Source organism: Schistocerca nitens, chromosome 1, assembly GCF_023898315.1.
Source record: "Schistocerca nitens isolate TAMUIC-IGC-003100 chromosome 1, iqSchNite1.1, whole genome shotgun sequence".
NCBI classification, from domain to species: domain Eukaryota; kingdom Metazoa; phylum Arthropoda; class Insecta; order Orthoptera; family Acrididae; genus Schistocerca; species Schistocerca nitens.
Genome location: NC_064614.1, coordinates 356,877,895 through 357,166,252, shown reverse-complemented (window position 1 = coordinate 357,166,252; position 288,358 = coordinate 356,877,895). Strand labels below are relative to the sequence as shown.

The window sequence follows — 288,358 nt, the reverse complement described above, 5'->3', positions numbered from 1 at the left end:
ACTGTATTCAAACATTATGAATCACCTCGAAGGGAACGATCTATTGATACGTAATCAGCATGGTTTCAGAAAACATCGTTCTTGTGCAACGCAGCTAGCTCTTTATTCGCACGAAGTAATGGCCGCTATCGACAGGGGATCTCAAGTTGATTCCGTATTTCTAGATTTCCGGAAAGCTTTTGACACCGTTCCTCACAAGCGACTTCTAATCAAGCTGCGGGCCTACGGAGTATCGTCTCAGTTGTGCGAATGGATTCGTGATTTCCTGTCAGGAAGGTCGCAGTTCGTAGTAATAGACGGCAAATCATCGAGTAAAACTGAAGTGATGTCAGGTGTTCCCCAGGGAAGCGTCCTGGGACCTCTGCTGTTCCTGATCTATATAAGTGACCTGGGTGACAATCTGAGCAGTTCTCTTAGGTTGTTCGCAGATGATGCTGTAATTTACCGTCTAGTAAGGTCATCCGAAGACCAGTATCAGTTGCAAAGCGATTTAGAAAAGATTGCTGTTTGGTGTGGCAGGTGGCAGTTGACGCTAAATAACGAAAAGTGTGAGGTGATCCACATGAGTTCCAAAAGAAATCCGTTGGAATTCGATTACTCGATAAATAGTACAATTCTCAAGGCTGTCAATTCAACTAAGTACCTGGGTGTAAAAATTACGAACAACTTCAGTTGGAAAGACCACATAGATAATATTGTGGGGAAGGCTAGCCAAAGGTTGCTTTTCATTGGCAGGACACTTAGAAGATGCAACAAGTCCACTAAAGAGACAGCTTACATTACACTCGTTCGTCCTCTGTTAGAATATTGCTGCGCGGTGAGGGATCCTTACCAGGTGGGACATCGAAAGGGTGCAAAAAAGGGCAGCTCGTTTTGTATTATCGCGTAATAGGGGAGAGAAAATGGCAGATATGATACGCGAATTGGGATGGAAGTCATTACAGCAAAGACGTTTTTCGTCGCGGCGAGATCTATTTACGAAATTTCAGTCACCTACTTTCTCTTCCGAATGCGAAAATATTTTGTTGAGCCCAACGTACATAGATAGGAATGATCATCAAAATAAAATAAGAGAAATCAGAGCTCGAACAGGAAGGTTTAGGTGTTCGTTTTTCCCGCACGCTGTTCGGGAGTGGAATGGTAGGGAGATAGTATGATTGTGGTTCGACGAACCCTCTGCCAAGCACTTAAATGTGAATTGCAGAGTAGTCATGTAGATGTAGATGTATGTCACAGTCGATAATTCAAAGGAACATACAATCAACCAGTTCACGTCATAACAATTTCTTGTAGCTGCTTCATCGAAACGAGGTTCATTGGTCGCAGAACGCGTGAAAAGTGTCATCAGCTACTCATGCAAAAGGTACTTGGTGCTGTGCCAACACCACACTTTCTCCGAGATTTACCTGTAGAGTTAGTTGGTGTGTGTCGCGGTACGAAAGTTGTATGCTTTTCCTCGTATGAATCCGCCGCATACTGTCAACACAAACCAGGAAGTTACTTCCAACTTGTGCACGGTTGCCAGTTCGAGAGACTTGCGGTTTCCAAAAGTCTTTTAAACAAAAAGCTTGACGATAATTGCTGACTGAACAGTAAACAAAAGACTGGAAGAGGACATTTCGTCTGCAAATGGTCTTTGCTTTTTGCAGGTGGCGATTTTCTGTACACTCACACAAAAGGTTACCTTTTATGTTGCGAACAATATTGTCAGAATACGAATTTTTTTATTTTATTTATTTATTTATTTATAGCTAACACCGAATATAATAGACTTCTACATTCTGAACATATTAACTCTGTATGTTGAATTTACTCGATAGATGTTTCTGTAACTCATTAGTGAACATAAATACTGCTTCATTTTTAAACCACCTATACGGGGATTCATGAATACTGCAAGCGTAGATGAACTAAGGGACTTCGTTAACGCTGGGTGGTACGTTTGTCCAATTAAGGTTGTGGTTCACATTAAGCCAACAGCCTTGACTCGTTGAAGACACCGGTTTTCGTCAGATCATCAAAGTTGGGTGTTGTCAGTACTTGGGTGGGTAACCGCCTGGGTTTGATCGCCATGTGCTGTTGCTTGCTTTCCCTTTTCCTTTCCGGCAAAGGGGAGGAGGGGTGGTAGCGTAAAGTTCCTGGTCACAAGACTTTGGTCCAATACACTCGATTAAATTCCAAACCTCTGTGCAGTGCCACGCGAAGTGATATGACGCTGATGATAGTAATCGGTCCGTCGGATGGAGTGGTAAGTTCGGCGGCCCCCGTGGTGCTACGTATTTGGGAGGAGTGGGCTGTGTGTGGCTTTCACCCTCTCTCTTACCTCTTCCTGCTCGTCCTCCTCCTCCCCCTCACCGTCATAATCATTATACAACGCAACAATGACCTACACTTGTCAGATGGATCTAAAAACACAACTTCGACACTTGGCGAAGGAAAGACGCCATTATGCGCGAAGAACAGAAAAACGCTTCCAATTATGTTGCCAAACCTGGACTTCCAGGTCTCGCAGCCGATAATGCCGTACGACTTTACTCTTGTCTATCTGTCAATCCCAAAAAAATTGAATGAGCAATTCTCATGAATCCGTAGCACACAGGCCAGTCACGTTAATGTGGACATTACCTATGTTCAACGCCAGCGTGGAATAATCGCTAACAAACGGCAGGTGGGGGCACTACCAGTGCAGGATATACTGTATATGGTAGGGTGATTCTTATTAACGTTTAAAATACCCATAGCGACGTCAATAACCCCGAGGCAAGGACACATGGGTCCGCAAATGTCGGGGAATACCCCACAAGTGGATGACAGATCTTGAAAATGTGACGTCAGTTCCAAAATACGGAGGATATTTTAGAGCGCGTGCGTGAAAGGATGATTCAGCGATGCAATACTTGTGTTCAGGCAAACGGTGCAAATTTCGAACTCCTTTAATAAATGTGATTAGTTATAAATGTAGAAATTACAAAATTATTTTCCTCGCCATAACCAAGCAAAAACTCTTCTTATTTTGTGTTTCTTCCCTCCCCCTCCCCCTTCCTCTCTTTTTTACAGACATTACTTAGTAAGGAAAACGTAGGTCATTTACTGGTAATGACGCAATTGGGAAGCTTATACTCATTTACTTGTGGCCAACACGGTAGGTTTCAATAAACCAGCGGAGACCGCAATACTGGTAATTAAATTAATACGTCAATGTAAATACATAACTGTCTCGATCAATGAAAAAAACACCGCCTGCTAGACGCATGACTCTAACCCGAGCCCCACGCGCCAAAGTGGCGCACATAGGCCCAGAGTCACTCCGAAGTGGTTACTTGGGTTGGAATGATCAGGTTCATCAGACCGATAGGCTCAACTGCTGCACGTACGGCGAGGCACGTCATCTGGTGACGCATGTTCAACATTTGTCAACCACTTTTCGCGTATTTCCCGACACTTTCGACCCCATGTGTCTTGTATTAAATTACTTGTCTCAGCGTCATCTGTCTCGCTTCGGAGGTTTTTAAGCGTTAATAAGAATCATCCTGCATATAGCAGGGGAACGCAAGAAACAGCGTAGTTGTTATCGTTGAAAGGTGGCTACACTGAGTCACAGCGCCAGAGATTGCGCCAAAGATTATTGTTCCGCCGCCTCCACTGGTGCAGTAGTAGTTCAGAGGATGTCGAGGGCAGTTGTTGTTCTGTTGGGCGAGAGAGTAGATGCTGTTCGGTTGGTGTAATGTATAGATGGAAGAAGTTGCAATTGTCACAGTGTATTTGAGAAAGGAGATGGGCTTTTGATTTATGATGCTGGTGTAATGGAAAATTATCATCAATATATAATGAGGTAAAAAGGTATTACAGTTTTCTTTAATGACAATGCCTCTTGCTCACAGGTACAGTCAACAAAACATATGGCTCGTGTTCATTTATTAGACTTGTAATTATGGTTTCTTTATGTGCAATTATAGTATTTCTGGTTTTTCAATTAGTTCATTGTAAATGGTGTTTAAAATATTTTGTCGTATTGAGAAAGAACCGAGCCAGATACATGTACGTTGAGTCACACTACCGCACACAGAACAGTTACACTTGTGCTTTGTTGTTTCGTACCTTTTATAGTTGCAGGGGACTTAATTAATCAATTGTGTTAATGGAAATTCCTTGTCATTTTTTATTTTTATTTTATGCAGTCAGATTGCGTGCTAATACTAGTCAGGGCCAACCGGTTACGAGACTTCGTAACCGATCACACAGCTACTAAAATTATTGCATTTATTCATTAATATTTACAATTAAGCCCCCATGTATCGTAATGCAAATACGGAGTATTTAGCTCATGTCCAAAATGGCACGATCTTTGGCTTTCGGGCCAACAGTGGAAGTATTCCAAATAGGCTAAGTTTGTAAACAACCCGCGAGCCACAATGGTTAAAGTACACCGTGCAAGGCAAATTGAGCTATCCAAAACCGGCGCCAAGGCAGCTGTGATGCATCATGGGCCATAGATTACGGGGTCAACGACGGTTGCGGAGATATGTACAGGCGAACAGACGTGCAACTGTTGAGCAGTTGACCGCCCAGATGAACCAAGGGGCTGGCAACAGTGTCTCCTCAACTACCGTTCAGCGAGCGTTGGTGTTGCTGTGTATGGGCGTCTGCAGCAGGCGCCTGGGTCACGTACCTACGCTGACTGCTATTCATTGGCGACCAAGACTGGAATTTGCCCACCAATTCCGCAACTGGACGTCCACTGAGTGGCGAAAGATGATCTTTTCAGATGAGTAAGTTTTGTGTTCCATCGGACAGATGGCCGTTGGCGTGCTCGGCGTGAAACGTCTCAAAGCAAACATCCCGCTACCAGGGAGGGAGGGTTACGCTCTGGGGAATGTTTCATGTCACTCCCTGGGTGATCTTGTCATTCTGGAAGGTGCAGCGCATCAATACAAATATGCATGTATCCTTGGATACCATGTCCACACCTAGATACAGTTTGTTGTTCCTCAGCACGATGGCATCCACCAGCAGGACAATGCTACACGTCACACAGCTGACAGAGTATGTACGTGGTTTGAAGAGCACCAGGATAAATGTACCGTACTCCTTTGGCCAGCCGGCCGGAGTGGCCGTGCGGTTCTGGGCGCTACAGTCTGGAACCGAGCGACCGCTACGGTCGCAGGTTCGAATCCTGCCTCGGGCATGGATGTGTGTGATGTCCTTAGGTTAGTTAGGTGTAATTAGTTCTAAGTTCTAGGCGACTGATGACCTCAGAAGTTAAGTCGCATAGTGCTCAGAACCAACCTTTGGCCACCAAATGCACCAGATTCAAACCAAGTCGAGAATGTATGGGACCACCTCGATCGGGCTGTTCGCACCACGAATCTCCAACCGAGAGACCTAGCACAGCTGTCCACGGGATTCTAGTCCGCAAGGCTCCACATCGCTGTCGGTACCTTCCAAAACTTCGCTGTCTCTTTTCCTGAACGTCTCGCGTTGCAAAAGATGTTTATTCAGGTTTTTAACAGGTACCCACATTAATGTGACTTTACAATGTTGTTATCCAGTTATAATAATTGTTGAAAGTGTGTAATACTTGGTATGTTCTTTTGGTAATCGTAAATGTAGTTCACATGAATTCTTCGTCTTTTTAATAAAAAAAGTCTCAACATAGAAGTGTTGGGACATCCATTTCAGTGACAACTGATGAAACAGGTTGGATGCACTGTGACCAAACTGCTGGCCGATCTTATCAGCTGTCGTCTGGCGGATAATGTCCATGCCCAGAGGTCACAGCTTTAACAGCCTAGCTGCAGGGTACCCACTAGTTTAAAGTTGGACCTGAAACATGGTGCTATTTGGAATTTTGAACATGCTCAAAGGTGGAAGCAACAATATGTAACAGAAAAGAATTCTAGCATCAAAGCCTGAACCTGCAAATTTACACTATTACGATTGTGCCACTTAAATTCACATTATTGTTGTGATACCTCGATAATGCTTTAAAAAAAGCAATTGAAAAAACATTGCTGACTTTAAATCAACAAGTGGATGATTCACATCGTTAATTGTGACGGTTATAATGACTACGGTGTGGAGATTACCCCGTGGCCTTGCGTACTGTGAGTTAGCACTGGGAACAGATTCGGACCAGGGTTCGTTTCTGGACTGCGCTCACAATTTGCTACTGTCTCTACTCCTCAAAATATAACTTGCCGTTACCCATATTATTAACGTGTCCAAGGTGTCTACGATTTTAGTAACAGAAACAGTAAAGTACACTGCCGGAAAAAAATGTAACACTCTCAAGGACTGTGTTCAGTGCAATAGGATATACGTCGATACTGAGGGGATGTAGCGGTATTGATTCATTTGTCACGGTCATCGGCAATCATAAGGCTCAGGAGGCTTCTCTGTGTACCCTCCGTGGTGGCTCTGCAGGCAGTAACTGTGCTGAGCTTAGAGGTGAACAGTGTTTTGCAACATTCATTCCAGGGCACAGCACGACCTGCCAACGAGTACGTACTGCTGTTTAACAACTTTAGCCATTTGAACGGAGTTGTATTGTGGGCCTGCAAGAAGCCTGCTGGATGCATCAACGATTGTTGTTGCACATGTTGGACACAATGTATCGGTGGTGTGTCGTTTCTTTCAGCAGTGTTCTGTGAAACATTTCCACGCCCGTAGACCAGGACTAGTAAGATAAGGAACGAGGAGGTTCTCCGCAGAATCGATGAAGAAAGAAACATATGGAAAAGAAGGACGGATATAGGACATGCGTTAAGATATCAATGAATAACCTCGATTGTACTAGAGGGAGCTATAGAGGGTAAAAATTGAAGAGGAAGACAGAGATTTGAATATAGCCAACAAATAATTGAGGATGCAAGTGCTACTCTGACATGAAGAGATTAGCGCAGGTGACTACAGGGTGATCCAGAAAGGACGCCCGCTTTCAGCCGTTTACAAAAGCTTTATTAGCGCAGGTGTACATGATTTACAAATGCAGACGTATTAGTGGGTCTTTGGAGCTTCATGAGGTACATAACATTCTCTACTTAAAGATCACATCACTCACATGAGCACCGGCCTTATTGTAGGACTCATGTATGCAGAAAGTGTTCTTCGGTGTAGCAAAAGATGTACTGGCGACTTGCCGCCCGGGGTGGCCGAGCGGTTCTAGGCGCTGCAGTCTGGAACCGCGCTACCGCTACGGTCGCAGGTTCGAATCCTGCCTCGGGCATGGATGTGTGTGATGTCCTTAGGTTAGTTAGGTTTACGTAGTTCTAAGTTCTATGGGACTGATGACCTAAGATGTTAAGTCCCGTAGTGCTCAGAGCCATTTGAACCATTTGTACTGGCGACTTCTCTACGAATGTAGGCCTCCAGTGCCTGGAGGTCTGCAGGGCGATTTTCGAATATCGTGGACTTAAGATACCCCCAGACGAAGAATTCGTGAGCTGTCACATAGGGCGAGTGCCGACCAAGCCACATCACTAAGTCTGCAGACGAAACATCCAGGAAACCATTCATGCAGTTCGCCCACTTACGGACGAGTCGTGTGTGCAGTTGCACCATTCTGTTGATACCACGTGACTGGATGGGATGCTGTGGTAGTGAAGGTACGACAAAATTGCGAATCATGGACACATATCGTTCGGAAGTCACAGTATATGCGATTTTGTCATTTGATGACATGGTTGGAGACCGTGGCTCTTATTTGAAGACAAATGTTGATGGTGTTGAGACAGCAACCAGCCACAAATTTGTGGCTGGTTGCTGTCTCAACACCATCAACATTAGTCACAGTATATACTGCACCATCGCCATCCCGAGCAAAATATGGACCAACGATCCCAAGTGTAGAGAGTCCACACCACACCGTTAATTCTGGGCTGTTTACCGACTGTTCAAGGACTCCGTGGGTTCTCAGTGCCCCTAAAAGGGCACTTTTGGTTGCTAAATGCCCCTGAAAATAGGAAGTGTGCCTCGTCATTCATCATCAAGCAGTCAGCAATTTCTTGATTAGTCGCCCACATTTCCAGAAACTTGTAGCAAAACCGAATACGTGCGACCTTGTCGGAGGGCCTTAAGAGTTGTAGTACCTGTATCTTCCAGGGCCTTGTATGCAAATCTGTGTGTAAAATGCGCCATCCATTGCCGTAATTCATGTTTAGTGTCTGAGATCTGCGACAGAGCCATAATCGAGGACTTATTTAAACTGATACCCTAACACGGTCGATATTTTCCTGTGTCCTCACTCTTCAGGATCGTCCATGAGACTTGCTATCATGTGCTGCCCGATCCTTGCACCACTTAGCTATCCAATGCCATGTAGTATAGCCATCCAGGGTCCGTCTGCAATGCTACCCAACGAACTTCGAGAGTGTAAACAGCAGAAAGCTCGTTGAGTCGCTACTATTGACATCGTTTCATTTTAAAGCTCTCACACAGGGACATATGACTGCCCACTCCACTTCCTCGCCGTAACTGAATTTCCCATTCTCTTGGAATGCTGCTTGCGTATCACTGACTACCTGCGCGTGCACCCGCAGCCACGATAGCCAATTGAAAAGGAGCTTTCTTTCTGACTCACCAAGTAATTTGTGGCGGGCGGCATCAAACCTCGTCACATTGTGCGAACAACGGTGCCCGACCGAACAACATCCAGGGAAGAAGTACGGGAAAATATTGCACCTACTGTGTCACCAGGGACGACTGGGAACCGTCTGCTTCAAGCAGGACTGAAATCACCTGTGCCTCTTACCAGGCTACCAGTGACAACATGTCGCTGTAAAGCGTGGCTGCGCTGCCGTCGTGAAAGAGTCGACTGGAGAGTGAAATGGCGCTCCATCGTCTCCAGTGACGAGAGTAGGTTCAGCATGTATGCAAATGAGGGGCGTACACACGTACGGTGTAGACCTGCTGGGGGCCTATTCCGGACCGCAGTGTCCAATGACACTCGGGTGTCACAACTGGCCTCTTGGTGTGGGAGGCGATCAGTTACAGCCCGTGGTCGTATTTAGTGGTTCTGCAGTGTTAAGTAACCAGTGGTCGCTACATTACACAGGTTGTAATCCTCCTGCTACTGCCATTTTTTCTTGAGGAAGGTGGTGTGATTTTTCAGCAGGAAAATGCATGTCTACATACGGCTACTGCGACATAGTGTGTTCTTCATGGTGTATAACAACTGCCCTAGCCAGAAAGAGCGTCAGATATTTCACCAATTGAACACATATGGGACATAATGAAGCGGAAACTTACTTGTTCTCCAGAGCCAGCGATAATCGTTGCGAATTGCAACAGAGAGTGTAGGATGCTTGGGACAGTCTATTGGACGAAGTCACTTGGCACCTGTATGATCGGGCATGCCAGAATACACGGCGACTGCATGGGGATGTCTCTTTACCCGACGACCAGTGCGTTGTGTTCCGTTGACACCTGCACATCGCTGTCATCGATTGCGATGGTCCCAAGAGCATAGCGGCTGGACCAGTGAGGAATGGGGTTGCGTGTTCTTATTGGATGAGTTGTGATCTGTTACATGGCGATCAGTTTGGCTTTAGGAAAGCTAAAAGAATCATAGAGGCGGTCCTCACGTTCGTTTGATAATGGAAGCATGATTGAAGGAATATCAAGACATGCCCCTAGAATTCGTCGACCTAGAAAAAGCATTCGACAATGTAGAATGGTCCAAGATGCTCAAAATTCTGAGAAAAGTAAAGTAACGTGTAGAGAAAGGCGGGTAGTGTACAATATATAGAAGAACCAAGAGGGGCTCCATAAGATTGGAAGACCAACAACGAAGCGATCTGATTAAAAACAATGTAAGACAGGGATTCAGTCTTTAGCCCCTACTTTTCAATTAATATATCAAAGAATCTATGAAGGAAATAAAAGAAAGGTTCAAGAGTGAAAGGGTACCAATGATAAGATTCGCTGACGACATTGCTATCCTCAGTGAATGTGAAGAAGTATAGGATCTGTTGAATGGAATGAACAGTCTAATGAGTACAGAATATGGATTGACAGTAAAACGGAAAGAGACAAAGGTAATGAGAAGTAGCAGAAATGAGAATAGCGAGAAACTTAATATCAAAAATGGTGATCTCGAAGCAGACGAAGTTAAGGAATTCTGCCACCATGGAAGCAAAATTACCTACAGCGGACGAAGCAAGGAGGAGATAAAAAGCACGCTAGCAAAGGCAAAGAGAGCAATCGTGATATTGAGAAGTCTACGGGTGTCAAAATTAGCCTTTATTTATGTACGTTTGGAACACAGCATTGTATGGTACTGAATCATGGACGGTGGGAAACCGGAACAGGATAAAATCGAAGCATTTGCCATGTAGCGCTACTGAAGAATGTTGAGAATGACGTGGACTAATAAAATAAAGAGTGAGGAGGTTCTCCTCAGAATCGCCGAAGAAAAGAACATATGAAAAACACTGACAGGAAGAAGAGGCAGGATGACAGGACATGTGTTATGTATGATACCAGGGAATAATTTCCATGTTACTAGAGGGAGCTGTAGAAGGTAAAAAATGTAGGCGAAGGCAGAGATTTGATTATGTCCAACAAATAATGGAGGAAATATGGTGCAAATACCACTCTGAGATGCAGAGGTTAACGCAGACGGGAATTCATGGTGGGCCACGTCAAACCAGTCAGAAGAATGATGACAAAAAAAAGTGATTCTGGACGTACCCTCACATGACGAGAGATAGGAATACATAACGCACCCAGGAATATTGTCAAAGATCATTTTGGTGGTCCAGGTGTTATAGTGTGCAGCGGCATAATGTTGCGTGGGGACACTGACCTCCATATCTTTGAACACGGTAAACTAACCAGTCAACATTATTGTGGCACTGTACTCCTTCCCTATGTGCGGCTTTTCAGGGGCGCATTCGTCCTTTTCATTTTCAAGGATGACAGTGCGCATCGAGCAGCCCAGGTGGAGAATCTCTTCGAACGAGAGGATATTTGGCGAATAGACTGGTCTGCTCGTTGCCACAACTTAAATCCCATCGGACACCTGTGAGGATGCGTTGCGGGGGCGTATTGCAGGACGTCCACGTGCACCAATGACCATCCAGCAGTTGTAAATTTGTAACGCGTACTCTTATATTATTATGTTTTGCTATTGTTATTGTTAGAAAAATTTTTATTCAGTCGTTCGTCGAAATTTTGAAATTAAAGTTATTGTGGATGTCGCGTAATAAATATTTCGCGTGAAGCGCTGTTGCGACACAGGCAAAGATCAATTGTGGAAACTAAGCCACTGAATATTACAAATAATGTTATTAAAGAATACGGCCGACTGACTACATCAAATAAGAGGGCACGTACATTCGCGAATGAGTGGTCCAAAAAAAGAAAAGTTAATACTGTGTAGGAAATGAGTCTTAAATATAGTTACGTTTGTACACACTCAAATGTATGCGAACTTACGAACGGGATAGAGGCACGTACATTTTGAGTGCAATCATCCCCCGTGGCCTGGATAAAAAGAATTACAGTTAAATGCATTTATTCATCTTAGAACGTAAATGCGTGGACTTCGAAATTAAATGAAAAGAAAGACTGCAGGTTCTGAATGTCGCGGCAAATATATTGAAATCGACGGTAGCGGCCACGAAATGAAAAGATGAACACATTCACGTACCTCTATTGTTGAGCAGCGTCGCTGTGAAGATTGTCGCCTCCATCTAAATTCTCCGCATAAAATTAAAATAATAGTAATAATTTTCCAGAATTTCATGGGGCCCATGGTATCACAAAAGACGAAATCGCTCTGCTTCAAAATCACTTTCATTATTTAACCCAATTTTATCAGTAAGAAATGGCACAACGCGACTGAATACTAGGACAGGATAACACGAAAGGTAACTTATTCTAAAACTAATAAACGAAGAGCGTAAAGCTTCTTTTGTTCAGCAATTTCTTTACGCATTCATCTCTGGTAGTTGAACTAGTGTCTATATATTCAGAAAAAAATTATATAATTTCTTTACAAACTGCACTGGTGGGGGACTGGAACGCCCTTCTGCATCTCCATCTACATGATTCCTCTGCCATTCACAATAAGCGGCTGACAGTGTGTTCATCGAACCAGCTTTAAGCTATTTCTCTACTGTTACACTCTCAAAAATTGCGCGGGAGAAACGGAACACTTAAATCTTGCCGTGCGAGCTCTGATTTCTATTATTTTACTATAATGGTCATTTTTCCCTACGGAGATGGCCACCAAGAAGTATTTCTACAAACTTCCTTTGATTGTTTTCGATGCTCTCTGTCAGACCTAACTGATGCCGATCCGACACCGCACATCAAAATTCCGGAAGGGGGCGGACAAGCTTAGTGTAAGCAGTCTCTTTAGTAGACCTGTTACATTTTTTAAATGTTCTTCCACAATGACTCCTTACCAACCCCGTGATCAGCATGGAAGTACGTTACACAGCTTGCATTGCCGTCTGTGGTGATCACGCACTGTATTAAGAACAAGGTCCTAAATTTTGCAGTGTCCAAGCGATCATTAATAATCTCGGTGACTTCAGTCTCTGAATAAAAGTGCCGTTTCTGTTTGTCTTACTGCGTATTTCTTTCATTTAGCTTCTATAGTTTGCATGGGGGCTCAATTAAAATAGAATGCAAATAATTTTAATTTTTTTGATTTAGTAGCTGTATGTCCGATTACGAAGTCTCGTAAACGGTTGGCCCTGACTAGTATTATTACGCTATCTGACTGCATAGAACAATAACAAACAATGAAATGGAAATTTTCATTAACACAATTAATTAATTAAGTCCCCAGCAACTATAAAACCTACGAAACCAAAGCACAAGTGTAACTGTTCTGTGTGTGGAAGTATGACTCAACGTACGCATCTGGCACGGTTCTTCTTCAATAACACAAGAATTTTTAAATATCATTTATACTGAATTAATTAAAGAAAATAGAAATACCATAATTACTCAAGAAAACTAGAATTACACTCTAATCCAAGAACACAAGCCAGATGCTTTGTTGACTGAACCTGTAATGAAGCATTATTTACGACATTAAAATAATGAAAAATAAATCAAGTTTTGTTACCTTCATATATTGATGAAAAGCACTCTAATCATTACAATATCTCCATTCGAACAAAATCTGCTATCTATCCCATCAAACAACTGCATAAAACATGGAACAAGCACTCCTTACTACAACATCTCGACAAGCACACTCCACCACGACCTCTCAACAGGAACTGACTACTACGAGTCCTCGACAGGCACTGCCCACTACGACATCTCAATAATCACTGCCAGTGGAGGCGGCGGAACAATATTCTCTAGCGCGATCTCTGGCGCTGTGGCTCAGTGTAGCCACCTTTCAAGTTCTTTGTAAATATAGTCCAAGTTTCACAGAGCTATATTTCTTATCAGTGAAACAACATTTGAAACTTACTTTCGTTGTTAAGTTTTGCACAACAGTGTACTTTTAAGAACATTATTTACCATTTCTTTTTGCTGCTGTATGTATCGGGTGCTTATAATTACACTGACGGTATTCCGAGTGCTGTACTGTGGGCTGTATACATCGTAGGACGCTGAAACATCTTAGCTATTTTCATTAATCGGTGCTCTCGAGAAGTGTTGATCTCTTTTGTGAAGTGACTATTAGTGTAACGGGTTAATTAGATTGAAATTTTCCATATTAAAAGCAATGGCCTTTTAGGAGAACGACCGTCCACTGCTGGTAAAGTTGTTTTACCAGAACAGCAACAATATCAGCGCTGCATTGCGAGAATACCGCCGACAGAAATAGCTGCGCCACGTCAGTAAATAGGTTAAAGAATATTATCAAGAAATTTGAAGAAACAAGAGAATTAGGTGGTGCAGCAGGGAGTGGGAGGCGGCCCATTCCCATGGCAGTTGTTGAAGTTGCTGTGGCTGAAGCCGTCCGTGCAACACATGTCTCAGATTCTGCAGCCAGTGCTCGAGCTGTGTCACGGGAATTCTCTCTCTTATGGTCAACAGTTGAAAGGATATTTGAGGCACATTTGACATTGGTACCCCTACGAGATTCAGAATGTGCACCAAATGAAGCCCCAGGATAGACTACAATACCTTGACTTTGCTCTTCGTTTTTTGGCACGCATGGAAACGGGTGACATGTAGCCAGGAAACATTCTTTGGACGGACGACGCACATTTTAGTCTACACGGTGCCGTGAATACGCAGAACTGTCTACTCTGCTACATCTTGTGCAGCAACATCCACTGCACTCAGCTTATGTTGCTGTGTGGTGTGGTTTCACAAGCTCCTTCATTCTCGGTCCATTTTTCTTCGAGAAGATGAGGGCTCACAAGCCTCTTACGTGTACAGTGACATCTGCACGTTATAAGGACGTCCTTGTGCAACAGGTGATTCCAGCTTTGCTGGGAAGCAACTGATCTACACCACTATTTTCATGCAAGTTGGGGCGATACCACATCTCGCTTTACAGGTGATCTATTTGCTACAGAAACTTTCGGTAACGACTGCATCACCTCATGGCAGTTTCAAGATCTGTGGTTTTCCAGATCCGCCGACCTAAACAATTGTGACGTCTGCTTGTGGGGATATCTGAGAGATCCTGTCTATCAGGGATGTATCTGTATTCTACCGGATCTGAAGGATGGCATAGACATAATATGGCACTGGATACGCTGCGAGCAACTGTCGAATATGCTTTGTTACGAATGGAGGATGTTGCTGAGTCGAGAGAGCACATTGAACATATGTTGTAACTTGTGATCACGTCCTAATAAACGTGCCAGGACTACCGTTATCACGCTTTTGATCGTCCTCCGCTTTTCCTGTACCCACACCACATTCTGACTGTTTACTACGGTAGTTTGTCACCTGGTGGCACAGAGTGGAACTATTATTTTTTTCAGCATACTCCCCAAGCAGCCTGGTTAATGAACATACCTACGATGTTTCTGCGTCCTGCGGTGTATGCAGCCCGCACTGCAGCACTCAAAAAACCATACAATAGTGGGCCTAAGACTGAGTCTTGTGGAACGCCATAAGTGATTTCTCCCCAGTGAGAAGAATCTCCCATGCTTATTTTCCGCATTCTTTTTGTTAAATTGCTTGGATATGCCATCTAGTCCATAAAACCTCAATTTATATATGAGGATATATAATCAAGCGCCTTGGATGGTTCACAGTCAATAACAACAGGTGACGTGTTGTTATTCAATGTTTGTAAATATTACATTATTGCGGTCTGCCTCTATTGTGACACATCTGCCAAAGTTTTCAAGCAGACATCTGCGTGCGAGATGACTAAGACCGGAGGTCGATGTAACGCAGAGGAAACAGCCCGGCCCTGTTTGCTGACGTCGGCCCGCTCTAGGAGCGACAGGGCAGGGCGTTGCTTCAGGACGGCGCGGTGTGACGCACGCGAACCGCGCCGCCTGTTCCAGCTCAGCGCTCCGGCTTGCTAAACACCGCGGCCAAGGTCGGGGACTGGCCGGAACCGTACCTTGTCAGCCGGAATGAATCGACGCTTTCAGTGCCGACGTGCGCACTTTCTCAAAGCAAACAGTAGTCGCCCCTGATATTCACGTTATGCTTCAAGCGCAGGCTCCAAACTTAACCATTCAAAGTCCACCATGACGAATCAAGCACATTTGGCGCACGAGTGAGTAGTGTTTCCTGGTGGTCTAGTTGTCATAAATTAGATGCATAGACCCTGGATTACAAGCTAAAAATAACTATTTGTTTTGGAAACAGAAGTTCCGTTGCTACGCTTCGTTTTTATTTTGTAATTTTATTTTTTTATTTTCATATTGACCAACTAGGATCACGTAACAATTTCTGTCCCTGTTCTTTCTTTATTTTTAGTATGTTATCCGTCTTCACCCACTGTGTTTCTATTTATTGAAACTGGCAATCAGTTGAACAAAATAAATTTTATTTCCTTTAACGTTTTCTGGCACCTAGTGCCTATTCGATTATTTGCGAGTGTCAGAAATAAGATGCATGTTGCATATTGCTGTGGTCATGTGGGTCACAATACCTATACAAAAATCGTAGAAGGAAACCAAGCAAAAAGTGCAGAAAATCAAGTCAGAACTGAAACAAAACGGAGCGTAGAATATCGTCGAGGTACTGCTGTGCTGTAAGGGTGCCTCGGATAAGGATCAAAGGGGTCCTGCTATGGAAAGAAAAGACACCACAGACCATAACTCTGGGTTGTCTGGCCGTGTGGCCGGTGACTGTCGGGTTGGTATCCCACCGCTGTCTGGGGTGTCTCCAGGCAGGGTGCCACTCCATTTCATAGCAGGACCTCTAACCTCTACCGCCGCTGACACGTGGAACCGTCGTGCCCTCTGTCCATTTTTGTCTTAGACAAGATGCTGCCTCTTTCGCCACTTCTCCCGTAACGAAGGCCATTTTCTCCGTCTTCGCTGCCTCTGAGGTCTTCACCTAGCCCTGGCAAGGAACCTTCACAAGATACTATCAGCCGAGACAGGTGAACCAAGTTCTTAAGAGGTGTTACCCCTCTATCACTCCTCCTTTATCCTGGCACGTGACAGGCTACCGTGGAACCTTCAGGTCCCAGAATGGAGAAGTTTTTTATTTTGTTTATTTATAATTTTTTCTGCGACTAGTCTCGGGTCGTTGCCCCATTCTCAAACGCTCGTGTACAAAAGCAATACTTTAGGAGCGAGTTATCATAAAGAATCAAATGGTTGTTATGAAAGCGTTATAGTGCTATTCATTATATTTACATAATATGCGATAGGACTGATCCCTGAAAAGCACAAAATTTAGTTTAAGTTAAAATTAGCTACATAATCTGCACCAAATGGCTTTAATTCGCTATAGAAATGAAAGAAGTCTGACAGTCATGCAGGTAGGAAAACAGCCAAGAAGGAATAATAATTATAAACACACAGGCTAAATAATTAAATAACCAACTTTTGATGTTCAGAGCAGAATGTATTTCATAGACTTCTATTTGTGGTATGTACCTTATTCCTTAGCTTAATATCAAGTGCTGTACAAGATAGTACGGAGAGACTTGGTCAGCATGTGACGAGGTGCGAATGACATTTTCATGAGGATAAGCACTGCCAAAAGGAATGCTTTAGCAGTTACGGATTCGCCATCTAAGTAATGCAGATCACAAAAAAGTTAGATAAGTAATTGTCATTATGCACACAGTTTTCGGCAGCCTTATGCGTATAAGATGGCATGTGTATGAACACACAACAGAAGGGAGATGTTTCTCTTACCCATGTTGTTGTTATTGTTGTTGTTGCTGTTGTTTTCAGTTCGAAAATTGATTTGATGCCTCTTCATCTCGAAAAACTATTGCAAGACACATCCTTTTGAACCTGCCTACTGGATTCAGCTTATGGTCTGCTCTATAATTTTTATCCCTCACGCTTCCTTCCACTATTAAATTGGTGATCCCTTGATGTCTCAGAACGTGTCATATTAACTGATCCCTTCTTTTAGTCAGGTTGTGCTACAATTTTTTTCTGCTCAGTTCTGTTGAGTACTTCTTCATTAGTTACGCGATGTACCCATATAACCTTCAGCATTCTTACAGAAGAATCTTACATTTCAGAAGCCTTTACTCTCTTCTTGCTGAAATGCTTTTCGTACATGTTTCACTTCCATACCAGCCTACACTCCAGATAGATGCCTTCAGAGAAGACTTCCTAGCACTTAAATCTACACTCCTGGAAATTGAAATAAGAACACCATGAATTCATTGTCCCAGGAAGGGGAAACTTTATTGACACATTCCTGGGGTCAGATACATCACATAATCACACTGACAGAACCACAGGCACATAGACACAGGCAACAGAGCATGCACAATGTCGGCACTAGTACAGTGTATATCCACCTTTCGCAGCAATGCAGGCTGCTATTCTCCCATGAAGACGATCGTAGAGATGCTGGATGTAGTCCTGTGGAACGGCTTGCCATGCCATTTCCACCTGGCGCCTCAGTTGGACCAGCGTTCGTGCCGGACGTGCAGACCGCGTGAGACGACGCTTCATCCAGTCCCAAACATGCTCAATGGGGGACAGATCCGGAGATCTTGCTGGCCAGGGTAGTTGACTTACACCTTCTAGAGCACGTTGGGTGGCACGGGATACATGCGGACGTGCATTGTCCTGTTGGAACAGTAAGTTCCCTTGCCGGTCTAGGAATGGTAGAACGATGGGTTCGATGACGGTTTGGATGTACCGTGCACTATTCAGTGTCCCCTCGACGATCACCAGTGGTGTACGGCCAGTGTAGGAGATCGCTCCCCACACCATGATGCCGGGTGTTGGCCCTGTGTGCCTCGGTCGTATGCAGTCCTGATTGTGGCGCTCACCTGCACGGCGCCAAACACGCATACGACCATCATTGGCACCAAGGCAGAAGCGACTCTCATCGCTGAAGACGACACGTCTCCATTCGTCCCTCCATTCACGCCTGTCGCGACACCACTGGAGGCGGGCTGCACGATGTTGGGGCGTGAGCGGAAGACGGCCTAACGGTGTGCGGGACCGTAGCCCAGCTTCATGGAGACGGTTGGGAATGGTCCTCGCCGATACCCCAGAAGCAACAGTGTCCCTAATTTGCTGGGAAGTGGCGGTGCGGTCCCCTATGGCACTGCGTAGGATCCTACGGTCTTGGCGTGCATCCGTGCGTCGCTACGGTCCGGTCCCAGGTCGACGGGCACGTGCACCTTCCGCCGACCACTGGCGACAACATCGATATACTGTGGAGACCTCACGCCCCACGTATTGAGCAATTCGGCGGTACGTCCACCCGGCCTCCCGCATGCCCACTATACGCCCTCGCTCAAAGTCCGTCAACTGCACATACGGTTCACGTCCACGCTGTCGCGGCATGCTACCAGTGTTAAAGACTGCGATGGAGCTCCGTATGCCACAGCAAACTGGCTGACACTGACGGCGGCGGTGCACAAATGCTGCGCAGCTAGCGCCATTCGACGGCCAACACCGCGGTTCCTGGTGTGTCCGCTGTGCCGTGCTTGTGATCATTGCTTGTACAGCCCTCTCGCAGTGTCCGGAGCAAGTATGGTGGGTCTGACACACCGGTGTCAATGTGTTCTTTTTTCCATTTCCAGGAGTGTATATTCGACGGTACAAATTTCTTTTCTTCAGACACGATTTTCTTGCCATTGCCAGCGTACATTTTACATCTTCTCTACTTCGGCCATCATCAGTGATTTTACTGCCCAGATCGCAAAAGTCATCTACTACTTTTAGTAAATCCATAACCCTTCTTTCATTTTTTTTATCTTAAAGCCTGTTTTCAAGACATTGTCTATTCCATTCAAATGCTTTTCCAAATTTTTAACTGTCTCTGACAGAATTACGATGTCACTGACAAACCTCAAAGTTTGTATTTCTTCTCCATGAACTTTGAACCTTTCTCCAATTTTATTTTTCTTTACTGCTTGCTCGATGTACAGACTGAATAATATCCGGGATAGGTTACAAGCCTGTCTCACTCCCTACTCAACCACTACTTCCCTTTCAAGCCCCTCGATTCTTATAACTGCCGCCTGGTTTCTATACAAGTTGTAAATAGCTTTTCGCGCTCCGTACTTTATCTTCACTGTTTCAAAGAGAGTATTCCACATTACCCATAGAAACTTTAAAGTATATAATTTAAGAATAGGTAAAAAATAGAAATTCCTTTGCTTCATATACTTACCTGTGAAAATTGAATGTTGTCATGTCAACACGCTCAGCAGGCAGTTCGAGTATGACGGGTGAACAGCAACTGAGCGACACCCTTAGAGGTAGAGAGGTTGATACAGGATATACCATCTTTTGTTGAGAAACGTATTCAATTACCTTATTGTTTATCACATATGTTCATGATGCACCAGTAAGATTATTGAAAGGAGTAACAGGAACTGTACATAGCAAAACTTTATTACAAACAAATTCGAATAAATTTACAAGGTGATTAAAATTGTCTGCCCCGAGCATCGTTGCAGGTTCGATACCTTCACAATAATGACTAATCGTTTCTGTCTTCCGTATTTTGCTTCGTGTCTGGAAATGCCGTAGCAACTGAAGTAATGTACAACACCGTTTCGACTCATCCCCAAATAATGAAGTCTAGTGGCGTTAAATGGACCAAACGCACATTCCATGCTACAGACGCTACCCGACCCATCCAATGTTCCCGTAGTCGAGACGTAACTGTGCTCACTCACCAACTCTGAAATACGCTGGGACTGCGTCATACACGGAACTAAGGGGCGCTGGCTCCAGCAAGCGGAGCAGTGTCCAGCTGCGCAACTGCGGTATGCAGAAAGTGATGGCAACCTGCTCCAGTTCAGCGTACCGGCAGAACTGCAGGTCTTTCAAGGTTGCTAACAATCATGCTAGCTCCAAACTTTCATGGAAAATCTTCGTTGTCAAGATCTAGCAGCAGTCATATGTGGGTTTTCACAGTGTTTTTGGCCATCTCCTGTTCCTAATGTCTATAAATAATTTAGGAGAGCATCTGAGCAGCCATCTTAGATTTTTTGCACGCGATACGGTGGTTTATCATCTATTAAAGTCATCAGAAGACCAAAACCAATTCCCGGGTTCCCGGGTTCGATTCCCGGCGGGGTCAGGGATTTTCTCTGCCTCGTGATGACTGGGTGTTGTGTGATGTCCTTAGGTTAGTTAGGTTTAAGTAGTTCTAAGTTCTAGGGGACTGATGACCATAGCTGTTAAGTCCCATAGTGCTCAGAGCCAAAACCAATTGCAAAATGATTCAGACAATATGTGTGTGGTGCGAAAAGTTGCAGTTGACCTAATCTATTGAAATGTGTGAAGTCATCCAGATGAATAATAAAAGGAACCCGTTAAATTTTGGTTTGCACGATAAATAACACAAGTCTAAACGCAATCAGTTAAACTAAAACCTAGGGATTACTGTTACAAACAACTTAAACTGGAAGTTAGGTTAGGTTGTTTGGGGGAAGAGACCAAACAGCGAGGTCATCGGTCTCATCGGATTAGGGAAGGATGGGGAAGGAAATCGGCCGTGCCCTTTCAAAGGAACCATCCCAGCATTTGCCTGGAGCGATTTAGGGAAATCACGGAAAACCTAAATCAGGATGGCCGGACGCGGGATTGAACCGTCGTCCTCCCGAATGCGAGTCCAGTGTGCTACCACTGCGCCACCTCGCTCGGTTAATACTGGAGCCATCACGCAGATAATGTTGTGGGTAAGGTGAACCAAAGACTGCATTGTGTTGGCAGAACACTTAGAAAATACAACAGTTCCAATAAAGACACTGTCACTTGTCCATGTTCTGATAGAGCGCTGCTGTGTGGTGTGGGATACTTACCAGGTGACGTTCGGGTGGGATCATTAAAACAAAGGTGTTTTTCGTTGCTGCGAGATATTTTCACGAAATTTCAATTACCAACTTTCTCCTCTGAATACGAAAATATTCTGTTGACACACATTTGCATAGGGAGAAATTATCATCATAATAACGTGAAAGAAATTGCAGCTTGCACAGAAAGATTTAAGCGTTCGGTTTTCCTGCATGCTGTTTGAGAATGGAATGGTAAAGAGATAGTGGTTCGGCGAACTCTCTGCCAGGCACTTAAAAGTGAATTGTAGAGTGTCATATAGATATTAATGTAAATGCAGAGGTACAGTAGACCTCATATTTAATGATGTGGTGCTCACAAAAGGTAGTAACATTACCATATTGATGATGAAATCACTGCACAATTCCATACAACGCCTGCAACTTCTGAACACAATAGGGGTGCCAAATGGAGGTACCCCTACCTGTGGACCTATAGTGCGTGTATCAGCGCTAGTAAAACACGATTCGTGCGTTAAGATTTATTTGGTTCAAATTTACAGTTCAGTGTCTTCTTGTCAGTCTTGGTTGACACCTCATGCCACTGAGACAGCGGAATTCCACTGACCCCTGTAGTCGTCTCGTCTCGGCTTGGCTCGGTTCGGCTCTGCTGGTCGCCAGGGCCATTCCTCCAGGAATTTGGCTCAAGTCTTGCAGGCTGCAGGCAAAGCCATATCATGAGAGTTTGCCCACACCCCTTAGAGAGTCCTCAATACTGCTCTGGAAGATGTCGATCACCCACAATGACCCATCAGAATGCATCATGCTGTCAGAAGTCATGAAGTTGAATGATCATGGCACCACCAGAGAGGAAGACCCTATCCAAAAGTGCCTGCAGCAATGATCTGGGACACAGACGTTGGATAGTCCTCTCACCTAGCAGTGACAATGTTAGTGCGATAAGCACCATGAGATGTGCTGGTGTTGGAAGTTCCTCAGTGTCCACATCAGTGATGTGGTAGGCAGCGACCAGTATGAAGTCCCATGAGTAGCAGGTCTTGGGTATTCGGATGTTCTCGGGAATGGCAAGCAGCATGAGTGCTGGAGCATCTAACACATGATGTCACTATATCATTATAATCAATGAATTGAGTGCCATCAGTACGAAAGCCTTCAATCCTAATGACCACCTGAATTCAGAGCTGGAGAACCGGGATATTTATGGAAACTAGTGTGAGGTAATAACTTGAGGTTCTATTTGTTATGACTGAATGTGACTTGCTTCTTTACCAGTTGTCAGCAGTCCTCATTTTGCTGAGTCTGCTTAACAATTTGTTACAGGTTCTTAACTGCACTATCATGTCCCTGAAATGTGTTATTGTGTCTGAGGTAATGCTTGTTGCCTTACATCGCAAGATCTAATGTCTCCATCCCTCTCTCTCAGCTGAAATTTTACTGAATGTGTAACTTGCACTTGGCGATTGGTGCCGATGTAGGAACATGTGCTTACATACGTGACTGATTTACAGTGCTGATTGTTTCTTTCTGCTGCGTAGCTATGTCACCATCTCTACCTGATGTCTGTGGCTGTGCTAGTGTGAACTTGCGAAAAACTATTCCTCCCTCTTTTCTGTTATGGGGCATAACAACACTGTACACTTATCGATTTTACGACGGGGTAGGCACGCAATCTTAACAGCCACTTCGGAAAATTCAGGCTGCATCCATAAAGTCGGTGGTGGTGTCAGCCCTTCTCTACACATTCACCCTTCAACGTGACAGATTTCTCCCAATGATGGCCGGCCGAAGTGGCCGTGCGGTTAAAGGCGCTGCAGTCTGGAACCGCGTGACCGCTACGGTCGCAGGTTCGAATCCTGCCTCGGGCATGGATGTTTGTGATGTCCTTAGGTTAGTTAGGTTTAACTAGTTCTAAGTTCTAGGGGACTAATGACCTCAGCAGTTGAGTCCCATAGTGCTCAGAGCCATTTGAACCATCTCCCAATGATGAATGACTTAGTGGGGACGTTGGCTGTAGAAGTGTTTATTTTGGCTGTTGAGGGTACGTTCAAACTCGAAAATCAACTCGTTGTCATTCTGGAGATGCCTGCCATGCAATAGTTTCTTGATAAGAGGAAAGGTAGAGAAGTCACTGAACGCCATGTTAGGAGAATACGGCAGTGAGGTAAAATTTGATAGTCCAAACAAGCAGTGTGTGTGGATGTGCCCTGAGCAGAATGACATTGCATGTTGTTATGAAGCTGTTGGGAAGCTTCCTGCTCACTTCGTTTTGACAGCCTTCCATGACCTCGTCAAGAGACTTTGCTAGTAAGCTCTTTTGATGGTCTGTCCTTTAGAGCATAATCTGTTAGAACCACAGCACTTCAGTCACAAAAAACGCTCAGCATCACCTTGCCCGATGATGATTGAGTTTTCACCTTCTCGGTGGAGGTGAATCTGTATGTTTCCACTGCTTGCTTTGTTCCTTTCTCTCGCTGTCACACTGATTCATCCAGCACATGTCCATGGTGAAAAGGCGGCAAAAGAGGTCGTCTGGACTGGCCTGACATAGCTGAAACATTTCCACTTCTGCCTCGTTCTGGCAACCTTCAAACGGTTGACAGTCACGGAGCCCTATGGACACTGAACTCTATCTTGTTCAGAATGTCTTGTAAGCTCTTGAAAATCAATGTATCATAATTGGTTTTCACTTTTTCTGCTATCGTCTCCATTGTGATATGCCAGTCTCTGAGCACCAGGGTCTCCACTTATGTCCACTTCTCCAGTTTCTTTATAGACCACGGTCTGCCTCTTCGTTTATTGTCATTCAGATTTGTCTGACCACAATGAAACCCCTGCGCCGCCTAACCGATGTGTCATATGATGGTGTATTGTTTCCACACATTTATAATAACTCAGCACAGATTGTGGCTGCGTTTTTCGTTTCCAACGCAGAAACTACGAGGGTCACTCCAAAAGAAATGCACACTATTTTTGTAAAAATACAGTTTTCATTCTGCATGTGTGAAAGTTTTACAGTGTGTAGATATATCCTTCCCGCTTGTTTTCAAACTTAGTTCAACCTGTTCCCAGCATGTCTTCAAGATGGCTGCTACACTTGACGTTCGTCAGAAGCAAAGTGCTGTCATAGAATTCCTGTGCTGTGAAAACGAGACAGTGGGAAACATCCACAAGAGGTTGAAAAAGGTGTATGGAGATGCTGTCGTCGATCGCAGTACAGTTAGTCGGTGGGCAAGCGGGTTACGTGATGAAAGCGGGCACGGCAATATTGACGATTGTCCTCGCAGCGGCAGGCCTCGTACTGCACACACTCCAGACAATGCGCAGAGAGTTAACTAATTGATGACTGCTGACAGACGCATCACAGTGAACGAATTGTCACGCTACGTTGCGACAGGGGAAGGAAGTGTTTGCAGAATACTGAAAGTGTTGGCGTTAAAAAAGGTTTGTGCCAGGTGGGTTCCCAGGATGTTGACAGTGGCTCACAAAGAAACAAGAAAAACGGTATGCAGCGAACTTTTGGAACAGTACGAGAATGGTGGAGATGAATTTCTTGGAAGAATTGTGACAGGTGATGAAACATGGCTCCATCATTTTTTACCAGAGACGATGAGGCAATCAATGGAGTGGCATCATGCAAATTCACCCAAGGAAAAAAAAATTCAAAACCAAACCTTTTGCTGGAAAAGTTATGGCTACGGTGTTTTTCGATTCCGGAGGACTCTTGCTTGTGGACATCATGCCAAGTGGAACAACCATAAATTCTGATGCATAAATGATGACACTGAAGAAACTTCACGCTCGACTGAGTCGTGTTCGACCACATCGGCAGAAGCAGGATGTTTCGCTGTTGCATGACAGTGCGCGGCTATATGTCCCTCAAAAAACCATGGAAGCGATAACAAATCTCGGATGAACAACACTGAAACACCCGACTTACAGTCCTGACCTGGCTCCATGTGACTATCATCTCTTTGGGAAACTGAAAGACTCTCTTTGCGGAACAAGGTTTGATGATAATGACTCCCTTGTGCACGCTGCCAAACAGTGGCTCCAACAGGTTGGTCCAGATTTTTACCGTGCGAGTATACAGGCGCTGGTTCCAAGATGGCGTACGGCAGTTGAGAGGGATGGAAATTAAGTGGAGAAATGAAAATATTGTTCCTAAAGGATGTATCTACACACTGTAAAACTTTCAAACATGTAGAATAAAAGATGGATTTAAAAAAAAAATAGTGTGCATTTCTTTTGGAGTGACCCTCGTACAACACGACACTCCACTTTATCGTTGGGCTGCGCCATTTTGTTTTATCTTCTCTAGCAGCATATATCGTTTGTCTGATACAAAAACACTAGTTTTTCACGTGACAGAGCACTGATCCATCCAGTCACTTATGCAGAATGATGCCATTCAGGATTCAGGTGAAGTAAGATCTTGTGGCTCTTGATTAAGAAAAAATTAATGCACTAGCCCGGACGTGAACCTGGATACATCCATGACTGCAAAAGAGGCCCAAAATGGTTACAGAATTATTCGAGTACATTGCAGAGCACATAGTTTGCTCTCCGCACGACACTGTAAAATGCATGTATCCACGAGAGTAACTAGAGCTTCCATTACAGGGCTCCCTCATTCGCTTACAGAATTACCTTGTACACCACATGCCACAACCATACCCCTCTTACTGTTCGATTTGCGAGTGGTGTACGTGAATAGAGATTATCGGCACTCAGGATTAGTTCAGATTTCCCTATGACTGTTGCAGTCTTGAAATGAGTAATACCATTATATGTATTCAGGTTTCTCCCATTAAACTGTTGCAGTCATTAAATGAGTAGTATACAGGGTGGCCAGAAGAAGTCTGAAAAGCTTGTAACACCCTTACAGGCTTTCAGACTGTTAAATGAATACGTGATGTCCGTTCTTTCAAAAGTATCTGAAAGAACTGACACCAACGCATTCATATAATCGATTCGCTTCGATCGGCAATGAGCAAAAAACCTTCAGTGGGGATGCACAACGACGTTCGACGTCGGGCGAGAAGCTTAAACTAGCGAGCGTGGAGGACATGGACTGAGACTGTGGATAGGTGGCGCTAGGAGGGAGTGTGGGTCGGCCGGGGAGCGTACTAAGGCAGTCCACGCATTTGCGAAAAAACACACTGTCCGGATGGCGCAGTGGATCACTCAACTGCCTAGTAAGCAGGAGATCCCGCGTTCGAGTCCCGATCCGGCACACGCTGTCACTCGTCGCCGTTGATTCCGCATAAAATCTCGATACATCTGGTATTATTATGTCCCTCACTTTTCATTCTTCCCCTTCCACCTTCAATTTAAATAATATTTTCAGACTGTTTCTGGTCATCCTATATACAGGGTGTCCCATTTATCTTGACCACCTTAAATAACTGTTTGTCCTGATGCAAATTACAAAATGTTTCAAGCAAATGTTCTTTAGCCGTCAGGGGGAAACCATCAGCATGATTGTCTTCGTTGTAGCTTTGTTTTTTGCAAAGATATGAACAGCAATATGACTTTTTCAAATGGCACCCTGTATTTTTTTATTCGGTAATTCATTTCCTCTCCTAAAGACCTATTCAAAAATGTATCACAGTGTACCATCCACTGAAACACAACGTTATTAGTTACATAACACAACATTTACGTTGACGCTCCCAGCGCTTAAAAATGGTTCAAATGGCTCTGCGCACTATGGGACTCAACTTCTGAGGTCATCAGTCCCCTAGAACTTAGAACTACTTAAACCTAACTAACCTAAGGACATCACACACATCCATGCCCGAGGCAGGATTCGAACCTGCGACCGTAGCGGTCTCGCAGTTCCAGACTGCAGCAACTAGACCCGCTCGGCCACCCCGGCCGGCCCCAGCGCTTAGTGCAGGTACTCGGGGTAATGGACCACATCCACCTACTGACGTTGACAGAGGACAAATGTAAACATAAGTAGAATGCACACCCGTCATTCCGTCAACCATCGTCGTTGAAGAGTTGTGAGAGCAGAATCTACACCAACGAAGAGAAGGTAGAAATGCTACTCATCTATGCGAGATGTAAGTTAGCAGAATAATAATTCCAATACTGTTTTCTGATGTACAGGTACCTTTAGTACAGTAGTTTAGTCTTTTTAAATACTGTTGTCTGGAGTAGGCATACAGTAAAGGCTGTCCTTCCTACAAACTGCATCGGCACAACGTTTCTTTTATTGTTCTTGTTGAAAGGAGGCGAAATGCTACGCAGGCAGCGGAACTGTACAGATACCCATATCCTGACAAGAATCCACCTTTCCGACGGATGTTTCCTCGTTTTGTTGCGACGCTTCAGGAAACGGGAAGTTTCAACCTGCGACAACGCAATCGTCGTAGCACTCGCACAGACGAAGCTGCCGAAGATACTGTTTTCGCTTATGAATCCACGTGAGACCATACGACAGATTGAACACGACATTGGCGTTCCTAAAACCAGCGTACGTCGTATTCTTACACGTCACCGGTTCCATCCTTACCATGTACACCTAAATCACGAATTGCTTGGGAATGATTTCCAGGTTCGTGTACAGTTCTGTCAGTAGTCACAGCAGCAAATCCTTGCCAACCCGAACTTCTTCTCCAATGTTCTATTTACCGATTAATGTTCCTTCTCAAACGAAGAACAGGTAAATACGTGGAACATGCATTATTGATCCAGCGACAACCCTCGATGGCTCAAACAGGTGGAACATCAGCGTCAATGGAGAGTTAACTCTGTTGTGGGATGCTTGGTACTGCAGTTATTGGCCCTTATTTCATCAATTGTAGTCTAAAGGGCACAGTGTATGCCAACTTCCTCAGACGAATTCTTCCTCTTCTGAAGTGCCGCTAAGAACCAGAATGCTTATGTGGTATCAACACGATGGATGTCCAGCACATAATGCCTTGTGTGCACGTCGTGTACTGAACAGAAGGTATCATACCAAAGGGATTGGTCGAGGAGGAACAGTTACTTGGCCTACTAGGTCTCCTGATTTAAATCCTCTGGACTTTTTTCTTTGGGGATGCATTAAGCCTTTTCAGTAGTTGCAGGGGCAATAGTCTGGATGATTGACTGATGTGGCCTTGTAACATCAAACAAAACAGAGTTGCTGTGCTCGTACTGCGAACGGCTGAAAGCAAGGGGAAACTACAGCCGTAGTTTTTCCTGAGCGCATGCACCTTTACTGTGCGGTTGAATGATGATGGCTGCCTCTTGGGTAAAATATTCCTGAGATAAAATGGTCTCCCATTCGCATCTCCGGGCGGGGACTGTTCAGGAGAACGTCATTATCAGGAGAAACAAAACTGGCGTTCTACGGATCGGAGCGTGGAATGTCAGATCCCTTAATCGGGCAGAAATTTAAGACATTGAAAAGGGAAATGGATACGTTAAAGTTAGATATAGTTGGAATTACTGAAGTTAGGTGGCAGGAGGAACACGACTTCTGGTCAGGTGAATACAGGACTATAAATACAGAATCAAATACGGGTAAAGCAGGAGTAGGTTGACTAATGAATAAAAAAAATAGGAAAACGGATAAGCTGCTACGAATAGCATAGTGAATGCATTATTGTAGACAAGACAGCCCACACCTACCACAGTAGCACAAGTTTACATGCCAACTAGCTCCGCAGATGAAGAGATTGAAGAAATGTATGATGCTTTAAAGCAAATTATTCATATAGTTAAGGGAGACGAAAATTTAATAGTCATAGAGGACTGGAATTCAGTAGTAGGAAAAGGAAGAGAAGGAAACGCAGTAGGTGAATATGGACTGGGGGTAAGAAATGAAAGAGGAAGCCGTCTGGTAGAATTCTACACAGATCATAACACTTGGTTTAAGAATCATGAAAGAGGGTTGTATACGTGGAAGAGGCCTGGAGACACTGGAAGGTTTCAGACAGATTATACAGTATAATGGTAAAACAGAGATTTAGGAACCATGTTTTAAACTGTAAGACATTTCCAGGGGCAGATATGGACTCTGACCACAATTTTTTGGTTAAGAACTGTAGATTAAAACTGAAGAAACTGAAAAAAGGTAGGAATTTAAGGAGATGGGACTTGGAATAACTGAAAGAACCAGACGTTGTAGAGAATTTGAGAGAGAGCATTAGGAAAGGAATGACAAGAACGGGAGAAAGAAATACAGTAGAAGAAGAATGGGTGGCTTTGAGAGGTGAAATAGTGAAGGTAGCAGAGGATCAAGTAGGTAAAAAGATGTGGGCCAGTAGAAATTCTTGGGTAACGGGAGACATATTATACTTAATTAATGAAAGGATAAAACATAAAAATGCAGTAAATGAAGCAGGCGCAAAGGAATACAAACGTATCAAAAATGAAATAGACAGGAAGTGCAAAATGGCTAAGCAGAGATGACTAGAGGACAAATGTAAAGTTGTAAAAATGTATATCACTAGGGGTAAGACAGACACTGCCTACAGGAAAATTAAAGAGACTTTTGGGGAAAAGAGAACCACCTGTATGAATATCAAGACCTCAGAGGGAAACCTAGCCTTAAGCAAAGAAGGGAAAGCAGAAAGGTGGAAGGAGTATACACAGGATCTATACAATAGCGATGTACTTGAAGGCAGTATTATGGAAATGGAAGAGGACGTAGATGACGATGAAATGGGAGAAATGATACTGAAACAACTAAGTCAAAACAAGGCCTCGGGACTAGACTACATTCCATTATAGCTACTGACAGCCTTGGGAGAGCGAGCCATAACAAAACTCTTCCATTTGGTGAGTGAGATGTATGAGGCAGGAGAAATACGCTCAGACTTAAAGAAGAATATAATAATTCCAATCCCAAAGAAAGCAGGTGTTGACAGGTGTGAAAATTGCCGAATTATCAGTTTAATAAGTTACGGTAGCAAAATACTGACACGAATTCGTTACAGACGAATGGAAAAACTGGTAGAAGCCGACCTCGGGGAAGAAGGCAATACTGACCCTACGACTTATCTTAAAAGACGTGTTAAGGAAAGGCAAACCTACGTTTCTAGCATTTGTAGATTTAGAGAAGGCCTTTGACAACGTTGGCAGGAATACTCTCTTCAAATTCTGAAGGTGGCAGGGTAAAATACAGGGATCGAAAGGCTATTTAAAATTTGTACAGAAACCAGACGGCAGTTGTAAGAATTGAGGGGCACGTAAGGGAAGCAGTGGTTGAGAGAGAGTGGTACAGGGTTCTAGCCTATTCCCGATGTTATTCAATCTGTATATTGATCAAGCAGTAAAGGAAACAAGAAAAATTTGGAATAGGAATTGAAATCCATGGAGAAGAAATAAAAACTTTGAGGTTTGCCGAAGACATTGTAACTCCGTCAGAGAGAGCAAAGGACCTGGAAGAGCAGCTGAACGGAATGGACAGTGTCTTGAAAGGCGGATATAAGATGAACATCAACAAAAGCAAAACGAGCATAATGGAATGCAGCCGAATTAAATCAGGTGATGCTGAGGGAATTAGATTAGGAAATGAGACACTTAAAGTAGATGAGTTTTGCTATTTGGGGGGCAAAAAATCTGATGATGGTCGAAGTAGAGAGGGTATACAATGTAGACTTACAAAGGCAAGAAAAGCGCTTCTGAAGAAGAGAAATTTGTTACAATCGAGTATAGACTTTAGTGTCAGGAAGTCTTTTCTAAAAGTACAAAGGGCATTCAAAACGTTTTGCACATTCGTCTCTATTTTTTTTTTATTTTTTGCAGGAGCAGAATGAAATTTTTTGTGAACACACTTGGAACATTTAGTTACACATTGAGCCTACTCAATGTAGCCTCCATTAGCTGTGACGCATCTGGCCCAACGCTCTTTCCATTATGTGAATGCACTTTGGTAAAATTCTGGGGACTGATATGTACACCATCGCTTGACGAAGGAAATAACGTCTTTCTCACTATCAAATGTTTTGCCGCGCAGGTGGGCCTTCAGACGACCAAAGAAGTAAAAAATCAGACGGAGCCAAGTCCGGACTGTAGGGAGGATGAGGAACAATTTTCCAACGTATTTTCCTGATTTTCTCCTGCGTCATAAGGGCTGTATGGGGATTGGCACTGTCATGATGTAGTCTGATGGGATGACCCTGAAGCTGTGGTCAGTGGGTCTTGATGGCACGTCGCAGCTTTTCCAATGATAAGCAGTAACGGTCCCGGTTAATTGTGGAGCCAGGTTCCAAAAATCAATGAAAATGCCACGCCACTGATCCCAGAAGAAGGAGGCCATCATGTCGACTGTAGACAGTTCAAATAAAGCTCGAAGAAATTTGTGTCGCCAATATTTGGTCGGAGAGGGGAGAAGAGGTGATAACGTACACTTTCTGATCGCCAGTCTTTAATGCAACGTCCTGGATTCATTTCTAAATCACTGCGCAACGTTCGGTGGAGACTGCATTGTTGACGGTGATCCATACGTGAGATGGGACGTAAGGTTCGGCGGCCCCTTTGGTGCTCGCTGTTTGAAGGACAGGCGATGTACCGGCACCGGGTTTCATCTTCTCCCTCCTCTGTAATCATAATCAACAACACAAATACACTACGCTCCACATACTCTCTTCACTCTCGCCTATATGAAACAGCTACACTCAAAACACTTGACCGAGCGAGGTGGCTCAGTGGCTAGCACACTGGTCTCGAATTCGGGAGGACGACGGTTCAAAACCCGGGCCCTGCCATCCTGGTTTAGGTTTTCCGTGACGTCCCTAAATCGCTTCAGGCAAATGCTAGGATGGTTCCTTTGAATAGGCACGGCCGACTTCCTTCAATGATCCGGTGGTACCCGACTTCCTTCAATGATCCTATGGTACCGGTAACCTCGCTGTTTGGTCCCTCCCCTGAATCAACCAACCAGTTCACACTCAAGATATCGAGAGAGCGTCTGTTATTAGAAAAGTTGCAACAGGTCATGAGTGACACGTATAGATACCAATGATGGAAAAAAACGTAAATATCGTTCTGCGTGCACTCTTTATTCTTTCTTACAGGCAACAACATCGTCAGCGAGCAATCAATAAGTGCTGCTCGCATTCCCTGATAAGCTTTTTTTTTTTTCCACGAGTTAATGAACTAAGTGACAGGAGTAGACACGTAAGTTACAGTTCGATGTCCTGTTATATCGATGCCTTTGACGACAATCTACTAGCTTAGTTGGTCAGTTGGACAAAGATGGAGGAAACAACTCGGCGTGCTCTTCGTGGAGAAAACTTCATAGCATTCGCCGGAAGTGATGTACCGAAACATCGCAAAACAATGTGGATCACTTTACAGAGATTTGAACTCCACTTCTCCCTAAAGCAAGTGCTTCGTGTTAAGTGCTTCGTGTTAAGTGCTTCACATAGTTGTTCTTGAGAGATAGACTAATCCAGTCACCTTTCTCGATACACGCACAATATTAACTTCACCTGTGATGAGTTCTTATGCATCGGGGTAAGGTACTGAGTTAATGTTAAATATACTTCAAAGAAATCACACCTTCTAGAAAAAATCTTATATATCTTAAACCACTTGTCGCTTTTGGAAGCTCGAGAGAATTTTATCAGCACATATTGCCGTGAAACCATGTACTCATATATATTCCTTATGATCGTTTTTTCGTCTTGAAGTGCAAGAGTTGTGCTGTTGCTGTTGTAATGTACTGGGAAATCTAGGAATCTATTTGTTCGCCTTTCTAAAATTTTCAAACATCATATGTGAAGAGAACAGAGTGAGCTCTGCTCCCAAAATTATGCTTTCGAAATCCAAGTGGATGTGTGCAGAGAAGCTTTTCTTGCGTGAGGACGCAACGACATCCATCGGAAGTGAGAGCCGGGTGAGGTGGCCATGTGGTTAAGGTCATACTGTTTAGATTTTATGTGTCCCCAAATTATTTCTTTGAAATCGTCACAGCCGAACTCATTTCCCGTTCTTCTCCAATCATAGCATGTTTTCCGTCGCTATCGGCGTCATCAGTGACAGGGCGTAAAATCAAATTCTTCTTTCGTTTCCCTTGTTCTTCATGCAAGAGCAACTGATTATTCTATAATAAAAAATGGCTCGCTAGTTGACAGGATATCAAATTCAATGGGGTGACTATTCCACCATTGCATTATTAATGGTATCGCTACGCTACGCTATGCTAGTATGGAACAACACGTCGATTGTTTTTCGAATAGGACAGTATCATAGAAGATGGAGAACATATCAAATGAGCGTGACTGCAAGACATGCAGTGAGATCAATGCCGAAAACATGGTGCGTAGCTGGCATCATAGGTGTGACACGCTCCCTGTATGACGAATGGGCTGCACCCGGATGTGAATGTGGAAACGACCGATATTAGTGCAGAATACTGCGTGGTACAAAGATCACACATTCCGCGCCAACGACATTTTTCTGACGCTGACGGATGAACTCGAGCGCTTGTCCCGTACTGATGTCAGTCCTGTAAATGAACGTGAATAGCGCCGCATTATTGTTGGGAAATAGTGCTTGCTGAGACATGGAGCAAGTTGCACCGTCAGATGTCGCCAAAGCTGCCCTTACTGCACCCAAAGGAAAAGCGGCCTATAAACACTAATGCGAAACTGACCCCGCTCTCAAAAGAAAGCGAAATCAAATAATTTGTTAAAACATTTTTTGGCATTATTTTTAGATATAGAGAAGACCATAAAAGCGAAAGTACGTAGTTTTAACATGAGTATTGTTTTTTAACAGGAACCAGTGAACCACATGGACAACTCTTTTGCCAATGAAGCATCAAAGGTGTTTCACTGGATTCACACTAAACGGGAAATAAACAATACTACGTAAGTCTTCATCATTCAATGATTAATGGATATGGTTCAAACTTTCATTCTCGTCCCCCCATCCCCCGCCGTTCTCCCATGCCCCACTTTCTCTCTCTGTCTCTCTCTATGAGGTTTTGAACTGCAACCGTCTAAACTTATACAAATAGTTTTAAAATTATCATTATTCAACCTACCTATTATTCAAAGGAAATACTGATAACAGCAGTGAAACGCTTGCACTAAAACTGGAGGCACATTTGCCAGGAGAAGATACTTTGTGAGAGTAGATTTTGAGTGCGTCTGAAGGTATAATGTGTGGGGCATCACTGGAGCAGAAGAGTTGGTATTTGGAAATGGGTGTGAAGTGGGGGTTTGTATGATTGTATACTAGGAAAAAAATGGATCTAGGACGGAAGTCACGCCTTGGTTGTAAGGAAGAAGGATGCAGAAAAAAGTAGGCAATAGGTTATATCTAATAAGAGGGATAAGGGTACACACGGATTCAGTTGTATGAGAGTCTATTAAAACTGCATAGAGAGAGGATATGGAAAGTGTACGTGTAGTATTAGTGGAATGTGTTGGGGCAGAATAACAGGTTTGGAGATTAGAGGGGAAACAGAATATGGGTTGTTGGAGTCAAGTTTCCGGGCTGCAGAGAGACATATTCGAAACATCTGTTGACGGATTGTCGAGCGACCAGTGCATCAACACTCGGCAGCCACCGCAGTTGAAGAACTGTGGCATAGAGTTGAATCAGCTTAGAATGACGTAACCATATGTGCCGTCTAAGCTCAGTTGAACTCTGTCCCCACCGGGTTAGAAACCAGTGTTTCTCTCTGAGGCGACAGGTCTGTGTACCGAATTTCGGTGTTACAAATTTAATTATTTAATCTTCTTACTATGCTGTACACACACAATAAGTCAAATTTCGTTATTTGCTCTTCTTCTGGTGTTGCATTTTTAATGACCATCGGTGTAAAATTTAATCAAAAAATGTCAAATTATTACTCAGACATTCCTACAATTTACCTCCCGCACCCCCGCACCCCCCCCCCCCCTCCATAGTTCCCGCCGTCAGCGGGTGTTGCATTTTAATTAACTCTTATTTACAAACAGAAGAGCCCTGGGCCTATATTTTTAAAGGCTTCTCCTTGCTGTACGTTATCTCACAAGCAACTGTTTCCCCGAGACTAGGGTTGCCAGGTGTCCGACTTTAACCGGACATTTTGGCTTTTTACAGGGCTCTTGTTTGGTTTTTTACAGGTGAAATACAGAACGCACTGCTTACTAGATATACATCAAAATCAATTGGAAGAATTTAGAGCAAACGCGAGTAATATGTACATAACTACCAAAGACTGCTTAAAATCTTGGCCATGGGAGTTTAACACCCAATTAAAACACTTTTTGTGGATGACATTAGCTGAATTTTTAATCTGAGAACAAGTAGCAAGAAAAAGACGAAGTTCGGTGACATCAACTTCCTTGATCATAGGCAAAATTTCACGACATTTATACAACAAAAAATTGAGACAACTCTACCTCTAAAAAGCTTTTGGCGCATGATAATGGACAGCCTATTTCAAATTGCACGATAATCAATAATTTTATACGGAATTACTGAAATTGGCAGAATATTACTGTGTTATTCAGGTCGTAGTGCAAACATCTAAAGGGTGTTCTCTTTCATAAACGAACGCAATAAATTGCAAATGAATAAATATGTTTTTGTTGTGTAATTTAAAATTATTCTGTCAATAATTGCACAAAATAATTTCCAACAATAATAACGTTCTTTGGGTTTAGTTCAGAAATATTAATACTTAGTTACAGATTACTGTCATTTATTTATAAGTGTAATCGAAATAACCAAAGTTATTGAATATCTTTTTGTATTCCATACTAGGAGAATAGACGATTTTTTTATATATATATTGAAGAACGTTTATTTTGAAATAAGGTTACCTTAGGAAGAATGTTGTGCAGTTAAGAAGACTGAGCAGCTGTCTGCTGTTATAACTGCAATATTATAAGGCTGTTTGCTGATTGCTTTTTAGTTTAAGCATGCTAGAGTTATATTTAGCATAAATCTGACTGTACCTGATTATTAATAAATGATTAAAAATAACAAACTGAATGTATTTCTATTTGAAACAGATAGCCCGGCTTTTGGGGGAAAATATCCGGCTTTAGTGTCTTTGGACCTGGCGCTCCTGCCTGGCATCTGTAACAGCGTGAGGTCCGCTCCAGGCGGCCTACTGCTCCTAACTCGAGCCTGGAAATGGTCTGCCCAATGCATCATCATTTAATAGAACACACTATTAACGGAATTTGCTTAAATCATTAGAAAATGAGGTAACCGATGAAAAAATGAAAATAAGCGACCGATCAGAGCCTAACAGGCGACAGTGAAAAATAGGAGAAATACATATGCATTTGTACATTTCGCTCAAGGGGAGCTCTCGACTCATCGGTCCATGCACGACGATGCACGGTACCAATACGTTCCACAAAGTTGCGCACGAAAATGCGATTTTTCAGAGGGTCATACCTCGGGTTCTATTGATCACAGTGATAAGAGGTAAAGTATTTTGTAAATCCCTCGGCCTAGCGACCATTTGTATACCTATCGAAAGACCTGGGATACACTAGGTGTCCTACAGTACAGGGTCAAAGCTTAAAAAGTACACACTTACACCAGCCCAGGTAAATTGAGCAAATCGGTCGGTTCTCTTGCATTGTGTGTGGTCTATGTTGGATCTTAGGCGGGTTATAAAAGCAACATTTATTCATTGCTGATTCCTGAGAAGACATCGGTGAACCATGATTTTCGGTTCGAAGAGTACTAATAATGGGGATGGCCACTTTTATAATTCCTATTCATGATAAATCGAAATTTTTACTATATGATGTTCTCGGGGAACCTTGAGGCTTTTTACGATATTATTACCCGTTACCAAGGTCAATCTGTATATCGAGCAAGCAGTAAAGGAAACAAAAGAAAAATTCGGAGTAGGTATTAAAATTCATGGAGAAGAAGTAAAAACTTTGAGGTTCGCCGATGACATTGTAATTCTGTCAGAGCAGTTGAACGGAATGGACAGTGTCTTGAAAGGAGGATATAAGATGAACATCAACAGAAGCAAAACGAGGATAATGGAATGTAGTCAAATTAAATCGGGTGATGCTGAGGGGATTAGATTAGGAAATGAGACACTTGAAGTAGGAAAGGAGTTTTGCTATTTAGGGAGTAAAATAACTGATGATGGTCGAAGTAGAGAGGATATAAAATGTAGACTGGCAATGGCAAGGAAATCGTTTCTGAAGAAGAGAAATTTGTTAACATCGACTATAGATTTAAGTGTCAGGAAGTCGTTTCTGAAAGCATTTGTATGGAGTGTAGCCATGTATGGAAGTGAAACATGGACGATAAAAAGTTTGGACGAGAAGAGAATAGAAGCTTTCGAAATGTGGTGCTACAGGAGAATGCTTAAGATTAGATGGGTAGATCACGTAACTAATGAGGAAGTATTGAACAGGATTGGGGAGAAGAGAAGTTTGTGGCACAACTTGACTAGAAGAAGGGATCGCTTGGTAGGACATGTTTTGAGGCATCAAGGGATCACAAATTTAGCATTGGAGGGCAGCGTGGAGGGTAAAAATCGTAGAGGGAGACCAAGAGATGAATACACTAAGCAGATTCAGAAGGATGTAGGTTGCAGTAGGTACTGGGAGATGAAGAAGCTTGCACAGGATAGAGTAGCATGGAGAGCTGCATCAAACCGGTCTCAGGACTGAAGACCACAACAACAACAACAACGTCCAGTTACCGTACTTATGCACGTAATAACCTGTCTGAGGCGTAAATGTAGTTCTCTGCCTCGTGATGACTGGGTGTTGTGTGATGTCCTTAGGTTAGTTAGGTTTAAGTAGTTCTAAGTTCTAGGGGACTGATAACCATAGATGTTAAGTCCCATAGTGCTCAGAGCCGAGAGTAAATGTAGTTTTAACTGACGCAGTGGACGCATGGAAAGAGTTCCAGGGTCATCGAAAGGGTTCTGAGGTCACCAGACTGATTTTAGGCAGCATTTTCTCAGAAAAAAAGCTTTATGTCGCTCTGTCTCTGCATAATTGGCACGTCACGCCTACAGAAATATGCCCACAGTGATACGGCAGTGACAGTCTTAACATGACTGAAGAGAATTGAAAACTGCCAAAAATTATGTAGAACTGGAAAGACTACAAATTCAGTAAAATGTTTCTACAAACAAAAACTAAAAAATACAGTTCATAAGCCAGAGTTTCTGATGAATTGTGATCGACGACCAAATTGTCCAGATAAAATTAAAGCAAATGATTTTGTATTAGTCTTATATTATGCATGCTTAGTTGTGTCGAAATATATAAATGTATCGCAGTATATAAAAACTGTCAAAACTTTACTGAACTGTAGAATTCGTTTCATATAAGTTGCACAGCCTACTGTAGCAGGGAAAAGAAGGGAACCAGAGGAAAAATGCTCCTGTCAAAGCACAAAAAAGGCAAGTATGTTCATCTTTCAAAGACTCCGACAGGAAAGTTGGGAACCAGAAGCCTCAATCCACATTCTGTCTTCCGCATCAAAAATTTTGGCATGCGAACATGTTCGCGCTTTTTGTGTCGAAGGAGAGTAGCAGAGAGACAGTGACAATGGAAGAGAGAAGACACAGATGGAAGAGAGAGGAGACAGTTCCAGTGGTACAGAAAGAGAGAGCAGACAGTAATAGTTAGAGACAGGAAGTGACAGTGAAAGAGAAAGAAAGGCATGAAGACAACAGCAGTGGAAGCCAGAGAAAAGGTACTGACGGTCAGTGAAAGACAGTGGCAGTAAAAGAGAAGGAGAGATGTATGCAGATGGAAGCAATGGGAACAAAAGAGAAAGGACACAGTAGAAATGAAAACTACAGATGAGTGACACCACACATTTGCTTGTGGGTCTGGACCCTTCCAGACTGGCGAACACGTGGTATAAGGGAACAAATAAGTTGAACTCCCAGATTTTTTGAGCTGCCGTGGTATGGTGGAGACAGCAGCAGTGGAAAAAAAAGACAAAAGGAGACAGTGCAAGTGAGAGAGAAAACAGTGACAGCAGTGACAACGAGATATCTCAAAATCGATGGGAGATAAAGGAGGCAGTTGCAGAGACACATACATATACACAGTGGCAGTGAGAGGGGGATGGTGAGTATGAAGGCTTAACTACAAAGAGACTGGATAAGGAATTTAGAATGTTGCGTGTTAAAAGAACGCGAAAAAGTTCGCATGCCAAAATTTTTAATGAAGAAGACGGAATGAGAATTAAAGCAGCTGGTTCATTACTTTTTTGTCAGTATCTTTTAAAGAGAAATATATTCGCCTTTTTGGTGCTCCGACAAGAGCATTTTTCCGCTGGTATTAGTGCATATTCGAAGTCTAGTCGACCACCTTCTTTCTGTTCCATAGCGCTTACCCCGTCTAGCACATGGTCCGCTTTTTTAGGATTTGGCAAATTTTTATTATTTAACTGTGTGGCCGGACGCCCTTCCTGAAGCCATTCATCAATATGGGGACCAGCCCAGAATTTGCCTAAAGTAGCGTGGTAGCCTCCTAAAAACCACACTCAGGGTACCGGGTGTACCAGCACACGGTCGTAAATCCACCGCCTCTCTCAGTCTCGCAATCTAGCGCGTTGTGCTTAACGCTACACGAGTAAGGCTGACCCCGGCTTAGTTCATAAACAAAAATACGCTGTATCTGACCAAAAAATGGAGATAAAACCACATGTGGGCTTGTGTATTAAATTATCCGTCATGTAGGTTATTCCACTAGGTTTGCAGTGTCACAGAAGATCAAACTCAAGCACATTAACTGTTTTCTATTATCTTTCGGAGATAACGTCAAACATCTATATCTACATAGATACTCCGCAAGCCACCGTTCGGCGCGTGGATGTAGGTACCCTGTACCACTACTAGTCAGTTCCTTCCTGTTCCACTCGCAAACAGAACAAGGGAAAAACCACTATTTATATTCCTCCGTATGAGGCCTAATTTCTCGTATCTTATCTTCGTGGCATCAAAGGATCACCAATTTAGTATTGCAGGGCAGTGTGGAGGGTAAACATCGTAGAGGGAGACCAAGAGATGAATACACTAAGCAGATTCAGAAGGATGTAGGTTGCAGTAGGTACTGGGAGATGAAGAAGCTTGCACAGGATAGAGTAGCATGGAGAGCTGCATAAAACCAGTCTCAGAACTGAAGACCACAACAACAACAACAACATCTTCATGGTCCTTATGCGAAACGTGTGTTGGCGGCAGTAGAATCGTTCTGCAGTCGGCCTCAAATGCCTGTTCTCTAAATTTTCTCGATAGTGTTCCTCGAAAAAGAAGTCGCCCTCCCTTCAGGCATATGCATGTGATTTTCCGAAGCATCTTCATAATACTTGCGTGTTGTTTGAACCTTGCGGTCCTGTCACACTTCCCTGGGACACTCCTGATGATACCCGTGTCTCTAACTCGCCGTCGAGGACAACGTACTGGTTTCTATTACTTAAGGGGAGCCGGAGGTGCCTATGCTGCCCATGTTAAAATCACTAAGTTTGACGAACATTTATGAATAAAATACCAAATAGAAAAATTTGAATTTTTTTTACACATGGAGTGGTTTAGTATTGCAGTTATGACAGAGGGATTTTGGGGTATCTTTTCTAGTTTCCTTCCAATTATTTTTTTTATTAATGACCCAAATTTTTTTTACAAATAATTGCTTTATAATTAAACTGAAATAAAACCACTGAACATATTGCCAAATGGCTGTGTTACAATGTAAGTTTGACCACTAGGAGTGCTGTATAAAAATTTCATCTCTCTAGCTTGAGTGGATTTTGAGAAATGTTCCTTATATTCGAAAAATTCTAATTTACGGGAAATGGTTATCAAAGTTTCTCAATACATTCCTGCACTATAGGATGGATTATCAGGGTGGTCTTCTTCATCCTCCAAAAGCTTCCTCTTCTGTCTTCTTTTCTGGCCTGTTGTTCCATCATACTTCATATGCCTTTCTCTAATTTCTGCTTCTCTTATCCTTTCTCTGTCAATATTTCTTAGTGCTCGTATAGTGTTCACCCCAGCTGTAAATCCTAATGCCTTCAGAACTTCACACTTCACACTGTTCCCTTGGTTGTAGGTTGCTATTGCATCATAAATGCCAAAGTGCAGTGTTTTTATGCTTACAAACACCCTTTTAGGAATCACTTTCCAAATCAAATTGTTTACGCTCTCATTAGGATTCTGCGTCTTTCCGTGTAGACATTTGTGTAAAAATTCTGGCTGTGCTAAGTCATGAAAAATTGATTTTATTGTTCCCTCCTGATTCTTGTACATACTGCATATTACCCGCTTTACACAAGAAGTATAATACTACCAATAACAGGCGCAACACTGAACTAATTCGAAACGGTAAACAGCAAAGAGACGATTCATTGCAGTTTCGCAACTTGGTATTAGTGTTAATTTTCTTTTCCTTACGTTATTCCTCTTCTTATATACACGGTTACTAAAACGTGGCATCGTAACCAGAACAAAAGTGTACGACAATATTAAATGGAGCAAGATGTTCGAAATTCTGAGGAAAATAGGAGTAAGCTGTAAGGTTCCAATGGTTCCAATGGCTCTGAGCACTATGGGACTCAATATCTGTGGTCATAAGTCCCCTAGGACTTAGAACTACTTAAACCTAACTAACCTAAGGACATCACACACATCCATGCCCGAGGCAGGATTCGAACCTGCGACCGTAGCAGTCGCGCGGTTCCTGACTGAGCGCCTAGAACCGCTAGACCACCGCGGCCAGCAAAGCTGTAAGGAAATAGGGTAATATTTGTCACAGAAAACAATGTAGCCAACCCTTGCACACTCGCTGTATGCGTAACATAAGGCGCTGTATGCGTAACAGGCCGAGAAAATCCCAAGCAGTTCGCCAGGAAGTCACGAGAGGGTGTTAGATGCATTCAGCGGCCACCCATTTCCTCTGCAGGCGTGGGGGAAAATGGTAATAACTCCACTTCTAGGGCGAGTAGAACAATAATTCAAAGTTTACATTAAAGAGGAATGTTCCAATTAGTTTTCGGTAGCAAAAAAAAAACGTAATTGTTTGGATTTGACCACCTCCGGCTCCCCTTAAGGAGTCTTCGAGCTACTCACATATTGGAAACAAATTCCGTATGCTCGTACCTTCGTTAACAGTCAGCAATGGGGGCACCGTGTCAAATGCTTTTCGAAAATCTGGGAATATGGATTCTGCCTGTTGGCCTTCATCCATAGTTCGCTGTATATCATGTGAGAAAAGGGCAAGCTGATTTTCGCAAGAGCGATGTTCTCTAAAACCGTGCTGATTCGTGGACGGAAGATTTTCAATCTACAGAGACTGTATTATATTCGTAGTGATACTATGTTCGAGAATTCTGAAACCGTGCTGATTCGTGGACAGAAGATATTAGGCCTAAAGAAACTGTATTATATTCGTAGTAAGACTATGTTCGAGAATTCTGCAGCAGACCTTTGTTAATGACAGTGGTCTGTATTCTTGCGGGTCAGTTTTATTTTACCCTTCTTATATACAGTAGTCGCCTGCGCTTTTTTTTCCACTTGCTGGAAAAGTAAAGGACCAATGCTGTAGCGTACTCTTTGTAAAACGAAATTGGGAGTCCATCCAGATCTACGTTCGCTATATGACGGATTAGTTATTCTTTTCCATGTTTCTGTACATCACGTCTAAGCTACGGAACAGACTTTAAAAAAATCTAAGGATTCAGTTTGCGGCGTATTCGATGAACTAGATAATTGCTTTAGAAAAAGGAAATTCATATAGTAGTGTCACAAATTTCAGATTTTTTTTATTTAGCTCTTCTCTCAGCTTCTGGCAACGTTCAGGGCCAAATGTTATTCTAAAGGGCTGAACGACCCAGTCCTGTGCTCGTGACTCAAAATTATCGCTGCGACCATTGAAGTGGAAACGATTTTTCAGATTCAGTGACAATGATTTGCGAAAGTCAGTTTCTCTGGCCGACTTGAGTAATGAACAAGGACAGAGAGCGCTAGATCCCTGGCACTCGTATTTGTAGTTCGAGTTTCACAAGTCGTCTCTGCTATGTCCCCCGCTCCCCTTTCCTCCCATAGCCAATCCTCTGCCTCAGTGGTCAACAGGGCCACAGTGATTTGTCGTTCGTCGTAGACAGCTCCCCACAATTACTTAACCGCTAACATATTTCATTTTGTGGCAAGCGATATTCATTATAAGCTGTCATTCATTTATCTGAAGGCAACGCTAACAAACCACAAATTGAGTTGCCGAAATAATCAAGAACAGATATGTTAACCCACATTTAAAAGCAGGAAGGGTATTGGTATTCGACAGGGTATAGTCAAATTAAGTAATCTCCTGTACATTACTGGGCATGTATCACGTTACAAGTAGCGCAAAGCTGCTCTTTTTCGCCTTTTGGTGACGATTCTCCTGACTGTACAAACATCAGAATGGCAGGGGGCCTGGTGGATTTATAATGCTCAACAACCCACCATAACTCCTGAATGTTCGTTGGAGTAGGTTCGGTGGCAGGCATATGCCTTCTGATTAACCTTGTTTTGTTCTATGGAAGAACGTACTACAGGTTTCTAGCGAGGTTTCTCAAAGCGAACATCTACCAACAAGTGTTCAGTAAGGTGTGTCTTATTTGGCATTCCTTAAATGTTTTAAAATTATTGTGGGTTACTTCCCCATTTCGGTTTCATTTCATGTAAAAATGAGCTGTGTGCAATTTGAGATCATTGGGGTACGGTGAATGGGTACACCTGGGCCTTCAAAATAGGAAAATCCGTAAGTATAAAGCCATGAACTTCTCAAAATATTAGTTCTACATGACAAATTAAGTCATTATCCAATGTTTACAGCTTGTTTGTATCAGCCTCCTTAACAAAAAGCCTTCTAATATCAGATATTGGTTAGGCAATGTGAAGGTAGAGGGATGGCGGAGCGATCCGAGCAGTTCCCTTCTACGACGCTATTTTGACAACCCCAGTAATCTCTCACTTTCGAGGAAGGTAGCAGTTCTAACAAGAACAACGCCTTATTCTTCAGCTGCTTTACAGGGGAAAATTTATTTACTCGGGTATTACACATATGAAATAACTGAAGCAAACTGCCACCTGCCAGCCAAACGTTACAGGCTTTCTTTTACAATTTGTGCGTGTGTAAATCAACGGTGCGCTAAAGTACTGCAGTAGCTGTACAGGAAATGATTATTCATTGCGAAGGAGCATCAATTCTAACACATGATGTGAGACACTGTGTACCAAAATTACCAGCTTTGTATCAGCTATGGAGGCAACTACAAAAATATGCCGGAAGATCGTCAGATATTCCTACGTGAAAAGAAACAGGTTATCAGATTCTAATTCTTTAAACGGCAGTACTATTGAAGAAGACAAACAGTGGTTGCTACTTCAGAAAGAGATAAGAGCATCTGAGCGAGCAGAGACGGTTTCCAAGAAGGGAAAGCGAAGCGAATATGAAATTCAAGACTTTAATAAATATTAATTTTTAACATACTTTCTATACATAAATATATTTGAAAATAAAATAAAAAAAACCTACCACTAATTCAGTGCTGAAAATTTTACTATTATTTTGGTCGTGCTGTTGTCCATATCTTACTTGTCTTTTTTCTAAGATCAACCTGGCGAACTGATGATTTCAAATTTATTTAGTATTGAATCTGAGCTACTCTCGTGGCAGCTCCAGGATCATCGATTGACAACACTGTTCCAAAAATTCCATTGCCACAAGAAAGAGAAGACGACGTCAAGCAGTACAGACTCCCAGACTTGCAGCTCTCCCTGAAAAAGATCACTGACAGGACAGGATACCAGTTTGCCGGCCAGTGTGGCCGAGCGGTTCTAGGCGCTTGAGTTCGACGGACTTGGACAATTCCAGCAGGACAATGCGACACCCCACACGTCCTGAATTGCTACAGAATGGCCCTAGGAACACTCTTCTAAGTTTAAGCACTTCCGCTGGCCACCAGACTCCCCAGGCATGAACATTATTGAGCATATCTTGGATGTCTCGCAACGTGCTGTTCAGAAGAGATCTGCACCCCATAGTACTCTTCATTGTATTTACCTTGTAGGCAACACATTCCTAAGACACTTCCTTTTCACCTCTACATCTAGACAGTAAATTGAAAGCTGTAAATGTAAGGAAGAAAGAGGTGTCAAGCTCGTAGAGGATTACAACAAATTTACAAAAAAAGAAAAGTATGTCCTTCAGGTTGTATGTGCTTAACGCAAAAAGTTTCCAGGATATAGAAAGAGATTGTCAAAGAACAATGATTTGTAAAAGAAAATTTGATTTTCTCATCATATTTTCGACACAAATATTATAGGCTCTACATCAGGGCCTGCCAGAAATTCTGCACGCGTGCGGTGCTCCTGCATATGTGCAACTTCCGGGTCACAGCGTGCACGCCGCAGCCGTCAGCGTTCATGTAGTGCATGTTTCTTCGCACAGATGTCGCTTTATCCACTTGCTGGGATACTCTGTACCGGCGCATTATAGTGCTCTTTCCACAGCTTGCAAGCCAACCATGGGAAGGTATTTCGCGTATTAAACATTTAGAATACTGTCACAGTCTACTCATTGAGACGTCTAGTTTTATGTTAACAGTTTAACCCAGTAAGACAAATAATGCAGTTAACAACTGTGGGTTTTTATTAAAGCAGCCTGACTGACGGCACGTAAATACGCGTAATGTTTTTGATCTAGTATTTAAGAAAGAGAGCACTTAGCGACTTCCAACGAACCTTATTCATGATTCCAAATAACATTAAGCTAATGCAAGGTTTCCTATAACTAATTCTCGGTGCCCTCAGTTACACCCACATAATTTCTGTCTCACTGACCTCTGAACAGAATGATAACCGCAGACCTCTCGATGATCACCTGCTATTTCAATACAATTATTGCCATATCTTTCATCAGTTCCGTCTGAAATCTGCATAATAACCGACAATTAGATGAATGTCATGTTTTATCGACTTCAGCTGAGCGTAGCCCTTCACACATTAAAAAAAAACCCTAAATGTAAGTATACATTGGAACAATCGGTTTAATGACAAATTTTCCTGATAATAATGTAACATGGAGCAGAATAAGGCAGTAATGCACAGTTAGAAAACAATAATTTTTAATTATGAAAGGAATAAATCCAAACACGTTTATCACTGGTCATGCGAAATGATATAGTTAATATCGGGCACAAAAGCACGGCTCATTGACAAACGCAGGCAGTTGCGAAGATTTTCATCACTTATGCTTGATCGAAACCTTGATTTACTCATTTTCATCACCGAGAAAAATCTTTCACAAACGTATGTCGACCCGAACATGGACATAACTCTAGCGGCTTCTCGGTGCAGGCGTCGAAATTCTTGTTGTGAAAAATTTTCGTAGAATTCTTTTGTACTTCGCACTGCAAAGAACTTGTCCTTCAGTCTTGTATTGCACTGTAGGTCGATCAGTTCCATCTGTAGATCATTCGGAGCATCTTCAACTGACGATGAGAACGGTCGAGCAAAGAGGCGAATGACAGGACACAAACTCGTAACATCTGCAAATCGTGCTCGAAATTGTTCCTTAATTTTTACAATTAAGGACACGTATTCTTGAAATCTAGCACTTTCATGGACCAGTCCAAGACTCGGGAAATGTGCAGTGTTTTCTGTCAATAGCTGGCTCTCCCAAAGTGCAAGCTTCTTTCCAAAGGCATTTACTTTTTCCATCATGTCAGAAATTAAATTATTTTCACCTTGCAAACTGACGTTCAGGCTGTTCATGTGAGACGTAATGTCCACGAGAAATGCAAGGTCTGATATCCAACAAGGGTCTTCCAACATAGGTTAACTTTTTCCCTTCTCGTGTAAGAATGTTACTATGACCAAACGTAAATAAAAAAATATTTTCAGCATTTTACCTCGACTGAGCCAGCGTACTTCGGTATAGTAAGGTATGTCGCCGTACTCCGCTCCTAATTCCTCCAAGAACCGCCGAAACTGGCGATGCGGATGCCCATGTGTCTTCAGATAGTTTACAGTACGCACAACAATGCGCATGACGTTTGCTAACGTTACTGATTTTGCACAAAGCGCCTCTCGATGCAGAATGCAGTGAATTCCATACAACGTCTCGTCTGTGCGCCCTAGCTTTTTGCGCATCCGTGCTATGAGTCCTCTCTGATGGCGTTGCATTGATGGTGCTCCATCTGTGGTCACTAAGACTAACCGATTCCAGTCCATACCGACACCATCAATCGCTTGCTTGCTCGACAGCTTGGAGTAAGTCCGCACCTGTAGTAGTCCCTTTCAAAGGTACTAAGTCCAAAACGTCCTCTGTTACACAAAGTGCGTTATCGACACCTCGTATGTATAGTACAACCTGGGCTGTATCTGTAAGATCTGTTGCTTCATAGAGCACAACAGAAAAAGCAACAAAGTCTTTAGCCTTATTAGCTGCCTGTGCACATCGCCGGCCATAGTACTAATACGTCTTGTCACTGTTTGTTTGAACAGACTGATTTCTTGAAACCTGCTAACGTTAGTGGGAGACACAAGTTCTGCAGCACCAATCAGACACTCTTTCACAAGCTCCCCTTCGGAAAAGGGTTTCCCAGATTGTGCAATTCTTAATGCGATTTTAAAACTTGCTCGCAGTGAAGATTTAGTGTGGTTATCTTGCCGGCCTCTGGTGGCCGAGAGGTTCTAGGCACTTCAGTCTGCAACCGCGCGACCGCTGCGCTCGCAGGTTCGAATACTGCCTCGGGCATGGATGTGTTTGACGTCCTTAGGTTAGTTAGGCTTAAGTATTTCTAAGTTCTAGGGGACTGATGACCTGAGGTGTTAAGTCCCATAGTGCTCAGAGCCATTTGAATCATTTTTTTGTGGTTATCATTCTGGAAAACTGAAAACAGTACATTGTACAGCGTACAGTAAAGTAGACATAAATGTATCACAAGAAACTAAGAGTTCAAGAAGTGTCAGTTACTTTGACGTACAGTAAAATCGAGTTGATGTGTCTCATCCATTTTCTTAAGGACATTTAATTTTGCTTGCCGTTCTTCACTGTTGAGTACACTACACTCGTCTTTGTGATATGTATTGTAGTGTCTTTCAATTGGAAACTTACGCTGGCCGCCTATTATTCGGCGGCACAGCAAACACTGAGTTTTCGCCAACGGCTACAAAAAAGAATTGCAGTTCCCAGTCATTTTTAAACGACTGAGAACATAGATCTCCCGTACTTTGTTTTTTCACGGTACCTGCCATTTCTCAGTACTTCTCTGTTAAGGTTACGGTCACCAGGAGTAAACGACACTGGGTATGTTGAGCTCTTGCTTGTACCACATAAACAGGGAAGTGGTGCCGCCGCCGTTCATTTAGGACACATATCTAATAACAGATGTCGCTGTCGCACACGTGCGCACATGTGGAATACTTCCGCACGTCTGCACACTGTGCAGCGTTTGGCCGGCCCTGCTCTACATAGTATTATGTATGGAACTGTTAAAGTTAATATAACATATTTTATAATTCAGCTGAGAGTAATTGGTTAATGATGAGTTTCCCGATGTATAAAATGTTAACATTTCTGCATGTGCTCCGCATACCGAAGTTTTAAATTTCAAATGGTTCAAATGGCTCTGAGCACTATGGGACTTAACGTCTGAGGCCATCAGTCCCCTAGAACTTAGAGCTACTTAAACCTAACTAACCTAAGTACATCACACACATCCATGCCCGAGGCAGGATTCGAAACTGCGACCGTAGCGGTCGCGCGGTTCCAGACTGAAACGCCTAGAAGCTTTTAAATTTCCTAGCGCAGTAGTTTTTGGTTGCATTTGTACCTTGAAATTGATGGGGTATGCACCTGTCAGAATATTGGCATTTGTCGAAGAAGTCATCTGCTGCATTCCCTAAGTTATCTGAACAATTGATAAATCAGTTACTTTAGTATAATAATTCTTAAGATGAAAAGTAAACGAGGCTTGTATGTGATTCTTCAATTTCTTTTCAAATACGGAGGTCTATGGGCACGGCTTCACGTTTCCTTACGGTGACAAAATTACACACATCTCATTTATTCGTGCAATGGAACCAAACTAAGGGACTCGCAAAGAAAAAATCAAACTTGAAAAATTAGAGCCACCCTACTGCTCGCTCAACTCTGAGAATGACGGCGAACACGTCAGGTGTATCATTATGTGCGAGTGAATCATGCATATCCGAGAATATGATGGTGATGATGATGATGATGATGATGATGATGATGATGATGTTTGGTTTGTGGGGCGCTCAACTGCGCGGTTATCAGCGCCCGTACAAAGTCCCAGTATTTACACTGTCCTGTCTCGCCACGTTCACGATGACGATGAAATGATGAGGACAGCACAAACACCCAGTCCCCGGGCAGAATATGTGAGAACAGATGTTCGACAGGAATTAATATTAGGTACAAACAATAACAGGCAGGAAGTTTAGGATGCAACATCCCGTCGATGATAAGACCTTTAGTGACCGAGAAGGAGCTATTCGGACATATGCCTTTGCGAGAAGTCTCTGAGCTTCGAAGCAAAGTTTGATTAAAAATTCCTGCTACCCTTGGAGCCACGTGACACAAAATGCTCCCACTAACGCAGTTAATTAAAACAGTCGCGCAATGGAAAACGCTAGCAAGTACCCCAACTGGTAAGAATTTCAGGTAATGAATATCTAGCCCTAGTAACGGAGTTACGGCGACAATAAAGGAGAGGTACCAACTCTTAACTACGAAGTTATATGCAATGTCCAAGATATTACAGTTTTAAAGTTTCATGAAACATTCCTCAGTTTTATAAAAATTCAAGCAAATACAAATTTTTAAAAAATAGACCAACATCAGAACACATAAACAGGAAAAATGATATTAACGTTCAATTGAAACACTGAGAGGTAAGACCACACTCTCAAGGAATAAGGAAAAGAATTTTGCCATATAGTACAGGAAAGTAAAGTCACGAGTTCCCGTCGATGAATTACCGTCATGAGTGATTACTCCGTACAAGGGAAGCAAGAGACTTAGCTCAAAGCCCAAAACTGTACATTAGTAAACTGCGGTAAGCCTCTCACGCATGTGTGCCCAAGATCGAACAATCCCATGTTAAATGAATTGTATATCGACTGCTCTTTAACTTCGTTACTGGTTCGGTGCGCAGCGCCGCGGATCATACAATAACAGTCCAACTCCTACCTATTGAATCTGTAAGCAAAAGTCAGTTAGAAACGTTTCCGCCAATAGCGAAAGCGCACCGAATCTGTTTCCAGCCTTTGCGCTCAGATGACAGTTTCCTCCCTCACAAGCGGAGAAAAAACATGTGGCACTGACTGCTAATCGATTTCAGGAAACGTAGGAAAGTGCTTCAGTCACATTCTGGAGACTCTCCTTTTGTAGGAACAGAATGCTATTAATGTTCCCCCCTACCATAGGATGTCCTACCGTCTGCAATCGTATTCTCCGCCTTGGAGTCTGCAGTTCTCTTGTTCCGCTAGTAGCTCTCTGTACACTTCGACGTCCTGGTGGTCAGGGTTCAGCACAGGATGCCTCTTTGGGATTATTCTCCTTCTGACTTCCTGAGAGACCACCTCTTGTGCCAGGTGGGCTTTGGTTGTATATACCTACCCGTCCCACTAACACTAGGTCCCTCACAGAGTTTCCCAGAAAAGTTGCATCCTGTATCGCCAAAGTCATGAAAAGAACGTATTCAGGATGAAACGAAACAACTACAAAAGAACAAATTGCAGATGAATCATTCATTGCCCTGGCAAAATCAAACGTGTATTAATAAAAATGATCAGACCTTAGATTAGTATTGATTAAAGAAATAAATGAGCTAAAAGATGGTAGGAAGTTCAGCCTCCGGCTGATGCCTCTTATCGGCTCCGCCATAGGGAAGGAAATTAATGCGGGAGATATTACACCAGAATAGACACAGTGTAGCCTTTCCCAATCAATTTTTCTAAACCCACAGCTCCCAATAAAATAAAAGGATGTGGTAGCTGGACTGGCCTCTCCCATTTTTCACTTTCCGTGTGGCAACCAGCTGACATCCGGTTGTGACTATTCCCTCGAGACAGAGCTGTAGCATGGCCTGGAGAATATCTCAGGTGCGCCTGCCCAACAGCACTCATGCCGCCAAGTCAGCTGTGTCTCTTTGTCAGTCTTGCCCACCATCTCTTTGTGCCACCTGTCTGCACGTAACTTTACCAAAAATATTACTACACATGTCTATACTAATACATTTATTTTTATCAACTATTTAACCACATCGTTTAAGATTTTAGATTACCATTCATTAATCACCTATCTTTTACATTAAAATAATTTGTTTACAACAAGTAATTTTATACATATTGTTGATTACAAAAATAAAGATTCCTAAAAATTTTCATTTCTTAACATATTCATCGCTAAATTTTTAATATCTTGCCATTTATCGCTCAGTATTCTTTACAATACACACCAGATCATACTTTGACCACCTTTCTACATGATCCAAACAACTTTTAGTAATGACTCTCGTTTTTCCCTTCTAGCAAAACTTGCGGTACACTTTCACTCACACTTGAAAATATTAGTTAGCTGTTAGGTATTATTAATCATCGTCCTCCATCATCATTTATGCTCCTGGACTTACAGTTCGGTTATTCCTTAGCGTTAGCCAGTCGCTATAATTGCATTGATCACATGCAACTAAATGTCATCACCCAAAATCCGCAATATATGCTGTCAGTTTCCTATCCCTATTGATTGATTTAAATTTTCATCATTCAACTCCCTTCCTCTTCCTATTCAACCAGTAATCCCTTGATAATTAACATGTTAAAAAAGGTACAAAATTTAATACTTCCTACTCCCTGTCTCATATCTGTCTGTTAGCTTCCTTTCTGATCCGTTTATCGCATCTCTGCAGTTTTCTCTTTCTCCTCAACGTCTTTCACTCCTCTCGTCATGCTCTCCCATGTTCGTTATTGTGCCCTCCACACATGCGTCTATTGTTATTCTGTTGATATGAAACATAAATTAACTGTGCACCATGTGATTTTCCTTTCTGTTCTTACTGGCACCTACATTACACGATCCCTTAATTTTACATATCAGTTTCTACAAATTTTCAAGCAAAACTTCATTCAAAAATTTATCTTACCACATTCTTATCCGTGAGCTCCCCTGTTTGCTCAATCTCATTTTTTCCAGTGTAGTATACCTCTCGACTTCGCAGCTTTCTGCACACATCTTGTTTAGCATAATCATACATTGTCCACTATTCCGTTTCTTCATAGTGCTTCTCCGCAACGGTTAGTATCCGTCTGATATCTCTTCATCCTTGACTTATTCTTTTCTCAATATGGTGACCCAAACCGAAATATATGTTAGCAAAAAAAAAGAAAAAAGTGCTCATTGCCGGTTGTATCAATATGCGACGTGATTCCTATTACTTGGTGCACAACTTCTCTAGGCAGGTTCTTTAACCTAATGCACTGACTGATTTCGCTGGTCTTCTCTCCTAACAAGATAGAGCACGAAAATTGCCTGCCAATTCTACTCTAATAGTTACTCGCGGCTCCTTATCAATAACTTGACTTCTCCCCCACAGTATCTAAAATCTTCGCAGTCCCAACACTCCCTGGTGCAGCTGGCTCTCCTTCCCACACACTCATAACTTACAGTTCCAGCACACCTGACATGAACAAAACATAGCTTCCATCATTCCGGCACCCCTTCGATTTGGACTACAACTCTTATTAATCTCGATATAACTCCAAGATTCGACTGACAAGCTCTTTAAGACATTACACATTCAAGTTGATGAGAGTCAAATCATTCAGACTTACCAGTACTCAGGGGACAGAAATGAATAACTCTGACTCAAAGATTACCTGACTCTTGCCTGCACGTTTTCTCACACTCTTCTGCACGTTTTCTCACACTCTTTTGTTTATACCACGACTGTTTGCCTGCGGCCTTGCATAGCCTATCCTACTACATTCATACTTGCAAATACTGTCTTAGAATGGATCTCTTTTCCATCTCGCCCTCAATTATCTACAATCTAATAACCCCCTTAACATAGTTTCACGTAATAATCATCTTCTCAATCAGTACAACACACCAAAATGTCATCGAAGAGTACCACGGTCTACAATTAAAGCAAAAATTGCCTGTGACACACAATAATTAAATCCAGACAGACCACGATTAAAATTCTCTCGAAATTAATGAACATTACTTCAGTCTATTGCGCTTCCCGGGACTGTAAACAACAATTCAAATCACTTAATATCACGTAAGTAACTAAATGATTTAAAGTACCTAAGTTTCCAAAAACTCATCGTAAGTCAGTAAATGAACAGCAGGTTCATTTCTCGTCAACCCAGCGAATATGATCTCTTAATAAAGGGATTGATGTTCAGCACATCATGGAGCCACTATGATTTTCCCGTATTAATGGACTCTAGCCCTACAGCCTTCCTGTGAACAATCCTACCAAGACGTACTGTAGCAGATCGGTATACAATGAGAACATTGTGCGATACTGCATTTTCTGCTTGTTTGATAATCTCAGATCTCGCCAACACTACCTTGCCAACACGGTACTCCAGTGTGGTTGCCTTCCGATCTACTCATTCCTTACGCTTGCGTGCCACACCTTTAACATGAGTAATCGCCAACTTTACAACTTCTTTATGTTGGAGGGCTCACTGTGGTGGACAATCTAGTCTCCCAGATCCTATCTGATGGTGGGTGATCCCTCAAAATTGTAACTGGTGGTAAATAAGTCAAGAGAACATCCCACGATATGGGCTGCTTTGCATAATACATCCTACATAGACTCCTTCATTCTCCATGCACATCGCTGCTAGACTGGATGATGGATGGTATGCTGAAATAAACGCTAGTGTATTCAGTCTTGTTTAAGCACTGCTACCCACCGACCTGACCAAAACCGCAAAACTATGATCCATTATCAGAAATTACTTTTTGCACAGACCCCGCTTCCTACAGAAATTGCCTCTCAAATGCACCTGACACGGTGCATCCCACTACTTTTCATAATGGCATGACGGTCGTGTAATCTGAGCTGCATTCTACTGTGACGAGAACACTCCGGTATCCGCTGTTCGTTCTCAGAAGAGGACCAAGATCTGTTGCCGCAAGTGTCACAATTTCAATGGTACTAGGGGGGATTAAGAGTAGCTGGTTTGAAGTAGTCAAGGGATTCACATTCTGACTGTCCTCACATGCCAACAAGACCTTGCGTATGCTACACTTCATATCATTGAAATAGCGTGTGGTTCTAAGATTCCTAAAGTAATTCTTGAGCCCGAAGTGGGAATAATTCAGATTGATATACCACACAAGTTTATTTAGCTATTCATCATGGATACACAGCAGACACTGAGGATCATCCAAATGCCTCCACCTTAAGAACTTTCCATTTCTCAGTAAATAGTATTGTCTAATCTGAGCGTAGTTTGTATCCTTGTGCTTACTCTTAATATCGGGAAGTGTGGGGTCTTTGTCTTTCGCCACCACTATTTTGGACACGGAGATCGCAACATAATGCTCAAAAGAAACGTTCTTGATGTGGTGTACGGTGAAGTGATTCTTCTACTCCATCGGCTAACCCTACAGGCAAGCATGACAAAGCAATGGCAAGGGTATTTGTTGTATCTGGTACATATGAAGTACAAACCCGCATTCTTGAAGGTAAAGTACCTAGCGAGTGAGTCACCCATGAGTGAGTTTCGCCATCAGGAGAAAACTGCCTTGCAATTTGTAAAGATCATGATCATGCATCCAAACGAGAAAAATCTAAACTCCTGCAATACCGACACTATTACAAGTACCTCTAGCTCTGGCACTGAGAAATTCTTTTGGCTCTTCGTCAGCAGATGGCAACCAATGCAATCCTCTTCCTAACTACCGTTCTTTCTTTTTCAGCTTGCTGGAACAGGGCAATGCCTTGACCTGTCTTAACACTGCCCGTAATCATGTATGTTGCAATGAGAAATCTGAATGACGTATGAGGGCAGACATAAGGGGTGACTTTAATGCCTGGAACTACGTTTCCACATTTGCATCTCACATCCCATTACATTCTTACAAATCATCTCACACAACCTTTTGGGTGGGGAGGGGGGGGAGGACAATCTTTCGAAATTTATGAGTCTTTTATAGAAGTTTACTAATCCTAGACATAAACACTGTATTTTTTGTTTTAGGTTTCGGAAATTGCTGTATTATCTTAATTTTCGATTGATCTCGCAAAAGTCTACTCTCGCTGTAACATCTCCCGAGAATTTAATTTGTGAAGTACCAAGACTTGATTTCTCTAAAGTGACTGTCACGCCGTGACTGCACGTTGTATGAAGCAACCTACCGAGCATGTCATTGTGTTCTTCCCATTTATTTTCTGCAATCTGCATATTGCCTGCTTACCACATTACTCAGTCCCATGACTCCTGAAGAACACTAACTCACTTATGAATGCTGCTAAAAACTTGTTAAGTCTCATGGGAAGTCATCTGAACTCATAGCACCTACCAAACATTAAGAATGCCTTATATGACGTCATGAAATGTTTAATTCGACCTGTCAGTAACTCGACCTCAAGCTGAAGGAAGAAAAAATCTGCACCACATGAAACTTCTGCAATAATTCTCCCTAGCTCTCCTGTCTGTCTGTCTCCATTTCAGTGATTGCATTAATAAGTCGTGAGTCGAGAACCAACGTAATTATACCATTAAGTTTTGGAACAGCTGAAAGTGGTCTATTAAACAACGAAATTGCCATCTCAATTATTCCCTGGTTGAGCATTGCCTGTACCTCCTCAAAAGAATTTTTTGTAAGCCAGAGATGTTGGTATGTACAAATAAAAAATTTTACTTGTTTCTTGACTTTACATTTATATTGAAAGTACTTCATTGACCCCAGAAAGGATGAAAATACTCCTACATTGTCTCACAAGGCTCCTAATAACGCATTTTCATCCCTCATACTGACCTTATTATCCCATCAGCCTTCTCTCTAATTTTCATTCCAACCCGTACTTCCCTTTATGATTCACGCTCCACATGTTCTTCCAATTCAACTACCAAAATTCTTCCAGCTTCGGTATCTGCTCCAGCAATCTCTAAACGTATTTTCAGACAACTAGGCAGGATCTCTGCGTAAATTACATGTTCCTTAAATTGTACCTGCATTGGCATTCCCTTCCTTAAAATAGTCTCACAGTGTCCTAGATCTAAAACTACTTCATATTCCCACATAAAATCCATTCAAAATATTAAACTAACAGACAATTTTGGCACCATCATAAAATTCCAGTTTAATGTATGCCTTTGATGCTCAATAGGATGGTGAAAAGGAGTTTCAGAAAAGATCAGAGAACCTTCATCAATAATCTCGCAGCTAAGGCAGAGGCAGCAGCTAACAGAGGCGATAACAAGACACTATACAACATCACAAGAAAATTGTCAAATAAGAAATTTGGGGGCGATATGCCAATAAAGGACAAGCAAGAAAAACTACTCACCAATCGAGAAGACCAAGTGCAGAGATGGAGAGAACATTTTGAGAACGTTCTGAACCGCGAAACTACAGATGACAGTGTAACTCAGCTGAATGTGGATGGGGAAGAACTCCTACAAGATATTCCAATTAACGTAGAGGCGCCATCCTGAGAAGAAATCTCCAAAGCTGTTCAACAAATAAAAAACGGTAAAGCGCCAGGCTTGGACAACATCAACCCAGAGTTACTTAAAGCAGATCCCTCTATAACAGCAAAAATTTTGCATACACTCCTAACAGCCATATGGATGAATGAACAAGTACCAAATGACTGGAACAGAGGCTTGCTCATCAAGCTCCCCAAGAAAAGGAGACATATCCGTTTGTGATCATTGGAGAGGCATCACCTGTCAGTCACAAGTAAGATCCTTTCATGAATAATCCTAAATAGGATAAAAGCACATGTAGACAAGAAAATAAGAAGGGAACAAGCAGGATTCGGAGAAGCTCGCTCTTGCATTGACCAGATAAACACCTTGAGAATAATAGCAGAACATTCATATGAATACCAGTCACCACTTTACATGCTGTTTGTAGACTTTGAAAAGGCATTTCACAGTATAACTAGAACAAAAATTTGGAGTTCACTGCGAAATTTTGGAATCCCCAAGAAAATAACAGATCTCGTTAAGTGCATGTATGAAAACTATACATGCCAGATTCAACATCAAGGTCTGCTTTCAGATCCAATAGCAGTGAAAACAGGAGTTAAGCAATGCTGCATGCTCTCACCGATACTTTTTAACATAGTACTTAATCTTGTAATGGCGCAAGCAATAGATAAAGTGAGAGGAATAAAAGAGCAATGTGACACATCTATAGACCTAGATTTTGCAGATGACTTTTGCCTTCTATACCACAGCCTTAACGACGTGAAAGAGAAGCTAGAAGATCTGAAATCTGCTGCGAAGGAAGTTGGCTTGAAAATTAACACCCAGAAAGCTAAATACATGCGGGCAAATGATAACAGCACTGCAGAGCTTAAGCTTGGGAGCCAGATAATTGAAAAGGTGGATAAGTTTTGCTATCTTGGTATCATGATTACACGAGATGGCGGTGCAACGGAGGATATTAACAGCCGCATCAACAAAGCAAGAGGAGCTTTTACAACTCTACGCTCTATCTGGAGAACGAAGGAAATATCACTGAGGACCAAATTGCGGATATTTGAAAGTAATGTAAAATCGGTGCTCATTTACGGATGTGAAACATGGAAAGTGACAAAACAATTAATCCACAAGCTGCTGACATTCAACAACAGATGCCTGAGGAACATCCTGGGGTTACGGTGGCCAAATGTCATCTCTAACGACACTCTTTGGGAAAGAACAAACCAGAAGCCAATTGAGCTGCAAATCAGAAGCAAGAAGTGGAGATGGTTAGGACATGCTCTTAGAAGACCAAATGAACATATTGCGAGAGAAGCACTTGTTTAGATCTCGCAAGGACGACGGAGACGAGGCAGGCATAAAATGACATGGAGACGGTCAGTTGAAGCAGAAGGCCATCAGCAAGGAATAGGGTGGGAAGAAATGAAGATACTAGCAGAGGACACAACAAGATGGTGATCCTTTGTTGCAGCCCTATGCTCCACATAATAATTTAAAGGAATTAATAATATTAATAATAATAATAATAATTTGATGCTGAAGTTCTAAACACTTTTGTCGACTCACATTAAACCTTTTTCCTACTATTGCCCCTCTTACTTTGGTTCTTTGTATCTCCGACATTGGCCAATTGAATTTCATGGAATTCCACTGACGACCGCTGTCCCAGCTTGCTTTCCGTGTAGTCCCTCCTACTGAAACAAACACCGCACAATAAATAGTCTTGCCACTTTCACTATCCTTGGCCCTTTTTGCTGTAGTTTTAAATAATTTTATTCTTTTATATAAAACAAATCTTTTTTAAATTCCAAAAGATTGTGAATAGAGCAATTAAATGAAAATTAAATGATACTGCAATTACTTTTGTTTATAGTGAAACGCGTACGTTTCATATGTATTCATTACCAGCGATGGTGAGGCATGATAGAATCTCTGACCAGAGAGTTATTTATCGTTGCTAGTCTGCGCTTGACCGCGCGAGTGTTCAGTTGCGTGTAGCGAGTCGGCAGGAACAGTGCTAGTGTGTGGCGAGTGGGCAGAGAGAGTAGTCAGTCGGCAGTAGTTGTACCGAGCGGACGGTTGTACTGAGCAGGCGTCGCCATGCGTCGACGGCGTGCTGTTCTTCCGAATCTGGTCAGGATTGTGGTGGACGATGTGTATTATTGTAGAAGGTAATGAAGCAGCATTGCGCTCAGCTAATAACGTATGTTAATTGTAATTAATTTGTTCAAAATGATGCCCCAATAATAACTTTTTATAAAGTAACTCATTTAAAGAAAAAGACTCATTTCAAGCTAAATAATTTTTCCTATGCATTCCCTCCAGGAATCAAAATTAAATATAAGCCAGCATTGCACGAAGCTATGCCGAAAAATAAGAGCAGATATAGATGCAGTTTTACTGAGGTAAGAATTTATCAGGTTTAATTATTTCACAGGGACGAAGGTCAGCGTTGCTGCCCTTATAAAATTTGTCAGGTTTAATTATTTCTGTTGAGTTGTTACATTCAGTTCATGGTTCATTATTTAACATTATTGTGGGTTTAATGAGCAATCTTCATTCCTCAAGTTTTGTGTGGAGTTTACATATGATCAATTGTTATTCTTTAATCTTACCAGGAGGTTACACTTTCCCGGCAAGATTAAAGAATAACAATTGATCATATGTAAACTCCACACAAAACTTAAGGAATGAAGATTGCTCATTAAACCCACAATAATGTTAAATAATGAACCATGAACTGAATGTAACAACTCAACAGAAATAATTAAACCTGACAAATTTTATAAGGGCAGCAACGCTGACCTTCGTCCCTGTGAAATAATTAAACCTGATAAATTCTTACCTCAGTAAAACTGCATCTATTTCTGCTCTTATTTTTCGGCATAGCTTCGTGCAATGCTGGCTTATATTTAATTTTGATTCTTGGAGGGAATGCATAGGAAATATTATTTTGCTTGAGTCTTTTTCTTTAAATGAGGTACTTTATAAAAAGTTATTATTGGGGCATCATTTTGAACAAATTAATTACAATTAACATACGTTATTAGCTGAGCGCAATGCTGCTTCATTACCTTCTACAATAATACACATCGTCCACCACAATCCTGATCAGATTCGGAAGAACAGCACGCCGTCGACGCATGGCGACGCCTGCTCAGTACAACCGTCCGCTCGGTACAACTACTGCCGACTGACTACTCTCTCTGCCCACTCGCCACACACTAGCACTATTCCTGCCGACTCGCTACACGCAACTGAACACTCGCGCGGTCAAGCGCAGACTAGCAACGATAAATAACTCTCTGGTCAGAGATTCTGTCATGCCTCGCCATCGCTGGTAATGAATACATATGAAACGTACGCGTTTCATAACCCTCCACTGGGGGGGGGGGGGGGGGGGGCAAAAATTTGGCAGCGATGGTGAGTCATTTGGACTTGCCATGAGCAACAAATTTTTTCTTACCTAATTAACGTTACAATTGCAGAATATATACAGATATATATAGGTGTAGAGCATGAAGTAAATATAGTGCACATGCACTGAGTATAGAACATATCAGGTAATGACAAAATACAGTATATGTACAATGAGTACACAACATATCAGCAAATCACAAAAAGAATGTATATGCAATGAGTAGAAATCATAAATGACAAAAGTGCACATGCTCTGCAGTTCAGAACATATTTACAAATCACAAAAAATGTATAGGCCATAAATACAAATCATGATAACAAAATGATTTTTTCACTATGTCACAAGAATTAGGATAGGAAAGGGAAGGATTGCGTCATGGTTGTAGCACTTTAGGTTGCAAGCAGCTGCACTGAAAGTCCATATCTTTCTACAGAAGCACGACACCAAATGAGGCAATATAACGTTCTTTTCCCAGAAGTATTAATCAGCGTAGCCAAGACACTGAAATGCCGTAGTAATATTCCATGTTATCCTTTTGGTAGTACATTAGGTACACCAAACAGTGGGACCATAATAGCATCTCATGGCTCATTGTGGTGGACAAAAAAATGGCTCTGAGCACTATGGGACTCAACTGCTGAGGTCATTAGTCCCCTAGAACTTAGAACTAGTTAAACCTAACTAACCTAAGGACATCACAAACATCCATGCCCGAGGCAGGATTCGAACCTGCGACCGTAGCGGTCTTGCGGTTCCAGACTGCAGCGCCTTTAACCGCACGGCCACTTCGGCCGGCCTTGTGGTGGACAGCATGTCGTGTCAACACTACGTTCTTGTACGGTACACCAACGTAGAATTAGTGCACAAACCAAATCTAGTGCTCCATGATCATGAGGATATACAGGACAAACGGATATTGCAGTAATTCCAGGTAGTTAGGTCAGAAGGTGAAGGACATTAAGTCACATACTAGTCTTCATTGAGAATTACATTAGTAATGGGTGGCACTCATTCCCCAGTTATTGAACATTTCTGTACCATGTATGTAGTATTACGGAATAATGTTCATGAGTAACTTTACAGAGAACATTGGCATTCATCGCCTAATTACAAAGCATCAGAAGTCATTTACAGAGAACATTGGCACTCATTGCATAATTACAAACCATCAGAAGTCATTTACAGAGAACATTGGCACTCATTGTCTAATTACAAACCATCAGAAGTCATTTACAGAGAACATTGGCACTCATTGTCTAATTACAAACCATCATAAGTCATTTACAGAGAACATTGGCACTCATTGTCTAATTACAAACCATCAGAAGTTATTTACAGAGAACATTGGCACTCATTGCATAATTACAAACCATCAGAAGTCATTTACAGAGAACATTGGCACTCATTGCATAATTACAAACCATCAGAAGTCATTTACAGAGAACATTGGCACTCATTGCATAATTACAAACCCTCAGAAGTCATTTACAGAGAACATTGGCACTCATTGCATAATTACAAACCATCAGAAGTCATTTACAGAGAACATTGGCACTCATTGTCTAATTACAAACCATCAGAAGTCATTTACAGAGAACATTGGCACTCATTGTCTAATTACAATCCATCAGAAGTCATTTCAGAGAACATTGGCACTCATTGTCTAATTACAAACCATCAGAAGTTATTTACAGAGAACATTGGCACTCATTGTCTAATTACAAACCATCACAAGTCATTTCAGAGAACATCGGCACTCATTGTCTAATTACAAACCATCACAAGTCATTTACAGAGAACATTGGCACTCATTGTCTAATTACAAACCATCAGAAGTCATTTACAGAGAACATTGACATTCATTGCCTAATTACAAACCATCGGAAGTCATCATTGAAAATGAGTTAACAAATGGCATAATTAATCTAATTATAGTAAACATTGTCCTCATAGTTCATCTTATTATATCAATCAGTGGCATTCATTTGCCAGTTACAAAGCATTTTTTTTGTGCTAGCAATGCATTGCGTTGGGTAATTACTGGAAAATGAAAATATTTGTCTGAGTTATTACTGCAAATGAAGATGTGTAACGTCATTCGTCTTCAGTCAGCTGTAGCAAGATTATGAAACAAGTAGAGTATATGTAATCACATTCATAAATGACATGGGTTTAATGAACAACTGCTTATAGCACATTAATTTCATAAATAATTTGTCCTGCAAAATATACAAAAATGGATTATTAGACTGAAAGAAGAAACGCATTTTATGCTGAAAAGTAGTTAACTTCGAATTAACAGGTAGTGAAATGTGTATAAAATGTGTTCCCTAGCTGTCCTTTCCAAAACCTTCAGTCATCCTACTATGCTGTCAAAACGAACTATACTGTCAAAACGAACTGCAACAAATACTTAAATAACTACATTGCATAAATACATAAACTTCAACATCATCCTCATCTGTAAAGAAAAAACTTCATTATCCATCACTTCATTATCATAACTCCATTATTATCATCGCCTGTAAAGAAAAATTCATTATTCATAGCTACATATTCTTCATCATTATTCATCACCATTCATTATCATCTGCAAAAAAAAAATCACTTCATTATTCATTATACAACTATTCCTTATTTCTAGCATATTTCCTCACTAAAACTAAGATGTGAAGTTCCGTCTGACAGCCTGCATCAATCGCTTCGTATTCTGAAAGAAAAAAATTAGTTAAGACTGCTATTCTACGATGTGTATAGTATATTCTTGTTAATGCTTGTCAATCTTGATCCATTTACTCTTCCTCATGAGGTATTGCATCTTCTTTCGTTTATTCTGTAGGTGAAATTCCCATTTCTGTTTAATTTATTTCCTTTACACGTTATTTCTTTCTGAAAATGATGAGCAAAGATTAATGTCTTGCATTTACATCATATACCCATTAAATAAAAACTGGTTTATAGTAACATAATTGAGCATACAGCATACCATGACAGAAAACGTAATATGTCAAAAACATAGTGTTCAGAGGCAAATATGTACCCAGTGTGTCACAATGTACCAGCAAAAAAAAGAAAAAAAGAAAAAAAAAGAAAAAAAAATAGTCACGATGTTGAGATATCATAAGGCAAAAATGTCAAAGTCAACTGATGTTTGCTATATCTTAACTAATTCATAGTGCATACAAACAAAACAGGAAAAAGCCGGCCGAAGTGGCCGTGCGGTTAAAGGCGCTGCAGTCTGGAACCGCAAGACCGCTACGGTCGCAGGTTCGAATCCTGCCTCGGGCATGGATGTTTGTGATGTCCTTAGGTTAGTTAGGTTTAACTAGTTCTAAGTTCTGGGGGACTAATGACCTCAGCAGTTGAGTCCCATAGTGCTCAGAGCCATTTTGAACCAAAACAGGAAAACAATCATACATTCATAAAAATGGAAAAATATGCACAGTCTGATGTGTAACGACAAGAAGAGCGACCTGCTAATCTTACCTTGTCGGGCACTTGCCAAAAAAAAAAAAAAAAAAATACGACAATTATCAGTAAGTATTCACATGAATATAATTGTATAAGTGGTCATAAAAATTAGGAAATGGCATTACAGTGTGATAAATCATAAAGTATTTTCATTCAATGTCGACAAAATAACAGTTCTGTCTCAGTATAAGAAAACATTTTCTAGCTCCGTAATGTGCGTAACTTAAATGAGTATACCATATTAATTTGTTAACCAGTTCGTCAGGAATGCATAATAACCAATTGTTGCTGTCAGGGTGAGAGCGGCGAAACAATGTCATTGCGTACAGTGTAATGGTTTCTAATCGTAACATTATTCCTATCTTGCCAGAGGTGTTTAATCTCTTTCCACACATTGTCTTTACTTTGCTCTTGTGCTATGTCCTGTAAGGACGACGAAATAAAATTTTCAAATGCAACTTGTTGAATGTACATGACGCTGAAACTTGCTTTGCAGAAGTTGGTTGCGATGTCTTGCTGATTGTTGCCGAGAGAACGAGATAGTGCGTCTGCTACAACATTTTGTGTGCCGGGAATGTGAACAATTGTAAAATTAAATTCCTGCAAGTAAAGTTTCCATCTGCTTAATCTGTCGTGTGTAAATTTAGCCGAAAGTAAAAATTGTATCGCTCTGTGGTCTGTATAAACAGTAGTATGTCTTCCATAAAGAAAATGCCGAAATCTCGTAAAAGCCCAAACAACACATAATGTTTCTAGTTCTGTAACAGAATAATTTCGTTCAGCAGGTGACAGAATGCGACTTGCAAATGCGATGTTTTTAATTACTGTAGAGCCATCTTCTTCAATTTCCTGAAAAATATGTACACCTAAAGCGGTGTTAGAACTGTCGGTGGCAATGGAAAAATTTCTAGTAAGATCTGGGTGCGATAAAAGTGGTGCATTCAACAAAGCATGTTTCAGGTTCATAAATTCAGAATGTGCTTGCTTATCCCAAGGCCAAATAGTGTTTTTACCTGTCAATTGACATAATCTAGGGGTGTCTAAAGCAGAGTAATGAATAAATTTACGAAAAAAGTTAATTAAACCCAAAAAGCTGCGTAGTTGTTTTTTCGTCGTAGGAACAGTAATGTCACGTAAAGCTTGAAGTTTTTCCGGGTCAGGCGCTATGCCTTCTGCTGAAATTACATGTCCAAGAAATTTTATAGAAGTTTTACCAAAGTGCGATTTACTGAGATTAACTGTAAGTCCTTGTGCACGAAAAGTTCGTAACAGTTGTTCAAGAATCAGATTGTGTTCAGACCAATTAGCTTCTGCAATAAGAATGTCGTCTACGTACGTTGTGATTCTGTCTTTAAGTTCTGTTGGAAGTATTGTGTTCAAACCGCGAATAAAAGCTGCAGAAGAAATAGTTAAACCGAACGGTAATTTACAAAATTGATAACAGTCACCAAAACAGAGAAATGCTGTGTACTTTCTGCAGTTCGGATGGAGCTGAATTTGCCAAAATCCCGATTTCAGATCTAGTGTGGAATAAATAGCAGTACCATGAAATTTCTGTAGAAGTTCCTCCAGTGTCTGTGGGCGATCTGTTTCATTAATAATGATGTCATTGATGTAACGCGAATCAAGTACGAGCCGAAGTGAGCCATCCTTTTTCTTAACAATATGGAGCGGGTTTATGTATGGACTAACTGCCGGTTCAATAATTCCTTGGTCAAGCATAGCTTGCAATTCTTTCTTAACTTGTTCTCTATGGATATATGGAATGGGATAATGCTTGGCTTTAAATATGTCGTGCTGTTTGACTTGAAATTCATACATAAAACCGGACATAGTACCAGGAACATTGTCAAAAACTGGAGCTTGCTGTAAAAGAATTTTGTGTAGTTGAGTGCGTTCGTCGTCTGTATTTGCACTGCTTTGTTTAACTTTATTAGAAATCATCTGTATTACGTCATAGTCAGCTTCGTCTGGAGTATTATAGTTATGTACGTACGTATCTGTGAACAATGTGGAATTACAGTCTATGCTACGTGATACGGAAATGACCTCAGTACAATTAATTGTTTGTTCTTCTGCAGATAAAGAGTGCTGAAATTCTAAAGCCAATTGTACATTTTCATCCTTCAACATTAAATAGGAATTTTGAAAATCAACAATTGCGTCGTGTTGTACCAGAAAATTCGTACCTAAAATAACGTCTGTTGTCAATAAAGGAACAATCCAAAAATTTGAGTAAAATGTGTGACCTGCAATGCAAAATGATAAATGTGTCTGTAATTTAACGTCTACTCCTTTACTCGATACTGCTCCTTTCACTTTCGTTTTGCCTAATGGTAATGTAGGATAGGTATTCTCTTTGTTACACTCGTTGAAAGTTTCTTCATTTATTACTGACATAGGTGATCCAGAATCGATTACTGCTGAAAATTTCGATGAACCAATTTTAATTTCGATGACAGGATGTGAAATGGTTTTCTGAACAACTGGTCTTTCCTGCAAAAGAGTGTCTCTGATGTCGTCAAAAGTAATTACATTTTCGTGAACAACATTCTGCGTGTCTAAAGTAGTGCTTGTGTTACTGGAAGATGCGACCTGTACAGTATCTAGTCAAATTCTATCTGACGTATTATTATTATCAGGAGTATTCTGTGGCATTTCGACTATTTGAACTGTTCTGTTATTTCTTCCAGACGTTCTGGATGATATCTACTGTCTGGTTCATTCATGAGAATATGTTCTTGCTGATGATTTTGCTGTTGGTAAGACCGACTGTTATTAGATGTACGCTGAAAATTGTGCTCATTGTTTTTACGTCTGTCGTGATAGTCATTTCTATACGGCGCATTGCGATAGGAATTAAAATACTGTGTTTTCTGAACGTAGTTATTTCCTTGCAGGCGTGCGTTACTACTTGTTGTAGCTGGGACTATACGTGCACGCGGCGAAACATTAAAGCTTGGCTGACCTCGCACACTGCATTGTTGGTTAGGTATGCTAACCGGCTGGCTTTCATGCTGTTGCGGAGAAAAACCTCTATTGTTGCCAAAATGTGTTTGCTGTTGCTGATAATTTTGACGATGCTGATAATTAAAATTTTGCCTGTTATTAAAGTTCTGGTGGTTGTCGTTCCTAAAGCGTCTATTAGCTTTGCTATTGAAATTGCGTGGTTGATCGTAATTACTGTAAGTTTGTTGGCCTTGGTTATTATATGAAAAATTTTTGTTTACAAAGGAATAATCCGATTGCTGCACTTCCAAAAGCTGTAACAGATCTCTTAACGCCGAAATGTTATCCTTCTGCTGACCCGTTAAAAGTGACACTCTTAATGATCGTGGTAATTTAGAAATGCATGATTGTATAAGTGCAGATTCACTGTATGGTTCACTTAAGTACTGATTTTGTTGGACCATGTGCTCAAAAAATTGCGTGACACTGGGAAAATTTGAGTTCTCATAATTCGGTAAACTAATTAGTTGATCCTTAATTCCGCGCTGTGTCGTCTTCGACCAATACGCTGACAGAAAAGCATTCTGAAACTCTTCTACCGAATAGCATTGCCTCGCGATCGGTCTCATACGAGTTGCCGGTTCGCCTTCCAAAAAACTGCAAATAAATTCCAGTTTGTGTATTACGGGCCAAGTCGGTGGAAAAGCAAAGCTGAATTGTTGTATCCAATCCAGAGGGTGAATCTGTGTTCTGTCATTTTTAAATACTTTAAATTTTCTCACTGATAGAAAATGCTTGTAATCAAAATTATCGTCTCTGTATGTCTGAACAGATTCACGATTGTATGAGAATCTATTTGTCTGTGACTGTTCGGAATCTAACTCACGTACCCTCTGTAAATTACCTAAATTATACTGGCTGTGTGAGTCTGACAAATGTTCGCAAAGTGGCGTTCTGCTGTGATGTATTAAACGCTGAAACATTTTTCATTTCTGTTACCTCTTGCTGTAAAGTTGACAATTTTCTACGTAATGTATTATTAGACGAATCTATCTCACTGATCGTCTGCTGTAAATTTTAGAATTCAGGTGTTTGGTTAAACGAAATCGGTGAAGTATCGTCTGATTTGCTATCATTATTACTTTCAATAACGTCAATACGACTGGCCAATTCATCATATTTTTCAGTCAGTATTTTTACCTGATCATCGTTTTTAGTGTCAAAAGCATTAATCTGTTTTTGTATTTTACGTGTGGTTTCGTTCAATTTTTTAACGTCAGCTTTGATGACATCGGAATCCTGTGTTAGTTCTAATTGTTCGAGTATGTCTGTCACTGTCTGAAAGTCTGCTGTGTGTGTGTCTGTTTTCGACTTAAGATCGGAAATTTCATCACGTAATTCTGTGTTCAACTGTTTAATGGTATTAATTTCGTCGGACACTGTAGCAATATTGTTGTCTACGTATGTTTTTGCTTTCGCAAACAATTTACGTTTATCTTCCTGTCTTTGTGCGGTAATTGTTTCCATGACTTGACGTTTTACTTTATTTTGTTCCTGTATGAATTTACGGAAACGCGTTTCACTGTTTTGTAGGTGGTGATTAAAACGTTCGTCAATTTGACTGTTCTGTTGGTCGAATTTCGCGTCTATTTTTGTATCCAGTGTGCGCGAAAGTTCTGCTGTCATCAATTTAAACTCGTCCCGTAACTGTGTTGCTTTTTCAGAGCATTGTTTACCGACTGCACTAATTTCGCCTCTAAGTGCTTCTGTTGTAGTTGTTTGCATATCCCTTAATTCTTGAGCAACAGATCTAATTTCTTCGCTACTTTTCCTAGCACAAGCCTTAATTTCCTTACGTAATTGTTCTTTAGTATCACGACACTGCGCGGCAACGGCTGTAATCTGTTCACTAAGCTGTCTAGAATTGTTGTCTAATTTTTCATTTAACTGTCTGGAAGTGTTGTCTAGTTTTTCATTAATTTCATTAATTTGTTGTTTGTTCTGTTCACTAAATTGTTTGAAATTTTCATTAAGCTGTTTGTTCTGTTCACTAAGTTGTTTGCGGTTTTCCTCTTGTCTTCAATTCTGTTGTTTAGAATTTTCATTAAGTTGTTTGAAATCTTCACTAAGTTGTTTGAGATTGTTGTCTTGTCTTTCATTCTGTTGCAGCAATACTGCCATAATTTGATCAAATCGAAAATGAACATCTCTATTCTCTGTGCTTTCTGATGGTGTGTCTGCAATTGTCACCTTTTGTGTATCCATTTGGACATTCTGTGATTCTTGAAAATGTTTACCAATCGGATGTGCACTGTTAATCAGTACACCGGAATTAAATAAATCTGTCGTACTCTGATTACTCTGTTCATTATCATTAGAAAAATTTGTGCCGGCCGAAGTGGCCGTGCGGTTAAAGGCGCTGCAGTCTGGAACCGCAAGACCGCTACGGTCGCAGGTTCGAATCCTGCCTCGGGCATGGATGTTTGTCATGTCCTTAGGTTAGTTAGGTTCAAATGGTTCAAATGGCTCTGAGCACTATGGGACTCAACTGCTGAGGTCATTAGTCCCCTAGAACTTAGAACTAGTTAAACCTAACTAACCTAAGGACATCACAAACATCCATGCCCGAGGCAGGATTCGAACCTGCGACCGTAGCGGTCTTGCGGTTCCAGACTGCAGCGCCTTTAACCGCACGGCCACTTCGGCCGGCTGGTTAGTTAGGTTTACCTAGTTCTAAGTTCTAGGGGACTAATAACCTCAGCAGTTGAGTCCCATAGTGCTCAGAGCCATTTTTTGAAAAATTTGTCTGTTCGTCACGTAAATCCTGCAAACCGGGTGTGTCAAGCTGGGCAGCGCTCATTGCAGCAGTACGCCCCGCGTCATCAATTGTCGTTAAATTAACAGAGGACACAATCGAATTCGTTTGTTCATCACTAGGATAAAAATCATTACAAGTGTTCGGTACGCACTGATTGTCAGTAAACGGAGGATTGTCATCATTACACTGCGTGTCACATGTACTATCGGTCAAGTTGTTTAAGTCGACTATTTCACTCATACATCGCGATGTACTATTAACAGTTTTTCGCGGCATTTTTACACAAATCACAATTATTCAATAATGAACCAAAGACAATACAAAATGCAACAAACACAAATACAACAAAGAGCAACAAATTGCCGATGATCTGTGGAAGAAAGTGACAAAGTTAGTAAAAGCGTTGCGCCAAATGCTAATTATATTTAAGTAAATAAGAGCAGATATCTGACCACTTATCAGGAGATTCACAAAGAAATACGATCCTGGTCCGGATGTCGCCAAGTGTAACCTCCGGCAAGATTAAAGAATAACAATTGATCATATGTAAACTCCACACAAAACTTAAGGAATGAAGATTGCTCATTAAACCCACAATAATGTTAAATAATGAACCATGAACTGAATGTAACAACTCAACAGAAATAATTAAACCTGACAAATTTTATAAGGGCAGCAACGCTGACCTTCGTCCCTGTGAAATAATTAAACCTGATAAATTCTTACCTCAGTAAAACTGCATCTATATCTGCTCTTATTTTTCGGCATAGCTTCGTGCAATGCTGGCTTATATTTAATTTTGATTCTTGGAGGGAATGCATAGGAAATATTATTTAGCTTGAAATGAGTCTTTTTCTTTAAATGAGTTACTTTATAAAAAGTTATTATTGGGGCATCATTTTGAACAAATTAATTACAATTAACATACGTTATTAGCTGAGCGCAATGCTGCTTCATTACCTTCTACAACAATACACATCGTCCACCACAATCCTGACCAGATTCGGAAGAACAGCACGCCGTCGACGCATGGCGACGCCTGCTCAGTACAACCGTCCGCTCGGTACAACTACTGCCGACTGACTACTCTCTCTGCCCACTCGCCACACATTAGCACTGTTCCTGCCGACTCGCTACACGCAACTGAACACTCGCGCGGTCAAGCGCAGACTAGCAACGATAAATAACTCTCTGGTCAGAGATTCTGTCATGCCTCACCATCGCTGGTAATGAATACATATGAAACGTACGCGTTTCAATAGAAACAAAAAAAAAACAAAAACATTTCAGTATGTGTTGGGTTGTAACATATCAGGAATGACTGGACCAACGAGGAGTATGGTTGCGTGTTCTTCTAGGATAAGAGCAGATTCAGTCTGAGTAGTGATTCTGGATGCACCCTCATTTGGCGAGAGGTGGGAACACTTAATGTCGTTTTGGTGGTCCAAGTGCTACAGTGCGGGGAGACGTAATGTCACATGTGCGCACTGACATCCAAATCTTTGAATAAGGTACACTCATCGGTCAACGTTATTGTGACACTGGAATCTTTCTCATTTGCGTTCTTTCTGGGGTGCATTTGGTCCTGACTTCTTTTTTATGGATGACACTGCATGACCACATCGATCAGGGTAGGTGGAGGAGTTCTTAGAACCAGAGGATATAAGGCGAATAGACTTGTCTGCCCGTCCCCCAGTCTTAAATCCCATCGATCATGTGTGGAATGTTGTGAGGAGATGTACTGCAGCACATCCACATGCCACACACTCTACTGATAAACGAGTCCCGCCTTTTTTTTTTAATGTCCAAGAACCGTTAGAAACCGCGTTGACTTCAGCGTAATTATTGTCTTTGAATAAAAGTGTCACTTCTGTTCGTCTCAATCCCTATTTCTTTGAGTTATCGTCTGTAATATACTGTAGCGGTTCTTTCTGTTTGGTCTAAGTTTCATCGAGCTGTGTTACTTCGCAGTGACATCATGCGAAAGTCACTTTCGTCCTTAGTTTTGCTTAGCTGTCTAAATATCCCACCATATATAACTTCAACTTCCCCATTTCTCTTTTTAAGTTCTCTAACCAGGCTATCAAATTAAGAGATCTGACATTCCAGGCTCCAACCTGTAGAAAATCGGATTTGTCTTCTCTGATGATAACATCCTCTTACTGTTGTCCCCATCCTCCCCACCCGGAGATTTCGATACGGGTCTTTTTCACCTCCGAAGTATTGTATGTAAGAAGATATCGTCATTAAACTATAACTTAGAACTGCATGTTCTAGGAAAATGTATCGGTTGTAATTTCTCCTTTGTTTCACCCATCCGTAATATCAGTGAGCAAGGCTTTGATGCCTAATGTTCTAAGGTCAGCCGGCCGGAGTGGCCAAGCGGTTATAGGCGCTTCAGTCTGGAACCGCGCGACCGCTACGGTCGCAGGTTCGAATCCTGCCTCGGGCATGGATGTGTGTGATGTCCTTAGGTTAGTTAGGTTTAAGTAGTTCTAAGTTCTAGGGGACTGATGACCTCAGAAGTTAAGTCCCATAGTTCTCAGAGCCATTTGAACCATTTTTTTCTAAGGTCACATAAGACAAGACAGTTACCCAAACTACTGAAAAGACTGATGAACCACGTGTCAGTCTGGCCTTTCCACATCTACCTCTCCTCTGTCGTTGCATCTACAGTTCTGCTGTCTGTATCGTTGACACAAGAAAGCCCACCCTCCCCAATCTCGGCACGGTGCATGAATCGTGTGACCAAAGGCACTTTTCACACATACAAATAATGACCAGCGGGATGGAATGGATAAATGACAGAAAACGTTCTAGAAACGACTGAAATTTGAATTCCAAACCTTTCGATAGGTAATATCACTCTTAACAACTTAGCCACCAAGCCAATTTAGTTACGTAGACGTCATAAAAATAAATCAGAACTGAAATTTTAATACCAGGGGCCTCATATCATGACGTACATCCGAAAAATAATTCCCCTTTGTATTTCTTTCCGTGACAGTGCTACAAACGCAGTTCAGTGCATGCGCAGTAGATGCTTTGAGTCAAGGAGGAGATGACACAATTTTGAGTTCTTTGTGTTCCGTTTACCTTGGATAGTGCTTGTTTAGTGTGGCGAAGTTGATTGAAAATCCCGCCGTTGTGAGATTTGATTTGTTGTCCGTTTTCTGAATGCGAAGAACACCAAATCAATCGACATTCATTGACAAATTAGTGGCATTTAAGGAAAAATATAATGAGTGATTCAATGGCGAGCAGATGGATCTGACAGTTCAATGAAGGACCAGATCAGTTGTACGATGACGGACGAAGTGTGTGACCATGTTTGGTTAAGGAAGTATGTGTCTGTGGGGTTGTAGAAGTCACAACGGAAAGAAGTACTTTCCAGTGTCTAGTCTTTCTACGAACTGACCGCTAATTTCAAGATCACTTCCCTAGGAAACTGTTTCTGAAAAACAGAATTTTCGAAACCTGTGTGCTCGATGGGTGCCGAAACCGCTTACCGAGCAACACAAACAACAGTGTATGGGATTGCACTGGACTTTTTCACACATTTCAACAGCAGTGGTGATGATTTTCTCAGCAAGATGGCGACCAGGGAAGGTACCTGGCTCGCTTGCGAAATTCCTAAATCGAAACGATAATCAATAGAACGGATGCACATTTCATCACCAGTAAAGACTAGAGCCAAAGAAGTCTTGACATCGCGAATAGTCATGTGCACAATCTTTTGGGATAGACACGGCATTTTACAGGTGAATTTTACACCGCGAGGTGAAACAATCAATAGAACTGTTTTCTACGAGATGCTTATGAAACTGCGTCGCGCAGTACAGAATAAGTGCCACGGAAATCTTACAAACGGTGCTGTTTTGATTAGTGACAATGCCCGAACTCACACTGCGAACAAAACACAGCTCTTACAGGACCGTTACTAGAACCATTTTGACTATCCGCCATATAGCCCTCACCTCGCCCCTAGATTCTTCCGTGTCTTCTTACACCTAAAAACGATTTTTATTTGTCACAACTCTAACAACGATAACGAAATCATGGAAAATGTTGCTACATCAGGGAAACATGGGATGCAAAATTTTACACTCTCTGCACACAGGTGTCCGGAGAATCCTATTTAATGCGGAATTGATCACTGGATGTTACGAGAGGCGGTCCTGGCAGCAGTAATGGCAGAATGTATCACACGGAAGGACTCCGTGAGTTCGAATATGAACTAGTCATTGGATCTCACCTAAGTAACAAATAACTCAGGAGCTTACTCTTCTAAACTGCCCAAGTCGACTTCTGTGATGTGATTGCGAAGTGGAAACGCATAGAACAACCGCAGCCAAATCAAGAGCAGCCAGACGTCGTGAACTGAGGGAGAGGAACCGTCGATCATTGCAGTGGGTGGCTGTAAACCAAGCACGAAATCAGCGAGAGGAATCACTCGTGAGTTCCAATCCAGCTCAAAATGTTCAAATGTGTGTGAAATCTTCTGGGACTTAACTGCTAAGGTCATCAGTCCCTAAGCTTACACTCTACCTAAGCCAAATTATCCTAAGGACAAACACACACACCCATGCCCGAGGGAGGACTCGAACCTCCGCCGGGACGAGCCGCACAGTTCACGACTGCAGCGCCCAAGACCGCTCGGCTAACCCCTTCGGCTCCAGTCCAGCTAGCATATTTATTTATTTATTTCATTAACAGTACAGAGTAACCCACCGCCTTGAAATGTAAGGTGAGTCGGATTCTTCTGAATCTAATAGCAAGGACTTAACATTGTTACAGTCTTATTGGTATACAGTTGTTAATGTTTTTTTAAATAATATAAAGAACATAATATATAAAGATTTCTCTGAGGCTACAGCGCATTGAATGCTTAACAATTGTTAAAATGGTTCCATATAATTTGTTACTACCTAGTTGACGAGAATATAATTTAATTTATACAACGCAAAGTCAAAGAAAAATCTAAAAAAATGTAGCACAATGAGCGTGGTTAAGAATAATTTGTAATATATAAAAGGAAGTGTTATGCTGTATTTGGATGAGTAATACAGTGTAAGTAGCATGTTGGTTAGTAATGGCCTATTTGTATCTGTTTCAGATGAAAAGGTCTCGGTACAACCTCGAGCTATTATCAACTGAAATGGTTTGCGCTAATGTATGTTTACACAGATTATACAGATTAAATGCTGACTGAGCACTTCATACATGGAATACATGAATTTTAGCTTCACATGAGAAATACACTTATGTTTATAACTATGTTTTATAACTAGCTAGCATAATGACTGGTGTGTATGGAGTTAACAAGAAAGGGATACAATATTCAAGTAGCTACTCTTACGTCATACATTTCTGTAGTCAGGTCCGCCCCCGTCAGCTGAGTTGTCAGCGCGGCGGAATGCCACGCCAAGGGGCCCGGGTTCGATTCCCGACTGGGGCAGGAGATTTCCTCCGCTCAGGGACTGGGTGTTGTGTTGTCCTCATCATCATTTCATCCCCATCTCCGACGCGCAAGTTGCCCAATGTGGCGTCGAACGCAATAGGTACTTGTCCTCAGCGGCCGAACTTCCCCGAATGGAGGACACCCGGCCCACAATGCTGTAGGCTCATTTCCATTTTCTGCAGTCAGTGCTAAGCGAGCCTTGAGGTGATGTAAAGAGTGACGCCATTGGGCAATGGGTGACTGGAAAATAATGATTCGAAGTGATGAACAACGTTATACCTTCTGGCAATCCGATGAAACAGCCTGGATTTAGCGAAAACCTGGAGAATGTTACCTACCATCAAGTGTAGTACCAACAGTAGAGAATGGAGGAGGTGATGTTACGTTACGGAGGTGTTTTTGGTGGTCAAGGTGTGGTGTCATTATTAAGCTTAAGAACACCGATAAATACAGAAGGATGTGAACACATTTTACATCACTGCGTATTGCGTACAGTAGAAGCTAGGTCGGAGATGATGATTGTTTGCGTCAGCAAGACAGGACACGCTGTCATAAAGCAGCATCTCAGAGACAAAAGTTTGTGGGCAACAGTATTCCAGAAATGGATTGTCCGGCCCGCATGCATGAGGGGGTGTAAACAGCGACGCCACTTGACAGTGGATGAATGGAAACCAGTGATTGGGAGTGATGACTCGCGTTGTATCCAGTGGCAATCCGATGGAAGGATTTTGGTTAGGTGAAATTCCGGAGAACGTTACCTACATTATGTGTAGTGCCAACAGTGAAGTGCGCAGGAAGTGGTGTGACGGTACAGAGATGTTTTTCGTGGTTAGGGTTTGATACTCTTATTGAGCTTAAGAGAACAGCTAAAACGGAAGGATATACGCACATTTTACAGAATTGTGTATTGCGTGCACTAGGGAAACATTGCGGAGACGACGATTGGTTGGATCGCCATGACGGTGCTCCGGGTCATAAGCATAATTGGTTTGTAGAGAATAACATTTCTGAAACGAGCTGGGCGGCACAGAATCCCGACCTGAACCCGATGGAACACTTTGGTGTGAGTTAGAAAGTCGATTTCGCTCCAGATTCCAGCGTCCCACAACGTTACCGACTCTCATTTCGTCCGTTGAGTAAGAATGGGATGCCATTCGTCCACATACATTCAGACACGTCATTGATAGCGCCCCCATCAGAGATCAAGCCGTCATAAAGGTGAGTGTGCAATAATAGGGGTCTGGTTACGGTGTGGTTATTTTGAGCAAGATTGTGTATGAGGAAGGCGGACAAACGCTTGTGGCAAGGTACGACAGATGCCTGCAAAATGGCGGGAGCTACGTAGAAATATAATTTAAGATTTGTAGTTTTCTTCCAATAATTAGTTTCTGTGTCTGTACTCGTTTTGTTTTTAAGCTGTCCAGTGAGATTAATGTGTCGACCTGTCAAAAGCCTGAGTAACCTCTTTTGCAGCACAGACTGTTGTGAGTCGTACAGGTAGACAGTCAATGAATTTCTAGAAGGTAGTGACAGGGATGTGGAGTCATGCCGACTGCGTGCCATGACAAGTTCGTTTGAGGATCCACGGCGCGAACTGGCCGGTTGAGATGGTACCAGAGATTCTCGGTTTGGTTTTAGTCTGGGAGTTTGGTAGCAGGGAGAGTTCGGTAAACTGTGGTGCTCTTCGAGCGATGCAGGTACATTGTGAGCTGTGACACGTTGTATTGTCATTGCCACGGTATCAAGGGAAGACACGCTGCATGTAGGGGTGGACAGGTACATACGTACATACTTGTGTTGATTCATTGGCCTTACAGAATGATGATACCACCCAGGGAATACCACGGAAACATGCCCCAAACCGTAACGCTCCCTTCTGCCTCTGATGATTGGTGTAAGGTGTTTGCTCTCTCTCCGATGGGGCATAAAACGCCCTTCTTGTGAAATACCCACCTGTCGCCTCTCAGTCGACGTCTAATTGCGGTACTGGCGTGCCTATTCCAGCCTTCGCCCTCGATGAACAGCAGTCAGCATGGGTGCATGAACCAGTTACCCTCTGCATAGGCCCATACACAGCAACATCCGCTTGATGGTCGTTGAAGAGACTAAGTTGGTAGCCTCTTGGTTCATCGGGGCAGGTAGCTGCTCAACAACTGCACTTCACTTCGTCTGTATACATCTCCGCAGTCGTCGTTCACCCTTGTCATCTGTGGACTGTGGTGCACCACAATTGCCGCGCGCTGGTTTCGGATAACAAACTTTTGCCAGGCGTGGTATAATTTAACCGAAACGGCCCCCGAGTGGTTTACGAACTTGGCCGTTTCGGAAATACTTCCACAATTGCCAGGAAAGCCAACGATCAGGCCGTTTTGTGGACGACAGATAAATCGCTCAGTTTCTGCATTACAACAATGACTGCTTTGTTTTCCGCATCCATCATACGCGCCTTTCATATCCTCCAATAATAGCGCTGCCACCTCCCGTTTGTGAGTGGTTATTGCAAGTTGACGCCGAACATAGGCGGTCGTCGGATTAATGTGACTTGATTGTATTAAAAGGAAGGAGGAAAGAAGCCAGGACGCTGTGGCTGCATAATAGGGAGAGTGAGGACAGGAGGGAGACGTTCAATGCGGTTAGAAGAGAAACAGCAAGAGTTCTACGAACAGAGAAAAGGAAACATCTAACTGGAATCCTAGAATCTATAGAAGTGGAAAGCAGGAATGGAAACTCAAAAAAGTTGTTTCAAAATGCAAAGAAAAGTAAGAGTTTATCAAAGTGAAAACCTATTCATAAAAGATAAAAATCGAAATACGCTAACGCAGCTGGAAGGTGTCCTAGAAAGATGGAAAGAGTATTTCTCAGAAATGTTAAATTGCACTGATCCGCACATAACCATCAATTATGCAATGTCTGAGAGTGACAGCATTAATAATGACGAATGTAGAATCACGGAACAGGAAGCGATCCAATCCATTCAAAAGCTGAAAAACAACAAGGCAGCAGGCGAGGATCAGATATCAGCAGAGATGTTAAAAGAGGGCGGAAACAAACTACACAAAGAAATTTATTACCTTATCACAATGATCTGGAAAACTGAAACACTGCCTGAAGATTGGAAAACTGCGATAATTTGTCCCATACACAAGAAAGGAAACAGAATGGAATGTGGAAATTACAGAGGAATCAGTTTGCTGAACATAACATACAAAATCCTGTCAATGACCATTCTGGCAAAACTTAAACCAAACGCAGAAAACATTTTTCAAGATTACCAGGCTGGATTTCGAACAAACCGTTCCACAACTGATAATTTGTTTACTATACGACAAATCTTTGAGAAATACTGGGAATTTAACAAAAACATCCACTGTCTCTTCATTGACTTCCAGCGAGTCTACGAGAGCATCCACAGATGTAGCCTCTACAACACATTACGAGAATTTAGTATACCCAGTAAAATCATTAGGATGATACAACTGTGCATGGATGGCTCCCAGGCAGCAGTGAAGTTCAGAGGATCCATATCCCCCACCTTTCCAATTAAAACAGGCTTTCGACAGGGAGACGCTCTTTCATGTGTCCTCTTCAACCTTGCATTAGAGAAAGTGGTTCGGGAGAGTAATTTACATCTATACAATGGTCCCCGATTCGGACACAGTGAAGTAAAACTCCTGGCTTATGCAGATGATATAGTGTTGCTGAGTGAAACTGAAGAAGAACTGAAAGACATGTACAGATCTCTCAGGCACAGTGCCAGCAAAATCGGACGTTTGATTAACCAAGAGAAAACCGAATATATGGAAATAGGTCGAGTCATAAACCCAAATCCTTACTTTGAAATTGAACAAAAATCTAAATTCAGAAAAGTTCTCCAGTTTAAATACCTTGGATCATGTTTCAACAGTAAAAATATCATAACAATGGATATAAATGAAAGAATAGCCCCAGGGTCAAGATGTATGTACTCACTAAGCAACCCACTCAAAAGTAAAGCTTTGTCAATCACCACAATGATGAAGATATACAACACTAGTATTTGCTCCATGGCTCAGAAAGCTGGACTCTTACAAAGAATGAAAGAGAAAAACTGAATTTTTTCGAAAGAAAAGTAATGAGAAAAATCTGGGGACCTGTGTTGGAGAATGGTGCATGGAGAATTCGAAAGAACAAAGAAATTTATCAGTTAATGAAGCAAGCCACCATCATTCAGAAATTAAAAAGTAGGAAACCGCAATGGGCTGGACATGTGGCCAGAATGGAAAGCAACAGGATCACCAAGAAAGCATTTGAAGGAACTCTCCAGGCAACAAGACCATTGGACCGGCCTCGTACAAGGTGGAAAGATGACAAAGAGTTCTCAGGTCGTACCTCGTACTTTCGTGAACTCCTGCAAGATAAGACTGCAATGAGACTCTCGAAACCAAATGAGGTACTGTGTTGTCATATGGACGATGCAAAAGTGGGGGAGGCGGGCAGCAGGCAGGTGCGCGCACCGCCGCGCCGGCCGGCTACCTCCGGAGTGGGAGCGGCGTGACTTTCTAAGCCGCTGGCCGTGCCTCCGCTGTAAAAAGCGGCGCGGCGCGCGCGCGCGCTCAGTCGCGGTCGTGATGCGGCGACCCCAGCAGCTGCCGGCGCGCGCGGTCGCCTGGCCCTGGTCGTGGTCGTGGTCGCAGGCGCAGCCGGCCGCCGCCCCCGCTGGCCTCGGCGCCGCCACCGCCTCCGCCGCCGTCGTGCTGGTGCTGCTCGCCTCGCTCAGCCTTCTGCCCGCGGCCGCCGCCGCTTTCTCAGGTCAGTCACACGACCTCTCACCGAATCCAATTTTCACAAAATCGCGATTTTGGGGTGGCTGTTTTATCCGCAGAAAATGGACCTAAAGCTCGGGAAATTAAAAAATTCATCAAGTCCGAGTAGTAATCGCGCACTATGGGTTCGGTATAAAGTTAATTATGAATACAGATAGTTCAACCATCCCGGGAATCTAGAATCTAGAAGAGTTTTGCCTGTTATCAATATCAATACTGGAAAGGTATCGGTCACAATAATACCTAGACTGTACCAGAATCTCTACAGTAATTCCTAAGACTAGTCTGGACATACAGATACCAGCGAGCAGAGGACTTAAAAGTTCAAACCTGCAAAGAGAGAAGATTTCATAAAATATATATTTGCTTACTTAAATATGATTACAATAATTGACAAAACATAATATTTTTTCGTGATGTAACTACAAAATAACAATTTTCTATTTTTTTTCTTTACTTGTACTTTGAAACCTTGCTTCTTGCCAAATTTCATGATTCCAGGCCAACAGGAAGTGCCCCACAGGTTTTGATGAGTGATCCTGCCAGTATCAAAATACGTGACATAAACTGCCTGATCTTTTGACTGCATTGACTTAGCAGCTTCAATTGTTTGCACCACCAACGGACCGTAGAGCTCAGTATGTGACTCATATTTCAATTTGATACATCAACTCGTTCCTGATAAAACGAGTGAGATAGAACAAAAATCACAAAAAAAATTTTTTTTCGTGTGACATAAATACAAATTAATGTTTTTTCGGACTTTTACTTCTACTGCTAAATGTTGCTTCTTGCCGAATTTCATGATTCTAGGTCAACGGGGAGTACACTATCGTTTTTCGCGAGTGAGTTTCCAAGCATCAAAACATGTAACATAATTGACCGAATCTTTTGACTGCATTATCTTAGAAGCTTCAGTTGTGTACACTGCAAAAGCGATCGAAGACCTTCGTATGTAACAAATTTGAACTTGATATGTCTACCTGTTACTGAGAATAATGGGTCTTAACAGGCGGACAGACAAAACAGAGAGACCGACGGACAACGAAGCGATCCTCTAAGCGTTCCGCTTTTACCGATTGCGGTTCGGATCCCTAAAGGCAAATTTTCAATCATTCGATCAGTATTTCCTTATAACATGTTATGAACGAAGTTGATACACTGGTACAACACCTACTCTCAAAACGGATTTATAGGGTCTCGAAAAAACAAAAGCACTATGCGACTTAATATGTGTGATCAGTCTCCTAGACTTAGAACTACTTAAACCGAACTAACCTAAGGACATCACACACATCCATGCTCGAGGCAGGATTCGAACCTGCAACCGTAGCAGCAGCGCGGTTCCGGAATGAAGCGCCTAGAACCGATCAGTCACAAAGGGCCGCCTATAGGGTCCCCTTACAGCTTCTAGTTTGAAATGTTGCTTTCTGCTCTTAATATATACAAGGTGTAGTGAAACCTATACAACAAATGTCTAGGGATGATAGATCACGTCAAGGGGAAGAACGTTTGTTAGAGGCAAAATATTCACTGACACTTCCCGGCCTTTTGTGTTGGCCATGGCCCTGAGGGCGGCAGGGTGTAGGTGTTCTGCCGGCCAGGGTGGCAGAGCGGTTCTAGGCGCTACAGGCTGGAACCGCGCGGCCGCTACGGTCGCAGGTTCGAATCCTGCCTCGGGCGTGGATGTGTGTGATGTCCTTAGGTTAGTTAGGTTTAAGTAGTTCTAAGTCTAGGAGACTGATGACCTCAGATGTTAAGTCCCATAGTTCCTAGAGCCATTTGAACCGGAAATCTGCCCCAGAAAGCCATACTTCCGTCTTGGTTTCATGGAAACGCAACATCGCATTGTTCACAAAGGTAATTCTGGTGGGTCATTGCACTTTGCAAGTTGTCTTTTTCTCGTTGCAATATTACGAAATAATACGCATTTAACACGATGCCTTTTCATATACCTTTTGAATATCTAGGTATGTTACGGTTAGGTGGGAGTGGAAGTTGCGTGTCTCTGAAGCAGTTAAAGTTCTCGCGCATCTCAGCGCCCTGAGCTACAATGCTTTTTTCGTAGGAAGTGCTATATGGGTAGCGCTTAGTTAGTGGAATTCAGGGTTTGTAACAAATTTCTGGAGACATAATAGATTGGAGAAACGATAAGCGTTCTAAGGTCCGTGCTTTTTACCAGTCTGATCTGTACTGCACGTGTGCAGTACAAACAAAATATTTTGCAAAAAAAAAAAAAAAAAAAGAAAAGAAAAGTCAATTTTTCATCTGACTCGTATGATCTTCTATAAGAAATACTTTAAACGGAAAAAAATCATACGTTAAAGGGTTACATACGACTGTTCACATGCGCAAAAATGAATTGTATGTTTTGTGTTTCTTAAAAATATTAATGAAACTTTTAAACTAAGACGGGCCGATCTTAGGATAGTTAGTGTAGTTACTTAACACATCTAATTAGCAGATATTTCATTCAAACTGTATTTACTGAGCCAGCCGGAGTGGCCGAGCTGTTCTAGGCGCTTCAGTCTAAAAATGGTTCAAATGGCTCTGAGTACTATGGGACTCAACTTCTAAGGTCATCAGTCCCCTAGAACTTAGAACTAGTTAACCTAAGGACATCACACACATCCATGCCTGAGGCAGGATTCGAACCTGCGACCGTAGCGGTCTCGCGGTTCCAGACTGCAGCGCCTAGAACCGCACGGCCACATCGGCCGGGCCGACCCCGGTGGTCTAGCGGTTCTAGGCGCTCAGTCCGGAACCGCGCGACTGCTACGGTCGCAGGTTCGAATCCTGCCTCGGGCATGGATGTGTGTGATGTCATTAGGTTAGTTAGGTTTAAGTAGTTCTAAGTTCTAGGGGACTGATGACCACAGATGTTAAGTCCCATAGTGCTCAGAGCCATTTGAACCATTTTTAGACTGAAGCGCCGTGGGTCGGTGTTGTTTGGGACTACTTAATTGGGTCGTGTCTGTTACCTAGGCCATTAAATGGCAAGCACTATTACAATTTTCTCTCCAGAGCGTTGACAGAATTGCTGGAAGACGTCCCGCTCCCTACAAACAACGCATGTGGTTCCAACATGACGGGGCGCCGGCACATCTCAGTCGTCGTGTGCGTCGATTCCTGGACCGACGGTTGCCAGAAACGTGGATTGGCAGAGGTGATCTTGTACCATGGCCTGCTCGATCCCCAGATATGTTCCCTCTGGAATTTTGTGTGGGGAGAGATGCGCAACCTTGTTTACGCAATCCCTGTTGCATCAGAAGAGGATCTGGTTGCCCGGATAGTACCAGCAGCATCAACAATTCAGTATACTCCCGGGGATTTTGCCGGTGTCAGACAGAACATGATCCGACGGTGTAACCTTTGTTTACGTGTCAATGAAGGCATTTTTGAAAATCTACTGTAATTGAAATTTGGCTGTGTTAATGTGTTGTCTCTTGGTCACAAAAAAATGGAAAAGTGTTTGTTGGTTTAATTAATTTGTCGCCAGAGAAATCTTCCTCTACCGGTTTAAATTCTTCTCATAGGGAAAAATGATATTAGGGAAAAATATTTGTTTTGGTGTCCTCTACAACCTCCCAGAGTTTGTCGGTTTAAATACTTTTCACCCTGTATAAATTGATAATGTGGACGATCGTTCGCCACACACCTAAAAGTTACGTGCCACCCCGATTTTTATTTTTTATTTTTTCGCGCTGTAAACGAAAGCACGAAGCGCTCACAGGCACGAAATCGAAACACGGTACTAATTGATGCGCGAAGAGACGTCACGTCACGCGGCTGACTGTCTCCGAAATTTGCCGCGACCTCCTTGTGCACCGTATTCTTTCTTGTTGGTTTCCGCCATTGTCGCATTCAGACACTCGTCTCGGAACTTGCGCGTACTCGACCATTTCTGAAGTGAGTATGCATTATATTTAGAATTGTTAGCACTGCCCAAAAGCCCGAACATATTGCGTCCGTGTAACGTTTACGGGGGATCGATCATGACACCTCTAAAAATTGGTGCATCTGGAAGCACTTGTCACACACAATACCTGAAACACAGCGACTTTCAATGTCCACATAGCTCTCTGTTTACGACACGTTTCGGCACCTCTTTGTATCATTAGGAGGATATTATTTCTGTACATTATTGAACCTGATCCATTGTTCGTTCTATAGCTACAACAGTTGGGAGTTTCTCTTGGATGTGGAATGCATCGCCACACCATAAGAAAGACTACACCGTAATAAATATTGTTATGTTTCACATTCATTTCACAGATAGCAAGTGGAGTCTTCTGTAGACTCTCCAGCTAACACCAAACTCAGGAACATAATTTTTACTGACTAAAATGTCGACATCGGCTGCGTAGAATCTATTTTAAAGTTATTATGCCGTTTCGGTATGACGCCACATGTCATCTTCAACGGAACGCTGTAAATATCTTTATGTCAGTCGTAATCTTTATGAACAATCTTTGAAATACGAGTTACGATAGTTGTAGTACTGTAAATGCTTCATCATTGTTAGAAACAAACGGTGACCAAATACACGAACGCCCGCAGAACAACTAGGCTCAGTTATTCTGGCCTTGTGCTTCGCTCTTTTAATACATTGTCTGATGGTTCAAATGGCTCTGAGCACTATGGGACTTAACATCTACATCTACATCTACATCTATACTCCGCAAGCCACCTTACGGTGTGTGGCGGAGGGTACTTATTGTACCACTATCTGATCCCCCCTTCCCTGTTCCATTCACGAATTGTGCGTGGGAAGAACGACTGCTTGTAAGTCTCCGTATTTGCTCTAATTTCTCGGATCTTTTCGTTGTGATCATTACGCGAGATATATGTGGGCGGTAGTAATATGTTGCCCATCTCTTCCCGGAATGTGCTCTCTCGTAATTTCGATAATAAACCTCTCCGTATTGCGTAACGCCTTTCTTGAAGTGTCCGCCACTGGAGCTTGTTCAGCATCTCCGTAACGCTCTCGCGCTGACTAAATGTCCCCATGACGAATCGCGCTGCTTTTCGCTGGATCATGTCTATCTCTTCTATTAATCCAACCTGGTAAGGGTCCCATACTGATGAGCAATACTCAAGAATCGGACGAACAAGCGTTTTGTAAGCTACTTCTTTCGTCGATGAGTCACATTTTCTTAGAATTCTTCCTATGAATCTCAACCTGGCGCCTGCTTTTCCCACTATTTGTTTTATGTGATCATTCCACTTCAGATCGCTCCGGATAGTAACTCCTAAGTATTTTACGGTCGTTACCGCTTCCAATGATTTACCACCTATGGCATAATCGTACTGGAATGGATTTCTGCCCCTATGTATGCGCATTATATTACATTTATCTACGTTTAGGGAAAGCTGCCAGCTGTCGCACCATTCATTAATCCTCTGCAGGTCTTCCTGGAGTACGTACGAGTCTTCTGATGTTGCTACTTTCTTGTAGACAACCGTGTCATCTGCAAATAGCCGGCCGGCCGAAGTGGCCGTGCGGTTAAAGGCGCTGCAGTCTGGAACCGCGGGACCGCTACGGTCGCAGGTTCGAATCCTGCCTCGGGCATGGATGTTTGTGATGTCCTTAGGTTAGTTAGGTTTAACTAGTTCTAAGTTCTAGGGGACTAATGACCTCAGCAGTTGAGTCCCATAGTGCTCAGAGCCATTTTTTTTGCAAATAGCCTCACGCAGCTACCGATGTTGTCAACTAAGTCATTTATGTATATTGTAAACAATAAAGGTCCTATCACGCTTCCTTGCGGTACTCCCGAAATTACCTCTACATCTGCAGATTTTGAACCGTTAAGAATGACATGTTGTGTTCTTTCTTCTAGGAAATCCTGAATCCAATCACAAACCTGGTCCGATATTCCGTAAGCTCGTATTTTTTTCACTAAACGTAAGTGCGGAACCGTATCAAATGCCTTCCTGAAGTCCAGGAATACGGCATCAATCTGCTCGCCAGTGTCTACGGCACTGTGAATTTCTTGGACAAATAGGGCGAGCTGAGTTTCACATGATCTCTGTTTGCGGAATCCATGTTGGTTATGATGAAGGAGATTTGTATTATCTAAGAACGTCATAATACGAGAACATAAAACATGTTCCATTATTCTACAACAGATTGACGTAAGCGAAATAGGCCTATAATTATTCGCATCTGATTTATGACCCTTCTTGAAAATGGGAACGACCTGCGCTTTCTTCCAGTCGCTAGGTACTTTACGTTCTTCCAGAGATCTACGATAAATTGCTGATAGAAAGGGGGCAAGTTCTTTAGCATAATCACTGTAGAATCTTACGGGTATCTCGTCTGGTCCGGATGCTTTTCCGCTACTAAGTGATAGCAGTTGTTTTTCAATTCCGATGTCGTTTATTTCAATATTTTCCATTTTGGCGTCCGTGCGACGGCTGAAGTCAGGGACCGTGTTACGATTTTCCGCAGTGAAACAGTTTCGGAACACTGAATTCAGTATTTCTGCCTTTCTTCGGTCGTCCTCTGTTTCGGTGCCATCGTGGTCAACGAGTGACTGAATAGGGGATTTAGATCCGCTTACCGATTTTACATATGACCAAAACTTTTTAGGGTTCTTGTTTAGATTGTTTGCCAATGTTTTATGTTCGAATTCGTTGAATGCTTCTCTCATTGCTCTCTTTACGCTCTTTTTCGCTTCGTTCAGCTTTTCCTTATCAGCTATGATTCGACTACTCTTAAACCTATGATGAAGCTTTCTTTGTTTCCGTAGTACCTTTCGTACATGATTGTTATACCACGGTGGATCTTTCCCCTCGCTTTGGACCTTAGTCGGTACGAACTTATCTAAGGCGTACTGGACGATGTTTCTGAATTTTTTCCATTTTTGTTCCACATCCTCTTCCTCAGAAATGAACGTTTGATGGTGGTCACTCAGATATTCTGCGATTTGTGCCCTATCACTCTTGTTAAGCAAATATATTTTCCTTCCTTTCTTGGCATTTCTTATTACACTTGTAGTCATTGATGCAACCACTGACTTATGATCACTGATACCCTCTTCTACATTCACGGAGGTCTACATCTGAGGTCATCAGTCCCCTAGAACGTAGAACTACTTAAACCTAACTAACCTAAGGACATCACACACATCCATGCCCGAGGCAGGATTTTAACCTGCGACCGTAGCAGTCGCGCGGTTTCGGACTGAAGCGCCTAGAACCGCTCGGCCACAACGGCCGGCCATTGTCTTGATGAATAAATCGGGTTCTCCCCTGCGTTCTATAATTTAGATGCACTTAACTAGACACATATGATCATGGTTGGATGCGCATCCTGTAATTAATGTAGTAGGTTTAATGTAAAGTGACATATTCGTATAACTACTGTGGCAACTCATGATTTTTCAACAGAAATTTCCATTAAGATGTAAATGTGTACTCACTAAAATGCATAAAGTAATTCCTAGGCTATAACAGCTTAATATAGTTGAAATAAACGTTTTAACTGTGTGCGTGAGTCGATCATATTGTTGCAATTCTTTTACAACAGCCAAGCATTACAATGTTGTTGTGATCTTCAGTCCTGAGACTGGTTTGATGCAGCCCTCCATGCTACTCTATCCTGTGCAAGCTTCTTCATCTCCCAGTACCTACTGCAACCTACATCCTTCTGAATCTGCTTAGTGTATTCATCTCTTAGTCTCCCTCTACGATTTTTACCCTCCACGCTGCCCTCCAATACTAAATTGGTGATCCCTTGATGCCTCAGAACATGTCCTATCAACCGATTCCTTCTTGTGGTCAAGTTGTGCCACAAACTTCTCTTCTCCCCAATCCTATTCAATACTTCCTCATTAGTTATGTGATCTACCCATCTAATCTTAAGCATTCTTCTGTAGCACCACATTTCAAAAGCTTCTCTTCTCTTCTTGTCCAAACTATTTATCGTCAATGTTACACTTCCACACATGGCTACACTCCATACAAATACTTTCAGAAACGACTTCCTGACCCTTAAATCTATACTCGATGTTAACAAATTTCTCTTTTTCGGAAATGCTTTCCTTGCCATTGCCAGTCTACATTTTATATCCTCTCTATTTCGACCATCATCAGTTATTTTGCTCCCCAAATAGCAAAACTCATTTACTACTTTGAGTGTCTCATTTCCTAATCTAATTCCTTCAGCATCACCCGACTTAATTCGACTACATTCCATTATCCTTGTTTTGCTTTTGTTGATGTTCATCCTATACCCTCCTTTCAAGACACTGTCCATTCCGTTCAACTGCTCTTCCAAGTTCGTTGCTGTCTCTGACAGAATTAATGTCATCGGCGATCCTCAAAGTTTTTACTTCTTCCCCATGGATTTTAATACCCACTCTGAATTTTTCTTTTGTTTCCTTCACTGCTTGCTCAATATACAGATTGAATAACATCGGGGAGAGGCTACAACCCTGTCTCACTCCCTTCCCAACCACTGCTTCCCTTTCATGTCCCTCGACTCTTATAACTGCCATCTGGTTTCTGTACAAATTGTAAATAGCCTTTCGCTCCCTGTATTTTACCCCCGCCACCTTCAGAATTTGAAAGAGTATTCCAGTCACCATTGTCAAAAGCTTTCTCTAAGTCTACAAATGCTAGAAACGTAGGTTTGCCTTTTCTTAATCTTTCTTCTAAGATAAGTCGTAAGGTTAGAATTGCCTCACGTGTTCCAACATTTCTACGGAATCCAAACTGATCTTCCCCGAGGTCGGCTTCTACTGGTTTTTCCATTCGTCTGTAAAGAATTCGCGTTAGTATTTTGCAGCCGTGACTTATTAAACTGATAGTTTGGTAATTTTCACATCTGTCAACACCTGCTTTCTTTGGGATTGGAATTATTATATTCTACTTGATTTCTGAGGGTATTTCGCCTGTCTCATACATCTTGCTTACCAGATGGTAGAGTTTTGTCAGGACTGGCTCTCCCTAGGCTGTCAGTAGTTCTAATGGAATGTTGTCTACAAGCATGACAATATAACTCACATTTTTGTGATGTCATTATTATTGGAGCATAAAAAATTATTTTTAGTAAGAAATTCGTATCTGAGTTATAAAGAACTTATAGTCAACCTATCTTCGCGCTCCTTTTAAAATATATATTATTAGCGGGTATGATACGGTTTCTGAGAAACAATTGAAAATGTGTACTCCTGGACAATGTACACGGTTTGTCTCACAGACATAACCCTTAGCCTTTATGTAGATTGTTCTTATCCGAAGTATTTATTGTGAATATTGAGCTGTTGAGGGGAAGGAACACGTGTTTATAAGGCAAATGTCTGTAGGTTGTTAGACTATTGGGGAGCGGAAGTAAATATAATCGACTCTTAGAATTGACTTTTACATGACAAATAATACATCTTACATTTTCAGCCTCAGGTTAGCTTGAGAAATTACTCCAAAATACACTCCTGGAAATTGAAATAAGAACACCGTGAATTCATTGTCCCAGGAAGGGGAAACTTTATTGACACATTCCTGGGGTCAGATACATCACATGATCACACTGACAGAACCACAGGCACATAGACACAGGCAACAGAGCATGCACAATGTCGGCACTAGTACAGTGTATATCCACCTTTCGCAGCAATGCAGGCTGCTATTCTCCCATGGAGACGATCGTAGAGATGCTGGATGTAGTCCTGTGGAACGGCTTGCCATGCCATTTCCACCTGGCGCCTCAGTTGGACCAGCGTTCGTGCTGGACGTGCAGAACGCGTGAGACGACGCTTCATCCAGTCCCAAACATGCTCAATGGGGGACAGATTCGGAGATCTTGCTGGCCAGGGTAGTTGACTTACACCTTCTAGAGCACGTTGGGTGGCACGGGACACATGCGGACGTGCATTGTCATGTTGGAACAGCAAGTTCCCTTGCCGGTCTAGGAATGGTAGAACGATGGGTTCGATGACGGTTTGGATGTACCGTGCACTATTCAGTGTCCCCTCGACGATCACCAGTGGTGTACGGCCAGTGTAGGAGATCGCTCCCCACACCATGATGCCGGGTGTTGGCCCTGTGTGCCTCGGTCGTATGCAGTCCTGATTGTGGCGCTCACCTGCACGGCGCCAAACACGCATACGACCATCATTGGCACCAAGGCAGAAGCGACTCTCATCGCTGAAGACGACACGTCTCCATTCGTCCCTCCATTCACGCCTGTCGCGACACCACTGGAGGCGGGCTACACGATGTTGGGGCGTGAGCGGAAGACGGCCTAACGGTGTGCGGGACCGTAGCCCAGCTTCATGGAGACGGTTGCGAATGGTCCTCGCCGATACCCCAGGAGCAACAGTGTCCCTAATTTGCTGGGAAGTGGCGGTGCGGTCCCCTACGGCACTGCGTAGGATCCTACGGTCTTGGCGTGCATCCGTGCGTCGCTACGGTCCGGTCCCAGGTCGACGGGCACGTGCACCTTCCGCCGACCACTGGCGACAACATCGATGTACTGTGGAGACCTCACGCCCCACGTGTTGAGTAATTCGGCGGTACGTCCACCCGGCCTCCCGCATGCCCACTATACGCCCTCGCTCCAAGTCCGTCAACTGCACATACGGTTCACGTCCACGCTGTCGCGGCATGCTACCAGTGTTAAAGACTGCGATGGAGCTCCGTATGCCACGGCAAACTGGCTGACACTGACGGCGGCGGTGCACAAATGCTGCGCAGCTAGCGCCATTCGACGGCCAACACCGCGGTTCCTGATGTGTCCGCTGTGCCGTGCGTGTGATCATTGCTTGTACAGCCCTCTCGCAGTGTCCGGAGCAAGTGTGGTGGGTCTGACACACCGGTGTCAATGTGTTCTTTTTTCCATTTCCAGGAGTGTATGTTTCTGTATGACACAGTGAAATAATAGCAAGCCATCTGTACAAGCTTCTATACATTTATGTCATGCACCTAAGACAATATTCACGTTACAACATTCAAATAAACCTTTGCCTAGATATTACGGCAGTTCTATGATATGTTTCTCGCAACCGAATTTACCACGAAGCTATTATTTCAAGAATTTAACTTTAAGTTTTATGTGTCATGTTACATTTTATCCGTATTTTATCTATACACTAGTTGCAGCTTTCTTACCGCCTCTGAACCACACACAGCAAGTTATTTTCAGATTTTGGTAAATATGCATCGATGTAAAAGTTATCTATCAATATCCGTGAAAACACGCTCTGCTATCTGTCGCAGTATTTGAATCATCTGCAAATGAAAGAAACCTGGCATCTAGCAGTTTTACAGATGAAATATTTATACTATACCAAAGACAAAGCAAAGGTGTAAGGGAGAACCTTGGGGGACATCAGACGTAATTACCCTCTAGTTGGGTAATGAGTCATAGATTAACTTATGAGTCTGTCTTATTCAAAAACTTCTTTCATGTTAGAGAAACACGACTTAAACTACGACGGTGTGCTGAAAAGTTATGCCATCGAAATTTTTTTCTGTGGAAACTCTTAAAGCTTTTTCAATAAAACAAACGTTATTAACATTATAAATCTTGTTTCTTCGCGTCTACATAGTCGCAGCCCTTTGCCGCTAGAGAGCTCCGAATCCTAGGGTGTAACACAGTGGTCTTTAACGTAACTATGCCGGTGCGTGAGAAACAGCGTTCTGTGATAGGGTTTCGAATTGGAAGAGTTCGTCCATAGATGGAACACCCTCTTCCTCAGCATTCCAGCGCCAGATCACACACGAACGCTGCGACAAGTGCAACAGTCCGACATCTTGGGTTCACTGTCCTCGATCGTCCTCACTACAGCCCCGACTTGGCCGCTTCCGATTTCATCTGTATCCAAAGCTTAAATAACACCTTCAAGGAATTCTCTTTGGTAGTTCGAAATAGTACAATCAGAAATGAAGTTGTGGCTCCGACAAAAAAATGGCTCTGAGAACTATGGGACTCAACTGCTGAGGTCATAAGTCCCCTAGAACTTAGAACTACTTAAACCTAACTAACCTAAGGACAACACACACATCCATGCCCGAGGCAGGATTCGAACCTGCGACCGTAGCGGTCGCGCGGTTCCAGACTGTAGCGCCAGAACCGCTCGGCCACCAGCGGCCGGCGGTGGCTCCGACAGCAAAGTCAAACGTTCTAATGACGGTATCAACAAATATGGTCTCTAGTTTAGAGAAATGTGCTCGTCACCAGCGTAACTATATTGAGTAGACATGTAGACTTGAGGAATGTAGAATGTTAATAATGTTTGCTTTATTTAAAAAGTTCTAAGAGTTTTCACATCAAAAATTCGGAGGCATTACTTTTCACGACTCTCTCGTATATTCCAAAGTTACTTATGACGCTGTATAATGCTAATTTACTAAGAAGGTTGCCGGCCGGGGTGGCCGAGCGGCTCTAGGCACTACAGTCTGGAACCGCGCGACCGCTACGGGATGTGTGTGATGTCCTTAGGTTAGTTAGGTTTAAGTAGTTCTAAGTTCTAGGGGACTGATGACCTCAGAAGTTAAGTCCCATAGTGCTCAGAGCCATTTGAATCATTTACTAAAACGGTTGCTGTGATTTACACTGTCAGATGCCCATAACAAGTAATTGAGAATTACGTAAGCTGTACTTTGTTATGTAATACATTATATTGTAGATGTCACAGTGTGTTCTGTACCCGTGAATGTGTCTGTAACTTCTCCGGTTAGGTTGTTTTCATACGACGGAATCTAGGAAAACCGTCGTTTACACTCATTCAGTTCGTCAACGTCCCATACGTAGCATGGATAACAAAGCGAACATACGACTTGACAGCCGTGTTCAGTTAGCAGTACTGCAACTATGAGGCATTGGATACAACAAACGCACAGAAAGGCAAATCAAAAGAATCAAAATGTGAGCAGGACCGCGACTTCTGCTTAAAGTTATTCTGTACTTCGCTGTAAGTAGAATCTAGCTGACCAGTTACAATTTAAGATGAATCTACGTTCGAACTTAGTCATTGCCGCTCATAAAAACGCTCAACCTTTTGAACTACCTTACAACTGTCACACACCAACTCAGAGCTTATATCTGCCTTTCATACTTTTGCAAATCCTTTGATTACCACGATTAACGAATGAAGAATTGAACCAACCATGCCGTATCAATACCAGACATGATATGGTACGGGGTCAGTAAATTGTGTGATCATACAGTTCGTGGTAGGCAATACAGAGGTTAATGGTACCCGCATAAATGAATGTTATGTATTGAAGACGTTTTGGAAACTACTCGGTCCAGTCACACTAATGTGATGACCGCCTATGTTCGACGTCAATGTGCAGTCACCACTCACAGATGGCAGCTGGCAGCACTAGCACTGGAGGGTATATAAAGCGTGTCAGTAGGAACGCGGAAAACAGTGTAGTCGTTGTCGTATTGCGGAAACGGATTGATTTAGCTGACGTCCAAATCGGCATGATCATTAGCTTTCGGGACGATGATGAAAGCACTTCCGAAACTGCTAAGACTGTAAGAAATTCGCATACCGCCGTGGTTATACTACACCGTGCATGGCAAAATGGTGCTATCCAAAAGAAACTGTGGTGCACCACAGGTCAAAGATGATAGGGGTGAACGACGGCTGCCGAGACGTGTATGGGCGGAACAGACGTGCAATTGTTCAGCAACCGACAGCCCAGATGAGTCAAGGGGATAGCCACAACGTCTCCTCAACGACAGTTCAGCAAACGTTTCGATGTATGTGCCTCCGCAGCAGACCCCTGGTTCAACTGGTTCGTGGACCAATGCTGACTGCTGTTCATCGGCAATGAAGGCTGGAATTTGTACGAAAATACCGCAACTGGACGTCTACTGAGTGGCGACAGCTGGTCTTATCATATGAATCACGTTTTATGCTCCATTGGACAGATGGCCGTTGACGTGTGCGGCATGAAACGTCTGAAACACTGCTACACTTGTGGTCTGGGGAATGCTTTCGTGGCATTCCCTGGGCCATCTCGTCACTCTGAAAGACACAGTGGATCAACACAAGTATGCATCTACCCTTGGGGACCATGTCCACACCTACACACAGTTGGTTTTTTTCTCGTCACGATGGCTCTACCAGCAGAACAATGCAACGTGTCACACAGTTCGCAGTATATGTACGTGGTTCGAAGAGCAACAGGATGAGTTTACCTTACTGCCTGCTCACCAGACTCCCCAATGGAGAATCTGTGGGCTCACCTCGATCGGGCAGTACGTGTCATTGATCCTCATCCGAGAAAGCTAGCGCAGCTGGCCAAGGCGTGGCTCCAAATCCCTGTCCGTACCTTCCATACGCTCACTGGCTCTCTTCCTTCTCGCAGCGGTCCGCGCTGTTAAACGTGCTTATCCAGGTTTTTCCACGTCATCACATTAATGTGACTGGGTAGTGTATCTCCAAGAGGATATACGTAGTGCTTAATTTCCTAAAAAAGTACTGCAGATTAGACTTTTGGTCCGGTACATAAGATATCATTTGTTGCCGTTCGTTGGCTCAGACAGTGATCGAATGAAGAGTTGCAGTCTTTAGCACAGTGGAATAGTATTCTGAAAGAGGGGGCATTAGTTTCCCTTTTGGATCACTAAAAACGCCTTTCAGTTTCTATATACAGGGCGGACCATTGATCGTGACCGGACCAAATATCTCACGAAATAAGCGTCAAACGAAAAAACTACAAAGAACGAAACTCGTATAGCTTGAAGGGGGAAACCAGATGGCGCTATGGTTGGCCCGATAGGTGGCGCTGCCATAGGTCAAACGGATATCAACTGCGTTTTCTTTTCTTTTAATAGGAACGCCCCATTTTTGATTACATATTCGTGTAGTACGTAAAGGAATATGAATGTTTTAGTTGGACCACTTTTTTCGCTTTGTGATAGATGGCGCTGTAATAGTCACAAACATATGGCTCACAATTGTAGACGAACAGTTCGTAACAGGCAGGTTTTTTAAATTAAAATACAGAACATAGGTACGTTTGAACATTTTATTTAGGCTGTTCCAATGTGATGCATGTACCTTTGTGAACTTATCATTTCTGATAACGCATGCTGTTACTGCGTGATTACCTGTAAATACGACATTAATGCAATAAATGCTCAAAATGATGTCCGTCAACCTCAATGCATTTGGCAATACGTGTAACGACATTCCTCTCAACAGCGAGTAGTTCGCCTTCCGTAATGTTCGCACATGCATTGACAATGCGCTGACGCTTGTTGTCAGGCGTTGTCGGTGGATCACGATAGCAAATATCCTTCAACTTTCCCCACAGAAAGAAATCCGGGGACGTCAGATCCGGTGAACGTGCGGGCCATGCTATGGTGCTTCGACGACCAATCCACCTGTCATGAAATATGCTATTCAGTACCGCTTCAACCGCACGCGAGCTATGTGCCGGACATCCATCATATTGGAAATACATCGCCATACTGTCATGCAGTGAAACATCTTGTAGTAACATCGGTAGAACATTACGTAGGAAATCAGCATACATTGCACCATTTAGATTGCCATCGATAAAATGGGGGCCAATTATCCTTCCTCCCATAATGCCGCACCATACATTAACCCGCCAAGGTCGCTGATGTTCCACTTGTCGGAGCCATCGTGGATTTTCCGTTGCACAATAGTGCATATTATGCCGATTTACGTTACCGCTGTTGGTGAATGACGCTTCGTCGCTAAATAAAACGCGTGCGAAAAATCTGTCATCGTCCCGTAATTTCTCTTGTGCCCCGTGGAAGAACTGTACACGACGTTCAAAGTCGTTGCCATGCAATTCCTGTTGCATAGAAATATGGTACAGGTTCAATCGATGTTGATGTAGCATTCTCAACACCGACGTTTTTGAGATTCCCGATTCTCGCGCAATTTGTCTGCTACTGATGTGCGGATTAGCCGCCACAGCAGCTAAAACACCTACTTGGGCATCATTTGTTGCAGGTCGTGGTTGACGTTTCACATGTGGTTGAACACTTCCTGTTTCCTTAAATAACGTAACTATTCGGCGAACGGTCCGGACACTTGGATGATGTTGTCCAGGATACCGAGCAGCATACGTAGCACACGCCCGTTGGGCATTTTGATCACAATAGCCATACATTAACACGATATCGACCTTTTCCGCAATTGGTAAACGGTCCATTTTAACACGGGTAATGTATCCCCATGAACCATGGACCTTGTCGTTGGTGGGGAGGCTTGCGTGCCTCAGCGATACAGATGGCCGTACCGTAGGTGCAACCACAACGGAGGGGTATCTGTTGAGAGGCCAGACAAACATGTGGTTCCTGAAGAGGGGCAGCAGCCTTTTCAGTAGTTGCAGGGGCAACAGTTTGGATGATTGACTGATCTGGCCTTGTAACATTAACCAAAACGGCCTTGCTGTGCTGGTACTGCGAACGGCTGAAAGCAAGGGGAAACTACAGCCGTAATTTTTTCCGAGGACATGCAGCTTTACTGTATGATTAAATGATGATGGTGTCCTCTTGGGTAAAATATTCCGGAGGTAAAATAGTCCCCCATTCGGATCTCCGGGCGGGGACTACTCAAGAGGACGTCGTTATCAGGAGAAAGAAAACTGGCGTTCTACGGATCGGAGCGTGGAATGTCAGATCCCTTAATCGGGCAGGTAGGTTAGAAAATTTAAAAAGGGAAATGGATAGGTTAAAGTTAGATATAATGGGAATTAGTGACGTTCGGTGGCAGGAGGAACAAGACTTTTGGTCAGGTGATTACAGGGTTATAAATACAAAATTAAATAGGGGTAATACAGGAGTTGGTTTAATAATGAATAAAAAAAATAGGAGTGCGGGTTAGCTACTACAAACAGCATAGTGAACGCATTATTGTGACCAAGATATACACAAAGCCCATGCCTACTACATTAGTACAAGTTTATATGCCAACTAGCTCTGCAGATGATGAAGAAATAGATGAAATGTATGACGAGATAAAAGAAATTATTCAGGTAGTGAAGGGAGACGAAAATTTAATAGGCATGGGTGACGGGAATTCGTCAGCAGGAAAAGGGAGAGAAGGAAACATAGTAGGTGAATATGGATTGGAGGGAAGAAATGAAAGAGGAAGCCGCCTTCTAGAATTTTGCACAGAGCATAACTTAATCATAGCTAACACTTGGTTCAAGAATCATAAAAGAAGGTTGTATACCTGGAAGCATCCTGGAGATACTAAAAGGTATCAGATAGATTATATAATGGTAAGACAGAGATTTAGGAACCAGGTTTTAAATTGTAAGTCATTTCCAGGGGCAGATGTGGATTCTGACCACAATCTATTGGTTATGAACTGCAGATTAAAACTGAAGAAACTGCAAAAAGGTGGGAATTTAAGGCGATGGGACCTGGATAAACTGAAAGAACCAGAGGCTGTAGAGAGTTTCAGGGAGAGCATAAGGGAACAATTGACAGGAATGGGGGAAAGAAATACAGTAGAAGAAGAATGGGTAGCTCTGAGGGATGAAGTAGTGAAGGCAGCAGACGATCAAGTAGGTAAAAAGACGAAGGCTAATAGAAATCCTTGGGTAACAGAAAAAATATTGAATTTAATTGATGAAAGGAGAAAATATAAAAATGCAGTAAATGAATCAGGCAAAAAGGAATACAAACATCTCAAAAATGAGATCGACAGGAAGTGCAAAATGGCTAAACAGGGATGGCTAGAGGACAAATGTAAGGATGTAGAGGCTTGTCTCACTAGGGGTAAGATACTGCCTACAGGAAAATTAAAGAGGCCTTTGGAGAGAAGAGAACCACTTGTATGAATATCAAGAGCTCAGATGGCAACCCAGTTCTAAGCAAAGAAGGGAAGGCAGAAAGGTGGAAGGGGTATATAGAGGGTTTATACAAGGGCGATGTACTTGAGGACAATATTATGGAAATGGAAGAGGATGTAGATGAAGACGAAATGGGAGATAAGATACTGCGTGAAGAGTTTGACAGAGCACTGAAAGACTAAGTCGAAACAAGGCCCCGGGAGTAAACAACATTCCATTAGAACTACTGATGGCCTTGGGAGAGCCAGTCATGACAAAACTCTACCATCTGGTGAGCAAGATGTATGAGACAGGCGAAATACCCTCAGACTTCAAGAAGAATATAATAATTCCAATCCCAAAGAAAGCAGGTGTTGACAGATGTGAAAATTACCGAACTATCAGTTTAATAAGTCACAGCTGCAAAATACTAATGCGAATTCTTTACAGACGAATGGAAAAACTGGTAGAAGCGGACGTCGGGGAAGATCAGTTTGGATTCCGTAGAAATGTTGGAACACATGAGGCAATTCTAACCTTACGACTTATCTTAGAAGAAAGATTAAGAAAAGGCAAACCTACGTTTCTAGCATTTGTAGACTTAGAGAAAGCTTTTGACAATGTTAACTGGAATACTCTCTTTCAAATTCTGAAGGTGGCATGGGTAAAATACAGGGAACGAAAGGCTATTTACAATTTGTACAGCAAACCTGATGGCAGTTATAAGAGTCGAGGGGCATGAAAGGGAAGCAGTGGTTGGGAAAGGAGTGAGACAGGGTTGTAGCCTCTCCCCGATGTTATTCAATCTGTATATTGAGCAAGCAGTAAAGGAAACAAAAGAAAAATTCGGAGTAGGTATTAAAATTCATGGAGAAGAAATAAAAACTTTGAGGTTCGCCGATGACATTGTAATTCTGTCAGAGACAGCAAAGGACTTGGAAGAGCAGTTGAACGGAATGGACAGTGTCTTGAAAGGAGGATATAAGATGAACATCAACAAAAGCAAAACGAGGATAATGGAATGTAGTCAAATTAAATCGGGTGATGCTGAGGGAATTAGATAAGGAAATGAGGCAGTTTAAGTAGTAAAGGAGTTTTGCTATTTAGGGAGTAAAATAACTGATGATGGTCGAAGTAGAGAGGATATAAAATGTAGACTGGCAATGGCAAGGAAATCCTTTCTGAACAAGAGAAATTTGTTAACATCGAGTATAGATTTAAGGGTCAGGAAGTCGTTTCTGAAAGTATTTGTATGGAGTGTAGCCATGTATGGAAGTGAAGCATGGACGATAACCAGTTTGGACAACAAGAGAATAGAAGCTTTCGAAATGTGGTGCTACAGAAGAATGCTGAAGATAAGGTGGGTAGATCACGTAACTAATGAGGAGGTATTGAATAGGATTGGGGAGAAGAGAAGTTTGTGGCACAACTTGACTAGAAGAAGGGATCGGTTGGTAGGACATGTTTTGAGGCATCAACGGATCACAAATTTAGCATTGGAGGGCAGCGTGGAGGGTAAAAATCGTAGAGGGAGACCAAGAGATGAATACACTAAGCAGATTCAGAAGGATGTAGGTTGCAGTAGGTACTGGGAGATGAAGGAGCTTGCACAGGATAGAGTAGCATGGAGAGCTGCATCAAACCAGTCTCAGGACTGAAGACCACAACAACAACAACAACGTATCACGAAGCAAATGCCGTCCGCACTAGTGGAATGTTACGTGGTACCATGTACTTATACGTTTGTGACTATTATGGCGCCATCTATCAAAAAGCAAAAAAGTGGTCCCGCTAAAAGATTGATATTTCCTTACGTACTACACGAATATGTAATAAAACTGGGGTTCCTACTTTAAAAAACGCAGCTGATATCCGTTTGACCTATGGCAGCGCCATCTAGCGGGCCAACCATAGCGCCATCTGGTTTCCCCACTCAAGCTAGACGAGTTTCGTTCTTTGTAGTTTATCGTTTGATGCTTATTTCGTGAGATATTTGGCCCGGTCACAATCAATGGACCACCCTGTATAATGTTATTCCATGTACTGACCCTGTGAACTCAGCTCTAGGGGATCAGTTATCTGTCCGGGCAACCAGTTTTCCTCCGGTTACAAAAGGGAAAAGATGAGGTGGTTGCACTGACAAGGACAGGATCGACTTCCTTCTTCCCAGGGGAGCCAGAGCTATAATCCTCCTCTAATGACGTTTTAGTTGACCGATCATTACGCTCTAATGTCCCTTCCTTCAACTGCCAGAAGAACATATCGAAATGCAAGTTCTCAGCCTGGAACGTTTTCAACTAGTCGGGAAATTCCATTGCGCTGTACAATTCGCCGTAATTTGAAATACCACGTTCTGAATGACTTTACGATACTATCGCAGTAGGATATAATATCTGTCATGCGTTACATGCTGATTTGTTCAATAGAGATGTAGAATTCCTGCTACAACACTGATAAAATTTATTGAATTCTGCTCGTTTGTTCATTTAAAGCTGCTATAGTATACCATGTCAGTGTATTAGAAGGTGCTCGCGTTGGAAAGATTTTTGAAGCGTAATGCAAATTACTTTTGGAGCCATTCATCAAATTTCTGAAGGCTTATACAGTCACGAAAATGTTCGTCCTGGCACTGAAATGTGGTAAATAAAAGTTCTTGAATCATAAACAGACGTATTGAATATTGTGGAAGAGTGTCGTAGTGATCAACCGACTAGTTTTGTAAATATGCACCGACAAAGAGATACAAACACTCATAAGAAAAACCCATCGAGTCAATCATTACTCAGCTGAAATTTGGTCAGGTAAAAGTATCAGTCGATGACGTAGCCAAATGATAAAATAAATTTCAAACCGTTTTCCACACCTGCAAGAGTCGCTAGATTCTGCTCTCCAAGATTCTGCTTCATTCGTGATTAAAAAAAAATTTTACGCACATTTTTATCATAGTCTGAATGTGGAGAACACCTAGGAGTATAGCTCCACGAAGTGTGTGTGTGTGTGTGTGTGTGTGTGTGTGTGTGTGTGTGTGTGTACATGAGGTGCAGTTCTCAAAAATTAATTCATGCTCTTGCTCTGGCGGTCAATGAAAATAACTTTCGTGGATTATTTTCCAACTTGCTCTTATTATTGTCCAAGACATTTACCCCCGAAAAAACACTTATATTCTTCAACTTTAAACTGTGAAGAGGTAAAAATTACTCTTACATTATCATTTTATTCGACATCTTATCCTTTTGCAAATTTTTTTCCCATTGTTTACCTATTATAGCGTCGTTGGTTACCCTCCTTGCGCAGTACGTAACAAACTAAAATGACAATTCTGTAATCATATGCCTCAAATTAAGTATTTCCTTATTCACTTAGACGCAAATATTATCGAAATTCTGTTGTAGAGGCCATCTTCCGTTCTAGTGATGCATGTCGATGCTCAGCTTCATACAATACAAAGCCAAATAAGCAAAAAGAATAAAGTGGTGCAATAGTTAAGACAATGAACTTTTGTGTGTGGGGAAGGCCGCCTACATTTATATTTGTCGCAATTTCCCAGAATCACTTAAACCAGGAACCAGGATGATTCCGTCGCTATGGCCACGGGCTAGTTCCTACCCGTCATTTAGTAACCCTAGCGTCCACTTGCAAGACGTTAAAATACAACTTATCCTTCCTTCTGTTACGTAAGATAAACGGCCATATTTTCACCTCTTGTAAACACTCGTCGACGTTACCTGAAATATGCGAGCGCACTGATTTTAAATTGAATGCTCACGAACTTAAGTAGGATCTTCACTGGCTGGCGTTTTTAGGAAAGTAAAAATAACATAGAAATAACTTTGTTATTATATCTCCAGCGCCTCACTATTCCTGTAGAAGCAGTATATCTGTAAGAATTTAATATAAATTTAAACTGGAAATCTAACGAAATGGGTAATAAGTCGACAGCAGATTGATGACCCACCGTTCAGTTGGGTTATTGGAGTTGAAAAGTTGGTTTCCGTTGTCCGATTCCGATAGTGATATTTAGTCTTTTGCCTTTTTTGTTACTATGTTTTATGTAATCCACAATCTAGAACACCGGAGAAATTATATCTATTAGATCCATATGTCTGCTTAACTTCCTAAATCGTGGTTAAAGAGTTGGATTGATTCTCTGGAGAGGAACAAACGAGATGGTGCGTTGGCAAATATACGATGAGCTGCGGCTTTCAAACTCGCCGGGGCTCCAATCTGGTTTAAATTTTCGCAGTTTTCCTAAATCGCTTTGGATGAATGTTTGGATGGTTCCTCAGAAATTCACTTTCTCCCCTTCCTTCCATTTTCTTCCACAGTAACTAGTTTCTCTTTAATAACATCGACATTGGTAAGACGTTAAAGATATTTTCCTTTTGTTTAGAACAGAGTGCACCACTTAGTACGTCAAATTCTCCTTCATAGTATTACACGAGTACTGGGATTTATCCTATCTTTTGTTGGCTAAACAAATAAATTTATGGAGGTATGTACCGTCTATACAGTTAATTGAAGGCAGTTTGTTTATTGCCATACGCGTTTCGCTTCTTTTATTTGGGAAGCATCATCAGTGGCCTGTAATACATGTTTCCCCTTTATACATACGAATTTAAAGCAACCAAGGGAAAGACGAAAAACAGAAAAAATTACGGAAATAAACTCCCCACGCATTTTCGTCTCTGTTAATGCTGCTTGGTTGTATAAGGAGATCACACACATGAAAGATTCTTCTCCAGAAACTAATGAGTTGAGCATGAATATGAGATCGACATCTCGGCTACCATAAGTACTCAAAATCTATAATGAAATAGCATTATTTTTTTACCACAAATGTCTCTTTCTTTCATCTTGTTTCTTATTTTACCAGACTAATAACTGTTTCATTTTTGATGATTCGAATTAATTAAGTGATATACCATGAGATCGATTACACTGTCACCCACTCGAATTCATTTCAGCGGGTTACTTGGTACAGGCAACGTCTATGAGTCCAGTACTAATCTAATACATTATTCTGACAGCAATAACGACACTCTACTCTTATACCTCTCTTACAAAATAATTTTTCTTCTTCTGCCAGCAGTATACAAAGACCTATAAAAGATGGCGAGATAAATATTATATTATCTATGCCCGTGAATGACAGATGTTTCGCAACGTCTGATGAAGACAGATGCGCTGCAGACTGGAAACCAGTAATCCAGCGTATACAGCCAACTGGCAACAACTAGTTTATCTCGCATAGTAGCACTTACATCAATTCCATGAAATATAAACCTTTAGACGTGAAAACTGTAATCCAGAAAATCAAATTCTTATGGCTGATACCCCAACTGTATTTCCACCTATTAAGTCGCTTTGTAGGTATATTATATCTCCACTGCGTTGTCGCCGATGTGGTGCATATGCAGATAATTAATTCATATAAGTTACAGCTTTGGTCGAATCCCACAGACACCTCTGTTGCTAATATCTTAAGGGGCGTGATATAGTAATGCGGTCCTCAGATGTGAGCATAAAAGGTAAAATGTGTATTTCTAACGAATGGATGACTGCATGTACTGTGTATTGTTGCCATATCTTAATTACGCCGACATTGCTAATCCACGTCAGTGTGGTGGCACGCGACCGGGGACTGGTGTTTCCAACTCTAGTGAAGAAATAATTTTTCATAATGAGCAACTTCGAGACGCTAAAAGCGAAGACTGTTGATTCGAGTACCGCCTCCGCGATAGACGTGTCAGACAATTCATAAGACATGTTATACACTGTGTCTCTTCTAAATACACAGAGACTGCCAATACGATCTAATAAACTGGCTGAATCGCTAAATTTAAAAATACTAATAAACTTTTGAAGTACCAACACCGGAACTCGGCAGGTAATTGTAACAGAGAGATGCTGGAGTAGATTTGCTTATCAGCAGACTGGACAGCAATATCCTGGGACGAATGTCAAAATTCGCCAAAGTATCTCCAGAATTATACCTGATAAAAGTTCGGTAGCTCCCATCTGGTACTAGATTTCGCCCTCTCTACTGCCATTGGGATCAGTCTCGAAAAACAGCAGTGTATATCCGCTCTCCACAGTCATTTACAACGAACAAGTTCACTAAATCCTCTTGACTCTTGCTTCGCGAAGATTATGTCCCTAATGAAATTCTCATCCCACTTCATCTATCAAACAGCCATGTCATTTTAGTGTCGAGTAGATAGAAGGTAGAACACGTGATGGATTTTGACTAGTAGCAAGTGTACGCAGACCTATTTGTTCTTAAATATCATAACAATTTCGTTATCCACTCCCCATTACTATTACCTCAGATCCTGGGTACACTATTGTGTAAATAAAGAAACCATTTCCGACTTAAGTCTATTGAACCCCCAAGGTCACGTCAGCTAACAATACTGAAAGCTTCTTTATGTGTTGGAATAGAATCAATAGGAAGGAGAACCGGAGAGACAGCGCAGTTTAAATACTAGTGTAGTATTCTGGAGGTGCTGCCTTCAAATCCCCGTGCGACCGTCTTTATTTATGTTTTCCGTTGGTCCCCGAAATCGCTTGAAGCGAATACCTATATGGTTCCCTAAAACAGGCCAGAGCCGATTTTCATCTCTATCCTTGTCCATCCTGAACTAGTGTTCCGTTTCTAATGATGTCATAGGCAACAAAATGGTAAACTCTGATCTGCATTCCTTCCATTGAAAGAAGATACAGGTTCCTCCTGCCACCTCACAGTCTGTTCTCCACCAAAAGGAGCGATAGTATAATCAGTCTTAACTCTGAGATCCGACGGGTAGATCACCATATGGTTCCATAAGACCAAACGATTTTCCGTGTTATGCAGAATATCGGAGCTCAGATCAAAATGATTGAAATGGCTTAAACCTAACTAGCCTAAAGACATCACACACATCCATGCCCGAGGCAGGATTCTAGCGCGGTTTCAGATAGAAGCGCCTGGAACCGGTCGGCCACACCGGTCGGCTCGGACGGCAGATCGTCTGAGGTAATATACCACTGGATATCACAGTTACACCGCATGCATCTGCAACGCAAATTACCTCCTTTCATCAAATCGTGTGTTGCCACTACCAACGTTATGTGGGACTACACGAAAGAAAGTGCAATACTTATAAGACGATAAATGCAAAATACCTGCGCGAGAGGTAAATACTCTGTAGAATTTAAGAATTTCCGTGCGAACTCCATAACAAAGATATACAGACTGTATTAAGCTACGGCAAAGAGATAATTATGTTGGACATTGGAAGGGAGATGCTGTTGTCGGATTGAGAGGAGATTGTTGGAAGCCGCCGTTAAGACAGTAATCTATGTTTTATGGTATTGAAGAAAATAAATACATATAAAACCACAAAACGAGTATCAGGTGTGTAGCGTTCATAACCCTTAACATTTCTAAAGAAATATTCACTAATTATAAAGACGCAAGTCGTTCGGAAGTGTTGTGTGGTTTGATGGTGCGAACCTGCAGTTTTACACGATTTTAGAATATTTCTCCGAAGACCTAAATAATTTCACGAACTGAAGTTGGACGCCACATTCCATACACATGACACAGCATAGCACATGGCTGTACCCATCGATTTGGGTAGAGCGATAAATTATCTTTAGCGATTTCAGGTGGAGAAGTTTCAGCAAGGAGACTCAACGAGATCTGCTGCTGCGAAACGCATATCGAATTACCGTAACCTTTAACTTACGGAGAACTGTACGCAATATAGATTTCATAACCACCGCAAACATAACTGAAAGGACTCAAAAGGAGCAAACAGTAAAAAGGAATCGCTAAACCAAACCATAAATAAAAAACCAATTAATAATAATACGCCATCACGTTAATAAAAAGCTCATTAAATAATAGAGAGAATAAAAATAAGAACTTTAAACACTCTACAGTGCGTCAGTGGCCTCGACTTCGGCACAACCCAAAGTAAATCCTAAATAGCATTATGGATAGTGACACAAGTCCTGCATCTGCGCCACACTGAGGCTACGACGAGGTTTTAACACTGTTGTGTTGTTCTTTGTACTCTTGATTTGTCTTCTCAATAACATTACGTAAGATATCCTTGTGTGAAGCTCTTGCCTGTCAGAATTATCTCTTCTTTGCTACCGAGGTAGGGGATTGTCCCTTAGCTGTTCCACAATCTTGTCATTTATTCTTTAAACCCGAGCCCTCTGCAGCGCTTCAAAGCCTTATTTACGAGATGTCTAACGTCTACAGTGGTCGGCCTACACACGGTCGCCAGGAAGTGAGAGAGGTAGGGCAGCGTGTCTCAGATCGCTGCCAAGTGCCGTTTCTATTCAGTCCGTGCGCTCCACGTGAGAGGAGTCTAGCCTTCGTGAAGGGAATAAATCATTCAGGCAGCGGCGAGCGCCTGTGGACGCCGTGCCACTAGCGTTCGTCCTCAGCCCGTCATCCGAGCGGATTGAGAATGAGATGTTCACTCTGCAGCGGAGAGTGCGCCGATATGAAACTTCATGGCAGATTAAAACTGTGTGCCGGACCGAGACACGAACTCGGGACCTTTGCCTTTCGCGGGCAAGTGCTCTACCATCTGAGCTACCCAAGCACGACTCACGCCCCGTACTCACAGCTTTACTTCCGCCAGTACCTCGTCTCCTACCTTCCAAACTTTACAGAAGCTCTCCCGCGAACCTTGCAGGACTAGCATGCAGTGTACTACATGCTTGGATATACAAATGATTAGCATTGCAGCGAGACTGCGCAGAAGAGATAGGGCTCACACTATTTAGTTTATGTACGCATCGTTATTCTGTGATGATATAACTTTCAAGGATGATGGAAAAGGGTTAATTATCAATTCGAGGTAAGGCACCATGGTCTCTAAACACCGAGTCGAAATTTATAAGCGAAATTAATTCCGACACCTCTGACAATATAATACATGTTATCGGTACTGTTGTTGGTAAGATTGTAGGCTAGGCAGCTTCCAGAGTGGTGGTATGGACCAAATCAAAACAAAATCTGGCCTCTAAAATGCTATGAGCACTTGTTCATCTACCATACTGTAAAAAAGATCTCTTCTGCTGCAAGCACTTGTGTCCATATTTTTTTGAAGACGTAGTACGACCAAAACAAGAAAGAAAACCAGTAAATATGGGCTGTAAAAATGCATGCATTAGGAGCTATAAGCACTGCTCGTCTTCGCTACTGTGAAACACGTCTCTTCTACTGAACCAGTGCCCATAATTCTTAAGATATGTATTTTAAAGCCTATATTTACTGGACATTTTTCCTTGTTTTCTTTGTTTCTCCAAAAAATATGGATACCAAAGAACTTGTAGCAGAAGATATGTGTTTCACAGTATCGAAGATGCACAAGTGCTTAGTTTACAACTCTTAGGGTATGCACTTTAGAGCCCACATGTACTAAACTTTTTTCTCTGGCGCATCCACCACCTCTAAAAGTTGCCTATCGTACAGTCTTACCAACAACAGTACCTGTACATGTATTCCACTGTCAGAGGTATCAGAACAATTTTCGCTTATAATTTTCGACTCTGTTGTTTTTGGACCAGTCTCCTTTACCTCGCATTGATATATTTGTCTTTCTCCTCATCCCTGTGAGTTTGTAACGTCATCACGGAATCACTCTCTGTAAGGAAAATTTACGCAGAGGGTTCCTCATTCAGAAATGTCAACATCGGACACCGTGTGGAAAGGCGAGACATTGCTACTCCTGCGTCCTGGTTCTTTGTACTGTACGACAACGGCCGTGTCCATGCATTGAGTCCCCGAGGAGAACGTGCTTTGTCAGATCGCCTTCATCAATGACATGCGAAACCAGCACCTGTCGTGATGGTATGAGGAGCCATTGGATACACAACACGATCAGCTCTGGTTCACACAGCCGGTAATTTGGACAGCAGACGCTACATTTCTGACGTTTCAAGACATGTGTGTGTGTGCGCCCTATTTCGAGGTCTCCGTGACGATACCCTTCAACAAGATAAAGCAAGGCCGCATGTTACCTGTACGTCCTTTACCTACATATTTCTTCCGAATCTCTCACCTACTGAAAACACTTGGTCATGGATTGAAAAGAGACACGCAAAGTCACCTATCGCCAGCAGTCCGGAATGACGTATCCGGATCCCTCATGTAAGTTCAGCTCGTCATCCTGCCCAGCCGTGTCAAAGCCACTGTTGAAATCAGAGGTGGCTGCTCTGTGTGCTACATTTCACCCACAATCATGTATTCTTACTGCTATACTGTATAAATACAATAAGGACTATTTCGTTATTTGCTACGCTTCCTGCTGTTGCAGTTTTAACCATTGCAATACCTAGAGGGCGGGTGGCAACTTTGTGAGGATCTTTTGATAATCTTCTAATTCAGTCAGGTGCTTTATATTTTAAAATTTTGGAAAAAAATATTTATTGTTCTTAATTAAGTCTTTCAACAGATTCCACAAAAGTTTCAAATTTTACAGTTAAACTTAACTTTTCACATTGAAAATCGTATTAAATATTTTCAGGTTTAGGATTCTACTTACACGTTAATATCTCTTTAAAAAGAATGTTGTTAGTAAAATTCAACAATAAGTAATAATTTTTTTGTGATAGTCATAAAGTACCTCCCATCCTTGGTAGTTAGCGTTGCTCAAAGGGCGTTTTAAGATATTTCTGAAAATGTGCTAAAAGATATTTTTAGGTTGTCGTTAATAAAACTCAATAACTATTAACAAATTCTACTTTTTAATAATATTTTAGGGTGAGCATAAAGTACCGCCTCCCCCTTAGGTCATATACGTAATTGAAAATGCATTGGTATCTGAGGGGGTTAATGGCCAGTAAAACACATGTAATGATCGTTGGAACCGGTAGAAAATCCAAAGTACAAGGACCGGATGGAGATTGGAAAAAGAAAGAAGGTAGATTAAGGTTTTCCGTCCCGTCGACGACGAGGCCATTAGAGACCGATCGAATTGGTGAAAGATGGGGAACCAAATCTTCTGTGCGCTTGACGTGATACCATCACGGCGTTCGTCTTAGACAATTTAGGGAACACACGGAAGCCTAAACTGAACTGCCGTGCCGCCCTTCGTAATATGTGTCCAGCGCATTACCTTTGCGATACCTCGCTCGGTCCGGGGATTGCAACCCCGCTGATCCAAGGAACGCCTTTGGTGTCTTCGTCAGCGTATCAGACCACAGCTCGACAAGAGATACGTATCTTGATCGATGCAGTGAACTCACCTTTAAAATAGGCGCTGGCTTAAACATGCTGTTGTGCGATGGTCAATGTGTGGTGTCGTTAATAATTATCATAACATAGTTTTTTTTTTTTAAATAAGGCTTCATACTTATTGGAAATATAAAAATTGTTGAGTCTTACGTCGAAACTGACAACTTCCCACCTCTCTCAGCATACGGGAATACAAATCGACTCCAATACTCAACCCGCCCTTTTCAAGATTCGACTGCATTTTGTTGTCAACTAAGACTTTCACTGGTACAATAGAATGGTGAAGAAAAGGGTCTACTAGTGTTTAAAGGCAATGCTAAACGTGAAATGTAAGCTAAATCCGTTATCTTAAGCGATTGTGTTGTTAAATTAGGGCACTGTCAATCAGAACTTGAAAAGACAAATGTCTCCAAACATTACAGCAGAGAACAGGATATACCTCCGTAAATGTTGATCTGTACTCTGCAAGCAAAACGTACATTGCTTACAGTTTCATTCTCATAGTCTTTCTAGTTTCGCCAAACGCGATAAGTATGTGACAAGCGGTAAAACGTTTTCGATACTTCTCGGAATGTCCGCTCTCCAATGTTTAAAAGTAAACAACGTTCACAAAAACTTATTTTCAAGCTCTCGGCTTCTTCAGCTGGAGTTGGTTGATGATTTATATGATGCTACCGGGCAACAAGCCTGTGTGAAATACCGTACGTCTCCTCTGAATCTTCTATATTTTTTCCGTTAATCCAGTGTGATAAAGGTCCTACTCTGCCAATCAACACTCAAGAATCGATCAGACGAGAGTTTTATAATGCACCACCAGTGTGAAAGGATTATACTTTTTAAAGGTTCTTCCAATTATTTAACTATCATTTATGACTTCCTGACAACTATATTTCTCTCGTAGTTTCATTTTAAATTGTTCTCGATGGACACCAGTAGATATGTGACGGATGCGACTGATAACGGTGATTGATCGATGGTGCTTAATCAAGCATTATAGTGTCTTTTCTTGAAGTCCTATTCGTTACATCAGAACTGCGCACGTTCGAGGTTTGGCGAATGTCTTCGCACAAAGTATTCATCATCTGTAAGCCATTCCACATCAAGTAACAGTTTTCGACTTCCCTGTGAAAGACTATGTTCTGTGTGAAGTCTCAGCTACCGACGTCATCTGCCATCTCATTTACATAATTAGTGAATACTATTTACTCTACCACATTTATTATATGCAGACTACACCCGGCATTTGTGATAATTTGAGCTCAGTCTTTTAAGAACGCTTCAGTCCACTCGCATGATAACTTTTTTTGTTATCTTTTTATTTTAGTAATAAGCACCGTAGCATCTAATGGAAGGCTTTCGAAAACTCTAGGAATACGGCGTCACCTTACACTCCGTTGTGTGAGGCAAATGAACGGAAACATTAAAAAAATATCACATGTCTTGGACGGGTGCTGTAGATTGCAAGTGAGCGGGATGTGAGTGGCTGTAAAAGCTCCTCAACAACATAAAAGGCTTCCTCCAAGTAATCGACCGGATTTTGAAACTATCGACCGTCCCAAGCACGGTACGTATTCTAATGGCATAATTAAAGCCGTGGGTGAAAATAATAAGGTCAGCCTAACCTCTTGCTTTTTCAGAAGCATTTCATTCAGGGCCACACCGTCGCGTAGAAGGAATATATTTTCTTGCGTCACAGTCATAAACGATTGTAGCTACGTTGAGTAATATGTAACTGGTAAAACACAATGTACTTTCAACAGATAAAAAGCTGAACTTTAATGTACGGTGAAGCAATGTTAAAGAATGGTTAGCATCTCAGTCCGCATTAAAGACCAAACACACCTCCTTTCACTATATGCGAATGATATACTCAACTAAATCACAGTGTTGTACCAAACAGGTCACACAATTATTCAAACTGATGTAAAAAAAAAACTTGCAACTTCCTTTATTTGTTTCTAGTACTTAGCGACTGAGTCATAGAGCCCGACTGCACCAAGCCATAGACCGTCAACGAATAGTAAATACAGAAAATTGTACGATACTGGCGTAGTAACTGAACAGCTTTTGATTAAAAAATCAGTAATTTCAGGAATTCTTATGAAATGTTTTAGAATTAACACTTCATAGATTAAAAAAGGGAAAATGTTGTTGTCCATTGCACAGAGCCTCGAGCAGACAAGCTGAAGCATCATCCTCTGCTACAAATACACAAGTTGTGCCACAAAACGCCCATTCACCTCACGCAGTTACCAGGAATACGCGGCACAGATCACTCTTCCCAGTACCACGTATCTACAGGCGGTGATTCCCAGTTTATTAATGACCTCTGTCAAACGGAATAATGTCTAGATCAAGCACTTGGTGAAGTTATTAAATGGAGCAGTTTCTCTGCTTGCTACTAATCTTGCATGTCTTTTGCGTCTACATTTACTTTTCAAATTACCTGACGATCCAACATAAACATAATAATTATTCCAATGAAAACCAATCCAGTCAAGCACTGGGTGAAGTTATTGAATGCAGTAGTTTCTTTGTGTGGTACTAATGCTGCAAGTCTATTGCGCCCACGTTATACTTTTGAAATTATCTGACGGTCCAACAGAAACACCATACTTATTTAAATAAAAATCAATTTTTAGTATACCACGTTTTTAAAATGTACTAAAAAGTCTAAAATAATTTCACCTAGCCCTTTCAGTTTCCTACTCTCATACAGATAGTCCTGAAAACATGTGATACTGAATTTTTAACAGATATGAAAATACTTGTAAAAATTAAAACGAAAAACGTGGAGTGCATGCAGTACATAACACTCGAGAACAAAAAAAAAAAAAAAGATTCTGCGGCCTAAGTTTACGGAGTCTACTAAAATACATATTATATAGAAGTACTTAGCCTATAAATTATTTTGTTTCAATAGACTCTGGTTTTCATGATAAACCTTTCTACAAAAAGTACTCGTTTTTTACTAATGTACCCTCATTAACACCTTTTCCTCGAACTAAGGTAAGTGCACTCAATGTAGCCTGTGATTCGATACGGCCTAGCGCCGTTGTCTGGTAACTAAGGCAGGAATCCGACCGATGGTGCATCATGCGCATTTGTCAGACTACATTAATTATCTCTGCTTCACATAGATAGCGCCATGGCTGTCAGCCATTTCACAGGTGTGCTATTTTGGTTGGTTAGTTGATTTGGTGGAGGGGATAAAACAGCGAGGTCATCGGTTCCATCGGATTAGGGAAGGAAGTCGGCCATGCCCTTTCAAAGGAACCTTGCCGGCATTTGCCTGAAGCGATTTAGGGAAATCACGACAAACCTAAATCAGGATGGCCGGACGCAAGTTTGAACCGTCGTCCTCCCGAATACGAGTCCAGTGTGCTAACCACTGCGCAACATCGCTCAGTGTGCTTTTGTTGTTTGCCATTCAGTCGTTATTGTTTTGTGCGGGTGAACCTTCTGCATTACTCATTCGTTACAATTTTTCTACAAGCGTGACAATGTGTCAATTACTTCTTGCAACTGTCCTGTTTGGAAGTTTTTGTTACAGAAAGTATGATTTCTTCACGGAAGTCTTGTGTGAATTACCCCATCATTTCTGCTACATATGTGGTAAATATTGTCAAGAAAAGCAACGACGGAATATAAATGATTTCGTACAACAAAGCTATCGTTCATATTTTGGAAAACATCTTGGACAACAAGATAAATGTTGGGCACGACACAACGTTTGTCAAACTTGCATGGATTCACTTCGATATTGGAATCATGGAGGACGAAAAAAGCCTCCGTTTGGAATACCGATGACGTGAACAGGGCCAAGAAGCCATCTCGATGATTGCTACTTTTGTGCTGTGAATGTAAAAGGTATGAATCGATACAAAAAGCGCTCTTGGGTTTACCCAAACGAGCAGTGTACTAAGCTATCAATCTTGCATAGTGAAGATTTGCCAATACCGGTGTTTACTGTACTTCCTTATCTGACGATTACTGTGATGATGTCGAAATGTTACAGAGTGAGAGTAAAAGCAGCAGTGAAAGTGAATTCGAAGAATGCAGTTCTGCTCTTCAAGGCTGTTCTCAGGGTCAGCTAAACGACTTGATTCGAGATTTAAATTTAATTAAGAAAACAGCTGAGCTTGTTGCGCAAAGACAAAAAGAAAAACATTGCCTTCAGCCTGGCGTATCAATAATAACATCCTATCTAACTAGAGAGCATGACATTCTTCCATATTTTAACGAGGCGAATGATATATATTGTAGTGATATTTCTGGGCTTTTAAATTTGATGAGTCTTTCAGCACACCAACCAAAAGACTGGCGACTTTTCCTAGATAGTTCAAAAAAAGTTTTAAATGTGTGTTAGTGCATAGCGGAAATAAATCAGCTTCGATACCGACAGCTTATTCAACTACTCTTAAGGAAGAATATCAAAATGTTAAACTTGTTTTACAGACAATTTCACTTCAACAACATCAGTGGTCAGTATGTATAGATTTAAAAATCGTGAATTTCTTTTTGGGTCAGCAAAGTGGAGACACTAAATATACTTGTTTTCTTGGTCTGTGGGACAATCGTGAAAAATATGAACATTATAGTAGGAAAGACTGGCCCCCGAGAATGAACTGGACTACAAGAAAAGATAACAACGTTCATGAACCATTGGTCAGTCGGTAAAAAGTCATTATTTCCCGACTACATATTAAACTTGGGCTTATGAAATAGTTTTTTATAGCTTTAGATAGGAATGGCGATTGCTTCAAATATATTTGTGAGGCATTTCCTGGTCTCAGTATAGAAAAGCTAAAGCAGGTATTTTTAATGGGTCACAAATCCGTACTCTCATAAACAACGATGATTTCACAAATCGTGTGACTCAAGTTGAATAAAAAGCATGGACAAGCTTTGCATCAGTTGTCAAAGATTTTTTGGGGAATCACAAAGCTGAAGAATATTCCTAAATAAAGACAAAATGCTTCAGAATTTCCAAAAACTGGTAGTTAATATGAGTGTCAAATTGAATTTTTTGTACAGTTATTTAGATAAATTTTCTGACAACTTGGGAATTGCAGCGAATAACAAGGGTAATGGTTCCACCAGGACATCAAGGCCGTTGGTATCACCATATGATGGCAGATTACACCTGGAACTTGCAGAGAGACTGTCCGAACCAAAAACACCGAAGAAAACTCCACACAAAACGTTTTTCTTGATATGTTTTTGTTGTTATGATTAATTTTATTATTCGTTGTAGCTTTTATAGCACTTTCTTTGTCTGAGTCATCTGATAACTTTAAAATAAACTTTTTAAAAAGTATTCTCCTCTTTTTCTATAATTTAATTTTCAGTATAAATTGATTGCTTTTATCTCAAAAAGTAAAGTCAGTTCAACAAGAATAATATTCTTTTCGTATTCGGCAGACCAAAATTACCTGAAATTGATTAATAAACCTCATGCCGCAGAATCAGTGTTACCCTGTGTAATTAATACATGAACAGTTCACCTCTTGATTATTAACTGCAGTCATAGACTGCGCGGCTGGTCCCAGCGGAGGTTCGAGTCCTCCCTCGGGCATGGGTGTGAGTGTTTGTCCTTAAGTTAATTTAGGTTAAGTAATGTGTAAGCTTAGGGACTGATGACCTTAGCAGATAGATTTCACACACATTTGAACCTTTTTTTTATTATTAACTATTGCATACGACCCATATTTTTCGTTTTAAATCTTAGTTATTTTCATATTCAAATTCACTCATTTCAAGATTATTTCTATGAGGTTAGGAATCTGTATGCGACTAAGAGAAATTATTTTATACGTTATAGACCATTTTAAAAGAGTAGTGTCCTAAAAATTAATTTTTATTTAAATAATTACTTTTTGATCTTTAATCTTATGTGTGTGCATTTCTCAATCGATTTCAAACATTTTGATGAGGTTACAACAGAGACATGTGATCAATTTCAGTTTTATTTCAGTTTCTCTTCACCTGACTCAATCAATATATTGCTTCCTCCTACGTATATCTCGCTAAGAGACCGTGAGAGTAAAAATTAGAAAGATTCGGGCTCGCACGGAGGTTTACCAGCATGTTGTTGGACACATCTGTACCGCGCTATATGGTGTCGTGGTTGCAAAGATGGACCTCGTCATGGTCTCGGGAGTGAAGTTGCACATCATGCAGCCTATTGCGCACAGTTTGAGTCTTAACACGACGTCCTGTGGTTGCACAAAAAGCTTTATTCAACATGGTTTCGTTGCTGTCAGAGTTCCTCCAAGCGATAATCCATAGGTAGCGGTCATCCATTGCAGTAGTAGCCCTTGGGCGGTCTTCAAGGCATGTCATCGACAGTTCCTGCCTCTCTGTATCTCCTCCATGTCCGAACAACATCGTTTTGGTTCACTCCGAGACGCCTGGACACTTACCTTCTACATCTAAATCTACATGATTACTCTGCAATTCACATTTAAGTGCTTGGCAGAGGGTTCATCGAACCACAATCATACTATCTCTCTACCATTCCACTCCCGAACAGCGCGCGGGAAAAACGAACACCTAAACCTTTCTGTTCGAGATTTGATTTCTCTTATTTTATTTTGATGATCATTCCTACCTATGTAGGTTGGGCTCAACAAAATATTTTCGCATTCGGAAGAGAAAGTAGGTGACCGAAATTTCGTAAATAGATCTCGCCGCGACGAAAAACGTCTTTGCTTTAATGATTTCCATCCCAACTCGCGTATCATATCTGCCACACTCTCTCCCCTATTACAAAACGAGCTGCCCTTTTTGCACCCTTTCTATGTCCTCCGTCAATCCCACCTTGTTGAGAGCCATTCCTGGCACAAAGTAACAATGCGGACCCGATCGAACCGCGGTATTGACCGTCTAGGCATGGTTGAACTACAGACAACACGAGCCGTGTACCTCCTTTCTGGTGAAATGACTGGAACTGATCGGCTGCCGGACCCTCTCCGTCTAATAGGCGCTGCTCATGCATGGTTGTTTACATCTTTGGGTGGGTTTAGTGACATCTCTGAACAGTCGAAGGGACTGTGTCTGTGACAAAAAAATCCACATCAACGTCTATCTTCAGGAGTTCTGGGAACCGGTGTGATGCAAAACTTTTTTTGATGTGTGTATGTACCGAATGGTACAGACAGACAAGAAAGCGACCTAATAAAAACGTGGTAAAAATGTAAAATACACACTCATTCCAAAAAATATTTTCGGCAGTGAGGCGCTGGCAGGTGTAAATCGATAACAATGATTCGTGAGTCATTCACGTCCCGCACACAGACAAGGCGCAGTTTTCAGTTAATGAAGTGCGAATATTCGCAACCACGAACTGCACTAAGCTACTACAGAAACAATTGATCCAACCCCAGTTGCAATCGAAAAAATAAATATGCTGCTCCTACCTTTTTTCCTCTATCGCAAACACTCCCATATCTTTATGCCTGCACCTATAAAAATCGTCTGAGAATCGAATCTCCTTTCAGGTAATCCATCAAATTTTTTCATCAAGTGCATTCCGTTTGAATCTTTGTGGAAATTCCAAGATAAAAAAAGAATATGTAGAAGTATTCAATTAACGAGTATTGCGGATTAGCATCGGCCACACAAATGAGTAGAATTCCAGAGGAAATGCGACCTTTGCTTCATATCGCGCGCTGAACGCTTAACGTAAATGCAAGGGTTCTAAGGACCTGGAAGAGAAGTATACTGTTCTTAGTGAACTGGAAACACTGGCAGGTGTCGCTGTAACTCATCGTCACTAGCCTTAATCTATTTAGGAAGAGGAACGAGAAACTTAAATCTGCACTGTCTGACTAGGATCTGAATCCATTCTCCAGAATGCGAGTACAGTGAGTTAGCCATTGCTTCGCAAATAGGTTGTACACCAGCACAGAATTACACACCTTTCCTCCATAGCGTCAATAAAGCACTAAAGAGGCATTGAAAGACTTTGAGGGTTACATTAGTCTATGCTTTCTGGATTACAGTAATATTAATTTTAGAACAGTGATAGTTCTATATTTCATTTACGATGGCAAGACCATACCGTCGGCTATATGATCATGTCTTAAAAGGATCGAGATAGTCCAATCTATCTTGGTATGAACGAGTGGTTTACATTTTACTTTTTATGTGAGAAATAAACCCTTACTGCGGAAATACTTTATATCGGCAAACGTAAGCAACTCACGTCTACTAGCGTACAAAATTAAGCGTATGTTCATACTGACAACTGTGTAGACTAAAACCTTAAAATTTTTATTTCCTATGGTTCCTACATTTTCGCAATGGTAACTAAGGTAGCACTCACGCAGATCTCTCATATAAAGAGTACTGCAGAGAATAACAAAACACATAAGTATTTCAATGTGGCTCGTGAAGAAGCCGCAGTTGAGTAGTGAATGCTACAAACAGATTTCGCAGGCTCTCGGGCTTAGTGTCTGCTCTCAGTTCCCAGTTCCAGAGCTACGTTTGGGCTGAGAGTTTGCAGCTGCGCCTTGCGGTGTTTTTAAACTTTTAGCGGTCACTGTGTAACGGGGCATCCACCTCTGCAAGCGAGTTCATTAACTCCAAGTGACGGCGTGCTGCCTCAAGATGACTACAGCATACACAGGTAGAATTTATTTGTACAAAAAATTTCGAGTGTCATTTGACCCAGTGCTGGGTGCAACCATTTATTCGACGGCACTGCGGTGGATTGCGTGTCAACATCTGTACAGTCTAGAAGCTTCTTAGATGGCCTCAAAAGGCAAGTCTTCCCAATTCTGAAAACGAGAAGTGCGCTCTAGAATCGAGTTTAGAATCTCTAGGCCACAAGTCAGCGACGCTAAAGCGACACTGGAGACGTCTTGGGGGCTGCCGTGAGACAATGTTATAAACAGACTGCAGAAGAGGAGACCATCACAATCAACACAGTAGCTAACAGACATATTCTCAGCACTTACATCGAATGTCGCAATTTACAATGAATCGTATTGTTCAAAACCTGTATTCGCCAGTCTCACAGTAGATGGTACAACTATCGTAACTCACTGAGGCTCAAGAAAACAAAGAGCAACATATGAAAATCACGCAATATTAACGAGTGACATCTTGACAGCATTCCTCACGGCATTCTTCCCCCATTTCTCAGCTGTGTAGTATTCCCTAAAATAAAAGAAACCTTTGCCCTCTTAAAATACAAGATACTTTCATCACAGGTATCTACGAGCTGCTTTACGCTCTTTGGGAATAAAACTACATGAGAAATGAAATGGTGGGCCCACACAGAATATCGCAATGTCTCCTTCCAGAGGCGATTAGCCCAATTAATACAGGGTGGATAAAAAATGCCTCACTTGCCGGTCAGCAAGAGATTCTTCATCCCGATTCAAGACAATAATGTATGTAGCGAAGTCTAGTCCCACCAACAGGTTCAATAGATATGCTACTTTAAAAAACGAGGCTCTGGCAATGCTATAGCTTGTAACCTCCCCCTCACTTATGGACCTTAATGACAGTGAAAAATTAAACCGCGTGCACCTAATGGAAATTTGGGAAAAGCTATCGCCACCGAAGTTAATTTGTCGGTAAAGAGGGAGGAAAGGGTTGCATCTAAATGAAAGGAAAAATGCAAATGAAATTGGTGGAAATTAATTTTGAGAAAAGGGTAAAATTAATAAAGTAAATGTGCGGTCGTTACGTTAACAATTAATTGGCGTTAATTAGATATTTGAGATTTGAGGAAAATTACGGTCGCCAGTCCTATGAACAACTACTATAATAACTGAAAATGAAAGATTAATACACATATAATTAGCACTAAAAGCGTGGCAACTGAAGGTTGCCACGTGTTGTGTGAAAACTGAAAGTTTGTCAGAAGTAATAAATTTCGCTACACTCTGACTTAAATTAGCAAAAGAATTAATAAAACCGGAAAATTGCAAGTTAATTTAGTGACTGAAATTAATAGTGAACTTTGTTTCTGAAGCACTACAAAATTCAATAAAATAAGGTTAGTTTTGGGCTACCTCAACAATCATTTCAAAAGCTACTTGAATCTACGCAATTTAGAAATAAGAGATTTAACTTTGAACTTGAATTTAATGATTCTGAACAATTAACAATAGTAAAATTTAGTACGTACCAAGCTGAGCTGCAGTCACAGGTAAGCTAAAATATGGTAACAAAACTTGCACTTTTAATTTCTGCTTGTGTAATCTAAATATTGTTGCCAGCTATGAATACTTTAACTGAACTTCGAAATTAAAGCAGTGAAATGGAATGATATTACTTTAATGCTGGCGTATGAATTTCAACGACACTCGGGTTCATTCCAGAAAAGGAAGGGACCCTGCTTGGTAATGCAATTGGGACAATGAGCAACAAAGGTTCATGCTAAGTTGCTGTAATTTTGTGATGCAACAGTTTGAAAAACTGAGGTCTGCCATACACTTCTAAAATTTTACGTGCTTTTAGTCTTCCTTGTTGGTTGATTGAAGGTTTGCAGTCGTCGATCGGGGAGGTGGCGACAGCCACTCATTGCCGGCCGTCGCTGTTGCAGAAGCTGGATGTTGGCGCGCCTTCTTCTCGACACGGTCACCAGGCGAAACGGGCTCTTGATGTGCGCCAGCTAATGCTTCCCGTCCGCGACACCGTGTCAGAAACTATCATAGCAAGTCGAGCGCAATTACATGCTGCCAAACCCCGAAAGCGCGGCAACTCGCGGGAGCGTCACACATCACACCTGCTCCACCGCCCTGCTCCAGCCAGACTCTCTCTCTGCCCGCGCTCCACGCGGCAGAGCTAACACTACCAAAGATCCTAAACATTTTGGTTCTCCACACGACCTATCGATGTAATCGTTCGATAGCATAGTTTTCCCTAGGCAAGACCCAGCGTAAAAATACAAATAATATTTACAAAACAAAATAATTATACATCGACGTATATGCATAAATATATATACACAAATAGTAAAACAATTACAATATATAAAGACACAGAAACGTCATATCTTTAGGTAACAAAATAAGGAAAAAATTTATAGTACACTAGATGGAAATAGGAGGATATGCATTTCCGGCGTTACAAGCTGAGTGTAGCGTGGTCAAAAACAGGTAGCATGTAATTTGCGCTGAGCTGGAGCTGTCCCATTAGCTCACTGAGACGAGGCAATTTTTTGTTTTTCAGTTAAAGCTTCAAATTGTATCCAATTTACACCTCCGCAATGCGGTATCTTGTGTATTTCTTTCTGTTACTGTTATCTTTACTTAACCATTAAGACATAGCGTGAACTTCTTACAGACGTTTAAGACCCCTTTGTTTCGTTCGTGAAACAAAAAAAGGCAACAGAAAAAAAAAGTGGATACAGTAACATCGTCAGCATATACTGTCGTGCAAAAACATAATAGGCAGGCTAAACTAGATTGCGTATACTACGCGTATTAAGTCCATTCCATATGATAGAAGTCCAGGTTTATCTTCACTGAGCCGCAACGTACACGTATTTCCAACGTTCACTTTGGAGAAAATGCTCAAAGCGACGACTTCGCCACTCGCTGGATCATACTATGCTGGACCCTGCGCAATACACCTGCCGAAGTGGAATGCAAGCGAGCTATTATGTCGTGTACATCCGTGACCTTCGTGGGTGGAGTACTATAAACTTATTCCTTTGTGCCCCCTCAAATAAAAATCTAGTGAATTAAGGTGCGGGGAACGTGGAGGTCAGAACATTGGACCTTCATGACCGATCCATTTCGGATATGCTTCATTTAAATAGTTATGCACAATTAATTTCAAAGCAAAGTGTGACGGTGCACTATTATGCTGAAACCATAGCTAACGCGTCATCTGTTTGTGGAGTACGTCTTGTCCTTGGATGACTTCTGTCCATTACTTGTGGATGAAACTTACCAGTTTCCCGAAGGCGTTGCTCCAAGCGACGAAAAAATTCTTATCGGGACGGCGCCTTTGAGGGTACCGTCCACATACACAAGAGCAGTATCATCAGCTTTGTTATCGGATGCACCCAGCACCAAATGCATATCGACCCATATATCGTTTCTGTATTCCATCGGGAAGCCCCCCCTACATGAATTTGACAGGACCGCAGGACCGGTTATGGTTGTGCACTGTGCGGTTAGTAAACAGCAACATGCAGTTTAGTGGATCCACTGTCATGTGACAAAATGATGTGCTTTTTATAAACGACGAGAACTTGGGAATGGACGTCTAAAAACTAAAAGGGAGCCTCGCGATAATTCGAACCATAGCTCCATGTTGGATGTTCGTTCGATGTACCACCAGTCTACTAAGTGAGTTACGACGGCTAGCACGGTAGTGCGGGGTACATTGCGTTGTGCTGCATGATGTTACAGTGTTATCAGCTCATTTTTTTAATGTAAGTGTTTTCAAAATTCACCTTATCTGATTTTGATACATAAGCTTTTGCCTTGAAATTGGATGAGGAATCGCATGCCGACCTCCAAGTGCAGAATTTTTTCTTCAACCTGTATGCTACATACACTGCTAATACTGAAAATTCACTAACAACGACTCTTGAACTATTGCAACATGTGGACGAAATATGGCTACATGCAACTGCAACGTCTGTCCACGCCTGCCAAAGTCTATATCCTGTTGCCATGTTACTTGACGGTTGGCTGATAAAAAATAGGCCAGTAATATTAGCTCACAAATACTGGTGTTTGCTTGCAAACGTCTACAGCGCATGCTCTAAATGGTTCAAATGGCTCTGAGCACTATGGGACTTAATATATGAGGTCAACAGTCCCCTATAACTTAAACTACTTAAACCTAACTAACCTAAGGACATCACAGACATCCATGCCCGAGGCAGGATTTGAACCTGCGACCGTAGCAGTCGCGCGGTTCCAGACTGAAGCGTCTAGAACCGCTCGGCCACACCGGCCGGCCTGTCTATAAGAAAGTAGCAACACCAGAAGACATAAAAGATTTGCAGAAGAACCTACAGAGGATTGATGAATGGTGCAGGAATTGGTTGTTGACCCTGAACGTAAATAAATGTAACATATTAAGAATACATAGGAAAAGAAATCCACTACTGTACAACTAAGCTATCGGTGACAAATTGCTGGAAACAGCAACCACCGTAAAATGCCTAAGAGTATGTTATTGCACTTAAGCGGTTTTGACAGACTAATTTGTCATCTTCGGACGTTCAGTACTGATTTGTAACGTATCTGGAGCCACGTAAGTGGAATGTCCACATAAAACAAATAGTAGGAAACTTAGATGCGAAAGAGATTCAAAGAAAAAATCTTAAGGAAATGTAACTCATCCACAAAGGAAGTGGCTTACAAGGCATTTGTTCGACCCATTCTACATCTACATCTACATCTACATCCATACTCCACAAGCCACCTGACGGTGTGTGGCGGAGTGTACCCTGAGTACCTCTATCGGTTCTCCCTTCAGTATTGTTCATCATTCTGGCCATCCTTAACAGGTAGGACTGATAGAAGAGATAGAAAAGATTCAAGGAAGTGAGGCGCGTTTTGGCACACGGATCGTTTAGTCGGCGCGAAAACGTTACAGTGGTGCTAAAAAAACTCCACTGGCAGAAGTTACAAGAGAGGCGTTGTGCATCATGGAGAGGCTTACTATTGAAATACCGAGAGAGTACTTTCCGTGAAGACCGGTCAACGTATTAATTACTTCCTCTCACGTACGTCTCGCAAAAGACCACAACGAAAAAATTCGAGAAATTAGTGCTAATACAGAGCGTTACTGGCAATTACACTCCCCACACGACATTCGCGAATGGAAAAAGGAAGGAGGATCCTTAGAGATACCAGAAGTACTCTCCGCCTCAAACCGTCAGGTAGCTTGCAGAATATTGATGTAGAAGTAGCAATGCCAGGTTTGCCGATGTTTCACCGGCATGTTTGTCTTCTTGCTCTACCTTCTTGTTAGAAGGTGTTGCATCTTTGTTACCCTCTTGCTTTTGTTTTTGTATCTTTCCCTATGTTGTTCTATGTTACATGGTATTTATGATGTTAATGGGATAAAAATCTAAAATATGCAAGTAATTAAGGAAAACTGTGAAAATATCAGATGGCACTCTCAGATTTCCTCGTTAGTTTTCAGTAGGGTTACGAAATTCGAAGCCTGCATACAATAATAAAATAAGTGTTTCTATCGTGAAATCTTCGTCAGCTTGCAGCTTGCACCATACAGCTCATCTATCTCTATCTATCGTATATATTACACAGTACCCCGCCACGTTTTTCCGTCTACATATGAGGGCGAGTCTCAGAAACTACTATAGGGGTTTGGATACGGTTTTCTCTAATAGACAGATTCACGAGGAACATTTGTGTGTATAGTCCATTAAAGCCACACTAGACAAGCCGTTTTGCAGTGAACACTTAGTGCTACCCGTACGAAAGTAGGTCGGGTCACTAGCCTAACATAAAATTTCCAAACGTTGCGGTACCCATGTCTGTTGATGTGCCCGCAGTAGTTGTCCTCTTTCCTAAGTCATTCTGAGGCTCAAAAGAAATTAAATGCTTTGTGTCTTATCCCTACGATACTCTTACATGATGTTCATATAAGCACGTCGACTTTAAAATTGCAAAAATTTGTTAGAGACATAACTTCCTCTACCTACAATTACGAAACAATTTATGCTGAACCACTGGAGCTTTGTTTAGCACAATTAGTACACTCGTTGGCGTGATGTCGAGTCAAAATAAGCGTCTAATAATCCCACGTCCCAAACTAAGCTGATTCATTACAAACAAAAATTGAAAAAGAAAACAAAACTCAGATCCATTTGGCACCGCCATTATTCAGCTTACAAGAGACAAACAGAACTTTTCCTCTTTAGTCGTTGCCTTTTATCTTTGATCAGAAACTTCCCAGTATAAATCTACACAATTTCTTCCAATCCTGCTCAAATACCAAGTCTGCCTTGAGAATTAAAGAACGCTCTTCTTCTGCACTAATGGCCATTAAAATTGCTACACCAAGAAGAAATGCAGATGATAAACGGGTATTCATTGGACAAAAATATTATACTAGAACTGACATGTGATTACATTTTCACGCAATTTGGGTGCATAGATCCTGAGAAATCAGTACGCAGAACAACCACCTCTGGCCGTAATAACGGCATTGATATGCCTGGGCATTGACTCAAACAGAGCTTGGTTGGCGTGTGCAGCTTCAACACGATACCACAGTTCATCAAGAGTAGGGACTGGCGTATTGTGACGAGCCAGATGCTCGGCCACCATTGACCAGACGTTTTCAGTTGATGAGAGATCTGGAGAATGTGCTGGCCAGGGCAGCAGTCGAACATTTTCTGTATCCAGAAAGGCCCGTACAGGACCTGCAACATGCGGTCGTGCATTATCCTGCTGAAATGTAGGGTTTCGCAGGGATCGAATGAAGGGTAGAGCCATGGGTCGTAACACATCTGAAATGTAACGTCCACTGTTCAAAGTGCCGTCAATGCGAACAAGAGGTGACCGAGACGTGTAACCAATGGCACCCCATACCATCACGCCGGGTGATACGCCAGTATGGTGATAACGAATACACGCTTCCAATGTGCGTTCACCGCGATGTCGCCAAATACGGATGCGACCATCATGATGCTGTAAACAGAACCTGGATTAATCCGAAAAAATGACGTTTTGCCATTCGTGCACCCAGGTTCGTCGTTGAGTACAACATCGCAGGCGCTCCTGTCTGTGATGCAGCGTCAAGGGTAACCGCAGCCATGGTCTCCTAGCTCATAGTCTATGCTGCTGCAAACGTCGTCCAACTGTTCCTACAGATGGTTGTTGTCTTGCAAACGTCCTCATCTGTTGACTCAGGGATAGAGACGTGGCTGCAAGATCCGTTACAGCCATGCGGATAAGATGCCTGTCATCTCGTCTGCTAGTGATACGAGGCCGTTGGGATCCAGCACGGCGTTACGTATTACCCTCCTGAACCCACCGATTCCATATTCTGCTAACAGTCGTTGGATCTCGACCAACGCGAGCAGCAATGTCGCGATACGATGAACGGCAATCGCGATAGGCTACAATGCGACCTTTATCAAAGTCGGAAACGTGATGGTACGCATTTTTCCTCCTTACACGAGGCATAACAACGTTTCACTAGGCAACGCCGGTCAACTGCTGTTTGTGTATGAGAAATCGGTTGAAAACTTTCCTCATGTCAGCACGTTGTAGGTGTCGCCACCGGCGCCAACCTTGTGTAAATGCTGTGAAAAGCTAATCATTTGCATATCCAAGCATCTTCTTTCTGTCGGTTAAATTTCGCGTCTGTAGCACGTCATCTTCGTGGTGTAGCAATTTTTATGGTCAGTAGTGTATATTCCAGCTTATTAACATAATATACCATATTGTACTTCACCAAATTCCTATGGCTGGCTCCGACTTCATACTCTTGATAAAACTTACATGGATCATTTTACTACGGACAAGGGAAGCGTCTTTTTCATGGTCCCTTAATTCATTCCAATCACTGCAATAACAACAGCCTTCGCTGTTAACGACCACATCTTCTCCGATTCACGATGTAGACGCTTGCCAGCTTCTGCGGTCCAAGTAGCTCTGCTGCCGTTCAAGCAGCGTATAATACGTGCAATACAATAATTACCACTACAATTAACATGCACTACAAGGTATAAGTACAATATTGTATATCCTTTCCTTAATTCTTCAAGAAAAAAATATTTACCGTCTCGACATTCTGAGTGATGGAAATGTGCAGAAAGAAAACACTTATTTTAATTAGGAGAACAATGTAGTATCTTACATACTCTCTTGTAAAGACGTCATAAATCCGTGCGGTGGTGCTTTTGACATCTGCTCGCTTTATAAGGATTATTTCTAAATATTTTTTTTACCAATTATGTTACCTGGGTGTTAAGAAGGATTAAGCTGATCGCACGGTTCATGGTTAGTCGTTTAAGCTCTGTAATACGTCTTTAGGTGCCATTTATGATCTTAGCAGAGCGTTTAATGTAGGTGGCCCTATAGTGGCCCCAAACGTTGTTCAATCCATAACCTCCCTTACTGCATTTTAGCGCTGTAGTTTAAAACGCGACTTTAAACAGGTTTACATGCCAGATGTACGAACCGACCACCGTGAAAATGCTTTGAGCTATCGCTTTAATTATAGGTTATGCTGCCACTATGTGATACAGAAGGACGATGACGTAGTTATGACGTTATGACATATGTGACTGTACTCTGTCCATTACCCTCATATACCGTTCCCCAACACTTGCCCTAGTCATCTGCATTTCTGAATGGCAATTGATGTGCATTGGCATGTTACAGGCAGCTACCTATTCTGTAAGTTATTACAGTTGGACGTCTGTCGACCTTTAGTGCGGAATTACGACCAGCTGTACAGATATACGTACACATCATATTTATTTTGCAGTTGATTTCACTTAATAGTGGGTGTGTCAGTTATAATGTTTTCATCAGAACCTTTTGAGGCTATTTAGTCGTGAACTTTCAAGTGTGCATCTGAACAGAGGGTAAATCCGTTATTCTTTTTATACCGTTCGACTCCAGACACCTGCATGGCTTGCTTCTTGTTCCTGTCTCTAAGTTCTTGGCAGGTGGCTATCTTGCCAACGGTTTCACTGAGTTGGGTACAATCCTTTTGCATGCACGACAGCGTTGAAAGGTAAGGGCTTTTTAACGGTTGTGTACCGGTTACTAATAGTGTTTCGCCCGTCGATCTGTACCGGTTACTTTAGAGAGCACACATTATAGTGTTGCGCGCCGGTTTGGATTCTCGCGCTTGGAGTGTGGGTCGTGTTGCGCGCATTCTGCTAGCAAGGCGATAGTCTGGGTGTGCTACTACGCCTTTTCCACCCTCGCCCTTTGAGTAATTGCTGGGATGGTCCCAAATTTTCGCCTCACAAAGTACGATGTACAACCAGTTAAAATATAATAACACCATGAGCTAAGTTTACACAGACAGGTGCCGCACGAGACTTCCCTTCCTTAGGTTAACTGACGACTGTCGCACCAGAAGGGACTTTCGGCCACAAAGTTATAAATAAATCAGATGTTCGCAAAAAATAAGCAGCACGTTTTGTGCGACAGGATAGACCCTAGAATAGAGAGAAAGAGCGAACGAGGTGGCTCAGGGATTAGGACACTTGACTCGCAACCGGGAGGACAACGATTCAAACCCGCTTTCGACCATCCTGGTTTAGGGTTTCCATGATTTCATTACATCGATTCAGGCAAATGCCGCAATTGTTTCTTTCAAAGGCCACGGCCGATTTCCTTCCCCATCCTTTCCTAATCCGATGGGACCGATGACCTCGCTGTTTGGTCCCCTCCCCCAAATCAGCCAACCGGCCAGAGAGAAAGTACAATTGGTTAGTTTCATTAAAGCGTTATACTAGAGTGGATTTCTCAGCTTGTGAAAAGTTTGCCAAAAATCGCGTTATTGCCTATTCTCACGGCCTAACAAAATCGTGAAACGCCCTGAAGACATGTTCGGGTAACAATGTAACGTCTTATACGTACACATCACCAACGGGTGTTTAAAAGATTAGAGTTACAATTCTCTGTGAGAAGTAGAACGGCCACCAGAATGCATTAGTTTTGTTCTTGTTAGCGTTGTTATCACGCACCGTTAAGTATACAGGGTGAGTCACTAACTATTGGCACCTAGAATAACTCCGGAAGTATGACAGTCGCTGAAAAGCTTGTGGGACAAAAGTTGCATGGAGCCGGCCGAATTGGCCGAGCGGTTCTAAGCGCTACAGTCTGGAGCCGCACGACCGCTACGGTCGCAGGTTCGAATCCTGCCTTGGGCATGGATGTTTGTGATGTCGTTAGGTTAGTTAGGTTTAAGTAGTTCTAAGTTCTAGGGGACTGATGACCACAGAAGTTAAGTCCCATAGTGCTCAGAGCCATTTGAACCAAGTTGCATGGGACAACGGGGGCCATAATATAACGTTGGTTATTTGTTGGTAGGTGGGATCGCTTCAGAGATATTAAGGTCAACTTTTTTTTTAAGTGGGATGCTGTAGTTTGGTACTTATTTTCTGATAGCGGCTATCGGGAGGAATCCATTGATGTGTAACAGTAAGGTCTTTGAGGGTTAACGAAGGTCAGAAAGGTGGCATGAACGTCCATTTACAGAAGGTGTTCGAAGTGATGACCATTGGTATCAATGCAGTACTGCAATCTTCTTATCATGGATTGAGTGGTGTTACTTATCACTTCGGCACTTATCGAAGCACATGCTCTGACAATTTTCTCTCGTATATCGTGCAAATAGTAAATGTTCGCCGAATACGGTCTATCCATCTAACGTGCCACTGACATGTAAACACCATTCGACGGTTTTACAATACAACACTAAAGAAACGGTAAGACTAGTATCGTCAAATCAAGTCGACATGCTTTCATTTACGGAGAATACCAACGAAATTCAGTGCGAGCTAGAGACTTATACGCTGAAAGATATCTTCAACGTTCTCACCCTATATGCCGTACATTTAAATATGTGTATGATAAATTGAGAACAACCGGATCTTTAACGCATCGGAAACATATCCGGCAAAGGAAAGTTACTAACGAGGAATCGGAAATTGATACTCTTGCCACTGTTTTTCGAGATCATTGTCTTGTTGTTGTTGTTGTTGTGGTCTTCAGTCCTGAGACTGGTTTGATGCAGCTCTCCATGCTACTCTATCCTGTGCAAGCTTCTTCATCTCCCAGTACCTACTACAGCCTACATTCTTCTGAATCTGCTTAGTGTATTCATCTCTTAGTCTCTCTCTACGATTTTTACCCTCCACGCTGCCCTCCAATACTAAATTGGTGATCCCTAGATTTCTCAGAACATGTCCTACCAACCGATCCCTTCTTCTAGTCAAGTTGTGCCACAAACTTCTCTTCTCCCCAATCCTGTTCAATACCTCCTTATTAGTTACATGATATACCCACCTTATCTTCAGCATTCTTCTGTAGCACCACATTTTGAAAGCTTCTATTCTCTTCTTGTCCAAACTATTTATCGTCCATGTTTCACTTCCATACATGGCTACACTCCATACAAATACTTTCAGAAACGACTTCCTGACATTTAAATCTATACTCGATGTTAACAAATTTTTCTTCTTCAGAAACGCTTTCCTTGCCATTGCCATTCTACATTTTATATCCTCTCTACTTCGACCATCATCAGTTATTTTGCTCCCCAAATAGCAAAACTCCTTTACTACTTTAAGTGTCTCATTTCCTGATCTAATTCCCTCAGCCTCACCCGACTTAATTCGACTACATTCCATTATCCTTGTTTTGCTTTTGTTGATGTTCATCTTATACCCTCCTTTCAAGACACTGTCCATTCCGTTCAACTGCTCTTCCAAGTCCTTTGCTGTCTCTGACAGAATTAATCATTGTGTTAGTTCGCATCAAATCGTAAGAGAATCTGGCATGAGCCAGAGTAGTGTTGTTCGTGTTCTGCATCGCCACAAATATCATCCTTACCATATCAGTCTCCACCAAGAATTAACTGGTACGGATTGTATGCGTCGTATTGAATTCTGCCGATGGGCTCAAGTTCAGATTTAGAGGGCTGACACATTTATTAATTTGATTTTATTTACTGACGAGGCTACATTCACGAACCATGGAAATGTTAATTTGCATAAGATGCATTATTGGGCAACTGAAAATGCATGTTGGCTGCGGCAAGATGCACACCAAAAACCGTGGTCGGTGAATGTATGGTGTGTGATTCTGGAGGACAGAACTATAGGCTCCTATTTCATTGAAGGAAATCTTAATGGTAGGAAGAACATCAGATTCCTGCAAGAAACATTAAGTCTGTTTTTGGAAGAAATACCTTTAGGAGCAAGGAAATGAATGTGGTATCAACACAACGGGTGTCCGGCACATTTTTCGCTAATGTAGAGACAATTCCCAAATCGTTGGTTGGACACGTAGGAGATGTGTCGTGGCAGGGTCGTTCGCCAGACTTGACGCCTTTGGATTTTTTCTCGTGGGGATTCGTAAAAGACATTGTTTATAAAAACGTTCCAACTATACCTGAAGATATGCGAGAGAGAATTGTCAGAGCATGTGCTTCGATAAGTGCCGATGTGATAAGGAATACCACTCAATCCATGACAAGAATATTGCAGCACTGCATTGATACCAATGGTCATCACTTCGAACACCTTCTGTAAATGGACGTTCATGCCACCTTTCTGACCTTCGTTGACCCTCAAAGACCTTACTGTTACACATCATTGGATTCGTCTCGATAGCTGCTATCAGAAAACAAGCACCAAACTATTGCATCCCATTTAACCCTTTCAGACCCTCTGGCTACAATTGTGTACATTAACTTCTACAGTCTGTTAGCTGCAACAAAAGTATTTCTTCCCTAAGCGAACCTGAGCTACACACTTGTAAATGTTCAACCTTTTCATCAAGCACAAATGCTGCCAACCGTTGGGCATCACTATAAAAATATCAGCAAGTCAATGTAGTCGTGCGCAGCAACTCGTGACCACTAGAAAACATGGTTCACTATATTCCAGTGTACAATTGAATATTGCTGTTGTTATTTTACATGGAAATTATTGAATGATCATTTTACTATTTATTACAATAGAGAATATTTCATAATTAGTTATTTTAGTCCTTAAAGTGAAGCCAAGTGAGCAAAGTACATTTAGGAAACGGGTACATATTTTTGTATAAATCTTGCTCCTAAAATCATTAAAAAATCACCTAAGACCACTACCACATAAAGAAAAATTTTTCTTCCTCCAGAAAAATTTCGGGTCTGAAAGGGTTAAAAACACAATGCTGACCTTCATATCTCTGACGCGACCCCATCTAGCAACAAAAAACCATCGTCACATTATGGCCCCCATTGTCCCATGCAACATTTGTCCCACAAACTTTTCAGCTACTATCATACTTTCGGAGTTATTCTAGATGGCAATAGTTAGTGACAGTGAACAGTGTCAGATTTCGAGTGATCTCTGTGAAGAACACGGATACGCCACTGATTTGAGGCAGCATTATCAGCACCTGACAGGGTTTGAAAGGGCGTCATTGTGGGTTTCCATTTAGCCGGCTGGTAGGACCGTCAACAATCCAGGTTTGTATGGCTTTCGGAACTGACAATGGCCCACTGTTGGATTGCAAGGGAACGTGAGGGCAGTGAACCAAGTAAGTCGTAACTCTTTGACATCTGCGCTTGCCTTCCGAGCACAAGTAATAGACTCGTTGTAACATGCTTTGTCATCCCGCACCTTTGGTCGGAGACTAGCGGCATCCGGACTAGGGAATGACAGTCCCATGCGTAGGCTGCCGTTAATACACAAAAGGCTGCTTTTGGAGTAGAGACGTGGCGAGGAAGCAGGGACTAGTGATGAACAGCGCCGCGTCGTGTTCAGCGACGAATCGCGGTTCTGCGCTGCCCCCGAGTACCATCGTCGGCGAGTATAGAAGCGACGTGAGGAGAAATACCATTTTTCCAATGTTTTGGAGAGGCGCAGCGGTGTCACTCCTGGCATCAAGTTGCGGGGAGCCGTAGAGTATGACTTCAGGTCACGGCTGGTAGTAACTGAGCAATTTCTGACGGTACAACAGTACCTCACGGACTTCCTGCGTCGTCATGTTTTACCTCTCATGCGACAGTATCAATCTGCCACTTTTCAACACGACAATATTCGTCCAAGCGTTGCACGTGTCTCTATCAACTGACTGTGTGATGTTGAGGTACTCCCGTGGCCATCGAGATCGCCAGATCTGTCCCCTACATAACATACACTACTAGCCATTAAAATTGCTACTCCAAGAAGAAATGCAGATAATGAACGGGTATTCATTGGACAAATATATTGTACTAGAACTGACATGTGATTACATTTTCACGCAGATTGGGTGCATAGATCCTGAGAAATCAGTACGCAGAACAACCCCCTCTGGCCGTAATAATGGCCTTGATACGCCTGGGCATTGAGTCAAACAGAGCTTGGTTGGCGTGTACAGGTGCAGCTGCCCATGCAGCTTCAACACGATACCACAGTTCGTCAAGAGTAGTGACTGGCGTATTGTGACGCGCCAGATGCTCGGCCACCATCGACCAGACGTTTTCAGTTGGTGAGAGATCTGGAGAATGTGCTGGCCAGTGCAGCAGTCGAACATTTTCTGTATCCAGAAAGGCCCGTACAGGACCTGCAACATGCGGTCGTGCATTATCCTGCTGAAATGTAGGGTTTCGCAGGGATCGAATGAAGGGTAGAGCCATGGGTCGTAACACATCTGAAATGTAACGTCCACTGTTCAAAGTGCCGTCAATGCGAACAAGAGGTGACCGAGACGTGTAACCAATGGCACCCCATACCATCACGCCGGGTGATACGCCAGTATGGCGATGACGAATACATGCTTCCAATGTGAGTTCACCGCGATGTCGCCAAACACGGATGCGACCATCATGATGCTGTAAATAGAACCTGGATTCATCCGAAAAAATGACGTTTTGCCATTCGTACACCTAGGTTCATCATTGAGTACAACATCGCAGACGCTGCTGTCTGTCATGCAGCGTCAAGGGTAACCGCAGCCATGCTCTCCGAGCCGATAGTCCATGCTGCTGCAAACGTCGTCGAACTGTTCGTGCAGATGGTTGTTGTCTTGCAAATGTCCCCATCTGTTGATTCAGGGATCGAGACGTGGCTGCACGATCCGTTACAGCCATGCGGATAAGATGCCTGTCATCTCGTCTGCTAGTGATACAAGGCCGTTGGGATCCAGCACGGCGTTACGTAATACCCTCCTGAACCCACCGATTCCATATTCTGCTAACAGTCGTTGGATCTCGACCAACGCGAGCAGCAATGTCGTGATACGATAAACGGCAATCGCGATAGGCTACAATGCGACCTTTATCAAAGTCGGAAACGTGACGGTACTCATTTCTGCTCCTTACACGAGGCATCACAACAACGTTTCACCAGGCAACGGCAGTCAACTGCTGTTTGTGTATGAGAAATCGGTTGTAAACTTTCCTCATGTCAGCACGTTGTAAGTGTCGCCACCGGCGCCAACCTTGTGTGAATGCTGTGAAAAGCTAATCATTTGCATATCACAGCATCTTCTTTCTGTCGGTTAAATTTCGCGTCTGTAGCACGTCATCTTCGTGGTGTAGCAATTTTAATGGCCAGTAGTGTATAAGGGACCATTCCAGACGTCAAATCCGTCACAGTCGCATTAGTTAATGATATCAAGCACCAGGTACAACAACTGTGGGCCAGCTTACGTCAGGGGAGGATACACCGGCTTCAGAAAATACTTCCCAGTCGAAATAGTGAGTGCGCTCAGGCCAAAGGGGGCGCGATTTCGTACGTGTAAATGGGCTAATACTGAAAAGTTCTTTGTAAATTTGACTGTGTAGTGTTAACCGAAATAAGATCAACCGAAATAAGATCATTGTTTTTTCTCATCTTCTTCTGGGTGTTTCACTTTTTTTGTCCGACAGTGTTGCTGGCAGTTTCAGGTACAATCTGTTGTGGTGCGGACAGTAATTACACTCTGTGTACAACCGAAAGGGAAGTTACAGACGTATACTGTGTTACGATTGGCTCCTGTAGAATAAATAGCCACGTCCGTTTCTTATGACTTTTTCAGGGGAATGGCGGAATCAGACAAGTCCGTGGTAATGTGTAGGTAAAGGGCGTGCCGGATTTTGTACGGCTGCGCTTGCAGATGGCCTCGGCTGCAGAGAGGGCAGCCATCTGCAGTCAAGGACCACGTGCGATGGGCCGCGCCAAGCCGGCGGGGAAACCAGAAGCTCCGGGTGGCTGCACCCGGCGGTCTGTTTCCCTTCAGCAAGGCCAGCAGGCTGCTGCAGCTGGGACGCGGCATCTGTCCTTTTGTTGCGGAGAGACGACTGTCTGACCGTCGTGTCTGAATGTGAGCCGCTACTGCCGTTCCAGAAACGATTCTGTATTCGCGCTTGTTTCCATTTCATCATGGACGAGTTTACTTTCGCTCGCCGCTGCGGTGGCGCGCATACCCTGAGGTAGACGATGCGAATCCTGGTAGCGGAAGAAATTTTCGTCACCGGTGCTTGGCCAGCAACGGGGAAGAAGTAATATTGTAGAGTTCTTAAACATTAAGCCTTGTAACAATGTACAGGATTAAAATTTAATCCCTGCACAGTGTGAAAGAATTGACATTCGGGAACATGGCGTTCAAATCTCCGACCTGACATCAAATTTGGGTTTTCAGTTGCTTCCCTAAATCGGTTAAGGTGAATGCCGAGATGGTTTCTTTGAAAAGGACTCCGAGGATTTTGTCCCCTATCCTTCCCCAGTCCGAGGCTGTACTGTGTCTCCAATCTCCTAGTCGTCAACGAGGCAATAAACCCCAGTCTTACTTTCTTCCATTCTTTTGCGCAATGTCCTGTGGTCTGTGGGCAAGTGACACAGTCGCTGGTTGACCGCATTCGGAATAATACTGTTCGAATGAAGTGTGCTATGTGCAGGCTAGGATGTTTCCCGTCTCCCTTTGTCACCAACACCACAAATTCAGCTTTACTCTTTACAAGCAAATGGCAGAGTCACCTACACGAAACAGACGGGGCTTGACGCTTCTGAGATGACTTGTGGACAATGGATACAAATAACGAAATCCTTTCCAATTTATGTGGATTACCCTTGGGGATTTCCGAGACAACAGTGTCTTAAGACATTTTCATTGCCATTATTATCAAACCAGTGCCAGAATCCGTGACAGTAAGAACTCGAAACTAAAAAGGTGACATTAAAGGATATTATGCTCTGTTTGTACTTTTGGGGATTCATGAGACTGTCAGTCTTAAAAACCAGTATTGCTAGTTCGTTCTGATAACCAAGAGCAAACAATACTTTTCAGTAGCATGTTAAATGGCCGACTTTGTACATTGAGTCAGTTTGACCTGTCTGAGTCGTACGAATTGCTTGAGGCACATTCTAGAAGAGCTGCTTTCAGCCCACGTCCCTCCATCTCACTTCAGTTTTTTTTTCCTTGTGTGACGTGACGTCTCTCAAGTTAGGAGCTGTGTCTTTCATTATCGGCATTGTCCTTCTAATCTGTCTGAATACGGCTCTGCTCTTTTACATTCCCAGCTCGGATGGCTACTGACGTGACACATACGAAACAGTTTATTAGGTGCGCTTAAGTGTACGTAAAAATGTACTAGTTCATAACTATAGTATTGGTAAATGGAAAGAGAGCCGTTAAATCTAGTTTTTAAAACCAAGCGAGGGGACAAGATTCGGCTATTGAAGAAAGAATGGAGGTATCCAAGCAATCCAATTCCATGAAAATAATGTCTTCCGCCTGTAGTCTATTAAATCTGATTGCTATAGTCGCAATACCTCGCATATGCTGAAGTGTGCTGTTGCGAAATACTAACTATCTAGTACTGTCGAGTGATTATTCTGCACCGTCTTTGCACTTTCCAGCTTCAGCATCGTTCGCTTCTTCGGAAAACACTTTTTTCGGTTTCTTGCGTCTACCCAGATGAGATCGATTATCTTATCTCCCTTAACGACCTATTGCTATCTCTGCTTGGGTTCCCCATGTCGTCACCCGCCTTTGTTTTCCAAACTGCGTGCAGTCTTTCCCAACAGTAGGAGATGCTACTGTCGTTCACAGCAGCATCACTCTCCCTTCATTTACTTTTCAGAGGTAGATAAGCCGAATTTCTGGCGGGTAGTGTTTTTGAGGACAAGATCAAACAGAGAAATTGCGCGTAGTATACGCGTTGCCATAGGATGAAAATGTCTCTCTGTGGCCACTGTTATTGCTCAGCACGTGGTGCCATAAAGCGCTATGGCATGAACGACCATCTTGTACATCTTGACTTTCCGGTACACTGGCATTTGTCACGCAGGACCAAGGTGATCCCGCGTCATTGTATCCAGGTTGGTTGATTTCCAAGTCTTTCATCGTTGTTGATGGTGTCAACACTTTTTAAATGGCTCAACTCTGCAGTTATTTGGTTTTGGTTATACCCCAGTGGAGTACAAACCGATTTAAGTCGGTCACGCCATAACTGGACTTGCTACTGCAGTTCCTATCTTACCGAATCAGCAACGATGACATCACTAGCGTAGTGCAAACTCCAGAGTATGTCTGCTGCAAGTATCGTGTGACGATGACCGTGAGCAAGAGGAACAATAGTGGTGACACAGCTTGCTAACCCTTGGTGCACTACACCTGTCACTGTAAAGCTGCAGGATGTCCCACACAAAACCGGTACGCCTCACGTAGTTTGTGAAGTGGTAACACTGTCTCGAAAGTTGGCTACACTGCATTTTACCAAAAAATTCAATGCAGCTGTGTGTTGGAGCGTCAGCTGTTGTGAGAAACTCATAGTGTTCAGTTACAAAAATGGCTCTGAGCACTATGGGACTTAACATCTATGGTCATCAGTCCCCTAGAACTACTTAAACCTAACTACATCACACAACACCCAGTCATCACGAGGCAGAGAAAAACCCTGACCCCGCCGGGAATCGAACCCGGGAACCCGGGCGTGGGAAGCGAGAACGCTACCGCACGACCTCGAGCTGCGGACTGTTCAGTTACAGAAATGGGGCAGTTTGCATTAGAACTGATATTGCTGAGTTTTATATATAGACAGGTTCCATTAAAGAATGTAAAAAAAAAAAAAATATGTTTCAAGTTGAGTATCCTGGTAGGATACTCCCCATGAGCGGCACTATTCAAGATCTGTACAAGAAGTGGAGGGCTGTAGAATCTGTTCAGAATGTGCATGGGAATAGTCGACTGACCGTGAGGACCCCTGAAACTATAGACTGGATCTGAATGGACAATACGAGAAGAGCTCGCAAGTCGGTGATGAGGTTATCACAGTGGGTTGTTGAATCTCATACATCGTGTCATCGTGTGCCAAAAGATATGAAATTAAAAGCCTATCGTGAGTGTGGCGCAAGAGTTGAAATTTGAGGACCAGGAAAAAAAGAGTTCATTACTGCAACTGACCTTTAGCTTCAGTTTGAAACATCCCCTTAGAAAAATTAGGAATGACACTGCTGGTAAACCTCTTACGTTATTTGATTTTCAGACAGCTGAGCAAAACTGAATGTACTGCGACATTTCTCTCTTTACTTATTTTGATCAACACTAAACTGACACACAATATTGTTAGCGCAACGCAATATGACTTTCAATAATGCCCACAAAAGAATGGCCCTGACTAACAATAATCTATACCTTTCATGAATCACTTACCTCACAAAAATCTTCGTTGCTCGAACTACTGCAATACAGCGAGCGCCAATACTGCCAGCTAAATAAAATATTCCAACTACTGAAGGCACTAACTACTGATAGGCATAGTTGGCAAATGAAAGATTTTGATAGAGAACAAACAATATATTTACCTTAATAGTGTTAAAAATGCATAATATATATAGCAGTTCATGACATCCAGTCTTACAAATCTCCTTTTTCTGACGGACACACGTCCAGATCGCCCGCTCTCAAAATTCTGCTATCTCTCTCCCCACATCCACCACTGCTGGCGGCTCACCTCCAACTGCACAACGCTACGCGCTGTTCACATCCAACTGCTCAACGCTACAATAGCAAATACTCCAACAATGCAAACCAGCCACAGACTGCACACAGCACAGTCAGTGATTTTCATACAGAGCGCTACGTGCCGTTACCAACATAAAAACCTAAACAGCCTACTTACAAGTTGCTAACGGTTACTTGGACACCTTGCTTTACTTCGTGTCAGATGAGGCCTGGTTTCATTTGTCAGGTTATGTTATCTCCTAGAACTGCAGATAGTGTTCGCAGGACAACCCACACATTCTGCATGAAGAACCTCTCCACTGAGAGAAGATAGGGGTTTACTGTGCGTTTTCCGACATGAGCATTATTGTTCCAATATTTTTCAATTAAATCTTAAATAGTGCCAGATATTTAGAGACCTTTGACTCTTTCGATGCACAGTTAAGAGGTGCAGAGAAGCTGTATGCAATACTCCAGCAAGATGGAGCAACCGCTCACTCATCCAACTGAAGTATGGCCCACATAAGTAACGTGTTCCCTGAAGACAGACTTGTCAGTAGATGTTTCTGGCCCCCAAGATCCCCGGAGTTAACATCGCGTGATTTTTATTTATGGGGCGCACTAGAAATCAAAGCGTATACTGACAATCCTCGCACAGTAGATGATCTTAAACAGAACATTGCTAGATAAATTAATAACATCACGCCTGCAGAATTATAGCGTGCTGCTGGTAAAGTCATCTCACAAAGTCAACGATGCATGGATGTCCATTGCCACCACTTCCAGCATCTCTTACATAAATAGGTAACTACATGTTCATAACATTATTATTATATGTTCTTTTGTAGTCAGTTCAATGTTACTTGAATCTTGGGCGTGAGGCGTACCGGTTTTACACTGAAGAGCCAAAGAAACTGGTACACCTACCTAAATATCGTGTAGGGCCCCCACGAGCACGTATAAGTGCCACAACGCAACACGACGTGGCATGGACTCGTGTCTGAAGTAGTGCTGGAGGAAACTGACACCATGAATCCTGCAGGGCTGTCCATAAATCCGTAAGAGTACGAGGGGATGGAGATCTCTTCTGAACAGCACGTTGCAAGGCATCCCAGATATGCTCAATAAAGTACATGTCTGGGGAGTTTGGTGGCCAGCGGAAGTGTTTAAACTCAGAAGAGTGTTCCTGGAGCCACTCTATAGCAATTTGGGACGTGTGGAGTGTTGTCGCATTGTCCTGTTAGAATTGCCCAAGTCCGTCGGAATGCACAATGGACATGAATGGATGCAGGTGATCAGACAGGATGCTTACGTACGTGTCATCTGTCAGAGTCGTATCTAGACGATATCCTCCAACTTCACACGCCCCACACCATTACAGACTCCACCAGCTTGAACAGTCCCCTGCTGACATGCAGGGTCATAGATTTATAAGGTTGTCTCCATACCATCCTGTCGATGCAATTTGAAACGAGACTCGTTCGACCAAGCAACATGATGTCGGTGTTGATGGGCCCAGGCGAGGCGTAAAGCTTTGTGTCTCGCAGTCATCTAGGGTACACGAGTGGGCCTTCGGCTCCGAAATCCCATGTCGATAATGTTTTGTTGAATCGTTAGCACGCTGACACTTGTTGATGGCCCAGCATTGAAATCTGCAGCAATTTGCGGAAGGGTGGCACTTCTGACACGCTGAACGATTCTTCTCAGTCGTCGTTTGTCCCGTTCTTCCAGGATCTTTTTCCAGCAGCAGCTATGTCGGAGATCTGATGTTTTACCGAATTCCTGATATTCACGGTACACTAGTGAAGTGGTCGTACGGGAAAATCCCCACTTCATCTCTACGTCGAAAATGCTGTGTCCCATCGCCAGTGCGCCGTCTGTAGCCCTACGTTCAAAGTCACTTAAATCTTGATAACCTGCCATTGTAGCAGCAGTAACCGATCTAACAACTAAGCCAGACACTTGTTGTCTTATAAGGGCGTTGCTAACCATAGCGCCGTATTCTGCCTGTTTACATATCTCTGCATTTGAATACGCATGCCTATACCAGTTTCTTTGGCTCTTCAGTGTATGTGGGACACCCTGTACTTTTTGCGTATCAGCTAGACAAAACACATCGTTTTCTGTGTATTTCTACAGAATTTTGATCTATTTATTGAGTAGTTCAGGCACAATGCGGTCGTTTCTATGGTTTCAGACCTTAGTCGGTAAAAATGGAACCCTTACAGGATTACTTCGTTGTCCGTCCGTCTGTCTACCTGTCTATCCAACTCTTAAGACCCTTTTTCCTCAGGAACGGTTAGAGATACCAAGTTGAATATTATGTGACGTTCAAAAATGGTTCAAATGGCTCTGAGCACTATGCGACATAACTTCTGAGGGCATCAGTCGCCTAGAACTTAGAACTAATTAAACCTAACTATCCTAAGGACATCACACACATCCATGCCCGAGGCAGGATTCGAACCTGCGCCCGTAGCGCTCACGCGGTTCCAGACTGAAGCTCCTACAAGCGCACGGCCACACCGGCCGGCTTATGTGACGTACTGAAGTCTACAATTCCTCGGTGGTGCAATAAATTTAAGCTTCTAAGTCAATGCACTTAAAAAAACGGCCATGTACGTCACGTATTTAGATACTCGCAAACTCAGCGATCAAAAACTATACATGACCTGTCCATATACATATACAGGTTTTTTCACAATTCATGTTACAGACTTCCAGATGTTGTAGAGGGGACTTAGTGGATCAAGTTTGGTAGTGGAACCCATGTTCGGAAATATAGGGTGATTCAGTGATGATGTTACTGACTTTCAAGGATGATGGAGATCGGTAAATGTATAAATTTAAGATAAGGATCGCTATACCGAAAACAAATGAGTCGAAGCATATAAGCGAAAACAGTTCTTGTACCTCTGACCCTGGAATACTTGTACCGGTACTGTTGTAGCTAATATTGTAGGGTATGTAACTTTCAGAAGTGGTAGTTTGGACCAAAATAAGACAAAATGTCTCATAAACATGAGCTCTAAAATGCATACCTTAAGAGCTATGAGCATTTGTTCAGTATAGGAGATGAACAAGAGCTCATAGCTCCTGAGGTGTGTATTTTAGAGCCAATGTTTACTGGAATTTTTTACTTGTTTGAGTGCATACTACCGCCTCGGAAAGTTGCATACCCTATGTTCTTAGCAACAACAGTAGCGTACATACATTCCACTGTCAGAGGTATCAGAATGATTTTAGCTCATAACTTTCGACTTGTTCGTTTCCGAAATAGGGACCCTTATCTCAAATCGATACACTTACCCATTTCCATAATCCTTCAAAATTTGTATCATCATGACATAATCACGCTGTATATACATACATTTACAGGCGCCGGCGCCTATAACTTTGACTCTTTGTAGTGTCGTTGTATGACGTTTCCGGACGTGTGTTCCTGTGTAAAACTTGGTCTACTAAGGCCCTCTACGACCTGTAGAAGTGTGTAACCTGAGTTGTGAAACAACCAGTGCAAGTAGGACCTGGTAGTATAGAGGTAAAGGGCGTGCATGAAAACAAACAAGTCGTAGGAAAGCATATTAGACAGCTTAGCCAGGCCACGGATTTTTCAGTATTCGTTTTAAACTAGCCTTCACCTCTGAACGATGTGAGGAGTCCTCAGAAACAGCTCTAGGTTCGGCTTCCATGTTAATCTGTAGGTCCCCTTCCCCGGTTGGGTAACTGAGGTGGGTTAGGGTAACGCAAGTGGCCAAAGTGGCGTCCAATAGAAGCACTTCCATCAGACCAATGGGCTAGACGAAATTATTATTATTATTATTATTATCTGTATACGTAACAAAGTTCGTATGGAACCCTCAGAGCGCGAGCCCTACTCGCATTTGTCCGGTTTATTTTATTACCCTGCTGCAAAATTCTGAAGTGTATCATGGTGTACATGAGAGCATGCGTACGAGAGAATGTGTGTGTGTGTGTGTGTGTGTGTGTGTGTGTGTGTGTGTGCAATCTGTACACAGGTTTTATAGCACATCCTGCTGCAAACCTTCATGCCAGGAACCTGCTAAAACAACGGGACACGTTGAGGCAGCGATAAAATCGATTCAGGAAGTTCCATTGTTGGCGGTGCCGCTCTTGTAATACTGTGCTTGTTACGTGGAACGAGAGGACGCAACGGGAAGTTACGCTGGTGAGACTGTTTTACGTTAATCATTTAACGTTGTTTCTATACAGCACTATTTTTAGATCCGCTTGAAAAAGACACGATGCAAAGGCAATTCTTCTTAGTAACTAGATTGGCTTTTTATTAACTGAACACTCTGTTGCGGAATCAGCACCCTCCGAAGTTGGACGACAACTACAAGATCATACATTTTAGTTAATTCATTCAAACTGAGTGCCAGTAGCGTATAACAGTCTTGAGCTTATTCCTCCGCTTGTCCTTGACAGTAGGTTAATGGTGTCCATTGATGTCGTTGTTATAGGAAATCGACGGAAACTGTTGGCACTACTGCAAGTACGATTTGCTTAGCTACTGCAGTAGGACGTTTAGAAATATCTTTAGCACGATAGCATGATAGTTTCACACCTAGCCGCTACTATGGCAGTCATTAGACATTGGTAGTGTGTGACTAAAATATTACGTTTAATCATTCATTCTCATTTGAACACTTCATCCTACTCAAGCACAAGGTTCAGTATTAATATTTTCTGTGGTTTCAAAACTGAGAAATGGTCTACTATAGATCTGCTTTTGAACTGCATGAATATCAAGAGCTCAGATGGAAACCCAGTTCCAAGCAAAGAAGGGAAAGCAGAAAGGTGAAAGGAGTATGTAGAGGGTCTATACTAGGGCAGTGTTCTTGAGGACAATATTATGGAAATGGAAGAGAATGTAGATGAAGATAAAATGGGAGATATGATACTGCGTGAAGAATTTGACAGAGCACTGAAAGACCTAAGTCGAAACAAGGCCCCGGGAGTAGACAACATTCCATTAGAACTCCTGATAGCCTTGGGAGAGCCAGCCCTGACAAAACTCAACCATCTGGTGAGCAAGATGTATGAGACAGGCGAAATACCCTCAGACTTCAAGAAGAATATAACAATTCCAATCCCAAAGAAAGCTGGTGTTCAACAAGTGTGAACATTCTTTACAGACGAATGGAAAAACTGGTAGGAGCCGATCTCGGGGAAGATCTGTTTGTTTTCCGTAGAAATGTTGGAACAATTGAGGCAATACTGTCCCTACGACTTATCTTAGAAGATAGATTAAGGAAAGGCAAACCGACGTTTCTAGCGTTTGTGGACTTAGAGAAAGCTTTTGACAATTTTGACTGGAATACTCTCTTTCAAATTCTGAAGGTGTCAGGGGTAAAATACAGGGAGCGAAAGACTATTTACAATTTGTACAGAAACCAGATGGCAGTTATAAGAGTCGAGGGACATGAAAGGGAAGCAGTGGTTGGGAAGGGATTGAGACAAGGTTGTAGCCTATCCCCGATGTTATTCAATCCGTATATTGAGCAATCAGTAAAGGAAACAAAAGAAAAATTCGGAGTAGATATTAAAATCCATGGAGAAGAAATAAAAACTTTGAGGTTCGCCGATGGCATTGTAATTCTGTCAGAGACAGCAAAGGACTTCGAAGAGCAGTTGAGCGGAATGGACAGCGTCTTGAAAGGAGGATATAAGATGAACATCAAGAAAAGCAAAACGAGGATAATGGAATGTAGTCGAATTAAGTCGGGTGATGCTGAGGGAACGCCGGCCGTGGTGGCCGTGCGGTTCTAAGCGCTTCAGTCTGGCACCGCGTGACCGCTACGGTAGCAGGTTCGAATCCTGCCTCGGGCATGGATGTGCATGATGTCCTTAGCTTAGTTAGGTTTAAGTAGATCTAAGTTCTAGGGGACTGATGACCTCAGATGTTAAGTCTCATAGTGGTCAGAGCCTTTTGAACCTTTTTTTTTTTTTTTTTTTTTTTTTTGCTGAGGGAACTTGATTAGGAAATGAGACGCGTAAAGTAGTAAATAAGTTTTGCTATTTGGGGAGCAAAATAACTGATGATGGTCGAAGTAGAGAGGATATAAAATGTAGACTGGAAATGGCAAGGAAAGCGTTTCTGAAGAAGAGAAATTTGTTAACATCGAGTATAGATTTAAGTATCAGGAAGTCGTTTCTGAAAGCATTTGTATGGAGCGTAGCCATGTATGGAAGTGAAACGTGGACGATAAATGGTTTGGACAAGAAGAGAATAGAAGCTTTCGAAATGTGGTGCTACAGAAGAATGCTGAAAATTAGATGGGTAGATCACATAACTAATGAGGAGGTAATGAATAATGGGGGAGAAGAGAAATTTGTGGCACAACTTGACTAGAAGAAGGGATCGGTTGGTAGGACATGTTCTGAGGCATCATGGGATCACCAATTTAGTATTGGAGTGCAGCGTGGAGTGTAAAAATCGTAGAGGGAGACCAAGAGGTGAATACACTAAACAGATTGAGAAGGATTTAGATTGCAGTAGGTACTGGGAGATGAAGAAGCTTGCACAAGATAGAGTAGCATGGAGAGCTGCATCAAACCAGTCTCTGGACTGAAGACCACAACAACAAAAATTGATTTACTGTTACTCACCGAGGTGACGTACGTCGCTGCGCGCTCAGCGACTGGATTTGTCAATCCTACCTTAGCCGGCAGGGGGCAGTGATACACCTCGCTCCGCTGGGCTACTCTGTTTTCGAACATCTTTTGTAAATGTGATCTGTCGGAAGCGTAGAAGCAACAAAATTATTGTCCTCACTGTAACCAGGCGAAAGCTTTTCTTATTTTCTGTTTCTTTGCTTTTTCCCTTTCTTTTCTTATTAACAGACTTTATTTAACAAAGAACACTTAGGGCATTTACTGTTAGCGATGCAGTTCTGAAATTTATACTGATTTACTTGTGACGCAGTATGGCAGGTTTTTGCTAACCGGCGGAGACCGCAGGACCAGTAAAAAAAGAAATGAATATTATTTCCGTATAAACACACAACTGTCTAACGCAGTGCACAAAAGTACTGCGTGCCGCATGCAAAACTCGAACCCTGATTTCCACACGCTAAAGTCGCGCGCGTTGGTCCGGAACCACGCCGACGTGAATACCTCATTTGGGTTGGGATGATCAGGTGCGAAGGACCGATAGGCCCAGCCGCTGCAAGTGCGGCTAGGCAGTTCACTTTTGGGGTATTTCCCGATATTTCCGATCTCATGTGTCTCGTATTAAATTATTTGCTTCATTGTTATCTGTGTCGCTTCGAGGGTTTTAAACATTAATAACGTAACTCTCAGTCGTTTTCGAGAAAATCGAGCTTAAAAATTTTAGGCGTGCTTATATGCTTCCCGTGGCCGCTAGTGGGCAACAAGCCCGCAGCCGGGAGAATAAGTACCAGTTTCATAAGCACGAGCACTCAGGGCTGAATCTCGCCGCCAGTAAACTATATTTTGTGAGCAAACACTCCTGGAAATTGAAATAAGAACACCGTGAATTCATTGTCCCAGGAAGGGGAAACTTTATTGACACATTCCTGGGGTCAGATACATCACATGATCACACTGACAGAACCACAGGCACATAGACACAGGCAACAGAGCATGCACAATGTCGGCACTAGTACAGTGTATATCCACCTTTCGCAGCAATGCAGGCTGCTATTCTCCCATGGAGACGATCGTAGAGATGCTGGATGTAGTCCTGTGGAACGGCTTGCCATGCCATTTCCACCTGGCGCCTCGGTTGGACCAGCGTTCGTGCTGGACGTGCAGACCGCGTGAGACGACGCTTCATCCAGTCCCAAACATGCTCAATGGGGGACAGATCCGGAGATCTTGCTGGCCAGGGTAGTTGACTTACACCTTCTAGAGCACGTTGGGTGGCACGGGATACATGCGGACGTGCATTGTCCTGTTGGAACAGCAAGTTCCCTTGCCGGTGTAGGAATGGTAGAACGATGGGTTCGATGACGGTTTGGATGTACCGTGCACTATTCAGTGTCCCCTCGACGATCACCAGTGGTGTACGGCCAGTGTAGGAGATCGCTCCCCACACCATGATGCCGGGTGTTGGCCCTGTGTGCCTCGGTCGTATGCAGTCCTGATTGTGGCGCTCACCTGCACGGCGCCAAACACTCATACGACCATCATTGGCACCAAGGCAGAAGCGACTCTCATCGCTGAAGACGACACGTCTCCATTCGTCCCTCCATTCACGCCTGTCGCGACACCACTGGAGGCGGGCTGCACGATGTTGGGGCGTGAGCGGAAGACGGCCTAACGGTGTGCGGGACTGTAGCCCAGCTTCATGGAGACGGTTGCGAATGGTCCTCGCCGATACCCCAGGAGCAACAGTGTCCCTAATTTGCTGGGAAGTGGCGGTGCGGTCCCCTACGGCACTGCGTAGGATCCTACGGTCTTGGCGTGCATCCGTGCGTCGCTGCGGTCCGGTCCCAGGTCGACGGGCACGTGCACCTTCCGCCGACCACTGGCGACAACATCGATGTACTGTGGAGACCTCACGCCCCACGTGTTGAGCAATTCGGCGGTACGTCCACCCGGCCTCCCGCATGCCCACTATACGCCCTCGCTCAAAGTCCGTCAACTGCACATACGGTTCACGCCCACGCTGTCGCGGCATGCTACCAGTGTTAAAGACTGCGATGGAGCTCCGTATGCCACGGCAAACTGGCTGACACTGACGGCGGCGGTGCACAAATGCTGCGCAGCTAGCGCCATTCGACGGCCAACACCGCGGTTCCTGGTGTGTCCGCTGTGCCGTGCGTGTGATCATTGCTTGTACAGCCCTCTCGCAGTGTCCGGAGCAAGTATGGTGGGTCTGACACACCGGTGTCAATGTGTTCTTTTTTCCATTTCCAGGAGTGTAGTATGGTGATATGTTTCGAGATGCAATATACGTCACTAAATTGTGTGTCGACCGAGAACCGTTTCTGAATGTAAATCAAGGTTTTTTTGCAATAGATATATTGAAAAAATCATGCAAATACTAAAATTCGCCGTTCATTACATGTGCTATACACTGTGCTATAATGGGATAGCATACGCAAATATGCAGATTACGGTAGAATCACGTAAAAACGGTATAAAAGGGGAGTGCATTGGGGGAGCTGTCACTTGTACTCAGGAGGTGATTCATGTGTAAAGGTGCCCGACTGATTATGGTCGCACGACGGCAATTAACAGACTCTGAACGCGGAATTGTAGTTGGAGCTCGACGCATGGGACATCCCATTTCGGAAATCGTTAGGGAATTCAATATTCTGAGATCCGCGGTGTCAAGAGTGTGCTGAGAATACCGAATTTCAGTCATTACCTCCCACCAAGGACAACGCATCGGTCGACGGCCTGGGCTATGGCAGCAGAAGACCGACGCGAGTACCTTTGGTAATACGTAGCACAACATCGCCTGCAACGTCTATTCTGGGCTCGTGACAATATCGGTTGGATCCCACACGACTGGAAACCGTGACCTCGTCAGATGCGGGACGCATTTCAGTTGGTAATAGCCGACGGTAGTGAACGAGTGTGGTGAAGTTCCTACGAAACGACGGACTAGGCAATGTGCAGGCTGATGGTGGCTCCATAATGGTGTGGGTTGTGTTTGCATGGCATAGACTGGGTCCTTTGGTCCATCCGTAGCGATCAATGACTGAAAATTACTATGTTCGGCTACTTGGAGAGCATTTTCAGTCATCCATGGACTTCACGTTCCCAAACAACGATGTCATGTCACCGGGCCACAATTGTTCGCGATGAAGTCCATATGGAAAAATAGAACAATTCGACCCTTTTGCACGTTTTGTTACTGTCAAGGTACAACAAATTAAAATATTTATTGTCGCGTTTAAAGTGAAACTACACATGGCGTGGTCAGCGAGGTGTGCTTGGCGAGAGTAGGGTTATCTGTTGCACTTCGCTAGAGAGATTTCACACGAGTTACACTCACCTGGTTCCGCTATTTATAAAGGTATTCTGGAGTGGAAACTTTATAAATCTTATGTAACTCATAAATCTTCAGGCAGGCTGAACAAATTTGCAGAGAGAGCGTCGATTATAAGGGTACCCTTCACCAAACGTCCTAATCGATTTTTTTTCAGAGATTGACACTACCAGTTCAAGTGCAAAGTTCATTAACAGAACATTCCGTCCAGAGGCATTAGAACTCGGTTACGATGCGACTTATCACGGAAAAGAATGCGCGACGCCGCTCAGAATGGAACAAACAATCCCATTATACACCTGTGGAGCAACGGAAGAAGCTGCTTCGGATGGATGAAACACGATACACCATGACGAACTCGGATGTGTGCGTGAGGTGCCTAGCGAACGTTATTTACCTGAGTGTGCTGTGGCAACTTGAGAAACTCGGTGAATGCTTTCGGATAATGTGAAACTCTTTAGGTCTGACTGTCATTTTGGGCAATGACAAAACGATCACAGGTGTTGCTAGATACATTTAGTCTACAGTAAGCATTTTGGACAATGACAGACGATCACAGGTGTTGCTAGATACATTTAGTCTACAGCAAGCTTCTCAAATATGACAGAAGAATAGAACTGGGCATTTGCTGTATTATCATGATAACGAGCCTGTCGACCTACAAGCAGGCGTATTTACTGAACTGATATCATGATCGAAGTACTGACCCGAACCCCGTAAATCGTCTCTTAAGTGGTCTAGACACCGGTTGCGTGCCACATCAATTCGCACAATTACCCAGCAACAGCTACCCTCCAAATTCCAGGGAGGCTGGTATCATAATACACCGCCAGTGCACTGGAACCTAGCGGATTGTGTGTGTGTGTGTGTGTGTGTGTGTGTGTGTGTGTGTGTGTGTGTGTGTGTGTTTGGTTCTTATGGGAGGTCAACGGCGAGGTTATCAACGCCCTTACACTCATTAAAACAAACGAATGTGGAGATAAGCAATAAAACTGTTGCACTCTCAGGCACTCGAAATGATCACCCAGTCATTCTATCTCACATGCGCTTCATCTCCCCATAATCTTGGAAAAAAATTTGGACAATTCACAAAACTTTAAAATTGGAATCACATTCGTTTAGCCATTACTTAAAATAGAGGGCAGAACCGCCGCGGTCCGCTGGTCAGAAAATGAAACACAGTCTAACTAAATGTGGTGCACAGTGATCTGCAAGCACACATTGGAGGGTCCTCTCGCCGGAGTAAGTAGCCATGCGTCATAGGGCTGTGGCCTATGCGATGACGAGTAAAAAGTACCTCGTCCCGTCGACCTGGCAAGAAGGATGTACGCCATGGCTGAGTTTTGGGCTTTACTACATGGAGCTTATTGTCGGCCACTTCCAGCCAAATCGTCTTCCCATCGACTCATGACTTTGCATCTCAACAACGAGGTGACCGCATGCAGGGAGAAAGCACAATGAAATAACTGAGGATCACGACACGCCTTCTTGGCTGCTACACCCGCCGTTTCGTTCCCCGCAATACTCATGTGCCCTGGTACCCAGCAGAATGAGACTTCCCTCCCCAGTCATTGTACAGAGGGGTCCAAAAAATGTATCCACTGTTTAGAAGTCCATAACTGGCAAACTAATTGAGGCAGTTGGTAGTGTAATAGTTGTGTAATAGTTGGTAGTTCCGGCAAACTCCACACAAGCGTTGTATTGCGTTGTTTTGTTTTGTCAGATGACAGTCCCCAGATAGTCAGTGTTTTGTTCTTAGTTGCACCTTGTTGCAACGATGAAGAGTTTGCAGAGATGATTGTGTGGTTTGATGAGGCACAGTTCAAACTCAATGGTACAGTAAATAGCCACAATTGCATCTACTGGGCCGCCGAAAATCCGAACGTCCATGTAGACAAAGCCGTGAATTTGCCAGGAGTAAATGTGTGGTGTGAGTTGTCTTACCGGGACTTGATTGGGCCATTCTTCTTTGACGGCACAGTTACCGGTGAGATGTACCTTCAGAAGCTTCAGACATCCAGTTTACCTGCCATCCGAGACTTGTATGGAGACGGAAGAGTTTTCTTTCAACAAGATGGTGCCCCAGCCCTCTACCAAAATCGTGTTATGGCGTATCTCGACGAAAATCTACCAGGAAGGTGGATAGGCCGTAGAGGTGCTGTGGAATATCCACCACGTTCCCCAGACCTCACTCCTCTAGACTTTTACCTGTGGGGAACACTAAAGGACGTCGTATATCGACAAAACCACGCACATTGGATGAACTTCCAGAATCCATCGTACATTCATGTGCAAATATCCAACTGAATACGTTGCAGTCAGTAGTTCGTGCTGCAGTTCGGCGGCATTGTTTGTGTGTGGATGTTAATAGTTCAAAATGGCTCTGAGCACTATGTGACTTAACATCTGAGGTCATCAATCCCCTATAACTGAGAACTACTTAAACCTAACTAACCTAACGACATCACACACATCCATGCCCGAGGCAGGATTCGAACCTGCGACCGTAGCGGGATGTTAATGGTGACCACATCGAACACCTACAGTGATATCTTTAAGTTGGACTTTAAGCTACACTTTCACCAAAAATGAGACAACTCCGTCAATTAGTTTGCAAGTTATGGACTTTTAAACAGTGGATACATTTTCTGGACCCCTCTGTAGTTGGAGGAGGGTATCCGGAACCTAGTGGAGAGCTCGTATGACATAACAGTAGCAAAGCGAGATCTTACATCGCAATGGGTGTCCGTATTTACCTGTGTCTCTTCCGAGAATTTATAATACAGAGGAGTTTCAATTATTAGAAGGACAAGAAAAAGTCATGAATAAACGCTAAGAAACTTTCTTGTTATTCTCGACTAAATTCAGGCAGGTAATGAAACGACGGTTCATGAAGCACCTGTATCACGAACTATCGACATTCATGGCGTGATCTGTTGCTGCCTGTCGAATTTGAACCTGTGCTGACTGAAAAAGTGAGGAGGAATTAGTTGTAGTGTGATCATCCATGGCATGACTTCGGAGTCCGTGAAGCGCCTTCTAACAGGGCGGCCACAGGCCGCTGGGCCTTGACATTTGGCCATTCACTGCAGAAGTCCCAACCAACTGGCTTCTGCTCTCTCCCATGTCACGAATAGTGTGCGCTGTAAAGGAACTGATTATTATATTGTTAATCACTCAGTGACGACATTTTAAGTACATGCCAGCTCTTAATAGTCACTGTGTTTCCACAACGTTGGATTCACGACGCTCCGGCTCATAAGCTACGTTGGCGTTAAATTCAAAGAGGCACTTGAGTGTGTCATTGTGATGTCTATCTATGAAACGGTGTCTTTCCTTCGGTTCCTTCGGTGCATTCATTTTAATGTTGACTTTTCTGCTGTGTCAATCCCAAGTGATTTTTTTCCAAAAGAGGTATGTACATAAGAACCTAGATTTTTCTGCAAATCAACTAGTTTTGTGCGTAGCGTCCTCTTCAATGAGTGTTTCATATTTTCTTTTATATAAACATCATTAAAATCATACGCACCGGATCAATTAGTTACTGTGTCTGCTGTTTTTTGTTTTGTCTTAAGAAGATAAATTCAAAGTTAAGGTACTCTATCGCCCTACACCTAACTGGAACGAAAATTTAGTACATAAAAAGTGGCGAATATGATAGACGTAGAAAACGACTTGCCTTTGATGAGCACATGGCTATGAGATTTTCGTCTTAAGGCGATTTTTCTTTACGACGGTTCACTTTCTATGCCCATGTTTCGATTTATAATAAATACGTTTAAGAGATCCTGTCCTCAGCAAAAGAGAATTTCTTGTTTTTTCTTCAGTCATCCATATTTCGGTGATGTTTCACTGAAGTGGGTTTCCTTTTCTTAACAACACACGTTGTTACTTAAGTCGCTACCTGTCTTCCGCAGCTCAGCCGATTTTTCGACACACTTTGTCACGTGCAGCTCTGTTGTCTGCGGCTATGATTTCCCGTTATCAACACTCCGCGAACCGTATTGGCAACGTGCTGTTTCACTGTTTACGATACTGTCAGCTGCGACACATGGTTACGTGAGTGCAAAGGGAAAATAGCTTTACATAAATGTCGCTCCGCGCTGACGTCACATAGGTTTGTTGCCGTTACGAAGACACATCTATTTCATTCCGTCAGTGGTGATGCCACCAGCCTGTATATTAACCACCGGCCGCCACCGCATTGTTGTCATGGAATAAATATGGAACGCGTGGCAGCACCCTTACATATTCATGTCATTTGACAAACGATGTAAATTAACTTGGTCACCTCGTTGAAGAAAGGTAGCCTTAGGAAGTAGTTAACTGCTGTGGAAGGCGTGCCACAATCAGTCGCTATTGTGTTATCAAATTTGTTTTATCCTTCTTCAGCGATTTCTTTTGTTCTCACACCCATCTGCGGGAGGTGTACAGTTAGTTTCTCACACAGAAAAGATAGAAGGCCCTACATTTGTTCTCAACGTAGTATTCTCTTCTTCCATTCCGTTGGTGTGACTACCAAAAGATGAGCACAACGCATCGAAAACGCAGTTGCGAAGTTACAGCACAATAACACACAGCTGACAGGAACCAAAAGTTGCAGTCGACCTTTTTTTAAATAACCTGTTTGCGCAAATTTTGCCAGTTGATTGTACTCAGTTTTTTCGTGTATTGTACTTGCGATACTGGATAACTTTGCAGATTTATCTTATATTATTATATACAAACTATATATTTCATTTAAATAGGCTACGGTAAACAAAATGGTTCAAATGGCTCTGAGCACTATGGGACTTAACTTCTGAGGTCATCAGTGCCCTAGAACTTAGAACTACTTAAACCTAACTAACCTAAGGACATCACACACATCCATGCCCGAGGCAGGATTCGAACCTGCGACCGTAGCGGCCGCGCGGTTCCAGACTGTAGCGCCTAGAACCGCTCGGCCACCGCGGCTGGCTACGGTAAACACTAATATATAACATCTATTTTGATAATATTGTTGTATGCATTTCCAGGGCTAACTTTTTTTTAAAGATCATCGCATTTGCCAGTTACTTCTTAACAACTACAGAGATTGACAACAGGTATAATTCAAGTGTGTGTAAGTATTGGAGGGACATGGGGATTGAGATGATGTATTTGTATGTTTAGTTTCGTCATTCTATAGAAAATTGCTGGATCACTAGTTTTATGTCAGGATTTCTGTTTCTTATAGGAGATCAATTTTTTTAGTTTTTCTTTATAATGTGTATTATTTCCGTATTCTTTTCAGTGTCTGTGCTTATGTTCGTCTCAGATTGGTGGAAAGCAATGGCCGACCTGCTTATACTGTTTAATCGTAGTGCATCTATATCTTCTCTGTATAGGGCGCAGAATCTTCTCCCTGCCTGTCCCACATAGTAACAGGAACAATAATGGCAATAATCTTATAAATTACTGGCAGGCTGTGAATGTTCTCGTCTTTTTTAACAGTATGTGTGCGTCTGCCACACTTTACTTATTTTCATACTATTATTACAATTTATGTTTTCATTTCTACAAGACAAAGATTCTATCAACAACAGGCAGACATACGTAATTTTCGTTTGTGGGGACTGAGGAGGAACACTGGCTATACAGTTATTGTTGATTTTATATGATTTCGTCTTAATGTTACCGTGGGGATTATCAATTCATGCAGGAATGTAACTATTATTTTGTATAATGGATTTATGTTTTGTAACACAAGCTGTTCTTTTCGATCTAGTCGCATTTCATATAGTCTGTTAAACATTGCCCTGAAGTAAGTTATTTTGTTGTTTTGGGTGACATACACATGTCGTGAAAGTGGTTCCTAAGGATCTGGAACTCTTGTCTGTTATTATTTTTAATTATTATGACGTCGAGGTAACTGAATGCACCCCCATTTGGTTTTCTACTGTGAATTTGATTTTTGGTGCATTTTATTTAACTCATCTGCAACTAACTGGATTTAATTTGTAGAACCTCGAAACGGAATCAGAGAGTTATCAACATATTTTCTACAATCTACAGTTTTGCTCTTTATCTGGAAATACTTTGCAAAATAATTAATTTCTGTATCATTGATAGTAATTTGATTTTTCCTTAACGGCTAATATGTATCACCTGTCATGGAAAAATTTAAAAACTTGTCTTGAAATTGCACCCCTCCTCACTATTATCGTTGTTACTTTATAAATCATTGCGCTTTCCTCCTCCTGTGTTAATACTGCAGAAAGTTAGCATCGAAAATGACTTTCGGCGCTCAAATGGTTCAAATGGTATTGAGCGCTATGGGACTTAACATCTGAGGTCATCAGTCCCCTAGAACTTAGAACTACTTAAACCTAACTGACCTAAGGACATCACACACATCCATGCCCGAGGCAGGACTCGAACCTGCGACCGTAGCGGTCACGCGGTTCCAGACTGAAGCGTCTAGAACCGCTCGGCCACAGCTGCCGGCTTTCGGCGCTGAATTTGGAGCTCTAGTGACTCAAGGTGCACCCTGCGTACTTAGCAAGAGCGGCACGGAGTACGCAGCCTCTGGGGTCTGCCAAACGCTTACGGGACCAAGCGCAGCGCTGCGTTCTGCCAGTGCGAGTGAAAGCTGCAGCGGACTGCCCGCTCCCTCATCTGTTGCGTAGTGTCAGCCATGCGGAAGCGTTAACGGCGCGGGCGCCACACTGCAGGAAAGCGAAATCACCCATCAGCCTCCGCCGTCTCGTCGGGCATGCAGCCGTTAGCACTTCTGGTTTACGCACAGAGACGCACAATAGTCCACTTTCAGCACGCTTTCCCTCTCTTCTGTTTACAGCTGAGTTGCAGCAACAACTAACAAATACGTACTTTCGTTCACTTCATGTATATTGCCGTTTACCTCATATTACGTTCTTATTTATGACGTAAATTTTGTAAGGTTGGTCTGTACACAGTTTCATCAATCCATTCTTATTATGCGAATCCACACCGTAATAAAAAGTTATAGGATTCCGCCTTATACTGATATACACTGGCAAAAGTCATGGGCTAGCAATACACACATAAATGGCGGTAGCGTCACGTACACGAGGTATGAAAGGGCTGAGTATTGGCGGAGATATCACTTGTACTTAGGTGATTCGTGTCAAAGGTTTGTGACGTGATTACAGGCGCAGAACGGGACTGTTTAATGTGAAAAGGTTTCCGACTTGAATAAAAATGGAATTGAGGGTATGGCATCGCTGGCCGGGAGGCCCCTATACGGGGAAGGTCGGCCGCCGAGTGCTAGTCTTATTTCACTCGACGCCACATTTTTTTTTCTATATTGCCCGTTGATTTTGTTCGTGGCGGACGTCGGATGACAACCGTTCACGTTGTTCGTTGATCCGTTCACTCAGGTTTTTTTATTTTTTTATTTTTTTTATTTATTTTTTTATTTTTTTATTACAGAGCGGAGCTAAACCCTCTGATCGAACACGCTGAGCTATCGTGCCGGCTGCATTTGGCGACTTGCGAGCCGGTGATGAAGATGAATTGATGATGAGGACAACACAGTACGCACACGGCCTGGAATCAAACGCGGGCCCGCTTGCACGGGGGCGAGCACGTTACCACCCAAGCTAAGCAAGTGGACTCCGACTTGAATATCGGTGCACGACGGGACTTAACAAACTTTGAACGCGGAATGGTAGATGGAGCTAGACGCATAGGACATTCCCTTTCGGAAATCGTTATGGAATTAAAGTGTGCCGAGAATACCAAATTTCAGACATTACCTCTAACCACAAACATTGCAGTAGCCGACGACTTAACTTAACGACCGAGAGCAGCGGTGTTTGCGTAGAGTTGTCAGTGCTAATAGACAAGCAGTACTGCGTGAAATAACGGCAGAAATCAATGTGCGACGTACGACGAACGTATCCGTTAGGACAGTGCGGAGAAATTTAGCTGTAATGGGCTGTGGCAGCAGACGACTGACGCGAGTGCCTTTGCTGGCAGCAAATCACCTGCAGCTTCTCTCCTGGGCTTGTGACCATGTCGGTTGGACCCTAGACTACTGGAAAGACCTTGGTCTGGTCAGATGAGTCCCGATGTCAGTTGGTAGGAGCGGATGGTAGGAGTTCGAGTGTGGTGTAGATCCCACGAAGCCTTGGACCTAAGTTGTCAACAAGGCACTGTTCAAGCTGGTGCTATGGGCTGTGTTTATATGGAATGGACTAGGTCATCACGTCCAACTGGACCTTTCGTTGAATGGAAATGGCTTTTTCAGCTACATGGACTTCATGTTCCCAAACAACTATGGAATTTTTATAGATCACAATGCGCCATGTCATTGGCCACAATCGTGCGCAGTTGGTTTGAAGAATATTCTGGAGAATTCGAGCGAATGATTTGGCCACACATATTTTCCTGATTTACCTAAATCAATTAAAGCAAATGATTGGACGGCTCACTTGAAACTTGAAAGCTTATACTTTGTTCAATCCGAGATTATTTTCCATTTCCACTGGCCCCGTTATCAACTGTTTGTTTAGCCTTTATCTTAGAATTTTCCTTTTTTTACATTCGGCAGAGGCAGCAGTCAAGTTCCCGTCCATCCACCCTGATTTAGCTTCCTCGTGGTTCTCCTTAACTCATTTCAGCCGAGTGGTCGGTGAAAACCTGAATCATGTTAGTCAGACTGAGAATTTAATGTTCTTACTCAACAAAATGGCTCTGAGCACTATGGGACTTAACTGCTGTCGTCATCAGTCCCCTATAACTTAGAACCACTTAAACCTAACTAACCTAAGGACATCACACATATCCATGCCCGAGGCAGGATTCAAACCTGCGACCGTAGCGATCTCGCGGTTCCAAACTGTAGCGCCTAGAACCGCTCGGCCACCCCGGCCGGTCGATCCTCTTCAATTGCCGTCGTCACGCACGCAACACACACTTTCGTACGTTTTGTGACTTAGCGGATAATGTTTTTCCGCTTTCTCTGTATTCAGTATAAATTTTCTATACAGTGCCTCATGAAACACCAAAAACTTCGGCTACCTTGGTTACGGAAGCGCCATCATATGAGCATTAACAATTTGACCACGTTCAAATTCATTGCACTCCGACATGATGCAGTCACAACTACACAGGACACAGTTCTGGCTCCGACTGACACTTGCAACGTATTAAGGACATTGCACAGGTGCCGTTCAAGTAAAATGCAACAGCGCAACTTGCATGCTTGGCTAGCGTCTGCATTTGTGTTCAAGCACGTATTTCTCGCAGTGTTGCCATATTTTTTGTCCGCCCCCTGTACTATCTTCAGTACTACACTCCTGGAAATTGAAATAAGAACACCGTGAATTCATTGTCCCAGGAAGGGGAAACTTTATTGACACATTCCTGGGGTCAGATACATCACATGATCACACTGACAGAACCACAGGCACATAGACACAGGCAACAGAGCATGCACAATGTCGGCACTAGTACAGTGTATATCCACCTTTCGCAGCAATGCAGGCTGCTATTCTCCCATGGAGACGATCGTAGAGGTGCTGGATGTTGTCCTGTGGAACGGCTTGCCATGCCATTTCCACCTGGCGCCTCAGTTGGACCAGCGTTCGTGCTGGACGTGCAGACCGCGTGAGACGACGCTTCATCCAGTCCCAAACATGCTCAATGGGGGACAGATCCGGAGATCTTGCTGGCCAGGGTAGTTGACTTACACCTTCTAGAGCACGTTGGGTGGCACGGGATACATGCGGACGTGCATTGTCCTGTTGGAACAGCAAGTTCCCTTGCCGGTCTAGGAATGGTAGAACGATGGGTTCGATGACGGTTTGGATGTACCGTGCACTATTCAGTGTCCCCTCGAAGATCACCAGTGGTGTACGGCCAGTGTAGGAGATCGCTCCCCACACCATGATGCCGGGTGTTGGCCCTGTGTGCCTCGGTCGTATGCAGTCCTGATTGTGGCGCTCACCTGCACGGCGCCAAACACGCATACGACCATCATTGGCACCAAGGCAGAAGCGACTCTCATCGCTGAAGACGACACGTCTCCATTCGTCCCTCCATTCACGCCTGTCGCGACACCACTGGAGGCGGGCTGCACGATGTTGGGGCGTGAGCGGAAGACGGCCTAACGGTGTGCGGGACCGTAGCCCAGCTTCATGGAGACGGTTGCGAATGGTCCTCGCCGATACCCCAGGAGCAACAGTGTCCCTAATTTGCTGGGAAGTGGCGGTGCGGTCCCCTACGGCACTGCGTAGGATCCTACGGTCTTGGCGTGCATCCGTGCGTCGCTGCGGTCCGGTCCCAGGTCGACGGGCACGTGCACCTTCCGCCGACCACTGGCGACAACATCGATGTACTGTGGAGACCTCACGCCCCACGTGTTGAGCAATTCGGCGGTACGTCCACCCGGCCTCCCGCATGCCCACTATACGCCCTCGCTCAAAGTCCGTCAACTGCACATACGGTTCACGTCCACGCTGTCGCGGCATGCTACCAGTGTTAAAAGACTGCGATGGAGCTCCGTATGCCACGGCAAACTGGCTGACACTGACGGCGGCGGTGCACAAATGCTGCGCAGCTAGCGCCATTCGACGGCCAACACCGCGGTTCCTGGTGTGTCCGCTGTGCCGTGCGTGTGATCATTGCTTGTACAGCCCTCTCGCAGTGTCCGGAGCAAGTATGGTGGGTCTGACACACCGGTGTCAATGTGTTCTTTTTTCCATTTCCAGGAGTGTATTATCCTCGACGGCAGTGATCTTATCGGGAAACGGTAGTTGCAGCATAACACTCACTAGGCTATCATAAATGATGCGGGATTGCTGCCCGTAATTCGTATATCGAAAGCAACAACAGAATGAACGAAATACGATGAAACTGGGGTATCATGTATTATACACACTCCATGTGGGAGCAGAATTAGGATGTCCGAGCCAACTTTCTCTTCGGAGGTTTGCTATAAACAAAGGCAGCGAGTTATTGAAAACAAGGAGAAATTCGCCTCATCGAATTTTATCAGTCACTTGTAATCATCTTTGTCCGCTGTCAATTAACATCGCCGTAGTCTATGTTCTTCTGGGAAACTGTAAGGTAACGAATGTAAAATGATCGTATGATACTACTGGCCGGGAGACCCTATCTGTTCAGCTGCCTATTGCAAGTATTCTTATTTGACGCCATTTCGCGAGCTGCTCGTCGATGATAATGGGATGATGACAAGAACAACACAACTCCCAGCCTCCAAGCGACTAAAATCTTAAACCTGGCCGGGAATCGAAACCGGGCTCTCTGCAGTTTTGTCAGCCGCACTGATCGCTGAACTACGCACATCAACGATAACGTAATGATAAGAGGATGGAGTGTTTATCTTGCCATTGTTGAACATCTTGTGCAGTCCGTGGTGGAGTGTGATTACTACAGAATATTCTTCGTTATCTAGATATGGTCCAGAAGCAACATGGACAGTGCAGTCCTTTGTGAAAATCACTTTCAATAGTAGAGTACTGATTTTCGTCCACTATTATTATTTAGTGATAACGAATGGTCATGAGTAGCCTACGCTGTGATAACGGTGCACACTGTTCCTCTCTATTCGCGTAACACACGGGCGGTTGTCGGTGCGGTTGCACCAACTACCGCTCTCCAGTATTGTGCTCTTGTTGAAAATCAGAGGTTTCTCCCATTTCGCTTTCCTTTCGGCTGGACAAGTGCAAGGACGAATACGTAATGCGCCGCCTATCGTACCACAGAGGAACTTCCTTTCATGTAAACACCAACGATATTTACAGCGTGTAAAAGATCAGTTTTATAGCGAACAAATATGGATGGTTTCCGGAACACAGGAGCTTCTATCAATGTGATAACCGTTTTACGTTCAAAAGTGAATAAAACTGTGACGGAAAGTTGCTGCTATCTCCGGTCTTATTTCACTAAACTAGGAGCAGTCCAGTAATAACCCAGAGACGTGAGGCAGTGGTCGGGCACTGGACTCGCATTCGCGGGGGAGGCGGCTCAAACCCCCATCCGTGCATCCAGATTCAGGTTTTATTTCGTGATTTCTCTAAATCACGTAAGGCACATGACGGAATGGCTTCTACGAAAAGAACATGACCAATCTCCTTCCCAATTTGAGCTTCTGCCTCGTCTTAAATGACCATGCCATCGACGGAACGTTAAGCCATAATCTTCTTATTCCTTCGAAAGAGGCATACTTTTTCTAGTTTTCTTTCCTCGTTCATTCTGTCAATGTAAGTTATGCATTGAGTTCGTTCTTGACCTGCTTTCGCAAGTCACTGAAATTTGAATAGTCTTCTGTGAATATACCCCTATCTTCCCATAAAACTTCACGTGCGTATCAATTGAGGATTCCCGCAATATTTTCGTGCTAATCAGTTAGTTCTGTCACATATAGTCAACTCTTCTTTGGACATCGCAGCATTTTGTGGTTTCAATCTCTCACATCCGAAAAATATTCTCATTCTGAAGCAACATATTAAAGTGCTAGTGGCTCGTACTCAGCAAATTGACCACGGCACTGCCTGCTATACGAACGCATATGAGCCTAATTTCGAGAGAGATAAAATTTTTGTTAACTGCTTTTTACACCATGTAACCAAACGTCTTTGGATACCAATTGGCTCACCTCCTGTATGACGTCAGCTGTGAATGGAGGGATGTATTTTAAACTGTTGGGCAGTTAAGAGCGTAGGAAGCAAATCAATGAAGGAATAGAAAAAATAGTGAAGTAGTAAAGAAGCAGTTAATAGCAGACTGGGTGGGTCAGGAGAGCTCGGTGACTTCGAACATAGACTATTCATTGGATATTACCTGAGTAACAGATTAACAGATTCATCATGGACGTATCAACCCTTCCAAAGCTGCCCAAGTCGACTCATGGTGATGAGACTATGAAGCGAAAACCGAAGGAATAACAACAGCTAAACAAAGACCAGGCAGACATCATACACTGACGGACAGGGACCGTCGAGTATTGCCGAGAATGGCTGGAAAAACATTGCATGAAATGAGCAGAAGGAATCACTTGCAAGTTCCAAAGTGCAACCAGCTACACCGAGGGGCCAAAGAAACAGGTACAGCCATGCGTATTCAAATACAGAGATATGTAAACAAGCAGAATACGACGCTACGGTCGACAACGCCTATATAAGACAACAAGTGTCTGGTGCAGTTGTTAGATCGGTTACTGCTGCTACAATGGCAGATTATCAAGATTTAAGGGATTTTGAACGTTGTGTTATAGTCGGCGCACGAGCGATGGGACACAGCATCTCCGAGGCAACGATGAGGTGGAGATTTTCTCGTACGACCACTTCACGAGTGTACCGTGAATATAAGGAATCCCGTAAAACATCAAATCTCCAATAGAGCTCCGGCCAGGAAAAGATCCAGCAAGAACAATATCGACGACGACTGAGGAGAGTCGTTCAACATGACAGAAATGCAACCCTTCCGTAAATTGCTGCATATTTCAATACTGGGCCACCAACAAGTGTCAGCATGCGAACCATTCATCGAAACATTATCGATATGGGCTTTCGGAGCCGAAGGTACACTCGTGTACCCTTTATGACTGCACGGCACAAAGCTTTACCCCTCGCCTGGGCCCGTCAACACCGACATTGAACTGTTGACGACTGGAAACGTGTTGCCTGCTCGGACGAGTCTCGTTTCAAATCGTATCGAGCGGATGGACGTTTACGAGTATGGAGACAACCTCACGAATCCATGGACCTTGCATATCAGTAGGGGACTGTTCAAGCTGGTGGAGAATCTTAAATGGTGTGGGGAGTGTGCAACTGGAATGATATGGGACCCTGATACGTCTAGATACGACTCTGATAGGTGACACATACGTAAGCATCCTGTCTGATCACTTGCATCGTTCATGTCCATTGTACATTCAGACGGACTTGGGCAATTCCAGCAGGACAATGCGACACACCATACGTCCAGAATTGTCACATAGTGGCTCCAGGAACACTCCTCTGAGTTTAAGTACTTCCGCTGGCCACCAAACTCCCCAGACGTGAACATTATTAAGCATATCTGGGATGCCTTGCAACGTGTTGTTCAGAAGAGATCTCCACCCCCTCGTACTCTTACGGATTTATGGATAGCCCTGCAATTCCTCCCAGCAATACTTCAGACGTTAGTCTAGTCCATGCCACGTCGTGTTGCGGCACTTCTGAGTGCTCACGGGGGCCCTACGCCATATTAGGCAGGTGTACCAGTTTCTTTGGCTCTCGAGTATTGATGATGATGATGATGATGTTTGGTTTGTGGGGCGGTCGTCAGTGCCCGTGCAAAGTCCCAATTTTTACACAGTCTAATTTTAATTCAATCCAAACTATCAACTCTCACGAAAGATGATGATGATGATGAAATTATGGGGACAACACAAACACCGAGCCTCGGGCAGAGAAAATCCCCAACCCGGCCGGAAATCGAACCAGGGACCCCGTGATCCAGAGGCAGCAACGCTAGCTGCTAGACCACGAGCTGCGGATCTCTTGAGTGTAGTGCGGTGACTAATATACAGTTAATGCGTAAAGGACGAAATATCTTCGTACAAAAATGTGATAATGTAATGTGAAAACGACATCGATATACCAACTTTATTGATCTCCAGTACTGAGTACGGAAACATGTATCTGAATGTAAATAACCTGAAGATGGGCACAAGCCTGAAATCGGTCGTGTGTTAAATGAAATCACCTTCCGTTGTTACATCTACATACATATACACCGCTAGCTACCAAGCGGTTACTGGTAGCGGTCATTATTCTACACTTAAATGAAATATTATAAGGAATACTACGATATTGCAAGGTTTTCAGATGCCCTCTCGAGGGCTTGCATACATAAATGCGCTTGTGGGCTGATCCGCTGCATTTCAGCCAGGTAAGGGCGACCGTCAGTAAGTTGGTCGTACCTTCTGTGAACGACAAATTCGACACAGATCTGGAGTTCACGATTGAAACCTACAAACCACAAAAAACGACAGAAGTGCTGACTCTCCTGACCGTAGGTGCAAACGACTGAAAAAGAAACAGCCTTCCTTTTATTTACACGCTGGCCGGCCGGGGTGGCCGAGCGGTTCTAGGCGCTACAGTCTGGAAACGCGCGACTGCTACGGTCGCAGGTTCGAATCCTTCCTGGGGCATGGATGTGTGTGATGTCCTTAGGTTAGTTAGGTTTAAGTAGTCTAAGTTCTAGGGGACTGATGACCTTAGAAGTTAAGTCCCATAGTGCTCAGAACCATTTACACGCTGGCATGCTGATATTCCGCAAAACCTGTGTTGACAGTCGTAATGCTAAGTGAAATACTGATAATGTGGATGCTCAATTCGTTTTTATGTCGTTTGTGTGTGTGTGTGTGTGTGTGTGTGTGTGTGTGTGTGTGTGTGTGAAATCTTATGGGACTTAACTGCTAAGGTCATCAGTCCCTAAGCTTAGACACTACTTAACCTAAATAATCCTAAGGACAAACACACACACCCATGCCCGAGGGTGGACTCGAACCTCCGCCGGGATCAGCCGCACAGTCCATGACTGTATGTAGTTTGAATCATTATTCATGTACATTATGCTAAATCGATGTACTAAGCATTAATGTTAACAAATTATTTTTGTTTCGTTATTGAATTATTTTATGTATTTTATTGTCATTATTATTAAATCTTAGGCAGCTGTCGTATGTTAAAAGTTGGAGTGATAACAAAAATATATCTGGGGAGGAGAGGTGGAGAAAGTAAGAACTGTGAGCCTCCTCATCCCCAGAAATCACCCTGGACCTGTGACTGTGTTTGCTACTGTTAAGTACATTGCCTGACGAAAAAGATGAAGCACCCAGAAGGCATTGTTAGATATCACTGTAACTTTCTACACGAGCAGACCATCGACGGGTATGTCAATAATTAGAGTTGCAATTCTCTGTGTTAGGTGGAAACACCACAAAACGCATTAATGTTGTTCGTGTTTAGTTTTCTTCCCAGACCTGGTAGGGTGTATAACAGCGTCAGATGTAGAGTGATGACTGCGAATCACACGGAGATGCCGCATACTCGTGTGAGGCAGCATTATCTGGACCTGACAGAGTCTGAAAGGGGCCTCAAAGCGGGACCTCATTTGACCGGCTAGTCGAAGCGTGCAGCATCCAGATTTGTGAGGAATTCGAATGTGACAGTGGGTCGCTGTTGGACAGCAGGGCAACCATACACGTCGTCAAGGTTGTGGTGGACCACGTCTGATCATCACCAGGGAAGGTCACCAAATTGTGCACCAAGCACATCATAATCCCTTGACATCTGTGCCCGCCATCCGAGAACAAATAACAAACTCCGTGTATAATTCTGTGCCACCCCACACTATTGGTGCCGGCCTCTGAGGCAGAGCGGTTCTAGGCGCTTCAGTCCGGAACCACGCTGCTGCAGCGGTCGCAGGTTCGAATCGTGCCTCAGGCATGGATGTGTGTAATGTCCTTAGGTTAGTTAGGTTTAAGTAGCTCTAAGTCTAGGGGACGGATGACTTCAGATGTTAAGTCCCATAGTTCTTCGAGTCATTTGAATCATTTTGAACCACACTATTGGTAGGAGATCATCAGCATTCAGACTAGATAATTACCGTCCCACGAGTTGACTGCCGTTAACACCACAACACAAACGGCTGTGTTTAGAGTGGTGCCCAGACCGGGAAACATGGACTGCTGGTATATGACACTGCGTTGTACTCAACGACGAATGACGGTTCTGCACTACCCTGGTGAGAGGTCCCACTCTTCGAATGATTTCGAGAGGCACAGCCAAGTTACTCCTGGTGTCAAGGTGGGCAGGGACCCATCGGGTATGACTTCCCAACACGGCAGGAAGTGACCGAGGGAATTCTGACGACACAACGGTATGTCACGGACATACTGGGTCCTCTTGTGTTGCCTCTCATACCACAGTATCGTCGTACCATTTTTCAACAGGACAACGCTCTTCCACACATGGCAAGTGTCTCTATGTGCCCAGTCCCAGTGCCCTTTTCAAGGATATCAACTTCCAGTTGCAACTGTTCTGGGCTTGTTTGCCCCACAAGAAGATACCTCGGCTTTATGGCACCCTTTCTAACCGAATCAGTGCGTGCATCCATAACAGTTGGGGTTGAACGCCGCACAAATAAGTGGCCTCATACTACCAAGTTATTAGTTGCAATTCTCTGTGTCAGATGGAAAGTCCACAAAATGCATTAATGTTGTTAGTGTTTAGGTTTCTTCACAGACCTGGTAGGGTGTATAACAGCGTCAGATACAGAGTGATGACTGTCAATCACACGGAGATGCAGCATACTCATGTGAGACAGCGTTATCTGGACACGACGGTTTGAAAGGTGCCTCAAAGTGGGTCCCTAATTTGACCGGCTAGTCGAGGCAGGCAGCATTCCAAATTTGTGAGGAATTCGAATGTGACAATGGCCTGCTGTTGGAATGCAGGGCACCCATCCACGTAGTCAACGTTGTGGTCCACCACGTCTAAATAAGTGGCCTCATACTACCAAGTTATCAGTAAATTTACTCTGTTTGTTCAGTAAATAATGTAGCATACCCTCTCCACCTCTTCCTTTCCTCCCCCTCTTCTGGGTCGATCACGTTTTCAGCACCTCTGGTTTTCCATGTCGTGGTTTTGCACCGCACCAGTGTTGTAACAACAGACACGAGTAGTACCTTTCCTGCAGTGAGTGCAGCCTGTCCCTGTAGTGACGCAGAGGTTGTACGGTGTTGCAGGCCGCAGCTCCGCGCAGCCGCACTACAAGCGCTACAGCGGGCTGCGCGCCAGGCAGGACTCGCTGCTGCGGCTGGTGCACCACGAGCAGACGGTCGCGCTCATCGAGCTCGCCTCGCCGTCCGGCCCGCTGCTCAGCTGCGAGTTCATCGAGGTCTAGTGAGTGCATACACACTTTTTCCCTTCATTGCTGCACCTGAATGTAGCTGTTCGTCAGCCATGCAGGATTTTTAATTCTACTTTGTTAAAACAACCATTAAAAAGTGAAAAACAGCGGGTGATAGGGTGATATTAGAAAGAACCATCATGTGGCAATGGTTGTTGTTGTTGTTGTTGTGCTCTTCAGTCCAGAGACTGGTCTCATACAGCTCTCCATGCTACTCTATCTTGTGTAAGCTTCTTCATCTCCCAGTACCTACTGCAACCTACATCCTTCTGAATCTGCTTAGTGCATTCATCTCTTGGTCTCCCTCTACAATTTTTACCCTCCACGCTGCCTTCCAATGCTAAATTTGTGATCCCTTGATCCCTCAGAACATGTCCTACCAACCGATCCCTTCTTCTAGTCAAGTTGTGCCACAAATTGTTCTTCTCCCCAATTCAGGTCAATACCTCCTCATAAGTTATGTCATCTACCAGTCTAATCTTCATCATTCTTCTGTAGCACAACATTTCGAAAGCTTCTGTTCTCTTCTTGTACAAACTATTTATCGTCCACGTTTCACTTCCATACATGTCTACACTCCATACAAATACTTTCAGAAACCACTTCCTGACACTTAAATCTATACTCGATGTTAACAAATTTCTCTTGTTCAGAAACGCTTTCCTTGCCATTGCCAGTCTACATTTTATATCCTCTCTACTTCGACCATCATCAGTTATTTTGCTCCCCAAATAGCAAAACTCCTTTACCACTTTAAGTGTCTCATTTGCTAATGTAATTCCCTCAGCATCGCTTAACTTAATTCGACTACATTCCATTATCCACGTTTTGCTTTTGTTGATGGTCCTCTTATATCCTCCCTTCAAGACACTGTCCATTCCGTTCAACTGCTCTTCCAGGTGCTTTACTGTCTCTGACAGAATTACAGTGTCATCGCCGAACCTCAACGTTTTTATTTCTTCTGCATGGATTTTAATACCTATTCCAAATTTTTCTTTTGTTTCCTTTACTGCTTGCTCAATATACAGATTGAATAACATCGGGGATATGCTACAACCCTGTCTCACTCCCTTCCCAACCACTGCTTCGCTTTCATGTCCCTCGACTCTTATACCTGCCTTCTGTTTTCTGAACAAACTGTAAATACCCTTTAGCTGCCTGTATTTTACCCCTGCCACCTTCAGAATTTGAAAGACAGTATTCCAGTCAACATTGTCAAAAGCTTCCTATAAGTCTACAAATGCTAGAAATGTAGGTTTGCCTTTCCTTAATCTATCTTCTAAGATAAGTCGTAGGGTTATTAACGTGTTATAATTGTAGGACTGACATTGCGTATCCAGTATGGTGATGGTGGATCAGTAGAGAGGCTGGACGACTAAGACTGGAGGCTTCATGACCATATCTGGGTGATCAGTTGGATGCGATATGATAATGAGATCAGTAGGAGGGGACGTAGAAGTGAAGCTATGGTAGGGAGCTGATGTATAGGGTACTAGGACACGATATGGTTGTTTTTGTTATGAGGTTTTGGTGAAATAGGATCGGAGTTGCGATTAGACTGTGATGAGAGAGTGGTACCTAGGCAGCAGAGGTTGACAGTCGTTCTGGTAGTATGTAGCTGAGTCATAAAGGCAAAATGTGCGACAGGCAGCCAGTGTGATTTGATGAAAGATATGGAGCAGCTCAAACGAAGTCATATTTTGGAAGACAGCGGTGACAAAACGGATTATGTATCGTGTAGTGAGGGTAGCATGTAGAGAGATATTAGGACGGTGTTGTGTTCGTGTCGGGCGGATGGGTACAGCCATTTTACTTTTTGTGAGACTGGTTTTTACGTTGTAGAAGTGCAAATGGTTTCCATGACATACTAGACCTCTTAACGACAAACAGTTTAGAGCAAATAGAGAGGGTCATTATGGGTACACGAGTTAGTGGCCATAAGGCCATTGTAGGGAGACTGAATAACGTCAACATTCAAATCTACTAGCAAAAAACACAAAATATACTTCTTTTAAAAAAGTGCCAACTATGTAAGCGTCTACCAAATATGGCTTAAATTCGAAGAAACAGTGCTGAAGCCAGTTGAAAGATTTATACCAAGTAGATTAATAATAGACGGAACACATCACTTATAGTACACAAAGCATGCCAGGACACTGTTGCACAAATAACGAAAAAGCATGACAGGTTTAAAAGAACGCAAAGTCTTAAAGAATGGCGACGATTCACAGACACTCGAAACTTAGTGCACACTTCAGTACGAGATGCTTTTAATAGTTTTCACAACTAAAGTCTGTCTCGAGATCTGGCAGAAAATCCGAAGAGTTCCTGGTCGCATGTATAGTATATCAGCGGCAATACACAATCATTACTTTCGCTACGTGACAGCAACTGTAATGTTACCCACGACAGGGTCAAAAAAGCGGAATTATTAAACACTGTTTCCTGTGATTCTTTCATCGGAAGAGATGCAGTAAATACTCCAAAATTCGAATCAAGAACCTCTCTCAACATAACTAATTTGCAGATATATACCCCCTGGAAGCAAATGAATTCAGTTAATAAAGGAAAATCACGCGATGCAGATTGTAAACCAGCTGCGTTTCTTTCAGTGTGTGCTGAAGAAATAGCTTCATTTTTAGCAATCATATACAACCACTCGTTAAAGACTGTAAAATTTGCTCAGGTCTCAACAAAACGCCAAAAAGGACACAAAAGTAATTCATTGAATTATCGACCCAAACCACTGAAATCGATTAGTAGTAGGATTTTTGAGATTATTTTGTATTCCAATTTTATCAAATACCGTGACGATAACGATCTATTGACACAAGTCGTCACGGAATCGGAAAATATTGTTCTAGTGAAACACAACAGGCTCTTTAGTTGCCCGAAGTAATGAGTGCTATCGACTGGAGAACTTAAGTTGATACCGTATTTGTAGGTTTGCAGAAGGCTGTTGACACCGTTCCTCACAGGCTGTTTCCAATCAAACTGTGTGCCCATGAAGGGAGTATCCCCTCACCTGCGCGACTGGATTCGTGATTTCCTGTCAGAAAGGTCACAATTACATATAACACTTCCTCAAGGAAGTGTTACACGCCCTCTGCTGTTCTTAATTTGTATAAGCGATTTAGGAGAATATCTGACCAACCGTCTAACCGTCTTATATTGTTTGTAGATGATGCCGGCGTTTATCGTCCAGTAAAGTCATCAGGGGATAAAAACGAATTACAAGATTATTTATACAATATATGTGCTTGGTGCAAAAACTGGTAATTGACTCGGATCAATTAAACTCTGACGTCCTCCACATGAGTACTACAAAACATTTCGTTTAAATTTCTGAGACACGATAAATCACAGACGGATGAATAAAACTACTACTAATACTACGATGATGGTTTGTGCGGTGTAATTGTTGCGTAATTTGTTATGCTGAATGGTGATGATGGTACTTTAGGAGGTTGAATGGCAGGCAATGCCCAGAGGCCTTGTGACCAGATTTACCTACATAGGTGGGTACAATAGGATCATGAGATCTTTAGGAGCTTGGAACTGGAACAAGGATAGGGAATGTTGTATCGGGTTTGAAAAGGAAACTTCTAACGATTATCCTGAGGATTGCCATAATATGACTTGTTATGGTCATACTTGTGATCGGGATTTGATGCAGCAGGATTGGATATGTTGCACATGGTAGGATGGAAATGAGGTAGGAAAAGATACACTGCCTGACAAAAAAAAATTAGAACACCCGGAATACACGGTAGGATATCAATGTAATTTCGTACGCACAGACACCGTCGGCGGGTATTTAAATGACTAGAGTTGCAGTTCTTTTTGACAGGTAGAACGGCCACCAGACTGCATTATTTTGTTCGTGTTTAGCATTGTTCCAGGCCTGGTGGGTTATATAAGCAGCGGGAACAGTGTCAGATGTTGAGTGATAACTGTGAAGGACACGGAGATGCAACATACTCGTGTGAGACAGCGTAATCAGCATCTGATGAAGCCTGAAAAGGGCCTCACTATGGGTGTCCATTTGGCCGTTTGTACATATGGCACTGAACCGATGTTGGACTTAATGGGAACGTGAGGGCAGACATAATCGCCGACAAGATTACGATCGACCACGACTCACCACCACAACAGAGGATCGCCAAATTGTCCACCAAGCAGATCGTAACCTCTTCACATCTGCGCCTGCCATTCGGGAACAAGTAAAGGGCTCCGTGAAACATTGGTAGGAGGCTAGCAGTAGCCAGACTATGGAATTGTCGCCCCATGGATAGGCTGCCGATGACACCACAACACAAATGACTGCCTTTGGAGTGGAAAACTAATCAGGAATCATGGACTGCTGATGAATGGCGTCGCAAAGTGCTCAGCGATGAATAGAGATTCCGCACTACCCCAGATGGCCATCGTTGACGAATATGGCGGCTGCGTGGGGAGAGATCCCATTCTTCTAATATACTGGAGAGGCACAGTGGTGTTGATACTCCTGGAGTCGTGTTGTGGGGAGCCATCGAGTATGACTTCAGATCTTAACTGAGGGAACTCTGACGGCACAACGGTACATCACAGACATCCTGAGTCCTTGTGTGTTAGCTCCCACTTGACTTTATCGTGGTGCCATTTTTCAACACGACAATGATCGTCCACACACGATGTGCGTGGCCAGCAAGATCACCAGATCTGTCCCTGATAGAACATGTGTGGGACCAATTCGGAAGTCAACTACGTCCCACGGCCAGTATTCATGTTATGAAGGACCAGTCGAAACCATTGTGGGCCAACTTGCCTCAGGAGAGGTTACAACGGCTTTATGACATCTTTCTCAACCGAAGCAGTGCTTGCATTCAGGTGAGAGGGTGTGTTAAGTCGCACTTATAAGCGGGCACATATGCCAACTTCTTTATAAATTTGACTCGATATGTAATCATAGAAGTAGCACCAGATATCCTCATTCCCTTCTGGGTGCTTCACTTTTTTTTATCAAGCAGTGTATACTGACGGGAGAAAATTAAATGGTTGTGTTTCTGGAAGTATATGGCAATGGCATGTAGGTGTCATCTGATAAGGACAGCCAGTGTTATTTGATGAACGATATGATGTCGCTCAGATGGATGGATGTTCGGGGGGGAATGTCCTGACAAAACAGATTGTGTCTTTTTCTAATAATTTTCGGGCCGGCCGCTGTGGACGAGCGGTTCTAGGCGCTTCAGTCTGGAAAAGCGCTGCTGCTACGGTCGCAGGTTCGAAACCCGCCTCGAGCATGGATGTGTGTGATGTCCTTAGGTTAGTCAAGTTTAAGTAGTTCTAAGTCTAGGGGACTGATGACCTCAGATGTTAAGTTCCATAGTGCTCAGAGCCATTACATTACTTAATAATTTTCGGGTTTGCAGCCGGATCCCGTCAACATTCTGCCACGATATTTCGGCCAAGAGACCTCCGGACATCTCCAGATTAGTAGACAACTACTGAAGAGCAGTACAAAAAAACAAAAATTTTAGCTCCAGTTTCCAGTTTTTGGGATTCAGAATCAAAGAATCGGTGGCAATATGTTTTGCCGATAATCTTATAAATCGTGACAACGGCATTCAAGTGGACAAAAACTGTAGTCCCATAATTAAAGTTATCCAGTACCATCGAAATTGACCGGGTCATTCGATACTTAATGATCAGATCATCTCTCGCTTCCACCGCCGAGGCCTGCACAAACAACTCGGTGGTCCCGCGCATGTCGTCACCCAATTCACGCGCCGAAACACACCAGCACTTTTCTCACGCGCGAGATTCGGCGTAATGAATGTACATGGGGTCTTCAGTAGTTGTCTGTTCACCTGAAGATGGCCAGACGTCTCTTGGGCGAAATATCGTGTGCAGAATGTTGATCCAACAGGCTGCACACCCGAAAATCATTAGAAGAAGAAATACGCCAGGAAAATTTTAGATCATATCTTCTTTGTCCGCCCCCGGTAGCTGAGTGGATTACCGGCACGGTAGCTCAGCGTGCTCGGTCAGAGAGCTGGTTGGCCTCTGTAACAAAAAAACTGAGTGGAAGGATCAACAAACGAACTTGAACGGAGGTCATGTGACGTCCGCAACGACTAACAACGAGCGTGACAGAATGTCAATCCTAAGGGCCCGGGTTCGATCCCCGGCTGGGTCGGAGATTTTCTCCGCTCAGGGACTGGGTGTTGTGTTGTCCTAATCATCATCATTTCATCCCCATCGACGCGCAAGTCACCGAAGTGGCGTCAAATCGAAAGACTTGCTCCCAGCGAACGGTCTACCCGACGGGAGGCCCTAGTCACACGACATTTACATTTTATATCTTCTTTGCCGAAGGTCGGGGTCGGGTGGTTGTTAGGATGCAGTGATGGATCTGTAGGACAAATGGAAACGGTCGCCACTTTTTGTGGGAGGTAGTTTTGCCCTGCACTATATTTGTTACATGCCCACATCAGATCAAAGCACTTGCTGTGAACGCAAGTGCAGAGTGGCTGTAAGCCGAATGCGAAAGAAAGTCGACGACCTCGTGCCGTGTGTCGGCACGTGGAGGCTGCTGGGCCGCGGCGGCGTGTCTGGGTAGCGGCGGGGGGAAGCAGACGCGGAGTGTGGCAGTGAAAGCTGCTGCCACTGGCCCACTGACACGCTCAGCGGCATACTTCGCCCAGACATCCGCCCTCTTCTGATTCCAGTCGGCAGCTCTAATAGCTGTCTTATCCCAGGCTATACGACATTGCTGCAGCGTATATGCAATGTAGCGCGACTCTGCTGCGGGTATATAAGCACCGACATGTAGGCAACGGATTAGTGTAGCATTCGTGACTTTCTGACGTGCGTGGGGGCAATTGCGTAAATGTGACTTTTGAAGACGGTATTACCAAATGCATCCAAACAGGACCAATATGCTGTTATTCTTTTCTTGGCTACAAAGAACAAACATCGGTAAATATCCGTCGGAGAATGAAGAATGTGTATGGGGCACCACATATGTCGAAAAGCACCGTTGTGGAACTCAAGTGGGAGACACTCGAGCACCCGACCTATAGTTCCGATCTCTCCCCGTGTGACTATCACACCTTCGGTCCCTTAAAAAAGGCCGTGAACGATCGACGATTCCTGTCGGATGAGAATGTGAAGCAGGATGTTACAGACTTCTCCATGCAGCAGGACACGAAGTTTTACCAAGCGGGTATCTTCAACCCTGTGGGTCGGTGGGATGATTGCCTCACTACTCACTGCGATTTTGTCAGATAGGCATACCGATTCTGGACTGTGCGGCCTTCGAACGGTAAATTTTGGATCGCCACTTATACCACTGTTGAACTTGGCGTACTAGGTAACCTACGAGCGCGTAGGCCGTTGACCCCGCCAAGTTTCGGGGTTCTCTCTGTAGCGCGTCCCAGCGGCTCTCCAGAACTGGCGCTCGATTTCTGGGCTACACGGCCCACGGCGGAAGTCTCAGCAGGCTCATTAATTACAACGCTGTTTTCTCCAACGATGAAGTTTGCCTTGTAAATGAGGAACAAACACTTAAAGTTCCTTCGCGGCAGCAGTCGTTAACAGTCTTAAGGAATTTAATGAAAGACGTTCTGGTAAAACACCATAGGCTGTGCACATAAAACTTCTTTATTTCATTCGAGTACAAATGGTTTTGACCTCCTTGGTTATGATTAGTGCAGAGTAAAGAGCCGTTACATAACAAACCATCAACTGCACTCCATGTAATCACATATCTCAATAACTCAATTCGAATCAGCATTCCACGACAGTACTCAGTAGCAGATGGTCCAACAATCTTTTTCCGACTGTCACTGCCTTCACACTAGTTGTGTGAATAAGCCTGAAAATAGCACAAGGATGGCAAATGAGGTCAGACGAGGACGTTGTGGTAGTAGAGCATAGTGTGATGCTAAGTTCTTGCCTTACTTTTATTTTTTAATATAATTAACATTAAGTAAGCGCTCGCAAGAATATAAAAAGGTTACACAGATATAATCACTACGGAGGAAGTTTATACACACGTACAAAAATATTCGTACTGAAATGACAGTTCCAAATCTTCCGTATTCCTAAAAAGTCAGTAGCTTCTACATCTACATCTACATTTTCATACTACTTCTCTACCATTCCACACTCGAATGGCGCGTGGGAAAAAGGTACACCTAAATCTTTCCGTTCGAGCTCTGATTTCTCTTATTTTATTATGATGATCATTTCTCCCTACGTTGGTTGGTGTCAACAAAATATTTTCGCATACGGAAGAGAAAGTTGGTGATTGAAATTTCGTAGATAGGTCTCGCCGCAAAGAAAACCGCCTTTGTTTCTGTGACTGCCACCCCAACTCGCGTATCATATTAGAGACACTCTCACCCCTATTGCGCGATAACACGAAACGAGCTTCCCTTCTTTGCACTTTTTCGACGTCCTCCGTCAATCTTATCTGGTAAGGATCCCACACCGCGCAGCAATATTCCAGTAGAGGACGGATACGTGTAATGTAGGCTGTCTCTTTAGTCGGTTTGTCGCAACTTCTAAGTGTCCTGCCAACAAAGCGCAGTCTTTGTATCGCCTTCCCCACAATATTATCTATGTGGTCTTTCCAATTTAAGTTGCTCGTAATGGTAACTCCTAGGTATTTAGTCGAATTGACAGCCCTTAGATTTGTGCGCTTTATCGTATACCCAAAATTTATCGGATTTCTTTTACTACCCATGTGGATGACCTCGCACTTTTCTTTGTTTAGTATCAATTGCCACTTTTCGCACCATACAGAAATTCTCTCTAGATAATTTTGTAATTGTAATTGCTCGTCAGATGATTTTACTAGACGGTAAATTACAGCGTCATCTGCAAACAATCTAAGGGGACTGCTCAGATTATCACCTAGATCATTTATGTAAATCAGGAACAGCAGAGCGCTTATGACACTACCTTGCGGAACGCCAGATACCACTTCTGTTCTACTCGATGATTTACCGTTTATCACTACGAACTGTGACCTCTCTGAGAGGAAATCACGAATCCAGTCACACAACTGAGAGGATACTCCATATGCACACAATTTGATTAATAGTCGCTTGTGAGGAACAGTATCAAAAGCCTTCCGGAAATTCAGGAATATGGAATCGATCTGAGATCCCTTGTCGACAGCACTCATTACTTCATGGGAATAAAGAGCTAGCTGTGTTGCCCAAGAACGATATTTTCCGAATCAATGTTGGTTATGTATCAATGTCATTTTCTTCAGGGTGATTCATAATGTTCGAGTACAGTATATGCTCCAAAATCCTACTGCAAATTGAGGTCAGTGATATGGGTCTGTAATTCAATGGGTTACTCCTATTTCCTTTCTTGAATGTTGGTGTGACCTGTGCTACTTTCCAGTCTTTAGGAACAGATCTTTCGTCAAGCAAGCAATTGTATATGATTGCTAAGAATGGCACTGTTGTGTCTGCTTACTCTGAAAGGAAACTGACTGGTATACCATCTGGACCGGAAGACTTGCCTTTATTAACTGATTTGAGTTGTTTCGCAACACCTAAGATATCTACTTTTATGTCACTCATGCTAATAGCTGTTCTGGTTTCGAATTCTGGAATATTTACTTTGTCTTCTTTCGTGAAAGAATTACGGAAAACTGTATGTAGTAATTCCGCTTTAGTGGCACCATCATCGGTAACATGTCCATCGCTATCGCACGGTGACAGTATTGACTGTTTCTTGCCACTCGTGTACTTTACGTACGACCAGAATCTCTTTGGGTTTTCTACCATATTTTGAGACAAGAATTCTAGTAAATCATATTTTCAACATTGAAATTTCACATATGCAAACAACATATTCCTGCAGAAATAAAACTGAATGTAACTGTACTGCGAAATGCAAACAATACTGACCTTATGGACAATGAACCCAATACATAAATATTCATATGAATCCACAACCCCGTCATCACGACCACCGCCAAAACAAAAATCCGTTGCCTCTTTTTGAGCATGCCTGTCCCATTAGATGAGCCTGAACTCCACCCGCTAATCGTCATACTTTTCCTGTTTTGACCTAAGGAAACCTTGCTCTCGATTATCATGAAACATAATTATTCGTTCGAATTTTTGTACCACAGTTCCCTCTGTGATCTGACTGCACTGAACGTGTCATTTACTTTAAACCATTTGTTGTATCGCACAGGAGTTGTGGCAAGTGCATGCCACTATTGCTCTGTTCCTTCGACTGCCCCATATTAGCTATAAAGAGTATCCCCGATATATTCCTGCATATCTGTCGGCCCCTTAAAACATACTTTCCTTCCCCAGGAAAGCATGAAATAATCTTCCTCTCGTCTGCTTTCGTCGTCCTCTACTTTAGTTCAAATGGTTCAAATGGCTCTGAGCACTATGGGACTCAACTGCTGTGGTCATAAGTCCCCTAGAACTTAGAACTACTTAAACCTAACTAACCTAAGGACAGCACACAACACCCAGCCATTCTACTTTAGTCCCTTTTCCGATCTCCCACGTGTAAACCTGTAAATTTAACGAATTCGCGTACGCCCAACAGGTAACGGTGCAGAAATTGACGAGCTTCCGTTCTCCAATTTTTCTCACCTAAGTACTGTGTACAAAGGCATTTGTCCTGTATCGGCAACATAAAAGCAATTTCTTTCCACCACAAGCGTTGTGTTCACTAGTTTCAATAGTTATACTGTGATATTACACGCGCACACTGGAGTATAGTAAGTTACATGCAGAGCATTTGTATCAATAAACTGCTACATTTGTCTAACAAGGAACACCCTGAGTGCGAGGTCGCTAAAGGTTTGTTTACGTCGTTCGATGTTCCACTTATTGTCTATGATGTAACTACAATATTGCCTGCTAATGGCAACAGGGGGGGACTAGGGGTGCACAGTGGTGAGCACAGCATGAGGCTACGGAGTGTAGTTGAAATGCTTAGTCGACGAGTGACTCACAACTGTGTTACAGTGCTAGTGGTGTTGATACAACACAGAGCATTGGCAACGGTAAACAAAGCAAACATTGCATTATATCCATAACAACAGTTTCCGGGCTGGTCGTTTCGTCATAAAGGAACCCAAGAAATTTCGCAGAGTGAGAAAGAAGTGACAGATGAAATATTAGTGTTTCTGCAAGATGAGCCAATGAAATGTGTGGTGTCGTATACGCTCGACTGTGCGGATGATGACGATACGGGTTTAACAAGTGAAAGTGATACTGAAACAGTTGTCGAGTCATGTAGTTCATCATCCTTGTCGGACAGGGAGTCTCCAGTGAAATGTAAAGGACAATCGCTGTCCAAGGAGCGGGCACTAACCGTAACTACGTACATGGAAGATCATCCGCAGCATAGTGAAAAAACAGTTATGAAGAGATTTCCAATAAGTCCGCTGCAATATGACTGGGTAGTGCATAAAAAAAAAACTACGAACATTCAAGGAGGACAACGCACACTTTTTACAAAAACTGATGTTTGCGAGTTTCAAGGATGCTCGATACAGTTTACTGGATGTGCATGACAGTGGCCTACTACTTTAAGCTCATCAAATTGTGCGCGACATAGATTACGGTGATTTCAAGGGAAGCAGCGGATGATTGCACAACTTCAAACAGTGCTACAGAATTGAAAGCTGTAAGATAACGAAATTTTAAAGAAAGCGTCAAGTTGACGATGCACAGCAAACTGCGGAATCGGCCCGAAAATTTGTAGATGAGATAAAGAAACTTATCCCACCGTTCAGTAAGGAATTTGCTCTCAACTCCAGACCTGTCAGAATTTGAAGAGGAAATGCATATGAAAGAAACCCTTGTAATTAGAGGTACCAAGATCAGCTAACATCAATGAGTTAACGCATTCAAATACAATTATGACAACTTTTGGATGGTTAATTGCAGGGACCGTTATTTATTGCGCTGCGAGAAGTTGGAGGTGCTCTGCCCCCTTCGATTGTTTCTCGTGTGCGTGGTCTTGTAAGGGCACTAGGGAATATTTACGTCACAGCAAGGAAGGGTGGGAAAATGTGCGTCAGAGGACTACAACTATGGCATGAGTACTGTTTTTGGCAAGTAGCCGGTCAGAATACCCTGCTTTTGCTTGGTTCCTGGTCTGCGCAAAAAAATAATATTCCTTTAGGGCAAACTATGCCTCCTGAAAAGTGTGTGACACTGCAATTGGCAACCCCCGCAACCACTGGTCAAATTCATTCTCTGGATGTCTGCTTTTTCCGCGCCTATAAAACATATTACCGCACTATCTGCACCTCCACCTTAAAGGATAGCCATCTCATGATAAGCTCCAGATAAACTGTTTCGAGTTCGGTTGCATGCCATCATGTTCCGTCAATTCTCATCAACCCTGTGGCTCGTCACTTTTCATTCGGTGTTCATGGAGCAAGTTAATGGGTTGTTTTGAACATTTCTTGAACGTTGACGATGTGAATTTTCTGAAGTGTAGCCGGCCAGTGTGGCCGAGCGGTTCTAGGCGATTCAGTCTGGAACCGCGCGACCGCTGCGGTCGCAGGATCGAATCCTGCCTCGGGCATGGATGTGTGTGATGTCCTTAGGTTTGTTAGGTTTAAGTAGTTCTAAGTTCTAGGGGACTGATGACCTCAGAAGTTAAGTCCCATAGTGCTCAGAGCCATTTGAACCATTTTTTGAGCACGTCCTCTTGCATTGATGCGTGCCTGTATTCGTTGTGGCATACTATCCACAAGTTCATCAAGGCACTGTTGGTCTAGATTGTCCCACTCCTCGACGGCGACTCGACGTAGATCCCACAGAGTGGTTGGCGGGTCACGTCGTCCATAAACAGCCCTTTTAAATCTATCCCAGGCGTGTTCGATAGGGTTCATATCTGGAGAACATGCTGGCCACTCCAGTCGAGCGATGTCGTTATCCTGAAGGAAGTCATTCACAAGATGTGCACGATGGGAGCGTGAATTATCGTCCATGAAGACGAATGCCTCTTCAATATGCTGCCGATATGGTTGCACTGTCGGTCGGAGGACGGCATTGACGTATCGTACAGCCGTTACAGCGCCTTCCATGACCACCACCGGCGTACGTCGGCCCCACATAATGCCTCCCCTAAACAGCAGGGATCCTCCACCTTGCTGCACTCGCTGGACAGTTTGTCTAAGGCGTTCAGCCTGACCGGGTTGCCTCCGAACACGTCTCCGACGATTGTCTGGTTGAAGGCATATGCAACACTGTTCGGTGAAGAGAACGTGATGTCAATTCTGAGCGGTCCATTCGGCATGTTGTTGGGCCCATCTGTACCGCGCTGCATGGTGTCATGGTGCAAAGATGGACCTCGCCATGAACGTCGGGAGCGAAGTTGTGCATCATGCAGCCTATTGCGCACAGTTTGAGTCGTAGACACGACGTCCTGTGGAATCAGCAAAAGCATTATTCAACATAGTGGCGTTGCTGTCAGGATTCCTCCGAGCCATAATCCGTAGGTAGTGGTCGCCCACTGCAGTTGTAGTCCTTGGGCGGCCTGAGCGAGGCGTGTCATCCGCAGTTCCTGTCTCTCTGTACCACCTCCATATCTCTAAAATCTCCAATGTTTTTCGATATAAAGGAGAAAAAGAAACTGCAGATGGAAACCTATGTCCGAAACGGTCATCCACCAAGATAACCTAGCGTCGCATTTATAGAGACAAGGTCTTCCTTCGCAGCAGATAGTTCCATCTTCTCCACTGGCGATCGTAGCAATCAGTCGCCATCACTTAATAACAAACAACACCTTTGCGAGACGTTCAGCCCACGGTCCCGCCAGTGTACGAAGTCACGAATGCTGCCAAAGGGGGTGGCCAAGTGACAGGCGCCGCCGGCGCCTAAAGGTTAGACACACTGTAGCGTCGCTGGACGACGTTTCCGTAAACGGGTACCTGTGCTCGATTTGTTCCTCAAGACACCCTCTACAACGCCTCGAAATTTGTCACATTATTTCTGGGACCCCCTGTAAAATTACTTTTCTCTGTTTTAACAGTAGAGGATAGCGAGAGGAGAATAACATTTTCTGACCTAAATTTAAAGACGAGTGTTTCCTAGTAATTTATTCAGAGAACAGCTATAATTCCAATATGATGTAGCTTAAAGGGCTATAGATGACCATCATTATAAAAAAACTATATGCTGTTGTGTGAACACATCTATTCTGTTGAAAGTCAGGTCATATATAACTATTTTAGACACTAGCATTTAGGAAATTCGGTACTACCGAAACAAAAGGATTGCAACATAATTTTGTGACAGTTCCCGAAGATAACTTTTTGATTTTTCTCGTGCTTTTCTTTATTTTTTATTTTGGAGGCCTAACATTCTGACCCAGTTTCGTAAGCGAATGTAGAACCAGGGTAAAATTCAGAATTGGCAATTCCAGTCTTAGCGCAATGTTACAAGGATTTTAAACAACATCTTTGGTTTCATGACAATAGGAATTCTACATATGGATTCTGCCCGTAAAAGAAAGAATAGTACCAAAACATTTGCCTTTTGCAGATGTTGGTGCCAAGCACTTATGAGAATACGCTACCTCTTATGCCAGCACGGTAGCTCAACGTGTTCGGTCTGAGGGCTAGCTGCTTTCTGTAATAAAAAAAGAACTGAGTGAACTGGATCAACGATGTACTTGAACAAGCGTTATGGGACGTCGGCCCCGAACAAATACAACGAACAAAATGAGTTAATAAAAATCGCCAGCGCGACGGAATGCCATGCTACGGGGCCCGGGTTCGATTCCCGGCTGGGTCGGGGATTTTCTCCGCTCAGGGACTGCGTGTTGTGTTGTCTTCATCATCATCATCTCATTCCCATCGACGCACAAGTCGCCGAAGTGGCGTCAACTAAAAAGACTTGCACCAGGCGACCGGTCTATCCGATGGGAGGCCCTAGCCACACGACATTTCATTTCATTTCTTATATGAACTGTTTCTTGTTACATTTACAAAAATTGCTTAGCGTAGGGAGAAGAGAATGTTGCAATTTAACTTCCTGTCGACATCGAGGTCAACAGAGAAGGACATTGCATCAGTTAACCAACAGAGAAGAGGAAATCAGCCGTGTTCTGGCTGAAGAAACCATTCTAGTATTTGTTTAAAGAAACTATGGAAAATTATAACACCTATACTTACACGGGAATTGGAAACCTACTCTTCGCAGAAGGTATCGGCGATGAGAGATGATCATTAATGCTCCTGTGTCCAGTTCAGAAGTACGTTAGCTACGAGGGGCCGAGCTAGATGCAGTGGTTGACACTCAACCAGCGTTAGTGAGAAGCAGGATTCTTGCCTGGTATACCTCCAGTCTGATTTAGGATTACGTCTATTCGTTAAAACCATTTCACGACCTTCTCCAACTTAACCGTAGTTTCCCATTGGCTTAGACGAGACGTTAAACAGTTTAATCGCCAACTATTTCCTGTGTTGTTGAATGTGACTGATTTCTTGGGCAAAGGCTACCTTTAAAAGGACGCATTCAAGCCGTACTTGGCAATTCAGGTCAGTCCATTGCACACCGCAGCCACGCTGTTGTATCGGCGTTTCCTGCAGCATTTGGCCATCAACGGCCGTTGTTATACGTGAGCGGCCGTTAGCGTAACGCCGAGACGCTTTCACGAATAACCCGTTCTTTTTCCCGCCTTGCGGACCGTCAAGCCCGCAACACTAAGCCATCTTCCTGTTTCTCTAATTTCCATCTAAGATTTTTCAACTTCATGCATCCGCAGATCACGAGACAAATATTGTTTACAGAGTATTTCTGTTTAGTAGTACCCAACTCAAGAATGCTCTTTTCGAGACCGGGAGCGCAATGGTTACAACACTTAGACTCATATTCACGAAAAACACAGTTCAAACCGGCCACCGGCTTTCTACGCGAAGATTTTACGTGATTTCTCTGACTCACTTCAGATCTTAATCTAACGAAGACTGAGTTCCAGGTCGAGAGATCTCAACATCGATCAAATGTGTGGCTCTTGGATTCCTTCATCTCTTCTCTTCTTCGAATACAGTTTAACAGTAAGCTCCTTTTGAGTCAATGTAAGATCTGCTGCGGAACGACACGGCAACGTCTACTGAATCACAGTCTTCCGTAACTCATTATACTAAACTACTACTTACAGTACAATATATTTTCAAATCTTTTCGACCACCACCACAATCGATTTTTGTCCTGTAATGTAACGTACGTATTTAGAAAAGTAATGTAAGAATACGGAGGGTGAGTGTTTAGAAGAGTAATGTGGGAACATGGGGAGTGAGATATGAAGACAAATGTTTGAAAAGCGCTGTATATCGTCGTAGGAGCGGAAGGAAATGACTGAGAAGGTAATTATTAAATAAATTCAACCTTCTGTAAGTACTAGAGTGTCACACTAACAGTGAATAGAAACAATGTTCTGGATACATAGAATGAAGTAAGGTGAAGTAAGGAATTACTAGTTTTCAAAGTTGTAAAGGAACGACAGCACAGGTGTGAAGACTGTCAAAATGAAAGTAAGTCTCCAGGTAACGAAGCTGATACAAACCCATATAATGGATGGGGTACGGAATGAAGGTATCAAGCATATAATGAAAGCAGATTCATCATTGGCACAGTGGATAGAGAGACACTGTATGAATTGCGTTGCCATAGAAGACATATGGATGGCAACAGAACACCTCATGAAGTGTGTGCGTGAAGAACTCCAGGAAGGCGGAAAAGATGTAAACACAGGAAGTAAGCAATGTAGGAATTGTTGACGCGATGCAGGAAAGACAGCGGACTGAACATACGTCTGTAAATAAAGTGGTTTGGAAATCTGGTTGCATTAGACAACCAGTGATGCTGTGAAATAACCATTACAGTAATAATAATACTAACACATTGTTATTTGTAAGTCTTTCCACAGAAAAGTAAAATAATCTCTCGACGTATTATAGTTGTGCACTGATAACACATTCCAGGATACTTCTCCATCCATTTAACTACAGGACACCCAACGTTTCCGGAACAAGTGACAAAATTTGATGACATGTAATAACATACTGTTACACATAAGGAGAATGTACATTCGTACAAGAACTGACAGACTATAAGTAGGTGTTTTTCCCATTGTTAATACAGTCTGACTCTAGCACCATTTCTATAGAGTCACCCATTCATACAATATTCTTTTTCGAGTCAAGTACTATGGATCAAATTAGACTTGTCGGTAAAAGACCAGTAGCAGGGAGAACAAGATTTTTGATCAGGTGAGTACGTGGTTATAAGTTCAAAATGAAATAGCGATAATGCAGGAGTAGGTCTAATAACGAATAAGAAAATAAAAATACTTGTCAACTACTATGAACAGAAAAATGTACGCATTATTGTATCCAAAATAGGCACGAATCACACCCACCACAGTCTTACAAATTTATATGCCAGCTAGCTTCACAGAAGATAAAAAAAAACTGAAAGAATGTAGGACTAGAAATAAATTATACAGGTAGTTCAGGGAGTCGAAAATTTGATTGTAATGAGAGACTGGAATTCGACAGTGTGAAAATAAAAAGTAGGAAAAATAGTAGGAGAGCATGAACTTTGTAAAGAAATGAAATAGGACGCTGCCTGGTAGCATTTTGTACCCAGGTTAATTTAAGAATCATGCAACGTTATACGTGGTAGAGGCCTAGAAAGGACTTCTGATTAATGATATAATGGTCAGACAGAGATTACAAAACAAGATCTTAAAGTGAAAGACATTTCCAGGAGCAGATCTGGGCTGTGACCGTAATTTACTAACTACAAACTGCAGAATAAGACTACAGAAATTACAAAAAAGGTAGAAATTTAAGAAAATGGGGCTTGGATAAACTGAAAGAACCAGAGGTTGTTGCGACTTTCAGAGGGAGCATCAGCCAACGATTGAAGATCTCAAGGAAAAAATACAGAGAGTGAAAGTTTTTTCCTTTTTCTTACAATTTGAATAGAAATCAAGCAGCAGTTATAAGAACTAAAAGACATGAAAGGGAAGCAGTGTTTGAGAATGTAGTGAAACACTATTGCAGCCTATCCTCGAACTTAAGCTACTTAAAGTTCGGGAAGAAGAAATAAAAACTTCGGCGTTTGCCAACGACCTTGTAAATCTAACAGACACAGCAAAAGATGTGGAAAAGCAATTGAACGGAATAGACAGTGTCTGCAAATAGGCTATAAGATGAAAAATAACAAAGTAAAATAAGGGCAATGGAATGTAGCAGAATTAAATCAGGCGATGCCGAGGGAATTAGATCAGGAAATGAGATACTAAAAGTAGTAGGTGAGTTTCGTTATTTGGGCAGCAAAATAACTGATGACAGTCGAACGAAGTACAGAGGACATAAAATGCGGATCGACAAGAAAAACCATTTGTGAAAAAGAAAAATTTATTATGTTTAATACAAATGTAAGTGTTAGGTAATCTGTTCTGCAGGTATTTGTTTAAGGCATAGTCTTGTACAGAAGTGGAACGTTGACGATGAGCAGTTCAGACAAGAGGAGAATAGAAGCTTTTTAATGTGCTGTTGCAGAAGAATGTTGAAGATTAGACGGGTAGACCCCATAACTAATGAGGAGGTACCGAACAGAATTGGGGAGACAAGATATTTGTGACACAACTTAACTAAAAGAAGTGATCGCTTGGTAGGATATGTTCTGAGACATCAAGGGCTTCAGTTGCAATCAGTTTGCTTACGCCATGGCGTCGAGGTCACTTTCGTGGAGTCAGACACTCGGCGCACGTGATAGGTGGTGACTCCTGCTGCGATACATGTACGCACGCACATTAAGCTTTTTATGTTCGGCAACTTGCCTTTGATGCTACTATAGCGTCCGCACACAGTGTACAAATCGCGAGATTACTGACGTAGCAAGTGTTTCGTGGAAGCATTTTCAGAAAAGCAGAATTTTTCCAGATGGTGGTGTATTGGCATTGCCACTAGAATACTGAAGGAAGACCTATTTAGTGTTTACCGTCTTTCTGTCGCAATGTCTTATACTGACTACTTGTACGGGGAAAGATGATTAGGAACAAGCGGACACGGCCAACTTAAAGTGTCACCCCTGCAGTTCGCCTAAAATAATTTTAAGAAAACTTTGGGAAAGGTAACCCAAGGTAGGCAGATATGGATCTGAAAGCTCTCAATATCTTACTGGTTCCGTTCATGAGTTGGATGTCTTCCCTGATCATGAATTGACCCCGAATGGGAGTCTAGTGATTTACGTACAGCGCCATACCGCTCAGTTTAAGGCAGAGGGTTCGTATAAGGTAGAAGAAGGGATAGAAGCTACCTTCAGGCCATCCTCAGTTAGGTTTGTGATTGATTACTTAAAATCACTTCAGGTGTATCTCGAAAAGGTACCAAGGATACAAGATGATTTAGACAGAATGGGTGTGATGAATGGCAGCTAGCTATAGTGTAGAAAAGTGTAAATTAATGTGGATGAGTAGGAAAATCAATCCCGTAATGTTCGGGTACAGCACTAGTAGTGTCCTGCTTGACACGGTCACATTGTTTAAATATCTGGGAGTAACACTGCAAAGCGGTAGAAAATGGAACATGCGTGTGAGAATTTTTGTGGGGAAGGGAAACGGTCGACTTCGGTTTGATGGGAGAAATTTATGAAAGTGCGGTTCATCTGTGAAGCAGACCGCATGTAGGGCGCTAGTGCGACCTATTCTTGAGTACTGCTCGAGTGTCTGGGATCCGTACCAGGTCGGATTAAAGGAAGACATCGAAGCGATTCAGAGGCGGGCTGCTAGATTTGTTACCGGCAGGTTCGAACGACATGCAAGTATTATCAGATTCTTCGGGAACCCAAATGGGATTCCCTGGAAGGAAGGCAACAGAACCGGAATTAGAAGTTAACTGCAGAACGATTCTACTGCCGCCCACATATATTTAGCTTAATGACCACGAAAGTAAGGTACGAGAAATTAGGGCTCATACGGGAGTATATACAAAGTCGTTTTTTCGTCGCTCTATTTGCGAGTGGAATAGGAAGGGAAATGATTAGTAATTATACAGGGTACTCTCTGACACGTATGTGTGTGTATGTAAATGTCGCTGCAAATGCCATGAGTAATTCTTTTCGCTCTTGGTCGGGGTTGGCTACCAAACGCAGTTGTCTTCCTTCGGTTACCAAACGCAGTTGTCTTCCTAACTATCGATGAGACAAATATAAAATAATGCCCTCACAAAAAAAAATTAGCGTCTACATGCATACATACTCTGCAGACTACTGTGAAGTGCATGGCTGAGATACCACATATTTGGGTTTCATTCCGTTCCAATTGCGTACTGAATGCGGAAAGAATGACTCCGTAAAGGCCTCTGTGTGTGCTGTAATTAGTCTAATCTCGTCTTCACAGTACCGGCGGCAGCGATGAACAATATCTGTAGGGTCGTCACTTAATACTGGTTCTTGAAACCATATCCGTGGAGCTGGATATTTCCACGAGTCACTGATTCAGGTGTGACTCATTCATTTGCAGAATATTCCGTTTTAATACAAACACTATGCAATAATTCAAATGTTCAAATGGCTCTAAGCACTATGGGACATAGCCGGCCGCTGGTGGCCGAGCGGTTCTGGCGCTACAGTCTGGAACCGCGCGACCGCTACGGTCGCAGGTTCGAATCCTGCCTCGGGCATGGATGTGTGTGATGTCCTTAGGTTAGTTAGGTTTAAGTAGTTCTAAGTTCTAGGGGACTTATGACTTCAGCAGTTGAGTCCCATAGTGCTCAGAGCCATTTGAACCATTTGAACCACTATGGGACTTAACATCTGGGGTCATCAGTCCCCTACACTGTGAGACCCACCTGCTTAACAGCGTATTGGTCAACCTTCGGAACGTAATACATCAGCGATCCTGCGTGACGTGAATTCGACAAGTCCTTCATACGATTCACGGGATACGTGTCACGAGGTTTCTATACACAGAGCACGCACTTCGCGTAAATTGTGTTTTGTGGGTGCGGATCTGGCGCCCGATAGCGTCCCAGATGTGTTCAGTTGAGTTCAGATGAGTTCAGATAAAGCTAAGTTCGTCGTCAAGACATCAACGTGAATTCATCAGACTCCAAAACCATTGTACCACTCTTCTGACCTTGTGACACCAATAGTTATCCTGCTGGAAAATGCCATCGCCATTGGCGAAGACATCATGCGTTGAAAAACGGAAGATCAGGTTTTAACGTCCCATCGAGAATGACATCGTTGGAGACTGAGCATAAACTCGGATTCTTTCAATGACTGTGAACGTAATCGGCCCTCCTCTTTCAAAGAAATCATGGCGGCACTGTCCGCCCCTGGTAGCTGAGTGGTCAGCGCGACGGAATGTCATACCTAACGGCCCTGGATCGATTCCCGGCTGGGTCGGATATTTTCTCCGCTCAGGGACTGGGTGTTGTGTTGTCCTTATCATCACCATTTCATCCCCATCGACACGCAAGTCGCCGAAGTGGCGTCAACTCGAAAGACTTGCACCAGGTGAACGGTCTACCCGACGGGAGGCCCTAGTCACACGACATTTCCATTTCCATGGCGGCACTTGCCTTGAGCGATTTGGGGAAATAATGGAAACACTGAATAACGTTGGTCGGACACAGATTTGAACGTCGTCGTCCCGAAGGCGAGTTCATGTGCTTATCACTGCCCCCTTCGCTCGGTGTCAAACATTAAGAAGAGCAGATACTCCGCAATAATATTCGCGTGGTGCACTACGGTCGTGGTTACACCGATTACACGGCAGGTCACTTGGAGATGTACATGTAGACGAAAACGAACGAGACGCGGAACAAAGCTTAAGTATGGACGCACTTACAGGGCATCTCGAAACTTTGAGAAGGCCACCGCTCCTTTGAGTCTCGGTACCCCTGGCACGAGTTCATTGCAAACCAAATAACTTTGTGAATCCCTCCTGCCTACAGGATCCGGTTCAGACTGATGGCTAATAAAATTGAATCCATATTACTCCAGCTATTGTTTATAGATGGCCAATCAATTTGTTCAGCAGTCTTTGCTATGTATTTAATAACAAAAGAACGAGAAAAAAGATGGAACCTAAATATCTTATTCATAATGGATATGTGAAATACCTTGAGTTGCAATAAGAATGGGGCCAAACAGACAGGCATTTGTTTGGACGTTAACGGACGCAGTGACGGTTTCTGGCAACTGTGGGTTGTTCTCAGTTAATGAGGTAACTTTTCTGTTTTTACACCAAACACATTTTCGTGCCTCTAAGCACACATTTAACTGTTAGATTAGATTTTTATTTTATTTATTTACTCGTGTCCAGAACATAACATACATCTATAGCCGATAGACAGCAGTTTACAGACAATATAAGTACATGATTAAATTCCATATACATCAATTTACAAACAGTATAAGTACATGATTAAATTCCATATGACATCCAAAATTCCGCCATTTTAACTGCTGTATCATAGGTGATACCAGATCGTCCATCGGGCATGGGGCTGGGAGGTTTCTACAGTTGAGCAGGTGTTGATGATCTTGCTGTTCGCCACATTCGCATAGTTCATCTCCTGGGGAGAGACCCCATTTTTTCAAATTGACCTTGACCTTGCATCGAGCTACACCAGTTCTCAGCCTGTCGAGACCCTCCCACGTTTTATGTGGGATGTGACGTCCTTAAGCAAGCTCTTCTTATGGTTGTTCCAGTACCTCTCTGATGGTAAGTTACGTCGAAGCTCTATTCGACGATTTGCAGGTGACGTTAAAAGTGATTCTGTTGAACGGAGGAAACTCTTTCTTGATCTTAATCTTGGATGTTGGTATTCACATTCGAACAAAGTATGTCTTGGATCTTTTTCTGCTGCTGTTCTTCTTCTGATATGTGGAGGTGCTATGCCCATGAGATGATATATTTTATTAAAAGGAGTTGCCCGCAAGCAGCCAGTGACAATGCGTCCTGTTTCATTAAGGGCCATGTCCACTTGTTTGGCATGGTCGGAGTTCTGCCACACGGGTTCTGCATATTCAGCAGCGGAGTAACATAAGGACAATGCAGATGTGCGAAGAACATCTGGTTGTGCGCCCCAGTTGTTACCAGTCAGTTTCCGAATGAAGTTGTTCCTAGCAGATACTTCATTTTTTGTGTCCTTGGCCGGCCAGTGTGGCCGAGCGGTTCTAGGCGCTTCAGTCTGGAACGGTCGCAGGATCGAATCCTGCCTCGGGCATGGATGTGCGTGATGTCCTTAGGTTAGTTAGGTTTAAGTAGTTCTAAGTTCTAGGGGACTGATGACCTCAGATGTTAAGTCCCATAGTGCTCAGAGCCATTTGAACCATTTGTGTCCTTGCAGTGGACTCTGCAGGTGAGGGAACGGTCTAGCTTTACTCCCAGGTATTTTGGGGTATCGCAGTTGGTCAGTTGTTGTCCTCTCCAGATTATGTTTAGGTTCCTTCTAACCTCTCTGTTCCGTAAATGGAAAGCACACACTTGTGTTTTAGAGGGATTTGGTTTCAGGTAATTGTGATCGTAATAGGCAGACGGTGTTTGAGGACCTGTAGTTAGTTTCTCTTCCACCTTTAGATCACTACTGCTGTACTGCACCGACATAATTACGGAAACTGTGTCGAAGCGATCACTGCTGCGTTCGCCTTGAATGATTAAGCGGAATTAGAAGAAAGTGTGCCGCTCGTTTCTCGTTGAGCGGTACACTGGGCATATGGCACGGGTGACTGGTGGAGCATAGGCGTGTACCCGCTAACAGCAGTCACAGCAGCACAGCGTGTGACGAAAGACCGCGCCAGGTTAGCTGGCGCAGCATCCGGAAGCTGAAGGGCGTCGCTGGCTTTGTCCACGCACTGACATCAATTACTCTGCAGTTGCGACGCGTGGGACTGTATATCAGTCGTCAAAACATTATCATCGTCATGTGGTTCTAGTGGCCTACAGTCCGAACAGATTTGATGCAGCCCTTCGTGCTTAAGTTACTCCTGCGCACATTTCTGCGCTACTGTAACCTACATTGAATTGAACCCGCTTATTGTGGGGCAAGGCTTGGTCTCCTTCAACAAATTTTACCCTCACACGCCGCCACACTTCTCATCAATCGTCAAACTGACAGTTTCTTAATGTCCCAGAAAGTGCCCTTTCCACCGATCCCATCTTTTAGTCAAGTTGTGGCATAATTCCTTTTCTCCCCAGTGCGATTTAGTATTTGCTCATTAGTTACGCCATGTACCCATCTTCAGCATTTCTCCGTAGCACCACACTTCAAAAGCTTCTAATCTCTTTTGTCTGAACTGGTTATCGTCCATGTTTCACTTCCGTGCCAGACTGCACTCCAAACAAACATCGTCAGAAAAGACTTCTTTAACACTTAAATTTATATTCCATATTAACAAATACCTCTTTTTGAGAAATGTTTTCTCTGCTCTTGCCAGTCCGAGTTTTATGTCCTCTTTACTTTGGGAGTAATCAATTATTTTGCTATCGAAATAGCAAACCTCATCTACTGCTTTTAATGTCCCATTTGCTAATCTGTTTCCTCAGCATCGCCTGATTTAATTCGAGTACATTCCATTACCCTTGTTTTATTTTTGTTGATGTCCATCTTATAGCCTCTTTTCAAGATACTATCGATTCCTTCCAACTGCTTTTCCAAGTTCTTTGCTATTTCTGACAGAATTTCAATGTCACTGGCATACCTTAAAGTTTTTATTTCTTCCCTCTGATCTTAATCTCCTTATGCAAATTTTTCTTTTCGTTCCTTCACAGCTTGATCAATATGTAGATTAAATAGCATTGGGAATAGGCTACAACCCTGTCTACTTCCTTCTCAGATACTGCTTCCCTTTAATGTTCTACAAGTCTCCTGTTTGCTTTCTGTACAGGCTGTATATAACCTTTTGCTACCTGTATTTTATCCCAGTTATCTTCAGAATCTCAATGAGTGTACTGCAGTCAACATTGTCGAAAGGTTTCCCTAAGTTTGCAGACGCTGTGCAGGTACGTGTGCGCTTCTTTAACCTCTTCTAAGATAAGTCGTAAGAGTCAGCATTGCCTCACATGTTCCTACAGTTCTCCAGAACCAAAACGATATCCTACTAGCTTTCCCAGTCTTGTATGAATAAGTCGTGCCAGTACTTTATAACCATTGCTTACTAAACTGATAGTTTTGTAATACACTTGTTATCACTTGCCTTATTTGGAAGTGGGTTTGTCACATTGTTCTAGACGTTAGGAGGTCTCGATGGTCTCGTATCTCTTGCATACGAGGTGAAATGGTTCTGCCTTGATTGGTTCTCACACGCATCTCAGTAATTTTCAGGGAATATCGTCTAGTCCAAGTCTATTGTTTCGAATTGGGTCTTACCAACTATCTGCCCAAGTGAACCAAGGGGCTACCAACAGTGTTTCTCGAACGACCGTTCAGTGGACGTTGCTGCGTATGGGCCTTTGCAGCAGGCGCCTAGTTAATGCACCCATGCTGCGAAGAAACCTGGCATTTGCACGCCAATATCGCAATTAGACATCCACTGAGTGGCGACAGGTGGCCTTTTCAGAAGAATCACGTTCTATGCTCCATCGGACAGATGGCGGTTAGCTTGTACGGCATCAAATATCCGAAAACAAACACCCTGAAACAACCGTTGGAAGGGTCCAGGCAGGAAGGCATTTCCTTGGTGATCTTCTCATTCTGGAAAGTGCACTGGACCAACACAAGTAAGCACCTATCCTTAGGGGCCCTGTTCACCACTATACACTGTTTCTTTCTCATCGGCACGATGGTGTCTACCAGCAGAATAGCGCAATGTGTCACACAGTTCGCAGTTTATGTGCATGGTTCGAAGAGCACCAGGATGGGTTTACCGTACTTCTCTGTCCTCCAGACTCCCCGGGTTTAAACCCAATCGAGAATCTGTAGCGCTGTTCTCGCCATGGATCCTCAATCGAGAAACCTATCTCATCTGACCACATCCCTGTCGATACCTTCATCTACATCTACATCTACATGATTACTCTGATATTCACAATAAAGTGCCTGGCAGAGGGTTCAATGAACCACCTTCAAGCTGTCTCTCTACCGTTCCACTCTCGAACGGCACGTGGGAAAAACGAGCACTTTATTTTATCGTGATGGTCATTTCTCCCTATGTAGGTGGGTGCCAACAGAATGTTTTCGCAATCGGAGGAGAAAACTGGTGATTGAAATTTCATGAGAAGATCCAGTCGCAACGAAAAACGCCTTTGTTTTAAGGATTGCCACTCCAATTCACGTGTCATGTCTGTGACACTATCTCCCCTATTTCGCAGTAGTTCAAAACGAGCTGCCCTTCTTTGTACTTTTTCGATGTCATCCGTCAGTCCCACCTGATGCGGATCCCACACCGCACAGCAATACTCCAGAATATGGCGGACAAGCTTGGTGTAAGCAGTCTCTTTAGTAGACCTGTTGCACCTTCTAAGTGTTCTGCCAATGAATCGCAGTCTTTGGTTTGCTCTACCCACAATATTATCTATGTGATCGTTCCAACTTAGGTTATTTGTAATTGTAATCCCTAAGTATTTAGCTGAATTTACAGCCTTCAGATTTGTGTGACTTATCGCGTAATCGAAATTTAACTGATTTCTTTTAGTACTCATGTGAATAACTTCACACTTTTCTTTATTCAGGGTCAATTGCCACTTTTCGCACCATACAGATATCTTATCTAAATGATTTTGCAAGTCGTTTTGATCATCTGATGACTTTACAAGACGGTAAATGACAGCATCATCTGCAAACAATCTAAGACGACTACTTCCAGAACCTCACTGATTCTCTTCCTGCTTGCCTCGCAGCGGTCCACGCTGCATAAGGTGGCTATTGAGACTTCTTCCAGATGGTCCCATTAATGTGACTGCACAGTGTATAACACAACCATCTCTGGCTTGAACTATACCTCCACACTCCGCAGGTTAAACGCTTATTGAGTCGTAGGTGCACTCGACGCCTTGCAGCATTCGAAAAGAGCCAAAATAGCGACTCGTCGGACCTCATTGCACGCCTCCAGTCAGCTACTACACGATTTCTGCAACGTTTGTCCACTGAAGATGCACAACTTTATTTGTCGCTTTGGGGAGTGACATGTTGTGAGTTGCGCAATTCTAAATGTCCAGTTGCTTGCATTTTTCGTCGCAATATTCGCTCGAACAGTTGTTGATATGGATCTTCGTATAGGCTTGTGGTGGATGACCTCTACAGTGGCAGTGTTGAGTAGGTTGTTGTCAGGACGATGACCGATGACTCCTCAAGGAAACACCATTATTAGTCACACAGTTTACTGGAAAACAAACTTTGATACTTATAGCGATGCGCTGTGGGGGGCAACGCCCTCCTGGCCGTGTGCTGACGGCAGCGTGTGTGGCGGCGTTGATGAAACAGGCGGCCGACGACCTGTTATGACGCCAGTGGCTGACGTGCGGAGTCCGCAGCATCACGTACAGTCCCTGTCCCTGTCAAAAGTTTTCGATCACCTATCAGGACTGCATTTGTGGTTAAAACAGGGATTCCGTTTTGAATATTCTAGTGTATCCCCATTCTCATAATAAAACAAGTATAAGCATGTAAAGACTAAGCGCCTCTGTTGTGTATTTCATTGGTCGTTCACCTAGAGGGGCGCTGTTGAGTATCCACAACGGTGAGACGGCTTTACCTTAGACAGTTCCATTCGAATAGGCCTCATTCCTTCTGCAGTCTGTGTAGCAATCAGTTCGCATTAGTATACAATACATTGTGTGCACCTAACAGTGTGTTTGTATACCTGATCAGGTTCATACTCTTATTATCTCCTAATAGGACGTGCTGTAACTGTAGCTCTGCATTAGGAAGACTATTCTAGTAAGACAATAGCAACAAAAGTTCGCGTATACCAATCTACATTGGTGTATATGTTTCAATGGTTCAAGTGTTTCGCTATCTGGAAGACCTCGAGCAACATCATAAAGGGGAGATCAGTTCATATGTATACAGAGCAATCATCAGAGGACTTGCACTGCACCTGAAGTTCACGATGGGGTAAACAGGATGCGAGCAGCCCCAATGTCTGTCTCTTCAGTGCAACGCCGTCTCGTGAACAAATTGTAAAGCGGTGCGCAGCGACCAAAAAAATTTTATTACGAAAACAAAGTAATGTCAACCGATTGCACTGGGCACAGTTACATAAAAACTGGAGCGTACAGCATTGGTGCAAAGTGTTATTCACGGACTAATCTAAGTTTGAAAAATTGGGAAGCCATCGTCGAATGTTTGGTTCAAATGGCTCTGAGCACTATGGGACTTAACTGCTGTGGTCATCAGTCCCCTAGAACTTAGAACTACTTAAACCTTACTAACCTAAAGACATCACACACATCCATGCCCGAGGCAGGATTCGAACCTGCGACCGTATCGGTCGCGCGTCGAATGTTTGTTCGTCGCCATCGTGGAGAGCGAAAGAAGACTGAAAGTGTGACGCCAGTTGTGTAGCATGGTGGAGGGTCAGTCACGGTGTTGGGATGTTCTGCGGGTGATAAAGTTGGTCATCTAGTGAGAATTAATGGAACATTAAAGAATGTAGGATATCACAGGACACTGATCAACAATCCAGTTCCATCTGGCAACAGACTTATTAGTCGTGAGTTTGTTCTGCGGCAGGAAAATGATACCAAAAGTGCTTCTAAGGTGCGCAGAGGATATTTCATTAGAAAAGAGAATTGTGGCAAACTGAAGAATACGATTTAGCCAAGTCAGTCATCTGACTTAAATCCCAAAGAACTCTTAGTGGATGAACTTGACAGGAAGGTCAGAAACTTGAGGTCATGTAATGTTACAGATCAACGGAATAATTTACAGACCTCGTAACCTCCCAGCAAAAATGTTAAATAAAAATGAATGAAAATTGACCGTAAACCACACAATAATATTAATTAAATAATGAACCATGAACGAAGTGTAACCTCTCAACAAAAATGTTAATATCTGGTAAATTTTATAAGGACAGCAGCGCTGCCCTTCGGCCCTGTATTCTGAATAAAAAAAGCAAAAATTCTTACCTCAATAAAATTGCAATTATATCTGCTCTTAATTAGTCATTTTTCGACACAGCTTCGTGCAATGCTGGCGTATATTTTTTTTTTTAATTCTTGGAAGCAATGATAATGCATTGGAAATTCTTTAAACTGAAATGAATGCTTTTCTTTAAAAGAGTTGCTTTATATTATAAAAATTATTATTGGGGCATTTTTTGAACAAATTAAATTACAATTAACATACATTATTAAATATGCGCAAGGCTGCTTCTTTACCTTCTACAACAATACTCATCCTCCAGAGTCCTGACCAGAGTCGCGAGCAGAGCACACCGCCGACGCATGCCGACTCCCGCAGACTACTACTGTCCACTCGCTACTAAAGCCGACCGACTACTACTGTCCACTCGCTACTAAAGCCGACCGACTACTACTGTCGACTCGCGCAGACAAGCGCAGACTCGCGACAAGCAACAACTAACGATAAACAACTCTCTGGTCAGAGATTCTGTCATGCCTTGCCCATCGCCGGCAAAGCATACGTCTTACAACCTGTTGGAATGCAATATCTGCAAAAAGAGTACAAAATCTTATCTCCAGAATGCCAAGATTTTGTGTTGCTGTTCTGACTGCGAAGGATGGATACTTTTAAGAGGCTAAAATCTAAACCATATTGTAGTGTACTTAATGACAGAGAAAGTATTTATTTTATCTATTAAGTTTGTACACTGCATTTGTATACTGAAGTAAATAGTTTTTATCGTGGGTGATGGAAAACGTTTGACAGGTAGTATACGATACGTACCGTTCGGGCGCGGCTCTGCAGCTCAAGGCAGGGCGCACCGGTAGCTGCGGGAACCCGCCGTGATCCCTATAGAGCAAAACAGCCCTCAGCAGTGGTGTCCATCCTTGGGAGCACAGGCATGCAGCGTCAACATGCCTAGCCAGGTGAGGGTAGCTGGGCAGCACCGATCTAGTCTGGAGCAGCTGTCCTCCAAGGCAGAAGGCTACGGCCGAAGTGAGCTCGGAGATGACCCAGCAGCTGAAAGGAGCTAAGTCCGCAGTGGTGGACTTTGTGCCAATTGTCGGCCAACGACTGGCGGATGCCAAGTCTCTTGGTGGCTGCATGCAGGACCGTGTCGCCTCAAGGGCCGGCGTAGATCTCCCTCCTAGATGGTGCTGCCACACTACGATTCCTTTGCCTAAAAATGATGGCTATTTATATTGGTTCGGTGCCTACTTGTTTTGCTGAAGCAACGCTTCCAACCACGTATGTCGAAACAAGCCCGTAGGTTGGAGATTACGAACCAGCCTGCCAATGCCGCACGCCCCCTGTCATTCTGATGTATCGACGTCATTGCGCTGCTGGCCAATGGCTCAGCCTGCCATGTAGAAATCAACTAGTGCTGCATCGGATGTAGCGGTGTATTACATCTATATCTATTTAGATACTCCGGAAGCCACCGTACGGCACGTGGCGGAGGGTACCCTGTACCACTACTAGTCATTTCCTTTTCTGTTCCACTTGCATTCTTCATTTAGAGACTGGTTTGAAGCAGCTACTCACTCTAATCTACCCTGCGCAAGACTCATCTCTGCATGACTGTTGCAACCTGTAGCCACTTGAAACTGTTTACTATAATCAACTCGTGCTCTCCAAAAATGTTCAAATGTGTGTGAAATCTTATGGGACTTACCTGCTAAGGTCATCAGCCCCTTAGTTTACACACTACTTAACCTAAATTATCCTAAGGACAAACACACACACCCATGCCCGAGGGAGGACTCGAACCTCCGCCACGACCAGCCGCACAGTCCATGACTGCAGCGCCCTAGCCCGCTCGGCTAATCCCGCGCGGCCGTGCTCTCCCTCCACGACGTTTAGTCCATACACTTGTCTCCGTCACCAGACTCTACATCTGCATCCATACTCTGCAAACCACTGTTTGAAGCGCATGACGGAAGGTACGTCCCATACTATATGTTATTACGATTTCTTCCCGTTACATTCATATTCGGAGCGCGGGGAGGATGATTGGTTAACCGCCTCTGTGCATTCTGTCATTGATCTAATCTTATCACAGCGAACCCTATGGTTGCGAGACGTAACGGGCTGTAGTATATTCCCAGAATCAAGATGTAATGCTGGTTCTTGCTACTTTGTAAGTACGCCTTCGTTGGATAGACAGCATATATATTGAAGTGTCTGTCAATTCAGTTTCAAGAGTGTAAGGCGGTGAGATTTTGCCTCTTTACATGATCAATTAACGTAATTAATTTGGTCGATCAGATTAAAATATTTCTATCATTTGGGATCTAATGTTAGGTAGGGTAATCCGTTTATTAATCGTACTGACTGATACTGGAGAGTTTCATACTAACAACTGCAGTACTGCGTACTTTACAAAAGTAGTTTTTGTGCTGGCTAGGATAGCGAGAGAGATAGAGGAGGTGATGGCATGCGGGCGAATTGGGGGTGAACTGGGAGTTGTTCTGCTCAGCAACTGAAAGGCAGAATTTTCACAGCTCACTGCAGAGCCATCCTGTGGAGAGGCAGAGCCGTCTGACAAGAACGACTGTCTATATGGATCCGTATGAGCAATGTATGTTGGCAGGAGTAGAGTCATACTGCAGTCAGCTTCAAATGCTGGTTCTCCACATTTTCTAAATTTGGGTTCCAGAAGCATCCCCGTAACACTTGCGTGTTATTGGAACGTACCAGTAACAAATCTAGCAAACCCGCCTCTGAACTGCTTCGATGTAGTCCTTTAATTCGACCGGGTACACATGCGAAACACTCGAACAGTACTCAACAACGGGTCGCACTAGTGTCCTACATGCAGTCTTCTTTGTACATCAACCACTCTTTCCTAAAATTCTCCCAATGAACCGAAATAGAACATTCATCTTTCCTGCTACAATTCTCACGTGCCCGTTCCATTTCATAACGCTTTGCAACGATCGCCCACAATCAAACGACATGACTGTGTCAAACAGAATAATACTAATGCTGTATTCGAACATTACGGGTTTGTGTTTTCAACTCATCCGCTTTAACTTATATTTTTCTACATTTAGAGCTAGCTGAAATTCATCACACCAAGTAAAATTTTTGTCTGAATCGTCTTGTATCCTCCTACAGTCACTCAGCTTCGGCACCTGCCCGTACACCACAGCATCATCAGCAAACAATCACAGATTGCTGACCGACCTTCCCGCCAAATCATTTATGTACATAGAAAATAAAAGCCGTCCTATCACACTTCCCTGGGGAGGTCCTGACGGTACCCTTGGCTCTCATGAATACTCGCCGTCGAAGACAAAATACTCGGTTTTATTACTTAGGAAGTGTTTGAAACACATATGTGGAACGTTATTCCATACGCCCACACCTCCGTTCGCAGTCTGCAGTGTGGCACTGTGTCTAATGCTTTCAGGAAATCAAGAAATATGTAATCTACATGTTGCCCCTCATCATAGTTCGCAGTATAACATCTGAGAAAAGGGAAAGCTAAGTTACGCACGAGCAAAACAGTGCTGCTTCGTGGACATAAGCTTGTCGTTCTCTAGGAAGTTTATTATATTAGAACACAGAATACGTTCTAGAATTCTAAGCAAACCGTTGTTAAGGATATTCATCTGTAATTTTCCGTTCCGTTCTTTTACTCTTCTTATATACTGGAGTCGTCTACGCTTTTTTCCACTCTCTTCGAGCTTTGCGCTTGGAGAGGGATTCGCAATAAATGCAAGCTAAGTAAGGGGCCAGTGCGTAGAGTACTCTTTGCAAAAAAGAATTTTGATTCCATCCAGAACTGGTGACCTATTTGTCTTCAAGTTTTTCAGCTGTTCCTCTACTCCAGGGGATCCTATTATTATGCCATCCCTACGAGGTCACTCCTCACTTGCCTGCTTCCATGGTCTTTTGCAACAGGCGTGGCAGCGTTGCTATTTTACTGAGTAGCACCGGAAAGTAGTGGTGCCACTACAACTTACAGCAGCAATTCCTGTCGACTCTGAAACCGACTGTCAGTGACAAGGCGTGATTCATCTCCAGACCTTGTTGGTTAGGATCTTTTTTTACAATTACTTTCCTTACGCCGGGTTACTTGGCTTCGAGTGGTAAACCATTCTTTACAGGCTCTTTGGATAGTCGTCGTTCAACAAATATGGCAACTTCATTTAGAGTTCGGTCGCGAGTGCGTCCAGACATTATAGGTCCTTTTTGTCATTCTCTCACGTCTCCACGTTACCCAGTTTACTGTGCTTATTCCATACAACCGATTGAGACATATACTCCGCTTCATTGCCATTACTTACGTCGGCGGCTGGTATCAGTTCCTCATCTATAGTGCTCCAAAGCGACCAGTGTGTTCTTTTAAGTGAGTGATTAATGTTTTGTACGGTGAGCTTGCTTGTACTGCTGTAATGGATCTTGGCTTATCTACGATAATGCGTTCGCCGTGCTGCTTCTTGTAGTTTACCCACATTCCTATCTAGTATTCATTGTCATACTACCAATGGCCTTGCCGCAGTGGTAACACGGTTACTGTCTGATCACTGAAGTTAAGCGCTGTCGGGCTTGGCTAGTACTTGGATGGGTAACAGTCCGGATCTGCAGAGCTCTATTGGCAAGCGGGGTGCATCCATCCCTTGTGAGGCCAATTGAAGAGCTACTTGAGTGAAAATTAGCGGCTCGGGTCACGAAAACACAACGGCCGGTAGAGCGGTGTGTTGACCACATGCTCCTCCATTCTGCATCCAGTGACACCTATTACCTGAGGATGACACGGCGGTCGGTCAGTACAGTTGGGCTCTGCGAAGCCTTTTGGACGGAGTTGAGTTCTTAGTTTCTCAGATATCCTCCTGCACAATCCATATTTAACTTTGAATTGATAACGTTGAACTACCCTGACTGTAACTCCTGTTCTTACTGTCACCGCACTTCACTTCAGTAGTTCCCATTACATCTGACTTCAACCTTCCCCATTTCTCTTTTAAAGTTCTCTAGCCTACCTAATCGATTAAGAGATCTAAGATTTCACGCTCCGGACTTGGAGAATGACAGTTTTTTTTTATTTATTTTTTTATGACAGTATCCTGCTGAGTGGTTTCCGCATGGATGTAACGATTGGTTTTTGCCTCTGCAACAACCGTTACCTTTTCCCTAATCTCTTTTTCCGTTCTCAGTAATTATCTGTTGTGACTGTCGGCCTACTACCGTTACCTTGAACCTAAAATATTTCGTTCAAAGATAATTCTTTGAACATCTGGATATGACGCGTTGAGTTACCTTCTTCGAAAAGCTGCTTTACCTTTTTAAATTCTTGATTGATTTGTGTGGTGTCACCGCCAGACACCACATTTGCTAGGTGGTAGCCTTTAAATCGGCCGCGGTCCGTTAATATACGTCGGACCCGCGTGTCGCCACTATCAGTGATTGCAGACCGAACGCCGCCACACGGCAGGTCTAGTCTAGAGAGACTCCCTAGCACTCGCCCCATTTGTACAGCCGACTTTGCTAGCGATGGTTCACTGTCTACATACGCTCTCATTCGCAGAGACGACAGTTTAGCATAGCCTTCAGCTACGTCATTTGCTACGACCTAGCAAGGCGCCATATTCAGTTACTACAAGTACTATCTTCAAGAATGTATTCTGAACAGATAATATTGTGACTCATGTACCGTCAAGAGCGACGTTCATCATTAATGGATTAAAGTTAAGTATCAAACTAATTACGTCCACTTTCTGAATTCTCATTCCTTGTCATGTTCCAGACCTCACGTCAGTATAGTTCTTCCCTCCTCTCGCCAGCCTGCGTGAGCTAAAACGCGCGCATTTCGGCCTCCACTCGTAACACGGTGTTGGCTCTTCTGCTAACACAAAAATTTGATTGAGTTTCTTTCTGCGCTACCTCATTCTTGTTCACTCTCTCAACAAACAACATTTTCCATCAGTTTACGTTATTTCGGCTTCTGTTAAATTTCTCAGGCGTCTATAGAAAAGCACTACAAAAACAGGCTGCTCACTCTATTGTTTTACTTTTATTTGTTTGTTTTTATAGTTAACAATTCTTTGGCTACCGCACCGGCTCTCAAATATGAGTTAAACGCCCACGATATAGCAAATCTCTTTAAATTAGTCATTACTATCAGGTGTCATGTTCCAATCTAGTTCCTATTAAATTTTACATTGAATGCGCTGCATACCTTATTTCATTTTTATGGACAGTTGCTCGCCCAGTTCATTCTAATTTATAATAGTGGTAAGACAAGGGATGCACGTTATTACAAACCAAAACCCCAACATTGGCCTGTTGTTGAATCCTGTAGCGACATCTAAGCTTTAACGTAGTGACTTCCTTAGAGAAAAAGAAGTCTCCCACAGTAACAGCATGAATTCAGCGAACAACGCTCAATGAAACACAAATCGCGCTCTTCACTCATGATATTCGGCAAATAGGTCAACGATATACGCCTTGAAATGGTAGAGAACTTGCCCGCGAAAGGCAAAAGTCCCGAGTTCGAGTCTCGGTCCGGCACACAGTTTTAATCTGCCAGGAAGTTTCATATCAGCGCACTCTCCGCTGCAGAGTGAAAATCTCATTCTGATATACGCCTTCTTTCTACATTTCCAGAAAGTGCACAGTATTATACTGTTGACACATACACGGAGTACTTTTTAATAGCAGAAATCAGTTTGTTGTAATGGACAGCGAATGTTAAATCTTTAGTATCACTGCAGATATTTCTAATTAGCGAACTCTGATTGGTCTTGTGATGTACATCGTCAGCTATCGTCCACATGAGGACTCCCTCATATTTCGCACATAATGGGAAATAAGAAAATGAAGAACAGGGTTTAACGTTCCGTCGATGACGAGGTCATCAGAGACGGAGCACAAGATTGGGGAACGATGGAGGAATAAACTGTACGTGTCCTGTTGAAACGAACCATCCTGACATTTGCTTGGTTTGAACCAGTGTCCCCCAGAAAACGAGTCCAGTGCCTTACCACTATGCGCCGTCTAGCTCGGTCGTGCATAATGTGAACTCCTGATATTCAAAATTGGCCCTCACAGGCAGCGAGGCTCGGAATAAGCAGAGGGTTAGCATAATCTGCACTTTCATTTAAACGTGCTCCATATCATACTAACAAGAGCGAACTCTAATCGAACTGACTCAGAGAGTGCCCACAAATGATGTATGTGGAACCACAGCATGCCCATTGGCACCAGCCTAGAAGCCACACCACAAAAATTTAACATTGTTTCAGTGCTGTGGTGTGAGCCCTCTTATAATCTTAAAATAAGTATACATAATTGTGGCTACGAGTTCTTTTGCGTCGGAGACCTTGGCTTAAAAGTTCTCGATTAATTTACTGTGTTAGATTCTGATACAATCGTCCTCAGCTCGTTGGCTAGCGGCTAGCGTTGCTGCCTCTGGATCCCGGGGTCCCAGGTTCGGTTCCCGGCCGGGTTGGGGATTTTCTCCTCCTGGGGACTGGGTGTTTGTGTTGTCCTCATCATTTCATCATCATTCCTGAAAGTGGTGAGACTGGACAGAGTAAAGATTGGGCAGTTGAGCGCCACACAAACCAAACATCATCATCCGATACAATCCCAAGCTTTAAATGACTGACTCCATCATCGTCGTCGCGGGCTTGGTGTGACTGTCGCACACCTGGCGAGGCTCACACTTGTGTGCCCAGAGGACGGCTACTGACTGCCTGGATTACGTCACGGAGATGGCGCATGCTGAAGTAATCTGTGAAAGCAGAGGGCGCCACCAAACATGCGCCATCTCCGTTACGTAAACCCGCCAGTCCTTCTTGTCACGGGAGTCCTATAGCTGTGGCCCCATCCCGCATCTCTATCGCCATAGACCTCGATCTCACCATTATTCCTCATCCTCTTCTATTTCCCTTCTCTCCGTCAGTTCTTGAATATCCCTTAGCCATCCTTTTCGTAGTCTTCCTCTTCTCCTTCCAGGAGTTAGCCATGAAAGTGTTCTCTTTGATGACCTGTCTTCTTCCGCTCTTCTGACACTTGCTAACATTCCTAGTTGTTTTTCTCCTACCCTATCCGTAATACTATAATGGGTCCCGGGTCCCTCCTCATATTTCCTCAATCCTTAAGCGGTCACGTCGAGAAATTGTACATGCTCTTTTCACGTCATCCATTTCTAAATCTCCAAGTCTCTTTCAATTTCTTTCTGTGAGTTCCCGACACTCACTCCCATAACTTGGTATTGGTTCCGCGATACCTTTGTACAATCGCATTTTAACTTTTAACTCATTTTTGTGGCCTGCAATACAGGACTTAATTTCTGGATTGTCGCCCTTCCCTGCCTGATCAGTTGTTGGGTTTCTCTGTAACATATTCCAGCGTGTGACAGGTTACTACCCAGATTCTTAAACTCTTTACGCACTTTGATTTGATGTCCGCCAATGTCCAAGTTACTTCGATCTTCTCCGCAGTATAGACATTCCATTTATCATAATTAATTTTCAAACCGCACTTTTTATATACTTCCAACAACTTCGTAAGCACTTAGGATATATCCTCTTCATCGTTTGCTGCAACGACCTGGTCGTCACTACAGAAAAGTGTGCACATACACTGGTTCCCTGGTTTAGTCCTCATTACCATGCACTTTCTACAGTAGAGATCCAGTCCCTTCTGCACATACATCTTAAAGAGTGTGTAAGGCAGACAGCATCCTTGTTGCAGTCTTTTAGCTGTTCTCAAGATCTCTCTAGAAATTTCATTCAGCACTTTAATAACACATTCTACCGCCTTGTGGAGGTTTATAATATTCTTACTCAAATTTTTGGCAGTTCCCCTGACCACAGCACCTCGAACAATATCTTTAGTGGCAGTGTCATATGCTTTCTCAAGATCTATAGAAACTAAATGACTCCTTATTTTTCTTTCCAATTTCTTCTCCATTTTAGGGTAAAGATGTTATACACACATGACGTGTCTCTTCGAAACCCACTTCGTTCGTCCACTTCAATTATAAATCTTCTCCATTACTGATTTTAAAATCCTCCCATACAGCCTTCTAACTGAAATTGTCACACTTTTGCACACACATTTGCTTACTTGCTTCTTTTTTTATGCGCGGGTTAGGTACGTTAAGTTCCACCCTTCTGAAATCCCCCCCCCCCCCCCCCCCACACACATCTTGCTTAGATATTTATACAGAATAATTTGGCCATAGCTCACTAACTCCTCTGTTACATTTCCCCATTTTCATTTGAGTAGCCTCCTTCAGTATCTCGTTCGTGGTTATTTTTTCTACCTCTTCACCATCTTTGTTTTCTCCAATCTCCCACTTTATTTCCTTTAACTCTTTCCTTTCTTCTGTCGTCCTCTGACATAAAAGGTGAAGCCTCGCCAGTCCTACGACCGTCAGACTTAGCCCCTGACGACGACGATGGAGGCAACTGTCGAAAGCTCGGCTATGCGGACTACTGCTCAATAGCTACCCAATACGAAACCTGTGAAACAGCTTAAGAAATCCTAACTTTTGATCCAAACATCCTAAGTCAATGTTTCCGTAAATGGAGATTCCAACGAAACTCAAATAAAACAGAAGTTGCATGTTTTCATCTGTCCAATAGACTGTCACACGGAGCCCAGTGTGTCTGTTTTAAGGAAGACAAACTTCATCATAACATGCATCCAAAATACCTTGGGTCATGTTAGATGGGACTCTTTTTTTTAAGGAGCGTTTGACATGAACATCAGCTAAGCTCAAAAGCGGAAACAACATTCTCCATAAACTCCGCGGCACAAGTTGGGGACCTTCAGCAGACTCTCTTCGAGTAATGGCACTCGGAATTGGTACACTCAGCAACAGAATACTGTGCGCTTTCAGGCTTAATATTCAATAGGTAAAAAAGATAGACGTACAACTTCACGAAACCATGCACATTGTTAGTGGGTCAATAGGATCTATTCCTACATATGGGTACCTATCTTGAGCCATATTTCACCGTGATATCAGACGGAAGAGCGCGCTACTACACGGATACCAGAAAACTGCTGATAACCCAGACCTTCCAATATTGAACGATATATTCCCTGCGGGGCGGAAAAGATTAAGATCAAGATAACCCCACACCTGCCGCAGCCAGTACTCTCAGGGAAATTGAATTCAGTGTCGTCGATGAATGGAAACGCTGCTGGCAACAACACTGCCCTCCAGATAGCCTGAAACACCCCTGCATCCAGCAGAACCCCCAGGATTTGACCAGCCTGATCAACTTGGACTACCCTGAACCACATACGAACGGGCAGTGGAAGATGTGCAGACACACAAGTGAGGCAAATAATCATCACCATCTTGTGACTGAGGTGCGGAAAAACGGACAGTTGCTCGTGTTGTATCAAAATGTCCCACACACGCCTACGAGAGGCCTTTCGAAGATTTCCTGACGGCGGCGATGGATGTGATAAACTCATAATAGAGCCTGATACCCGTACACAGATGTTTCCATTTGTGTTATTTTATGCTGGAGAGTGGTGTTTAAATGTTGATAAGTAGTAGTTTTGTAATCTTTGTGTATGTCTTGCCATACGATAAATAAATAGTGAAACGTCTCTATAGAATCGTTTCATAAGACATTTGACCAAATTTATCTTGTTGCCGTCTCATTTTCTGCAATGCTTATCGACGGTGTGCTTCTTCAAGCTCGCCCAGAAGGAATGAGCAATAGGATTGATAGAAATGCATTAATTGCCTGCGTTTGAGATGCAAGTAAACTGTGCTCTGCATCAGAAATGCATTTCCATTACTCATCCTGTGTAATCCAAACCAATATATATATATATATATATATATATATATATATATATATATATATATATATATATATATATATATATATATATAACGACATCCTATATTGTTATGTTTCGGCCTTTACCTTACCTTTTGTATGAAAGAATGAGAAAGTATACCTGTCTTTTCGCGTTTATAAGTATGTGGCAGTCTAGTCGCTTTCTGTCTGCTGGGAGGTGCAAAGAGGCCTAATCCCACTGTCTGAGTCTTTTTTGTTATGTTGGTGGCGGAAACGACCCCTCTGGTATACCTGTTTTACCTGGATGGATATCTGGGTGCTATCGCTAGAGAGGCGTTCTGCTGCTGGCTGTTAGTGAGATCGGTTCAGGCTCTGCTGTTGGCTGTTGGTGAGTTCTGTTCATAGTTCTGAAGTACGGCCTTGCTGTTTTGAACCCGTTGTGAATGTGCAAGTTCTTCAGCTTAACTGAAGCGTTTTATCTCCTTCTCCAGGATGTGTTCAGTTAAAACCATAATGCTTCACTAATGTTAGGAGTATCGATTTATTCATATTCTAGGTTTGCTTTGCTGCTTTTGAACATGCGGTGTGGAATGCTCTCCACCGCGTTATGATTAGGCCAAGCTAGGACGATCATTACCTTGTGCGAATGTGAGAATAATTGTGTCTTCGTGTGTGCGTGTTTCTTAATATTCTGATTTATGTGTCTTTTCCTGCGTCGACTTACGTGTGATTAGATACACCGATTTCCTCGTGTGCATTGTTCCACCTATATCGCCATGTTCTTCGTCCAGTGATCCATCAGCTGGAATTTCTGTATTTCAAGGTGTGATCCTAGTTAGATTAAATGATCACGTCTAAAGTGCTTTTTGAGCTCCTGTATTTGCATAATTTCGTGGGATTTTAGTAACCTCTTTTGCCTGTGGGGAACACGTGTTGCATGAACCGGTGATATAGTCACGTTTCCTCATGATTTAGTCTAACTTTCGTAGTCGTGTGGTTTTTTTCTCTGTAATTTCGTGATTTTATCTGTTTCAACAAGGTACTGCTCATTGAGTAATTTATTCACTCACGAGTTCTTTCCCTCTCATCATCTGCATAGTGGATGCGAATTACCGTATCTTATACTTGTTTCAGTTGTTCAATTGCTATAAATCTCTTTGCCGTAATTGTATGCTTATGGCAATAGTTAATTCCTCTCCGAACTTTATCTTCTTATGTGAATCCAGTTTGAGTGCAGGAATTAATACGTTCCTTTTCCTTCCCTTTCACTTCCATGCGATTAATTACGATGTACAAAACTGCATTATTTTAACGTATTCTGGTGAGTTGTTTAATGCTCAGACACCAGGCAGTTTTGGATTAGAATGTTCCCCTCTTACTTATCGTATATCAGTTTAAGAATAGGTGTTCTCATTGAAAATTAATACATTGTGTCCTGTCGTATTCCTTCCAACTTACCAAGCAATCAGCAGTGGGCCGAATCCTAATGTTTCCTCAGAATATTTCAGAGTTGTTTTTACAAACTGCAAAAATGTGCAATGATAATTATCGAACATAATTTGAGAGAGAGTTTACACCACTGGAACGCGTAGACCACACTTTATTAATTTGCTTCTTATTTTATTGTGTGATTACATGATTGATTTTGCTTACTTTGACTGAATCAATTTAAACCTGTGTAATTTCAGTTATCCAGTCACACAGAATTTTCCAGGTTGGGCAGATCTTTAAAGGATATCGGTCTTATCGGATTAGGGAAGGATGGGGAAGGAAGTCGGCCGTGCCCTTTCAGAGGAACCATCCCGGCATTTGCCTGGAGTGATTTAGGGAAATCACGGAAAACCTAAATCAGGATGGCCGGACGCGGGATTGAACCGTCGTCCTCCCGAATGCGAGTCCAGTGTCTTACCACTGCGCCACCTCGCTCGGTTTTAAAGGATAAAGAAGGGTTTGGGCTGATGGCGAGCCAGTAATTTTATGACCGCTACGGTTGCAGGTTCGAATCCTGCCTCGGGCAAGGATGTGTGTGATGTCCTTAGGTTAGTTAGGTTTAAGTAGTTCTAAGTTCTAGGGGACTCTTGACCTCAGAAGTTAAGTCCCATAGTGCTCAGAGCCATTTGACCCGTATACGTTATTATTTTGTACAAGGTTATTTGGTTGCATTTTTCAGTGGTTACCTGATTGAATTAACATACACTCACAAACTCTGTGCTCCCTCGAGTCAACTTCCCTGTAGTTCCACATCATACACACTGCACTCCAACTGGCAAAATCATTAAGATTTTTAAAAGAATGGTTAACAGAAATGTTGCAATTTGATGTAAGCTCAGTTCTGCAGAAAACCGATTTCTTCCGTCTCAGTTCGTCCAAACTAGGACCCATAATTTTGTTTAGAACATGCCACGATACGTGAAGTCTTGAACTTGAGTTGGAAAAAACTATTTTCAGGTAACTTTATTCATTAACGATTTCAGTTAATTCTCTCTCCAGTGAATATCGTTTCTACCATAGATCAAATAGTATTCTCGTAAGAACTGGGCAACCTGACAAGCTGCAGTGATAAGTGAACTCTGTACGTCTCAAACATTAAGTTCTATACTTCAGGCTGACATGCGTTATGAATTCCTGTAATTTATCTCATTGTTGTAAAAATAACATCGATGCCTTGGGAGGTGGGGGGAGGGGGACGGGGTGGAGGGAGGAGTTGTGCAGCGGAATGTTCTGTAGGCCTCGTCCAACTTACATATTGGCGCGTCAGAATTATTCTTTGGTGAGGTTATTTGTCAACCATAGTCAATCACATTCATAGTCAGCGAAACACATTTCGAGTTGCATCTTTCTTTATATACTTTGTTGTACTTATGTGATAAAATAATTGATTGCAATGCCGTACTGACTCTCTGCGAAATATTTAGTTTCGTCTTTGCTAGTCGTAAACGAGGATTGTTTCATGCAGAGAGTCTGTATCAGAGATAGTCATATGGAAACCGTGCAGTCGCCAACACGTGTCACAGACGAAGACGATTTACTGCCATAGCAAGAGTCTCTATAGCTCTAAAGACAATCATCACAGCAGAAAATATAACCTTATCATAGAACACGCGAAATTTGACAGAACCACAATCATATCGAGTAGCATATACGTCCTCCTCTACTGCAAATCGACGACAAAAATATTTAGCTTCAGATAGCCTAAAACGTAAAAGTCACAGAGCGAAGTTTTTGAGCCGTAAGGCGAACTTTGAACTACATGAATCGGCCTCTCACTAAAATCCAGCCTGCCGTGTGGCCGAGCGGTTCTAGGCACTTCAGTCCCGAACCGCGCTGCTGCTACGCTCGCAGGCTCGAATCCTGCCTCGGGCATGGATGTGTGTGATGTCCTTAGATTAGTTAGGTTTAAGTAGTTCTAAGTCCAGGGGACTGATGACCTCAGATGTTAAGTCCCTTACTGCTCAGAGCCATTTGAACCAACTAAAATCCACGTATGTGGGCGTATAATATCATGGAGAACTATTTGTCGCTAAGATTTTGGTTCGCGGGTCACACCTGGGCCTGAATACCAAAGTGCTCAGCGTCGCTTCACATTTCCCCCACTGCCACGCCACACTGCCTGATCGCGTGGAGGGGAAAGAGGAGACAACAGTGAACGCGCCGCAGTTAAATGGCGGTGCAGTCGCACTACATATGATTTGGTTTGTTTCACGTTTGTCAACAACAATGATCAGAAGCAAAACTAAGTTTTCGATGTTAATTAATTATTTTTGGCGCACTGAATACATAATATGGTTTTTATCTGGTACAAACGTACGGAGAGACACAGACACTTTTATAAGAGTTTCGCAGTCAATTTGCCACGTAATCGTGACTTACTTAGTTTCATAATTGAAAAGAGGTCTTGCACACAAATATGTCGTTCAAAATATTGCAGCACTTTTAGGGCCTCATTATGGAGGCTTGGAAAAGCGACCTGAGGAAAGCAGTGTAGACGTCCTGGACAGTTTCACGTAAAAAAAATTTGTCATTGAAACTAGAATTGTTTTGTACGTCAATCAGTTCAGTCTGCAAATGCACAAGCCGCTTTCAACTGAAATGGCAAATGTTCTCGAAAACAGCTCGAAAAGAGATGTAGGACTTACAGTGTCCTCAAAACCTTTATAAAACTATCCTTTTAATTCTTGCAAGGCCACAATGAACTCTTCAAACCTCGTGCTTTCTGTTAAGTCAGTGAGCCTGGGGAACTGCACTGTCTTTGCATACCCATCAAGTTAGAAAGAAATTACCTTGCAATGTTTTACTGTGGGCAGTGTGCAGTCAAGTCCACTTAAAATGCGAAATCTTCCATTCAATCCGGCGGTTCTAATTTTCGTTCCTGCACTCCTTCTCCCTTCAAACACGGAACAATATCGAGTTTTAAATCGAAAAATCGTTTCAGGCCTGCTCCTTGACTTAGTCAACGTGCTTTGCAGCACTAGAAGTCTTCGTAGTCTTCGTTCATTCCAATTGAAGAGTGTTGCAACTGACAAATGGAATAATATGTGCGAATTCAGGAATTTTACTATTCGTACCACTGATTTCTTCACGTGCCCCATGCCTGCAAATTTAATACAAAGCGCTTCTTGATGTACAGGACAATGTGTCCCCTGTGTCGATCGTCGTAATTTTTCGCTCTTCCATTGTTATCTAAATGTTTAAATTCTCTCTGTATTGCACTTTAATGTCGTTTCATAACAAATAAGCAGTATCCATTGCTTACGCGAAATGAGAATTTTTATGCCTCTCTGCTGTAACTCCCGTTCATTTTGAAGGATTATGACGATTCTACCGAACTCAGAGAGTGGTGTCGGTCGAAGAATTCCGCATCGCAATACAGTCTTAAACGAAATGTCGCGCTATTCCGGATACTTCCGGCAAGGACCGAGCAAAGCCGAGTGAAGGGCCAGGCCTTGGCCAGTCCGCGGCCCGCACACGCTGCACACGTGAAGTCTGGCTCGCCGTGGCCGGTCCTGCTTCATTGCGTCCCTCAGTTTCAAGTCGGTCCCCATTGGGTTTTAACTACTTAAAAAAGCTGACATGTGGCGATACCTTGCAGCCATAAAACTATTTCATGACGATTTGTCCTGAAAGCTTCAACTGTTTTGCCAAGGAAAACCCACATATACACTACTGGCCATTACAATTGCTACACCACGAAGATGACGTGCTACAGACGCGAAATTTAACCGACAGGAAGAAGATGCTGTGATATGCAAATGATAAGCTTTTCAGAGCATTCACACAAAGTTGGCGCCGGTGGCGACACCTACAACGTGCTGACATGAGGAAAGTTTCCAAGCGATTTCTCATACACAAACAGCAGTTGACCGGCGTTGCCTGGTGAAACGTTGTTGTGATGCCTCGTGTAAGGAGGAGAAATGCGTACGATCAAGTTTCCGACCTTGATAAAGGTCGGATTGTAGCCTATCGCGATTGCGGTTTATCGTATCGCGACATTGCTGCTCGCGTTGGTCGAGATCCTATGACTTAGCAGAATATGGAATCGGTGGGTTCAGGAGGGTAATACGGAACGCCGTGCTGGATCCCAACGGCCTCGTATCACTAGCATTCGAGATCACAGGCATCTTATCCGCATGGCTGTAACGGATCGTGCAACCACATCTAGATCCCTGAGTCAACAGATGGGGACGTTTGCAAGACAACAACCATCTGCACGAACAGTTCGACGACGTTTGCAGCAGCATGGACTATCAGCTCGGAGACCATGGCTGCGGTTACACTTGACGCTGAATCACAGACAGGAGCGACTGCAAGTACTCAGCGAAGAACCTGGTGCACGACTGGCAAAACATCATTTTTTCGGATGAATCCAAGTTGTGTTTACAACATCATGATGGTCGCATCTGTGTTTGGCGACATCGCGGTGAACGCACATTGAAAGCGTGTATTCGTCATCGCCATACGGGCATATCACCCGACATGATGGTATGGGCTGCCATTGCTTACACGTCTCGGCCACCTCTTGTTCTCATTGACGGCACTTTGAACAGTGGACGTTACATTTCAGATGTGTTACGACCCGTGGCTCTACCCTTCATTTAATCCCAGCGAAATCCTACATTTCAGCAGGATAATGCATGACCTCATGTTGCAGGTCCTGTATGGGCCTTTCTAGATACAGAAAATGTTTGACTGCTGCCCTGGCCAGCACGTTCTCCAGATCTCTCACCAATTGAAAACGTCTGGTCAATGGTGGCCGAGCAACTGGCTCTTCGCCGGCCGGTGTGGCCGTGCGGTTAAAGGCGATTCAGTCTGGAACCGCGTGACCGCTACGGTCGCAGGTTCGAATCCTGCCTCGGGCATGGATGTGTGTGATGTCCTTAGGTTAGTTAGGTTTAATTAGTTCTAAGTTCTAGGCGACTGATGACCTCAGAAGTTAAGTCGCATAGTGCTCAGAGCCATTTGAACCATTTTGAAGCAACTGGCTCTTCACAATACGCCAGTCACTACTCTTGATGAACTGTGGTATCGTGTTGAAGCTGGATGGGCAGCTGTACCTGTACATGCCATCCAAGCTCTGTTTGACTCAATGCCCAGGCGTATCAAGGCCGTTATTACGGCCAGATGTGGTTCAAAAAATGGTTCAAATGGCTCTGAGCACTATGGGACTCAACAGCTTAGGTCATAAGTCCCCTAGAACTTAGAACTACTTAAACCTAACTAACCTAAGGACATCACACACACCCATGCCCGAGGCAGGATTCGAACCTGCGACCGTAGCAGTCCCGCGGTTCCGGACTGCAGCGCCAGAACCGCTAGACCACCGCGGCCGGCCAAGAGGTGGTTGTTCTGGGTACTGATTTCTCAGGATCTATGCATCCAAATTGCGTGAAAATGTAATCACATGTCAGTTCTAGTATAATATATTTGTCCAATGAATAACCATTTATCATCTGCATTTCTTCTTGGTGTAGCAATTTTAATGGCCAGTAGTGCTGATCGTAAAGAGTTTAGTTAACGATTTAGTTTTTTTAAACTCCAGTCCTTTACGAAGACTGTCTCCAAGAAAGATGAAACACTATTTCAAATACTTCATAACAAACAACTTTTGTTTTATTTTTCTGACAGCTGACAGAGTCCATCATCCTGCACATATTTTTATGTAGGTGATCTTTGGTCAAGATCTACATTGAGCTGAAGATCATACACTTCAAACGCCATTCTGATCTGGTGATCTCCCGGCCAAATACCTATGGCTTTGTAAGGGATGAATTGAGTTAACTGGAATTAAATTAATGGCTCGGTGTGTAAATCACAGTAAATGACGTAAAATGATGTCACTGCAGGCTGTACATGTATGTTTCACACGTAATGAAGAGAACGTGTAATGACAATTGGAAATCTGTGCCATACCGGGCTCGCACGCAAACACTTCTTACATTTCCCATGTGCCCCGCACTGACCCTGTTCCCCCATTGGTACTACAATTTTCCCGCATACCGCAGGGAAGAACCTCTGCGAGTAATGTTTAGAGATCGTTGTGGGAGCGTCAGTGACAGACCAAGTCTGGGCGAGGCCTGGAGGCGTGTTCAGAGGGCCTAATGGTTTAAGTGACTGTTCTCAATAGGCAGGAAACCTGGTTCTAGCCTCTTCCTTGCACAAATTTTCCATTGCCAATACGTATTCACTACATATAGCTGTAGCTTATACCCTTCAAACACCACAGTCTGTTGGTGAACAGTGAAATCGGACACAATGACAGGGATGGTCATGGAGCGTTGAGCGCCTGTGTTGATGCCGCTCTACCATACAAGGACTTGCTTGACTTCCGTTGATCGCCGTATTTGACAAATATGCGACCATAAATTTCCCATTTTCTCACAGTTCGAAAATTTAATTTTTCCATCATAAGGAGCTTTTAGAGAATACTACTTTATCGAACAGTAGATTCTATAGGAAGTACCACTTTCAAGTCAACGTAAAATACATTAAAATAGAAGCAAACTTCATATCCAAGTTAACTGTTGTCCCGGTCAAGAAAACATACATTAAACCTTTTTTTACTGCTGTCATGTGTCCCGCACATCGTATAGCAACACAAGAGTGTTAGACGACGTCCATGAATAGGTCAAATATTTCCAAATGAGGCTTTCCCTGTTGTCATACTTGACTTCCTACCGCCAAAACTGGATGTCAACAAACCATTAGTCACTAAAAGCAGCTTATGGGGTAACAAGAATTTCTTAAAATACACACTACCTGACTAAACAGTGAAGCATGCAGATGAGGGAGGGGAACAAATTACAACTCCATGAGTTGAGAGGTTGTGTGATTTTATTTCAGTGATTAAAATAGCAAGTTAAATTTACAAAGAACCTTGGAATATGAGCCCATTTGTAAGTATAACGTTGCTCCACATCTGCCATTGATCCTTTCACTGATTCGATTGGGAAGCATGTCATAAAGCTGTTGTGTCCTCTCCTGAGGCGAACTCGTTCAGTACTGTTGTAACTATTCCTTGTAATCCTGGGTAGTAGCACCAGGACAGAGTTGACGTCCGAGCTGGTCCCAGAGACGTTCTATAGATCTGGAGATATTGCTGGTCACAGGAGTACCTCAACAGCACGCAGACACTTCATATAGAGACGTGCCACTGTCCTGTTGAAAAACGGCACAACGATACTGTCGCATGAGAGGTAACACATGACGACACAGGATGTCCGTGACGTACTGTTGTGGCGTCAGAATTCCCTTGACTACTCCAAACGCAACAGTTTGTGTTGTGGTGTCAACAGCAGCCTACGCACGAGACGGTAATTCCCTAGCCCAGGTGTTGATAGTCCCCGACCAATGGTGCGCGATGACACACAATGCTGCAGGGAGTCATTATCTGTTATTGGACGGCAGACGCAGACGTGACGCGGATGCGATATGTTTGGTGAATAGTACGGCAATCGTTCCTAGTTGTGGTCAGACGTGGTCGACCCGTACCTTGATGACGAGTGTGCTTGCCCTCACTTTCGCAGGCAGTAAAACATTGGGCCACTGTCACAGCCGAATGCTCCAAAATCTGGATATCGCACTTGTCAACTAGCTGGCCAAATGGAGACCCACACTGAGACCGCTTTCAAATTCTAACAGGTTATGATACCAGTGTCTCAAGTGAGCATGTGATCTCTTCGTGTCCGTCCAGCGATAACTCAAAGTCTGACGCTGTCACGTCCCCTATATACCGTGCCAGGCTTGGTAACAACAATAAACACAAACAAAATTAATGTATCCAGAATGAGATTTTCACCCTGCAGCGGAGTGTGCGCCGATATGAAACTTCCTGCCAGATTAAAACTGTGAGACTCGAACTCGGGACCTTTGCCTTTCGCTGGCAAGTTCTCTACCAACTGAGCTACCCAAGCACGACTCACGCCCCGTCCTCGCAGCTTTACTTTCGCCAGTACCTCGTCTCCTACCTTCCAAACTTTACAGAAGCTCTCCTGCGAACCTTGCAGGACTAGCACTCCTGAAAGAAAGGATATTGCGGAGACATGGCTTAGCCACAGCCTGGGGGATGTTTCCAGAATGAGATTTTCGCTCTGCAGCAAAGAGTGCGCTGATATGAAACTTCTTGGCAGTGAGTCGTGCTTGGGTAGCTCATTTGGTAGAGCACTTGCCCGCGAAAGGCAAAGGTCCCGAGTTCGAGTCTCGGTCCGGCATACAGTTTTAATCTGCCAGGAAGTTTCAACATTAATGTACTTCGCTGGCCGTTTTAAGTGTCACAGAGAATCTCAACTCTAATCGTTTACATATTCGCCGATGGTGTGTACGTATGAGGAGTGTTCAAAACATTCCGGAACTTTGTCCACAACATTTTTATACGGTTACCTTTTACTTATTGTGCGTGGTTCCTTCAAAATTGATACACCGCTCCCAACGCCATTTCCACTTCCGGAAGCAGTCTTGGTACGCCTCTTGCTGGAGAGCGCGAAGCGTCGTCTGTGAACTTTCCTTCATCTCATCTATCGTTGCAAATCTTCGTCCTTTCAAGGCGGTTTTTTTTAACTTTGAACATAAAAAAGTCCGCAGGGGCCATGTCTGGAGAGTACAGAGGACGCAGCAGCTCAGCGATTTCGTTTTTTGTGCAATAGTCAGGTATATCAGGGAAGAATGTGCAGGTTCGTTATCGTGGTGCAGGAGCGATGAATTGTCTCACCACATATCAAGCCGTTTGCGTCTCACAGGGCTTCATAATATGATCTAACCGAAATGTTACATTCTTCTGCAGTCTCTCTGACAGTCTGTCCCCGATTGGCACGCACAATTTCCTTGACGTTCCTGACGCGAGCGTAGTCGGTGGACGTCGAAGGGCGTCCTGAACGAGGGTCATCCTTAACTTCCCTGAAGTCATTTTTAAACCGCGTGAGCCATTCCTAACACCGAGTATGGCTTAAGCACTCATCACCGTAGGCTTCCTGCTTCATTAGGCGTGCCTCTGTAAAGGATTTCTTGAGTTTCACGCATAACTTAATGCAGACGCGCTGCTCCTCTAACTCTGCCATCTCGAAATTAGCAAGCTGTGCAACACAACGTTCTACTCAATACAGCCCTGAACAATAACCAACAGATATACAACAATGAAACTTCCGGCAGTTAACACATTAAACACAGGCGTATGCAAGGATGCCAACCTCCTGTCGCTCCAACACACCATTGGCGCGAAATTACGAATGTTCCGGAATTTTTTGAACAGACCTCGTATAGGAAGCTGCATCAACATCCGACCATGTCCTCTGGCTGCTTTTTATCAGGCAGTATACAGGGTGTTTATAAATGAATATCGGTGTTTTAACGCTTTATAATATTTATTACATTAAAATTACAGTTTTAAATGATATAGCAAATGAAAGAGCAACTCAAACAGTTGTGTTTGGCACCAGTGCGCATGCTCAGCGCGCAATGTCTCCGCTGCAATCCGCTAGACTTCACTGTACGCAAGTGCTGGATAGGCCGCAAGAGGCCCTATGACAGGGCTTGCTTTGCATGGCCTCCACGTTCAGCCGACCTAACGCCATGCGATTTTTTCCTTTGGGACTACATCAAGGATCGTGTGTATGCGCCTCCGCTACCAGCAGACCTCCCTAAATTAAGAAACCGGATTGAAGCAGCTGTTGCTACAGTCACTGAAGGCACACTTATCACTGCTTGGGAAGAACTCGGCTATAGACTTGATGTGTGCCGTGTGGCAAATGGTGTTCACATTGAACATTTATAAGGTTCTTGGTAAAACTGAGTTGCTCTTTCATTCGACATATCATTTATAACTGTAAGTTTAATATAATATATATTATAAAGCGTTAAAACCCCGATATTCATTTATAAACACCCTCTATTACAGCTGTGAAGCATGTCTGACAAAAAATGTTGTTTAGCAGTTGTTAAAAAGCAGGTCCAATCACTCTCATATAATGATGCGAACATCGTGTAAACCTATCTGGTTAGCCACATGCGGACGTTCATATGTCAGTGTTGTGATGGTCCCCCTACATACGCGACTCCTCGTGCCCCGTACTACGTTGTGGCATGAGACTGTCTTCTAACGTCTCCAAATATAAGTGTTCTGTCTCGGAATAGCAAAAAGTGCGAAACACGCCGTTCGCATTTCACCGGTTGGCGAAAACGACGGAGATAATGATATTTTTGACCAGTGGGAAGAACCAGTGCAGACATGTGTGGCCCCAGACGAGTATTCCTTTAGAGGACCACTAAGATAACGTGTTTGGTGGGTATAAACGTTGTTAGAATCAATTTCGAGCATTTCTGTGAATGCTTCTGGCGGAGCGCAAATGACACGCATGTTATGAACTGTTCGTCCACTGCCGCTGAGTTGATCGACATTTATGAAACATTCTCACTGAGGTATAAAGTAGTAGCTAGAGAAACTGTCGTGCAATAATACGCGACGACAAATAGTTCTTATAGTGGTACGAGTAGCCTCGTTTATTCTCTTGCCAGGCCGCGCGTTCTGGTTGAACGCTGAAAGCTGAAATTTAAAACAAAAAAAATGAATGTTGTCATACATAAGAAAGAGCATAAAGCAAAGTCGCATCGGTAGGACTGGAGTGAATGTACACGCCAGAAAATGGGAGACACAAGCAACAGCAAAGCGAGATAACCTCGGCAGCCAGGAGAAATGGGCACAGGGGAATTTCGCTACGGGATTGCCTAAGGTCACCTACCGCCAACGAGAGGTCAGCGACAGGAGAATCTTCAGTGTGGAGAACCGCAAAGATGAGGTGTCAGAGCTACAGCACGGGCTGCAGACAAGACAATCAGGGAGGTGAACGACGTTTGCGCCAGCGGTCGCGGAAGCGGACAACGCCGTTTTGGAAGTTCCGCAATGGCAGTTCTGCACGGACTGGCGGTTATGCAGAACAGCTACGCAACGGCAGCATTCCTGGCTCGCTGCCCAGAGACACAGTCAGAGTGAAAGGCTTTCTGTTGCCCGCCCGACTGAAGTGTATATAAGGAAGCGTTACGGAATTACCTTATTAATAATGTACCGGGCATACTTACAGCTGTGACAAGAATTTGGACTGCAGACACTGAATCAGAAGCAAAGTCGAAATTAAAAACTGAAATACACAGTATCAATGCTCCTCAACCATTTATTTTATACTTCGTTATTAACCGCCTTTCGACTTTCTAGACCGCTGTCGGAGACCTCAAGGTTGAACGAACAGTCCACACGACGTAAGCGAGAGCCGCTAGCTGCACAAAAATTGTTATTTTCAAGTGTTTCGGTAGATATCTGCGATTTCGTTTTTTGAGTGTGTAGCTGGAGTAAGAACAAACATATGCTGTCGGTTGCGTCTTTCATGCACGCCCAGTGTCGACGGAAAGCGTCGGTTTGTTTCCCGTTACAAACTAAATGAGTTTTAAAGCGGAATTTTGTGTGTCCATTCCATATAATGGTTCCAAATTAGTCTATTGCGTTTTATCTATGTGTGTTAATAGGAGCATAAGTGACAAAAATAGCCACTGCTCCAGCAGTGATATCGCCCAGGCCTGCGCTGATCGCTACCTTTTACGGTTAATTCAAGTCAGTAAAACGCACTGGACTAATCTGGGACCATGCTATGGAATGGGCACGTAAAATTCCGCTTTCATTTGTTACGAGAAACAAACCGACGTTTTCCTTCGGCACTGGGAGTCGCGATGGACATTATTTGTTTGGGCTGACTCTTAACTACACACTACAAAAACGAAATTTCAGATTGCCGAAACAACAGAGAAATTGCGCAAGACGACTCTTAGATGGAACAGCCTGTATATCTAGCGGAATACGCAAGTTATCGAGTAAAACAGAAGTGATTTCTGGCGTTCCCCAAGGTAGTGTTATAGGCCCTTTGCTGTTCCTTATCTATATAAACGATCTGGGAGACAACCTGAGCAGCCGTCTTCGGTTGTTTGCAGATGACGCTGTCGTTTATCGACTAATAAAGTCATCAGAAGATCAAAACAAATTGCAAAACGATTTAGAAGAAATATCGGAATGGTGCGAAAAGTGCGAAAAGTGGCAGTTGACCTTAAATAACGAAAAGGTTGAGGTCATCCACATGAGTGCTAAAGGAACGCGTTAAACTTCGGTTACACGATAAATCAGTCTAATCTAAAAGCCATAAATTCAACTAAATACAATTACGAACAATTTAAATTGGAAGGTTCAAATGGTTCAAATGGCTCTGAGCACTATGGGCCTTAACATCTGAGGTCATCAGTCCCCTAGAACTTAGAACTACTTAAACCTAACTAACCTAAGGACATCACACACATCCATGCCCGAGGCAGGATTCGAACCTGCGACCGTAGCGAAATTGGAAGGAACACACAGAAAATGTTGTGGGGAAGGCTAACCAAAGACTGCGTTTTATTGGCAGGACACTTAGAAAATGTAACAGACCTACTAAGGAAACTGCCTACACTACGCTTGTCCGTCCACTTTCAGAATACTGTTGCGCGGTGTGGGATCCGTACCAGATAGGACTGAGTACATCGAAAAACTTCAAAGAAAGGCAGCACGTTTTGTATTATCGCGAAATATGGGAGAGAGTGTCACAGAAATGATACAGGATTTGGGATGGACATCATTAAAAGAAAGGCGTTTTTCGTTGCGACGTAATCTTCTCACGAAATTCCAATCACCAGCTTTCTCCTCCGAATGCGAAAATATTTTTTTGACACCGACTTACATAGGGAGGAACGATCACCAAGATAAAATAAGGGAAATCAGAGCTCGTACGGAAAGATATAGGTGTTCATTCTTCCCGCGCGCTATGCGAGATTGGAATAATAGAGAATTGTGAAGGTGGTTCGATGAACCCTCTGCCAGGCACTTAAATGTGATTTGCAGAGTATCCATGTAGATGTAGATGTAGATGTAATGCTTCAATTTGACATGGGTACAGAACAATAAATGTTCTGTAATGATCTTTTAGACTCTAAAAATATGAGTATAACTCCGTAAAACCACTGACCGACTGACTGACTGACGTAAACATATTGTATTACTCGAGTTAAGTAGGTACTGGTTAATGTCTCTTAATTACAAACAAACGGAAAGAAACATCTTGTAGGGAGTTAGGCCGCGTCATGTTAATCTTCAATTTCTTCTACACGATCGGCGTTTCGACCCCGCCGCTGGCATTCTCTTCAGGATCTTCTAGTGTTCGTCTAACCGTGAACACTAGCAATCCCAGCACAGGGATCGAAACGCCGCTGGTGTAGAAGAAATTGAAGTGCAATGTGACGCGGCCTAACAACCTACAACATTTTACCTTCAACGACAACGGCCTCGAAAGCCTGCAGACCTACGAATAAACAAACTAACAAATTGTCATAAGCATATTGAAACATATAACATGAAGGTATGAGTAAATATACTTTATATTACGCTGTATTCAAAGGATAAAAGTATAACAATACCAGGGACAAAATAGTACACCAATGAAGTATTAGCAAAGACCACTAAGTCATATGCACAAAATTGCTGCTGAATTTCATGAACAGGGAACGAGCAAAAAGGGGAAGCGGCAGAGGGGAGGAATCAGGACACAATGGATTGTGGAGAATGGGAACGATCGTAGTATTTACAACAAGCGTATTACCTTATAATATGTCTCCAAATACCAGCGGAATATTCCATATGCGAATGAGAAAGTTGAGCGTCGCTTCTTTTGGATATTTGTGTCGTTTTTGCAGTTTCGGTGCTATTGCTAGTACAGTACGAAGAGATGTTGATGCCTTTTATAACAGCGGCTCTGTGGATCGCCGTTTCATTTTTTGTTTTACTTTCGCTGTCACACTTTGATACTACCTGCAGTTCCTGCTTAATGTTAAAATTTGTAATTTTAACTACTAAGTTTCAAAATTAAAACTTTCTGTAGAAATACGATATCACACGAAATTCCCTTCTGCTATTTGTGTTAGAAATATGACTGATCGACATCAGTAGGTCTCGTATATGAGATAGAATGCTTTTGGCATTTAAATGGTTTGCTTCAGCTGTTCAGGCATCTGTCGGGTTGATGTCCCATTTCCGATATAGTTACATATAGGTAAAAAATTCAACAAAGAAAGTACAGAGAGTAGATACTACACATTTTAGACGTATACGCCTTTGAATGTGAAAAAAATCAAAAAACCATCAAATCATCCAAAGAAAGAACATTCGTCAGCAATAGCAACCCTCGTAGGAAATAAGAAAAATTTCCATTCGAAGTTCAAGATCTTTGTCCTTGCATTTTACGTGTGACTGATGGACCATTATTAATTCACCGAGTAACTTAATACAGTGATTAAATCACAAGACCAATTTTCGTGAAGATAATCTTCCAAACAACCGTCTAGTTACCATGATTTAAGTTTACCACAGGTTTCCTAAATCACGTCAAACAGATTACTGTAATATTCATGAGCCCACTACCGATTACTAACAATCCTTGTCCAACGAAGTTGATGTACCAACTCTAATGACAACATCGCCTTGAAAGTTACGCTTCCTACATTCCTCCAGTAGTGAATTCTCCATTGTTTCTATGTAAAATGTAATGCATTCAGATATCTGCCACACGCACATTCATAAATGTTACCGTCTTAAGAAATTTTTTTTTTTTTTTGCAAATGCGTCATTATTGGATAAGGGAGACCGAGAATGTGTTCATCATTCATCACTCGTTAAATGTGAGAGTTGTGTCTCAAGTGTAAATGTTCGGTATAGATAACCAAGGTGAAATGATGGAGAGCGTACTGTCGTGTTTGTGTTCATGAAGGCGACAAGAGAGAGAATACAGAAGTGCTGGAAAAACGAGAGTACTGCCAGACTTTTCAATTTTTCCATGGCGTTTCTTTATCGTGTATGAATATATATGTACCATTTATCGATAAAATCTGGATAGTAAAATTTGAAGCTAGCAATTAGTTTGGGATTAGTGTTATGGCTCTGAGCACTATGGGACTTAACATCTATGGTCATCAGTCCCCTAGAACTTAGAACCACTTAAACCTAACTAACCTAAGGACATCACACACATCCATGCCCGAGGCAGGATTCGAACCTGCGACCGTAGCAGTCGCGCGGCTCCGGACTGAGCGCCTAGAACCGCTAGACCACCGCGGCCAGCGATTAGTGTTAATTATGACATTAAATGAACAGGCTCTTTGAATTAGCGAGAAGCCATTTTGTTTCCACATAGGTCCTTAACCTTCTAACAAGTAGCTTCAGTAACTTATTTGTACAATTTCGAAAATTTATGTACGCACAGGTAAAGAAGAAAATGATTCATCCTATGGGTACCAAAACGATTAGAGATATCATAGATGATTATACGTGACTGAATCACAAATTAACACGACAGTTATCCGGAAGGTAAGGAAGTAAGAGAAATAGCAAGTAAAGAAAATTTGTTTTTTCGAGGTATGCACCACCGCCACCATCTAAATAAAAAGCCAAAAATCACCAGACCATTCGTACTGTATTAGAAAACGGTGATAAAACGATGACGGCTCATTTTACAACAATCAATGGAAAGAGGGCACTCACGCACCGTCTAAGAAAAAAATCAAAAGCTAATCTTCACGCCAAAAATTCACGGCAAAGTTTTTGGGAAAGATTAATAATAGGTTGCCATTGCAGATGTCTGCTATGAGACATTGTAAAAACTTCTCGGTGCTATTCAAAATAAATTGTGGAGAATACTGCCACAGGTATTTTGTTTACCGCTCGGCAGCTGCAGAGTGCAGAATGTGTATAGCGTACAGATACAGTGGCAGACCTTAGGATGTTGTTGCTCATCCATCGCACCGTCCAGACCTTTCACCAGTTGGCTAATACCTGTTTCCGAAGTGCAAGAAAAGACTTACAGACGGTGGCGACGTTCAGGAGGTGAGTTGAGAGAGCAATCATAAAATTACCACGAGGCTGGAATAAGATATACTCGTCGCCAGTGCCACAAAATGTATGGACCTCGGTCGTGACCATAGGAAAAAGACATACAAAGTATATAACAAACATGTACATCATATTAACAGAACACTATGTTTCTGCAGTAATATTTCCTTTTTATACGAACTTCTGGGATAACCTCGCACAATAACTACTATGAGGAATAAACGACAGAGGTGGTGTGTATAATATACTTGTACACGTAGCTATCGACGTAACTGCTAAGGTGTATCGTAGGTTACGTTGTACGTTGTAATGTATACATACTTTGGTGTGTTAATCGTACCAGACAAATGTACGAGGGATGAATCTATCATCGACGCATCAATTGTACAGTAGGAGAGAATCTTGGTATACAGGAGGAAGCCGTTTGCTGTACTGGCCCGTACTAGTAGTAATTACAGGTCAGCAATGGAAAGCAGAGGACTGTAGATATCATATTCTCTGAGACGTTTGCATTTGTCCCCTCTGTTACTACATCACTCGAACGAAAAAGACAGAGATCCAGAACTTACTTGTTTTTCCACCTGAATATTGTCCTTGATTCTGCAGTCTGTGTTGCCTACAAGTGATCACTTGTGCTAGCTGGAAGCATGGAAACACAATACGAATATATCAAAGAGGTTCAGCGATGCCTTTAGTTGTTATTCAGTAGCAAGACATCTCAAATCAGCTAGCAGCTGTGGTTTCCTTTCGTCGCCACTCCGTGTAAAGTTTTATTCCATATTATTCCTTTGTCTATACGAGTTTGCCAGATTTATAAGCTACTTTCACATTTAGAATGTCAGGTTAAAGTCGAACCCTGCGTCAACCGCCTACTCTACCACTGCCTGAATGGGCTATTGAACGCAATTAAAAATTAGTAGAACGTATAACTGTATACTGATTTGAAAAAAAATTACTGCCGTGAGAAATCCGTTTTCCTAAACCTCATTTAAACATGATCAACCTGCTTGTTTTGTTTTTTTTAAATTTAGTTGCAGATACAAAATTAAGTAATCTGCGTATCCGCTAGTGTGCCGTAAAAATCAGAAACTTCAAAGAATAGCGTAGTGTCGTGTTTGTGTTCATAAAGGCGACAAGAGAGAGAAGACAGAAATGCTGGAAAAACGAGAGTACTGCTAGACTTTTAAATTTTTCCATGGCGTCTCTTTATCGTGTATGAATATATATTTACCACTTACCGGTAAAATCTGGATAGTAAAATTTGAAGCTAGCAATTAGTATGTGATCAGTGTTAATTATTACATTAAATGAACAGGCTATTTGAATCAGCGAGAAGCCAATAAGAAACGAACATTCTGTTTCTATATAGGTCCTTAATTTTTTAACAAGTAGTTTCAGTAACTTATTTGTACAATTTCGAAAATTTTTGTACGCAGAGGTAAAGAAGAAAATGATTCATCCTGTGTTAAGACTTTGATGGGTACCAAAACGATTACAGATATCACAGCTGACTATACATGACTAAATCACAAATTAACTCTACAGTTATCCGGAAAGTAGGGAAGTAAGCACTGCCTCTGCGACGTGGCTATCGTCGACGTTGGCGGCGCAGTGTTCCTGTGTACATGTCTTACTCTATGCTCACGTTCAACATTTATTCTGAAAAAATTATTTTTAGATACAAAAATTTATTAACAAACAAAATTACATTTTTAAATACTATGAAATAATTTTTGGCCGTTAAATTGATGAGCCCATGCAGCACAACATACCGGCCAAAATACCTCTGCACGGATTGCACAACTAAACGGTTCGCACTACTCAGGCTGGATTATAGGTCAGCAATCAAAATTAAACACATCCACATTATCAGAATTAAATTCTCAATGGCGCGAACCTCGAAAATCAAATTTCCTGAAGTGCATTTCAGAACCGAAAATCGATCTATTTTGTTGCCTTTAAATGTAAATAAATAACAACCACTATGAAAAATATATTTTTTAGGCTCACGCCAAAATTACAAGTGTCAATTTTATTAAATTCAAACAGTATCCAATTTTATGGAGTAGTTTTTTAATCATTCGAACCAGTTTGAAAAACGCTATCCTGAAGAATACGCATTTAAAGTCCTGAGTTCGATTTTTGTGCATCTAACTTCAAAATTTTTCAACTTACCAATTATCTGTTACTCCTGGGTGATACGATAAACCTTCGTCTTCTTCAAATATCTTATTTTCTAAAGCGAATGTCTCCCTAGCTGCAATTCTAGCCTCGACGTTGCTCTAGGACGAACGCCGGTGGAACGATTGAGGCGTTTCTCGTCCCTTTTCGTGGCGAATGAGTAAGCAATGATGTCCATAACGACTCCCATCGCTTTCATGTTATATACCATTAAATCCGCCTTTAAAAATTATGCATGCCCAGCTGTTAGCAATTTGAACGACTTTCACACACCAAAACATATGTTTTGGAGCAAAAGTCCAAAGTAATGAATAAAGTAACTACTACACGCTTCATTGGTGTATTAATATCAAAAGTATTCATTGGCCCGTTCATCTCAGCTTGCTTCCATTTACACCACTTTCAGGACAGTAAGCGTGTTGCGGGTTGTCTTTCGTGAACTCCTGTGTCGACATAACCGCGTTTTTGATCTCACTTTCGCCGAAATCATATACCTGAGGCACCTGGTAGGAAAGTATAACATCTATATCGATATTTTCTTCGATCTAGAATGTTATAATAGCTTTGCCGAGAAAAGTATATTGATCGGAGTCGCAAACGGCCCAAGCGACGATGGCGGCTAGAGTGGGCGTGAGGGCGCTTCCATTGAAATGTGATTTTCAGGTATAAAGAATAATTTCCCGACAAAATCCTTCTGATCACAAATTCTTAAGACTATAAGGAGTCACAAATGCAAAAAAAAATTTTTTTTGAAACCTCGACACCGGGAACTCCCCCGCCCCTTTAATTGCGCCCCCTTGCCCATCCATCCTGCGCTCATCTGTCAGTTTGCCGCCAAGCGCGGATTCAGGATTTGATTCTAGAGGGGTAGGGTCTGTTAATGGCTCTTCCCTCTTCCCTCTCACAGACAAATATAACTTGCCATCACCCCCCTATAACGCGCCTTAGATGCCTAGGATTTTAATAGTAATAAAAATAACATGTATAATCATAATAATAATTTGTATACATCGGCGCTTACGACGCTTTCATATAACTTCCAAATAATTGCAAATCACAGAAACAGATAATCTGAAAAGGCATTCTTCCCGACGTTTGAGATTTGCATTTGTTATGGGTTGGTTTAACAAGTATAGTAGCAATACATTCTCACAGCATTGACAACGTCATAATTTATACATGAAGTGTACATTCACCATTATCAGTATTTCAGTGAGCACTGCGACTGTGAACACAGGTCTGCAGACTACGGCTGCGCGAGCATGCAAATGGGGAAAATTCTGTTTCTTTCGTTCGTTTCCGGCTATGTCTGGGGAAGTCTTTCCGTTATTGTTTCCTTAGTGGAGGATTTTTTTCTTCACGTCTTACCTTACTCAACTACCTGTGGTTTACCAACTCTTTTTGTCTTTTCAGATTTGTAGCTGATCCCACACATGGTCAGGCTGCACCTTTACCTTTCTGGAAAGTTATCGCCACTGAAAAGTAGCCTTTGTTAAGCATATCTCGCATTCTCTTGATTTCTTGACACTTTAGAAACTCTTAGTATCCATGCTGCTTTATTCTTCGAAAGTTAGCTGAAAAATTTGTAAATTGATATACAGAGTGGTTTTGCGCAATGGAGGCAAACTGCAGGAAACGATTCCTGATGGATTAGGGAGTAAAGAAGGCTATATGAGCGTATGGCAGGGGTACATACACTTCACGGTGCAGGTAAAAGATCTACGACAGTGTAGATTCCAGTGATTGAAAGCACACATGTGAACACATCGGGCAAGTGGGAATGTTCTGCTTGTACTACTGTTTTAGCTCCACTCTCTAGAGGACATAATGTAATGTTGACCATGACGGCGGCGCGCTCACACATCGCAACTACTGTTGCCGACTCATTCCGTATGGACGTGCGTAGTACGCCACTGAGAGACAGTAGCCCGGATACCAGAGACCAAAAGACCGACGTTGTCATTACATACGGACCGGCAAATGGCAATGGGCGGGCGGCAGCATGATTGTGCCGTGAGAATTATCCCCATCGACAGCAATCGTCGTTTGTGGGAATGGCTAACCATGAAAGGCGGGTACGCACGGTCTGTACCTCGAAGGAACAGGTATTGAGCGCTGTAGGCACAAGACAGGTGGCCCACCAGCATGAGGTAAGCAGACCACCGTGTGGAACATTCTCTACGACAGCTGCCTTTATACATATCAGGCTTTATTACCTACGGACTTCCGCGGCGACGGTTATGTCGCTGTTTCGTCACACAGGCCACCACAGAGATGGGATTCCTGTCATCCATGCTGGTCACAGATGAAGCTGCCCATCCTAGTCACAGATGAAGCTGCCTGTCAGAGGGGCGGAATCGTCAACTATCACAACACCCCGATTATAAAGTCTTGGGCTACAGAAAATTCCAATGGTTTGGTTGCAGCGAACCGTCGGCACCGGGTCACTTCAGTGAGTGGCCCGTCATATGAAACTACCCATCCTTCCACAATGCCTCAAGAGGCGAAACATATCTGCGCTTCCTGTGGGTGGCCCAGTCTCCCTGCTGGAAGATATGCCTTTAGTGGTAAGAGGGGTAACGTAGCTACTACATTATAGTAGTCCGACTCACTTTCTCATTTCCGTGCGAAGGCATCTCGACAATGCCTACTCCCCAGGCCGATGGATCGGCCCACCCATTCGCCGGACGTCAACCTATTAGATTTCTGGCGCTACAGTCTGGAACCGCGCGACCGCTACGGTCGCAGGTTCGAATCCTGCCTCGGGCATGGATGTGTGTGTTGTCTTTAGGTTAGTTAGGTTTAAGTAGTTCTAAGTTCTAGGGGACTTATGACCTCAGCAGTTGAGTCCCATAGTGCTCAGAGCCATTTGAACCATTTTTTTTTATTTTTTTATTAGATTTCTACCTGTTGGGGCACGTGGAAGAAATCGTTTATGCGGAGCCCATCCAGTACTTGCAGACACTAGAACAAAGTACTCATGCCGCCTGCAACGCCATTCGGTTGCAGATATGAGCGCCAGCGTGCTTAGAGGCTAGTGGGGACATTCAAACATCTTGTCTAACGCTGACCTCATCGCGGCTTCTCGTGCACTGCACTGTATTGTACAAGCATGAGCAGTTAATACACCGAGGTGATAAAAGTCATGGGATATCTCTTAATATCGGGTCGGACCTTCTTTTGCCCAGCGTAGGGCAGCAACTCGATGTAGCATGAACTCAACAAGTCGTTGGAAGTCCTTTCACAAATACTGATCCTTTCTGCCTCTATAGCCGTCCATAATTGCAAAAGTGTTGCTGGAGCACGATTTTGTGAACCAACTGACCTCTCGAGTATATCCCATAAACGTTCGATGGGATTCAGGTAGGGCGATCTGGGTTGCCGGATCATTCTCTTGAATTCTCCGGAATGTTCTCAAACCAGTCGCGAATAGTTGTGGCCTGGTGACATGGCGCATTGTCATCCACAAAATTTCCATCGTTTTTTGGGTACATGGAGTCCACAAATGGCTGCATATAGTCTCCAAGTAGCCGAATGTAACCATTTACAGTCAATGATCTGTTCAGTCGGACCAGAGGACCAGTCCATTCCATGTAAATACTGCCTACAGCATTATGGAGCCACTACCAGCTTGCACAGAACCTTGTTGGCAGCTTGGGTCCATGGCTTCGTGGTGTCTGCGCCACACTCGAACCGTGCCGCCAGCTCTTACCAACTGAAAATGGTCTCGGGCCCAACTGACAAGTCAGGAGCCCAGGGGAGGTGCTGCAGGCGATGTCGTGCCGTTAGCAAAGCCACTCGCGTCGGTCGTCTGCTGCCATAGTCCCTTAACGCCCAATTTCACCGCACTATCCTAACGGATACGTTACTCGTACGTCCCACTTTGATTTCTGCGGTTAATTCACGCATTGTTGCTTGTCTTTTAGCACTGATGACTCTGCGCAAACGCCGCTGATCTTGGTCGTTAAGTGGAGACCGTCGGCCACTACGTTGTTCATGGTCAGAGTTAATGCCTGAAATTTTGTATTCTAGGCACAGGGTTGAAACTGCGGATCTCAGAATACTGAAATTTCTAACGATTTCCGAAATGGAACGCCCCATGCATGTAGCTCCGACTACCATTCCGCATTCAGAGTATGTTAATTCATGTCGGAAACCTATTCACATGAATGAGCACAAATGACAGCCCCGCCGTTGCACTATGCTTTTATACTCCATGTACACGATACTACCCCTCTCTGTACATGTGCATATCGGCTATCCAATAACTTCTGCAACTCCAGATATATGTCCACATAACCTTTCTCACTCCTTACCGTTTCGTGGATCGTTTCCTACACTTTGTCTCCATTTAGCAAGATCATTCTGTAAGTGAAAATGTTAGCACTTTTAGAAGATGCTCTTTGGAGGGGGGTAGGGTTCCATAAATTTAAGGAGAGATGCAATCAATAAAACCGAGCATGAAATCTTTTTTTTACATTTGGTTATTTATGACTTTCCGGCAGCTGCAGCTTTTGTGAAATTAGTAGCATCCTCAACGAAGGAAATGGGAATAAACGTAAGTTTGTCGAACAACAGAACACGAACATGCAAGTTTCGATGACGTTTCCTCCAGTCCGTTCTACTGACAAACTGCCGGCCATTAAAACACCGGATTGCAACAGTCAAGCAGTCTTTGATCCTCTTACATATCGAACAGAAGCTTTCGTGCACCCGCGTTCTTTCTTAGAGGTAGACAGTTGTTTTGGTCGAAAATCACTGTTTTGTAATAATAATACCTTAGCCATGCACTGTCATGTCTTAAAAGAATTAGTTACTACTGCAGTACATTGAAGACATAGTTGGACATACATTCGACCAGTACAAGATTCCTACAACAAATTACGAGACACGTGTGAAACAAACCGTCAACGGTGCCATCACCTGCCAGAACCGTATGCTGCTTTCAAGAGGGGACCGCCACTTATTTGCTTTCTGGTGTTCTCACGTCGACATATGCCGCGATGCATTAGTCCGTGTAAGGCCTTTTTCTTCGCTTCTGTCTTCGACTGACCGTGTTCCTCCACAACAGATTACTTGTATGCCATGTAACGTCAGTTGGTAAAGGCTTTCGTTGCGATGTCCTTTTCTATACGACATCCAGTTGACGCCGGATACAGCTGTTTCACCTGAGTAGCAGCAATCGCTGTAAACATCCGTAAAAATCAAGTGCCAGAATGTCTACCCATACTTCCAGCCTTCATCACCTCCCGGTAATCCAGTACAATGACATCCTGTATGTTGTCCATCTTGTGTGTGACAGACACCCGGAACGTCTCTGCGTGTGGAAAAACAGTCATGTACCACGACCAACTACCGCATTCGGCGAGGAGACAGGAACTCTGTTTCTCTCGGTTCCTTCTCAATGTAAACCTTAAACTTTATCCATTTTTACTGACGTTTTTATGTCAATGTAATAAATAGTTGATTAAAATTCCAGCCCCCATTCTTAAAACAGTTTAATCATGTTTATTTATCATGAATATGAAGCACAAGCACGAAAGAACGAATGCCGATGTCGCTGAAAATGGTATGAACAAAAATGGTTCAAATGGCTCTAAGCACTATGGGACTTAACATCTGAGGTCATCAGTCCCCTAGACTTAGAACTACTTAAACCTAACTAACCTAAGGACATCACACACATCCATGGCAGAGGTAGGATACGAACCTGCGACCGTAGCAGCAGCGCGGTTCCGGACTGAAGCGCCTAGAACCGCTCGGTCACAGGGGCCGGCTCGTATGAACCCCCTCAGTAATGACTGTGAGTGTTCTTGGTGTAAAATAAAAGCTAGGCGACTGACGGTGTCTTTCCGCAGAGTAACGTTGTATGCCGAGTGCCTGATCATATATTAAGCGACCTCACGGCTGCCCCATGCGTGCAGTACGGTGAACTGGAGGACAATTGTTTCACATTATTATCCGGACAAACTAGCGGAAATCGTAATCACGTCCCGTTTCGGTGTGTTCCCGTAGCAATAGCGTCGACAACGATGCTTCAGAACGGATCCATTCGTATGCTCACACTGCAGTATGACAGCTGCTCAGTCAGTTCGAGTCTCAGCTGCACTCTACTTGCTTTCTCTAAATAACTACGAGTGGAGAAAGGTAATATTCGTTCATTTTTGGCCTGAAATTCAGCTTAACAAATTCCTTTTGCTTTCCTCTGCTCACAGCACGTTTAGGGCACAGAGATCAGATTGAACTCCACCACTGGACGAGGTCCATTACTAGACTGGAGCAACTGGTGTAATGCAGTGCAGTGAAGACAAAGGGCCCATGGAGCAGGAAGGAAATAAAAGGAAGAAACTAAAATGGAAAGGAACAGTTAGTAAGGTCGACCAGACAAGTGAAGTCGTTCGCTATATTAAAATAATCAAAGTTGATTTCCGAAGTCCTTAAGAGGCAAAGGTATGCCAATCATTTACGAATTCAGCCAGGTCACAGGTTAATAATAATGTAACTGAATCTATTGAACGATGACGCCTAGAAGTGAGTAAATCTTGCGGACGAGTCTATGATGTGGTGTAAGTGACGTACACAATGATGTGCAAAAAAGAATCAGCTCAAGGTTTCAATTTAGTCCTTAAAAGTGCTACACAGGCTAATCAAGAAATACCTTAGTCCACAGCTGTTTTTGCCACAGCATGCCCCGGAGGTAGGATTTAAAATCTTGTTTCGTGTGTGCTTCAAACGTAACATTAAAGACACTAAACTGGGCTGGCAGATACTACGCCGTTTCCACTTAAAGATACGTTTACTGACTTCTTAAGGGTCTGGAAAACTTAATTCTTACGACGAAGAAATGTAATGCACGAACTGTGGAAGTAGAAATCCTCGGAGTAGTGAAGCAACTTAAATCACTTAATAAAAGCAAGTCTTCCGGTCCATACTGTATACCAATTACGTTCCTGTCAAGAGTATGATGATACAATAGCTCCATACGTAGCAATCATACACAACCGCTCGCTCGATGAAAGATCCGTACACAAAGACTGGAAAGTTGCACAGATCACACCAATATTCAAGAAAGGTTGTAGGAGTAATCCCCTAAATCACAGGCCCATTCATTAACGTCGATATGCAGCAGGATTTTGGAACATACGAGTATATTGTGTTCGAACGTTACGAATTACCTCGAAGAGAACGGTCTTTTGGCACACAGTCAACGGGGATACAGAAAACATCGTTCTTGTGAAACACAACTAGCTCTTTACTCACACGAAGTGTTGAGTGCTACTAACAAGGGATTTCAAATTGACTGAGTATTTCTAGATTTCCAGAAGGCTTTTGACACTGTATCTCACAAGTGGCTTGTAGTCAAATTGCGTGCCTTTGGAATATCGTCTCAGTTTTGTGACTGTATTCGTGATTTCCTATCAGTTTGGTCACAGTTCGTAGCAGTTGACGGAAAGTCATCGAGTAAAACAGAAGTGATTTCTGGCATTCCCCAAGGTAGTGTATAGGCTCTCCGCTGTTCCTTATCTATATAAACGGTTTAGGAGACAATCTGAGCAGCGGTCTTAGGTTGTTTGCAGATGATGCTGTCGTTTATCGTCTAGTAAAGTCATCAGAAGCCCAAAACAAATTGCAAAACGATTTAGAAAAGATATATGTACGGTGCAAAAATTGGCAATTGATCCTAAATAACGAAAAGTGTGAGGTCTCCACATGAATACTAAAAGGAATACGTTATACTTCGGATACACGATAAATCAGTCAAATCTAAAGGCCGTTAATGCAATTAAATACCTAGGAATTACTATTACGAACAACTTAAATTGGAAATGACAATAGAAAATATTGTGGGTAAAGCAAATCAAATGCTGCGTTATATCGGCAGAACACTTAGAAAAGAATAGCAGCACGTTTTGTATTATCCCGAAATAGGGGAAGAGAGTCACGGACTTAATACAGGATTTAGGGTGGACATCATTAAAACAAATGCGTTTTCCGTTGTAGGGGAATCTTCCCACAAAATTTCAATCACTAACTTTCTCCTCCGTATGCGAAAATATTTTGTTGACGCCGACCTACATAGGGAGAAAGAATCATCATAATAAAATAATGGAAATTATGGCTCGCACGGAAAGGTATAGGTGATCGTTTTTTTCCGCACGCTGTTCTAGACTGGAATAATAGAGAATTATTGTGAAGGAGATTCGATGAATCCTCTGCCAGCCACTTAGGTGCGACTTGCAGAATAGCCACGTAGATGCAGATGTACCATAGATGTGTCTTAAAAACACAAGTCATCCTAAAGTTTTGTTATCATTGTAAAAAGCTACAAAGAATCAGTGTAGCACCTAAGCCCTAGAAATCAGAGGATATGGACGTTGTGGCCGCATATGGTCCCCTAGGAACGGAGGTGTCGGAAAAGGATCAATCGACGAAACTTTCAGCACCTGAGAAAGATGAAGCATCGAGTGTGAATTCTCTGACAAACGTATAAAAATAACAAAAAAGCACTTCGACGAGCTTTGTAGGGACGAGAGACTATGAGCTCCCGTAACTAGACTTATGACGACATTTTATTTACAGTAACAGTATTAGAGAAGGGAAGTTGCTACTCACCATATAGCAGAGGCGCTGAGTCGGAGATGGGCACAACAAAAAGATTCTCACAATTAAAGCTTTCTGTCGTTATTGCCTTTGTCAAGAATAGATATACATACACACACACACATACAAACGCGCGCGCGCGCGCAAACGTAACTCGCACCACGATTGCGGTCTCGGGCAACTGAAACCACACTGCCACACTGCGAGTTGCGTTTGCGTGAGTTGTGTGTGTGTGTGTGTGTGTGTGTGTGCGTGTGTGTGTGTGTGTGTGTGTGTGTCGGCAGAAGGAAGATAAAGCTGATCTACCTTATTTAATTATACGTCATCAGAAATAAATATATCAAATCGTATTTCATTCCGTTAACCTACTGTACACACTTTTTAATACTACTATCGTTTAAAAGACAAATCACTTTTTGACAAAAAGAGCAGATTAATGCATAAAATTCGTTCATAATGCACTATAAACTCTTATCAAAATATGTTATATCTTTTGATATTTGCATTGTAAACGTCTTGCAAGGCGCCTTCGTTTTATACTTGACTTGTTGAACATTATCTGTCCGAGCGCGGGTAGACGTGTACATGGCACAAAAATTTCATATCATAGTGAATGTTTTGTAGAATTACGATTTTGCTGTAGCTACACGATTTATAGCAATCATGTTTCTCCAACACAGACTACTTCAGACAAGCCGTGATAAATCATCGGATGACTGGTTGCAAAATCAAAGTATTCTGCATATATCTGCCGTGTCGAAGACTTCATACTCATTACACACATATGAACTGAACTCCGGCCATACAGGCCATATGCCTGTGATAATTAATGTTGTGCGACCGCAGAATAGTGTAATCGATCTGACACCTGGGTTTTGTGTGCCACGGATTGGCAGAACTCAGATGTTTGTTGGTTGCTTACCTTCTGACTGCTGTCGTGGCTCCGTGTTCATGCTGCATTTCACGGTTTTCTTAAGATTTTGCTGACAGAACGGACGCCTTCTTGTTACTCGCCAGCCGTCTCGTCTCAAACTGTTGCAATGCAACGGCGTAGGCCGCTACAGGGACCCGTGCATTGTTGAGAGCTGCGTCACATCGCGGTTTGTTGTTTACTCTTAGAGCACATGCGAAAAATAATCACCTTATAATTCCAGAAACTATCCGGCAATAACAGTACGGCGTTATTTGACTGGGGCACTTGGGGCAACGTCCTGTGATACCAGGTGACAAGGAACCATGGGACACAAATAAAATAAGGAAGAATTTGTAAAATCGATCAGTCTTTCGCTATGGTAAAATAATCAAAAAGTGTTCTGAAAATACTTAATAGGCAAATATACAAGATGGTAATTTACTTCCTTTAGACACATCCTGTGGCGAACTAGGGTAAGGCAGCAAGAGCGTGTACTCTTGGCGCTGATGCTGGCGGGAGGCCGTTCCGTGCCGGATGAAAAAGAGTGTGTAGAAAGTAGAAGGGTAAAAATTAAAGAGAAAGAAGGATGGTCAAGTAGGAGAGAATAGAACTTCACTTTGTGTTCTGCATTAGGGCAGGTCTTGTCATGGGGGAAGCGTCGTCAGAGAGGTCCACCGCATGAGCGTCTAGGGAAATGATTCCAGTGGTGGTTTCCCGTTGCCTTCCACAGATGATGATGGAATGATAATGAGCACAACACAACACCCAGTCCCTGGGCGGAGAAAATCTCCGACCCAGCCGGGAATTGATCCCGGGGCCCTTGGTCTGACAGACAGCCGCGCTGACCATTCAGCTATCGGGGTGGACAGAGAGTAGAAGAAGAAGGCAGAAGAACAGAAAGGATTGAAAGATACTAAAACGAAAAGGGAGGTACGAAGGGAACCATGATGAGATTCAGGTTGTTCTGTACGGAGCAATAGCTCCATAGAACGTGCCTTTCCGTGGTATGGACACGCATGATTCTTGTTTTCGGCTACTAGAGGAAGTCACTCCCGTTATGCCAAGCTATCCAACGTAAACAAAGTTTGCATCTGATTTTTGTTCGTTACGATTTTGTATTGATCGCAACGAAAAACGAATCGCGCGTAGTTGCAAGCAGCACGATTTTACACTATGTGCTGGGTGCCAGTTAGGCTGGTTACTCCACTGCCCAGGTCAAAGACCAGTCTGAATTAGCACTACCGAGTGAGGTGGACCAGTGGCTAGGACACTGCATTCGCCTTTGAGAGGACGACAGTTCAAACACGCGTCCGGCCGTCCAGATTTAGGTTTTCCTTGATTTCCCTAAAACGCTCCAGACAAATGTTGGGATGGTTCCTTTGAAAGGGTATGGCCGATTTCCTTCCCCTCCTTCACAGCATCCGAGCTTGCGCTCCGTCTCGAATGACCTCGATGTCGATGGGACGTTAAACCCAGTCTCCCTTCCATCCTTGAATTAGGACTCGAACATCATTTAACTGTAAATCTGCAGTCTGTAGAGACTACTCAAGAAAGCTCCGTATTTCGAAATAGTTGACATCATAAGCAGATTTTTGTTGCCACGCCAAGCGACGGTGGTAGGGTTTAAAAACTTGTTTCGATAGTATATCCAAGGTAATGCTAAAACTACTAAATCCAATGCGTTTGGTTAGTGGGTACGACGCCATCAGCACCTATAGGAACATTCATTGACTTTTTAGGGCTCTGACAAACATAATTGTTACCTGCAAGAAATGTAAAGAACTAAGTGTAGCACTATGTCTTAAAAACATAATTTATTGGATCCTACAGCTTTCTTGTTCAATATAAAGTACCATAAAGGCTCAGTACTGCACCAAAATCTTGAGCCGGCCGGTGTGGCCGTGCGGCTCTAGGCGCTTCAGTCTGGAACCGCGTGACAGCTACGGTCGTAGGTTCGAATCCTGCCTCGGGAATGGATGTGTGTGATGTCCTTAGGTTAGTTAGGTTTAAGTAGTTCTAAGTTCCAGGGGACTGATGACCACAGATATTAAGTCCCATAGTGCTCAGAGCCATTTGAACCAAAATCTTGAAATCAGCGTATGAGCGCTGAAGCTGCATACGGCCCCTTAGGAATGCAGCTGTCAGAAAGGATCATACGACACCCTGCTTGACTAAAGTTTGAACATCTCTAAAGAAGACACATCAAACGTTAATTATTTAAGAAACGGATAGAAACAACGAAGATAGATGACTGCACATTAACTAGACCGCTACGGTCGCAGGTTCGAATCCTGCCTCGGGCATGGATGTAAGTGATGTCCTTAGGTTAGTTAGGATTAATTAGTTCTAAGTTCTAGGCGACTGATGATCTCAGAAGTTAAGTCGCATAGTGCTCAGAGCCATTTGAACCATTAACTAGACGTACACTGAAACTTTATTTACACAAAGACTGACAACATTTACTCGCAATTAAACCTACGGTTTTAAGTAATGAAGTTAAAGGTACAGGCGGAGCAGTAACACCTCATTTAACATCCGTAGCATGTGAGGAGAGCTTAAAAATGAAATAATAATTACTCCTTATACACTCCTGGAAATTGAAATAAGAACACCGTGAATTCATTGTCCCAGGAAGGGGAAACTTTATTGACACATTCCTGGGGTCAGATACATCACATGATCACACTGACAGAACCACAGGCACATAGACACAGGCAACAGAGCATGCACAATGTCGGCACTAGTACAGTGTATATCCACCTTTCGCAGCAATGCAGGCTGCTATTCTCCCATGGAGACGATCGTAGAGATGCTGGATGTAGTCCTGTGGAACGGCTTGCCATGCCATTTCCACCTGGCGCCTCAGTTGGACCAGCGTTCGTGCTGGACGTGCAGACCGCGTGAGACGACGCTTCATCCAGTCCCAAACATGCTCAATGGGGGACAGATCCGGAGATCTTTCTGGCCAGGGTAGTTGACTTACACCTTCTAGAGCACGTTGGGTGGCACGGGATACATGCGGACGTGCATTGTCCTGTTGGAACAGCAAGTTCCCTTGCCGGTCTAGGAATGGTAGAACGATGGGTTCGATGACGGTTTGGATGTACCGTGCACTATTCAGTGTCCCCTCGACGATCACCAGTGGTGTACGGCCAGTGTAGGAGATCGCTCCCCACACCATGATGCCGGGTGTTGGCCCTGTGTGCCTCGGTCGTATGCAGTCCTGATTGTGGCGCTCACCTGCACGGCGCCAAACACGCATACGACCATCATTGGCACCAAGGCAGAAGCGACTCTCATCGCTGAAGACGACACGTCTCCATTCGTCCCTCCATTCACGCCTGTCGCGACACCACTGGAGGCGGGCTGCACGATGTTGGGGCGTGAGCGGAAGACGGCCTAACGGTGTGCGGGACCGTAGCCCAGCTTCATGGAGACGGTTGCGAATGGTCCTCGCCGATACCCCAGGAGCAACAGTGTCCCTAATTTGCTGGGAAGTGGCGGTGCGGTCCCCTACGGCACTGCGTAGGATCCTACGGTCTTGGCGTGCATCCGTGCGTCGCTGCGGTCCGGTCCCAGGTCGACGGGCACGTGCACCTTCCGCCGACCACTGGCGACAACATCGATGTACTGTGGAGACCTCACGCCCCACGTGTTGAGCAATTCGGCGGTACGTCCACCCGGCCTCCCGCATGCCCACTATACGCCCTCGCTCAAAGTCCGTCAACTGCACATACGGTTCACGTCCACGCTGTCGCGGCATGCTACCAGTGTTAAAGACTGCGATGCAGCTCCGTATGCCACGGCAAACTGGCTGACACTGACGGCGGCGGTGCACAAATGCTGCGCAGCTAGCGCCATTCGACGGCCAACACCGCGATTCCTGGTGTGTCCGCTGTGTCGTGCGTGTGATCATTGCTTGTACAGCCCTCTCGCAGTGTCCGGAGCAAGTATGGTGGGTCTGACACACCGGTGTCAATGTGTTCTTTTTTCCATTTCCAGGAGTGTATTTCCCTTCTGTTTCATCTCAGCTGATTATGATCAGAACTTCATTTAAAGAAAAAATAAAGAAACTGTCCGGTGCGCAAGACTATGAGAGCTGATATCGAATTAGTTTGACGTACAAACAACATTCCTGGTATATTTAACATAACTCACAACTACTTCAAAAGCTCAGCTTTCCATAGCTAAACAAAAAATATTTTAAAATCTTACTTTCTACCCTGACACCGGAACGATTACATTGTCTGGGAATAATATAAGCAGGAGAAGGTCGGTACGTATGGTCAAAGGATTGTTTGACTGACTTGCAAGCGTTACAGAAATATTGACATATACTGACAGGCAGATCTCGAAGTAAGTCGCCACACATCTGGAAAAAACGCGCTTGGAAAATTCCTAGACCCAACTATCAGCGCATAAATTACAAATAATCTTCAGCCACCTATGTATCCATTATACACCGACCGCAGAGATCCCGGTTTCAGTCCCTGATAGAAGTGGGGACTTCTCCTCGCTCCAGTCGCTCTAGGACGGCCCCGTATCTACCTCAATTTGCTGTCAAAATTAGTACCGGGGGCCCGAAATGCCACCCCCAGTCCTCACCGTACTCACCGTAGAGTCGCGGCGAATAGATAGGGTGCATTCTACCTGCAGTCAGGCTTGTGCCACATCGGGGCCAACGAGGTAATATAAGGGCCCTGCGGCGTACGTCACAGAATATGATACAACAAGCCTCACGAGATGCAGTGACCGTCTCCAGTGTGGAGCGAGTTACTGTTTCTGACCAGAATACTGTAAGTAGGCTGTTTAGGTTTTTATGTTGGTAACGCCACGTAGCGCTCTGTATGAAAATGACTGCTGTGTGCAGTCTGTGGCTGGTTGGACTCATTGTTGGAATATTCGCTTGTGTAGTGTTGGGCAGTTGGATGTGAACAGCGCGTAGCGTTGGGCAGTTGGAGGTGAGCCGCCAGCTGTGGTGGATGTGGAGAGAGAGATGGCAGAGTTTTGAGAGGTTGCTATAAGTGGACGACCTGGACGTGTGTGCGCCAGAAAAAGGAAATTACATTGTTTGTTCTCTATCAAAATCTTTCATTTGCTAACTATGCCTATCAGTAGTTAGTGCCTTCAGTAGTTAGAATCTTTTATTTAGCTGGCAGTATTGGGCTCGCTGTATTGCGGTAGTTCGATTAACGAAGATTTTTGTGAGGTAGGTGATTCATGAAAGGTATAGGTTATTGTTAGTCAGGGCCATTCTTTTGTAGGGATTATTGAAAGTCAGATTGCGTTGCGCTAAAAAATATTGTATGTCAGTGTAGTGATGCTCAGAATAAGTAAAGAGAGAAATGTCTGAGTACGTTCAGTTTTACTCAGGTGTCTCTGTATCAAATAACGTAAAAGTTTACCAGCACAGTCAATTATAATTTTTCTAAGGGGACGTTTCATAATACCTCGTAACTGCAGCTTAAATACTCTTACGCTCTCGACAACATATGACGTGGTTAAGGGCTTCCATTGACATACTGATTTCCTGCCTGGCTCAGGACATAGCCGAGAGTTCGAAAAATATGTCGGACAAGGCAGCTAATCTGACGTCACAAGTTCCTTGCAGGGCTCGTATTTCCCGTGTACCCCGCCCCACAGAGACCTACGTATCTATCCTACAGCGATTGTGCAGACAAAAGAAGGTAATTACAGCTCGCAGATCTGTGCTTGGAGGAGGTACAGTCCTTCACGTATGGTTCAATGAAAAGTATCCTTGGGCATGTACTTTACAGTAACTTGCAGAGTAAAGTTGAAGATGCAGGCTAGATATATCAGTAGAAAATAGAGAGAACAAAATACTGATTTTTCCAAATTAATAGACCATTTTGCACATACTAGACCAAGGAACAGTTCACTTAAGTAAGGTTAGAATTTAGGTCGTTGTTGTTGTGGCCTTCGGTCCGAAGATTGGTTTGGTGCATCTCTCCACGCCACGCTGTGCAAGCCTCATCATCTCCGTACAACTACTGCAACCTACACGCGTTTGAACCTACTTACTCCACTCATCTTGTGGTCTCTCCCTACAATTTCTATCCCACGCATTCCCGCCAGTACTAAATGTCCTTGGTGTCTCAGAATGTGCCCTATAAACCGATCCCTTTTACACAAGTTGTGCCCCAAACTTCTTTTCTTCGCAGATTATTCCGTTCTGTACTTCCTCATTGCTTATGCGATTTACGTATGTAATATTCAGTGTCCTTCTGTAGCGCCACATTTCAAAAGCTACGCTCCAGACAAACACTTTCAGAAAAGACTTCCTAACACTTGACTTTATATTAATGTTAACAAATTCCTCTCATTCAAATATGCTTTTCTTGCTGTCGCCAGTATACATTATATATCGTCTCTACGTCGACCATCATCAGCAACCTTGCTACCCAAATACCAAAACTCAGCTGCCACTTTAGGGTTTCATTTCTTGGTCTAATTCCCTCAGCCCTGCTTGTTACACGTCGACTGCATTACACTATTTTGTTTTTCTTTTAAGCGTATACATTTCATAAGCAGTCAACATTTTCCCTACATATTTCTGCTTATGTACTATTTTGTCTTGCAATGCTATGTTAGACTTTATTTCACTTTTTGTTAGATTATTCTGTGTTGTAATTATTTAATTAATCTTCAGTGTTTTATTCTCGGTGTAAGAGGATTATCCTAGTAGATGAACACAGATTGTCCTTAAAAATGTTTCGTTTTGCATTTAATAAAAAATTTTCTTGGGTAGTGCGCAGTTTTCGTTATGTGCAACGATATGGTGAAGGATAGTTTTTTAACATCTTGATAAATCAAAAAAAAAACATTGCCTCACAAAAAAGTAAAGCATCCAGAAGACATGGTCGGACATCACTGTATACACCATCGACGTATATATAAATGATGAGAGTAGTAGTTCTCTACAATAGGTGGAAGGGCCACCAGAACGAATTAGTGTTGTTCGTGTTTTGTGTTGTTACTAGGCTTGGTAGTGTATATAAAGGACGTGAATAACGCCATACGTTGAATGATCATTGTGGAGGACACGGAGATAACAACATTCTCGCGTGTGACAGCACCTGACAGAGCCTGAAAGAGGCCTCAGAGTCGGTCTCCGTTTGGTTGGCTGGTCGAATCGCGCAATATACAGAATATACAGATTTTTGAGGCATTCGAAGCATTCGGATGTGACAGCTGCCCAAGGTCGAACTGCATGGAAACGTGAGGGCAGGCATATTCGTCGTCTAGGTGGACTATGTAACACCTCCGTTTATTTATCCCGACCTGACCTGATCGAATAGCAGCCCAATAATTATTATTAATGTGACCGTGTACCTAATGGGGCTGGCAATCGGAATTGACTGCTACGGAAGTTGTTACTTTCCAGTTCGTCCTTCTCAATACTGCAATAATGAAATGTCTGGTAACAAGAAAAACACCAACACAGTTTCACTAATTACGAACCTGTATTCGTCTCAAAAACACAAAAGGAGGAGACAGCCACTGCCTTCGTCATACATATATATATACGGCTAATCTCAGCACAGGTTTCTTCATTTTCCATTATCATCACACGCTAATCCATCACTGCATCCAACACTGCAATCCAACACTGCAATCCAAGGTTATGACGGCGCGGTAGACGCGAAACCAAAATATAAGCACTAGAAATGTCACTGACCACTTCCGTAATGATACTTCTTCACTTTCCCGGTATTATTTCTAGTACAAAGGGGTCTAACCACGGCGATGGCGACTCCCTTCTCCGTTAAAGCCTTGCATTACAACAACTGGCTTCCACACACCTCTACCCGCAACATGGCACTGGCTCAACTCCACACTCGCTCTCGCAACACGACACAATCGATTGTTCGCCCTATCGCCCTTTGCCGAGTGCAAATTTATAGTAAGGGCCTACGGACGCCTTACAACGACATCTGACCACCAGAAGGGAGCATTGCCATATTGTGCACCAGGTACATCGTAACCCCTTCACGTCTGCGTCTGCCAACTAGAAACAAGTAATGGACTCCCTGGAATATTCTGCGTCATCCCGCACCACTGGTCGTAGCCTAGCAACAGCGGGACTGGGGGACTTCCATCCCATGCATAGGCCGCCATTAACACCACAACACAAACCGCTGCGGCTCGTGTGGTGGCATGAGCGGGAAGCATGGACCGCTGATGAAAAGCATTGCATTGTGTTCAGTAAAGAGTCACGGTTCTCCACTACCCAGGACGGCCATCGTGGCAAGTATTCCGGCTATCTGGGGAGAGGTCCCATTCTTCGAACGTTTTGGAAAGCTACAATGGTTTTATTTCTGATGTCATGGTGTGGGGTGCCATTAGGTACCACCGAAGATCCCGGCTGGTACTGACCGAGAGAACTTTGACAGCACAACGGTACATCATGGACATCCTACGTCTTTGTACAAAGGGACTGTGGTGCCATTTTTCAACAACACAATGCTCGTCCACACGTGGCACGTGTCTCTATGAACTGTCTGACAAGATCCCCATATCTGTCTCCTGATAGAATATGTGCGGGACCACCTCAGGTATCAACTTCGTCCCAGTGGCAGTATCCAGGATATTAAAGACCAATTACAGAAGTTGTATGGCGGCTTTCCTCAGGAGAGGGTACAATGGCTTTACGACACCATTCCCAGCTGAATCAGTGCATGCATCCAGGCCAGAGCAGGAACAGCATCATACTGATTAAGTAGGTTCTCACTGCAAATTTCTTTGTAAGTTTGACTACTTACTCCTCTGAATTCATTAAGATTCATTTAGTTTCCTCCTTCTCCTCTGGGTGCTTCAGTTTTTTCATCAGGCAGTGTATTTTGCTTTACTAAAGCACAGTATTTCAAATAAAACCGTATTTTTTAATTCTTACAAATTTTATTTCTTATTCAAGTTAGAGGAGAGCGTTCAGGATGATGGTGTAGAATAGTATAGGTGTAACCGGGAAGAGGAGGGGGTCTGGCTGTGACAGACGATGTGTGGTGTGTGGTCGACGTTTTGTTGACTCGAGAATGGGGTGTGGGGGCAGTGGGCAGGTGAATAGGTGAGAGAGAGGTTTTTTTTTGTTTTTGTGTTTTTTTAGAGGTGGAGCCCTCCACCCCCACACCGGCATGATGGCCAACTCAAAAGGTCTACTGCCATCTCTGCATAAGGGTTAGTTTTCACTAAAGTGAGTTGTCGCAGGATGTGGGTACTGGGATGTTTGCGTACATCTAGTTAAGGTTAACCATTAATACACGCTCATTTGGAGATAGATTGAGTCGAAGTCGAACGGAGGGTATAGGTTTGAAGGGCAGAGGGTAAAAAGTGCCAAGGCAAGAGCCAAGGGAAAAAAAAAACCTCTGCGATAGTTAGGTCGGGTGGTAAGAGCAATAGCGGATGTCTTGCTGCCTGCGATAGGTCGTGCAAGGGTAGGCTTTGTTAGTAGTGGGTATCATGCATGTCGATACCTTTGACATTGTGCGGTCCTGTTGCTCGGCGGCTGCCGCTGGGTGCCGGTGATGAACTCTCGATCAGCGTCAGCAACCTGCAACAGCTAGGTTTATCATCGTTTTTGTGTCCGATAGGTCATATGTCGGATTCACAATGAAGGGTGATGTTGGCGATTTGTTTGTGCGTCAGTGGGCGAGGTCGTCGGTTTCCCTGCTGTGGCCTGTAGTTCGGCACTAATCGCAGCTGGTAATTTACAGTCACCGTTGCTGATATGCAGGGCCTTGCCGACGTTTGTCGCTTCTTGGTGTATGTTCGCTTGCCATAGATGGCTATGCCCTAGCTAGTAAACCGAGCGAGGTGGCGCAGTGGTTAGCACACTGGACTCGCATTCGGGAGGACGACGGTTCAATCCCGTCTCCGGCCATCCTGATTTAGGTTTTCCGTGATTTCCCTAAATCGTTTCAGGCAAATGCCGGGATGGTTCCTTTGAAAGGGCACGGCCGATTTCCTTCCCAATCCTTCCCTAACCCGAGCTTGCGCTCCGTCTCTAATGACCTCGTTGTCGACGGGACGTTAAACACTAACCACCACCACCACCCTAGCTAGTAGTGTCATTGGCCGCTTGTGCTTCCACCTATGTTTGTGGGAGAGAGGGCCTCACTTTACGTATAAGTACTTGCTCCTGGTGCCCGTGACTGTAGTTACACCTCTGTACTGAACGCTCAAACCATGTAAAACGTCGCCTAGAGTAGCACGCCTTGTTACATGCCGACGGCAGTCGACGTCTGCGTCGAAACCCACGCGAGGCGATGCATCCCATTTGGCAGTGGTGCGACGCTCGAGCATGAGATTGAGTTGTGCCGCTGTGGTTAAGCAGTCATGGATCAGGGTGGCTCCTTAACACTTCAGACGTCGGAGTCCCTTTTACGACGTGTCGTCGCCTTCGTCAGGGCGTTATGCGACTGTACACACCACTCTGTACGTCTCTCTGACTCCGTAGCTCGCGAACACATATCAAACTTTGATACACCTCATGATGACATCCACCGAACTCAGCATTTGGCTCGAATGAAGCAATAATGCTGGTTTCTCGATGACAGTACTCATCATCCTTCACGTACACATTATCAGCCAGATTGAAGTTAATGTTGACTAACGCGAACGGAATAGTTCTCAGAAGACCGTGAGCGATGATGTTTTCATTGGCTTCAGCAGTCTGATCGACAAATCCTAACTCATTGCCAACACTATCTTTTACGTCTTTGTACAACCTGACATCACTCGTCATAGTCTATTTCGGTAGCAAATTTCGACGTTATTTTTTTAATGTGAGGTTGACCTCAGTTACAGTACAATCTATCAAAACAACTTCTAATATTTCTAGATTAATCTGCCGTGTACTGGGACCATACTCGTAACCACCTGCATGAAGTATCCACGCTGTATGTAATTTATGTGAAACTGAGAAGTAAATGCTCGACAACGATCGGGCCTTACACAAATAATACTCTTCCATCACATTTGACTCAAATAAAGAAAGAGTTGTACGGCGTTGTTGTCTAGAAGACACAGAGGGCTAGGTTCGGCCGCGTGACAGGGAAAATGTTTCTTCCTCCACGCACAACGCCTCCATTCCCTCCGGTGTGTGAGAGTTGTGTCGTAAGTTTATCTGTTGACTGTTGTTGACTTTAATGGATGTGTGTACAGTGCGTTGAAATGATGATGATGAGAAAAGGGAGAGTTTGAAATCTGGTGCCGGCACATATCCCCTCTTGAACAGCACCGATGGGACCGCCGGGCTTAACGTCGTTATCCGAGAGGCGTTAACACCATGCATTCACTCCACGATAAACTGTGAAGTTAATTAGTTCGTTATTTAATTTCACGTTCCAGGGATCATTTGTGTAATCGATATTAATTATGTAGAACGAGTCATTTGACATTCTTATGATAGATCTATACATAGTACAAAAGTGTATGTGTAGTATGTATGTATCTATGTTCTACATCTAACCCTAAACCACTGGACCGATTTCAACCAAACTTGGTACACATCTCTCTTACTCTTTGAAAGAATCACTGTGGGTGAAGAACAGCCTACCTCCCAGAGAGGTGGTCCGCAGCACGGGTCTAGTGGCTAGCGTTGCTGCCTCTGGATCACGGAGTCCCAGGTTCGATTCCCGGCCGGGTTGGGGATTTTCTTTGCCCGGGGACTGGGTGTTTGTGTTGTCCTCCTCATTTCATCATCATCATCATTATCATTCGTGAAATTGGCTAGATTGGACTGTGTAAAAATTGGACTGTGTAAAAAAATGGGACTTTGTTCGGACGCTAATGAGCGTGCAATTGAGCACCCTACAAAGCAAACGTCATCCCAGAGGGATGGCACTGAGAAAGAAGCATAACTCCCGATGCACAGATATGCAGACTACTTTCATCCAGTATTTGAGAATAAGAGCACTTACTGACTTGCAACAAACCTTACACATATTTTAAACGTTTCCGAGACTTTTTCTCTCGGACGCCCCCCACAAAATGATAAAAGACAAAAAAGTTTATCGTTAACTTCATTTTCGCTGTTAATGCAGTAAAACTGCCGCATCAGGCATGACCTTTTAATTTATTACTTCTTTACTAATAACTGTGTGTGCAACACAGTTTGCAGACAATATTCTAATATACCTCTGAATGTACTTGCAAAAATATATAATTGTACGACACACAATTCAGGAGATATAACGTCATAAACACTGAGATGCGTGAAACACTGCCGCATCATGCATGACCTTTCAATTTTTCACTTCTTTACTATTAACTCTATTCGCATCACATTTCATAGACAGTATCCAGTATATCTACAAAATTATATCCTTGTCGGACACATAGTTCAGGAGCCGTCATTAAGCACTGAGCTGCGTGAAAGCGAGATCGCAGGGCAAAATTCGTTATAAATACAGGTGAAATATGTGTGAAATATGTTAAATATACGTGAAATATATGTGCGTACGTGGGAAAAGCCACGGATAACACGCTCCTCCAAAAACCCCGGATCGATTTCAACCAAACTCGGTACATATATTACTTACTATCTGGAAAGAAATACAGTGAGTGTAAGAACCAGCAACTTCATATTGGGGCAGATGGGCAGAACGGGAACAAATGGACACAGAAAGGTAAGAGAAAGCGATAGAAGGAGAAAGGTGGAAGGCGGAGATGGGCAGCGAGAGGAGGAAGGAAGAGAGCAGGGGAAAGAAGAGATGGACTAATATAGTGAAATAAAAACATACACGGACAACGCCGAGCACTCAGCTAGTTTCTATATAAATATGGCCCCATGCTGACCATTTACAAGCTCTTTATATATATATATATGTATGTAAATTAGTAATTCCTACCCACCATTTTTTACATATTACATAAATATAAATTCTTCTGTTGAATAGAAGGAGCTGTCAAGGATAAACTTTCTCAGGTTGTTTCCAGATTTAAGTTTGCCCTCTGTCAGACATTTTATATCATTGACCACATGATTAAGAATTTGCGTGGCAGCGTTGTTGATCCCTATATGGGCTTCTTTTGAACTGTAGTGAGTTATTTACCACAAACGTCATGAGGGGATACATGTACCATAAAGCAGTAGTCGAAATGCCTAACTCCTTAAACATAAGTCTGCAAGATGACTAGGGGTAATCACCAAACGTTATTCGTACAGCATGTTTTTAAGGAATGAAAAGTTTTTTTCTTGAAAATGAATTACCTCAGAAAACATTACTGAATGAAAATACGCCAAATGTGTTGACTTACTGATTTATCTCTCTCGAAGAATTGCAATGATTCAAATACAAACGTGGCTTAACTGAGTTGTTTTAGGAGTTCAATACAGTGTTTTTTTTTCACTTTAAATTGTCATTTATAAGGACACGAAAAATTTGTTAAGTTACCACTCTAAGGGCGACGATGACCTTGCTGTTTAGCGCCCTCCGCCATAAATCATCATCATCGTCGTTATTATTTCCCTGCCATGTGTTTCATTTCTCATTGGTGTTGCACCTCTAGATGTGCAGAACTAAGTGTACTGTCCTTTTGGAATTTAAAGCCATACCATTTGCAGAAAACTAATCAACGATACAGGACGGTTATATTTAAACTTTCGCTACTTGAGTCAGTCCAGACGGAAAACTGTTTGCCTATTGGTACCCAACTTGATAGGAGTGATGGTCAGAATGCCCTGCAGGGTTTGCGTTGTTAGCAGTGTTAGAGTCATGACTTGTCATCAGGCGGCGGTAATGGTGCGGCGACGCAGGGCTGAAACACAAGCAGTGTGCATTATTGCACTGTATTTGCGGACAATGGATGCAGGTCTGGACAGAAAAGGCCTCAGTCGTAAACCTGTTTTGTCAAATTAACAGCAGTAGTGCTGCTGTTCTTCGCGAATTCCAACGCATGAAAGGAATACGGAGAGGTCTTCTTTCTGCACCGGGTTGAACAACCCGGAAGGTCGAATTAACTGGCGATTTTGGAACTGCTCCTGGGAGAGGCCGACGGCCAATTGCGCCACAGATTGCAGAAGTTATTGTTTCCATGGCTGAGAATGCTGGACGCAAAGTGCGCTCTTCAAGCAGTGCACGAACTGTGTCACGACAGCTGAACATTCCATGGTCCACCGTTGTTTCGGGCAGCAGTAGAACCATCTGTATTGCGGATCTAGGCTGTCTCGGATGCAGATGGTCGTCACACTGAGCAACGTTTGTAACCTGGAACGTAAACATGGTATGCAATTAACAAATGTTACCCTCTCCCGTCAAAATTAATTTTTTTCGTTATTTCTCTTGCGCATGTTCTTACTAATGCTTCCACGATCATTGTCATTCGTTTTTCATGCGGAGGGGGGGAGGCACTCAAGTAGCGAAAGTTTAGTTACAACGACCCTGTACTTTAAAGAACATTATTCACCATGTCTCCCGTTATTGTATGTATGTTTCGATTGATTACAGTTCTAGTGTCATCTGCAAAAAGAACTAATTCCATTTCTTGTATTACCAGGGTCATTCAATAATCAAAGAGACAAATTGGTCTGGGGAATAAAACTGTTAGTATGGCAAGTTTGGTACTTTTATGGCTTTAAGTTGGCATCACTGGGATGAGCTCTGATCTGCTGATGTATCAACATTGTTTTGTTTATAGCCGCTTGAAATATCCACATTAGTTGAACGACGTTGTGTTATTCGTTTTTTGCTTGCTGAAGGCAAGAAACCAGTGAATATATACTGCAGAATGTCTAACGTTTATGGTGAATGTTGCATGAATCGTGCAAATTTTTAGAAGTGGGTAGAGCAGGTCAAAAATGGTCGCGACTCAGTGACTGACGAACACCGTCCTGGCAGACCAGCTGCAGTTTCAACTCCCTCACTTGAGAGTCGAATTGATGACATTATTCGTGCCGACCGCCATGTGACTGTGGAAATTATAGTTGATAAGGTTCAAGTGGAGGGTAAAAATCGTAGAGGGAGACCAAGAGATGAATACACTAAGCAGATTCAGAAGGATGTAGGTTGCAGTAGGTACTGGGAGATGAAGAAGCTTGCACAGGATAGAGTAGCATGGAGAGCTGCATCAAACCAGTCTCAGGACTGAAGACCACAACAACAACAACAAGGTTCAAGTTAGTACTGGTACAGTTCATAACAAGCTGAAGTACCACAAAACATGTGCAAGATGGGTCCCGAAGGAGTTGACGTGGCTACATAAGGAAACAAGGTTGAGAATGTGCACAGAGCTAAAGGAACGTTACAAAAGAAAAGGTGAGCACTTCCTCAACAAAATTTTAACCTGTGATGAAACTTGGGTTCACTATTATGAGCCAGAATCAAAAAGACAAACTATGGAGAGGAAGCACACCAACTCACCTGTCAAGAAAAAATTCAAAATCCAAGCATCAGCAGGAATAGTCCTGTTGACGGTGTTTTGGGATGCTGACGGTCCAGTTTCTTGTGGTTATCTCGAAGAGTAGCGTACAATGAACAGCCAATACTACTCGGATTTGCTTTTAAACAAGGTGAAGCCAGCCATGAGGGAGAGACGTCGTGGATATCAGAGGAGAGGTGTGATTCTCCACACAAACAACGCACACCCTCATATTGCTCAAGCAACCCGTAAAACCATCGACAACATGAGCTGGGAAGTACTGCCTCATCCCCCTTACATTCCTGATTTAGCACCTAGTGATTTCCATTTGTCTGATGCACTGCATGAGGCTTTACGTGGGAAGAGGTTCCAGGACAACGAGGACGTGAAAAAGTTTGTGGGAAATTGGTTCAAACATCAAGATAAAGAGTTCTTTGCAGCCGGAATAAAAAAGCTTGTAACTCGTTGGAACAAGTGCATAAATGATCGCCGGCCGGAGTGGCCGTGCGGTTCTAGGCGCTGCGGTCTGGAACCGAGCGACCGCTACGGTGGCAGGTTCGAATCCTGCCTCGGGCATGGATGTGTGTGATGTCCTTAGGTTAGCTAGGTTTAATTAGTTCTAAGTTCTATGCGACTGATGACCTCAGAAGTTAAGTCGCATAGTGCTCAGAGCCATTTCAACTATTTTGCATAAATGATCAAGGGGATTATGTTGTAAAGTAGAAAAAGTATTGTTTTGTAAAAATAAACGCTTTTTTCTTCAGACTAATTTGTCTCTCTAATTATTGAATGACCCTCGTAGATGGAAGGACTTTTATATACATGAGAAACAACAGAGAACTGAAGTTTGAGTAATTTGGGTTTTAACCCAGTACATTGGTGCAAAAGTCTGATGATTCGTAACTTTACAACTTTACACAATCACATCTCGTCCCCTTGCCGGCCAAATACTAGCTTTGAAAATTTCTTCCACCAGCAACATTCGAGAGGGCGTGCGCTAGTGACATCAGCTACGGAAGTGTGTCACGTGACTCTATGTACTGTGTACATCAGAAGTATGTTTTAACGTTATTTATACTAAGACTGACCCCAGTTACCTTATGAACTCATCACACAACTTTTTAGATTAATGGTTAAAGATCTGTATGAATCATCCACTTTTAATGTAATCTATGTGAAGCTGAGACGGAAATGTTCGTTACCAGTCATGTTTTAGGTAAATAACGCTCTTTCAACAGATATGACTGATTGCTGTCATTATAATACAACTTGTGAAACTTAATCACACAGTTTTTTTATGCAAGAATGGCGCTAAGGTTTCCTTTCACTGTTTACAGCAGGCCAATTGATGCAAAGGGAGCGCTAGCGTCGCTTTCTGAGCTGGCTGTTCCTGAAGAAGTGAGATTCTGGGAGATGAAACAGTTGATGAACGAATGTGAGACGTTGCCGCCACCGCCACAAGCAGCGTTAAACGGATCTCTGAAAGCTCTATCGCTGTCACCGGAGTCCGAGGCGACAGGGCGAAGCATCTCCAAGGCTACTCACACACTCCTCAGCGGCGTCGTACCAGGTAACGAACAGCGACGATGGGATTAGAGAGTGTAGGTATCATCCTGTCAACGCACACTGCGATTATTGCAGGTGTGACCTAGTAATAGGCTCGATGATGTAAAACTAAATTTGAGTGCTGAAATCAAAATGTGTTAGATTATGGCATATTTTTTAAAATATCAGTAGAACTATTTTTAAACTCTAATATTTATTATATCTTTGCCATCAATCATCTTCAGTTGTTTAACATTAACGTCTCGATAAAATTGTTCTCTAGACTTTTCTTGCAGTGCCATTTACAGCATGTTGCATATTTTTAATGCCATACATACACCTTCCATTTAGTCAATGTCTTGATCTTTTCCTGGTTTTCGAATGCAGCAGAGAACTTCTTGGGTCCATTAATCATCCATTCGCCTGGGTAAATGTCCCCCATCTTCATTTCATTTTCATTGTGGTTATAATTATGACTTCCACTCTCCTTCGTTCCTTGATTCATTTGCATTTACCTGTCTCTCCTATTTGTTCCCAACATGCTGGTTCCCATTGCTCACGGAACAGCCTCAGCTTTGAACTGTCCATGTCTCACAGCCAGGAGTCAAAATTACTAATAAAAAAGGACTGTAAATTTTCAATTCTTCACGAATCAGTAACTTAGTTTTGAAAATTCTATTTTGATTATCAAAATCACTCCAGGCTTTTTTCTCCTGTATTTCTTAATTTTTTAAGTTAGTTTATTGGCCTTTAGCTTACACTATACAGCCAGATTATACTCACACAAAATATACAATTATCGACAGAAAATTAGCGTTAGAATATCTGTTTGCATACTCGCACAGCCTGTAGACGGATATCAATGTAAAATAAAATTTAATAGAAAACTTTTGTACAGGCAATTGCCAGCGATATGTTGGTCTTATATGCGTATGACTATGGCAACAGAGAATCCCTACATCGCGTGGAAAATCCATGATTCTATGTTGTAAACAAACGCAGGTTGGCAAGCTTTACAAGTTTTTGTATAAGGGTCGTAGTGCTTCCCTGTAGGCCGGGTACCCAAAGAAAAGGTAACGTGCGTCCTCTTTTTCTGCACAAGAGCAGAAAGGTGTCTATGATGTGCAGCCTGTGAAGATATTTACGGAAACATCCGTAGTTAAATTTGAGTCTGGTTATTAGACAGGCGAGGAGGTGTCGAGACACAGAATTTGTATGAGATTTTGTGTAATAGGGGACAGACTATTTAGATGTTGTGTACGTCTTGCCTTTTTGTCTTGTTGTTTCCTCCCATTCCAAATGGCAGTCTTCTATCGTGCGTCTGTGTAGGATACACGGGTAATCTGTACTTGGGATTGCAGTGCAGGTAGTATGCCATTGTCACAGCAGTTTCTTTGCCTAAGCAGTCGACAGCCAGGTGCGGTTCGAGAACATTTTCCGAAACAAACGACTTGGTACCTCTTCCTCTTCGCCCCCTTTCCGTCGTACACTTTCACCCCTGTCAGTTTTCGCTATTTTTGATAAGCACTGTATACAAATTTTGCACTTGGGCGCCCCTCTCAACTTGGCGCCCGAAGCAGCCGCTGCTAATTGCGACACGTCCTGTACAGAAATCTTACAGTTGTTGTGCCTCTGGTGCCCCAAGCGAAGACTTGTGTCGCTTGGGCCTAGAACCGACCCACTCAACAACTCCACTGCCAAAGATCCCACAGTGTTTCCACCCGAGCGAAACTAATGTAATGGCCTTTTTCATGCGTCGAGTCCAATATGTCGGTAAACCTGAATTTAATGAGGTTTCCAAGAGGTGCTGAAATTTTGAAATACTGTTAGAGCAGATAATAAGATGCTGTCGTCCATGAGAAGAAACGAAGTGCTTCCAGTATAGCAACAATTTCCGCAGCCATGATACTCGACCTTGCTGGTAATTTGAATAGCCCAGGCTCCCGCAAATACGGTATGCAATACGCACTTCCGACAGGGTCACTGATTTCGGAGCCGTCAACACGGATGTTTATTGCCTCCGGATACTGTCTTAAAAACTGTTCCCAAATTTTACTGTTGTTGTGAGCCTCATGCTCATAAGTAATGTCAGTTATTACGTTCATCTCAGACAGTGGGAATAGGATGATAGAACTATGGACTCTACATGCTCTAATGATCTTCCCTGAATTCTCCTGAGTATTTAAATACACTTGTACTACTGCACGAAGAGTTCTAATGATCGGGAAGTGTCTGGTTAGGTACTGTACGGTTTGGTTTGAGGCGACAGATTTCAGATTGTTGGATGCATATTGATTGCTTTTAAGAAGAAATTTGGCGCAGAGATACCAGCGGCGAAGATGGATAATAGGGACATGTGCTTCAACCAAGAGTGCACTGGTAGGCAGGGAGCATATTTCTGCCAAACAAGCACTTTACATTGGCATTTATTAATTCTGTTGAGGTAACTGTCAGTTGCAGATACATAATAATCACTCACATAATCAATATCTGGACTACCATCGTACAGTAATCTGTCAGCGCTGTGCCGACCATCAAGTTTCGCCGCCACGTATTCTGTGTGCGCCTTTCATATCAGCTTATGGCCGATGAAGAGTCCGAGGTATTTGACACTTTCTTCGAAGTTAAGAGGTACGGACCCAGTGCTATTACCACTGGCATATTAGTTCTGTGCTTCGAAAACTATGTTGCATTTGACTCAGCTGTGGATGTAACCAGCCTGTTTCTTGTGAGCCAGTGTTGGAGCGCGGACATTGCGGTTGGAATTTGTGACTTGCAGTCTTCTTGGGATGTACTTTCCACGTGAACATATACATCGTCTGCATATTGCGAATCTTTCACCTTCACCAGGAGTATCTTATGAAGGGCAATGGCCGGCCGGAGTGGCCGTGCGGCTCTAGGCGCTACAGTCTGGAACCGAGCGACCACTACGGTCGCAGGTTCGAATCCTGCCTCGGGCATGGATGTGTGTGGTGTCCTTAGGTTAGTTAGGTTTAAGTAGTTCTTAGTTCTAGGCGACTGATGACCTCAGAGTTTAAGTCGCATAGTGTTCAGAGCCATTTTTGAAGGGCAATAGTGTAGATATTAAACAGACGAGGGACCAAAACAGATCCTTGTGGCAACTCCACACTTGTAGTTCTTGGTCCTATCGCTCGTCCTTCATGTACGACCTGTAGCAACCAATCAGAGAGAAAAAACAAAAAATGTTCTGTGTGTGGGCTAGGCATTGTTCGATTATTTTTGTAGCTAGCGATGGGAGCACTACATCATCGTAGGTGCTGCTTAGGTCCAGAAACAAAATTGGTAGTTACGTGTTTCGGATAAAAAAGAGCTGTATGTTACAAACCAGATGCATGAGAAGACTTTCAATAGCTTTCTGTTTGCGAAATCCGCCTGATTACTAGGGAATAGGTCATGGTAGTCAAACCACCATTTTAACTGGAATTTTACCATTGTTTCCAACACTTGATAGTCACATTGTAGTAATGATATGGGTTGGTACGACGCCACCGAATCAGGGTTCTTCCCTGGTTTGAGCACAGGTATGCCCTGCCTATCTGTAGGGGCTCCTTGTTGTAATGTTCAGAGCACATTTTATTGTAAAAACGGAGTAGATATTGTTCTTCATATGGCAGAAGTGACAGCACATTGTAATGGATATTATCTAGGTCAGGAGTAGTATTTTTACCAGAGGAGAAATCTCTCTGCAGCCCGACTGCTGAGAATGGCTGTAGAGGAGGCTGACTCTTTGGGATTTGGATCCTCTGTGCTAGGCGGGTGTTTCACGAAGGGAGGTGATTTCTTATGTAACATTTGTTCCATAACGCAACTCGTAGGCAGTGAATTGTAAAGACAAAGTATCGAGGGTTTCTAGAAGCTCTTCATCTTCTAGCACACACTTGACCTTGTAGTGTCCTTGGACAGAGCATTTCAAAGGTTTTTCCAACCTGTCCTTTTCTTATTTCTCAAAATCCTCTTGGTTTCCGCTTGTATTTTTGCAGGCTGATTTGGTTTTGTTGGGTATTATGGCTCATACATTTCCTAAATGCTTCCTCACGTTCGTTCACTTGCAGTATCCCACAACACAGGACTGGCTCTGTTTATAATCCAAAGCGGGTTCTACTGAGGAACAGCATCTACAATGGCTTCAGTAAAGCACAGTGTTAGTTTGAAATGGCTGGAAACTACACTACTGGCCATTAAAATTGCTACACCACGAAAATGACGTGCTACAGACGCGAAATTTTACCGACAGGAAGAAGATGCTGTGATATGCAAATGATTAGCTTTTCAGAGCATTCACACAAGGTTGCGCCGGTGGTGACACCTACAACGTGCTGACATGAGGAAAGTTTCCAACCGATTTCTCATACACAAACAGCAGTTGACCGGCGTTGCCTGGTGAAACGTTGTTGTGATGCGTCGTGTAAGGAGGAGAAATGCGTACCATTACATTTCCGACTTTGATAAAGGTCGGATTGTAGCCTATCGCGATTGCGGTTTATCGTATCGCGACATTGCTGCTCGCGTTGGTCGAGATCCAATGACTGTTAGCAGAATATGGAATCGGTGGGTTCAGGAGGGTAATACGGAACGCGGTGTTGGATCCCAGTAGCCTCGTATCACTAGCAGTCGAGATGACAGGCATATCATCCGCATGGCTGTAACGGATCGTGCAGCCACATCTCGATCCTTGACTCAACAGATGGGGACGTTTGCAAGACAACAACCATCTGCACGAACAGTTCGACGACGTTTTCAGGAGCATGGACTATCAGCTCGGAGACCATGGCTGCAGTTACCCTTGACGCTGCATCAGAGACAGGTGCGCCTGCGATGGTGTACTCAACGACGAACCTAGGGGTACGAATGGCAAAACGTCGTTTTTTCGGATGAATCCAGGTTCTGTTTACAGCATCGTGATGGTCGCATCCGTGTTTGGCGACATCGCGGTGAACGCACATTGGAAGCGTGTATTAGTCATCGCCATACTGGCGTATCACCCGGCGTGATGGTATGGGGTGCCATTGGTTACACGTCTCGATCACCTCTTGTTCGCATTGACGGCACGTTGAACAGTGGACGTTACATTTCGGGTGTGTTACGACCCGTGGCTCTACCCTTCATTCGATCTCTGCGAAACCCTACATTTAAGCAGGATAATGCACGACCCCATGTTGCAGGTCAGTACGGGCCTTTCTGGATACAGAAAATGTTCGACTGCTGCCCTGGCCAGCACATTCTCCAGATCTCTCACCAATTCAAAACGTCTGGTCAATGGTGGCCGAGCAACTGGCTCGTCACAATACGTCAGTCACTACCATTCATGAACTGTGGTATCGTGTTGAAGCTGTACACGCCAGCCAAGCTCTGTTTGACTCAATGCCCAGGCATATCAAGGCCGTTATTATGGCCAGAGGTGGTTGTTCTGGGTACTGATTTCTCAGGATCTATGCACCCAAATTGCGTGAAAATGTAATCACATGTCAGTTCTAGTATAATATATTTGTCCAATGAATACCCGTTTATCATCTGCATTTCTTCTTGGTGTAGCAATTTTAACGGCCAGTAGTGTAGATCTTCAGATGTCTCTAATTGTGGGAGACTCCCCCACCACAAGCAGTGCATGGCCAAAGTGTTGTAACTGGGATGTCATACTAGCGCCTGATAGGAGCGTGTCAGATGGCTTGTAGTTAGTCAGTCCAGTATATTAAGGTCAGGTTCTGAGATTCGTGAAGATACTTCTGCGGCTTGTTTGTCTTGGTTGTTGCAGTTACATTCAAGAACATCGTAAAACATATTTTTCTCACAAGCATAGCTACCCCTCCTCATCCATCGTCTGTCGCTTCTAATGATGTCACAGTCGGCAAGTGTAAGTCCTCCGTGGTCTTAACGCTTAAACCTGGTTTCTAAGACAATTTTCTTGGAGTCTGAGAGGACAATGCACTGAAAATAAACGATATTTAAAAAATGACAGTCAGCATTTTGACGAAAATGCGTTATCGTACACTCATCTCAAATTTACAGTCCTCAGTGGCCTCTGCTGCATACTCATTTATAACATCATAGCAATTGCTACTGCTTTTTACTTAATTTAAACCTGCAAGCAACAATTCAAAGTCTCTTATATTACAAGATTTTTTTTATTTTCTCCCATATTTCAGTGACATCTTAATATTCCAAAATTTAAATGCTTTTTCATTATAATTCGTTATTTCTTCACAAATTCGGTATTTTAGGTAATTAAATCTCCATTAATTTTGGATCCCAAATTCGTTCACATTTATTTAGTTGATTATTTCTATTAATTCATTTGCTTCACTCGTCAATATTTGTTTTTATAGTATACGGAACTTTTGCTACCAAACAATTGTTTGTATGTTATTAGTACAGTGTTATTGACATCTAATTCCATAGTTTCGTGTTAAATTTAACTAATAGTGTTCACATCATTCAGCTGTAGTCAAGGTTACTGCATACAATTGCAAAATCAATCATCTTCTCTGCAAACAAAACGCAGAAAGCAATAAACAGTATTACATATGTGTGATTATCATACCGTTCGTAATTTCCTACTGTCAGTTACATCTAGGGTTGCCATATCTAGCTGGGACCTCGTCGGAACACTCTGAGATGGGGGTGTAGAAATGCAGTAAAAATGAATTTATTATAATTACTTTTTACTTAGAACACAGTTACACGGAACTTGTTGCGGAACAAGTGTGATGTGTGTGAAATCTTATTGGACTTAACTGCTAAGGTCATCAGTCCCTAAGCTTATACACTACTTAAACTAAATTATCCTAAGGGCAAACACACACACCCATGCCCGAGGGAGGACTCGAACCTCCTTCGGGATCAGCCGCACAGTCCATGACTGCAGCGCCGAAGACCGCTCAGCTAACCCCGCGCTGCGGAACAAGTAGTGGTACACCATATTTTTCGGACAGCAAGTCTTTTTTTTTTCTTTTACATATTTATAAAACTCCATGCAAGTCAGCTTGTAGTTAAACTGGCACTGTAAGATTGATTTCACAGTCCCTGGCAGCACTTGACTTCTGTAATCAGTCCACTGGGCCGACATCAGCAAAAATACTCTTTCCATAGTGGCGTTGTGTGTGAGAACAGAAAACAAATACTCGCATAATTTTAGCAGTTGGCATTTGCGTTCAGTATTTTCGGTTTCCTTAAGAAAATAAATCCATCTTGCCTCCACGAACTGTTTAGACTTCGATTCTTCAGAGTCACTCTTAGTTTCTAAAAAGCTCTTCAGATACATATATTCCAGAAAACAATTGTCGCCTGAAATATTCACACTACTTATAGTCGGGCATATAACAGTGTTTTCAATCATCACCCAATCTGGAGTTTCAGATAGCGCCATCCAATCAAATACTTGATATTTATTAAGAGAAATAGCCCATTTCTCTAAGTAATCAAATGGTTTAGAAAGCCATCATCTCTTCCTCAAAATTCGAAATCAAATTAATTATTTCTTGATTATGGTTCTCATTCTTTAATTTGTTCAAATTCATCTTGATTTGCACGCCAATAAAAGTGGCAGTCTTCCTTTCATTTAGACATCTTTGAGCGTCGATTAATATATTTCTTTTTTCAGTTATCGATACTTTATTCTTTTCCGCTCTTTTCATATTTTTTTTCTAAACTGAACCAAGTCTGACTGCAGGAACGTAAAATAAATTTCACTGGTCGGACCACCGAAAAAAAATCTGAAATTGTTCTAGGTGGCCTGTCTTTGGCGACAAAAAATTGTTTTATGGAATCGAAAGCTTAAGAATTCTCTAAACTACGCGCATTAACGACAACCATCTTGTTTTCGAGTGAGAAAAAGAGTCTGATGATTGACATCAACATATAAGCAGAACTCTTTCAGCTTCTGTGTCCTCGCAGTATAGATTGAAAAATAATTAAATATTTTCATGGGATTATTTCAATGTCGACAGTTAAGATTCCAGCAGCGCTTGATATAGTATTGTGGAGAAATCGGCAGGGCATCTAATTCCTTCTACATTTTTTCCTAGTTCTTTGATTTGATGAAACACATTCCGCTGGCCACGTCGATAAAGCCCTTCGAAGTTTGTACTGGTATTGTCATCACAAAAAGTGAGTAATTTATCTAATGGAATTTGCAGTTGTCTCCATGTGTCTAGACAAAACTTTGCAATTGTCACCGATGTTTCGTTGTGCAGTGAATCAAACTTCAAACGCTTCTGTTGGATTCCATCAGTTTCAGTAAAGAAAACAACTTTTCAGCCTTGTGGTTCGATGCATCGGTGCCTATGCGATAAAATGAAATTTCATGTAATTGTTTTATACATTCGGATACAGAGTGTGGCAGACAATATCTTTAACAATTGCAGTAGCTATGGTCTTGGCTATAGACTGCTTGGCGGCGACTTTGGTGTCAGGATACATTGCAGCAGTCAGATTTACGGTACAGTTACGAGAACTGAAGATGCTTTACAACTTTATAAGCAGTTGTTAATTCTACAACAGCAAAGAGCAGTTCCTACTGGCTATCTTCTTTAATCACGTATAAATAGACTTTGATGTCGAAGCTATTGCGAATCCACTTGTATGATTCTTCGTAGTACTGTAATGCGTCACATCTGCCTTACCTCCGTGAGTTACTGAGATGAAACAACTGCAAATCTCATACAACGCGTCCTGATCAGTACATCCTTTCTTGACAAAAGATCACTCGTTTGTGCAATCATCCGAAAAGTGAAACTTTCTCTTTCCATCCTTAGGCTTTTTAGTAAGCTATGATAACGCAAGTTTATTAGACGGTAAACAGTCGACGGTAACACTTTAGTCATCGAAGTACACATCACTACACGCTTAAAGCCGTATACCTGCAGTAAACACTTAAGACATTACTAACTTGCACTTGTTCGTATTACGCGCTTAGAAAGAATCGTCTTATCAGATCGCTATTCAAATGGGAACTTCACGATTCTTCCGCGTGGCGCTGCTTGAATTGTTCCAGCCGCTTACTACTAGAGAAGTCTGGTATTTTCTCGAATGATGGCACTATATCTAGAAGGTGGTTCTATTGCGATACGGTGTATGTAACCTGCAATGCCATCTGTGAGACGGCCATGTCAACATAAAATTGTTGACATAAATAAAACTTTACTCCTGTTTATAAAACTTGCTTTGTTAAATTGAGCAAAGAGATGCCAACATGGACAGCGAGACACCTGAACATTTTGTCTTGTCAAGCAGATCTCTGTCCTAGCTGTAAGTGACTGATCATTGTCATTTTCTTCATCGTAGATATCAGGATTCATTCTGGAAATATTGTAAGGTTATTTGAGAACTTTACACAATACCTGGAATAACGAATTAATAAATAGCGTTTGTTCTCCGAGGTAGTGCATCAAATTATGTAAAGCGATTAAGAGGAATATCTCTATTCATAGTCATTGCCACGGCAGCTGACTCACTAATATGCTGGCTGACATACTGTGAAGAAGTTAACAGAAAAATATTTCCAGATAATCAAACAAACAAAGCATCCAAAGAGTGTAGCAGATTCCGACACATTCTACTACTTCTTGGGCAGACGTTAGTAGATCATAATAGTAAGATAGCGCAAAGAAAAAAAAAGTGTCTGCTTTCCTCTTACATTGAGGGAATATTCCACCATCTCAGTTTTGTTTTTAGAATTACTTGCGGAGATGAAACAGAATACGCCGGCTGACCGGGCTTTCGTCACGTTGGCCAAAGTGGCAGCCGTGCAGCCAAGATGCGTGATCGTACCAGAGCCGCTTACAACTGACCCAAGTTAGCTGCGTCACATATCCATCGGCGTGCATATATGGCAAAATTCTGGCCACATGTGCCGCGCACGGGCGCGAATTGGCAAGAAGAATAACGTAGCTCCTCACAGACGCGTAGTCCACCCCCGGTAGCTGAGTGGGCCGGCACGGTAGCTCAGCGTGTTCGGTCAGAGGGTTAGCTGCCCTCTGTAATAAAAAAAACTGAGTTAATCGAGCAATAACGAACATAAACGGGTGTCTCGCGACGTCCGCACCGAGCAAATACAACGAACAAAATGAGATTAAAAAAAAAAAAAAGTGGTCAGCGCGAGAGATTGTCAATCCTAAGGGCCCGGGTTCGATTTCCGTCTGGGTCGGAGATTTTCTCCGCTCAGGGACTTGGTGTTGTGTTGTGCTAATCATCATCATTTCATCTCCATCGACGCGCAAGTCGCCGAAGTGGCGTAAAATTGAAAGACTCGCACCCGGCGAAAGGTCTACCCGACTTGAGGCCCTCGTCACACGATTTTTACAGACGCGTACGGAAGTTTGTTTGGCGCTTTCCGTTCGTTTCCGCCTTCGCTTCGTCGCCTTTACGAAATACACGGTGCCCTGTGATCGCGAGAAAAAGGTTCGTTTCGTTCCGGACGCGCGTCCACTGTTGGCCTGCACTCACTCACGTTACCGGCCGATGCACTCGTCACCCTCCGGAATCGCTGTTCAAATGGAACTATTATGCAAACACAATTACCGCGATCGCCGGCTAATGGACATTGCGATCTGAGTTCGTTTTTGTCTCTAGTTCATTTACTCATTTGGCAGAATAAATACATTTTCGGCAAGTGTGGTTATTAATTCTCGTTGCTATACCATCACCATAGTCTAGATCCTGAACAAAGTGCGACAGTAAAGTCGGCTCGCTGCCCGAGTGATATGTAAGCGGCGACACCCACACGTTCAAATGGCTCTGAGCACTATGGGACTCAACTGCTGTGGTCATAAGTCCCCTAGAACTTAGAACTACTTAAACCTAACTAACCTAAGGACAGCACACAACACCCAGCCATCACGAGGTAGAGAAAATCCCTGACCCCGCCGGGAATCGAACCCGGGAACCCGGGCGTGGGAAGCGAGAACGTTACCGCACGACCACGCCCACACGTTCCCGCTTCAAAAATAATTTTAGCACAGTCCTTTTCGTTTGTCTGTGTTTCAGTTCAAATTATAAACACATAGCCGTCACTTCTAGATAATTTTATTCACCATTGACTAATGTGACACGGTTAATAATTCTAAAAATAAATAATTCGATACCCCAAGCAAGAACGAAAATAATTTTTTTAACTGTAAACACGACAACGATAGTGAAATTCAAATGGTTCAAATGGTTATGAGCACTATGGGACTTAACATCTATGGTCATCAGTCCCCTAGAACTTAGAACTACTTAAACCTAACTAACCTAAGGACAGCACACAACACCCAGCCATCACGAGGCAGAGAAAATCCCTGACCGATAGTGAAATTCCTCTGTTACATTTAACACTGGGCTACTCATTACAATAATCTATGATTGTTTTTCTCTTACAAATATTATTTTATACAAGCTTATGTCGATTAAACTCTATCAGTCAATAATTAGCAATTACATCTTGCCACAAAGACAGCTTACAATCAAGAGAGAGCAAGATACAAAATGTCTGATATTAAATAAAATCACACAGATGCTTCTGTACAAAGATTAATCAGTTGTCAGTCGCATGTATTGATGAAACCTTCGGTGATATCATCCCTTTTAAAACTGAGCAAGGTGGCGCAGTGGTTAGCACAGTGGACTCGCATTTGGGAGGACAACAGTTCAAACTCGCGTCCAGTCATCTTGATTTAGGTTTTCCTTGCTTTCTCTAAATCGCTTCAGGTAAATTCTGGGATGGTTCCTGTCAAATGGCATGGCCGACATCCTTCCCTAATCCGATGGGACCGATGACCTTGTTGTTTGGCCCCCTCCCCCGAATGAGCCCTTTTTAAACTTCGTAGCTACCACCTGTACATATTACAGGCCTGACATTGAGTGTCAGAGCAATGCATTGCAAGTTCTTGACAGCGCTGCAAGTATGTCCTGTCGTCTGTTTGATAACATTCTCATTACATGAAAAAATAACTGCCAATGTTTCCTTTTGTCAACTTTTCCCTACTTTTAAAGGTTCTTATTCTGCTACCAAGCACACAAATATTATCATTAATAAATGGTAGAATAACAGACACGTAAAAACATGAACTGCAGAATGCAATTCTAATTGAGTAGATGTACATACATACATCTTTACAATAATCTGTAGTGTTTTCATCTATCAGTCATAGTTCCTTGGCTGAGTTGAAAGGTGCCTTGAATCGTGTGTAGTGGTCGTCCGAACAAGAACCGTTTCATTGCCAGACCTGTCTTCCATAATAACAGTTCCTTCACTCCCTTGCCTATAAACTGTCACATACTGGCATGACAATCATTAACAAATAAATACACATCTATTTGACCTGCAAGGCCCTCTTCTGCCGTATCTCTGCAACTACCTGGAACAATGCAACAATGTAAAGACCACTATTGTTGCAAAGTACTTGATTTGTATAAGCTACTGTATCGCAAAAGTGCCCAGATCATGATATATTAGTCGGAGGCGACTTCAGCCTACCTAGTATAGACTGGGATGTCTATAGATTCAGTACAGGTGGTACAGACAAGCCGTCGTGTGAATTACTTTTGAACACATTATCCGAAAACTGTCTTGAGCAGCTACACAGACAGCCAACGCGTAACGGAAATATTTTAGATCTGGTAGCCACGAACAGACCACACCTCATCGACGGTGTCAGTGTTGAGAAAGGGATTAGTGATCATGTTGTGATTACGACTATGGTTACGTAAGTTAAAAGGTCGGTCAAGAAAGCTAGGAGAGTATTCTTACTAGAAAGAGCAGATAAGCAGTTGATAGCATCCCACTTAGTAAATGAATCGACTTCATTTACTTCCGGTACGATGGACGTGGGAGAATTATGGGCCAATTTTAAACACATTGTAAATCACGCATTGGACGAGTATGTGCCGAAAAAGTGGGTTACGGACGGAAAAGACCCACCGTGGTTTAACAGCGCAATTCGGAGAATGTTCAGGAAGCAAAGGCAGTTGCACTCGCGGTACAAGAAAGATCGGGAGAATGAGGACAGGCAAAAGTTAGTAGAGATTCGTGCTGCTGTAAAAAGAGCGATGCGTGAAGCATTCAACCACTACCACCGTCATACCTTAGCAAAAGATCTTGCTGAAACCCCAAGGAAATTCTGGTCTTACGTGAAATCGGTAAGCGGGTCGAAGGCTCTTATCCAGTCACTCACCGATCTACATCTACATCTACATCTATACTCCGCGAGCCACCTGACGGTGTGTGGCGGAAGGTACCTTGAGTACCTCTATCGGTTCTCCCTTCTATACCAGTCTCGTATTGTTCGTGGAAAGAAGGATTGTCGGTATGCCTCTGTGTGGGCTCTAATCTCTCTGATTAGATCAGTCTGGCCTGGCAACGGAAGACAGCAAAACGAAAGCTGAAATTTTAAATTTAGCATTTGAGAAATCTTTCACGCAGGAGGATCGTACAAATATATCGCCGTTTGAGTCTCGTACAGATTCCCGTATGGAGGACATAGTGATAGACATCCCTGGGGTTGTGAAGCAACTGAATGGGTTGAAAATAAATAAATCACCAGGTCCTGATGGGATTCAAATTCGGTTTTACAGAGAGTACTCTACTGCATTGGCTCCTTACTTAACTTGCATTTATCGCGAATCTCTTGCCCAGCGTAAAGTCCCGAGCGACTGGAAAAAAGCGCAGGTGACGCCTGTATATAAGAAGGGTAGAAGGACGGATCCTCAGAATTACAGACCAATATCCTTAACATCGGTTTTTTGTAGGATTCTCGAACATATTCTCAGTTCGAATATAATGAATTTCCTTGAGATCCTTGAGCCGTCCGGTGTGGCCGTGCGGTTCTAGGCGCTTCAGTCTGGAGCCGCGTGACCGCTATGGTCGCAGGTTCGAATCCTGCCTCGGGCATGGATGTGTGTGATGTCCTTAGGATAGTTAGGTTTAAGTAGTTCTAAGTTCTAGGGGACTGATGACCACAGATGTTAAGTCTAAATGGCTCTGAGCACTATGGGACTTAACATCTTAGGTCATCAGTCCCCTAGAGCTTAGAACTACTTAAACCTAACTAACCTAAGGACATCACACACATCCATGCCCGAGGCAGGATTCGAACCTGCGACCGTAGCAATCCCACGGTTCCGGACTGCAGCGCCTAGAACCGCACGGCCACCGCGGCCGGCGATGTTAAGTCTCATAGTGCTCGGAGCCACTTGAACCACTTGAGATCCTTGAGACACAGAAGTTGCTGTCCATGCATCAGCACAGCTTTAGAAAGCATCGCTACTGTGAAACGCAACTTGCCCTTTTTTCACATGATATCTTGCGAACCATGGATGAAGGGTATCAGACGGATGCCACATTCCTTGACTTCCGGAAAGCGTTTGACTCGGTGCTCCACTGCAGACTCCTAACTAAGGTACGAGCATATGGGATTGGTTCCCAAGTATGTGAGTGGCTCGAAGACTTCTTAAGTAACAGAACCCAGTACGTTGTCCTTGATGGTGACTGTTCATCAGAGGTGAGGGTATCATCTTGAGTACCGCAGGGAAGTGTGGTAGGTCCGCTGTTGTTTTCTATCTACATAAATGATCTTTTGGACAGGGTGGATAACAATGTGCGACTGTTTGCTGATGATGCTGTGGTGTACGGGAAGGTGTTGAGTGACTGTAGGAGTATACAAGATGACTTGGACAGGATTTGTGATTGGTGTAAAGAATGGCAGCTGATTCTAAATATAGATAAATGTAAATTAATGCAGATGAATAGGAAAAATAATCCTGTAATGTTTGAATACTCCGTTAATGGTGTAGCGCATGACACAGTCACGTCGATTAAATATTTGGGCATAACATTGCAGAGCGATATGAAGTGGGGCAAGCATGTAATGGCAGTTGTGAGGGAAGGCGGATAGTCGTCTTCGGTTCATTGGTAGAATATTGGGAAGATGTGGTTAATCTGTAAAGGAGACCGCTTATAAAACACTAATACGACCTATTCTTGAGTACTGCTTGAGCGTTTGGGATCCCCATCAGGTCGGATTGAGGGAGGACATAGAAGTAATTCAGAGGCTGGCTGCTAGATTTGTTACTGGTAGGTGTGATCATCACGCAAGTGTTACGGAAATGCTTCAGGAACTCGGGTGGGAGTCTCTAGAGGAAAGGAGGCGTTCTTTTCATGAATCGCTACTGAGGAAATTTAGAGAACCAGCATTTGAGACTGACTGCAGTAGAATTTTAGTGCCGCCAACTTATATTTCGCGGAAAAACCACAAAGATAAGATAAGAGAGATTAGGGCTCGTACAGAGGCATATAGGCAGTCATTTTTCCCTCGTTCTGTTTGGGAGTGGAACAGGGAGAGAAGATGCTAGTTGTGGTACGAGGTACCCTCCGCCACGCACCGTATGGTGGATTGCGGAGTATGTATGTAGATGTAGATGTAGTTGTTGAACAAGTACTTCCCTTACTTCTGAAACCTTGGTCCACTCATTACACTGCAGAATCACAGATTTCTACAATGTTTACGGAACTGTTCTGCTCTCTTAAAATGGAGGGAACTAATTTTTTGTTCAGTAAGCCTGACATTCATTATGTTGTGTCTGACATTAATTGTCTGTAGTTTTTGTATCCATCTACAGATACTTAGCCTGGCATAAAAATAATTGCTGCACCTTGAATAAAACACAAATATACACTGAAGTGCCAAAGGAACTGGCATAGGCATGCGTATTCAAATACAGAGATATGTAAACAGGCAGAAGAAGGCACTGCGGTCAGCAATGCCTGTATAACGTATATGAGTCTGAACGTGGTGTTATAGTCGGTGCACCAGCGATGAGACACAGCATCACCGAGATAGCAATGAAGTGGGGATTTTCTAGTATGACCATTTCACGAGTGTACTGTGAATATCAGGAATCCAGTAAAACATCAAATCTCTAACATAGCTGCAGCAGGAAAAAGATGCTGCAAGAACGAGACCAATGAAAGCCCTAGAGAATCGTTCAACGAGACTGAAGTGCAGATTTCAATTCTGGGCCATCAACCAGTGTCATCGTGTGAATCATTCAAAGAAATATCATCGATATGGGAAGGCCCACTCCTGTATCCTTGATGACTGCACGACAAAGCTTTACACCTCACCTTGGCCCGTTAGCACTGACATTGGACTGTTGATGACTAGAAACATGCTCATAATTGCTACAGAGTGGCTCCAGGAACACTCTTCTGAGTTTAAACACTTCTGATGGCCACCGAACTCCCCAGACATGAACATTATTGAGCATACATGGGATGCCTTGCAACATGCTGTTCAGAAGAAATCTCCACCTCCTTGTACTCTTATGGATTTATGGACAGCCCTGCAGGATTCATGCTGTCAGTTCCCTCCGGGACTACTTCAGACATTAGTCAAGTACATCCCATGTCATGTTGCAGCACTTCTGCGTGCTCGCAGGGGCCCTACAAGATATTAGGCAGGTGTACCAGTTTCTTTGGCTCTTCAGTGTAAGTTAAAGAGTGCGTAAGTGGGCAATAATTGTGTGAGTTAACAATTAGTAAAAAAAAATGTAACTTTGTGCTCAGGAATAGTGGTTGGCATGAGGCGTATCAACCTCTCTTTTCCTCAATGCCCAAACAATGGCCAGTGTAATTTCCCCAATCACAACTCAAACTACTTTGAGGCAAAACACCACTATACTATACACTCATTTCATCACCTGCACTAAAGCATCATTAGCTAGCAGTATTTGTTATTTACTCACAGAAGAAATTTACAAACAGCTGTCAAGTGGTCACATCACACAGAATTGTCTTATATGTACTTGGCATGTGTGCCACAGCTGCTAAGTAGGTAAGTGTGAGAGTAAAATTCCATAGTTTTTGGCCTAATCCCTATCGATCTTAGGAAAATCTGTCTCATCTATTTTTATTTCTGCTGAATGACAAGAGTTTGAAAAATGTTAAGCTTTAGTGTGGATTAGATTTCAGAGCTAACTGTAAGTCTTTGTAAAAGACTGGATGACCGGTTTTCTACTGTACACCATCCTCAATATGACTTTACCTATCAAAGTACAGTGGTGTTCACTCAGATGGTAGCTTGATTAATGCTTTACAACATACTTATTTCCTATCTGAGGTTGCTAAGCCATAGTAGTATAGTGGTGTTTTGCCTCAAAGTAGTTTGAATTGTGATTGGGGAAATTATTTTGGCCATTGTTTGGGCATTGAGGAAAAGGAAAAAGAGAGGTAGTGGCAATTTTTTTCTAATTACCAGACTACCCTCCAATGTCCTGAGTTACACTCCATGCCCCTCAAGAGAGTGTCATGGAATAAGGGCAGCTGACACTTCTGATGACAAATTGTGGTGGTATTTATGTCACCAATTCCTCTTTATGCTATTTAAGAGGCCATGGGTTTCAGCTCCCTTGTCACTGTCAACAATACGAAAATGAAACTTCACTCTACAAGCATTGATCAGCCATGTACACCAAGCATTACACTTACAATGCAATACACACGACTCTAAAATATTATCAAGTAAAAAGCATTGCTCAGTTTTGCAGTTAAGAAAGTATACAGGGTGGTCATAGACAATCTGAAAAGCTTGTCAGGAATGCTGCATGGTAGGTTGTGCTGAGAAATAATTGTTAAGAAATAGTCTGATACATTGTGCTGTTTCTGAGTTAATTGGCATTGAAGTTAGCCAATCAGGCTATTGCAGCTGCAAATTCAAGTGGCCCACTAGATACAAGTAATGTCAGTTGTTGTCATAGCGTAGATGATAGCACCCAAGACTGCTCATCCTTTGCCTCAGGTTTGATCCTTACTACCATTCTATGTCCAATTTTTGTATTGGTCACTTGTTTGGTTTTAGAAAATCAGACAATTAAGACATCTGACAACACCATCTCTGGTGGACCCCCTGAAATTCTGAGAAAATGACCTGATTTGCTAACTTCATGTTAATTAACTCAGAAATGGAGAAACATATAGAATTTTTTTCTTAACGATTATTTCTCAGAACAACCTTACAAGGTTTTTGGACTGTTTATAACCACACTGTATGTGTCTATGCCACATGGAACAATAAAAAAAGCAAAAATTAATAAAAATTAAACTCCTGTCAAACACAGTTTAGCAAACACCAGTAGAGCATGAGGAGAGAAAAAATTATTCAAAACTGATTCAGAGGAAACACAGAAACTTATAGCAATAATAACAATATATCAGCACTAATAGTTATAAAGCTGTGATCTTATTAAAAGCTCATATAGATTTCAGAAGCTGTGTCCTTGCATACAGGTACAAAGTGGTGTGGAGCAGGGGACATTGCAGAGACATACCACGATCTGGGCAATGACAGTGAGGTGGACCGATGCTGCCGCAGCCATGACCTCTGCCCCGTGAAAGTGCGTGCCTTCCGCAAGCGCTACAATCTCACTAATCTTTCTGTCTACACAAAGTGAGTAATGTATGGTACATTCTTTCATTTATGTAACAACTGTTAAGTTTAATTTAGTAGGGCATTGCTGGAGCCAAACTCTCTCCTGAACCCGCATTCCTATTAGTGCTAGTTCCAATGCTTTGTGTGAGGTCCAGTATGAAGTTTTAAGAGAAACATGTAGTAAGTTGAAGCTTTGAGCTAGTGTGTGAGGCTTCCTACAGGTAAAGTTTCCTCGTACATAAAAAAGTCCAGAGAGGGACTTCCATTGGGCTATTAGTTATAAATTAAATGTAACTGGAATTTTATTGTACAAATTTTGAAACTATTTTTGTGGCCCTTCTATGCAGCATAGTTCAGGAGAAAAACATACATTAATGGGAGATGGTATCAATCATTATAAAGGGAAATGTTGTATAAAGATATGTCTTATTCTCTATAGTCTCCAGGTGTCTGAAACTGCCAGTTGCAGGTTTCAATGAGTTAACAGATTGTTACTTGTGTCTCATGAAGAACTGTCTTTGCAAAGTAGTGTTTAAAATTTCCACTGTCAATTACAATGGATTTTGAAGCTTGTGTAATGAGGCACATTTCTGCTAACTGGAACTGGTAATTACATTCTTCTTTAATGTGTAGATAAGAATTTAAAAGGCACTACCAGTCTACAAACAGTCCCACTGTTTAAGAACAGTCAGGTTACCATGCAACAGCACTACTGTGATCGATAAGGTTCCCAGTTTCAGTGAGGTACTGTGGCAAATGCTACAAATAATGTGCAGTGGCTCCATTCTGTTGCAAGCGTTTTTGAATCCTTGATGCCCTCTGATGTTACTTCTACTTCTGTTGATGATTCTCCATCCAAGATAACTTCCTGCATCACTTCTACAGGAATCCTCAATTGGGTCACAAGTTTTGTTTGATATCCCGTATGATTATACTTTCAATAAAATGCACACACATATCTATTGTGGAACAACATTACATATGTACCAAAAAAAAGAGAAACCTGCTCACATTAATTATTGCTTCTTGTCATGCAGATAACAGGAGAACTCAATTCTGTAATCTGTATAATCAGATAATTTGTAAGAGTAACTAATATATTTTTAATTTTCTTTTGAATTCACAGAAACTACCAATTTTATGCTTTTCCTGTTGAAGATGTGTGCATCATAACAGAAAAACTGTCTCAGCCATAGATACCTTTAGAAACCCAAACTCTGACTTCATCACTACACCATTTTGCTAATTTTACCAAAGGTAAAAAGTTGGAGAAGAGTGACTGGCAAAACAAGGTGTGAGGAGGATCATGAGCCAATGACTGCATAACCCAGTCAGTAAGAACATTGTGTTGTACAAGACAAGCTTCAGATTTTAAGTACCGCTCTGGCACAGAGTTTTAATCTGCCAAAAAGTTTCAATGCACTGCTGAAGTCACAATTTGAATTTCTAAAAGATTTCAATTTTGAAAGGGTCATTTACTTGTAAAGAGAGAGATTGCATAGTTCACTATGCAATAAATTACATTCTGCTAGGATATTCTATGATCTGTCAAAGATGTTTGATTATCCAAATGACAACATCCTTTTAAGTACAGCATGTAAGAATGTAATTGTGTCACAGGAAGTTCCGCAAAATGGTTTAAGTCAGATCTCTTTGGCAGAAAACAAAGGTTGTCGGAAGGAAAGAGTCCAATGTCCGATGTTAAGCTGTCGGTGTTCTTCCGACTGGGAACTAAAGGTACATGGTGTCCCACAAGGCTCCATCTTCAATTTTTTGCTTTTTCTTGTGTCTATCAGTGAATCAGTAAAAATATCTGATTTTAAGTTTGTTTTGTGTCCATTGTTATGAACATTATGATAAATGGCAAATTAAGTACAGAATTCAAAAGAGTTGATAATTATATATTCTTGGGTATTAACAAATGGTTTCTAAACAATCCATTGTCATTAAACTTTGAAAAAACTCGCTGTAGGCAATTTTGAACTTGCAAGAGATATTAACACAGCTTATAGATAAAATATGAGGACATAAAAATATAAATACATAGTTGACAGAGTGTATTTCTTGGAGCATTTTTTTCCTATTACAGAATTTGGCCAAATTTAGACTGCTTAGAACCTATGACTGTGGTACAATCTTTTTCTTCTTGTCTTCCCAGAACTTCTTCATGCCTTGGCTGATTGCTTACTCTGTTCATGTGACATCACCCTTATATGTTGTGGTTTTTGTTGTTGGATAGGAAATTTTACAGGATTAATCAGTAGCCTGCAATTTTCCCTGTCCTGCATGGTGCCTTCTGTGATGTTATCTCAAATTCCTTCTTGTCTCTTCCACCCATCCCATGGTGATTTTTAATTTGGAGATGAAATTAAAAATTTCCTTAAGCAATGGAAAGTCCATGTTGGAATATCAACAGTATAAGGAAAAGATAGATTTCTACTCACTGTAAAGATGATATGTTGAGTTACAGACAGGCAAAATGAAAAGACAGTTACACTTTAGCTTTCAGCCAAAGATTTCTTCAGAAAAGGAAACACACACACATTCATTCACACAAGCAAGCACACCTAAAGCACACATGACCACGATACCCGGCGGCTCGGACTGGAATGCAACTGTTACGTAGAAGAGAATCAGCTATCTGGATGGGGCAGAGAAGGGGAACGGATGCCAGGATATGGATGGGTGGGAGAGAGGAGCACTTTCTGGCAGAGCATGCAGGGACTAGACTGCTAACAGGAGCAGTGTTGAGAAGCTGTGAAGCAGGGAGGTGGGAAGGGGGGCAGGAGAAATAGGGAGTGAACAAGCGTAGGAGCAGGGAAGGGGTAAGACAGGTGGGTGCCTTGGCAGAGCGTGGCATACAAAGAGTGTGAGGGGATGATAATAGGGGGTAGGTGATAGAACAGGAGGTGGAAACTGTTGGGTGGTGCTGGCCATTCGTCCTGGTGGATTCCCTTGCCCAGTGTGTTTCACAACCAGGCACTATCCCCCAGACCTAGTCTGCAAACATATCTTCCACCCCCCCCCCCCCAATCCTCCCACCACCACCAAGAAACAGCTACAAAGGAGTGCCCCCCTTTGTCACCCAGTACCACCCCAGATTAGAAGAATTTAACCACACCCTTCATCACGGCTTTGATTACATACCATCACACCCTGAGATGTGGGACATCCTACCCAAGATCCTTTCCACCTCTCCTAAAGTAGTGTTCCATTGCCCATTCAACCTCAACAACATCCCAGTCCATCCCTCTGCCACTACCAATTCCAGTCCCTTGCCACACGGATCTTACCCCTGTGGAAGACCCAGGTGCAAGACCTGCCCATTCCACCCACTCAGTATTTCCTATTCCAGTCTTCTCACGGGCTTATCCTGCCCCATCAGAGGCCAGGCCAGCTGTGAAAGTAGCCATGTCAGCTCTGCTGCGATCACTGCACAGCTCTTTATATTGGTATGACTACCAACCAGTTGTCCGCCAGGATGAACAGCCACCACAAAACTGTGGCCAAGAACAAGGTAGACCACCCTGTGGCACAACATGCTGCTAAAAATAACAACTTCGATTTCAATGGCTGCTTCACTACCTGGGCCATCTGGATCTTCTCTTTCACCACCAGCTTTTCTAAGCTGAACAGATGGGTCCTATCTTTACAGCACATTCTCTGCTCCCAGAATTATTTTAGTTTCAACCTACAGTCACATACTGGCCCCACACCTTCTACCCAACAGTTTTAGCCCCTTCTGGCCTATCTCCTTCCTATTCTTGTCCTCTCACCCTCATTGTGTGCCACCCTCTGCCAACACACCAGCCAGTCTCTCCCCTTCCCCACTCCTCTTCTTTTTTGCTCCTCATTCCTCCGCGTCCCCACCTACCTACCACCACTCATATCCTGCTATCCCTTCCCTTTCTCTTTCTCTGAAGAAGGCTTTAGCTGAAAACTAATGTGTAACTGTCTTTTTGCCATGCCTGTCTGCAACTCAACATTTCACCTTTAAGGTGAGTGGATTGGTTGGTTGGTTGGTTGGTTTGTGGGATTAAAGGGACCAGACTGCTACGGTCATCGGTCCCAAGGTGAGTGGAAATCTATCTTTTCCTTATATTGTTAAAAATTTTCTTGTCATGCATTCTGTAAACATGACTGTAAAACTTTAATCTCCTGTTCCTTATTGCGTCTGTGATTGTTTATATGTTTCTATATATGTTCAGTCCTCCACTTCAGTCAGTATCTTTGTTCTTTGGTGATCCTCAAGTTTTTCTGAATTCGTTTCTTTCTTTACCAGTGCTTTTTGTTCACCTCTTTTCTTCAGTATTTGGAATTTAAATCCGTACAGTGCTTCCATTTTAATTACTGTGTGTAGTGTTTAATTTTTGCCTGGAACAATATTTATCTTTTATAATATTGGTTTTGGGAGAGCTTTATGCTAGTTCAATTTTCTTTGATCTTTCTTCACATGTGGTATTATTTGTATCATTTTACTGTATCCATTCTCCCAAATACTTACATTTATCAGCTCTTTTGATGTTTTGATGTTGTTTGTATTTATTTTTCTCTGTTGTGTTTATGTTCAGTGTATTCTGTTTCCTCATACAATGTTTGTAATGTGGTTTTAGCTGCAATTTTCTGATGTCTTTCTGTCATTATCTTTTCATCTGTTTTGTCCGTAGAAATTATTGCAATATCATCAGCAAAAGTGAAACATTTCACCTAGAATCTTCCTCTTCCTTGTCCTTTATGGACTCTTCAATGTTTTTCCCTTTTAGTTTCTTATCCCACTCTCTTATGACCATGAATAACACCAGACTGAAGAGAACTGGTGAGATCCCTTCCTTCTGCTGAACTCCTGTCTTAATTCCGAAGGCTTACGAAGCTTCTTGCAGGAAATTTAACTTTTGAAGTTGTCTGAAAGTATCTGTTCAACAAATTGTCTGGTTGTTTTGTCAATACCTGCTTCTTTTAGTGTTCAGAATACTGTCTGTTGGTCTTCTGTATTGCAGTATATTTGGAAATCAATAAATGTAATGCTTGTGTCAAGGTTCAGCACTTATCTGATCTGAGAATTGTCTTAAAGTTAAAAATTTGCTCTGAGCATGATCTATTTTTTCTGAATCTCATTTAGTACTCAAGAGTTGTGTGTTCTGCTTGGTCTTCTATCTCATTCAGTAGAGCTTTGCATATAATTTTGAAGGTGACTGGATTTAGAGATATGCCTTGGTAACTGTTAGTGTCTGTCCTGTCTCCCTTCTTATGTAGTGGATGAATTACAGCTTGTTTCTAATCATCTGGTATGCCTCCTTTCTCCCAGAAATCTTTAATAACTTGTAAATGGTTTCAGCTGTCCACTTTGCTCCAATTTTCACATCTCAATTAACATCCTGTCTTCACCTGGCACACTGTTGTTTTGCAGCTGGTCAGTTTATTGTTCAATTTGATATAGTGACCTTTGTGTTGGTTCCTCACAGTTTTGAAGATGGTTGAACTATTTTGGCAGTACCTCACAATTGTCTTAGTTTTTGGTAAAAGTCTGCCTGTTGAATCTTTGAAGAGAATGCTCACTGGCTTGTTCCCTGTTGTTTCTTCTTTGAAAACTTTGTGTAAATCCCTAGTGTAGATCTGTCTGACATTTATATTTATTTTGTCTCATCAATTTTTGTAATATTTCCATTTCTCTGTTCAAACAATTTGATGTCTGTTTTCTGGTCTCAGTGAGTGTGTTCCAGTCACTTTCCATTTTTCAGGAGTTCCATTTTTTCCAAACTGTTAGTCTATGCTCTGTCACTTCATTTCATTTCATTCCATCTATGTTTTGTTCTTCTTGATGGTTGTTCTAGTTCTTTCACTTTTTCTGTCATTGCTTCCCTAATCTCAAATTCTGCATCAATTCTATGAACTTTTTTAATTTTGCAGTTCGGTTTTTAGGTTCAAATTTGGCTTTGATTTCTGTTGAAAAGTATTCCAAATCTATGCCTAGTCCTCTTCTGACCCATACCTTCTTTATTTCTCTTTGGTTTTATGTCGTTATTGTCACATTATACAGTTGGTATGAACCTAAATGTGTAATAGGAGAAGTCCAGGTCTTCTTTCTCCTTGATAATTTTCTGAAAAAGGCTACATTAGTTTTAAGTTGAACTGTCTGCAGAAGTTGTTGAGCCTTCCTCAGCTCTTTTGGTGCATTTCTGTGCAGGAACTACTATTGCCTTGTACTTCTCTTTTTTGGTGATCCATGCATTGAAGTTTCCTGCAAGTAGTTTTATGTGGTGCCTTGGTATTTCTGATGCCTTATTTTCTAGTGTTTCCCAAAATTGTTAGACTTTTTCTGGATTTTTACTGTTGTCACTGTTGCTAGAAGCATGTGCATTTATGATGGTATAGCCATTGTTTAGCCCTCTGATTCAAATGCATTCTCATCTCCATTTCTGGTTTCCGGAAGTACAATAATTGAGACGGTTGTAAAAAAATCACTCACAGCTCACAGCACTGTTGTATGCTTTCAGCTGAAAAGCACTAACAGCTACAGGTGAAAACAGTAGTCATCAAAAGAGGTGTGCCAACACTGAGGCATCACCATAGAGACATTTACAAAATCGCGTTATATTATTGGTTGAGAAAGACTCATGGAGCTACCACACCCAACTCACACAAATTGTCAAGCATCAGCTTATGCTGACTCAACATAGAATGCATATGTTGCATCTTTCTAATACACTCATCAATTGTTTAAGTGTCTCAGTCTTTAGGAAAGTACTGAAGTTCAATGTGCCTAGCATATGTTTCTTCTTAGGCTTTATGCAAGATGTTCTTGGAAGCTCTGATTCTTCCTTACATGATGTTCTAGGCTTTCCAGAATCCAATGGCCTAGTTGCATCACTGTTTCTAGTGATGAAGGATCATTTACCTCTTTGAGTACTTTTCTGTTCAGTCTTTACCATCAGGTCTTGGTTGGAAGTAAGTTAGGGAGGGGTGTTACATCTGTGACCAAATCCCCAGATTGGCTTTAATAGGCTGCACAATATTGGAACACATGCTTTTCATAGCTGACGACTTTGGCAACAGATGCTACCAATTTTTTCAGTTGCTGTTAACATGTAGACAGATGTGGACTGCATAGCCACTTGCAAATCAGATATGATATGGATTTTTGTTCTGGTTGGTGTGTTGCCTGTTTCACTAGATCCACCATACTGAGGTCCATCCTCTCTTCCTTTGATATTGTTGAGGAGAAAATGACTCATCCAGCATCTTTGGCACTGAGATTAATATCTGCCTTGGAAACCATTGATCTTCTTCACATCATCTCCTATACTGCTGACTAATTGGCTTCCTCTCTCTTCTTATCAGATGACCAGCAGTTAGAAAGAGATTGTGCTGCATTGGTCATCTGGATAATCTATTAGGAACAGATAGTCCCTCATTGGTCATCTGGATAACTGAAATGGGTTTATGAACTGATAATAAATTTAGCTGTAGTGTATTACAGAACTAGTGAAACTCCTAAACAAGTCTTATATTGTTAGACATAGGAGAGATAAAAGTAAATAATCTGTCATTCTCTGATTACTATTGTTCCATAATGTCATAAAGTATAATATTTTGAGGTATCTCATCAATATGGGCTAAAATGGTTGGAATCTAAAAGCGTGTAATATGAATTATTTGTGGTGTGTATTCAAGAATGTCATATAGAGGCCTGTTCAAAGAATTGGGGAATACTTCTCAGTTTAATTATCCCAAAATGAAAAATTGTCATAAATAATATATCCCATTTTCAACTAACAGTGCACTTCACAGAATGAATTCTAGAAATAACAATGATTATCATAGCAGAAGCAAATAAAGTGTAACAGATGGACACAACTAACTAAAAAGAAAATATAAACATTACAAACAGAACTTGACAAACTCAGGTGCACTGATCATTCCTTTCGTTAATCCTCCATGGTGCATGACACTGGTCATAGACAACACTGCAAGTAATGGACTGAAGTCTGCTCTGCCCCACATACATAGAACACAGACTCTGAATTGAAATCCCATATCTGATGAGTAGTTCCTCTCCTTTTGACCACAAAGCAGAGCTGGTTGAGTGATCTCCAAGTTGTACATCCATTTGTGTGGCCAGGAGGGAGTCATCCTTCAGGTTTAATATATCTTTCAATATGCTGAGTTCTCATGTGGCATATTTGTAGGCTTGATTACTATAGTACTCCTAAGAGTTCGTCAGTTGTCTTGAGGAAACTCTCTCTTGATTTCATTCATGATTGCCCACTGGTAGCTAAACAGAATATGAGCTTCTGATGGTGTTGCTTTGGTCTTCTCATTTCTGTTTGTTACTTCTCATTCAATGTCAGGAAGTGCTATTCCAGAGAAACACTATAGCTTATAACATCGTGCCTTTTCAAAATCTGCTGAAGTGTAAAAGAATGTGTCATTGTTCATGACAACAGCTAATACTGCAAATAGTTTCAAGGGTGTAAATTCAGTGAAGTACAAATACTTATCTTCTTTTCTTTTTTGCTGCAAAAGCTGATTCTCGTAGATAATCTGAAATTCTATCAATTTGCAGACTTTAAGTGTAATTTGTATAATAATCAAGTTGACAGATGCACCATTTTAAATAGTGCTGCTTATTATCACATTGTTAGGACCAATGACAAACATGGATTCCACCTCAAAATCTGAGGGAGGACTGATCCACTGGCTACAAATATCTGACAGTATTTATAGTAAATGCTGCAATGGCTTAACTGTTGTAAACAGACTTTAAGTGCGTCACAATTAAAAGTTTTGCATTGGGCTGACAATTCAGATGGCAAAATATTTCTAATTTATAGTTTATGTCTCCAAATACAAAGGTCATAGTAATTCTTACATTTTATCAGCGAAATAAGGGATGTCCAATTTAACAAAAATTCAGTCACTTCATTCTTTACTTGTAGCCAAACAAGTTAACAAAAAATGAGTTTCTATCATGTACTGAGAGATGAAATTAAATACAGAATTTAATGACATATGCAAAACTTATGTTGGTTATCAGAAAATTAGATTTTTGTACATTTCCTAATAATACCCTTACCCTGATATGTACAGTTAAAACACATTAACTTGTTTCTATAGCTTTGAATGCATGAAAAGTTTAAGAATATTTAATAGAAATATATTTGGGTTAACATAACATCAAAACATAATGGTACTAATGTTTAATAATTTACTTTGCATCTCTCATTGTTTGTGGTTACACCTTTTAAAATTACAAAAGAGCCTGATAATCTGATTCATTCCTACCAATGTTAGAAGTACATTTCAATACATACAACATTATTACATAATTATTATTTCCACAATACTTCTGTAAGGTGGTTTTTACTCATGTTTGGCTGTTTTGTATTATTGTCTTTTGGTATTGTTTGCAACTTGTGTTACATGTATTTAAATGAATATTCTATATGTGACTTTGGATATGGTCAAAATCAGCAGTTATGCTTCAAAATTCTCCAGAGGAGTGAGCCATAGACAGCCTCTAATGATCCAACATGTCTCACTGATAACCATACCCACTTTTTGGTATGGAGGGATTGTACCATACCAGTCATGGGTATGTACCTGTAGAGAGACACAAAGCTAGTGCAGAAGCCTCACAATTTTTGATTGTTCTCACAAAGTTGTTCCTAGTATTTTGCTATTTCTGGCACCCACATTCAGTTTGTTTTTAAGACAGAGCTGTTTAGTAAAACATTGTGCAGTTCAGCATAACCCCTAGGTATTTCTATACTGTAGTATACTGCAGAGATCCTCTGTCCCCTTTTTATTATATCTGTGAGACACCATAGTATAAATATTTTGTGATTTGTTATTCTGTGTTCTCTCAATGCTTGCATACAGTACCAAATGCTGCACTACATGATGAATGCTAGAAAACTTGTCAGTATGACTCACAAGCTGTAGTTGCTAATTCTGTGATGAGTGTCAGCTGTACAATGCTAAATGTGATCCATTGTAGTATTAACAACTTTCTTTCGGCAAAATTTCATGAATTAGATATCTATCAGTAAATTCATCTGCTCTTCCAGAAAATCCATTTGTTTATTTCACATACATAACACAGGAAAAAAATAATTTTAATTTGCTGTCTGAAATAGTGTTAATGATTTACATACTTTTTTATTTCTGCATTGTCATCCAAGAAACTATATGCAACACTTTTCCTCCAGTGTAAAACAGAGAGACACAAATATTTCTTCTCTTAATGTGTTTGTGAACATTAAAAGTTAGGTACATGATTAATAATGTCTTAAATTTAGTCTGATGTTACCACCATTCATTATTTAATGACACACATATAAAAGACTTATAAAGAAAAAAAATATCTTAGCTGTACTTACACGTGATAAAATCTTTCTATTTATGAATTATGACACTAGAAATTATTAAAAACTAATTTATACAATTTATCAAGTACTAATTTGTATATTCCCACGATGCAAAGTAACATAATATAAAAAATTAATCACAATGTCTTTCTTGCACTTCAGTTTGCTTTCTTCCCAAATACAGATGTTTACTTTGATCAATAATTTCAGTTCCTATGTATCCTATATCCAGCTTTTAAACGCAGGCTAAATATGCTGTTTTTTTTCCTCTCCGCATTTGAAATAATATTCATCGGTTCTATATAGGTCACACTGTGATTGTGATGCAATGCTGTATGGGTGCCTGAAAGCAGCTAATTCAACCACAGCTGCACTGTTGGGACGAGTGTACTTCAACGTCCTGCGTGTACCTTGTATAGAAGAGCAAGCATGTTTAGTTGAGTCCTGCAAGCCAAGACGCCGATTCAGGTCTCCAAGACAGCAGTTCTGAAAAAAGAAAGTTAAGAGCTTGGACTACTAATCAGTGCATGGAAAAAAACATGCAAAATACTTTGTGTGAAAGGAAAGTGAGTAATGATTTGAAAAAAATTATCATCACTATGAAGAAGTTCAGCCATTGCAAGAGATTTTATGGTATAATATATATGTAGATACCACTAGACTATTGTTTAAAGTGACCTGAATAAGAAAGAAAATTGGAGATAAATGATTACCACATTCTTTCACTTATTCTAAGCTTTGGCGAGGTAATGTAAAAAAGTCTTTATTAGTGGTGGTTTTCAGACACACTTATTTCAGAAAGCTACAAAGTTTCATATATTTTATCAATGTTTTGCATTGCATTGTAACCAATAATATGAGATTTGTTTTATGAATAACAGAAATGTGCAGTGTTGTGTCCTGATCATTGCTATTGTCAAAAGTATACCTATGATCATTTGTCAGATGAAAATAGACAAGGCAGTTTCTTCATGCATGTTCTGAAATAGTAGTTCATCTACTGTGGCATTAATAGTTTGTGCAGTATTTTTGCATGTTTTTAATTGTTTATCAGTTGTTTCTAAAAACAGCTATATTCTTTTGATGATAACTATTTTTGTTGTTCTAGTAGTTGTGATATTGTTATATTATTGAAACTCTAGTCCTTGTATGTGACTAAATATGGAAGTGTAACTGGTCTCTGTAATAGAATAGCACACAAATATTGTACAAATATTTATTGTGTAGTATAATAAAATAAAAAATTACATTTATGAAAAGCTTTGTTATTTTATAAAACATAAGTTTTGTGTTATGTTCATTACAAATATGGTACACCTATTTTCACTAAGTACGAGGGCATACTGAAAAGTAATGCCTCTGAATGTTTTATGTGAAAACTCTTAAAGTTTTTAAGTAAAACAAAATTTATTAATATTCTACATCTGTATTCTTCACGTCTATATATTTATTTATCAACATAGTCACCCTGGCAACAAACACATTCCTCCCAACAAGAGACCAATTTGTTGATACCATCAGTGTAGAATGTTTTACAAAGTTGAGAAAGCCACACCCTCACCTTTGCTTGCAGCGCTTCATCACTATCAAAGTGAAGTGAATTGTGATTTATTTGCCTCATGACGTACATAATTCTTAGTGGGAACAAATGACATAGCAAAAAATGAACTGAAAGACCGAGTGATCTCCTTTAAAGGAAGGCTACATGAGGCAAGAAGCTCAAACGTGATCATCTTCTCTGTTCCACATCAACATGACTTGCCAGTCTGGTCATGTGTAAATAAAGAAGTGTGAAGCATAAATAAACAGATCTTAAATATATGCATGAGATTCAAAAATGTTACATATGTGGACATAAGCTGCATAGGAAGAAGATTCCACACATCCCATGGCTTACATCTCAACAGACTAGAGAAGGAATTAGTTATAAAACTGATTCAAGAGATAGTGACCAGCAAACTGAATGTGCAGTGTTGTGCTACAGAGGCCATCCCTCTCAAGGACAAAAATAATGAATACTTTGGGAGAATCAACCACGAAATGCCAGGTCAGTAAAGCAATACATTGGCAGGACAAGAGCAGTGTTTTTTAAGACAATAAAACCTTCCACCAGCACAACATCAGATGCAAGTGTATGTGTTTCATATGTGCCTCAAACATATGTCAGTCCACATGAGGATAATTTGTCACTTTTGCATTATAATGAACAGGGTTTAAAAAACAAAATAGATGCTTTTGAATCATTTATCACAGGACTATCTCCACATGTAGTAATAGTTACAGAACACCATAAAACAGTGAACAACATTTAATATTGCAAATTAGAAGGCTACAACCAAGGTACATTCTACTGCAGAACACACAATGAAGGTGGTAGTGTTGCCATCTACTCAAGAAAATGTAAGTTCATAACCACCATGGAAAAAGTGTTACGGGCGAACAATTTCTGTGTTGACAAAGATTTCAAAATTGCAATTCTTAAAATCACATTTTACAGTGTTTCTTTGTATGTCATAGCTGTATATAGATCCCCTTGTGGAAACTTTGATGCTTTTCTGAAATCACTTGATGGAGTTTTAAGTAAATTAATGTCAGGCTACAGAAGTGTAAATCTTGCCATACTGGGAGATCTGGACATCAACACTCTACATGATGGTCAGGAAAGCAAGCGTTTTACAGATTGTATCCTGTCTTATGGGGCTAACGATCCAATTGGACTAGTACCCACCAGAATAGCTATCACACATGGTAGTTCAGTTGATCATGTTATCACAAATTATGACCACATTATCCCAACAGACACAATAAATGGTCACCTCTTAGATCATTTAGGCCAAAGATTAGTGCTAAAATGTTATACCAAATTCAAACCAAGAAAAATATACGAGCACAGGTGAATATTATCTGCAAACAACATTGCTACACTAAGACATAGTTGAAGCCAGGAATCATAGGAATCAGTAATGACTACCATTGGGGTCAACAATAAATGGAATGTGTTCACAGAAATTAACACTAGGCACTTAAATAAAGCCACGCCATAAAAAAAGTGAGTACTCAGAAAAAAATCAGCTTCCAAAATCAAAACCTGTGCCATTAGATTTTATAACAAAAGACCTGAAAGAAAAAATGGAAAATATGTATAGCTTATACAGACTGACGAACTCAGAGTTACATAAAGAACTCTGCAAGCAGTGTAAATATAAGTACCACAAAGAAGTCAGGCGATAAATCAGAAAGAATCAGCCAACAGATACGAGGTTCAGATAATGTTTCAAAGATTTTCTGGTCAATTGTAAATAAAATCAGAAACAATGAAACAGAAACTAAAGTTAATAATGTACAATTAACTGTGAATAATGAAGATCTCTCTGATCCTCTTCTAGTCAGCAGTATTTTTAATAATTACTTGATAGATACTGTCGAAAATGATGTTTTTATGAAACAGGATATCAGCACTCATTTTAGTCCTGTAACAAACAGAACTGCAGTACACTACACACAGTAAGCACATATGACATGCAGCTGCTTGTTGATAACCTCAGAAACAAAAAAATCAGCAGGATAAGATGAAATTTCTCCATATCTATTGGAAAAATGCAAACATGAACTAATGAAACCATTAGTTCATCTAATAAACTGTGTTCTCAAACATGGTGTGTTCCCTGACAAGTTGAAACTGTCTGCAATGAAACCAATACACAAAAAGTGGGAAATAAAGCATGTACAGAACTACAGACCCATAGCCCTAATCTCAACTTTCAGCAAACTGATAAAGAAAACAATATTTTAAAAAATCTTGGAATATTTCAACAATGATTTCCAGCACTGCTTCAGAAGAGGTCGAAGTACCAAGTCAGCGGAAGCACAATTTGTCCATAATGTACTCGAAAAAATAATTAAAAAATCCCAAGCAGCAAGTGTGTTCATGGACCTCTCAAGGACTTTTGAGAGAGTACATTATGACTTGTTCTTATCAAAAATTGTGTAGAGTGGTGTCACTGGAAAACATATGCAATTGTTAGAAACGTACTGAAAGGGTAGACAACAGTAGATGGAGATTATGTGCTCTAATAGGAAAATACTGGAGAGGAGAAGGTCAAGTATGAGAAATATAGATTTTGGTGTTCCTCAGGGCTCCATATCAGGTCCTCTCCTATTTATATGCTATGTAAATGATTTCCCAAGTTCTCTTGACAATAAGCGATTGAACACTATGTACGCAGACGATACATTTGGTGTCTGCTTATGCAGACAATGAGCCCAGCCTAGTTGAAGGGATACATAACTCTATTGAAAAGGCAAGAGCTCACTTTGAAAGAGAGAACCTAAAAGTAAATACAGAAAAAACTAATGTTATTCATTTTAAACCAAGTTGTCCAAACAAACAAAATATTGTGATTGATGAAATTCTATCAAAAACCTGCACAGACTGTAAATTATTGGGTTTATGCATAGATGATTGACTTTCATGGAAGCAGCAAGCTTATTATGTCTGTAAAAAAATAATGCTCAGTCAATATGTATTAAGAAGATTATCACCATATCTTAACTCAGAAATCCTACGGACTGTATACACTACTGGCCATTTAAAATTGCTACACCAAGAAGAAATGCAGATGATAAACGGGTATTCATTGGACAAATATATTATACTAGAACTGACATGTGATTACATTTTCACGCAATTTGGGTGCATAGATCCTGAGAACAACCATCACTGGCCGTAATAACGGCCTTGATACACCTTGGCATTGAGTCAAACAGAGCTTGGATGGCGTGTACAGGTACAGCTGCCCATACACCTTCAACACGATACCACAGTTCATCAAGAGTAGTGGCTGGCATATAGTGATGAGCCAGTTGCTCGGCCACCATTGACCAAACATTTTCAATTGGTGAGAGATCTGGAGAATGTGCTGGCCAGGGCAGCAGTCGAACATTTTCTGTATCTAGAAAGGACCATACAGGACCTGCAATATGCGGTCGTGCATTATCCTGCTGAAAAGTAGGGTTTCGCAGGGATCGAATGAAGGGTAGAGCCACGGGTCGTAACACATCTGAAATGTAACGTCCACTGTTCAAAGTGCTGTCAATGCAAACAAGAGGTGACCAAGACGTGTAAGCAATGGCACCCCATACCATCACGCTGGGTTATATGCCAGTATGGCGATGAGGAATACACGCTTCCAATGTACATTCACCGCGATGTCATCAAACACGGATGCAACCATCATGATGCTGTAAACAGAACCTGGATTCATCTGAAAAAATGACGTTTTGCCATTCGTGCACCCAGGTTCGCCGTTGAGTACATCATCGCAGGCGCTCCTGTCTGTTATGCAGTGTCAAGGGTAAACGCAGCCATGGTCTCCGAGCTGATAGTCCATGCTGCTGCAAACGTCATCGAACTGTTCACGCAGATGGTTGTTGTCTTGTAAACGTCCACATCTGTTGACTCAGGGATCAAGATATGGCTGCACAATCCGTTACAGCCATGCGGATAAGATGCCTGTCATCTCGACTGCTAGTGAAACGAGGCCATTAGGGTCCAGCACGGCGTTCCGTATTACTCTCCTGAACCCACCGATTCCATATTCTGTTAACAGTGATTGGATCTCGACCAACGCGAGCAGCAACGTCGTGATACGATAAACCGCAATCGCGATAGGCTACAATCTGACCTTTATCAAAGTCGGAAACGTGATGGTACGCAGTTCTCCTCCTTACACGAGGCACCACAACAACGTTTCACCAGGCAACACCGGTCAACTGCTGTTTGTGTATGAGAAATCATTGCAGGTGTCGTCACTGGCGCCAACCTTGTGTGAATGCTCTGAAAAGATAATCATTTGCATACCACAGCATCTTCTTCCTGTGGCTTAAATTTCGCGTCTGTAGCACGTCATCTTCATGGTGTAGCAATTTTAATGGCCAGTAGTGTATTATGGATTAGTGTATCTTTTCTTATCTTATGGAATAGTTCTGTGGGGTGGGACATGCCAAACTAATATGAAAAGAGTTTTCACACTGTAAAAGTGAGCCGTGAGGATCATAGCAAAAGTAAAACTAGGAACTTCTTGCAAACCCCTGTTCATTAGACACAATATTCTCACAGTTTATGCCGTGTATATAGTAGAAAATATAATGCTAGTGAAAGAAGACACCAAGATCACAAAAAGAAACATGGATATTCGCAACTATAAAACAAGGCATAGAAAAGATTTTCACACGATCAACAGAAGATTAACAGTAAAAAGCCCCTATTGGAAAGGAGCTGTTTTTAATAACTTGTTAAGTTAAGGTATTAAGTTAAGGTATTAAGTTAAGGCAATGACGGGGATACTTTTAAAAAGAGAGTCAAGCAGTAGCTTATCCAAAAATGCTCTTTTAACTTAAATTTATCATGAATTATAATGTAATAAGAAATAATGTGAACTAAAAAAATTGTCATTGTAAAAACTTTATACATGGTTGAAAATTCACATGCATGTAAAATTACTTGTTAAGAGCAATAAACTCAATTGAATTAAATCGAATAACCTAAAACATTTGATTCAGGTACAGAAGACATGTCAAACTGTGATAAAATTCCACAATAAACAAAGAACATCTGATGTTAACAAACAGCATCATAACATTAATACAATTTTGTCACATACACATAAAATAAAATATAATACTTAATTACCCCTTGCTCAAATTGTCATTTCACCGTCTATTGAAGAATTTTCATATTAGTTTGGCATGTCCCACCCCACAGTACTATTCCATAAGACAAGAAAGGATACACTAATCCATAATATACAGTCCTTAGGATTTCAGAATTAAGATATGTTTATCATCTTCTTAATACATATAGACTGAGTGTTATTTTTTTACAGACATAATCAGCATTTCCTCGCAGAATCTGCTGTAGCCTCATTTTTAAAATTTCTAGCTTCATAGTAAATATATTTTTGGCCATTACCTTGTTATATATTGTCATCCCCATATACTGTGGAGTCTGCGCATATAATTTCAATTAGTGTGTGGGTAGCATAAAATTATTTTTATTTCTTTTATTATATGTATGGTTAAAATGATTCTCCTGAAATAATTTTTGTCTGCTGTGTAGGAAGATTATAATTTCATAAATGAATATGGAGGGAACAGTTAGGACAATTTTCTTTTGCAGTTTCAGTATTCAAGATGTTGTTGTTGTATTTGTTGTTGTCTTCAGTCCAGAGACTGGTTTGATGCAGCTCTCCATGCCACTCTATCCTGTGCAAGCTTCTTCATCTCCACGTAACTACTGCACCTTACATCCTTCTGAATCTGCTTAGCGTATTCATCTCTTGGCCTCGCTCAATGATTTTTACCCTCCACGCTGCCCTCCAATACTAACTCGGTGATCCCTTGATGCCTCAGAACATGTCCTACCAATCGATCCCTTCTCCTAGTCAAGTTGTGCCACAAATTTCTCTTCTCCCCAATTCTATTCGGTACCTCCTCATTAGTTACATGATCTACCCATCTCATCTTCAGCATTCTTCTGTAGCACCACATTTCGAAATCTTCTATTCTCTTCTTGTCTAAACTATTTATCATCCATGTTTCACATCCATACATGGCTACAAACCATACAAATACTTTTAGAAAAGACTTCCTGACACTTAAATCTATACTCAGTGTTCATAAATTTCTAGTCTTCAGAAACGCTTTTCTTGCCATTGCCAGTCTACATTTTATATGCTGTCTATTTCAACCATCATCAGTTAATTCACTCCCCAAATAGCAAAACCCATCTACTACTTTAAGTGCCTCATATCCTAATCTAATTCCCCTCAGAATCACCTGATTTAATTTAACTACATTCCTTATCGTTGTTTACCTTTTGTTGATGTTCATCTTATATCCTCCTTTCAACACACTGTCCATTCCATTCAACTGCTCTTCCAGGTCCTTTGCTATCTTTGACAGAATTACAATGTCATTGGCAGACCTCAAAGTTTTTATTTCTTCTCCATGGATTTTAATTCCTACTCATAATTTTTCTTTTGTTTCCTTTACTGCATGCTCAATATATAGATTGAATAACATTGGGGATAGGCTACAACCCTCTCTCACTCCCTTCCTAACCACTGCTTCCCTTTCATGCCTCTCAACTCTTATAACTACTATCTGGT

The 288,358-nt window shown here is 42.7% G+C and overlaps 1 protein-coding gene across 1 annotated transcript; it reads left to right on the top strand.

Moving 5' to 3' along the window:
* The first annotated feature begins 79,817 nt into the window (after nt 1-79,817).
* On the top strand, nt 79,818-281,381 carry LOC126235737 (acidic phospholipase A2 PA4-like). Its single transcript, XM_049944521.1, has 5 exons — nt 79,818-79,907; nt 165,313-165,469; nt 251,197-251,429; nt 269,682-269,841; nt 280,497-281,381. The coding sequence occupies exons 3-5, from the start codon at nt 251,273-251,275 to the stop codon at nt 280,678-280,680; spliced, it is 501 nt and encodes a 166-aa protein (XP_049800478.1). The 5' UTR covers nt 79,818-79,907; nt 165,313-165,469; nt 251,197-251,272; the 3' UTR covers nt 280,681-281,381.
* Nucleotides 281,382-288,358: the final 6,977 nt, after the last annotated feature.

What these genes read in the sequence shown, in the direction of transcription:
- LOC126235737 (XM_049944521.1), top strand. Translation starts at nt 251,273, where the DNA reads ATGAAACAGTTGATGAACGAATGTGAGACGTTGCCGCCACCGCCACAA. An exon ending in CCTCAGCGGCGTCGTACCAG is followed by an intron (nt 251,430 to 269,681) that starts GTAACGAACAGC and finishes CCTTGCATACAG; the next exon opens with GTACAAAGTGGTGTGGAGCA. An exon ending in AATCTTTCTGTCTACACAAA is followed by an intron (nt 269,842 to 280,496) that starts GTGAGTAATGTA and finishes GGTTCTATATAG; the next exon opens with GTCACACTGTGATTGTGATG.